The sequence below is a fragment of the Amphiura filiformis genome, chromosome 1, assembly GCF_039555335.1.
Source record: "Amphiura filiformis chromosome 1, Afil_fr2py, whole genome shotgun sequence".
In the NCBI taxonomy this organism is placed as follows: Eukaryota; Metazoa; Echinodermata; class Ophiuroidea; order Amphilepidida; family Amphiuridae; genus Amphiura; species Amphiura filiformis.
In genome coordinates this window covers 73,553,156-73,841,513 of record NC_092628.1, presented here as the reverse complement: position 1 = coordinate 73,841,513, position 288,358 = coordinate 73,553,156, and the positions used below count along the sequence as shown (strand labels likewise).

Genomic DNA, 288,358 nt, shown 5'->3' with positions numbered 1-288,358 from the left:
ACTTTTTATCTGTTTAGTTATTTTTCTTCTCTCTCTTCATTCTCATTTCTTGCCTGACCAATTTATTCTCCTAATCTCTCTTGGCACCAGAAATTTTGTTGGAGAAGTGATTATTTATTTCTCTTTTGTTAGGGTAATCCCACTGGAAATCACTGCATCTTCGGTGCATATATTCTGTAAATAAAAAAAGATTAAGATAAAAAAGCGGTGTCAATATCTTTTTTTAAAATCTTTGCAAGGGATAATGAAAAGCAGTGCTAAGCTCCCCAAGAGCATTGGGCAAGCAAGTTGAAAATCTCATCCCTGCTTGCACCCAGGTGTATCACCAGAACTAGGCACAGAACCCAGTGTTTTGGCACACTTTAGTAGCTTGGTGAAGAGCTTGTCCATCATCCCGTTAACGCGGCTGTGTACTATAGACATTGTTTCTTTCGCGAAATTGAGTTTTTTTGATATGTTTTTACTTTGTTATGTTTTTATAAATACAAGGAATGAAAATCCAGATTTGTAAACTCCAACTGCAATATTTTAAGGATTTTATTTCACTATTCCACTCGTGTTTGAAATTGAAAAGGAAAGAAAATCTTTGTTGTACCAGCCAGGGTACACGCGCGCAACAGCGTATCGCGCTGCGTATCGCGCAATATGTTAACGCACAAATACGCTATGCGCACGCCGACGCTTATTTGCATCGCCAAGCGCATCTTATGGAAACACCACGGAAGCACTGATTTCACAAAAACCTAGTGGTCAAATGGCTCCGTTTTAGTTCATAAAATGTGGGTTTTTCAAGTTCTTTCCCCGATTTAAATATCAAGTTATGAATGGATTTCGCTCAAACTTCTCAAGGGGCCGTGGATTTACCCGATGTTCATGTAATGTAAGGTAGAAAAACGAAAACTGCCGCATTCTCATGAGAGATTCGATGAAAGTGCAAAATGTGACCACTTTAAACTTCAACAGCCATTATTTCAATGTTCATTTTCTCGGTAAAATGACGATTTAGGTACACGATAACTCAATAAATACAGCATCTATAGGTAAGCAAATATGATGATCGTATGAAGCATGATCGACTCAAGAAACGGTTTTCCCATTTTTGTATATTTTGGTCTATTTCCGATTTTAGGCATCATTTTGTACAAATAGGCGTTTGTGAATTTTAAAAAGTTCATTTTGATGCCTTATATGGTCAATATCTCAAAAAATAAGGCTAATATCAAAAAAAATAAAAAAACCGTTTTTGGAATGGAGCCTCAAGATTGAGATAAAAACAAAATAAAATATTTTGGAAAGAGTGTTTTTTGTTATGATGTACCGAACAAATATTGCCAAAAACTCACTTTTTTAAGATTTTCTTCATAACTGTTGTTTTTACACCAAATCTATATTTATATTAAGATTCATTGATGTCTTGCCTTTATAAAAATGTATACTTTCATATGTCTTGCGCGAATAATTACAAAGTTATTGTACTTTTACTACATGCATGTCTGAGAGTACACAGCCACCTTAACTGTAAAAACAATGGTACTGTCTAATACTCAAGGTAACAGAGCTCTGATACTTATATACCAAAATGAATCAAAATAGTTTTTGGGTACAAACATTGATACATGTCTAATAAACATTACCTTTAAATGCAGAAAAGGTACAACTAATTGCTGAATTCATTTTGGTTAATGGTTGCAACCCCGGTATGCAACCTTAATCAGCATTTCTAATTTGTGCCCCTAATAGACCCATTTCAAATCATGATAGGGGAAATTCAAAGTACAATGTCATGTGCACCAGTCACATGTTAAAGTTGACTGTAATAGTTCTCACTTGAAACGGGGCAACAAATTTCACAATGCTTGTTGCTTAACAAAGCAAATTGTATCTTCATTAGATTGAAACAATGAAAAGCAACAAAAAACACAGATCTATGGCAGACTTTTCGACCCCAGATTTTTTTTGTCAGATCAATTAATTCATAAAGAACATAACATGTTATTTTACCTTGTCTGAACTTTGGATGCTTTCTTCTTCATCCAACAACGATACCACGGTCTCCTTAAGGACCACTTCCTTTTCCGTTAAGATTACTACCTCGTCATGTCTGTTAGGCCTTCATCACATGGGTCTGGGAGGTAGTTGATGTTGTAAAACATTTCTCCAGTTTCTCGAGTTTTGTTGGCTTATTCTAATATAGTTGCCTTCTTCTTCCAAATTTTCATCTAGTATTTAGTCTGTTAGGCCTTCATCACATGGGTCTGGGAGGTATTTGATATTGTAAAACATTTCTCCAGTTTCTCGAGTTTTGTTGGCTTATTCTAATATAGTTGCCTTCTTCTTCCAAATTTTCATTTAGTATTTAGTCTGTTAGGCCTTCATCACATGGGTCTGGGAGGTAGTTGATGTTGTAAAACATTTCTCCAGTTTCTCGAGTTTTGTTGGCTTATTCTAATATAGTTGCCTTCTTCCAAATTTTCATTTAGTATTTAGTCTGTTAGGCCTTCATCACATGGGTCTGGGAGGTAGTTGATGTTGTAAAACATTTCTCCAGTTTCTCGAGTTTTGTTGGCTTATTCTAATATAGTTGCCTTCTTCCAAATTTTCATTTAGTATTAATTTAGTCTGTTAGACCTTCACCACATGGGTCTGGGAGGTAGTTGATGTTGTAAAACATTTCTCCAGTTTCTCGAGTTTTGTTGGCTTATTCTAATATAGTTGCCTTCTTCTTCCAAATTTTCATTTAGTATTTAGTCTGTTAGACCTTCATCACATGGGTCTGGGAGGTAATTGATGTTGTAAAACATTTCTCCAGTTTCTCGAGTTTTGTTGGCTTGTTCCAACCTGGCTGGCTGCCTTCTCTTTCCAAATTTTTAGTTGGTATTGTGCTAAGTCAGTGTGAACTGTCTGGGTGCCCTATATGGGTAAGGAATGTGGAGGGAATAATTATATAATCACAATTAATTCTCCATAAACTTTATTAAAGATAAAGTTGAGCATGGGGTGAGAAAATCAATCTTCACCATCTTCTAGGATTTGAAGTGTTACAACATAATGTTGATGGAGCCATTTGCAGTAAAATGGCAAACAACAAATGCCAAATTGATCAACACTGTCCATCAGTTAACCCTCTTAAAAAAAAAAAAAGCCCAATGCTTAATAAATAAAAAAACCTGTGATCAGTACTACATTGTATGCATACAAATTTTGGCATTTTATTATAAATCAATAGTACGACGTCCATTGAGTGACCTCGGCGATTTATTAGCTATGATGGCGCCTTCACATTTTTAAATTTTTAAATTTTACTGTCGCAAATTTTATAATGCACCAAGGCACAAACACAGTGAATTCCTTTCAAAATCGGAAGACCTGTTACAAAACTGCTTACCTATATTGTGAAATATCATTCCAATGCTTGTCTTAAATGTATTCAGGAGGAATTTCGAGATGATTATATCGGAAAAAATCGCCGTGTTTTGGCTGCAAGTCATGTCATGAAATCACTAAAATCTGGATGTTCGTATGCGTTAATAATTTTTTTTTTAATATTTCCCGTATTTGCTCAAAAATTTGAAGTAAATCCAGAGGTAGCCACTGTCATAATAAACACTATAATGAAGTTTCCAAGTACTCTCCAGGGATAAGACAGCCATAAATCATATCAACGTGCGAAGATTAAGCAGTGCAAAATTGAAACCCGTGCGCCAGACGGAGATTCGCGGAAGTTTGAGTTGCGGCTCAGCCTCTATGACCTTGGTCACGCATCCCCATCTTAAATGTTCCAATAAATTCAAATTCTCACTTACGTTCATAAAGAAATGATAGAATTAAATATTTTTACATGAAAAATATTTATTTTTTTTTTTACCTATCAAAATCATTGTTTATTTCACATTTTCGTAAATAACTTAAAACAGTCAAATCAGCGAGGTCGGCTACGTCACGGGGAATCCCGATTCGGGATTCCCAAACTATGTAAATAAACAAAACGTATCCCGAGCAGAAATGTTAGATTTGAAGTATTTATTTATTATGAAGAGACTTCTAAATTACAGTTTAGTGAATTTCCGCTGAATGCTGTTTTCAATATCCGCGCAAATTAAAATTCCTCGTTTCACTATTAACTCAAATATGCCTATCAGATGACATTCACAGGTACGGATGCTGAACAGGCTTTGATGAGTAGCAGCATTTAGTAGAAGTGATAATAGGCCTATCATGCCAAAAGCCCCTTCATAACGAGTACCCACTATTTCTATGAAGGACAGATATGAACCCACTTGGGGAATAGCTGGGAGGAAGCATATTGGACTCGGGGGATGGTACTTGATGAACCGGGCAAGTAATGATATAAAATTGGATCGATTGAGCCCATATCTATTGGTAGAGCTATGGTCGAGTACAATATTTTAAAAATCATAGCAAGACCAATAAATATTGGGCGTAAAGCATCTAATTTTATCATTATTATGTTTTGGCTCCGATATTTTCACACACTTGGATTCATCAAAACATAATGAGTCCGATCGGATCCTAAAATTTGGTGGCCTTTTTTACAGTGATTTTGAATTTGGATGATCAACATGTCATTATACTTTTGCTGGATACAGACTCGCTGGACTCGGTTGTACTATAGTTTTGGGACTCTGCACCGACTTGGACTGGATTGCAGATACAAGAATACACAAATGGCCTGTGCTTGCTCGGATGAGATTGAGATGGACTCTGTGGCACAGTCTTATAGGGCGTGGCATGCCCTCCTCATTGGAATCAAAATTTGACAAATTCTATTTAAAAAATAGTGCCCCCCCCTCAATCATATCCAGCGAGTCCCAAGGCCTGGAATGAGCCCTCACCAAAAAAAAATTTGATGACTCACTTTTGGTTCATACATAGGTTAAAAAAGTCCCGTCTCAAAGCGCCCATGCAAATTTTGTTTTTTCTTAGCACGTCCATTTCGGTTGAAATGACAAAATAATTTTTGTTTCCTTTTTTTTAGTTTTTGCCGTTTTTCTTTGTGTAAAAGAACCTAAATTTTATGCTGTGTACTTTTAAGTAAAAAGAACACTAGCAAATGACATATTAATTAATTCAAATTTTTTTTTTTTTTTTTTAAAAAAATCTTAAAAAAACAACCGCATTCGTGTTTGGAACTGCCAATTGCTTTGAGACATAGCTTTTTTTTTATAGTTTAGCCTCATCAGGACATTTGCTGGATCGGAATTACATCTCCTGCTCTTGGTCAATCACAACTACAGCTAACAAAACACACATTGGTTCAAATATTTTCTAATCACATTTTATTTTGTATCAAACAGAAATTTGTCACAAATTTCTTAACAACTATATGAGTTCTTCACAGCCATTTTATTTACCACAACATGGGTCAGTCACCTACATTAAACATTACACTTATCACTTAAAATTCACTCTATCATGACAGTTTATGTCATTTGAATTCAAGTAGCACATTTTCAAAAATACAAATGTATTTTGGGTTTTAGCATGTCTCCATTTGATGACTAATACCATTCCAATTCTTTGAGGTAATTGTATCATTCATATCAATGGTTCATGCTCTTGACCACCCGCTATGCCAGGGACATGTTCTTATACATTTACATTTCACTTTGTATTAACAATACATTACAATTCTTTGCATTTGCATAATACACAAGCCATTCACCATTTTAATACCACCATGCACCACATTGTAAACAAACAGTCTGTACGACATAACAGCACAAATTCAAGTACCATTACTGAAGATGACGGTATCATAAATCGTCATATCATCTACAAGCCATTCACCATTTTTCATACCACCATGCACCATTATGCACCACATTGTATCAACAAAAGTCAAAAAAAGCACAAATTCAAGTACCATATCTGAAGATAAGGGTTACACAAGTCATCATTATTTATGTAACAATACATTTCAATTCTTTAGATTGCATACACATGCCATTTAATACCACAATTATGCACCACATATAAAACAAACACTTTTTCTGAAATGAGTCTTCATTGTCATACCCTCCATGTACACCTATCCAATTCACATTTTGGTAAATCCCATAAGCCTTTGCATGTAGACCTGAGATGTGGTCCTTTGACACCACGCCAATGTGTACATCATTTAGCGAACATCGTTACTGTGCATTTGAAAGCCATGAAGTGCGCAGTAACAATGTGTACATCGGCATGACAACATCAGAGGTCTACCCACAAAGGCTTATGGTATTTCCCGAAAGGTGAATTGTGTCTTACCCCCCCTCCATTTCTATATTACCCTTCTCCATTTCTATCTTACAATCCATTTCCATTGATTACTGTCTTACCATCCCTCCCCATTCCTGTCGCACCATCTCTGTCGCATACCATCCCTACCCATCCCTGTCGTACCATCCCTACCCATTCCTGTCACACCATCCCTCCCCATTCCTATCGTACCATCCCTGTCGTACCATCCCTACCCATTCCTGTCACACCATCCCTCCCCATTCCTCCTGTCGTACCATCCCTGTCGTACCATCCCTACCCATTCCTGTCACACCATCCCTCCCCATTCCTGTCGTACCATCCCTGTCGTACCATCCCTACCCATTCCTGTCACACCATCCCTCCCCATTCCTGTTGCAGCATCCCTCCCCATTCCTCGTACCATTCCTCACTATTTTCCTGTCTTACCATCCCTACCCATTGATCCCCCTCTAGTCTTACCATTCCTTCCCATTCCTGTTTTACCATCCCACCCCTCTCCATTTCTAAATTACTCCTTGCTCTCATTTAGATATTTAGGGATTTGTAATTTGATGAAACCACAATTTGGTGTAAACATTGTATTCATTCATTCATTCATTCATTCATTCATTCATTCATTTTATTTCCATAAAAACTGACATTCACAAAAACAATCAAATTAAAAATTGACAGAAAACAACACATTATGGAGGAAGAGGCTGGAAGGCCAATAAGGCCAGATATATCGCCTCCCCCTAGAAATTATAAAGTTACAAATAACATTTATACAAAAAATCAATCAAACATCACATAAAAAGGAATCACTAACCAAAAGACAAGACAAGGACGGTGCTTAAAGATAATATATTAAGTATATTTTGAGATTAACATTTCTTTTAATTGATAACGGAAATGTTTAATAGATCTGGAGTTTTTCACAAAAATACCTAGTGAATTCCAAAGGATGGGGCCTTTAGTACAATTATGTGATCAGAAAAAACTTTTTTGTTTTTAGTCAAATTTAAGTCGTTTACATGTCTTGTCTTGTAGTTATGTACATCAGAGCGTTTGGAAAAATAATTATTAAATATAAGAGGGAGTTCATTAATAGAATACTTGTACATGAATGTACCCAAATCTAGTGTGTACATATCTTCGATAGTTAAGATGTTATAGTTTGCAAACAACGGTCCTGTATGTTCTCTGTAGTGACTGTTTGCTATCGTTCTTATAGCCCACTTTTGGAGTTTCATTAATTTACTTAAGTAAGTTTTACAGGTATCCCCCATACAAGTATTCCATAATTAAGATAGGGCATTATCAAAGTACAATAAAGGGTATGTAAAATACGTTCTGGTACATAATGTTTTAGTTTGGTCATGACACCAACATTTCTTGACACTGTTTTTGAAATACAATCTATGTGGCTTTTCCAAGTGAGACATTCATCTATTAACACACCAAGAAACTTGGTTTGTTGTACTCTTTCAAAGGTAGTGTAGTTAAGTATGATTCTCAGATCATTAATTTGTGTCATATTTGGCGTTCCTAGTATCATGTAATTTGTTTTACTGGCATTAACAGACAATTTATTTGCTCTGAACCAATTGCTCACTTCCTCTAGTTCTTTGTTTATAAGATTGACTTGCTTTTCTATGTTTTCATGTGAATATAAAATTGTTGTATCATCTGCAAAGAGGATGAAATCAAGTATATTAGATGTATTAGTTATATCATTTATATATAGTATAAATAAAAGAGGGCCGAGAATAGATCCTTGCGGAACTCCGCAAATTACATTTTTCAATTCTGATGAATGGCAATTATAAGATACATATTGTTTCCTGTTACTTAAATAACTTCTGAACCAGTCTAAGACAATGCCACGAAGGCCATAGTGTTCTAGTTTGTGAAGGAGAATATTGTGATCAATTGTATCAAATGCCTTAGACAAGTCCAAAAATATTCCAACAGTCGCCTCGCTTTCTCTCAACCGCGAAATTTATTTTATCTACCATTTGTTCAATAGCCATAGAGGTTGAGTGCTTTGGTCTAAAACCAAATTGTTTAGTGTTAAGGATTCCTTGAGTATCAATATAATCCATACATCTGTTAAAAACTAATCTTTCAAGAATTTTGGAAAAACATGGTAGGAGAGAAACGGGACGATAATTTGAGAAAACTTCAACATCTTGTTTTTTGAAAAGTGGAATGACCTTAGCTACTTTCATTTTATCTGGAACAATTCCGGTAGAAATAGATAAATTAAATATCATATTAAGAGGTTTGGCAATTTCTCGACTTACTTTTTTTATGATTAGATTGCCAATATTGTCGTGACCACCACTCTTATTTAACTTTAACTTATCTATAATTTTGATTATATCAAGTTCAACAATTGGTTTCAGGTACATACTCCCAGATATGGTATCGTTTAGATAATCAAAATAATGTTTCCCTTTGTGTTGAATGGTTGAAGCAAGATTAGGACCTATATTTACAAAAAAATCATTAAATTTATTTGAGATATCTTGAGGATTGTTGATAGTATTGCCACCTTCATCTTTAAATTTACTTTGAGTCGATTGTTTTTTGCTTCGTCCAATAACATCATTGATTGTTTTCCATGTTTGTTTCATATTGCATTTAGCATGCTCAAACTTAGAGAAAAAATATTTTCGTTTCGATTTTCGAAGAAGCATTTGTAACTTATTTTTATATGTCTTAAATAATTGACAATTTCTAGCATTAGGTGATTTAATATATTGTTTATACAATAAATTCTTTTTATTAATACTCTTAAGTAAACCTTTGGTGATCCATGGTGCTATTGGTTCTTTTCTTCTATTACCCGTGCATTTTTTAATGGGATACAATCATCATATAAAGTATTAAAAGTATCAATAAATGTATTATAATCATCATTTGCATTATTATTGTCAAGAGTTTCGTCCCATTTAACCTCTGACAGTCGTTTTTTAAACTTAGATACATTAACATCACTATGAATTCTTTTGTAAGTTGCCTTATTCGCTTTTTCATTTCGCTTTATGTATTTCAAGATTGGTTGACAAAGTAGTTGGAAAATGGTCACTTATGTCTGTAATCAAAATTGTCGATTTGATTATATTTTCATTGGTTGTCAGAATATTGTCAATAATTGTAGCTGATGTTGGCGTAATTCTAGTTGGTTTATAAATTGTAGGCGTCAATGAACATGAGTAAAGAAGTTCAAGATAATCATGAGTGGGTCTGTGACTATCTACCTTTAGTAAATCAATGTTGAAATCACCCATTATATAAATCTGTTTTCTGTCTGATGTTAATTTTTTTAAAAGAGGGTCAAAATCCGTCATAAAGTCATTTATTGAATTGTGAGCCCTGTATAACACACCGACTACAGCATTTTTAGAAGAATTACATTCAATTTCTATAAAACACGACTCATAATTAGAGTGGGCATGACAAAGGTCTGGCCTAAGTTTATACTTAACTTTATCAGAGATATAAAGGCACACGCCTCCTTTACCTCGTCCAATCCTGTTCATATATTCTAAATTGTAGCCAGGAAGATTATACATATTCGAGGTGTGTCTTTCAAATGTGTTTCGAAATACCAATAACATCGAAATCTTGATCTAGCGTATTAATACATTGTTTAAATTTAGCGAAATTTTTGGATAAGCTTGAATATTAACATTTAACATGTTAAAGTTTCCACTACTTGCTTTCGGATCTGAACAGAACTGTGTAGGGGTAAGATATGAACAATCGTGTATATCGTCGTTTACAGTATTTACTACATCACTATAGATCTTGCTCGAATTACAATCAAATGTTAATGGATTAAATACCATGTCATTATATTTTTCTAGGTCTGTATCTGTTAAATTAACGTGGTATGCTTGGTTTAAGTTGTCAGCTTCTGCTTCGATATCAGAATTATCGCTATTATCAATGGGTTCAATGCATTTCGAGCAGATCCAATCCTTTGGATTTAGACATTTTAATTGTTTAGGCTTTAATAAGGTACATTTTTTATGAACGTAAAAGTTACAAATTTTACATGATATATCCTTGTGACATTGTTTTACAATTTTTGAGCACTTAACACATACATCCTTAATATTAACAGACATAACAGAAAGAAAACACCAACAATATATAACTCTTACCAATTTCTAATACAAAATGTTAAAAGATAAAAATAATCTGGGTCCCCAAAAAACAGACAGAAAATAAATCAGCAAAATATTGAAATCGAACATAAATAAATTTGTTGTATACTTTATAAGTATCATTTTCAAATTTTCAAAGAGCTTTTTAAGACTTTTGACTTATATACAGTATTTCCTTCATTTACTTTACCTGGTTGGTGTCTTTTTTTTTTTTTTTTTTTTTTTTTTTTTTTTGACATGGTTATTTCATGATTATTGCCAAAATAAGAACGTCTCCATATTGCATAATTATAGACACCTCACTTGTATTTTGTAATATATTTTGTTTTTTGGTGTTTTTTTGCTATATCTCTCTAAAAATAAATAGTTTTTTTTACACATTTTTACAAGGTATTTATTTATAAGGTAATTTCTTTGATGCATAAACTTTTTCTGACACTAGTCTGTTGTAGTTCTCCGGGTAGTCCCTTGTACATAATATGAGTTCAGTTCAGTTAATTTGAATCCTTGTAAGTTTTCCAGTCCAAATCTGGTCTATTTCGAGGTTTGTACTGCAATGACACCTTTGTTCCAGCCACAACAATCTTTGTAGATTGATGCTGCTCCTTCCTTATGTTATAAGCAATGGAAGCAAGTCTGCCACGTTCTCTTTTCATTTCTGGTGGCAAATCGTCAAGTACACGAAGTTTGCAACCCCGCTTCATATTGTTCAGGTTACCAAAGAATGCTCTATCGGAATCAAATCCAAAGCGCACTATCACTGGTCGTGGTGGTAGTTTCCCATCACTATCGCATCTAGCATGACGTGATTGGGGAAGACGGTGGCAAGAAGTCATAACTACACCTCTTTCTAACTGTTCCTCTGAACATGAATAGTTGTGATGCCACACATCCAGCATTACCATTTTGTGTCTTCATTTTTTTCTTCTTCTACGCCATAGACCAGTAAATTTCTTTTCCTGTCATGTATCTCAAGGAGCAACAGTTTCTCCTCTAGTAATTGAACCTTTTGTCCATTTCAGCTTTTAATTCTGGAACTTTCTTCTGCTCAATATCGTCAAGCCTCTGTGCGTGGGAACTAGTTGCCTGTTCTACATCGTTAAGAGTAGACCGTGCTGTTGTCAAATCATCCTTGATTTGTTTAATATCTTGTTGGTTTTCAGTCAATTTTGAGAGTATGTCATTCTTCATATCCAACATTTCTTCCCGCATTTCTTTCCTCATATCTAGCATAAATTGTTTCAGATCAGAGTTACTCACGTCAGAGTCGCCGGCAATACTACTGTTTCTAACTTGTTGTGTCACTTTATCATCCGATCGTGTGTCATCCGACATGTTTTCACTATGTGTATTGTCTATCGGTAGATGTAGATCAATGTCCGAATCGATGTATCGATCTCCTTTGTGGTAGCACTAGCTGACTGACTGTGAATTTTTGGTATCAGTCAGTGTAGGTCCGTTTCACAACAATAATATTAGGTTCAAAGTCACGGATGTCATCATATAAGTTAATATAAATTGTAGATATACCTTTAGACGGGTTCTTGAAACAATAAATTTCAGGTTCAAGCAGAATATTTGCAGCACTTCAAATTGATTTAAAAAAATTCTTATATGGAATGGATTTTGGATTCTGAAATTTAAAAAAATGCATTTGCCTAAAGAAATTAGCTATATACATGTATAATAAGGTATTAAATTAATTTTGTTTAATGAATTTCTGAAATAAATCAAACCAAAAATTGAGAGCTTTCAAATCATATAACTTAATTTGGCACGTATAATTCTTTATGATTTGGTAAATTATATATTAGTAATAACAAGATTAATGTGCAAGTGAAATTAATTCTAATAATATATAAAACAATAGATCTGAAAAGTTTTTATACAGTGGAAACTTGTTAACACACTCTTAACCAAAATGTCTGATAACAGTGATTTTAGAGTCTCAAGTTTATAAATAAACTCATGATGCCACAAACTTAATTCATTAGCCCCAGCAATTTCGTGTTAACAAGTTTCCTGTATTTTGCAACATAAATTACCGTACTGACGCGAGTATAGTCCCACCTTCGAGTAAAGTCCCACCCCCAAAGTTTCAAAAATTCTGAGAAATATTTTCGGTTTTGGAGTGTAACTGGACCTGGAGCTAAATGTTAGGATTATTCATGGTTGATTAAAAAAAATTTAGGCCTATATGTTTTGAATAAATTTGTACTCATGTCATACTCTATTATGAATTCAAAATGCATTGAATTTGTATACAAATTTATTCAAAACACATAGGCCTACAATTTTTTTTCATTTATTTATTTTATTTTTTTAAATCAACCATTAATGATCTTACCATTTAGGTTTAGGTCCAGGGACACTCCAAAACCGAAAAAAAAAAAAATAAAAAAAATCGAAATTCGAGTATAGTCCCACCCCAATTTTGAAAAATGTTCACCCCAAAACGGGTGGGACTATACCAGTCAGTACTGTATATAATCTCATAAAGTACATTATACACAAAAATAATAATAAATATTTGTAATTATCACTAAATAAATTTTGAAAGACAAACAATAAATTTAACAATTACTTTTTATTTGACATAGAATATTTGATGCAACATTGTATTTATATCGAGAAAGTACAAATTTAAACATTGTATTTGTTATTTAATAAAATCCTATTCTATTGCAGCCAAAGGTTTAATTTATAATGAATGTTTGATTATGTAAAATCAATAATATATATCAATCAACCAACATAAATTTTGATTTTCGGTCAACTAACATTATTTTGTTAAAAGATAGAATTACATGTACCGGGGGGGAATTGAAATAGATTGCATAACAAATACTTGTTGAAGGAATCTTCTATATCAAATATTTGGAGTATATGGACCTTAAGGGCTCTGGAATGAGCGTTTGGACAGTATTTTTGTGGGATATGAGAGCACATCAGACATATCAAATTGAATTCTGAGTACTGAAGAATGTCATTCTGATATCAAATAATTTTCATTTTTTAAAATTCGCGATATAATACAAATTTTATGACAAAATTTGATATTTTTAAAAATTTTGATATAACAGTCCTTGATGTTAACTTTATAAATCTAGTTATATGTACTTAAAATGTATGTAGCTGGAAGGAAAAGCAGGCGATCCATTGAAAAAATTTGACTTTTCATATTTGGAGACATACATTTTTGCCCAAAAAGACATATATTTTTTTGTGTGTTTTGGGGAAAATCTGTATCTTCAATACGAAAGGACAAAAATTTTTTAATTTATTTTTGGGTTTTCATCCCAGCTACATACACTTTAAGTTTAAGTACATCATCAGATTTTTAAAAATTGCAAATTTCAAAAAAAAAAAATCAAAAATTATTTGATATCAGAACGACATTCTTCAGTATTCAAAATGCAATTCGATGTCTGATGTGCTCTCATGTCCAGGGACAAATGATTTGCGCGGAAAAAAAATGGCCAATTGCGCGGAGATTGTGCGGAACTTTTTTTTCAATGCAAATGCCCATAGGAAAAAAATAGCCAATTGCGTGGAGATTGCGCGGAAAAAAAGTTCAGCAAATCGTTTGTCCCTGCTCATGTCCCACAAAATACTGTCCAAATGCTCATACCCCATCCTTTAAGCTCTGTACCCCATCTATGTACCTATCATTGTGACCCAAAGTGAGTTAATATACTGAAAATGTGATAGATCATAGAAAAAGACCGTGCTTCGATAGCTTGTTGGAAAATAATTGATCAGTAATGCAGAGATTTCATTTGATCCATCTTAACACTGTAGGGATCCATTTGGCTTGCTCGAGATCGTAAAATCAGTGCATGCTCTAGTGCGTGTAGTATTAACTCGTGTGAGATGAATTGGTGCGTTTACATGCGCGATCAAAAGCGCTACATCTGTACACCTGCAACGTATGTCAAAGTGCAAACATCACTGTCTTGAGGGAGCCAAATGGACAATACAATATAGCATATTTATAGTAAATAATAGTATTACTATTAGTATTACAGTTAATAATGTACAGGATTGTTCTGTACATTAGTTGCATCTTAATTGCAGCTCATTATAAGGCCAATAAAAAAAGTGTTAAGAAACTATTTAAAAAAACTTAACAAGATGTTAAAAATGCAAAAAAAAAAAAATTGGACATAATGCGGTAATATGGGAAATTCAGAAAAATCTCAATAGCAGTATTGTAAGATTTCAAACAAAGGTGTTATAAATTTGTAATTGAGGCAAAATATTAATTTTATATATTTTGTCACAATCAGCAAAAAAGAACTTCAAGGTGAAATCTGCTGAGTTGAAATTTTCCTCTGAAAGTTGGCACAAGATAATGAGTCTAATGGTCCTGATATTGATTTTGAGTTATTGATATAAACCGTTGTTAGTCTTGTTTAATTTTATTTCTAACAGTGAAAAAGTCCACTTTTAATGGTGTTTGAATGAATAATTGCTAATAATCAAACCTGAAAATTGCTGACATTAAAGTTAATTTTTATAACTTCCGCGTCTGAGCTCATGAGCTGTGCGCCCAAGCGTGTATGAGCGTACAAACAGAAGAGATAAACAATCACGCTGATTGGCTGATCAACAAACTTGATAACAAGTCGGTTTACCCATTGGTTGTTGGCGCGGCGCATAGTAGACGACCTTGTCAAGTTGTCCCTTCTACGCGATCGCAATTCACCAGTGCGTATCTGCATTTCCTGGACTGCGGAAGTAATAAAAAATTAACTTTAGACTCATATTCCTTGATCATGATATATTTGTATCCAGCTTCACACCATTGGTGATTGGTTGCAAACATCTCACTAGTGTGGCAGCTATTTTCCAATCACTGGTTAGTATAATAAGGTGGCATAGTTGTATCTCAAGCTTCACATCACTTTATTGGTTGCAAGCATTGGGCATAGTTTATACCATTGTGAATCAAATTTAATAAGGTGGCACATTTGATCCAGCTTCACACCACACGTCATTGGTTGCAAGCATTGGTCATCATGCCACCGTAAATCAAATCAATAAAAAGGAAGGCAGTATTCCTCCAGCTTCACAACATGAGTTTCCACGAATGTGTAGGTTGTAAGCATGGCACTATGCCTTAAATTGTGTTGAGTCAAATGAACTCCATATGTACAAACCTTTCCATCTGCAAGACAAAAACAAAACAGAGATAGATGGTTAATATAGTACCTTGCACCTTTTATTTTTTAACAGTGATACATTTTTCTCCATGCATACCAACTTCCCTGTTTGTTTCTTGTGGGGCTTCCACAAATCAATGCAACTTGTGAAGATCCGAGTGACTAGAATCTATCTCCCACCGCATGCACTTGCTTGCAGTTATTCAACAATGATTAAAGCTTGCAGTTATACAACAAAGAAAATGGTTGCCATTACAGAATTAACATCCGGAACTGACTCAAAAGTTTTACTATTTTCTTTGAACATATTTACATATCTAACATACAATGAATTTAACAAAACAGCATTATCTTGAACAAGTTGATCCCGAAGGAATAACATGGTTTGTGACAAGCAGTACGTATTACATGAATAAACGTCTTCACACTGAATGTTATCAAACATGTCAAATGAGGCTACAAAATTTTCCATACTTGCACTCTGTATGTTCTTATACTGGGGACTATGCATAAATCTACCCACTTCATGATGGCAAGATAGACAATAATACTGATCTCCAAGAAGGGACAAATCTTTCCCATGTACATAATTGGCATACATAACAGAAGCACAACTAAATTCATCCGAAGTTGATTTTCTAAAATAACTACTACTGTATTTGGGATGTGACACCTGGTCACATATAATACACTGTTTTCTTGTGTGGGAATTTGTAAATGCACAATGGTGTACATGACACAGCTGCAAATGACTTTCACATTGAGATTTGAATTCCAGACCATTTTCAACCTGTTCTTTGGAAAATGATTTGATGTCATGGAATCTAGTTTCATTTGTTGAATTACAATTAGGTACACAGCAATGCTTATTTGGCTTCTTTTGCTTAGGTTTGGGCTCACCACTTGATTCAAATTCTTGATTAGACAAGTGAATTTTGCACCTAGTACAAACACAATCAGTTGGCCCAATTCCCCTTTTGGTCAAGTTATTCACAAGTCTGGTATGATGTGGCAGGCCATCACTTTGAATAATGTGCCAGTACTTTGATGGGAGGTTTTGTTTATGGCACACTGCACATGGTCCACGACCAGGGCGGTCGGGGTGGCTTTTGTCACAAGAAGATTTTGGTGCCATGATTTAAAGGGAATTTAAATTGAAACATTAGTAGAAGTCTTGACCTACAATTTACCTTACAATATTTACATTACCTTACTTTACATACTTACCTTACACAAATTACATTACAATATTACAAATTACATTACAATATCATACTTGCATGAAAAGTTTTCAGTATTATATGGACTTGCTAATATAACAAAACACAATTTAATGCAGTTTTATATTTTAAATTTCAACAGCTGAAGAAAGCAAGTTGCTGTTGCAATGTTGGTGTGAATCAATTATCAGGACAGAATTTTGACAGTCAATGTATACATGCAGCAAACATTAGAAAAATATATTGCATTGTAAAGTATACATACCTTCTCCGGCACTTCTCAGTTGGGCACACCCGTTATTCAACAACAGTTCCTCTGAAGTCTGAAAGCATAATGCAACAAATAAATTAATCAGGCACAATCAGGAACAGCATTTTCTACAGTACAGCTCCTCTTCAGTTGCATTTGCAAGAGTGATTTATAGCTCCTCTTGATGACTTGTTAAATTCATAACATTTGGCTACATACATCAGGCATGAGACTGCACTTTCCTAAAAACAAACTGACAATGCGTGTGAAAAAAAAAAAAAAATACCAAAAACAGGCCTAAATTTAATAAAGTTACAGAATTAATATTTTATTGAAAGACTAGTCTTAAATTGATAATCTAACAAGTATCCAGATTAGTCAAAATTGACAAATCTCCCTAATGGAAAAAGAATTATTTAATATGTGGGGATTTTTAAAAACTGAAGACTGTCTAAAAAAAAAAAAAAGGATAATCGACCGACCGACCCAAATTTCAATTTTTCCCACTTGAGGGCAACACAACAATAAAAATGTTTTGCCTAATAAAGAAGTTGAGCTGCCGGGCGCCGAAATTGTCGAGTGCAATGACGTCCCAGTTAAATACAATGAAGGCTGACGACACAAATAACCATTACGTCATTGCACTTACACAATTTCGGTAGCTGGAATTTTGAATATCGTGTGTTGATGAGAGCCGACTGTTTTATTCGTTTTTATGGTCAATTTGAGTTTGTTTTAAATAAAACCATGTGATTCGTGCTTGATAATTGTTTTTTGTAACATAGGAATAATGTTCAGGGTTCCAGCACCTTTTTAAAATTCAAGGACTTTCAAGGTCCAAAAGCACGATTTTCAAGGACTTACCACAACACAAAAATCATGAAATCATGATCGCTCTCCATGCGGCACATATTAACAAAGTGACAGCTCCTCCCCAAATTTTGTCAAAATTATATTTTAAATTCCAATTTGCAAGGACTTTCAAGGACTGTGTGCAGTTTTCCGGGACTTTAAAGGCCTTGAAAAGGCGTTTTCAAATTCAAGGACTTTCAAGGACCGTGGGAGCCCTGAATGTTATGATTGCCCGAGACTCCCTTTAACTAAAAGTTGTCAAGAAAAAAAAAAAAATTGTTGGCGCAAGAAACAAAAAATTAGGAACGAAATAAAAAAAAAAAATGTTTGCGTTGGTATGCATCGGTAACCATAACTTGCGTCAGTAGCCATACATACAGTGTATGTTGATAACTTGCGCCAGAAAGTTGTGTATCAATTTCATCTGATACACGCGACCACAATAGCATTTTAGAATAAAAATGAAGCACACTTGAATGCGCCAGCAAAGTAACCAACACGCCCTCTTCAATTAGTCCAACCGAGAAGTTGTTAAACTACATTATTACTGAAGTTCAACCGAATAAAAGAAATTGTTGCTCCATAAATTATAATCATTTTTCATAACAAAATATGATATGAAAACACAGGTGAGCAATGTATGAATATATGGAGAGGTTAAACAGGTTGTAAATTATCAATATTAAAGGCCTATTCAGTGATTTACTCATCCGGACGATAGTAAAAATCATCAAAATTCAGATTTTGGTACCTTTGTCATTGTCATAGATGTGCTGACATAGTGACATAGCCTGCTAGTGGTTCAGCCGAAAGCTGTGTATTTACGACAAAATAAAGGCATTTACATGAATCTGTAATTTCTGTACTCTCAGTACAGAAATTAGCTACATGTTTTTGAATGGGGCTTCAACTTCTTCAATATTGCTGTTTGCTTTTTGTTTTTTGCAAAATTTTTCATTTCAAAAATACCAAATGACAATTTGAATGCCTTATCCTTCACTTTTAAAGCAATTTATAAACAATTTTAATTTTTTACACTTTCGCTGGGATCACTGAATAGGCCTTTAATACTTTGTGACATTTATAATGAAAACATAATTAAAACAGTCAAAAACGTTATTTCGATAACTTCACAAAGAATTGTATTAAATTTAATATATTTGAAAATTGGTGACGAATGAATGAATTGAATTGTCTACTTGCTTGTATTACAAACGGTCACCGAATCACGAAAGTAACAGGAGTTGTACACACGTCACTTGACAGTACATGTAGATACATTGTAGATTTCTCGAATATTGTACCAAGTCATGAAGTCCAAGACGGCAAGAGCAAACCAAATGAAAAGTCAGTAAAATTAGGATTTAGGTCATAGCAGCTGAATGCTATGCTGGGATCTTGTCTCGTATCATAATACATGGACATGGTAATTCATGAATTGGTATAAATATGTTGAATTTGTTTGAGTTTGATTGACATTCGACATTCAGAACTTGTCATTGACCCGACAGAATTATCGAAAAATTGACATAATGGCCATCAGGATCAGCATTGTAAATTACGAATAAACAATCATGACAATACCTGATGTAATGCAGCAGTGAGTTTATGGCTATTTAATACATGTATAAGCTTACCAATCATGTTACAGTACAATCGTTGTTCGGCGAATCGCCATATTCGTGCACTGACAACACATGTGAAAGAGCATATCATAGCGCACATGTCATGCACGTGTGCGAATTTTGCTCCAATTTTGAGACACTTTTCTCTACAATCCGTATCTTGCTCATTAACGGTTTTACAATCAAAAGTTGCCTAAAATACTAATGAAACAAATGCATGCATGTAATTTAGGCTCACAGGGATAAGACAAGAAATATTCTAATCAACTTAGCGTAAACAATCGTAAAATACCACTTACCAGTACAGTCAAGGACGCCGCGCTGCTGGGGATGATATTTTCCTAACCGGATTAGCAAGGTTAATCCCAGATATATATTAAGAAAGTTCCTATAACTAGGTTTATTTTAAAACAAACCCGGTTTAAAACAATCAATCTGACCTTTTAGAATCGATTAGAGAAGTAAACCCGCTTATGACGCGAAAATATATCGATCTTGATACCCACGAGGGCTCAGTTCGTCAATGCGAAGTTCGCATCGTAAAAACTTGACCTTTAACGGTCAAATCGCGAGTTGGACGTCGTACTACAAGACAATACGTACCACTTTTTCAACTCTTTCATGACATATCTGCAATCTCATTAGTATTCTGGCATATACCTGTTGGAGCATGGCTCACCTTCAAAATATTTACATTAATTTTACATTGATGTCTTTCATCAGCCTCCAACTCGAGCTTTCAACTGTTGGGTCCTCATGCTGGTGAGCATTTTTAAATACATGCTGCTGAGGAAGTGGAACGTCTCCACCGCCATTCGCCATCACTGGCTGGACGACAACTTCAACATGCTCTTCTTCATTATCAGATATGTCCATATCTTCCACCATGTCCACTGCATTTAGGGTTTGTTTATGTTGTTGAACGTTGTTGACATCTTCGAGGTCAAATTTATTGTTATCGTCTTCATTTTCTTCGTCCGTAGAGTCATCAGCTGGCGACACAAAGCTTGATAATTATGAGGTTAAATATTTTCCGATGATGGAAAACATATATAAAACTAGAGTCAATAGATTCTGAGTACAAGCCGCCGGTAGTACCTTTGACCCCTAAACTTTGACCTTTGGGGTCATAAATATTTTTAACATGTTTAGAATGTCGTAAGAATAATTCCTGTTGAATTTGAGCTCGATTGGACCAATTTCGAAATTTGACCTTTGACCCCTATAACTTGACCCTTGGGTCACGGATGGGGTCAACTGCTCTTACATTGTGCTTAGGATGTCATAAGGAAGATTCCTGGTGAATTTCAGCTTAATCGGAACTTATACATGGATTTTGATTTTAAAAAATATTTGATTGACCTTTTGACCCCCTTAATGACCTTAGACCTCAATGAAAAAAAACACTTATGTACACCGATAAAATGCATTGTTCCAATTTTAATTAAAAAATTCTACTATGTTCAGTTGTCGAGATTAAAATTCTTGAAGTTATTTAGCTAAAAACAGGAAGTGACCCCTTAATGACCTTTGACCCCCAAAATAAAAATACCATGCATACATCTGATAACACTGATTCATGTATGATGGTTATATTACTCTGGTCTGTTTACATATTGAGATAAAAAATGTTTGAACATTTTTGATAATTTTGGTTTTTGACCGGAAGTAACCCCTTAATGACCTTTGACCCCGAAACTGTAGGCATCCTAAAGACCCTGGCTAGTAGCAATGCATGTGTGCTAATGGCGACTCTCTGCTATGTAATTTGTAAAGACAGTGATTTTTTGAATATTTTTAGCTTTCAGACCGGAAATGACCCCTTAATGACCTTTGACCTCAATTCTTTTTGACAAGTTTTAAGCACTGCCACATGTTGATTCATATGCATGAGTCACATGATCATTGCATGTAATTTGTGGAAGGAGTAGCATGTTTTTGTTAAATCACATTTTTGACCATTATAGCTAGGTCAAAGGTCACAGCAAGGTCAAAGTCAAATGGAAGGTTTGGCCTAGTCCAGTGGTCATGTGGCTCAAGTATGGTTGAAATCTGTCGAAGCATAAGAGAGCTAGGGCGAAACGTGGCAAGTCACGCAAAATGTCACGATTGGTTGCCAGAAGAAGAAAGAAAGAAAGAATTGGAAGAAGACAGAACAAGCCGACGTTCGTCGTCGGCTTGTAAGTATTGTTGATAACGCGTTAGGTTACATTTTTGATAAATATTGTAAAAGTTAAATCAAGCATGCTTAGATATCAAGAACAGATATAATTATCTCATGCAAGTTATCATTCAAAGTTGACATTTATTCTTGAATGGCCTCAATGTATATAATATTAATTACATCATGCATACTTTAAATATTGTATCTGTAAATATTTGTCAGCTGCTGTTTAGACTGTCAAATAAATTCAACACTCATAGAAAGAATCCACATCCATTCTTATGAAGTTTTTGTCTTTGGATCTTCTCTGGCCAGTTCTTTTTGTAGGGCATGCTAGCATCCAATAATTCCTTTTCTTCACTGTATCCACTTCCATACCCAACAAACCTGTTTGATGTTAGTTTTAGTTTTCATCTCTTCTGTATGTTAAATTGTCCACAAATTAATGGGCCTGGTAGTTGAAATTGCATCTGCATGTTGGCTTTTAGGGCTAGATAGATTTTGTGATTAGGCAAAATCTTTTTTGTTGATGTCTGGTAAGGCCATGAAGATAAATGGTATGAGTTTTTCTTATGAGTTGGTTCAGTGAACCAATTCTTTGAACCAATGCATCCCATTTTTTATTTGACGGACATTGAAACACGCTTACATCTTGGAGTCTAGCAATATGCGAAAAGATACATTTTTACCACATTTTGGAGTTTTTTGAGCATTTTTGGACCCATCCACAATATGCTAAATAGATTTTTAGGTCCAAAATGACAAAAATCTGTTTTCTGGAGTCACAGACCCTAAGACCCTGAAAAACTCCACTCCTTTATACGATGAAGCAAACTGCTAAGTTAATTGACAAATTATTTCAGAGACCTGTTGATTAGCCTTGCCAAATCTTCCAGCACACGGGGAGGAAATTTAAAAATGAGAGTGCATCCATCTTTAAAAACATCTGGCTGTGGCAGTAACCATATAAAGTCTGATTTTGGATGGGCACCGGCATTTAAAGCTATTTAAGAGCTGTGGCCAGAAGTGCGACCCTGTCTGGTTCCTCTTCATGAAGCTCACCTAGTAGTTATCATTGTCAAGATCTTCTAGAACCTTTGCCATCCTTATTTCTTGATTTGTTTACTTGCACTACTACATTTCCAATTACACAATCTCTTCCAAAAAGGTCACCTTTTGAAGGCTCTACGGATTTCAGTGATGATCTACAGGTAGTAGCTATACTATCGATAGGATGTAGGTGGCAGTTCAGTTGGTTGAGACTTTTATTTCATGTTTCATCTACTTTCCTTATAGTTGCTTGGTTCACAGTTGCATGATCACTCATAGTATTTGATATATTATTAATTATTTGAGACCTGCATAATTCAAATTTCTCATGGTGGAAATCAGAATAAGCCTTAGCAAGGTTATCTATTGATGGGGTAATGTAACCATGATAATCGTCAACAGTTCCACATGGAAATTCGTCAATAACAAAAAAAAAATAATGATGTCCTCTCTTATGTGACTTGTCACATGATCATCTTGCTTTTATAATGAAGCTCTTGGTTGGAAAAACTGAAGCGTTTTGGGGCTCATAACAACCATGAATTATCTTTTTTTTTTTAACATAGTGTCCTTCTGTTTGTGGTTCTTGAAACAAAATGTTTGTTTATCACCACCTCCACACATCTCCTTTTACCATCTGTGAAATCTATTTGGCTTGATTGAGACATGTATCACAAGCAAACTTCCATGTTGTCAAATTAGTATAATGGAATGTGGGATGCTAGTGCTCCTTTGTCACAGACAAAGCAATATCTTTTTACAAGTTTTGTCGGCATTTTCAAAATTGCTCCTAACAGGGCTGCTTTAAAAAAGGAAGCCATTTTGTCACTCTTCTACCTTTAACTTGATGCATTAAGGTAGTATGAACGGCTCATCAAGCTTGCAGCAAAATAGTCACAATAGCAAATTGAAATTGTGTATTGATTTAAAACTTAGAACAAACTAAAGATAAGTCTTCACTCCACCTATTTTATACAAATTTTACCATTTCTTATGTATTTCTTTATTTTTTGAAAATTACCTAAATTTTTCCACATTATAATTTTTTTTGCCAACATGGAGTGTGCTATGGTTTCCAAACTTTCAGGGATGGTGTATAAACTTAATATCTAAATTCTCTCGCCAGCTTTTTTGGATAAAGTGTTTATTTTTTTAGAAAATTAATTTTTAAATTTTTGATTTTAGGGAAATTTAGAAACACATATAACTTATAATAGAAACACTTAATTAAAAAAAGCTGGCGAGAGAATTTTCTGGATTTGATTACCTTTCATATGACACCTTGTTTGTTGAAACTGGACCTTTAGTTAGCTAAAAAAAAATTCTAGAATTTAGGTAATTTAGTGTTTCTAGAAAAAGTCAAGAAAATTGAAAAAAGTACTAACATTACCATTTTATATCTCCTTTGTTAAGGCCAATATCTTGGACAAATTGCTGTCTTTTATTAAGTAGCATTTTTGCAATAAAATAAATTAAAAACCAGATTTATGCAGTGGGTATAAAGGAGAGAAAATCACATTTAAACAAATTACTTGTTTTCAAAAATAAAGCTGATTTGAAGAATTTGGCAACACGCCAAAAACATGCCGTGTGTAAAGTCTATGGGGTTTTCCAATCACAAAAAATTACGTAAGTCAAAAACGCTCTTTTGGAAAATATTAAAAATTGGCAGGTGAGTTTTTCTCACCCATCTCCACATTCTGTATCATTTTCAAGCAAATCTGAGCATGACACCGTAGCCGTTCATACTACCTTAACACAATGCACAGTTCAGGTGCAATCCTGATGTGTTATACCAATAAGGGGTGGTGCAATAATTATGTGTACCCCGGGGGTGAATTCTCAAAATGGTCTGCCAAAATTGCTTGCCCCCTTTGGCGTGCCAAAAACCTTTGCCCCCCCTTTCGACGTGCCAAAAACCTTTGCCCCCTTTTGACGTGCCAAAAATCTTTGCCCCCCCTTACACATGCAAGATTTTGGGGAACCCAATTTAAAACCTTAAATTGTCTTAACATATAATGCGAAGCGCCTTCGAACCAGGAAATGTTGCATATTTGAGCGTGTTAAATAACGTTTTCCTATGCCTTTTAGGGCGTAATATAGAAACGGTGCCCAAAATATCTGTGCCAAAATTGCTTGCCCCCCCCCTTTCGACCTGCCAAAAATCGCTTGACCCCCCTTTCGACCTGCCCAAAATGCTTGCCCCCCCTTTTTGGCCTGCCAAAAATCTTTGCCCCCTATAATTCACCCCGGGTACACATAATTATTGCACCACCCCTAAGGGAGGTTGATTTTCAATTTTTTTAAATAAGCCTGTCGAATTCAGCAGCTTTGCACCACATTTACTATGGGAAGTTTGTATGTGATATTAAGTTCCTACGTTTTTGCAACTTTTTTGTGGTATCAATATTTTACATGTGAAAACTGTTCCATTGATGTGAAAAATAACCATCATGTATCAGATGCCAGAAAATCATTTTCAAATATTATTTAACCCCTTAGGCTTATCACACCTGGGATCGCTATATTTTTGTAGTCTTCAACCCCAAAATATGCCACTTTCTTGCTCATTATGTTTAACTTAAAAATTGTTCCGATGTTATCCATATAAGATATAGTAGTCATTTTAATATCAACAATAACATATTATATAGGCCTAGTTCTCAATTTCAATGACCCCACATCATTTTAACTTCTGCTTAGATTCCAAGGTCATCATTGAGTGTAAGATCCCTTAGTCTAGGAAGGTCTCATCTGACGACTCATGGTTTTGGCTATGATGTGATTCTGCCTTGCTTTAAGACCATACACAATGTGGGCAGCTTCAGATGTCAGCTTCACAGCTCTTTCAACACTTTAGGAATGTAAAGGCAGGTCAGGCAGATCTACCTTGGAACCATTCAGCAATGCTTCTTGAAGCACCTGGTAAGGAATGTTTTGTCAGAGCTGGTTCACAGATCCCACTTTGAGACAGGCTGATAAGCATGATAAGTTCCGATCAATGGGTGGCTTCAGTATTAATTGGTGTGATCTTCTTTAAGCGCTTCTTTGCTGGCTCTTCACTTCTGATAGACAAGACTTTCTTGAGTGCAGTTTCTCTCACTTCTAAATCATTAGACTTCACCATGGAGTAGAGTACATTCTCAGGAAGCAATTTGAGGTTCCTGAAAGCGATAGATTGGATTTCTCCAGACTGCAGCTTGATCCTCTAGATCATGTTGAAAATGTACAGCTGCTGGTCATGGAACTTGCTGTCCCTTTTCATCTCAAACCAACTTACTGCATACACTTCAACAATGAACTTGATAGCATGGTGAAGCCTTTCTTGTAATTCTGTGCCAGGATAAGAACCTCTGGTCCACAGACACATCAGTCTTATTGCTAATGTCAACCAACATGACCAACGTGCATGATTCAATGGTCCTATCTTCCAGGCTGCAAATCTTGGGCTGATCTTTCCATGAGAAATGCCATGAACATACTCTATAGCCTCTGGTCACTACTGAGATCATCCAGTGACTCTTCATCAAATACCATCTGATCAAGGGGGCCGTTCAAAATTCACCTGTGGCATATCCTGATGATCAGTTTCACACAATTTTCCCAGGGGGCCCAGGGAAAGCGGATGGACTTTTAGTACTGCCATCAAGGTGCTTGCTCTGAAAGGAAGCTCATTCTCATTAGCATTATCCTATTTTTCCTAAAAACAAACTACCCTCAACATCTTCACATCCCATGATCCTGCTTGTATTACTGACGGCTTTTCATTTGACCTCTGTACCGTTCCTAAAAATTGACATAGGCCTAAGTGGCAATTTAAGACAATGGTGACATCATAATCATTAGATTTTGGTACTTACTGATGATATTGTGCCATCAATAGAGAAAAGAAACCTTTGCCTTCATTATAAAAATAGACTGGTACCAAATAATGAGCTGGGCTATGTTTATAATTCCTATAATATAAGTACTTATAAATCAGCCCATAATCTCCCATAGTATAACACTGTGCAATGTTGCCGAATTCGACAGGTTTATTTTCCAAAATATATTTGGATTTCCTCAAAAATTACAGTAATTTCCACAAAAATGACTTGTTGCAATGGTGTTTCTACATGCATTCACAGATATCTCCACTTGTTTCAGACCCCAGTTCCAAAATCAACCTCCCTTATTATACCAATCACATTATTCTACATTTTAACTTGATGTTTAACATCAAGTTAAAATGTAGAGCATGCTGGTGTTTATTATGCCTCCACCGGAGGTATTATGTTTCCTGGTTGTCCGTCCGTCCGTCCGTCCGAGCTTGCGGGTCCAATTTCACGGAACTGGTAAGATGTAAAGTGATGCAATTTGGTGGAGGGATGGTCATTGGCGGTCTTCACATTCCAGTAGGTTTGGTTAGTGGTTCAAGGTCACTCAAGGTCATCTAGGGGTCATCTGAGGTCAAATTAGCAAAAACCGTCATATGGGCCAACTGGTAAGATGTATAGTGATGCAATTTGGTGGAGGGATGGTCATTGGCGGTCTTCAAATTCCAGTAGGTGTGGTTAGTGGGTCAAGGTCACCCAAGGTCATCTAGGGGTCATCTGAGGTCAAATTAGCAAAAACCGTCATATGGGCATGAGTACTGCATGAATCTTGGTGGGTACTGTAAACATTTAGAACCAAATTTTTTGAAGGTCATTTTGAGGTCATCCAAGGTCACCCACAGGTCATCTGAGGTCAAATAACTTAAAACTGTCGTATGGGCATGAAACTTGGTGGGTACAATAAACATTTAGAGTCAAATTTTTGGACAGCCATTTTGGGGTCATCCGGGTCACCCAGGGGTCATCTGAGGTCAAATAACTTCAAACTGTCGAATGGGCATGAAACTTTGTGGGTACAGTCAACATTTAAAGTTCAATTTTTGGACGGTCATTTCGGGGTCATCCAAGGTCATCCAGGGGTCAGCTGAGGTCAAATTAGTAAATACTGTCGTATGGGCATAATACTTGGTGGGTACATTCAACATTTAGAGCCAAATTTTTGGAAGGTCATTTTTTGGAAGGTCATTTCGGGTTGCAATTGCACCGGTTCAAATGATACGCCTCAAGGTGGAGGCATTGCGGCCGACGCTTTGCGTCGAGAACCGCGCAAGTCGAGAACCGCTCTAGTCTTATACTTAATTCATCCTTATCAAATAGACATGGATATGTCGAGTAAATGGCATCCACCTTCCACAAGTCATTAACAATAGAACCTCATATGTCAGCAAATGTGATATCCATAAGAAGTCTTATTTTAGATACGTCCTGCTTTAACTTCTTGGACTCCGTTTCATCAGGCCAATATGTTTTGATATTGAAGCGTCGTCTTCCCCAAGAGGATGATCAGGCAGGTTATGTTTCACCCCCATACATTGCTGTGACAATTTGGAGTTGTATTGGTTGCAGATTTCAGCTTGGGTTTTTTTGGTTTCACATATTCATACGTTTCCTCTCATTTCTTAACTTTTGTGCCAGAATACTCTTCCAATATGCCTGAAAATTACCTGCATATCACATTTTTTTTTAAAGCAGGCTTATTTAATATGTGTTATACCAATCACATTTATTCTACATTTTAACTTGGCAGTATCCCGGGGGGGGGGGGGGGGGTACTTAGTACAAATGAATACCTGAGTGGAAGAAGGGCCCAACTCCATCAAAACTGTTTTTGAGATACTAAGAAAAAACTTAATATTTGGAAAAGTTTTATAGACAGAACGTTTTCATCTTCAGGGGACCTTTAATACATGAACATACAATAGTACATACATTCAAAGTTATATATGATGTTTCTATGGCAACGGTACAGGTCTTAATACAAGCTGGAGTTGGGCCCTTCTTCCACTAATATACTGCAAGGGCCAGTTCTGTGTTATAAATAGCTACAGAAATTGGATAATCACCATTAATTGCACAAGTAGAACTCATGTAATATGTTAGCAAGAAAATTTATTGTAGTGAAAAGCAGATTTCATGGATGAACAAAATTCCTCTTGAATCCTATATTTGTGGAAGAAGGACCCAACTCCATGGAGTTGGGCCTTTCTTCCATGAAAACCATGATTAAGTGCACGTGGAAGACTATTTAGAGAGTGGGTTTTGGCTCATCTTTAAGACACAAGGAAGAACAGTCTGCTGGCAATAAAATGCTGGGTGTAACTCATTTTTGTAAAAAAATGGAGTTGGGCCCTTCTTCCACTCAGGTATTCAAATGATTATATGGGGACGTGCCGCAAATATGGGTAGCATTTTTGGCCTTTTGGTACATATCAATGACCCCTATTTCTAAGCCAATGAATGGGTCCTTTTTTCACAATTTTTTCAATTTTCAATCATAAATTAAATGAAGCTACAACTTGGAGTTAACCTGATGAAGAAGATTGAGAGCCTTCTTTGGGGTTGGGTTGCTGTCCTTCATATTCATGAGGATTTTCTGTATGAATGTCAACTGATGTGTTGACCTTAGCATGGTAGCTCATATTAAATACACTAGGCGGTTACCCGTATTTCGCGGTTTTCGGCTATCATGGTTATTGGCTTTTGCAGATCTCAAAATCAGGGTGTGTCCTTTGGCTGGGATCACTTTCCTCACAGTTGAGCTCAATTGCAGCTGTTTGCAATTTAACCAGACTTTCACCCTCAATTTGAAATTTGACCCGACCTTTGACCATGGATGACCTAACAAACGCAAGCCTGAGCTTCCTTGGCAAAAGTTACACCCACCCACAAAGTTTGAGCTCCATTATATGAGCAATTTGAAATTTTTATGTTATTTGACCTATGACCTCTTTACAGTAGGTCTGACAAAAAGGTCATCGTGGAAACTTTTGTTTGTTAGTCCAAGGTCCACTCACCCACCAAGTTTGAGCTCCATAGAGGCAATTTGAAATGTCTTCATTTTTTGACCTATGACCTCTTAACCGTAGGTCTGACAAAAAGGTCAGCGTGGAAACTTTTGTTTGTGAGTCCAAGATCCACCCACCCACCAAGTTTGAGCTCCATAGGGCCAATTTGAAACTTCTACCTTTTTTGACCTATGACCTCTTAACCGTATGTCTGACAAAAAGGTCACCGTGGAAACTTTTGTTTGTTAGTCCAAGATCCACCCACCCACCAAGTTTGAGCTCCATAGGGCCAATTTGAAACTTCTACCTTTTTTGACATATGACCTCTTAACCGTAGGTCTGACAAAAAGGTCACCGTGGAAACTTTTGTTTGTTAGTCCAAGATCCACCCACCCACCAAGTTTGAGCTTCATAGAGGCAATTTGAAATTTGACCTCTTAACCGTAGGTCTGACGAAAAGGTCACCATGGAAACTTTTATTTGTTAGTCCAAGGTCAACACACCCACCAAGTTTGAGCTCCATAGGAGCAATTTGAAATTAGACTTCAATTGGACTTGACCCGGTCATTGACCTTTGACCTTAAAAAATATAAACTGGTTCTTCCTTATATCAAGCTGCACCCACCCACCAAGTTTGAGGAACGTGCGACCCCCAGTCTCCGAGAAAAGAGGCGGACAGACAAACAGACACACAAACACACAGATCTGGTGAATTATAGTAGGATAGTGGGTATACAGCTTGCAAGACATTCTCTGTTTTACATATCGCTACCTCTTCTGCCACAATATCTTATTCTGTAACTTGTCATGTTGGATTTATTCTCGTTGTTGTCTTGCACATGGCGAGATCAGAGGCCTGCTGTATTTGTAATGATATTGTTCACAAGCCTTTTGCATTTGTGGCAGATGAATGTTGGCGAGTTGGAGTTCACATCAATTGCAATTTGTAAATCCAAAACCTATTCCAACGTGTGGATGGTTTCTCTTCTTTTCGTAACGATATCAACAGGCGTAGAAGATGTCCATGAGATCATGCAATAATTCTTAGTTAATAGTACATCCTCTGAGCATGAACAACAACAGCGAGGATTAGCCGCTGCCATTTTGCATGCTACGAATGTTGCGTTACATGCAGTCAGTGTGTGAGATACTAGAGGACTTAAATGATATTCAAATTGGAAACGAAACAAAGAATCTGTAAGGCTATCTTGGAATTGTGAACTCATAGTTTACAGTTAACCAGATCTCCAAGCTTGCTGAAGAATAGAATGCATCCATGCTCTGTATGCATAGTCAGTGTTCCTTTTCCGGACAGTCGGCACCTCTCTATCATGTCACTACGTTCACTCTGAAACAGACTCTCTTGTAGCAATTCCCCTCATCATTCGTGCATACGCATACTAAACCATGGGGTTTTCCCGCTGTAGGGTTTATTTTAAACAAACACAAGAAACACCATTATCATATTACGAACATATCATTTTATTAACAACCTGTATCATACCTAACAGACAATTCATTTATAATATATTTACAGTTTGGTTACATCATGTCAACCTTGTTTTTTTGTTTTTCTGTAACATGAAGTATATAAATTTTATAGTAGCTATAGTGTACAAAATCATACATTGTTTTAACATGATAAATATATTTAATCAAGAAATAGAACAAAGCAATTATCAAGCCTAATCATACAGATAGTACATAAACATGAACAAATGTTGCCAGAAAACGTTTTTAAAAAAGATGGCAGCAATATGCAACAATTGCATGAAGAGAATAAACAAGTCTATATGTCTAGATATGTGGTAGTAATGCCATCATTCATTATTTTTCATTTTGGGTAAAAGTAAGTGAAAGCATCCCGCACTTGTTAGTACATCAGCACGCGATTATCTTTCACTTGAAATCTGTGATTTCTTGCAGAATCAGCTCTGCGTGCTATTAGCACACGGAGGTACTTGTCCTTGTCAATGATGTTATTTCTTTTATTGGCTCCCTTACAGCTAAACTTATGCGACAGACCAAACCCGTTCTTCTGTATTGGTACAAGGCAGCCACTTCAATTTTCTCATTCAGATTCAAGTTAGGGTTTCACCAAGCTTTGTATGTCATCACCAGAAATGGCAATATAGGCGGAATCGGTATCCATCTGAACGTACTCGTGTAATCTATCTAGATATAAATCTAGTCGTAATAGAATTGCAGCATTCTCAGCTTGGCATGTTGTTAAACGAAAAACCCTATCTGGATGGGTAGATTATGCTTGATTTTGGATTTGGCCATCTCCACTTCGTAACATTCATCTGAAACGGGGGTAAGATTGCGGAAAAGAGTTTCGTTGACCAGTTTGCTGGCATGAGGAAAATCAACAATTTTTATATTGTGATGCTTGGATTTGTTTGAAATGGTCTTCCCATAGGAAGAATTTCCCATTAACTTCATGGTGTCAGTAATAATAGATTTTGAAGAATCTGAATCTCCAGCTCTTCGAGTATCCGACACATTATCGACAAATTTGGAAAAGCAGGGTATGGGAGTATATTCAGCTATTTTGTACACACGGGTTATCTCTAAACCATGTGCTAGATACCACTTTACCAGTGGTGGAGCCAAGAATATCTTCACCCCAAACATGATGCCAATTAAACTCTTTCTGGGGGTACCCATAATGTCGTGCTCTTCCATGTAGGCTTTCATAGAAGGGACAATATTTTGGGGAGAAATTTCTACATTGTTTCTACAAAAATTTGTGCATATTTTCGGCAAAGTACGACTTCAGATGCTCGGGTACACTAATGTCGCACTCTATGCATCCGAATAACTGGTCTGATTTAATTGCATCTATTATTAATTCACTTAGAGTCCATTTGGACTTGTAATCTAAGGGGTGTCTTCTATCATGTAGGAACCTTTGAAGTTCTTTGTTTGATCTTTTCATCTCATTGAACTGACATTCCCACATTTCTACAAATTTGTACCCAGCATCCTCAATGTATTCTTGTTTTTTTCTAAAGTTTTCTAGTACCGTATTTGCATTTCTTCCTCTTCAATGACTTTCCATCCAAAGTCACTTTTGTCTGCCAGCTTGATATGTTTATTCCTAGTATTTATATCTTTCACTGCCGCCTCCAGCTCAGCTACTGTGAAAACTCCTTTTTTATTTTTGACTATATAGCTTTGTCTATAAGCTCTTTGACTCCAGTGTTAAACTTGAACTGTATCTTGTTTCCTTTGTATTTGATCCCAGTTTGGGTAGACTCCAACACAAGTATACTGGTGACCGTGATACCAACAACCTTGCATCTTGAACACCGTGTCTCCATAGAAACCATCCACTGGGAACATTCATGGACCTATTCTTTTCTCCGTATTATTTCCCTTGTGTCTTATAGGAATACCTCTTTGGTGGGCTTCCCAATCGAGCCATTCTTGAGCGATAACAGAGAAATGCTTGGGCTCCTTTTTGAAACCAGAAGTCTCTTTTCTATGAGTTGGAAATCTGGTTGGCATGTCTTGCTTGAGAGCGCAGAGATACCAGGCATTGGCATCAAAGCCTACAATTTTTTCCACATCTTACTAGTGTTGGTATCGGCAAGCAATTTCATTGTCGACAATCAACAAAATTATAAAGCCGACGTCGACAACTGTCGACAATCAGGCCTAATTAATAACCCCCAAAATTGTCCCACAAACCTGGCAAATATTGCGACGATCCGGGTGCAAAATTCGGCAACCTCCACGGCACCAAATGCTGCAGGAATAGTACCATGAAAGCAATACGAATTACTTAACTGACTGATTTTAAGCTGAAATATAAAAAGACCACTGTGTGCCTATCTGTGATACCAAACATGATCAGCAAATCCGATGATTTCCTGTCCCTTCATTCGCTTTTTCAGTCGCTTTAAAATGTAAACATCAGAAAGAAAGAAGTGCCGAATCACAAATTTGTTATTACCGATATTAATCCGCTTCATCGCGCAACTTGCTCCAAACTCTGCCCCATTTCCCCAAATATGGAGAGCATGTGCATTATTCTGAGAACGTAACTGTTTTTGAGTTGAAAAATACTTTTGTATTCATCTGTCATGTCACGGTGTTAACAGGCTAACAGCCAATCACTGCACTGCAGTGCTGCATGTTGCTTATAAATTATTATTTGCATGTGACGTGAGGTGAATGACTGACTCGAGTGAGAGAAAATCTACCGGGGAAATATGTGGAATGTGGACTCACTGGACTGGGATAATGGATTACATCAAATATCGTACAACAAGTAGAAGTAACAATATTCAATCGGCATGATCAGCGTTGATGTAAAATGAAAATGTATTTTCTTTTTCTATGCTATTCCTTCAACATCAAGTAAGACCAAGAAAAAAATGTTTGCTTGCTCTCAAATTAATTTACCAATTGGGTCGGTCGATCAGGATTTTTTTTCTTTGTATATGGCATTTTTACCACCTTATCTGCTTTTAAGCAAATCTTGCAAATTGTGTTGTTATTATTAACATGCCGCCCCTGTTCGTCAGATTTCATGGGAAAACCACAATGTTGCCAAACCCAGCTTTTTTTCTCTTTCTGCTGAGGGATATATTCTTTAACTGTAATTTCTCCCGAGTCTTCTCCGGGGTTTTCTTTTTCTCCCTTTGCCGCATTCTCCACTGCAATTACTCCCTTGTTTCCTTCGCGATATGCTCGTATGTATTCTCTCACCCGTCTGAAGTACTTTCTTATATTCTCCACAGTTACAGTCTCTAAAGCATCCCTCCAAACTTGTCTGAGTCCTGTTATGGAGTAATTACAGTGGCTTTGTGTGTGTACTTTAGCTTTCCCCCAACAATGTTCAATTGGATTGAGCTCGCAGTGATACTTTGGCAAGAACAAGCAAGTATGTCCAGCATCCTGGATCACCTTCTCTAACATTGTTGTTTCATTTGCAAAATCTGGATGACATTCAAGTTCTTGAATGCAGCCTTCAAGTTTCATGCCCTTCAACTGTTCGCGGGAATATCCTCTTTCAAGAAGAATTTGAAATGCGCCTTTCGGTTTCCCCTTACGTGATCCGCTTTCAAATTAGAGCTTCTGGGGTACTCCGTTATATACGGTGTCGCGCATACAGGGTTGCTTGCCCCCTGTATTTAGGTTCAGTTTCTTTGCGTTTAGAGCACTGTCTGCAAAAGCGGTATGACCGCTGCTCTGGTCAAACAGCCGTACAATGTTATTCTCGTCGGCTGGGTATTTGACCTTTGCCAATGTCAATGGCTCGCTTGACCATGAATTTGTCCTTATCCCAATAACCCTCTCTGTTCTGACCATATTCAAATTTATGCAGAGCTTCAGGATTCGGTATGTTTAAACCCATTTCTTTAGCTTTCTCATCTTCTTCGGGAGTTAATCGTAGATGCCTGTTATGTTCATCAATAAAGTCTGATATCATCAGGCCAGAGCCCCGCCCTTTTGGTCTGATATGCCCTGTCTGTCCATCAGTCCATAACTTTCTTTGGTCATCATTTGCTGAGAAAGCACTCTCGTCATGAAAAATCAGAACAAGACGTTTTTGCCCTTCAGCTTTGCGCTTTCCTCTTTCCTCTCTTTCCTCTTCACTTATCATTTCATTCTCACATTTTGGAGGAAGAAAGTGTTCATTTTCAAGTTCACTCATTGTCTCAATAAATGATTTGCGAGCCTCTTGGACATCTTCCCGCTCATGTCCGTCAATATAGGTGCCTTTTTTCTTATCAGTATAAGAAAAACCAAGCTTGTGAATCCATAAGCAAGCACTTTCCAAGGATATTGATCGAGGGAATTGTGGTGGAAGGTGAGCCAATGGAAGCAATTCATTGTTTACCCAAGAACGAAAATCAGCGATTCTCATGTTAGGTTTCCCCTTCGCACACATGTTTTGCCTGATAAAATCAACAGCTTTCTGGCGAAGATCTTCATCGTTGAAGATGAATTGTCGTTCATACTTTCCCGACATCGATTCTGGAAGGATTCTTGGGGAAATTAAAATAAATTAAGACAAAATTTAAAAAACCCATAATACCATCATCATGACATACAGGTAATCATTGCAAGTTTGATAACAAAATTGTTATTTTAGTTGAATGTTATTTACATAATATATACATGTAGTCCTATAGGTCAATTTTTAAATTGAACTTAGGCATATTTTGTTGGAACTTAGGCATATTTTGTTATTGCTTTATGCTTTTGCTTTATTTTAAACTGTATTACTGCAGTTGCTTCTGGGATTGGCCAGTACAATTACAATAAAAATATGTGCCCATTTTGTCAACATCCATCCATGTGTCAAACCCTTGATGTTTTGATCGCCCTCTGCTAATGGTCCCACTGATAGCTTATCATGATGTGAGAAGCCCATGCTAAAAAGATTTCATGGGCTCATCATTTTATCTGCTAAGAAGTACCAATAAATGTCAGTTGTAAAGTCACTAAGAACTTTGTGAAGCCACTCCTCCTGCCTGGGAGTCATTTCACTTTCTTGAGCTGCTTGTTCCTCACCACTGATGACCCTGATGAGGATATTTTGTTATTCCTTGCATCTTATTAACCATCCATTAGAGCATTTAAATTGTTCCTGGGAATAGCCAGCTTCATAGGAAAAAGTCTCAGCTTGCTGTTGAAGTAGGTGACCTGATACAGGTTATGCCTTGAGAAGTTTTTTCTATAGAAACCAATGGATGCACATCATTTCTGTAGTTAGCTGCCAGTACAATTACAATGAAACATGTACATTGTACCTCTTTTGTCACCATCCATCCAGGCATCGTAACCGTTGCGTTTTGGTTCCATTAATAGCTAATCATGATGTGAGGAGCCCATGCTAACAACGTTAACGGTTATTCATGAGCCCATTATGTGATCTTGTAAGAGGTGCCAAAACAGGCCTGTTTTACCTCCAATAAATGTCAGTTGTTAAGTCAGTAAGACTTGTTCTTTTCTTTAACTACAGCTCCCGTGAGTCAGCCACACTATCTCTCTGATACTCCTTGATCGCCCTCTGCTGACGATCATGAGGTATGAAGCCCATTATGCTAAAAAGACTTTCATGAGCTCATTATCCTGGAATTAGCCAGTGCAATTACAATCAAATATGTAGTGTACCCATTTTGTCAATGCCCATACAAGCGTTGTAGCCTCTGTGCTTTGATTGCCTTCTGTTGATGACCCCAGTTATAACTTATCATGATGTTGATGAGCTCATCATCCTCATTATCTTATCTGGTAAGAAGTGACAAAACCGACATGTTTTACCTGCAGTAAATGTCACTAAAGAACTTTGTGAAGCCACTCCTCCAGCCAGGGAGTCATTTCACCTTGCACTGCCTGTTCCTCACCACTGATGACCTTGAAGATGATGTTGTGTCATTCCTTACATCTCGTTAACCATTGAACTTTGCTCGCTCTCTGCTGACGATCCCATTGATAACTTATCATGAAGTATACCATGTGTAATAAAGTGATTATCCCCCTCATTTTGTCACCATCCATCCAGGCATTGTAACCGTTGTGTTTTGGTTCCATTGATAGCTTATCATGACGTGAGGAGCCCATGCTAACAATGATATTCATGAGCCCATTATTGTGTGATCTTGTTAGAGGTGCCAAAACAGGCCTGTTTTACCTCCAATAAATATCAGATGTAAAGTCAGTAAGACTTGTCCTTTTCTTTAACTGCAGCTCCTCCGAGTCACAGCCAAACTATCTCTCTGATGCTCTTTGATCGCCCTCTGCTGACGATCCCACTGGTAACTTATCATGAGGTATGAAGCCCATATATGCTAAAAAGACTTTCATAAGCTCATCATCCTGGAGTTAGCCAATGCAATTACAATCATATATGTACCCATTTTGTCAGACGCTTATCCAGACTTTGTAGCCTTTGTGCTTTGATTGCCGTCTGCTGACGATCCCAGTTGTAACTTATCATGAGGTATGACCTGTTTTACCTGCAATAAATGTCAGTAAAGAACTCTGTGAAGCCACTCCTCCAGCCAGGGAGTCATTTCACCTTGCACTGCCTGTTCCTCACCACTGATGACCATGAAGCTGATGTTGTGTCATTCCTTGCATTTTGTTAACCACCGAACTTTGATCACTCTCTGCTGACGACCCCATTGATAACTTATCATGAGGTATACCATGTGTAATAAAGTGATTATCCCCCTCATTTTGTCACCATCCATCCAGGCATCGTAACCGTTGCGTTTTGGTTCCATTGATAGCTGATCATGATATGAGGAGCCCATGCAAACAACGTTATTCATGAGCCCATCATCTGATCTTGTAAGAGGTACCAAAACAGGCATGTTTTACCAGCAATAAATGTTGTCAGTGTGTAAAGTCAGTAAGACTTGTCCTTCTCTTTAACTGCAGCTCCCATGATGACTCATGGCCACACTATCTCTTCTGGAGTAGGCAGTGCAATTATAATAAAATTTGTACCCATTTTGTCAACATCCATCCATGGCCGTGTGTCCTGAACTCGCCACCCTTAGCGTTACATGACAAATATTATGAATTTTTACACCAACCGGGTTTCTAATTAGATTATCTCGACAATCATCAACCCTAAACTAGCAATAGTATACATTTTTGAAAAGCTGAAGGCATAAGCAATTCAAATATATACATTTCAACTCATTATACAGGGTGACCTGCAAGTTATACAGGGTGGAATAAAAAAGATTTTGATAAAAATGGGTCACTCAATGCATTGCTTATTACCAACTTACAGTAATAAACTGGAAGTAAACAACATTCATTTGGTTAGAGGATATGGAGAGCCAACTGACTTTGGAAGAAACTAAAATCACAGCTGTTTGGTAATCTCGGAATATAGGGTGTCCCAAAGTATGTTAGATTTTTTTACAATTCAACATATTTTAAACCTAAACATTTTCCCCCTAACCCATACAGAAAAAATATGTCCATATTTAGATTCCTCGTCAAATTTCCTTCAGAAAATCTATACTTTGACTATGATAGGATAAGTAATTAAAATTTTACAGTAACTTTTAGATTTTGAAGACATCTGCATTACTTACTACAGTGTTTAATATGACAACAGGTAGTTTTGTATGAAAAAGTTTGCATTTTCTAGACTAAACCAATCATAAATGATTAAAAACAATTAGTAGAATTGTTTAGCTGTAAGGCCATGAGTCTTTTAGATGCTAAATAGAGTCCAAATGAAATTTACAGCCTTTACAGAAGCAGATTACGCACTAAAAATACCAATCCCATAGAGTTTGTGTGTACCACATCCCCACCACCACATCCCCACCACCGCCACCCTGCCCATTCTGAATTCTATGAAGCACAGTGTCAGTATTAAAAAGTTCAAGTATTTTTTTTTTACAGGGTTGAAAGTGCATTTTATTTAGCAATACAATGAGACCACAAGCATGACAATAACTTCTTGCTTGACAGAGATATCATCATTTGTTTTGAGTCGACTTTGGCAAAATGTAACGTCGCCACCTTTTTTTGGTGGCGAGCTCAAGACACACGACCCCATGTATTGAACCCTTTGTACTTTGATCATCCTTTCCTGGCCATCCCATTGGTAGCTTATCATGAGGTATGGTGTAATAAGTGATTATTCCCCCTTATATAAATACATGTGTAATTAATGATTATAAGATTCATGACATATCTTTGATGCTGCATGCATGCCCATCTCGTCTTTTCTTTGGACTGGTTTCTTGCTGTATCTACAAGTAGCAATGTGGTCTTCAATGCTGACAAGCTGAACATCTCACTACACTCAGCACCTTCATATTTGCATTTGACCACCATGTTGTTTTGTACTTGCTTTGCCCCTGGACATGTTGGCATCAAGATTCTCTTGATTATAACAGCATCATTTATTGTTGTTGACAGGCCTCTTCGGCATCAATGTTTTGACCAGGTTCTTGATCTTCAATGATGTCATCTTCATTGGTATCACTAACTGTATGTTTTGGTCTACCAGCAATAAATTTCCATACAGATCTCTCTTGGACATTAAACAAAAGCAAATCTCATAGTCCTTGCTTAGTCAAATACAAAAATCAAGACCCAAAGCATCCAGGAATAAAGTCCTGTTCTACGTTTATTGGGCATGTTCAGGCGACCATACTAAAAGTGCATTTTGTTTGTGTCTTTCTTTTAATTGCTGATGACTACTTATCCCATTGTTCACTGTGTGTAACAGCCCACAACACGTCTTACAGATGATGGTTTCATGTAAGGATGTACTGCTGTTAGTAATGTTCCATGGTATATGAATGCGTACAATATGTTGCGAAGGTTCAGCACCACTTTCTGCACAGTCTGCCCTGTAGCCACCAAAGATGTATAAAAAATCACCCAGTTCAACAGTATTGTGTCCAGATATATGCAAGTTGGCGTTAAAGGTGTCAATTTGAGTTGCGGCTTCTTCGCCCAGAAAATTAACAACATGGATATGCCCAGGCCTAATCATTCGGTTTCCACATTATTTACGGCAGCCCTATGCGCTAGTTACACTGTGCAGGTTTTTGATCAGGGTTGTGACCAGCCTCGTGAGTCATGGCCGGGGGTCCAGGGGCTGCTGGTACATGAAGCGAGACCAATAAGTTTGTTTACTGTTTAATGTCCCACTTTCCCTTTCACATCGACCTTATTTCCAAACTCATCGCCGAGACGCAATATATACCCAGAACCTTCAACAACTCAAGTGTAGCTTTTCCAGTTTCATTTAAATTTGGCCTGTACTTATATTTTGACTGTTTGGACTGGCTGACCCCCTGATTTTGGATCAGATTTCTTTTGGAGTCTTGTTTTGTTCAGTAATCGTTTGACAATGTTATTACATTCCCTTTCCAACTTGTTGTACTTCCGTTGATCTTCTTTTACTCTGTCCTCTTACAGTTTTCGATCTTGCTCAAGCTCTTTTTCAAGTTAACGTTTTTCTCTCCCAAGTTTGATTTTAACAAAATCTGATTGCCATTTTCAATCTTTTTTACAATAGCCAATCCCGAGCGCTTAGGCCAAAAACAATTAATTGTTCGCTTGCTCACAGGGCCTCTTCAAGTGGAAGGGTCGATAGGTCGGATATTTATTTTTTTTTGCAGCTCACAGCTGCGAAGCCAAGGTTTTTCTCTCGGAAAAAATTAACCGCGTCATCAAACATCTCATCCTTGGTGGAGTAGCAGTGTCACTACCAGCACTGTTCTTCGGCAGGGATAGCTGTTGTGATGCTTGTACTTGAACTTGTAGGCCATTGACATGATTGATAGACTCACATTGGTTTGGCTCCTTTTGTACTTCATGGCTAGTACACCAGATCGTGATGTACTAATATTAAAAGACAGCATTTCCAATCTTGTTTCCTATTCCACACAATGCCATGGCCCTTTCTCTTTCGACGAAACCTCAATCCTTGACAAGTCCATTTGTCTGGTACACCACCTTTGCTTTTTACTGTTAAATATTTCCTGAAGAGATTGCAATTGATCGTAGTTGCTGATGCTGTAGGAATAAATTGTACTGCCATGTGGGCAGCACACCGCCATGGAACAGAAGCCATGGCATTGTTGAAACAACATGAAAAGGTTTTCTAGACCTCTCAATTGTATCAGATGGAGCTGTCAGATACCAATCCGGGCTGTGAAACTGTATTGGTGAAACCATGCAGCCACCAACGTTCACAGTACAGTTCATGAACGCTATTCACTAAAAAAAATCCCTATTCCCTGTTCTATAAAAGCTGGGATATCATATGACAGGACTGTGTTAAGAGAGAGTTACTTGCCATTTCTTCATATATTTCACCTGGAGTTAAATCATTGTTAGAAAGCAATTGTGACAACACTGTTTTTCCACCTGGAGGACCTAGAAATTCATACTTGGAATGAGATGAACTGTACTTTCCTTTATAAATTCATATAAACAAGCTTGTTTACTTGTAAGACCCAACCATAATGATCAACTGGATGAGGGGCAACAATGGTGAGTGCAAGATAAACTACAGTACTGCCAATACAGAAGCGCACTTACATGCCATTTGTTCATCAGGTCTGTTCTATTTCCCATATCCTTAACAAAGGTAAAAACCAAGATGTGTACTCAGGAGTTGTTTCTTAATTGAATCACCACAAATCACAAAATTTGTCAAAGGATGGCGCTTAACAAATCTGAATTTAAAAGTGTTCCAGTTCACCCTAGCAAAGTCTCCAGCCTGGTGCCTGATTTATAATCTGTGTATTCCAATCTTTTCCTAGGGAGTTGTCAAGTATCTCTTTGGTTCGGACTCTGTGATATCCTTTACACTCCTCCAAACCCCATAGGTCCTTGAGAAGATCAAAAGTCTCCTTCTGGATTGGTACCCTTATACGAACATTGCTGTCAACTTTCCTCCATTCATGCAGCTGCTCTTTAATCTGTAAATATAGGACACCTTTCAAGCCCGGTTCCCCCAATATTAATTCATAGAGCTCAGTGGAAACAAATATGGACATGATTTCCAAAGATTTCCAGAGAAGTTGTCAGTGTGTACGCTGGATATCTTGATTCTCCGTTGTTAAAGGGGACCAAGTTTTTGATAATGTAAAGTTGGAGAAATTAACCTTTTAAATTGGTTAGGTCTTTTTGGACCACCCTGTATTGGCCAATTCCACCTTCATAAACTCCCTCCTTACTGCCGTCAACTCCTTCTGCAAAACATCTTGGCTAATGCCTCCTTCCTCTTGCCCCTCTCAAGCTCCATCTCCCCACACAGACTCACGCACTAGGGTATTCATGTTGGGTCACCACCCCAGAATTGGAGTGGCGGCCAAGTGTGTCCCATACCCTCCACCTCAAGTACTGCTGGTCGATCCCATTGACCAGTTCTGCCTGTCTTGTCTCTTTACATCTTCTGTGCGCAGCCCATGCTCTTTCAATTTTGCTACTAGTTCAATATGATTAATATGAGCTATGTGGCCACCAAGGTTTAAAGTTTTGGTGGAGCTCTCCAGAGCGCATGTGAGCTTCTTCTTACAATGAATATAATCCTGATTGTTCACTTGAAGAGCTGTGGGGATATCTGTGTTTGTGTTTTTGATAACTCGACCTGACAAAGTTAACTGATACATTAGCCCAAATTCCTCCGTTCTCTGCTTAGCACACAATGTGCAAAAGTACTTTGACCCAAAACCAAGTATTCCTTCGCCATGCGTAACAGTTTTTCGTCGTACATAGTCCCATAAAAAGAAAATGTAAATGATATATTTGCGATCAGCATGTGTTTTAGGTCTCTTTTGACAGTTTCAAGGAGGTTTGCTATTCCCTCATCAATTTCTACCGCAATGTCTTTGAATGATACAGCCAAAGCTTCATCATAGAAGTACCGATGACCGCTTACATTTGGTGGATCCATTTCTGGGATTGCTGGGAACCGGGGGGGGGGTTCTCAGTACAAATGACCATACGGGACGTGCAAAATATGGGTAGCATTTTCAGCCTTTTGGTATATCAATGACCCCTTTTTCAAAGCCTATTTTGGTATATAAATGGGTCCTTTTTTCAAAATTTTCTCAATTTTTTTCGGAAAATAGCTCAATTTTTCCTTAATCTAGCCAAAATTTTCCCAAAATTTTGGGAAAATTTGTAAAACTAAGACAATTTGGGTTAAATTGGGCCGAAAATTTAGACTTTTGGTATATAAATGGGTCCAAATTTCTTGAAAAATTGGTATATTTATGGGTCCACTTTCAAATTCTCAGCGGTACGTCCCTACCAAAACCAAACTTGAGTACCCCCCCCGGGGCAGGAAATCCGTATATAGCATCATTGGCCCCAGTTTGTGTCCTTGTGGCAAATCTTTCAATCCGCGCCTCGAATGTATATGCAACACTTACTGGTAAATTCTTCTTGTCCATGTCAGACAGCTGTGTCAGCAGTACAAATATTATAGTGCCACATGAAGTGTTTACTGTTCTGTAAATCTTTTTATATTGGGCACAAGATGTAAATGTGTTGATACATATGAAACCTAAACACCCACTCCGTGAAACCTATGTTATCATGCACATTTATCTTTGTAGAGCCATGAAAACTGCTGTTAAAATAATAAATAACAATAAAATTCATACCTTTAAATGGTGATTTTGATGTCTGGTTTGGTTTCAAAAACAGGGCAATTTTCAAAATGCATGTCAAACTTGAGCTGCCGATAGGAATCCTCATCACTGAATACATGGTAAATATCCAAGTGATCTCGCACATCCCTAAAGTTCTAATGCACAGCAGGGAGAGCCTTTTTTGGTGGGTCTAAAACATGCAGTGCGTCCTCATGCATGTCTTTGAACTCAATGACTTCTTCATTTCTGTCCTGTGCAGATATACTAGCTCTAGACTCCACAGTCTCAACATTCATTTTTTAGGCCTAGCTAATTCATGTTTGTTTTTCCTCTTACGTGAACACTTCCTCAAAAGAGACGGCAAGCATTACATACATATGGTGGGAAAACATCTTAAGACTCATTGCTGATATCATTCTTACTTAATCCACCCAAAATTGCTTTCTTGAAATTTCTTTTATATGGCTTACGGTCTGAAAGTTTTGCCTTTTCCTCTCCACACAACCTACAAAACTTTCCTCAAATTTTTGCTGATTGACTCAAGAAGTGACCTGTTCACTGTAATGCTATTTGGATTGATTGACATGTGTATGTACACAGTGGCAGTCTAGTCCTTCAAGAATGACTATCGACAAATGTCACAGCAGTTATGCTTCTCGCTTTCAAAATCCAAAATGTCATCCGTAGTTGAGAAGTGTCGTAAGATTTGTTGTCGCCGACAAACATCACTGTTCTTAGCAAAGTTCTTCATGCCATCATTAGCCTTGCTGTCCTTGAACATCCCCGGATACGTTACAAGTATTGAACAGCTCAGCTTTCCGTCGCGCCCTGCACGGCCACTCTCCTGGACAAAGAATTCGATATCAGAAGGGATGCCAAGATGAATAATGTTGTGCAGGCCTTTGACGTCCACTCCCATGCCAAAGGCGATTGTTGAAAATAAGATTCTAATTTCACCATCTTCGTGGGCAAAAGAAGCGACAACTTCTTTTTGAATGTCAGGAATTGTCTCACTGTGGTACTTGGCAAATGGCTTTGGATGGACATGCACCTCTGCATCTAAATAAGCATATAGTTTTCTGGACTGTGTGAGACTTCTACAGTACACAATGAGTGGAATACTTTCGTCGTAGTCCCTGGTGGATACTCTCACACAACTATATTTTATATTTGGGCGATCTGGTGATTCTGTCGCATATGCAATCGTCTTCACAATTTGTTTCATTGTGTCGGCAGTAGCAGTTGCTGTCAGTGCAACAAGGGGCACTTTGCTGGTATGAGGAGCAGCCTTCTCTTTGGAGGCTGCTCTTTGGAGGCAGCCTTCTCTCTTCAGACTCGTTGTTCGACTTCCCTCGTGAGCCCCCTTCCTACAAAGCCGAGGTCATTCTCGAAGGACTATGGCATACCTGCCAACATTGAGAACCCAGAAAACAGAGTGCAATAATATGGACCAACAGAGCGTAGCGTAGCAGCGGTGGGGTTCCATGGGCCCGCCTTAGGGCCCCTGGGGGGGGGGTCCAGGGGGCAGCGCCCCTGGAAGCTCATGGGTTTTAAGCCATTAACAGTGCCCAAAACAAGCTATTTTTACATCCTTTTAGTAGGTTTTTACAATGTATCAAAATAAAATACATCATCAACATCGCACAGTAAGTACACAAATCCTTCATGTTTAGCTTTCTGTTTAACCTTAACTAATTTGATGTTGAACTGGTAGATGCACTGAGGCTCTGATATGTGGCACTTTTAGCCATCTTCAAGGTATCGAGTGAATATCTGCTTTGATGACAAGACAGCCCTTTGGACCGGCGTGATCAGCTGCATTCAGTGGTATGTTGTGCTCTATGAGGAAATCCGTAAACTTTACTTCGGCTTTGATGACAGATGTGTTCTCTGTTCTGAAGAAAGTTGTAAGCTTACTTGAATTCGCTACGGCTGATTTCTCTGCTTCCGCGTTGCGACTATGTTTCTGGGTCTTGATATGATGGGAAATATCAGTTGCACCGCCAATTTTGATAGTGATATCTTGACGACAAAGTTTACAAAAAGCAAACTGTTCCCCCTTTGTTGATGTTGTAATACCGGAGAATTTCTCTTTATAAGCCTCACAAAACTTTTGGTTGTGTTTTTGGCTCATATTGATGACGTTTGGTACTTATTTTCCACAACAAAAGCGATCACTTTCGACACGCACATGTCACAACACAACACACATCGACTCGACAAACAAAATGCAATAATGGCGGACACACATTGTACAACCTCCTCTGCAAGGCAAAGATCACAAACAATACGCAAAACCTACGTATTAAATTTTATTTGTAATGATCTCTGGGAAGGAGGCTAATGAAGCCCGCCATCAATTTGGTTTTTCTTTCAGTTAGTGCTGGGTGCGATAGGGCAGATTTTTTAGATTTATTACTTTTTGGAGCCGATTTTCCAGATTTTTTTTTTTTTTTTGGGAAAAACGGAAAATCGGAGTACTCCGATTTTTGGGGGTTTAAATTCGGGAAATCGGAGTAACTCCGCGAAAATCGGAGTAGTTGGCAGGTATGCTATGGCAGTCTTATCCCTACCTTCTGCAACAATGTTTATTATGTCAAAGCCGACAGAAGGCTCTGAGACCTTTCCTTATTTGTTCAACCATGTTTATGGGCTTCCAGTTTCTTTGGGCATCCTCCATTATTTGCCCATCTTTATTTCCTACTACATCTTCCTTTGCATAGTGACTGGGCAAGTTAGAAATAATAACAAGATGAAAGGACCTTTCTACTTTGGATAACTCAATTTTCAAAATGTCTGACTTGGGTCAGGGTGTACCATAATCATGTCAGTTTTTACAGCACAATTTTGACCTGCCTTAATATTTTTTCTTTATATTTTAGTATTAATCACAATTTTTTTCTTTATATTTTAGTATTAATCACAATTTTATCGTTATTTTTTTTAGCATTCATGTCTAGGTGCATAACAACAAAATATATAAAGCATATTGGAGGGAATGTTGGTGCCAAAAGAAGGGTACAATTATTTTCATTCAATTTTTCAAATTTCATGGAAGTGGGGAAATTAATTTCTGCTCATGAAATGACACATTTTGCTTGATTATAACACATGTATGTGAAAGAAATGAAGCATAAATACAAACAATTCTGTTATTGATATTCTATTCAGTTTGAAGTAAATTGTCATTTATGCCAAAATATACTGTGCATCACTGCATTGAGTGGGTAATTGTATGTCATATACAGGCATGAGAATTTTCAGTTTAAAAACTGAATTCAGTTTTTTTTATAGTCAAAATTTCCGCAACTTTATTTAATTTCAGCCTGTTTTTGGTACTTTTTGCCCAATTTCACGCGCATTTTCAGTTTTTTCAGTTTTTTTTAGGAAAGTGCAGTCTCATGCCTGCATATAGTGTAATGCAAATATGTAAGGTAAAAAAATCAAAACTCTACCAGCGGTTGACTGCTAGTTCCATCCAGTTTCTATTATTCTAAACAATGGAAACCGGATGGAACCGGGCGGAATCGCCTGTCAAGTTTTGATTTTATGGTCCCATTGTAACAAAAAGTTCTACTTGTATGTCTCTTGTAATGAACAAATAGAATGACAATTTGTAAAATGAGTAATATGTCATCAACAAACATTGTTCATTCATTTATATCACATTGTTTTCCAATTGTACTGATTATTAAGTTCAATAAATTTGGATCATGATTGGAGATAAAATTGTTTATGATACTATAGTATCGCAAAGTGATGAAATTGAAACAATTCAATATCTTCTTTTAACCCTGACTTGTATCATATTTAAATACAGGTTATATGCAGGTTAAATTGACTACCAGCACGACAAATTCAACTGTACAAATTTTCTTCATTAGAAGCAGTCCTATGATGTTGCGATGGACTTGTGTCGAATAAGGGTGTTGTATAAGGTTGGCAATTCCTGTCCTTGATCGCGATTTAGTTCTGGTGATTTCTTCTTGATCTGGATGGCCTCCTGCACTAAAACGCCAACCTTTAGCCTTATATAGTGCCCGCATTTGACCAAAAGTCGCCAGTGGTCAACAAAAGGCCAAGTCCATCACAACATCATAAGACCTCTTCTGATGAAGATGTGTGTCACACATTAGTTGAATTGGTTGTGCTGAAGTGAAAGTCAGTTTGAACTGTTAGAAATTGTTTATCACCAGCATGTATGAACTTATATTAAGGTTATATGCATGTAATATTATTGAACTGCATAAACTCGTATTAAGGGATTTATTGAACTACTAGAAGTAGCATTATTATCAAACACAATGAGTCAAGATATTGTGATAAACAGATCTCTTTTCCATAAGCATTGAATTGAGCAACCTAAAGATTGCTGTATCTCAGGAATTGAAGTCCAATCTTGTTAATATGACTTTCAGAATTATGTTGCCTGTGGCAATGAAAAAAACCTCACTTGACTCATTTTGTTTATGTGTCTTTCATATTATAATTATTTTGTACAATATCTATATCATGTATTGTCAATCTAATGATTTAAGGCGCTATCTTGTAATATGTGTTTTATGATGAAATTATTTATTATTATGAAATAAAACTTGATTTTACATTTAAAAAAAAGTAATTGTTTGTGTTGTTATTTGAATTTTAAAGCTTAATATTAATAAAAAAAAACCAGCAAATACCACTTACCTTGAGCTGCAAATAAGGAGGATGTTCTGATCTACCATCCTTCACACCCTGTCAAACTAAGAATTTGGTGAACTTTGAGTAATTTGCTCGTTTTCTAGATTCTTTTGGTGTCTGAATTTTTTTATTTTGCTTCTCATGACAACCAATTTCAAAAAGTGTATTTATTGGCCCTCATTTGCTTGGGCCAATTTGAGTTTATACAGAGGTTGAAACTCAAAAATACTCGAATATTGTTTAAGGGGGAATAATACCCTGATTTTCATCAGTACCCCTCTTCTTTTTTTCTTGCAAATTTATAAAGTACATAAATATATTCATCACCTCATGTCCTGAACTTATAAAATATATCTACATAAAAAGTGCTTTTAAACCCATTTTGGTAAATCATTTTAGCCCTATATATTTTTTGTTTACTGTATCCTAGTAACTCAGATATGTTTCATAACAAACCATAATTTATTCCATTCAACATGTTCAAGTAGGGTACATGAATAGAATGTACATTAAATCCTTTGTTATACTCTCTATAGAAAATCCAGTGGTGCATGCAAAATAACAGGTAATATTAACACTGAATAAATTAAATAAACACTTACACAATGGATGCATAGTCATTAGTCAATTTAATACTACAAGGTGTTGTTAGGAGAAGAAAAGGCTATTAGGTCACCGTATGTCAGGTTATAGGTCAATTGGTTCAGGTCAAATTTAAGCATCAATTTTGAATACACATGTGAGAGTCTGTGATATCATAATGAGGCATAATTTTGATATTCTGTCTTTAACTGGATATATATATCGAGAAGTGCAATGTGGATATACTAATATACCTTGGGATGTAAATGGTGAGTACAATTTAGAATGCCTAGTTGAGATGGATTTCACAAATAAATATAAAATAGTTACCAAAATCACAAAAGTTAAGCTTACGGAAAACTACCCAATATGGTGGTATAGGTGACAAGAAATACAATTTTTTCAACATTGCTGTAGTATGGTTGTGGTAACCTGTTACCTATGGCTTAATTAAGTTTCTGTGAAATAATGTCGCAAGTTAAAAATACAAAATATAGCTCAACATTGAAAATAGAAGCATTTTAACCAGTTCCTTTTTTGATAGTTGTGGATCACCAAGTTCAAGAATTCATAAAAGAAATCAGGAACCACTTATTCCCATTTTACATATCAACTTTATTTCCCTAATGTGTTAGCAACACATATCCAAAATTTTAACGAAATCCGTTGATAGTAAGCTTTCCAAAATGAAGTGAATTTAAATCATCAGTGATGTACCACCTTTTGACTTCTACTTTTAAAAGCATGTAAGCTACGTTGATACCGATGCCACCAATAAAACGAGAAGATTTGCCCCTTCATTTTGCATACCACTTTGTCCAATTTTGTTTTGTAATTTCTTCACAAAATGCAAAAAAATGCAAAAAAAAATCAATGGGTGTAGTACCCCCTTAAAAGAAGTAGAATTAAAAGAAGTATAGTTTTACCTATCTGTGATATACCATTCTGGAGTTTTAGGCAGAAAGGTCAAAGGTTAGAGTTTTGACCCCACATCACATTGGACAAAACTGAAAAATGCTCCTATCTTCACCAAAATAGTCTCAACAGAATTTTTCATGGAAAAACAATTCTGAAAAAACTAGTTTGGGTATCGTTGCAATTGCAAACTAGGACGATGTCTACAGGGATGTCTAAACATTTTTCACCATGTTACCAAAGTCATGTAACATTCTATGGAAAACAATTCTAGACTATTTTGATGATAATCAGTGCATATTTCAGGTTTTGGCCCTAGCAGAGACCTTTGACCTTTAACTCCAGAGCAGTACATCACAGATATATGTAGGTAAAGGGGTATACTTTTTCTGGATCTCTAAAACAATTGGGAACACTTTCAGCAACATTTGGAGCAGTTTTGTATATTCAGATTCAGATTCAACTTTATTTAGCCACAGAGGGCCTATTTCAACCCTAGGTTGTAGTGGGCCTTCTGTGGCTAAATGCACTCCCATATGCCCAAGCCAGTAAAATCATTCTTAGAATTTGTGTAGGCTGTATTTCTGTAGGCTATAAATTTGGCTAGTAGCCAGGCTGCATGTGATGGAAACAATTAAGGTTTCAAACTTTTACGTCCCCATTCAAAGCACCCAAGCAAGGAGGGATCGATATAACGGGATATACTGTCCTCTGACTCAAATTACGAGGACTAAATATGACCAGAAGTTTTGCATCTTCCTTTGCCCTTGTTCTAGGTTACAATTGTTCTCATTTTGGTCCAGTTCAGCATTAAATTGCACATTTTTGCACCCATTCAAGTAGGAAGGGATGGTCATCTTTCTAGGGTCGAAAGGGAAGCAAACCATAGCAAGCTTTGGAAGAAAGGAAATAGAGAAAAAATGCAGTAAATGAAGAGGACTGCAAAAACAGAAATAGAAGACCACCAAGAAAGAGAAGCTGAAGGAAACAGGGCAGGCAAAAGGAAAGGGAAGAAAATGGAAAGGAACAGAACAGTTGAAAGACCATAATGGAAAAGTAGTCTCTTTTGCTCAAATAAAAGGGGTCCCACAGTTAAGCAATGGGAGAAAATTGTCTTTTTTTTTTTTTTTTTTAATTATTATATAGGGAAAGTCTTTTATTTTTTGGCTCACTCTTAATTGTCTCATGTATATATTAAACTTTACTTTCCCCGATTTTCAAGGAAATCTGATGAAAGACCTCGTCGTACAGGAGCACTAAACACAGCAAGGTATTCCCAAAATCTCACTTGATTTATGGCGAAATACACTGACATGCACCCCGTGTCATTAAAGTAGCGTGCTATATAGACGGCCCTCACTTGATAATAGAAAGTCTGATTGACTTGGCTCAAACGGTATTTTCTAGAAATACTTGCCAGATTCTACTCTCTAAAAAGGAATCTGATTGGTTACAAAGTGCCGTCGTACTGTAGGAAAAACCATACCCTCTTCCGTACAGCCCTGCTTAGTGTGTTGTGTGGTAATGTATGCATTGTGCATTGACCTCGAACACCTCTGTACACACAGTGTGCACACACTGGAGTCGAGTATAATTTATTTAAAGAGACTTTCATAGGAAAACTTTTCCATATGAGGTAAGGCATCAGAAACAAATATGTTCGATCTTTGGATCGACCGTCGATGCTGCTTCGATGCTTGTTATTAATGAACTATCAACTAATTAATCAGAATTAACGCCAAATTTAAATTGGCCAATATCCCTTCAGGCACAAATTACTATTTTATCACAATTAACAATAGTAAATTAATTGATTTCATAAATAATAAGGATCGACCAAGCATCGATGGTCGATCGAAAGATCGAACTAATTTGTTCCTATTGCCTAAGAAAACTCACTTGCTTTGTTCACTCCTACGGACACATAAAAAGGAACATTTTCAGATTTGTCACAAATACTGGACCATTTTGACAATTTAGTTATTATTCTGTACCATCAAAATAAGGTCAACATCAAATGTCCACAAATAGTTTCAAATAGACTTCTAATCATCCGCGATGTTGAGGCTCTTTTCAAAAATCACAAAATCCAATTAAATCGACAGTTCATTAGGCGTAGGCCTTGCTTGTTATAACTGCAAGTTGTATTGGGACAAGGAAATTGTGACTGGCCACCTTGCAACTCACTTTGCTGTGCTCTGAACCAAGTAGGGGATGTACATGGCTTAATGATCATGAATTGATTACACAAGTGATGATGTAACAGGATAAACTACCATAGGAATAGATGAATACAATTTTTGAATATATCACCCAGCACTACAAGCAGGTTGCACATCACCTATGTATACAGGTGTGAGTGATATGAATATTCTATAGAATTACAATCCAGGCCTTGGTAAATGTCTCATTTAAGACCGACCACCACGATATGCTATAGGGTCAGGGGTTACTAACCTAACCCTGACATTTACCCTAACCCCGACCCTAATTAGCATATCGTGATGGTCTGTCTTAAATGACCCAGGTCTTTAGCCCTGTTATTTGACATCTAAGGTTTAATGAACTGCTACTGCGTTGTATGTATTGCTATGGTAGTTCATCCTGTTACATCATCACTTCTACAGCAAAGAGCAGGCGGCGGATGACATGATCGAGCCGGCAACTTGTGAAACCGCCCGGCCGTATGGCATTTTCCAATATAGTCGGTTAGTTTTGTGGGGTTCATTATCGAACCCCAACGGTTTTAGCTTGTATTTATATTATTTATCAACACAGGCCTATTTGTTTGTGATATTTCAAGCGTTTTAAAATTTCAAAATAATCCCATTCAATTACACGGTTGACGATGAAAATTTACTGAATTTAGAGAATGCAATGCGGCAAAGAGTGTATGTTCACTTTGTGGGATTTTAAACTACACTCATTCAGCTATGCTCATTCAGCCATTTTAAAGTCATGGACATCCTTAATTTTCACGCAACACTTTAATATAGTCCAATAGATTGCCAAACCATTGTGCAAATTTGCCATATTTGGCAGAGATACAGTACTCACAGAGCTAATCATTGTAGGCTATGGAGCCATTTCACCAGGACTGATACAGCCTGTCTCAAAAAAAAAAATGTGCAAGTGAAAAGCACCCCTTGGCAATTAGAAAATACTGTTGTGACATGATGCTTACGCATACAATGTCGTACATCAATGTCAAGGGCACAGTCTAAGCTCCCAAATACCGTTTGTTCTGTTCAATTTGCTTGTTTTAATCTCAATATATATTTAGTTAACAACAAAAGGGTAAAATCACAATTGTGCTACTTTTACTAGGGAAGAGGGCTGTACATGTAAATCAATGATAGCTGATGTTGATGCGTCTAATGCACCCCCCCCCACCACCCTTTCAGGGCTTGTGCATTAGACGCATCAACATCAGTGCGCATGCATTATTTGTCTAATTCCTCTCCCAACAAGTAATGTGTTCATTAATCTATAGGTGTGCAATATTTGTTTGTCTTTTAACATGTCTTGAGTGACAAAAAAAACACCCAGTATTTACCATGATAAAATCATTGACATGCACATGTATTTAATTTTACAGCAGAATGTGAAATATTTATTTATCTTTTAATCTGCTTTAAGTGGAAAAAGAGAATCATTATACCTGTATCATGATAAAACAGTAAAAACAATTTTGTATTGTTGTGCAATTGATGCATTCTTTTGATTTCACGAAGATAAACTTGATGTTATCATTGATTTACATGTACAGTCCTCTTCCATAGTAAAAGTGGCGCAATTGTGATTCCACCCTTTCGATGTTAACTAAACATATCTCAATATTAAAACAATATTAAAAGCAAATTGAACAGAACAAACAGCATTTGAGAGGTAAGACTACACCCTTGACGTTAATGTAAGCATCATGTCACAACGGCATTTTGTAATTGCCAAAGAGGGCGCTTTTTTACTTGCACAATTTTTTTGAGATGGGCTTATTTTGTGGGAAAAGGTTATTGTTTACATGGGGACCAAGTTCAAAATTGCTCTAGTCTACTGTAGTAGACCATTTTTAATTTATCACATTTCCTTCTGACCATCCACCATTTCTGTTCTGATCCAGCAGCTAGCTATCCATGAGAAAAATGGTCTACTATATTTACAATGACCTATGCACTCTAATAAATGGATATGATGCTACCTCATTAAAAATGCATCCTTGGTTGTTTACGCACAGACCATGTGGTTTATGTTACCTGACCCAGATACAGCTAACCACATGGGTTGGGTGTACTGTACAGTGGGTTGGGTTACTGCATAAACATGTATGCTTGCCTATCTGTTATTGGTCAAGATTTATCACACACATTGATTTTTACTTTTTACGTTCATCTCAGCTTGGAGATGAACGAGGTTGAGTCTGTGTTAATATATATGGTGGGTCACAAGGTAATATTCAAATTAGAGCAGTCCCTTTTTTCTCTGGGCAGGGCAGTCACTGGGGATACCTGGATAAGAAAGCACTCATTGAGAGTTATAACTATTCTTTTTCTCATCTCTTGTAACAAGATGAATAATTTGAGACCATTTTCAATAAAATCAGATCAATTTTCATTTTCGCCCCCTGTGGAGCCAAATTTAGACATTGTTGCTTTTTGTTGTACATAAGACGAATAAGCACACAAAGAAAACACAGATAATTCATATTTTGTCAAAGAGCAATGCTCCCTTTTAAGAGAACACTTTGTTGGTTCATTTATTGTGAGATTGACAATACCATTTAATACAGTTGATAATCTGTATGTATGAATGTATGCATGTAAACCAATCATAGACCTAGCCATGTCATAGCTAAGCAAAAACAGACAACAAATGAAAGACCAAGATGAGATCATGTACAGAATGGGTTGTTGAAGTTTTGCCTGTTTTAAAATTAGTACCTGTTTTTTTTTTTTTTTTATAGTCCTTATTGCAATCAACATTTCCATGGTACTTAAAACTGCAGAGATATATGCAGAGGTTTGGACCATTCTGAATAAATTCATTTTTATTGATTTGGGCTGGTGATAATCTACTCTTTTTGCCTTGTGCGTTTTATTATTGGCTCTAACCTCGTATAGTATTTACCTCAATATTGGCATGCTACAAATATTGCAACCATGATAACACGGAAATCAACATCATTGGCAAAATTATATTGGTCTGAAAAACATCCACAGCCTGCAGGGGAGTAAGCTGTGACCTCTGGGATTGTGAACCAATATATAAACCTCATTCATTAAGGGATCTGGAATGAGCGTTTTAAGCGTTTCGACAGTATTTTTTGTGGGACCTGAGAGCACATCAGACATATCGAATTGCATTCTGAATACGAAGAATGTCTTTCTGATATCAAATAATTTTCATTTTTTGAAATTAACGATATAATACAAAATGTGTATCACATTGCAAATTTCAAAAAATCAAAATTATTTGATATCAGAAGGACATTCTTCATATTCAGAATGCAATTTGATATGTCTGATGTGCTCTAATGTCCCACAATAAATACTGTCCAAACGTTCATACCCCATCCCTTAAGTACAGATGCCAATTTCACAGCATTATGCACACAGAGATTGACATTTGTCGGTATGACCCATGCCTTACGCCTATAGAGGTTATCCACGTTACTCATGTGTGACTTCTAACAAAAGGCGCTGGTTCCCGCAGTATTCCTCATTCAAACCAATTCAATGCATGACTTCGGAGTTACCTGCATGACTTTGGCGGGCTATTTTGAAACAGTCATGGTTGCACATGCAGGTACTTCTTTTGGAAGTCCTAAACAAGGTATAGCAGTCGCTGATAGGATATGCAGCTTATAGAACACGGATAACCTCTATTGCCTTAAAAATTTCTTCCAAATCCAGTAATGACAGTGATTTCCAAAAGAACTAATGACTAATCAGTAAGGCTTAACTATTGACAAAGCTGTGTAACCTCTTGCCAGCTTTAAACATGAATGAGATACCTTCACTGTCTCAAATTTGGTTCAAATGTTTTCAAAGCAGAAAGACATACACAACATTAAATCCAACTCATATGGGATCTGGCATTCAAGAATGCCATTCAATTGATCCTGAGAATACATTGTGTACCATTTTGGTCAAAAAATACACCTATTAGCATTTCCCCCTGCAAATGACTTGCATAAAGATCACAGTTCAAGAGAGTAGACTATCACACAACCAACCCAAAACTTTCTTAACATTACACAAAATCATTTTTGCTTTGCATGTACTGCATAAAAATGTACATAATTTTACAGGTATTGCAAACAAGTTTTACTACATCAGGTCAGTCATCCTTTTGACCTTAGATGATAATGGACGGTTCAAAATAAATACCTGTCAAACGAAGTTATACTTCTTACAATTTCTTTGCTTACCCAACATGGCTAATGAATTCACATTTCATAGTATAGTAGCAGATAATGTATTTCATTAGCAGGTGCTGGTACAGGTGGCAAGGAAGTAGATAATCTGTTTTCAATAGCAGTTTACACTCTTGATGTTTATTTGCTGCCACAACAAATGTAGAGGCATTTTTGCAGTAACAAAAATTGTCTTTACAACTTTGATATCTGCCGGGATTTCTGTATAGTTTTCACAGAGCAAAATATTGCAGCAGATAAAGGACTCAATGTCCAATGGCAAAAACACTGCTTGTCGCAACATAAAAACATCAGAGTGTAAACTGCGGGCACATTCCTCTTTCAAGCAAGAGTGTCCAAACAAGCCAGATTTCAAGAGCATTCGAATGTCTATCACACAGATTTTTCAGATAATGCACAGTTCTTTGTTTTCCTTTTGCAAAAGACCTATCCTTTTGAAAGTGGCGGTTAGATTTATTTTCCACCTTTTTAGATGTTCTATTGTGACTGACTGCATGATTTTCGCATCTCTAAATGATCCCAGTAATGATATGCTATGCATAATGAAAAGTTTCAAGCTCAATTTGACTGACATTCCTGTTTTCAATGGGAACAACTTCTTTCTTGTAAGAGGAAATTATTTATGCACTAAGTAAAAAGAAAATTATCTCTCTTCCTTCACCACCTAGTTTGAGATTCTCTCTCTCAAGAATCTATGGTCCTGTGTGGAACAAAATGGCATATCTCATTATATTACTCTCCTCAACATACATTCTATCACTCTTGGTTCATCTCAAGTTCAGTAGTGACGTCACAGTGTCACTGCAAGTATGCCAACAAACCGTCCTAGTACATATGCATGTATGCTCTGCTAGATTTACTTTACATGTGCGATTTAATACTGCAGCCAACAAAATATGCACCTACGGTTACTACCGAACTTGAGGCGAACCAATGTACAGCAAATGATTGCTTGAATCTTGTTTCAAGACCGTACCATAGCTGTGATGACAATGTTGGCAGAAATCATCGGATCAACCAGCTTTGTAGTTGTCTTCTACACCATGCCCATGCATATTCCTGAAGTACATTGCTCATACTTGGTGGGTATTAATATATGCATAAACCAATTAATAACACTGGATAAGGAATGTCAATTATTGAGGGGGGGAAACCTGTTCCCCTTTTTTGACTGTCTTGCCTGAGTATACTTCTTGTACTTATTTATGTGTAATCAGATTCTGTTTACAACACACTGAGCAGAATATACAGAACATTTCATGCTCATTAAATATCAATTTATGCTTAACAGGAAAGATTCAAGAAGCCCAGGATAAACTATTGTGACCATGAATACCAATATGGTAAGTTTCACAAAACAGGTTGGAAGGGGCTATGTGGACTCAAACTTATCCTGTTAAAATTATTTGGTACCCACACATTATACCTGACACTGCTAAAGTAGGTACGGTAATAAGAGAATGCCAATTTGCCAAACGGACCATCCAGCTCACCAATGTGATGAATACAAATTCTTATATAACCATTTTTCAAGATACAAAACATCAATTAACATTATAAATACTCAATGTGGGCATTGAAATGTCAACATCATCAAGAACTTGTTCTGTAATTAGGCTACAAGTAGCAATAACTCTTGATTTTGGACATACATAAAATGCATAAACTATCATTGTTCAAAATTTTGACTTGCATGCTTCGGTTTAGGCACAAGTGCCATATCCAGATCCAACATGATGTAGCATGTTGCAACCTTTTCAAAACACAGCTACACTTTGTCCAACTCATAATAGGTGAAAACGATTTGGTTTTTTGTTACTTCGCACATAAATTAAGTCACAAAAGTGTGTGTCAGTCACACAAAATACGCTAAGTACACTTGGTGTATGTGCTGCACCCAACTGTGTGTACACCAATCTTTTTTACTCCTTGTTATGAGTCTTGTGAAGTTGTCTATTACGAGTTGGACAAAGTATAATTAGCGCACACTGCCAACCTATTTATATCTGAAAGCAACCCTCCAGAACATTTTATAGTAGATTTTTTCAAAACCAAACCATGGATGTGAAAGAGCAGACTTTAAAAGAAATTCAAGCAGACTAGGATTGGCAGCTACTGTGTTCATTGATCAAGTTCCTTGCCTGCCTGCCTGCCTACCACAGATATTTGACTGAATCAGTGTAGGATGAAAAATTTTGAAAATGACCTTTTGTGTGCTTATCATCACATCACTGAATACCTATGCCTAGAACTCAAGGGCTCTTTTACACACCAAATACTGCATATTCTGCCATTCTGACACTGCTGGATTCAGCAGTTATCTTTAAGGAATCACTAAAGACATAAAATGAATATATTAGAAACAAAACAGTTACCTTATCATAATATTAAGACAAAAACAGGGTGTAATAATTCCCATGAATTAACTCAGGAGGTGCTTTCAAGATACATGGTCCAGGTAGCAGAATATAGTATCATGCCTGTCATGATCTCAATGATCTGCTCTCAAATACAATTTCTAGAGATAAAAAACATATGTCCAGCACTCTAAATTAAAGCCTTACCATATTTCTCTCTGCTCTTTTTTTTTAGTCCTGCGTGAAATAACCAAAAGCCCATATTATAAAACTATTTCCTGCTGCAAAAATGATTGTTGGTGAGCAACCAATTCTAGCAAAGTAAGTCAAAACCTTGAACAATTTCTTTAAATGGGTTATTCCAGTTGCAATCCATACACCCCCTATGGAAGACACAACTTTTAATCTTCTACACAGGGTGTGTGAACCTCAAATGGGGTTACCTGAATGGGTGACTAAACCTTTAATCTACATTCTCCAAGTGGAAAATTACAGTCATGTCTTCCATACAGAGTGTAAATATTTCAACTGTAATATCCCAATACAATCACTTCCATCAAGTACTATATAAGTATGTTTTACTCTGTGCCCTGTTTGCTAAAAAAGCCAACCTTATCAAAAGTATGTTGAACAAATGTCTGGAGAGACAACAATTGCATTGCACCTTTAATGTAAGAGAACACAAGATGCAACACCTCAACTCATCTGATCAAAGGTCAATATATTCCAACAATTTTTGTTCATTAATGATCCTGATTTTGTGAGAGGATTACATGACAGTTGGGAACATCCCTTATTCACATCCATGTCATCTAACCCAATCACAAATGATTTTTAGATTACCTTTGAGAACTTTATCTTTCATAAGTTCTGAAGTTGGAAACCAATTTTATGAACAATTGTTTAGGCTTTGAAGTTGACCTAAACCAACAGTAACTGGCAAAACCATTTGTACATTTACACACATCTTCTCTTCACAATGTTGTTCTGAACCTTCTCGTTGTCCAACAAATGGGGTGAACATCAATAATGGGCAAAAACTTGTTAACTTCTGAATCAATTGCAACAGTTATTTGCCATTCAGAACATGTGAAAAGTCCCCATGAATGCAAATAAGCAATACAATACTGAAGTGCATTAATCTGAAAGCAAGATTTTGTTTTATCAAATCAAGTCAAGATGGCAGATCACTACACACATGGTTGAGTCAAACTCATGTCCCTGTATTGTCTACAGATCTGTAGACCATTTCTATGGGCCATAATAGCAGACACTTCAACAGGAACTTGGTTTGCAAGTTTATATTACATACACAGGGACATATGGGACACAATCTGGTCCATGGGGGCAGGAGACATTTTTGATGAGTTGCTATTATTATTACCTTATACAAACATTAGGCTATCATATACTGAAAACACTTTAGGTTCTAGCATATGTAATTCTAAAGTTTAGAAATTTTGTGATGTATATTTTCTTTTGTATTTTATTGGTTTATAACTTTATCTCAATTTCAAATGAGCTGCCTTTGGCCTCCATGGACCAGACTATGTCACATATTAGACAGTTAGATCTTTAGCCAGCACTTATTTTATAATGCTTTAATAGCATATCTTGGGAGACTTTACTTTGTATGGACTCCCTGAGTAAAACAATTCTTATACCAGTATGTAGTATATTACACTTTTAGCATGTGTGGACCCAGTTGATGCAAGTACAAAATACACAATTATATCAGTGTGCAACTGATGAACTGCAATGAGGAAGCCAAATGAGGAGATATTATTGCAGCTTTTTGATCACATGTGGATCTGGTATAATTTTTTCCAAGGTTCCTTTGACAGCGTTAACCATCGTGTATACATGCGCGACGTCAAGCGTGGGCATTGGACCGTGTGCAAAATAATACGCGCTGGACTGCTAGCAGTACGCTTAATTTGCCAAAGGAAATCTGAATAACATTATAAATATCCCAGGACTGCATAATATTGGGGCTTCAGATCTACAGGAGTGATGTGCAATATGACTGACATCGGGAAAGGGCCACTACAAGCACTGATCAATCATGCATAAAAGGAGCACTTGAACAGAATGTGTTACTTGCACTGAAGGCAGTGGGAATACCTACATCAACCGCTTTTGAAGTACAAAGATGATGGGTGCATTCATACCAGTACACATGTAATTCAATATGGAAATTTAGTTGAAATATACTGCATAAAGATGATTATCTTCATCACTGCAAGTCTGCTATTCAGAAATTGAATGGACATATCCTACAAGCACGGGTACCTTGAAAAGCATAACAAGTGGTTTAGCCTTATATACGTATGCAATGACCTGATTCACTCTGGCAATACTGAAAATATGCTTAATTGTTGTCAATATGAATACCCATTTTCTTGTTTTCATCCTTTTTAATAGTCATGTTTTACCGATATCTAAACTTCTGACTTTGGCTTTAGTAAATCAAAACATGTAAAATATAATGCAATATTACATCATCAAGCAAACACCATTTTGGAAGCTATTGCATTCAATCCACTTGAATAGGCAATCCATGATAACTCACACTACATTCCAGTGCCTGTGATCAAGTACATGTAGTGTTCCTAGCATGACTGATAGATTACGAAACATGGGTATCCCAGAGTAGCACCTGTCAATTCAATTTCTGAATAGCATACATCCGTCTTTTGAATAAAGTACATGTTCAACAGTAACCATCTGTCAAAATTGCATCAGAAAACATTGCTAGATAATCATACCATCTTTAACATGAATGATCTTGGGCACTTATTTTCATGCATTTAATGAACCAACCAAAACTACATCCTTTCAAACGACCAACCTCAGAAAAAAAAAAAAAAGTTGGATCTTGAAAACAAAGCACCAAAATTTAATCTAAAAACCATGTGGAAGGAGTTCATGGATCAGCTTATAAAATATGAATAGACATTAAATTATAGAAAACAGTCTGAAACTTTGAAATGAGGTTGTTACACCTTGTCAAATAGAGCAAATCGCAACCAGTAGCTGAGTATCCAAGAGAGAAGATGTAAGGACATCAACAACTTACGCTGTGCATTACCTGTCTACATAGATTCAAACATCTAGTATGCATTCAATTAACGTAGACACAAAAATGTAATTGCTTATTTGAAATTTAGACCGTGTTTTTAATCATGAAAGAAATCTTTTCACATCTAGAGCTTAGAGGGTTTTCAATTTGATAATGTAGCTAAACCTATTCAATTTTGGTAGCCCCTCAAGTTCAGGCATCAGTTGTTCTAGTTTTATATAGGTCTCTGACCCTGTCTTAACTATTTTCAAGCTAGTCAGGTCAAAGGATGCCAAAACATTTTTCTTTCATGACATTTAATAGCAAATCATGCTTCAATAAAAGAATTACAATCTTGTGTCTATGTTAATTGCATGCATATGAAACCAAAATGTTCAAGAAAAGTGATTGATCAGTTCTTTGAGGTTGATCCACAGTTACAAAGAAATTTGATAAAGGAAAGAAGCAACACTTATTATAGTTTGATTAGCAGCATTAAATAAGCAGGAATTAGTAGGCTTTTTAACGCCTGAAAAGTAGATCCCTTTTACTGCACCAATTGTCATTTTTGGTATAGTTAATGTGTAAAGAACTAAGCAAAAGATACCATATGCCATGTTTCTATCGGTTTCAAGTTTATAGCTGTTGTATCACTACACAACTACCTTTAAGGAACATTGACGTCAATGTAATGAGGCTCACCAATTTGGTGTTGATCAAAGTACAGTTGATCACACATGAAGGAACCACACATGTAACTATTTTCTTAAAACTTACTTACAATTAATATTTCAGTGTTGCCTGCACTGAGGCTGTACTGCCAGTCAGTTTTCCTTTTTAAAACTTCTTTTGGACAATTTCTTTTTAAGATGCCCTGCACACAGTCAATTGCATACATACTTTGGCAATTAAAACAAAACAATGTGACCTGTACATTGTATGCATTTTCAATTCAAGGATGCAGGGAAATAATTGTCTTTTGTATCTGGTATAATAGAAGTAAACACTGATGAAGTAAGTAATCAATTCATTGATTGACTTGAATGATAGACTCACCTCATTAATCATTCAATCAATTAATTGATCTGGGGTGGATTTCACTAGGGGAACAAACCAAAAACTTGATGATGTCCTATAAAGTGCTTTCATTGGGAAACTTGCCCCATACCTCCCTCCCTCTAACCGTCTAACGTTAAGTTTGAAATGTTGAGAATTCCAGCCCAACTTTTACCAATATTTTAACCGTAATACTATTGGACCATACAAATCAAAACAGCACAAAGCAAGACCCAGCATCTTAGGTGATCAGATTGTGTCACCCTCTCAAAACTGTTGCGCAGGGGATGGTCAAACACATGGCTTGCTATCCCTGGTCTGATGAATGGTACCTGAAGGGTCTGTGGTTCATAAAACTTTTCTCTTCATCTTCTTCCTTCCACTTAGGCAACAATCAGGAAGGACATTGTGGTTAATTTGCTTTTTTACAAATGTAACTGGACTTTTTGACCCCCTTACTCTTAACAAAAGGACTTTTGTTAAAATAGGTCATCATCAAACTTTTGATTTGTTCCCTTAGATGCATGATGCATTATAAGCATTTGAGTCTAATCCACTGCAAGTCCAAACCGATTACAAGTCTTAATCCTATGAATAAGTTATGATGTGTTCAGTACTTATGATATAGGCCTATTATAACTAATCTTTGTGAAATTCTCTCCTTATCAGATTACTCAGATCACTCAAATCAGATTAGTTGGCTGATCTGATCAACTTTATAACCTAGATGAACTGATCAATCAAATCCTTGAATACACTGGTAACCTTTTCTGTCCACTCAAAGATTCAGCTTCCTGGGTGTTGCTTGCCATCACTTTCATTATCATTTCCAATGACAGTAACCATGGTAACTCACCAATGTGGTGATGAATTACATAAGGTTTTCTTTCAATTTACATCAAAAATATATATATAAAATGCATTTGTCTTTTTTTGTTATAAAACTCACAGTATGTACCGACCTACAGTACATTCTTCATACATGTTTGCATGGTAAATACAAGGGTGCTCCATTTAAAATCCACCCTCCTCTGTAAAAGACAACACTGGATATCGTCAATACATTTCCACCTTTTACATATTTAAACACTTGAGAAAAGGAAAGTTGACGTACAATAAAATAATATTGCATGTCACCAACTTTCTTTGTTCTGTCCAATACTTGTAACTGTCCTTAGTTACATTAGTAACTGTCCTTAGTTACATTAGTAACTGTCCTTAGTTACATTACCTTCCAGTTTTACAAGCATCAGTTCAAGAATTTCACTGGTAATTCAATGACATGAAGCAATTACAGAGGGCGTGCAGATTTCAAATAGAACAGCCTAAATCTCACAACAGAGTAGCCAACTTTTTTGTGGTATAATAATATAAAGCCCACGCATAAATTTAAAATTGAGTAATAATAATAACAGGAATTAAAACAAGCTATGATGGCAATTCGGCTATGTACAATGACTCATTTGAGTAATTTGAATTTTTATCACCGTAAATGTTTGTTAAGTATCACAGGAAAATATATGTTTTAAAATATTCCACAAAAAAACAACAACCAAAAACACTGCAGTGAATAATAAAAATACACTTTTTAGTCATCAACTAGAACAGTTTGTCAGAGTTACGTCAGTTACAGCAGAATTCAACCAGTACTTCTCACTTATTCTAACATACCATCCTAACACCAACTTAAGACCATTTGGCTTCCTTGTGACAGTATATCCGCATGTGATACACCCAAATCGGTGGTGCATCTGTAGCCTGCGATGCGGCATGGAGCAACTGCACCCTATGAGATACACAGCCTTTGATAGCGAGTGTATCCCACACAGACGCTACTTTCTCCAGGAAGCCAAATGGACTTATTTCCCCAGTATAATATCATGCTTGCAAGACCTGCAAACAATTACTCATAATCTGAAAGAAAAAAAATCCTCTAATTTCAAATCCAACAGAGCCTAGTTGCTGGTGCTTGTAAGTCCAATTTCATCTTCCAACTATCCACCCTACATAACACTAGTGTACCCACATATAAACACAAAGTTCTGTTCTCCCAGCTAAAGTGCCCTTAGGGCTTGAATTTAGCACTGGTCCTTCCTTTGGACAACTCCAGTTGTGATTGCCTCAGGCAAGTAAATGCAGGTGGGCAGTTGTGAAACATAGCTTAGAACTTAATTGCCAACTTTCACAGTTGTTAAAAAATGAAATGCAAGTCCTGTATATGTTTTCAGCAAATAATTCTAAAGACAAACTTCATATCTTTTTGTGCATGTGGCTGGTACATGTAGGAACTCTTTTTATGCAAATGTGATACAGTCATTCAAAGAAGTAATGCAAAACTCATATAAAAAGTGAGAGAATCCAACTATGGTTCAACACCCTGTATTTTTGTTTCAAGTAATTTCGATTTTCACACACTTCAGTATTAGATAATCTGCTTACACAGTTTAAGCAAACACAAAGGTCCCACTAACTACTCTTCGGAAAGAATTGCTATAGATAACGCCAAGGGAAAAAAAGTGTTATATCGGTGTACCCTGACCCTCAGGTATATTAGTCTCAGCCCGACCTACCTAATTTTTGGAGGAAAAAAGCATCTAGGGTTGGGAAAAGCATCCAAATTTTCCATATTTATGCATTTTTTTTAACAAAAACTTGATTGTGAAAATACACCCCAAATCACACAATTTGGATTTTTTTTTTAAATCTCCCAACCTACCTACCTTATTTTATTTCAGCCTGTTACCTCAATATATCAATTTGAGGCCTAAGTTTGCACTGGTTGATCCTGCATGTAACTAACTTCACATACAAGTCAAGTACTAACTCTGACATAATGACCCTTTCATGGCATAACAATGTGCATCAGTCACTCTCCTATTCAATCCAATGGATGTATACACGTGGAAAAATCTAAATCTAAACATAAAACAGAAGGCATTATTTGAGCTTATAAGAAAATAATACTGTCATTCAAACTTCCAGGTTGTAAAAAGGTCAACCAAAGCAATTAATGAACTTTGCTAGCTTCCACTAGCAGAAATCCTATAGATCATTCCTATAATTGGCACCTTCATGCCGCTGGTGGGGTGAACATCAATATTGCATACTATTAAACAAAAGCAAGGCTAAGAAGGGGTATCACATGATTATAAATCAGGGATATTCTTCCTGACCTCGCTTTCATTGGTTTATAGAACGTGGTATCTATGTGATATAATGCTCACTCCATCAATGGCAGTAAGGTGCCAATTATAAGAATTGTCTATAACTGATATGCTGAAGAGTCCCCACTTAATATTTTCTTGTGACTTAAATATCGTAATTTGGTAGCTTGGCACTGTATTCAAGTAGTCTTCCTATGGTGCAAAAAGGTCCTTGGTCCAATCATTGCAAATGATAAGTAGCATTATCAGCTACCTGTATGATCACATTTAAATAGTGGGTCATACCCTAATGACCTTTGGGTAAGACAGTCTTCCAATTCCATTAATGATAACACCAAGCCAAAAGAACACTCTACGCAAGAGTAGACTTCACTTAAATTTATAATACATCATAACTAACTGCATCCTAAGTTACAATGGGTTGGCTTTACAAAGGAAAAGTACTATTGGTATGCATTGCAAGTAATAGTTATTGATAACATGAATTATAAAGTTATATTGGGTTAAGAATGCTTGTATATTTACGTTGCATGACTTAGTATACAACAGGTTGAAACCTTAGTGAAATCCACTCCTGCACATCAACAGCACAAATCATATGTCAAACAAGGCTAAACAAAAATGATGACTTAAAATCTGCTTTTCAAAGAATACCAATCTCTGTAGAAGTACATTGTTTTGCCATGAAAGGACTCAACCTGTCTGGTCATATCATACTACAACAGCAACAATGTGTTTCATTTCACATACAAAAAATAGGGTGATGATATAAAGGTGACCAAAAAAATAACAATACCACTCTTGGGGTTTTGCCAGATCATTATTATACTAATAATAAAAGATTGTATCTAAAAATAAAATAAGTGTATTACAGGTAAATGATTACAATATACAATTACAAAATAGCGAGACAAAAAACGTCGTTAAAACATTTTGTGACTGAGCAGCAACAGCAAAGTAAGAAACTAGCTCTCAATTCTCTGCAATATATGAAATGGTACAATTCAGCTGACATGTGGAGAAGAATTTTGTACATGGTTGCTCTATTAATGCAAAGCAAATATAACGTACATCATACAAATAAAATAGTTCGGACTTAGGTTGAAAGGTTCACTTTTCAAAACCAAAAGGTAAACAATTCACTTTTACTGTTAAAAATCTTTATACTCCATGTTGGCAAATGTTCTTCAAAATAATGTATGGCCTAATTTCCTTTCAGGAGAACTTTCACTTAAGGGATGCCATTCCACTATTTTGGAACAGAGGTATGGAATGTGAGTAACCACTACTATTTCCTCTCGTTCCTACATGAAACAAGACAGACTTATCATTATCAAGCCAAGGACAAGACCCAAGGCATTAGCATGACAATAAATACTGTTTGATTTGCTTCAAGTACAAGAGAGAGTATACATTGTTGGCTACTCAGGTTACCTACTTTTGTCCCGAAACAGTGGAATGACCCATAAGAGGAAAAGCACCAAAATGAGGTCAAGTAATGAATCGCCTATACCTTTGTACAAGGAAGAAAAACACAAAAAAGAGGAATTCTTCTTAGCATCCTTGACTTGCAACCACAGGTGATTACTCATTAAATGCTGTTATACTATTCAGCAAATTACTTCAGCGGTGTCTGTCTGCCCTGTCTGATTATCGCGTAAAAAAACAAGGTCACACGTTGCTACGCAGCTTGTCCAGCGAATGAGGTGCCTATGTGATGATGACGAGATTCAATTAGCCAATCCCACTCCCATATACGCCATTAACTGCGCCAAATTTACAGACCACTGATAAGTTCTCTGCTGAAAACTATAGTATGCATCTACACCTTGGACTTAACACGACTTTATCATCAATATCCAAACTAATCAAAGTTTACCTTTTGATTTGAAATAATGACCCTTTTAAACTAATCCCACTGCAACCTGGTGAATCTTTTCAAGAATGATTGGTGATTTGTGCTAGAGTATCTCATGAAAGAATAGAAGGTTTGACTCCCAAGCTTTGTAACCCCCTTTGCATAGCCAGGCTCCATCTTAATGGGTACCCAAGATCAATCTACTGCAAATGAACTTCTCCCTAAACCTTTTGTTATTGGGTAGGACATTGGTATAACACAGCAAATACCATGCATGAAGTGTCATACCAGGCCAAGCTGAAGGCCAAGCCTAGCTTACAAGTGCAGTGCACTTCCCATAGCATACTGATGCTGAACCCAGCAACAATACTTATTACACCAAATGCAGGCTTTCATTTATTTTACCTGATGATCAGCAGGATATATCACAAGCTTGAGTCATCTGGTGTATTTAATCATTATCATGTTACTTTGTTGCATCACTTTGCTGGAATGATATTGCATTGTAAATTTTAGCAAATTTGGAAGAGAAGCAACCAATGTTATACTTGAAAGTGAGTAATCTGGTGTAATTTGTTTCACTTTTGGGTATGGAATTCGTTATTATATAAGCATTCATCAAGACATGGAGTAGGTCCTCCGAGGGGTACCATTTGCTTGACTACACAAGTAAATGTATATCCACTAATCCCACCAAACATAGCTACTCCTTGACATTTGTCACTTTAGATAACCCTACCCTATATTATAATGGACTATTCCAGTTGAAATCCATACAACCTATGACCTTCATCTCCCATAAGGTGTAGATTTCAGATGGAGTCACTCAATTCAGGTAACCCTAAAAGTAATCTACACTCTGTGTGTGAGATTCAGGCCATGTCTTTCATATTGTGTGTATGGATTTCAACTGCAATAGCTCAAAAAATACTCCCTGGTATGTGTCACTTGAGATGACCCAAAAAAGGTGATGCCTGGCTATCTGCATCTTTGCATTTGTATGGCAAAGCTATACTTCTCAAAATTTGGAAATATTATCAATAAAAACTTCATGGATACTTTGATCAGAGGTAAAAAGCAAACAATTAATCACCCTGTCACTGTTGGAATTATTTCCAATGTATGCACCACACAGGGTCCTGTAAAATACCCCAACCTCACTAAGGGTGTACAACAATGCCATCTTTAAAACATGAATTGATGGTGCATTTTGCTATGAGCTCAGATTCCAAAAAAAAAGTTTGAAAATTTGCCAATTGCCTCTGATCAAAGTGTGAACCAACAGACACTTCATTCAAGCATTCACAGGACCACAGCCCTCTTTACAAATCCCTGATTCATACGTGATAGTGCTTTGCTTAAAAGATGTACAATACTAAAGCATGGAATATAACTGAAACACAAGCTTTCTTTTCACTTTGTACATAAATGGGCAGAAATATGTGATAAAATTACAGAGCAAAACTCCGAAAATGTCATCATCATAGATCATTAATTTTCTTTTTCATCTTCAAAATAAGTAATTACCTCCATAAAATCATGGAATGGTCTTAATATGATGATCATCAGAACTATTGCAAATGTTAAGGCACAAAACACAATTGAAACACAAAAACAAAAAAATTTGCTAGAAAACATGCCGCTCTTTTCTTGGTAGACACTTCATAGAAATTAAGAACAATCGCTGTTTAAAACTAAATGTTGCTGCATCAAATCCTAGTCGTAAAAATTTCACTTAGAAGACACCTCAAAAATCAAATAAAAAAGGAAAAATATTCAATCTGATTGACATCAAGTACTTGAGTCCCTGTAGTAATTAATAACATTGATTCTACATTCTAATTACAAGCTATTTCACATAGCCTCCATGTCCGGGGCAAAGTTCATATCACTGTAAGCAAACATGTCACTCTGGACTTGCATGTGTGTAACATCCAGAGTGCATGTTGGAACAAGACTTTGCAGCTGATGAACTAAGCCCCGGAATAAAGTCAGTTGGACTCCATTCACACTGGAAGAGTACAAGAAAAAAAAGCATTCATGTAGCAATTTTTAGAAATGGCTGATTTGCCAGTTTTGTTCAAGTAGAACTACTTTCAGAAACATGGGAACTTATGGTCATATCATATCATACTAAGCAGTTAATATGACAGTAACATCTTTGGTGTAAAATTTTACACCAACATCCACTAGCTCAAATGGCAAAGTGATTAGCTGATATATCGAATGGAAGTCGGCACCATACCAAGGGTCAAATTGCTACCAAATGAAGCAAAGTCAAGTATGTAGCAACGCAAATTAGTCAATACCCAGACTGAAATGGTAGTAGCATTTGCTCAACTGCTACCAGCATTTTATCACAAGCGATGTGAATTTTTGAATGCTGCCACTGCTAGTATGATATGGATATTAAATGTGATATTTTTCTCAACTAGTGAAATATAATACATACCCAAAAGTAAAATTGGGTACATTCGATAATTGATTCATGACACAGCATGTACTGGGCATGTCTCTCTTTCCTTTACATTTGGGCAAGACTCTTCAGTGTGTAACTCACTGGGAGGTATTTGCCACACTATCTTTAAAAACAACTTAAATTGGAAAACAGATTTGTCTCGAATGTCTTCACTATATTTAAACATTAATATGATAAAGCAGCTTTTTAAATTCAAGCAATCCTCCAGTATGAACAGAGCCCAACGTAACCTCTGAATCTTGATCTTTGAACCCTACAAAAATTACATTATTTACAAATCCACTGTCAAATATTTGCAGTGTCTCTAGGATTCTATTTTTTCCATATCAACTCCCTGATTACATAAGACAAAGAAACAAGCTTTTCTAAACCAACTAAAAACTCCAAACTACATAGATAATTATTAATTTTCATTATTCATTTTAGGTACTGACTTGACTGAAATCTACTGCAAATGCACACATTAAAGTCCAAGTGATGACCCCAGTGTAAGACCACTACCTCTAGAACTCACATAGAAATATTAACTTTGCCAAACTATATATATTCAGTCTGAACCAGACTAGATCCAGTCTGGGCTTTTATGGATTCACTAAAAGTGCCTGCTTCCACTGGACTAAACAAGGCTTTACTTCATTATAATCAAAACTGCTATGGATGCACAATCCGTGGAAGCTAAAGTCAATTTAAAATAAATGATTTTCAAACAAAATTTGTGATTGCTGCCGCTTTCTTTCACTCAGCATATCATGCTTCAGAGAGCCAAGCACTTTAAAAATTCAATGCAGGATGCAGGATAGTTAAGCTATTATATAAAACAAATGCTTGGTAATTGATATTTTTCATTATCATTACCTCTTCACCAAACGCGCAAGAATACAATTCATGATGGCCTCACACTAGGGCTCTCACTTGCATGTCATCCACATTAACATAAATGTTCTTAATATAATAATTTGTTCCTAACATCTCAACTAAAACAATGGGTAGCACAGGAATATTGGCATCTAAGTGTTACCAAACAGAGATATCATTAATTGACACTTGTTCTCCAATTGTTGCTTGAATCAATAACAATTGGATTAAACCCATTCTGTCAGAGACTTGTTGGGTGGATGATGGCCAGTGGTCAAGTTGATTTCCAGTTAAGCAAGCTAGTGTGGACATTACTTGATGCCACTCATATATGTCTTTGTTGCATTTCTTTGTTGCATTATGATGGCTTTTTTGCAGGCATGGAAATAATTCGGGACCACCAGGTTTCTACTTTTTTACAAAAAGAGTCTAGGTTCACAAGCCTGTGCTTGTACCCAGGGGCTATATTTAAATTCTGTATTTGCTCTATTCACGTAACAATGGCCATGCTGCTCACAAAATTTTCACACATCAAGTACAATCAACAGGCAAAAATTATTATCAATATGCAGAATCAATGAATCAATCAAACAAACATTTTGATTGGGTAGCCAATGGCTTTTTCTTGGAAGCCTGTGAATGGCTATATCACACAGAAACAAGCAGCTTTTTCAGATTATATCGGAGCTAAGACCCCCCTGGCTCCTGCTTATTTCCAAGCCTGCTTTCTTGGTCTATCCAAGTTGACATCTTTGACAACATATACTCATAAAAAATCCAAATCTGAATTAATAATATCTCTGTTTAGACTACTCAGATGACCAAGTGTTATACACAATATTCATGTGTATTCATATTGCACAGGACTATGTATGTATCGAATACACAGACAGTGCTCCAATCAACACACTCAAAATATAACACAAAGTATAAAGCTGACAATCTTCTTTTTGCTAACAACAGATTTGTCGCATTATTTCATACCTACTAAAAATCCAAGCTTATAAAGCCATAGCTATTTTGGTTACTTAACACCCGGCAAAATACTGATAATATTCTATCAATGCTACTTTGTGCATAATCCTAATTGGTCAATCACAAAATATACAATTAAATTCCTCCTGCATGAGGTACCACAAAGCCAAGCTACTCCATGGGTACTTCTACATTTACACTGGCCTGTTGCAGAAGTACTCTAGAATACTTGTGTTCGCCCAGTGCCACCTACCACTTTTCACAACCTGGTGTAAGATGTAAAAGTCCAAAAGTACCACCATGCACAATGCAGACACTTATGAGGTACACTGTGGGTAGTCTACAAGTACATGAGGTACCTCTTGTGCACATCAAGACCTCTAGCTGTACAGCATTGGTGCTGCAAAATTTTACTATTAGATGCATCTCAGGTACTCCACAAGTGCTCTTGGTAAACATAGGTAGCTTAACAATGTCTATATTTATATATGCAAATTTGTTTTTCATGCAGGAAGAATCTAGCTGTGTAATAAAAATCACAAAATTGATTTGATCTAATAACAACATTAGTACAAGTTGTTAAAACAACAACAATAATCTCCAATCAAACTATCACCTCGGAGACTGACCTATGACACCCTGACCTTCAACCTCACTGTGTACTAACTGCTGTCCTTCGCTGTTGTAGAGTGAAGCCATCTGGTGTGGGGCGTAGGTGGGTGTGGCGTATGGTAAGACGGTCGGCTTGGGGTGAACATTGATGTGCGTCGGTACAGCTGCTGTGGATGCTGTGCCCCCAGGGAATGCTGGATAAGTGGAGGATGTTGTAGCAAGAGTCACTGCCTCCCTGCATCAATAACAACAACAAAGCATATGTAATTCATTTCCATGATTGTTATGATTCCAATGATGCATTTATTAAAGTGTACTTCGACACTGCCTCCCTGCATCAATAACAACAACAAAGCATATGTAATTCATTTCCATGATTGTTATCATTCCAGTGATGCATTTATTAAAGTGTACTTCGGTCATATTTATTTTATGACAATGTAAGCCCATTAGTCAGGTTGAGAGTCCTCTACAAACAGCTGATACGTTTTGTTCTTTTTGCACAATTCCAAGAAAAATGAAGGTGTTAGACTCGCATTTATAGTGATGTTTTACCACTATTACATTTAACTGTTTCATTTTATAGGCAATGGTAACTGAGTTGGTCAAAGATATTAATGAATGAATAGGCTCTCTCGTCCCTGTTTAGAGTGTATTTTCCTTTTTGGCGGATCCAGATGGCTTCTTTGAGCCACTTGGTCTTGTCCACTTCTCTGTCAATAACTCAGATGTGATGGGTTGCCAGTCTGTTGAAACCACCAGTGTAGAGGTGAAATGTCACTAAAAATGCGACTCTAACATCTTCAATTTACTTGAGCAAAATTTCTCTGTTGAATGTAACATTTCAAATGAGCTTGTTTGAAGCTGATAAGTATACTGTTAACTTGTCCTTCATTATCACTAATTGCAATTAACAGTGGGAGTCAAATGATGCATAACAATATTTGAGTGCTCTTCAGTCATGTTGATTTTATGACAAGTGCATTTTTAAAGTCAGGTTGAGGGTCCTCTTTTAAGCAGTTGAGAAGTTTTGTTCGATTGTTTGTCACTATCACTCACATACATGTTTCCCCCTAATATGAGTAATAAACACTCTTAGGTTGAAGTATATATGGATTTAATAAGCTTAATCTAAACCTTTGTTTATTCATGCACCTAATAAATGTCACTCTTGTTTAACTTACCGATATAATCTGTCTCCAACGCTGCCCTGACTACTGCTCTCATTATTTCCATATCCAAGCCCAAGTCCACTGTCATTGGTCAACATGTGCATTGTTGCTGGCGAGCTCAGTATATGCTGGACCACCTGCTGGACTACCAATCACACCTGGTGTGCCAAACAAATTGCTCTGAAATAGCTGGGTGTTTGGAGGACTGGGTGACACTCCTAACTGTGATGGGTTGTTGGTGCCAAATGCTTGATGCAGTTGGTTGCTTGGGGACTTGGTGGCATGCCACCGACAAGCTGAGATGGATTACTTGCGTACGGGTCCGTCTGTGCTGAATCGTGCAAGAAAGGAGGTGTACCTGGACTTGTGTTTAAATTACCAAATGCTGGCATGTTATTTGTTGCTGGATATCTCATTGACATTGGGGTCTGGCTAGTAGCGCTTACTCGGTGCCAAGGTGGTGTACTGATGCCATGCGGACACATCCAAGCCACCACCTACTGCAAACTTGGCAGGGCTCATGCCCAATCCAGAGCTTGTGGCGAGAGATTGTGGCTGATTCCCGGGTGCGTGCCGTTCGGGGTTGAATCCTTGAGGGCTATCTTCACTGCTGAATCTTGCCATGGCAGCACGCATTCCAATAGGGACAGGCTGATTACCCATCATTGCGTACGGATTAACATCCTCGGACTTCGACCTTGCTGGAACATTTGCGCATGGAAGTCTCTCGGAGATGGTTTGGCTGTATCTTGCGCAGATCCAGGCATACTTCCTTGTCCAAACTGTAAGTGTTCAAATGGGTAGTTCATACCCATCATATGGTGCATTGAATGTGGTTGCTGATGTGGGTGCTCATCTGGAGCTGCATTACTCCCACCACCACCGCCCATGAACCCAGGTGGGGATCGTTCAACATTCACTGCCTGCTTCGAAGGACTACTGCCAAAAACAGGCAAATCTGGTTCTTCTCTGGGCATCTGGAATTGATTGATTTCTACTGGTGATTGTGTGCCACCTGGGAACCTGGATTGGTTATGACTCATCGCAGATATGCCACCTGGTGGAGAGATTTCTGATTTGGGGAAACTGGAATACCTCATTGGTTGGTAAATACTGGACGGTGGCTGGGACATTATATCAGTGGCATTCAGTCCTTGACTTGGCATCCTTTGGTGTCCGATGCCTACGGTACCTGGGGAATGCTGGGCAAATGGCTGCACAGGGAATTTATGTGGACTTCTACCGATAACAGATGGAGAAGACCTCTGAGGACTTTCATAGGTTTGATATTTAGGGGATGTAAAGCTGAGATCAGCCGGTGCTGGTTGCTGGTTGAAGGAGTCTCCAGCATTATGGCCTATAGGTAGGTTTGACTGAAGAGTAGCTGGACCAGGAGCAGATGTTACTTTCCTGGGACTACTGGCATTGGTGCTTGTTGGTTGAGGAACATGTTGCTGTATTCTGTAGAAATAAACATTTCAAAAGATGAATCATTCAATTGTGAAAAACATTTATTCATGACTTGCCAAAGTCAAACAATGTGGTACTTTGCAGTCAAGATTTTCAAAGTAGTGATGTGAACTGCCAGGCATGTAAAGCCCAAAGGAATCCAAAAGTGTTTGATTTTACCCTCATATGACTACAATGTTAAGTTAAAAAACTATTGTTGCTAATTTTGTTTACTTTCAAATGGAGAGATTTGGCTGGATAAACATACCAACTTGAAAGTGCATTAAGGCATAACACACAATGGTTCGTGAGGAAGAAAAAAAAGGCATATTTCTGTTATGTGTAAACATTTTAGTGTAATTTTGTGTTTGTACTATAACTGTGCCTTGAGGCACTCTCTGCACAAATTTACCCCTAAAACATTTCCCCACTTTTTCCCCACTCTGTATCTGGGATCAATGACCTCATGAAATAGCATCATTTTGATCCAGTTTAAGTATATTTGTTACGTCAAACTTTGTTAGCTCAACAATAATAATGAATATAAAAATACACAAAACTATGCAATTCTAGCTCATCATGCTGAATCAAGCAAATCCACTTCTGAAGCACAGCTGATCAATGGCCCAAGCAAGTTCCTAGTCAACTGGGTAAATCTCACAAGCCCAAGACAGCACTGTTGGGGACAATCTTGTGATCAAAGCATTCTGTCATTCATGAAACCAACAATCAAAGTTATTTGATGGGCAATGCCAAAATACCAATTCGATCTACTTACTGTGGAGGCTGCACAGGGTATTTCTGGAAAGCTCCTCCTCCGCTGCCACCACTACTACCAACAGAAGCCTGCCCTCGCTGATCTCCCTTGTTGCTAACCGGATGTTGAGCACTCCTTGCTAATGGATTCACGCTATCTACCTGCTGATGTAAGTCAGCCTTCTTGAGAGCGCTACGCTGTGCCTTGTCAGCTTGAAGCATCTGCATCAGACCTCCACCCATTTGTTGCAGTAAGGCTCTCCTGCTCTCCTGTTGTTCCTCTTGTGAGAGGTTTGGAGCTTTAGGTAAACGCTGTAGGGGAGGCAGAATTAAGACAGGTATTTCATATCCGATTTGACAATACTTGGCTTGGTTGATACCTTTACTACGGTATTCAATATTTTGTTACACATAATGCTCTGGTGTGATTCATCAGGCCTTGTGTTTTAGAATTTTCACCAAGTTCTTAGGCCTTGGGTTTTCTGTGGACCCCGGACATACCCTACACCACCAAAATCACAGTTCCTGTGTGCCACTGTTACACACCCTGATTCACAGTGTGTACAAAAGCATGGACAAAAGTATAACCAATGGCAAACATGGAAGTGACTAACCCGGACACATACATTTGAATTTTGTTGGCCTTACCAGACTCTTATACTACCTATGCAGAATGAGTCCCCACAACCAACTGCGCACATTGTTTACAATGTGTTTTTATGCCACATGCGATCTATCAACACCATCAGCGACCATGATTTTCTCACGTATGTCTCCCATTGACAGGTGTTTATAAAACTCATACCGTGGAAACTTGGCATGTTGCCCATGGGGATCGACGCTAAGTCAGGTACCGCGTGAGCAAACTCAAAAAGAACGCAAATAGCGCGAGTGTGCACAAAAGAAACTTCGCGTGATGTCGCCAGGTCTGAACGATGTACCGGCATCAGTTGAATTTGAGTAAGCTTAGAGGGCACAGGCATGGAAAATTCCTATCTGTTTATTTATTAATCTGTGATAAAACAGTCAAAAAAGATTAAATATAACCCATTTACCTTTTTTGAAAATGGCACATGCTTCTGACCAATTCCCTGTGCTAATGATGGTACAGGAGGATCTCCAGGCTTTAGTGCAAGTTTCTGTGCATTCTTCTTCTGACCTTTCTGATTTGTGCCTTGCTGTTTCTGCCCTTGCTGTGTTGGCATCTTTTGTGCCGACTGCTGAGGGGTTTTCTGGTCTGCTTTCTGCTGGGGTATTTCTGATTAGGGTTAGAATGTTGTGTCTTCTGAGGTGACGGTATGTTTTGATATGGTTTCTGGTTTGGAGTGTTTCCGCTTAGACCTTTTTGTTGTTGTTGTTGCTGCTGCAGCTGTTGGATTCCCTATAGAGCAGATATAACAGAAAAGGGGTCAGTGAGTCAATATTCCACATAGATTTAGTATAGGTAACACTTTGGAAAATTTACTATATAGGATTGTCACCTATGTGTACCCAAATAATTTACCACCAGTAATTTCCACAAAGGCTGAAATCAAATGATAATTGGAAGACATTGCATTACACACATATTACATATAAGCATGTTCTCAAATACTTGTCAAAACATATTGAGATAAGGCTTTGTCCTTACTACAGTGCAACAGAGCATAAATGCCCAAAACTGAAATTTGGACAGATTGACACATAATTTAGATTAAAGTGAAAGATGTCACTTACAACATTTTTTGATCAAACTCTGATCTTTAATAAGGTTGCAAAATTTGACATGTTTTCGTTCATTTTCATATAATTAGCATAATTAAAAGGAATGTATGAAAAATATGATTTTTTTTTTCGTCAAAAGTAAATATGTTATAAAAATAAAACTTACAAGAAAGATTGACTCTTGTCAAATCCTACAATTCTGTCAGAGAAAATTTGCATATTTGTATTTATTTTTTTAATTAATGGACATAATATTGATTAATTAATTTGCGATAATAATTTTTTTTTATGATTTACCATAATTCCAAACATGTCAAGCAATATGTCAAATTAAAGCTAATAAAATGCTTTATGGATTTGTCAGAGTACATTTTGCAAAATGCATTTAGTATTCTAGTTACAAAATTCCAAACATTCTATTCCAATTTTTTGCTATACACGCACAGGAGCTGTTCTTTTAAAATCCGCGCCTAATCAATAATGAGTCTTTCATTCTATTGTCAAAGTACTGTGTTCCCTGTAGCATTATGTAGTGACCAGGTCCTTGAGTGTGATGGTTTTGTAGCAGATGACAGTGCTCATTCAAGCCTATCAAGGTCAGTTAGTAGCAACTTGCTGAATGGCTGGGCATTATCAGCTATCAAAGAGATGCCTTATGCAGCTGCCAATCACAGAAGAGGTTTGATAACATTTGGTTTAAAAATCCAAAAGTGATATAAGGACAAAATTGTGCATGTTAGGATTGTTAGGATTCTTATATGTTGAAAACCCCTTGTAGTAGTATTTTTTATGTGTAGTGTATATTGTTCATAAATTATATAGCTTTTAAATTTTGGGCATTAATGCTCTGTTGCACCCTCTAAAGTTTGTTCGGCTTATAATTGGCGAATATTCATTTTTTGTTACTGCATGCATCAAAGTCCAAACTTACGCTAGGGTAAATTCACATAAGCGTGCGCCATGTCTCGCATTACGCAAAGCACAACTAGCGTAAGTACTACGCTCAACTGCGTGCAGGCCATTCTAGACAATACATAATGTTAAAAGTCTCATTTTGCAAACTTTAACATCCATCTTTTCTGTGTACTAATTGACCAAAATCGTTTTACCATAGCAAAATCCCAATATTGAGTTGCAATGCCTCTGACATAACATATGATCGATAGGTATCCTGAAATTCAACATTACCTTGCAAATAAAATATCCAGTTTGACTTTTAGAAAACTTGCAAAACAAAGTAACTATGCAGATGACTTTTAATATGACAGCTTATGGTGCTTTCAGCAGTCTAATTCAACAGTGTATAATCCAAGTGAATTCAACCATCTGCAAGTTTACAACAAACAAGGACACCTCCAACATCCTATCATTGTGTTACCATCACCAGATGGAAAAGACTTCAAACTTTGTCCTGAATGCAAGAACACCTACCTGTGGACCCTTCTGTTGTTGTAGGATCATTCCTGGCGGCATCCAAGACAATATTCCTTGAGGATTCTTTTGCTGCTGTTGCTGCTGCATTCCCTGAGGGGCCCTTTGTTGCATTCCCTGCTGTTGCTGGTTTCGTTGCTGAGCTCCCTTCTGAGCTCCAATAACTTGTTGCTGCACACCTTGTTGACCTTTTTGTGGAGTTCCTTGAGGGCCTTTCTGTTGTTGCCCAGCTTGGGGTCCTTTCTGCATCCCCTGTAACAAAACACATTTTATTCACATGAATGAACAGTAAATAATTAAGGGTGATCTTAACCCTGGACACCTGGAACTTTGGGGGTCTCATAACTTCTAAATTGTTGGTCTAAAGTATAAAAAAGTATACATATTTTGACTTTATGAATCCATCTGTGAAGTCAAATTTGGGCAAAAATGATCAGTTTTGGAGAAAAAAAATTTCGATCACAGAAACAAAATGTTCTTAAATTACCTCTTTTCTCTTTATTTAAATATAAAAGATATCAATCAACTTAGCAATGAATACAAAGGGAAAATATGTGGAACAAATGACACCAACTACTCAGAATGACACATGACTTTACCCAATAGAGTGACTTTATAAATCTGTAATTTTTTTTAACAAATTCAAGTCACAACTGCAAATTATTCTGGCGAGAAATAGTGGTTGTGGAGAGCAAAATTATACACCAATGCCATTAGAGCTTGTAATGAAGCAACTACACTTTTTATATAATTTTGTAAATTTAAGTGCCCTCAAAATTTGTTGAGTTTAATGTAAATCCTTAATTTACAATCTTTGACAAAGTAACCAGTACCTGTTGCCCTTTAAACGGCTGCTGCATTCCTTGTCCTTGCATTTTTTGGTTTCCACCTCCCTTGGGATATCCACCTGGTGCCGAAGTAGGCTTATTAGCCTGATTCAAATGATTGATAGGGAGTATCCCTGCCCTCTGATTGGTTGATGAGGCTTGTACAGCAGGTTGGCTAGTCTTTTGCGCAGGTGTTTTCTGTGCAGAGGCTTGTGTTGTAGCAGGAGACGCTTGTGTTGTTGGTGTTGCTGCCTGTGGATGAGTCGCTGACTGCGAAGTTGGAACTTTGGTTTGGTTATCAGTAGCTTGCTGTTGCGGTACAGATTCGTCCTGTGACTTTTTCTTCTTCTTCTTAGATGTCTTCTTGCCAGTCTTTTTTGATAAACACAGAGAAAAGAAAAGAAAAAAAGAACACAGTAAGCAAAGTGACGTTGTGTTGATAAAGGCCTCTACAATTACAGCATTATACCAAATATGATGTTCCTAATTGACATTGGAAATATTTATTTATCACAGTTGGGAATAAATATAATGTGCAACGGATACAAATGTGTTTACTTTTTAACAAACAATTCTTACTGATCCAACACAGGTCTTCAAGTAATATTTTTGGAGTAACCTGCCTTTGCTCTAACATTCTTTATCTTATCATACTCCATGCATTCCTTCAAAGTAAACTACAGCATTGGTGACATGTATTATGTTCATATTCTTTGGATATTGAACACTCAACTTTTGTTTTGCAGCTCTTGAGGTATTATCACAAACATTTACTACTGTGCATACATTCTAATGAATACTGATAACTATACACATTTTGCCAAGACCATACACTCTAATGGTTACTGATAACTATAAACACTTTGCCAAGACCATACACACTCCAACCAACCACCTAAAACACACCACTTGTACACACCTTGTGTTGTTCCCAGGTGTCGCCTATACTACTTGTCCTTTGCTTCTCTGAGGATGTTGTCCTATCACCCGCCTCCTTCCCAGCTCCCCCTGCGCTACCTCCCTTATTACCAGCGGACGCTTGGGTTGCTCCTGTCGTTGTGACGGAGACTGTACTAGTGCTGGGCGGTATGATGGTGGTTTAGTAGTAGGAGTTAATGTTGCTGGTCTGGTGTTGTGAATCTGTGCTGCCTTGCTGTTGGACATTACAGGTGTTACACTTACTGGTGTGGCAGCTGCTTTCCCATTAGAAGTCTTCTGCTGTGATGTGTCCCGTTTGAGGATCTCTTTTTCTGGGGCAGCTTTCTTTGGGGTTTCTTTGTTGGACTGTGTATTGTCTGATGGCACTTTCTGTGGAGTGCCCTTTGGTTCAGGCTTCTTTGGACTTGCATCTTCAAGAAAAAAAAGCAAAATATACAGAAACTGTAAAATCACACAGAATAAAAAGGAAGGATAGATAAAGCAGAAGTCACTAGAAGAGATTGTGCGTTTTTAAATTTTTGCCCAAATTTTGTTTTATGGTAATCTTACATACATTTTTAAAGATACATTTGAGTTTAAAATCATTTCACAAGTCCAATGGATCATTTTGTCCAAAACAGTTTACTGGGATCACAATTATATTTATAAATTTGGATTTTACTGTTATTTTATCTAGAACCAGAATGTGTTTGCAACAGAGAAGCTTGTGATGACATAAAAGTAGGCCAACAAAGTGGATAATCTATGTTATATTACATTATTTGAAATGCTTTTACCTCTTGTATGTTTGAATGGTGTTCCTCTTGCATCCTCTTTCTTCTTATCATTGGAATCTCCACTCTTGGGCCTTCGCCTTGGGCATTCCTTGACAAAATGACCAATCTTTCCACACACACGGCAGCCTCTATCATTGGGCGGTGCCTTGCCATCACTTAGAAACTCTAAATCAAAGAAGTAGTCCTATATAGACAAAAACCAAGATAATCAATTATAAAGTTCAAAACAAAAATGGTAAGAGGGAATTAGGAGCAGGAGTAAGTTCAGATTTTCACAATATTCAATGCCCTTTACCCAGTTTGTGCACTGCAGTGGTAAGTGGTTGAGTTCACATGAGTAATCCTAATCATACAATCATTAAATGGTGGTGAGAATTGCTTATCTGATTCTTCTTACAGCAATGCATCAGTACAAAAGGAAGTGAATTACATACAAATTTTTGATTTGATGATATTGTGTGACCATTTTTTATATAAAAGTATAATTTTACAGCATAAGCACAATAATTGGATAAGGGTTTTTACACCTGTATCTGACTGCCTCACACCTTCAGGTGTGATAACAATCTTCATTAGGGGACCAGAACTCCCGCAGCTTAAAACACTTTCCTTGAGGGAGCTATCTTATGGTTTACTTCCACTTATTCCAAATGACCACATGAACAACAGAATCCAAGTTTGGTTTTATAAGTGTTACAGTTTCATATAAAAATCTGTTCTCAGTCATCACCCATCCACCCACCACTAGCAAGTTTTCTCTAACCAACACATCATATTCTCCAAATTGCATGTACTTACAAAGTCATCTGTATAGGGTGGTATTCTCCTGGGCAAGCCAAATCTCTCTCTGGTCTTCCTCAACACTTGCATCATATAGGTTGCCACTAATCAAAGTAAGAATAATCATGAAATAGGGAAAAGGAAAATAAAATGAACATTTAAACAATCAATCAAGGAGATAATATCTAAACCACTTGTATTTTCTATTGCATTCATGAGAATTTACTAAATTAGACAATATCTCTTTGAGACTCACTTTTACGTGACACTCCACCGCCAAGATTGTGATCCAAATCAAAGGGGTCCTCAATAGCAAAGCCACGGGAAGGAGCTGTCCACATCTTCTCAAATCTTGTGAGCGGCTTTATTTGACGTATTGTGATGACATGCTTCTTGAAGTCAAAGTCTTCAGTATAGAAACGCAGCATGCCCAACCACAGCTGACCAACTGACTCACGATTCTTGCTGTAGCCTTTCCAAACTCTTGACTGCAATCATACAAACAAACAAAAAACAAGACGGCTTAGTCATGAAAAAAATGTTAACATGTTTTTGGTTTTAGATGAGTCCATAGTTATCTAGCACGGTGGTGTTCTACCCCAAATAGCATTCACTATTCTCTGGGTTACTGTGATACAGTTTTGAATCCAGTGTACTGGGGCAATTTAACTTCTTCTTGTGTTCAAGGTCCATCAGCTAGACAGGTAGGTCCCTGCACACCCTGCTGATGGTGTCTAAATGTGAGGACTTATACATGTAGTACTAAACACATAAACTGTTTGAAAGATAGGCCTACATTCGAGGTGAAACATCAAAATCAAATCACAAAAATAAATTGCAAAAAACAAAAGAGAGGAAAGCACTACTGGCCATTAACGGTAATTGTCAATACTCTGTTAGGTAACTTACCAAGTTTCTCACATCATCATAGAACCAAGCATTACGTCCTTCCATCATGGCTTTGGGTTTCTCTTTGCCTGTGTATAACTACAATCACAACAACAAATATGCAATTGGTTAATTCATGTAAATTTATTAACAAATTAACTTGATTTGGATGAGAATACTGACACATTTAGCTTCAAAGTACACAGTATTTATATGCTAGCAGACATTGTGTGAACACGTGTTTCCAAGAATCCAGTTAGAGTAGAATTAGGTTACTATACCATTTTTGACTTGGCAAGGCAGTGAAGTCACCCCGTTGAGGCAGCTGATTTGTGTGCGCAGTGCGCATCTATGAGGCATCTTTAAAAGTGTGGATGTGTACGGCAACTATTTGAAGCTGCACCCAATGATATCTGCACTGACTTTATTGCCTCCCCAACATGAAAAATGGTATAAGTAACCAAGTAGAATCAGCCCTCGAATTAACCCACGGCACCGACGGCATATTGCCGTGGGTGCCCACCCCCATTGCCGCAATGCCCTCAAAATATGTCCTTTACCGACGGCAGTCACTTGCCGTGCCCCTAAATGAAGTTGCCGTGGGTGCCCTAGCCGGCCAGCCCTGCCCCTTTAATCATTAACAAGTACTGGTTAAATCCCAGCAAAATTGTGGAAAATTAAATCGAAAATCTTGAACACGATCGCTATTTTGAGCATCGTAACCCAGCTATCAATCACAGTATACACAATAGTTTGTTGTGAATTAATATTCATTACCCCTACGTAAGCTTACATATTCAGCCAATCACATCGGCTTATACATTATCTGGTTACTAGAAATCTGACTTCATTTTCTCGATTGGTCAGAGAAATACCTTCAACGCATTATCGACCAATCAGAAACGCTGTTAGTAACTATAGCTTCCTCGACCTCGTGTTGTGAACAAAATCTGAGCGCTGGGCAAATCAATTATTCTCTCGATTATCAAACATTGACTTCCCATTGCAAACCGATGGCGATACCCTTCCGGTAGCGTCTTATCTTGTACATGTGAGCCCATCTCTAGATATGTTTTGCACGAAATAGTTTTTATCCCGGCGAATTTGATCAATATTATTACCAAAGTTACAGCTGTTTCATCGCTACATTTCGAGTCAGTTTTGCAGCTCAGAACTAGGGATCGCAAAATTTAAGTAAATTAAACTGTATTATAAAGCGGGTTTTTTAAGCAATGGGGTTAGTTTTAGTGCAAAGTTGTGAGTCAAATTTTACTTTGGTGTCGAATTCAGTGATGGTAATGCATCTATTCACTTTTGAAAAATTGCCTTGGTGCCCTTCTCAAATTTTCAACAGTTGCCTTGATGCCCTTTTGAAATATTACAAATTGCCGTGCTGCCTTGCCTTTTCAGTGAAAATCCACGGCAATTATCAACTTGCCCTAAAAAAGTTGCCGTGCCCCTTCAGATCCTTAATTCGAGGGCTGAGTAGAATAACATGTCAGCTGTGAGTTATTAAAAGCAACGAATGAAATACTATCAACACATGATGCATCATTTGTCGCCAAAATCCATTTCGGGATATGGGCTAAAAGGACTTGTTTGTATTCATTGTTTTAAAAATAAAAATAGTCATACCTAATGAACCAAGTCCCACTACCACAGAACTTTCAGTATATTCAAGCTGTTTTAAAGGGCTAGGGTAATAAATACATGATAAACAAATAACTTAATTTGCTTAATCATATCATATGTTTGGAAGTCTTACCTCCTGTAGAACTGGAATGACAGGTGGTTTCCTCTGTTGTAGGAAGAACAGTGTCATCAGAGTGTATGCATATGAAGATAAACTGCCTTTAGATGCATCTCCAATATCACAGATCTGAAAGAAATGTATGAGGTAGAAATGTATCATAAATAGAGCATTGTAAATACTGACCTGAAACCAATAGTAACAACTATGTAACACTTTGTTTCATATTAATAGAATACCTCCAATGTCAAGAAACTTTTCGGTGTCTTTGTTGATCTGAATGAATTTTTTTTTCTTCATCAAATGATGTGGGTATTTTTTCAACACAGTATGTTCCAATCTTCAACCTACCCAGAATAAAAGCAGATCAGCTCTCAAAAATCTACTGTCATGTAAACATGAATTACCACAAAGCAAACATGCTTGAATTGGTACATCAAAAAATTAAAAAAACCTGTGTGTTATGAAGCTTCAAATAAAGGCCTGCACTTAATTATCATGGTACCACCTGCATCAACACACCTGGAGAATTTTTTTTTTGTCAAAAAGAGATTGTAAGGACCATAAGAAAACGAGTTGATGTGTTGACTTGAAACCATAGACTAAAAATAATACAAACAGACACTGCACCAAGTGGCAAAGTCCAGCATCATCTGTTAATGAAGAAAAGATGAAAATGCTACACCAGAACGTTCAGCCCTCATGAATATGCGAGAACTGTCATTACATACAAAGTATGAGGACTTGACCCATTGGTGCACTATCTATACCTCTTCATTTATGCTTGAGACATACCTTAGCAAATAGCTTGAATGCATACACCAGCTGTCTCACTCTTGTATCAATACCTGAGTAACAATACAACATCTTTGTGTTGACCTGTGCTAGCATATTGTACAAGCTGATGTCTCCTTCCAGTCGGCTAGGTCTGTGAATGAATTTGACGATGGGCACTTTGGCTGTTGGTATTGGAGTGATGCCGTACAGACTGCGATTCTTCTTCAGGATCTTGGCAAGTTTCTCAACGATGTCTGGGAAGTTGAGGCTCTGTGAAATTGATGAAAGTTGTGTATGATAGGTTAAACAAACATATCAAGCAAAATAACTATTTGTATTACTTCTTTATATCAGGAGAAATACCACTGTACTTCACTGATACAATACCTTGATGATATTTTAATATGACAGAAATATACACTATGCTGTTTTACCTTGAGTTTGGTAGTGATGTAGTGTTGAATTGTACACGCTAGCCTACTACCGCAGAGCGTATACACATGCATACTAGGGTGATCTGTCTGCACGTTTGCATCACAACCATGTGCAGCACCGACATCACTACCATACTCAACATGAAAAGAAGTTCAGATGGTCTGAAATTACAATCCAACTAAATGCAGTGACTAAGATCATAAGAATATGGCTTGAATACTTGCATCATTTGTTTGCTAAAGATTCATTAAACTGGATCAAGCAAAATGCATCACATCACATACCTTGGGATCTCTAGCACCTTCCAATGTCATACAGATATCAAGATCACTATGATGGAAGCCAAATCCATTCATGGAGGAACCAAACAGTCTCAGGTTGGTATCAGGAAATCCATTGCGACGTATGTGGGTTTGTAACTCCCAGATGATGTTATCTCTGGCCTCCATCTCCCACCTCTGCACTTGCACCTCTTCTGCAGGAAAATAAATAAGAATTGCATAAAATATATGCTCAATTCAACCTTTCTCTCTCGTCAAATGGTGCTATAGTTTTCTCACCAACACACTGACTCAATTTGATACCAATATGCACAGTATTAAATGATACTACATATTTCCTGATTGAAACTTTATACCATCAGTCCATCCAATTTGCACTTTTCCAAATAAAAATCACCTAAATGAACCCTTTGATTCTCTTGAAATTACATTATATACCCTTGGCAAATGGCATTTTAAATGCCTTCATATAATTTGCAAGGGCCTATGCCAACCTGCCTACTGGACGTTCTCACATGAAAATTATATTACATTCTATGGTTTTCGTTCACTTCTTTAATTTCCCTGAGCCATTTACACACAATTCATGCTCTCTCAGAACCAAGGCTAATGTTGCTCAAGCAAAACTTACCACAAATATTCACACACAACACATCAATCTTGTGCATGAAATTTGGAGGCATGGGTGGTAATGGTATCAGGTCTATCAGCACTTCATCTTGGCAATCCTGTAAGGAAATGAAAAACACTACATTAACACCTTTTGGAGTAAAAAGGCATGAGAGTTTTAAACAGTCTTGCATTTAATTTTCTTGGGCATTCCTTGCAATTGCTCCTTGCAACATTTTCTTTTATTTATTACATGGATAAGTCAAGACAGTTGATTTTCATTCTCTATGAATGACTCTATGTATCATTGATGAGCACAATGACAGACAGAGTGGATATTAAATAAGCCTGTATAAGTGTCATAGGAAACAGAAGAATGAAACTGATAAATCTCACATCATCTTTTTTCAGTAAATGAGTGAAGAAATTTAATTGGCCATATTCTTACTGGTACATAATTCACAATATTCATGTTTATTTGTACATGATTACTACATTAACAAGTGTGTGTAACTGGAGCATTCCAACAAGTGTGTGTAACTGGAGCATTCCTTAGTAGTTTCAACAGACTAGTGCTCCCTTTTGAGGGATGTCGTGTCATATGACCGTTGACACAACATCTACTTGTCTTGTGTTTCTTCGTGTTTCATTATGTTGTTTATATATGCATATATTTGGTGGTGATGCGAGGACACAGGATAGGCATTCATTATTATTAAAGTTTATTGTTGAAACTTCAATGCAAGTGTGCTAGTCTGTTTGTAACGTATGTTTGCTTAAAATCCCATATTATTGCTCACCTTTTCTACATGACCTTCAAGTCCGCATCCAGAACAAATCAATGGCACTTCTTCTCCACCTGTCAGTATCTGTTTCTCAAATACAAACTTAAAGTCTGACACTGCTGGTCCAAACTTCTGACCATCTACTGCATCTTTGTTACCCTTCTCAGAGGTCTTGCCTGCAGCTGCCTTTGAATCAGTCACATTTTGGGAAGGAGTTCTGTGTGTCTCAGTATGTTCTGTGACCAGTTTCTTGCTAAGATCCTTTGCCAAATCATCCACACTTGTGCTGTCCTTTGTGGACTCTGTAGCTTTTGTAGAGTCTGTAGCATTTGGTGTGCCCTTCTCTTTGTCTCCTGATGGGGCGCTTTTACTAGTTGGGCTCTTGCTATGTACAAACCAGGAGTAACAATTAGATGCTGTGGGTTCCTTCCCAGGTAGGTACTGGGGTAAGCCAAAGTACTTGAGAGCTTCTCGCAGACGCTCCATGATATACTGGAATACAATGCTGGTTGTCAATGATTTGGTAATGTTCTTTTTGCTGGTTGCAAATGGATCTGAAAGTCAAGGATACAACATCAAAAGTCAAGGGTACTCCATAAGATGCATCATCAGAAATTTGTTTCGAAAATTTATGGCTTTATAAACCTCAAAATCTGTGGTTTTATAAACATTAAAATTTGTGATATTCTAAACCTTAAAATCCTCAAAATTTGTGGTTTTAATAACCTCAAAATTTGTGGTTTTATAAACCTTAAAATTTGTGGTTAATAATTGTTTAATCAACCAGTAAGCAATTTCAACTATGATTACCACAATATTTTTAATATAGCTTGTGCATTGGCTCTCAACGATTTGTTTGCTGGTCACACACATTTGAAACATAGATGCTTGTGGTCACACACATTTGAAACATAGATGCTTGTGGGCACCTCAATTTCTTAAGTTTCTTTTACATTTTAGAATAGGTCAAGGGCCATATGTCAGTGGTTGGCGAGCCAGATTTGGCTGCCTGTTGAGAACCCAGAGGAAGTGCCACAACTGCTGAAAGTTATCCCAATAATGCACATAGCACTCAAATTGTACAATCAAGATTCACCGAAGAATGTGGCTATCACATCTTTGGCAATTCCCAGTAAATGCCCATCACAAACTTATGATAAGGCCAAATCATATGATTAAAACATTCATTAAGGGGGTACTACACCCCTGTGGTAAATTCGTGACTATTTTGCATTTTTCTCAAAAATAATAACACACTGGTAACAAAAGTTATGTATATTATAGGGGCAAGGAATCCAATTACTACACTGGAATTTCAGTGACTCAAGACAAGCGGTTCAGTATATATGATAGGAAATGAGGTACATTCTAGCGGTACCTCTTTTCTTATCATAAATAGTGAACCGCTTGTCTTGGGTCACTGAAATTCCAGTGTAGTAATTGGATTCCTTGCCCCTATAATATACATAACTTTTGTTACCACTGTGTTATTAGTTTTAAAAAAAATGCAAAAATAGGCACAAATTTATCGAGGGGTGTAGTACCCCCTTAACATCCTAGAAACTCACATCCATATAAATATTTTATTTAAAGGTAATTTAAATCTTTGACACTCAACATATCTAAACAGAGCATCCATATGTGCAATACTATGGGGAATCTGGCACATTTGTATTGTCCTACTTTTTTTTAGCAAACAAAGCATATCTATTACAAAGGTTAACACAGAATGACAATTTGCACATTGTGACACGGCAGCTTAAGTCGATAATAACATAACCTTCAACAGCCAGCCTTTTGTTGGGTATCTTCATGTCTTGTCGGCTGATGGGTTTACGGTTACGTATAGTGATCACCCATTCTTCTATTGGCATTTCTACTACATAGAACTTCAACAGATCCAACCACAGTTCACCTGCACATTTGGTGTTGCGCTCCTTCAGAGTTTCTTTCTGTAATGGTGAAAAAACAAATTGTATGAAAATGTGTACCCATGTCTAGAAAATATGTGGAACCTAGGAGGCTTCTTCCAGTGATATTTTGGCATTTGGGAGTGAAATGTTGCCATTCTAGGGAAAGTTTGCTTTCCCAAAGAAAGAAATATATGAGATGTGTTAAATGTTATAAACTGTTATTTTTGTGGCTTATTGTCCTGGCAAATGCAATTTGTTTCTAGGTTTGCTTGTACCTCTACACATTTTTGAATACTGCAGTTCAGACACTTTTTCAATTGATCATGAATTTCATAGACCAATGCAATAACCTTGTGAAAATTATGTTTGGTACCTGACTAAATGAAGTGGTTGGATTTGATCATACAGAATAAGTCATTGCACAGCCAGATCCTACCCTCCAGAACTCAACTACTTAATTATTCATGATCTTACTTGCAACAATAATTCACTCAGTCTGACATCCATGAACATTGTCCCGTTTGCACAAGTGCGCGCATAACAACCAGCTTGACGGAGGGCAACTGCACATGCGCACACAGGTTTTACAAGGCTTTTCCCCCTCTGTGACATCAGCTTGGCCAAGGAAATGGCCATATTACAATTTAAATACTGTAAAACTATTTAATTTCGCTAGTACTTAATTTCGCTAATTGCCAATGACCACCATTTTTGTGGGTATTTAATTTTGCTAATCCAGCAATTCATGTGTGCAAGTCAATGTAAAACTGTTAAATTTGCGAGTATTTAATTTTGCGAATTCAGGATTCTAGCGAAATTAAATCCCTAGCGAAATTGAGTGGTTTTACAGTATAAAATTTCAACATATTATGGGTACATAAACAGGAAAGTTATTACTTTCACACATTGCATCATATATAGTGTTTGTTGGGTATAAAGCAGATACCCACATCTAACTTCTGAATCAGTAGTTAAGAATGCTTTACACAAAATCATAAACTGCCTTACCTCTTGAATAACAGGAAGCACAGGTGGCTCACACTGTTGTAAGTAATGAATAACCATTATCACAAATGCATAAGCAGGCATGCTACCATCAGCTTGCTGATCAACTTTACACAGCTTTGCCCAGTACCTAAGGGCAAGTGCAAGCACAGGCACTCGTGCATCAAGTTTGTAGTATTCCCGGAGTAGCTTGGAAGTGTCTACTGCAAACGCACTGTTGGTACCAACTTGACATTGCAGCCCACTATGGATGAATAGAAATGAGCAATGTATTAATGACCTGTATGAACATACACCAAACTTGCTTCACAAAAGAAAACACTTTTCACAAGAATTTTGAAAAGACCCACCTTAACGTTTTTTTCATGCCAAATGAAAGATTTGAAATAATTGAGTTTAAGGATCAAGATATGTTTCGCACTAATCACATTTGCTATTATCATATCTGGTACAATCCGCTCCAATCAGACCAAAGTCGGTAATAATGAAATGTGAGATATAGGCAAAAATAAGGAACAAAACAAAAAAACAACAACAAAAAACATTAGAAAATGGATATGGACTCCCAAAATGTTTAGACTTTGCTCCATAGGCCTCTGTGCTGTAATTTTGTTCAGTTACAAGAACATAAATACGACTTTACAGCCATGTAGGCCAGGGACTAAAGGATTTCAATAACAGTAAGTTTATACGTACTGAGCATGTTAGTGATGGTAGTAATTCAGTTTTCAAATATCCAACTTTGGTCTGATGGATCAGATTTGATATATTTTCACAGCTCAAATATTTGGTCTTGTGGGCATGTGATGCAAAATGTAACTATGAAATGGCAATGTACACAGATGCGATGTTGTTGCACTAACATGATGAGATGGGATGGGATACATTTTACTATATTCAAATATTTACAAGTAGCCAAATCATGATCTAGTGGAGACCTTAATGAATTTCCTCCCTTCATTAATTAATCAATTTCAGAATGCACAATTTTCATTTGTGTGTACCGTAACTTGAAGAACATGGGAGATTTTGCAACACTGGAAATATTTACTACTAGTTGTCTTACCAATAGACCAGAGAACTTACGTTTTCTTATCCTTGAAATTGATACATGGGAATTTCCCTTCAAAGTCGGTTACTACCTCGGTAAAGACATCACCTGTAAATGGAAGACAATTAAAAAAACTTACTGTTGGTACATTAAAATGTAGACACCTGACTTACTTTCTGTAAGTGTCCTCTGAACAGGTTATATTGTTCCCTACTGGAAAGTTCGGATCTCTTCAAGTGAAAACACAAAAGGGAATTTTAATGGGGCCTCTGGCAAAGCCATAACATTTAAATGATGTGGGTCATTATTTTTGCTCATTACTTTTGAAACTACAAAAGCAACAAAACAACATCATTTTTAGAATCACACTTTGTATGTAACCCGTATACAAAAGGAACCTGGCTGTTTAGGATAAATTGCACCTTTTTCCTTTATTTGATAACAGGGCTAAGCACTAGCAGTTAATCACACAAAGTTGTGACAAGTGGAACGGACCCAGTATGATAACATGGTAGATCATAGTTCCTGAAGAGACATGCCACTGAATTGGGAGCATGGGATTAAGTTTGCCCACTCAGGGAGAACAAAAAAATGCTTGAAGAAAATCTCACTTTTGAAAAGGAAGGGCAAATTTAAGCAGACAAGACTTGCCTTCAACTAAACTTCCATGCACCCCTTGATATCTATACTAAAATGCAGAAAACCTTTTACGAGCGCGACTACCGTGATGTTGCAAATTGGCGCTAACAACGCCTCGGTAGCACAGTTCATTCATAAATTTCCACTGGCAACAACAGATCGCCTCAGCAGCCAATCAGAGACAAGTGTGTGCAACGCAGTAAATACGCGATGTATCCTTACAATACGCGCTCGTCTAAGGTTTTCTGCATTTTAGTATAATAATGCATCCCTAAGTTCAGATTATGTTACTAAATTATGTTTACTACCAACACAGATGAACTTTCATTCTAATACTTACTACTGTGTTTGTGCATTGCTTTATCAGTCCCTACAAGTATCTCTGCTGGAGTGACATCGGGTGGCATCTGTATATCCAGGTTTACATTGCTATCTTTGAAACCAAATCCACTCACTGACGAGCCATACAGATGAACTTTACATTCTGTTCAGGATAAACAGGAAGTATAACAAATAATTCATCCACATGGAACATGACCAGGAAATATAAATCTTGTTGGTCAAAGGTTTATTTCAGGTTTCCTATGATACAGAAAATCTGTGAAAGTGATTATTGGATGATTTTTTTACTTCACAATAGAAAAAAACCTAGAATCATTGGTGTGAGGTAAGTTATTTTTGTTTTTCACAGAAAACCTCACAACTCATCAATGAATTATATAAATAAAATTCACCACCATTCTATAACTCCCACAGGAAATTCACCACCAGGGGTGTGATTCAAAGCTTCAGGAAATAGTATAAAATTCTAGAAAAACAGTGTGAAATCTGGCAAAAATATCCTAAAACAGGCTGAAAAACAATAAAATTGCTTCAATTTTGGCCACAAAAAATCCGGAAAAATGCAGACAAATCACCCCCCTGCACCACTATTATATAATTCCAACAAGAATTTATGGTACTTGGCACTACAATGAAATTCATCCTTCATTTTGATATCAGAAAATTTGCAGTTTACTTGGTCAATGCAGCTTCATGATTAGGGTGACTGAATTATGTAATGTTTTATTTACTTTTATTCCAACCATATTAGGCTCCATTTCTTGTGCTTTACCTGACAAGTATGTTTTTGCATTTGATAGTAAAAAAAGCAGTGATGTATATCCATATTTCATAGGCACAACGCCTAGACATTGATCCACAAGCCTCAGTACACTTTACAGGTCATCGCTGACCACTACGGCCCATAAACCATTTAACAACAATTCAGGGACTTTGCTGCTACAAGATCGCACACCCTAGAGACATTCCACAAATAACCTTCACAATCAGGATCAGCTCCCCGAGTTTTGTACGGGTTACAACCAGACAATTAGCAGTAACTTCCTTGTCTAGGGGAATTTCAAGCTGCTAAGTAACTCAATTTTTCCACGAGAGCATACTAGGCAAAGCCAGGGTTTGAACCTGCAACCTCTCGCACCATAGTCGAACGCCTTGTCAATTGAGCTAACTTGACTGCTTGACGGGAGCCTCTGGTATATTTCACTTACTTGGAAGCTCTTTCTGGAGGACTTGCTCCACTCTAGATACAATCTTAGCCCTCTGGTCAAGCTCTTGCTGGGTCAGCTTATGCTTGTCCACTACACTTGTTAACAGATTGGTCAGTGCTTCATGATGAGCATCGGATGCTGGTGGTAAGGTCCGTAGAAACTCCTGGTCTTTCTTGGTCTGCATCAGAAAATACAGAAAATAGATAGAAAAAGACATGGATTTATTAACTGGATCTTAACAGCATGCACTCTCTGGAGTAAAAAAACTGGGATACTCCACTAATACAAATCCTCTTCTGGTATTTCTCAGGAATTTATCCATCAAAAAGTATGATACTGCCAGAGGAAAAAGCCGTTTAATGTCAATAGAAACTGACAGGGTTGTGCATTATTATTATTGCGCATCCCCGTAAATACACAATACATGGACATATAAATAGCCTTTCTCGTCTAATTATGCTGAGGTTGGCAGATTGTCATCCCGGGATTGTCATGCATTCCCCCAGTACTTCATATCACAATAGAAAACACTTTTAACAGGTATTTTCTTGTTTGCATCTCTCATCTGGAATACAGTATTGTTTGTAATAAATGCCCCCCCCCCCTCCAATTTGTTTGTGAAAAATTGACAAAAATTACAAAATTCCATGCTATATCGTGTGAGTAAGCTTAAAACTGGCATCAGTCAGTCAGTCTTGTCAGGGACGATCAGTAAATTGCATGGACAAAACCTGTTATGAATCACACTTCCATCCATTCCATTGCCTAATCATGGTAGAATTTCACTAGATTCTTGCTTGATGATGTACTTACGGGTGTAATTTTGATGCATTTACCACGAAAATGATAATTTCCATGGGCGTCGCCATTAGTATAGCCATAAATCCCTCTTTTCTACAGGAGCGCCATCGGGAAATTTAACCAGATTTTTCTTCATGTTTTTCACTGACAATTCACCTTCAATAAACGCCCCCCTTTTGGAAAAATGCAACGCCACTTGGGGCGTTTATTACAAACAATACGCTAATACCTTATGAGCAATAGCAAAATGATGTCTGTCAGTTGGGATCATGTTCAAGTACTTACCATAATTAATACACCTTTATGATTCAAGACCTGAATTTCAAATTAATCTGTGTCATCATTCACAAAGTTTTGGGGAGTAGGTTAGTACATGCAATTCCAACCAACACTTTTTGGATTTATAATTTAATACATGTACATAAAGGTCATTGTTTACAAACAAGCTTCTGGTCAGGATCCACTCTATCGTCTGACAAAAGAGTGCAAAAGGCACAACTTGTTTTGTTGCTTTGCAAGCAAAAAGTACACTCACCTTTTCTAGTTTACTATGTCTTGATTCATCCACATGCTTGAAGGCTAGATCCACAGTATCCAGGTGATAGTTGCAGTATCTACAATAAAATTTGGCTTTGGGAAAACGAAGGCTTTTCTGTTGGAGCAAAGTGAATGTACAAAAAACTTCATCAAGTATGATAAAACATTGTAAAAAAGATTTTTGATACATCTTTACCATTTGAGTAGAAAAAAGAAAAACTTTGAGCAAGTCCACTTAGAAATCCACTTATTTTCTTGAACTATCACCTACCCAGCTCTTTAAATATATCTAAACACTTTTATATTAAAACAATTATACATTTGCAGTTACCAAACAAGTTGACTGTTTTTGGTAGCCTAACATATTGAACATGCAGATTTGGCAGAGGGATTTGCTAGCGTGCAAAAGGATCCTCTCAACACTTTCTGGATTGCTTTTAAAAATATGGTCCAACATAATGCGACAGGTCTCCTTCACCTTTCTAGTTATATGTTATAATGTTATTATAAGTACATATTATATAAATCTAAAACATATTATATACCGGTATTGCAAGTTGCTGCACAATTTAGATCTTCAAGTTCAAACTGAAGCTGCTTACCTTTGCTAATCTGAATATCTGATGCTCTTCCAGTTTCTTCTCTTCCTCTGTCAATGCCTCTCCACCCTGTTTTGTTTCTGGTGCTTCAATTGCATTCTCTCCCTTCTTTTCAACCACTGTCTTCCCATCTCGTTTCTCTGTAACAGTTCGTCCTTCGCCTCCCACTGTTATACTCAATCCCCCTGAATCTTTCTTCTCTTCTGTCTTTGGTGTAGCCTTTTGAGCACCACCCTCTTTGGCTGCATTTTTGTTTTCTCCCCGCTGTATCTTTCTCTGGTATCGTTCTTGCTCTTTCTGTCTTCTCTTCACTTTTTGTTCCTTAGATTGATCATTTTTGCCCTGGTTCCCTGCACTTCCGGCTCTTGGCTTGCCTCCTTCCGAGCTGGTCTTGTTGATATTGTTAGCCACCTTACTGTTGTCGTTCTTCTTGGTAGTATTTGAGTTATCATTCTTCTTATTTGTTTTATCTTCATCATTTTTCTTGTTTGTCTTTTCATCCTCCTTCTTTTTGCTAGTTTTGTCAATCTCACTTTTCTTATTTACAGTCTCATCTTTTTTCTTAGTATCATCATCTTTTTTCTTAGTATCATCACTTTTGTTACTTGTAGCATCAGCCTTTTTCATATCTGCAGTTTTAGCCGCTTCATCTTTTTTCTTATCTGCAGTTTTATCATCTTTTTTCTTATTTATCTCATTTGTGGCTTTATCTTCCTTTTTCTCACTTGCATTATCTTTCTTCTCATTTACATTTTTGTCCTCTTTTTTCTCAACTGTGGCATCTTCCTTCTTTGCCTCTGTTACATTTACTTCTGTCTTGGTTGTATTATCTACTTTGTCACTCTTGGTAGCATCATCCACTGTACTTGATTTTGATATCTCCTGCTCCGTTTTAGCCGGTTCAGACGTCTTTGGCGCTGTGTCTGCCATGGTTAATTGGTTTGTACTTTACAGATCATAACTGATGACAAAATATGAGGCGAGTAGTTCCTATATAAGAAGAAGAAAATATTAAAAAAAGATTTGGTTACTCTCAAGGTTGATTTTTTTCCATTAGCATGTGAATAAATATAGCAGTACCACACATGCAAGGCCAGACCTTATACTTATAGTAGGCCTATGCTTGGAGCAGGAGCTAAAGTGAGCTTGTGGTCCCGAAGATGGTCCTATAGTTAGTAACTAGTGTAAAATATTGGACACACCAGGAGCCAAAACTGGGCAACCAACCATGGGGTAAAAAAAGCCTGGGTGCTTGCTTAAAGACCCATTCAGTGATCCCAGCGAAAAATTAGAATTGTTAATAAATTGCTTGAAATTGAAGGGTAAGTCATTCAAATTGTCATTTGGTATTTTTGAAGTGAAAAATTTGGCAAAAAACAAAAAAAACAGCAGTATTGATGAAGTTGAAGCCCCATTCAAATATGTAGCTATTTATATACAGTACTGTCAGTATATAAATTACAGATTCATGTAAATGCCTTATTTTCATCTTAATATACGGCTTTCGGCTGAACTACTAGCAGGCTATGTTAACACATTGATAATGACATTATATGACAAAGGTACCAAAATCTGAATTTTGATGATTTTTACGACTGTCCAGATGAGCAAATCACTGAATGGGCCTTTAATATAACATTGTAAGCCTTGTGCAAGGCTAATGTTAGAATTTTGGAAGCTCACAACAGACTGCCAGAATCCATTTTTTGTGTTTTGGTTCCACTACCCTTTCAAATTGAAGATTTACAAATTACAAAGTCATTTTGCGTGGGCGCTTATTTTTTATCTGGTTTACCTAATTTTTTCGTAAGGGGTGTTTATTAGAGACAAATTGACGTAGGTTATAAAAGGGTCCTGAGGCGTTCTAGTAGCTTTTCTGATGCAGAAAATGTATTGCAAGTTTACACAGGACTTGTAGTCCTCCAGCTATTTCACTGTATCGACGTCTATCTGTCACTTCAACATTAATGGTACCCTTTAGCAAATTGAAAATACCCTGGGTGGGCGCTTAATGGGGCATGGGCGCTTATTGGAATGAATATAGTACGGTACTTGCATTTGTGCAGGTGACAAAGAAAATCTACCTGTACAAAGTGAAAGTAACTTGCACACAATTTAACCATATAAAATAAGAAGTTTGTGCCGTGAAACTAATCATCTTTTTTACAGATGAAAAGTAAAAATTTGCGTCATTTGAATTTTGTAAAGGATATTTATATTAATTATTTCTTTGATTTAGAGGCACATTGTATGTTTCTGATAATTCCAACTGTGTAATTTACATCTAAAATTCTACATGCACCTGTGCAGGTACATTTGAAAAGTTACTGTGCACAGAAGCCCGGGCACAGAATCAAAGTCACCTGCATATGTGCAGGTGGTAAATCGAACACTGAAGCAATCGCATTAAAAATGTTGCTAAAATTGCACTTCAACAAAATATTAGACTGTTCATCAACAATCCAAATATTACAAAAGATACAGTTGACTCATCAAAATAAACGATAGCACATACTCTAGCATCTAATGCATACATGCAAGTATCATGCATATGTGGTCATGTGTCATATGGTGGGACCCCAAAATAGTGGGAGGCGTTACATTTTTCTCTCCTCTTTCAGATTTAACTTGTTGGTAACTTGGTACAGAGCTATTCTTTGTCCAATTGCATAAAGTTTGGGCTCATTATACAGCTTGATTATTCTACTTTTCAAATATGTTTCACAATTTGAAATTATCATTTGTTTAATTAGTGAAAAATATTAAATTGTTAACGAGGATAAACCTGGAGGATAAGCGGTGGAGGATAAGCGGTGGAGGAGTATGTGCAATCTCTATGAGAAATGTTGTGGAAACATGATATCTATTTGAATTTTAAATTTTATCATTGCCAAATTCTGTGCTATACATGCAAATCGTATCTCAAATCAAAGCTTGTTTATTCATTATTCATATCAACTATTAGTTTGATCTATTTCATGTTGACAAGTATTCACTGAGAACCGCAAGTCACAATACCCACAATTTTTCCCTATTCACTACACACAAATGCCAAGATTTTCAGTCACAACATGCATTTTGGCTTTAAATTGTTGTATCTTGAGAATTATACACCTTAAGATGGAAAGTATACATTTTTGGAAAGCATTTTACCTCAGGAATCCAAATATGCAGTTAAAATAAATATAGGATACACTCTAAAGAAAATATTTTCAAAAATGTAATCAACATTTGGTGCGTAAAGTTGCGTACATTTTTACACCCTGTATCACCACTTTGGTCAATCATAACATAGCAAAGTACCGTATACATTTTATTAAAGCTCATAGTGTTACATTAGAGATATTCCATATCAGTAGCAAATGCAATAAATTATCAATTTTCTAGTAAAATTAATTTTTTTCATGATATCACCCTATATATTTTCTTACACATCCTGTATACCAACATCAATTTAGCATTGTTGGATTCCTTGGAACATAAGCTTTCCAAAAATGTATAGTTTTGTCGGTGTGAGATGTATAGTTTTTACATTATCAATTTAAGTGAAAATGAGGACAAATGATCAAAATCAGTGCTTGTAACGCAAATGTGCCACATGACCATGTGCAAATTAGAAGCTTGAGTTCTCAACTTAAGTTAGGGTGTCCCGGTCAAAATTTTAAATTGTTAATTGTGTATTTTTTTTACTCAAATAGCTATTGCCATTCTTGAGTTATCGTACTTTGAAAAACATTGTTTTGCCTCATTTTTAATATTACCCATAATGCATTGCTTTCATGGCTCCACCTGTGAATCAAGCCTGTACAATCTCTATGGGGGAATAACAAAAATTGTGCTACATATTGTACAATGTACATTTTCTAAAGTACTGTCATGAAGTTATTTGAAATGCAATTCTTATGTAACTTGGCATGTTGGTATTTCACGTTAAGTGGGCACTTTTCAAAATGGTGCTTCAGCATTTCTGGTTGCCTGAATTTGGAACATTATATAATTTGGGTGATTTCATTAATTAGATGGGTGTTATGGAGGAGAAGCTACAGGAGCATTTTCATTAAATTCTGACAACTTTTTATATCAGATTTTTGCATTTACATGCATTTTAAACACATTTCTGGAGTCCCACTTCATATTTTGAATGTCTTGTGAATGATTTCTTAGGAATATAAATAAGGCTCCTTAGTAGCTATTGCTTTGGTAACAAAGTATGAAGCATGTACACAATACAATGCAATTTATTTGGCACAAATTGGTCCAGAATTGCGAAAATTATGATCATTTTTGTAATTATGTAGATTCTGTGTTAAACAAAAAAAGTGATGTCCTCTCCAAAACAAGTACTATCAAAATTGAAACTAAATTGGTAGTTCCTGCCAAAACTTGCATCTGTAGAATCTTCAGGGTGTTACGCAATCATAAAACAGGACAATTAGTTCTGAGGATATTTGTGTAAAATATCACAACCTGACAGTTTTGGTGTCTTGATTTCGCGTTTTGTGTCCCCTCCAGAACAAGGGTAAATCGGCAATTGACACAAAACCAAGGGTAAATGCTTTACTTTATTTTTACAAAATTAACCTCCTCTTTCCCTTAAACAAGACAAGGCATTAGTTTTTAATCACAATACTCCAAGTAGCCAATATCTCATGATATCATGTTGTTAAACAGAATGTCCTCTCCAGAACAACAAAACTGTGGTCCTTAACAGCTCACAAAAAGCATGTGGTCGCATGTCACAAATTGGTCACCCAAAAATGGAGGAGCCGTAACATGAAAATGCTTTCTTCACACTTCAAGTTTGGTTTATTCTAAAAGTATAGTACCTATTGTGGAAAGTTTGGTGTCATTTTGTAGATAATTATGTTCTTTGTCAAATACAAAAAACCCCAAGTCAATTGGACAACTACTTTGAGATTTATACTTCAATATGTAAGATGTGTCAATGGGGGAGCCGGGGCGGGGGAGCCCCATAGGGTTGTACACAAAATTGTGAAAATATGGCAAACTTCAAACCTTTGTATCTTAAAAAGTACAACTAGCATGGACCACAAATTGCACATATATCATCCTGGATTGTAGATCTACCCCATAGTAGATCTACTGTAACAAAAGATGTAACTAATTAATTGCCTAATTAAATGCTAATTAAGACAGTTTTTCCTATAGGTTACTGTACAAAGTGTACGCGTAATGCTCTGACATTTCTAAATGGCCCATCTTTGGCCTGAGTCATCTTGCTTATTCAAAAGTACACATATTTTTAAGGAAATTTGATGAGGAATTCAATTATGCTATTAGTTTTAGTGCCAGAAATGGAGGAAAAAAGTTTTGGTTGATAAATGTCATAAAAATTGTAAAATTATTTTTCATTTTTTGACCACCCTGTATGTTTAACACAAGGGATACCAAACTCTTTCTTCCTAATTTGTTTGAAGGGCCCATGAAATGTCTTTCTGAATCCATATTTATTTTTAGCTAGATATAGCTTTCAGAAAAGAAAAATGTGGGGTTTACTGTGACAAGAAAGATGCTAATTTTGTTGATGTTCCACCCTGTATATTTCTTACCCACCCTGTATTATGATGTTATATTTGGTTGATTTGGCATCCTTGGAATATAAGCTTTCCAGAAATATACACTTATAATGGTCTAAAATGTATATTAAAAGTTGTGTTGAATTGAATCACAATGGGTGATATTTTCCTCATTTTACATTATGTTACACAAAAGATGACCAATTCATGACATGCGACCATGTACTTTTATTTCAAGTGAATGTTTCATCTAGATATTGACAACACATAGTGAACATTTGTAGTCAGAAACAAGCCTGGAAACAAGCAGGCGCCAAGCGATTTTTACCCTACGGTTACTGAGTTTTAACGCCTGGATCCAACCAAAATTACACGCCCAGGCGCCAGAGAAAATCTGTATTTTGCGCCCGGTATCAGTGCTCAGGAAATGGCCCAGTAAAACTTCGTCAGGCAAGTTCATTTCCGCTCAAAATATTGGCCATTTCAATGTATTTTCAACAAAATGCAGTGCCAAATCTTATCTTTTACCTAATATTTCACCAATTTTCCTTGATATTTGCCTTCAGGGCTCATAATTTTGGCAGTATTTTGCCTTGTTTTCAGGTTAGGTGATCACCACGATCGCTAAACATGAAGGCGGCCATCTTGAATTTTGGCGACATTGTTTCTAGATATTTAAAATTTTCCTAAAATCACGAAATAAAAGGCCAAATTGAATAAAATAAAAAAATGAATTAAAAAAAATGAATAAAATAAAATAAAATAAAATAAAATAAAATAAAATAAAATAAAATTAAATAAAATAAATTAATAAAATAAAATAAAATAAAATAAAATAAAATAAAATTAAATTAAATTAAATTAAATTAAATTAAAAATAAAATAAAATAAAATAAAATAAAATAAAATATAAAAAATAATTAAAAAAATAAAAAAAATAATAAAATAAGACTCAACTGGTCTGTTCAGATATATAATAACATTCATTGTATAACTTGTTATTTGTTAACTTGTGACAATAATTAATAATATAATAAGTTAAATAACAAATAACATGGATCTAAAAGTCTCAGGTGAGCATCGAAAGCTGTAGAAATAACAAAAATAAGCATTTTGATACTTTAAGAAAAATGACTCCTGGCTCTTTAAAAATGGCTCCTGGTTCACTAGAAAATTACAGGACCAGGAGCTGCTTTTCCAAATGTTTGGCTCCTGGTTCAGACCGACTTATTTCCAGGCCTGGTCAGAAACATCTATAAGTAAGCCTTTTCAAGATCTATGTTTTGATGATGAAAGTGTGAATTTCATGCCTCACCAAATAGCTGTGACCTGTGTCTGGATTTACAGGAGTCTACATTAAAAATAAAATACAAGAGATGGTCATGCTTTTTTAGCAGTATTTGTGTGTAATAACATCTGATGAAAACTTTGAGTCTGATGAAGATAAGTTTGCTGCTTGAATATCAGTGAAAAAAAGTGAAAAACTGATTGTTAAACAAAATGTCCTCTCCAGACACCCATATGTTGGAAAGCTCAGAAAACACAAGTTCTACTGAAAAATATGGGCATTTGACAATATTTAATTAAAACACATCAGAACTAATATTTATGATAAGAAAAATGATACACAAAAGGATATACTGTTATAATAAAGTATGAGTTTCATGTTTTTCAATAATCGTTTAGCTTGCTTCTGGATTTACAGAAGCCCGCACTTTAATTTTTAAACACAAAATGTCATGTAGAATGATTAAAAAATGTGTATTATCATCTGATGAACAATGTAAACAAAGGCAAATAATTTTGACCCATACATTATTTGAACTACATAGCACTGAAGTGGTTAATGTTATTTTGTTAAACAAAATGTCCTCTCCAGACGCCATGCATTTTCCCATTGAAGCTTTAGTGATGAATTTAACAATGTTATTGATGATCCCACGCTCTGATATTTTGGAATTGAATTTTGTATATATATGAACAGGGCTCGAAAAAATGTTAATTTCCCGGGAAGCAAGCTAAATTTCCCACAATTTATAGCATGTTTTTATATACAATAAAGACACAATTTCCCCCCAAATACCAGAATTTCCCTCCAAACACCAATATTTCCTGGGAATGAGCTTCCCCATTTCCCCACTTTTTCGAGCCATGAATATGAAGTTCTAAAAATCATAGAATTTTTATGAATTTAAGGACTTCTAATTTTGACCCTCTGTGGGACTGTAAGTGTACACTTAACGTGAAATAGCCCGTTTTATATACCTCATATATAGATTCCTGTCATCTGATTGGTTGAATGTGCAGTCATTGAATTAACTATGCCCTCAAAATGAACTATGGACCGGTCCATGGAAATGAACTATGGACGGGTCACGTGCGTCCCGATCAAACTGCGCAATCGCAACATCCACGGATCCATTCGGTATATAAAACAAATATTGACAGGTTTATTCGGGACATGGTTAAGATTATAAGCCAACGGTGATCTCAAAACCATGCTATGACCCTCGGCTGCGCCTCGGGTCATAGCATGGTTTTGAGATCACCGTTGGCTTATAATCTTAACCATGCCCCTCATAGCAGTCAATATTTGTATATTATGTTCAATAATTTAAAGTTTTGTACTTTTTAAGGCTTAATTTTAATTGTTCTTCAGTTCTGACCCATTGTCTCTTGAGGGAACACATGCATGAATGCATACATTTTCTATTGTAATGTTGCTAATAAAATATGACTGTACTTGAAAGAACACAATTCTTGTCTTTGTCATTTTTATAATAAACTAGATTTCGCGGTTCTCGGGTTGGGTGGTTCTTGTGACTATCTGTAATTACCCAACACCCATTACCCATATAGGCCTACTTGCCCTGACCTTTTAAACTACTAATAAGCCTCTGCACGTGTGCCGTTTTGGAATCCGATGAGATGCACCTGCACGAGTGCCGTTTTGGAATTCTTGTGACTATCTGTAATTACCCAACACTCGTTACCCATATAGGCCTTCTTGCCCTGACCTTTTAAACTACTAATAGGCCTCTGCACGTGTGCCGTTTTGGAATCCGATGAGATGCACCTGCACGATCTGCACGTGTGCCGTTTTGGAATCCGATGAGATGCACCTGCACGATTAACCACACTGTAATGCTTTCCGATGCTCGCACTGCGCCGTTGGTATACTCCACGCACTACGCGATAGCTCGCACGCGATACGCATCGCGAGCAAGCGTTAGCGAGCCACGCGCACGCGATAGCGCATGGACAGAGGTACGGACGGACACGCCATGATTAGTATTATGATATTTTTGTAGAGTAGGCCTGCTCAATGCATGCAACAAGTTCAGTGAATCAATCCATGTCGAGGGATTTTTGTAACTTCAATTTAGGTTCGCATGCATTTAAATGGGGGGCTTTATGAATTGTTTTGATTATATTTAATGTACATTTGTTTCCTATTTGATGTAAAAATAGGATGGTTGAAAAATTAAATAAAAATCATAATACAAATTTCATTCAATTGCAAACTGAGTGGAATATTCCATTTTGTTTATGGGTGTTTCAAAGTATAGAGGTGCAATTTAATTCTTGCAAAATGTGAACCAAAAATTAGAGTAAGATTAATATGAAACAAGACCATCAACAAACAATACAATACAATACAATACAATACAATACAATACAATACAAAGAGCATTTGCGCCATTTCCATAAGGCTCAGAGCGCTTACAAAATACCTTAATACTACAACTTAAAACTACATTTTGAAGGTGCATCTTAAAAATAATACAAATTACAATATCAATAAGAACATGTTATGGGAACAAATAAGTTTTAAGTGCTTTTTTGAATGCATTTGTTGATGAAGATTGTCTAATATAGACAGGTAGCTTATTCCACTCTTTTGATGCAAAAACTGTAAAAGTTCTATCACCAGCTAAGACTCTAGTCATGGGATAGTCAAGGCGAAAATAATCATCGCAAGATCGGAGTTGTCTCTTTGGAACATACAATGATAGGCAATTTGACAAATATGTTGGTCCTTGGTTGTGAAGACATTTATATACAAGCAAAAGTAATTTGAAAATGATCCTTTGGCGTATTGGAAGCCAATGAAGTGATTTCAAAAGTGGACCCGCTGAGTGTTTTTCGGTCGACTTCAAATACAAGACGTGCTGCCCAGTTTTGAAGACGTTGTGAGCGAATAATATGAGTGGATGGTGATGAGGATAGAAGGCCATTACAATAGTCAAGACGCGAAAGTATCAATGAGCGTGTGGCATGATGACATGTAGGTTGGTCGATATATTTCCTAATTCTAGCGATGTTTCGAAGATAAAAGATAACAGATTTGCTAACATTTGTAATATGAGAAGACATAGTCATGTGAGTATCGAAAAAAGCACCCAGATTCCTAATGGTCTTTGCAGATTCGATGCGTTCATTTCCAATAGAAACAATGAAATTACTAGTAAAATTTAGACCTGTTATATTAATACGAAAATATTAATAAAAAAAACATTTGTGAACAATTAAAGTTAAAAGCATATCTTTATTTGCACATCTACATTTCACATCATATGGCCCAATCCCCTCCCCATCCCTCTTTTCCCATCCCCCTCCACCCAATGTTATTGTTAGTGTGTATATTTTTAATAAAAAATATTTTTTTTAAAAACAATAAAAATCGGCCTTTAAGGGGTATTACACCCCTAGCCAATTTTAGTGTCTATTTTGCATTTTTCTCAAAAATTATAGCGCATTGGTGACAAGTAAGATATGTATATTATAGGGCAAGGACTACAACTACTGTGCTGAAAATTCATCAACTCAAAGCAAATACGGTAGTTATTGATTTATTGATCAAATATTGGTTTTCCCTCATTTTTGACTGTAACTCCACAACTGTTGTCTGTGCTGAAATAAAATTTCCAGTGCAGTTACTGTAGTTGTAGTCCTTGCCCCTATAATACATATCTTACTTTCCCCCAATGCACTATAATTTTTGAGAAAAATGCAAAAATAGGCACACAATTGGGCAGGGGTGTAGTATCCCCTTAATTCTAAAAAAATGTTGTATATAAAATAAACATACTAAATAAATAAGTATGATTTAACAAATGAAAAACTAAATCTAAATTAAGGACTTTGAAAAGTGCCCCTCCAATATGATACACATCACCCGGGACATCACCCCTATTCCAATCAATGCAATAGCCCAGCTAGACCTCAGCGCACGACCGCATACTTGGTCTGTTGGGTGATACCATTATTGACTCAGCAATCATAGTAGACAATAAGGGGCAAAATTTGTGCGTCGCGTGGTTGCATTTAAAATTATTGTTAGAAATATAAAACATTCTATTCACCATTTGCATACAAAACTGTACCACGTAACTACCTGGTTTTAATGTATAAAACACGGGATAAAAACCTCTGAAGTGTACTAGAACTTAGAAGATAACAAAAAATAATGAACAGTAATTTTTTTTATTCCAATCACCAACACAGAACCGGACCCAACTGGCTTCGAGCGAACAAACACGTGTTTGTCCAATAAGGCAACACATGCAGACTTGACAGCGCGCCATTGTCTTGTACAGGCACAGGCCTTGTTTTTGCACGTACGCCAGTCATGTGCGCTAAAAGCGGGGACAAGATTGTGTAAAGCTATCTGGCAACACAACAGCTGATTTTCACCTTGTTTCTCATTAAAAACGGGCAGTCATGGTATGACGATGTATGGAAGAGAAAGTACACGTGGGTGATTTACAGAGATTTTTTTAATGGATCTTGTAGCCAACAGAACGAGCTTTATTTTAATACCACACATAGTAATATGTTGGGTCACAGGAACCACAAGTGATAAATTTTTCAAAAAAATATATAATACTTTCCCCCAATATCAAAAAATCTATCTGTGCATTTAAGTCTGAACTTAATATATAATTAACAACAATAATCATTTATAGGCCACGTGTAGTTTCTATTTTGAGATATAAATCACCATTTCAGTCAATGCATTTTAAGGCGCGCGATCGCACTCGCATAGAGCTCACCTTAAATCACTTTACCGAGTGCGATTTATAGCGCACCTTGTCACCTGAACTGAAGGAGTTTCCAAAGTTGCAGCGGTTCCCGGAAGTGATTTGCATAAAATAAATCGATGTCATGGCCTTCACAAAAGTGACGACCCAAACAATATCTTTTCTACTCGCTGATTGGCCGTTTTGTCAATTTAATATGTAAATTACCTGACCTTTCTTGTGAGCAGTGTGCGAAATAAGCACTTATCCTCTTGTCCTCTTGTCCAAAAATCACCGGGGACAACCATATTGAGCTATGTACTTATCCCCTGGATAACTACTATATTTTACCTCCAAAAGTATGACACATTTTGGGGACAATCAAAATGTATTGAGGACAAGCAGAATTTATGCTTTAGTTATCCTCGGGATAACCTCCATATTTTCCTTATTTCGGACACTGCTTGTGAGGTCATGCTACCAAAATATGATAACGTGCGGTTCATGTCACAACAAAGACGAGACATGCCATTGACCACCTTAGTAAATGTGGTAATGTTTATGCATTCAACTGAACTGTATAATTATTTAGAAGCTGAACAAGGCTGATTTAATATTTTGACATGACCGACACACGTGCGATCTGTCAGCGGTGAGTGTAGCGCTATGATAAAATTGTACCGAGGTTTGCCGATAGAAATATCAGTTTATACTACTCATCATGGCGGACATAAAGAACAAATGGGTCCAGTATAAGACATGGAAAACCTACAAGCTTAATGATGTAATGGGGTTTGAAAAAACCGAGGCAGACGGGACAATATTAGTGTCGAAAGTTTGGTGTTTGAGTAAGCCCATCCCACGAACGAACTACCCCCATTCAGTTCCGTTCGGAAAATATTGCCGTTTGAAAATTGACTTTTTTCTGGCGTCAAACGAGCAAAAATTTCGATGACTGAAGATACTCAAATTTCATTTATCTGTAATTTTGGTTATAATTTTTTGTTGGACATGGTATATTTTTTCTGACTTTGCTGGAAGTTAATTTCAAGTGGTCATGGTGGATTTTACTGCGGAGGATCCAGTTTTTCAACGGAGACGGACAATATGCACGAAGTGTTTCTTACCAAATTTTACAAAAATTTCACCGATCCTACGCACACGATACGTCAGTTCTGTGCACGTGATGTCATGCAGTGGGTGCGTGGGGCAGTGCTAGGAAATTTGCATAATTTTAACTTGGTAAGAAGTTTGATTGCCCACCTATAGTACATTGTAGTCCCACATTCAACAGTAAACACCAATGCTTCTTATCTGAATATCAAGTGCAATAATTCAAATAGCCCACCTAAACTTCTTACCGAGTGCAAATGATAGCACACCTAAAATCCTTACTGAGTGGGGCGAGTGCAATTAACAGCACACCTGTACTTGTAGCTCGCCTGACTATTTCCAGAAGTGCGATTTGTAGCACACCTGCTTTTTTCAAAATTCATTGACTGCCATTTTGGCTCAAAAAACTGGAGCCACGCACAAAACCTGTGATGTCAGCAAAGTGCGGGGACGTAAAAACCTTGACTTTGAAAAAACGTTGACGCAAAAATACTCATCCGATTTCAATATTTTTTGGATTTCTATTTGATTTCATCACTTTTTAGGCTATTGAAACTTGATGTTGAGTTTGGCGTCCCATTTTTTTCAGCTCATAATGAGGCAACTATTTCATTATTCATTATTCATTATTTTCAAGGTTTCATTATCAGCGGCCTTTTACCAATGCTTATGCGCTGTTGTTCATTCTAATTGGGTATCGCCAGTCGCAATATAATGTCACAAACACACATAAACATTTATAAAAGTATAATTATCTTGCTTTTTGTTTTTCAAGTTTTAAAACAAACTAAATGTATTCCGAAGTATACATTGTACCATGCCAGTCTTCTTCACTCCAATTTGTACAAACCTCTCGGTATACATTTGAGGATTGGGGAAAAGGGGGGGTGACTCATTAAATACAAACATAACAATCATGCAGAACATTATGAAATAAATTTTTGGCACCAATTTGTCAAAACTAGGTCTTTCCTAGTTAAATTATTTACAACATCAACAATCTGGTAAAAACATTTTGGCTAGGTTGATTTCTCTTCTAGGCTACCCTGGTCTCCCAAAGGTATAATTGAAATAATTGGATAGAGCAAGGGTCAAAAACCTGTATATTTTTAATGCTAAAATATTTAGATGGATTCATCTAATAGTTCTCAAGGCTTTCTATAGTTTTTGAAGGTTTTAAATACAAAAAAAAGGGGTTTAAAAATTTTGCAGAACAAATTTTCTTTCTGGTTTAGTAGTAATTTGCAAAATAATGAATTATTTTCAGATTTTACATCTCAAACGCAGCACAAAATTCATAACGCGGGCGGTGGACGCTAAACTCAGAATCAAGTTTCAAGTGCCTTAGTTGTATTCCTAAGTTGTATAGCTCTATCTTAACAAATGAGAGCAATTTTAAAACGTTTGCTTTTTGCGTTCGACGGGCTGTATGCGTACGTGTGCATGGAAAACAACAGAGTGGTCTGTGCACTGGCTGAACACGATGGTGACGTTTTAATTAACATGCAGTTTGTGATGGGGGTTTTCAGAAATCAGATAGGCCTACTATTATACGTAATTCTGCAAACCAAAAAAAATCAGGTCATATCACAAAATACATGTAGCAAGAATTTCGTGCAATTTATGAATGCTGGGTCTGGGAAGTTTGTTTTTTTCAATTTGGTCACATGATGATGATCATGAAAAACATATTTTTTTGCTCAATCATCAATGATGTTGCCAAATTTGGCTACTTGCCAGCTGCTTGCGCTATATGTCATATGACGATATGTGGCAATCAACCAACTGCGTGCTCATACCAGACTGATTGTGTGATTCATGACAGTCTCATCATCATTTTTGTCATCATTCATCTGTTTCTGTACAAAATTAAATTACAACATGCAACTTTTTTCAAACCAAAAGAAATCCTTGCCACTGCTTGGACTTCTTCAATGTATATTTTACCGAGGACGATTAGCACAGCTCAATTCCTTGGATAAGTTTTCAGCTTCTTCTGGCATTATTCAAGACAATCACAAACTCATCATGATGCTGTGCATGTGTGGATGCATGGATGAGTTTGACTTTGAGAAACATGGAATCTGTATTTTTAGTGCAAAAATAAAGGCCTCGTTTTGAACATAATATATGATCTGTGTTTACTTACATTTAGATAACCGAAACTATGTACTTTCCTCCAAGTAGTGCACTACCTTACAGTCCAAAAAGAATTTTGCAGGGACGAAAAATTCCAGATTTTCTAAAACCTTTCAGGGCAGGCGGGACAAAAATTCTGCAACTGTTCCTGGAAACGTGACCTCTTATGACCCAACATGACCTATTCACAAATTTACGTTTTTGTTTTGATGAGTAAAAGTCTAATTGTCGTTATAAAAATTGTAAGCACTAAAAAAAAATTTTTTATTTGTTTTAAAAATTATTTTGATAGTTTTATAACTATGATAATGGACAATTTTTATCAAAATGTTAAACTCTACTTTTATTTTATGTGATCGAGGGTAAAAAGGTCAAGCCGTAATGACCAATTTGCGTTTCTTTTGCGTTTAGCTATCGCCTTGTCTATACACAAATAGGGAAATTAGACCAAATTTATACTTTCCAAACTATTTTAACAGAGATAAACTAATAGATTTAAGTATTAAGGTTTCGTTTATTTAATTTAGGGTTTAAAACCCTACATCAAAGCCTAAACATGGCGACGACAAGAGTGGTACAATGCACCAATGTTTCGCCGTCAGCAACACTTGAGCAACTCCGTACTTTGTTCAGCCATTTGGGGAAAATTGAAGATATTAGAATTTTCCCTAAAGAGTAAGTCGATATCAATAATAAACGTTACTTTAACAATGATCTGTAATATAAATTATAATTCATAAGGTATCCTCATGAATATAAGCAGTGCAAGTTGAGTTTGATCTTGCTCGAGATCCCCGAGGCGAGTCTCGAGAACGGAGAAGTCTAATTTGTCTAGCCCATCCATGGCATGCCATGGCTAGGCATGATCACAAAATTTTCAAGTAGGTTTTTTCACATGGAAATTATTTTGTTGAAAAAGGTGATCATTTAACTTAAAAAATGAGGGGTCAACCATGTCTGTAGCTCAAATATCAACAAAGTTATGGGCAAATGTCCGTTTTTAAACTTTTTCATTTTTCTGCGGCCATCATTGACAATAACTTTAATACTGTACAAAACTGATCCGTTTTACACAAAGGCGATTTTATTTTATGAAATCTAACTATCACTGCATGATGACTTCTGTATCAAAGATAAAGGACCAGCAGGGTTGTCACTACACTGGTCGGTGCCGGTCGGTAGTAACCAACACTCAGGCAGACCAACCGGCACTCAAGGGAATATGAGGACTTGCCAACCGGCACTAAAGTAGAGAAATTGTACTTTTTACCCTAAAAAACAGCTGGAAAGTGACGCATGAGAGTATTTTGTACAAATATCATGGAAATTTAGCCGGCACTAAATTCAGTCTAGTGACAACCCTGAGGACCAGCACATTTTAGACTATGTCTCCAAGTTTCTGGTGTCCAAATTTCAAAATTTTGTGTTTTCCTGTGTTTGCTATCGTTTTTTGGTCGGTCAGCGGTGACAAATTTTTTGCACTGAAAACTGAATCATTTATTCTGTACATGTATGTTGACATTAATTTTGGATTATTTATAATTTGTGTTGTGCATTTTCTTATTTACTGTTATTTTTTGTTTACTGTTAGTTTTTATGTATTTAGGTTAATTCATATCAAGATATGACATTTTACTGTTGCTTCTTCATTGAAGTGACAATCTGCTGCCATGCCAAATGATGAATTAACCAATCAAGGGATCACAGACTTTCAGGTCTCTTCTTGGCCTTTCCTGTGATTCCTTCACTCTCACTTGTATTATGATTTTGTATGTATCCTATGTTTTTTGCTATTTGAATATTTTGATGAGTGAAAAAAAATGAATGAATGATGAAAGTTATATGATGACACTGTCACTGATAAGGGCATTTTGTGATCCACAGCATCATCCCCACTTTTCTCAAAAAAATCTTTTTTATATCTCTTATTTAGCTCAAATTTATAGCACTTTTAGCTAGATGCATTTTGGAAAAGTGCATAGCAGTTGATGGAAATTACATCGCATTTTGCGATGCGATACTGTCGAATTTGACCGCTGAGTGCAGTCCTTTATTTTTGAGGAGCGCTCCTACCGCGCACCTCAAAGCATAGTCGGGAGCGTTAATAACAGCGCTCCTTATTTGGAATTTCGATCATTTCAAACAAAATGTCAAAAATAAATTGCTCCAAGAACTGTATCACATCAATCACCGTAAATAACAATCTGTTGAAACAACATGCAAGTAAAGGCTCTGCGAACGAAATAGCGCGACAATCGACTTGAAAAACACTAACAAAGCATATCGGGTCATTGGGTCATCTCATTCCGAAAATAAAAGTGTGAAGTTTGTTTGTCCACAAAACAATAGGCAGTGCTTGGAGGCATGGTTCGGGGATTGCACGTACGACCATTTTGTTTCCCACTTGCGTGCGTGTTTTGAAGATCGGTCGAAGTAATAACTGGCTGGGCAGAGATGTCGCTGTGGAAATTCTGAATTGCACAGTAAACATTGTTATTAAAAACAATTGGGATTTAAACTTAAAGGACAGATTGTTGCCCTTTTTGGGCGGGTGCGGCGTGCCGCACCCGCCCTGTATTCTCTGACTATTGACCTACTTTTTCACATGCCGCAGTGTTGAGAAAATATTCGTGCGGTTATATCCCAAACACCCACAGAGGTGATAGTTTACGGCAAGTTTTGTAATTATTACTTGCTTTTGATATGTAAGTAATACGATAAAGTCGTCATAGGCAGTAATGTGTTTGTATTAAAAGAAATAACAAAAATAATTATTTAAGTACCGTAATAGAAATACTATTTGGAAATTGCAGCAAGATTTGCAGATGTTTGTATTTGAACAGTACCAGTTTTGCTAGTTTTCCTAATCTTTGGGCTAAATTAACAGCATCGTGAAGGTCATATATACATTTTATACCGGCAGCTTGTATGTACATTGTGTTCAGTGTGTACATAGGCTATTTACTTTTCAAATCTTGTGACAAATTGTGCTTGGTGATGCTTGTATAAGGTATTATAGACAAATTATTACAATGCATGTGCACCAGTAAACATATGAATGAATATTTTATTCCCTGGATTATTTTTGTTGGGACAAAATAATGATATAAAAATGTTAACATAAAACGTCTTCTGTTATGATGTGAAGGGTTAATATAGAAACAGGGAAAATCTGTTCCAACTGACCAGCAGAGAATAAAGGATAAGCAATAGATAAGATTAAAATCAGGGAAAATATGACACAACCTCCACTGGGTGAATAGCAAACGTATAAACGTATAAAGTTAAAAACTCTTTTAACTTTTTGTTTATATACGTTTTGTGTTATTCCCCCATTGGAAATCGATGTTGTGTCATATTTTTCCTGTTTTTAATTGTGAAGACTTACTCATTCTTTCATTTCTCTTGACAATTTTTGTCTCGCCTGATAAGGCAGGAGGCAGGAGACTATATAATCACTTTTCCGTGCGTATGTGTGTGGGGGTGTGTGTGTATGTGACAAATTTGGTTAAAGTTTTGGTTAAAGTTTGCTTTCCGCCTATTTTCTCGGAGACTATGAGTCGCATACGTTCCTCAAACTTGGTGGGTGGGTGCATCTTGACCCGAGACAGAACCGGTTTGTATTGGTTAGTGGGTCAAGGTCACTGAGGTCATCTAGGGGTCATCTGAGGTCAAATTAGTAAAAACTGTCGTATGGGCATGAAACTTGGTGGGTCCAGTCAACATTTAAAGCCAAATTTTTGGAAGGTCACCGGAGGTCATCTGAGGTCAAATTAGTAAAAACTGTCGGATGGGCATGAAACTTGGTGGGTACAGTCAACATTTAAAGCCAAATTTTGGGAGGTCACCGAGGTCATCTGAGGTCAAATTAGTAAAAACTGTCGGATGGGCATGAAACTTGGTGGGTACAGTCAACATTTAAAGCCAAATTTTTGGAAGGTCATTTCGAGGTCACCAGAGGTCATTTGAGGTCAAATTAGTAAAAACTGTCGGATGGGCATGAAACTTGGTGGGTAGGCCTACAGTCAACATTTAAAGCCAAATTCTTGGAAGGTCATTTCGAGGTCACCAGGGGTCATTTGAGGTCAAATTAGTACAAACAGTCGTATGGGCAGGAAACTTGGTTGGTACAGTCACCATTTTCAGCCAAATTTTTGGAAGGTCATTGCGAGGTCACCAGGGATCATCTGAGGTCAAATGAGTAACAACTGTCAGGTGGGCATGAAACTTAGTGGGTACAGTCAACATTTAGAGCCAAATTTTTAGAAGGTCATTTCAGGGTCACCAGGGGTCATCTGAGGTCAAATTAGTAAAAACTGTTGCATGGGCATGACTCTTGGTGGGTACAGTCACCATCAGCCAGATAATCATGCCTAGCCGATAACCACCAAATTCATTTACCTCTACCAAAAGTAATTGCAAATGCAGGCGGTCGCAAAAGCAGGCGAGACTTGTGGTTCGAGAACCGCCTTGTTCATTTGCCCGCCCTATTCCTTTTAAAGGAATTTTTATTGTTGATAGAGTCTGAAAGAGAAATTGCAAGGCATTTAGGAATATATCTGAATGAACAGCTTTTATTTTCATGTTTGTAAAATTGTAATTAATCAGTATTCATTTCTCAAAGAGACTCAATAATTTAAGTTTTAACAAAAAGTAAGCTTTTGCCATTTTTGATTTGTTGAAAATGTCAATACCGGTAATGACTTTGCACCATCTAGTTTGAGGGTTTACTTAAATTGTTTTGTTTTGTTTGGGCCTGTAAGTAGCCAGTTAAGGCCAGAGTAATGGGAAAGAACATGGACCTTTTCGAGCATCATTATTTCAGAATTGCATGTCCAAAGTACCGTATATAAAACTATACATTTTTGGAAAGGAAATGAGTCAAGGAATCCCATGGTTACGTCAGATTTGTTCAAAAATCTCAAGTTTTTAGAAAAATCACAAAAATTCACTTTTTTACCCCAATTTTTTTGTGACAACTTAGCAAAAAATCCGTTCGGAGTAAATAAAATTCGGTTAGCTTTTCATGAAGAAGAGACATTCACATGAACTTAGGGAAGGTTTTTTTATTTTTTTGAAATTCGTCTTTTTTTCGAAATATTTAAAAAAAACATGTGAAAAAAGCAATTTTGTCACTCTAAAAAGCTAAAAATTGCACATAATAGTGTATATTTTTGTTTAAAACAAATCTTTTGAAAAAGTGAGAAAACCTTCCCTAGACTTTGATGTACTCTAAACGATATGGGCAAAAAGTTAACCTTTTGCTTGCATATTTTTCGAGTCATCTTGTCACAAACATCGTCCAAAAGTGTCAAAAGTGAACTCTGAGAAATCGATGTTTTAGTAAAAAAATGTCAAAATTATGCACAAAACGTCCGTATATTTTAAACCGGTAAGACTTTCACGCTTGTAAAAGCTGTATCTGGTGCATGGTCTAAATATGGCTCTGTTTTTTCAAACATGTATCAAAAGGCTAAATGACACTTTGGGAGACCCCAGCAGAAACACATGACCTATTTCCGGATAACTTTTTATATTTTTATGTAGTGTAGACCTAGGCTAATCTCCCATAGCTTAACAAAATTTGTCCCAGTTTTCTTTCTTTACTTGTGACAAGACCAAATGTCCAATTGTTAACGGAAATTTGTCAACCTAACAAAAGTGACTAATTTGTTTTGTTTACAAAATAAAACCAGATCAGCTCTGAGTATTCTGTTCAATTTTATGAACACTTGTTAGTACAAGATCCAAGAAATCCAAGATTTACCTAAATAATTTCTAACATGAAAAAATTTTGAGCACTTGAAAATTATTTTTCGGACGTTACATTTTCCGTTAACAATCATGCTCTATTTTTAACATGGTCTAAGTGATTGTTTTATCATGTAAAACATACACAAATACTTTAAATGTTTGCCTCAGGGCAATATAAATAATTGCAAGTGCAAATTTTGTATCGGTTGAGGTCGTGTGTCATGAATTGGGGGCCAAATGCGTTACATGCTCAAAATTAGAACAATAATCACGCTTTCACACAAAAATGATTGTAATTCATCTCATGTTTGTCAGAAACCTACAATTTTTATATCATCATAAAGCTGAAAGTGTAAGGAAGACAATTGTTCAACTTTTAATACAGGGTGCCACAAATATTATATAGGGTGGAAAAGTTACATTTTTGTTCAAAAAGTAAAAAAATTGGTTCCTTTCTTACTCACTAACATAAACACCTGTTCTGCTAACACCTTTATAGATGTGCTAATAACATTGTGGCTCTCAAAAAAGCAAACTTGTAATGATGAGTTATGTAGCCTAACTGAGATACAGGGTGTTCAAAAGTCGTACATAAATTTTTATGATTTTTATGACATCATCAATCAAAACTTTTTCCCTTCATGTCTTACACAAAAACCAATGGCATATTTGAATTCCTCATCAAATTTCCTTCTAAAAAATATCAACTTTTACAGAAGTGGGGTAACTTCTTCAAGAAATATGACATTCAGAACATTTTGGAGCACAAATGCATGCTTAGTACAGTAACGATAGGAAAAGCCTAGAACCCATGACACAGAATGCAGCACATTAACAACAAATTAAACCAGCTTGGAGTAAAATTGGTCAAGTTACCTACTAGAAATAAATACCAAAACAATGGTACATAATCCATCCTAATACCTTGCTGGGTTAAGAAGTTACAGTAAAGAATTAATTTGAGAGGCACTGAAAATCAATATTCCCTATACTTTAAAGCCATATTATAACATTTCTTTAAAAATAGATTAGTATTAATTTTCAATAAAATATTAGCAGACTCAGTACACCGGTCGATCTTACCGTTTCCGATGTTGATTAAGATACTTCTTGCATCGATCCCGAGATGCGGAAAAACCAATAGTCATTTTGTCCCACATAAATGAATAAATAACAAAACCCCGATCCCCGGTGGACTCACCCAAAAGGTGACGTCACACCATATGATCGCCCTTATCCTCCTTGGTCTCCGACTGACACAGGCGTGCCTATCGATTGTTCATAGCACTGTGTATCAATTTCTCGACCAAAGGCGAGATATACGGTTGTAGTTTCACACCTTAGGTAAAACCAAACCGGTATTGTTCGGCTGAGGATAGTTTTGACGGCATTTTCTGGCGAAAAAGTGACCAAAAACGATCCAAAACTTAGCTACATATCGTGCCTCCGTTTGTATACGGGACACACGAGCAATTCAAAATGGCCGCTGTTGGCGCCATTCATTTTGTTTCCCACGTAAAACAACCATTGCAGCCTGTAAGTTACAATAGATGTTTGTACATACACATTGTATTTCATGTACGGTAGGTTATTGTTGCTATGTTAGGGTGATTACTCTATCGTTATGTCTTCATTACCGTCCAATAAAGACGAGTTAATCAGATATTCATACGGTGGGGATTGGTAGGGACCCGTCTGACATTTTAGTAATAAAGTTAGCCAGTCCTTACTTTACCACTAACGTTAGCGACCAGCCTCCGTGCTCAGGTTTGCTTACTGGGCTTGAGTCGCGTGTTGGGGGGGTAGTGCCCCCTCCCTTTCTCCTCGCTTCGCCTCGGCCCTGTCGGGCTTGCCCTTCCCTGGTGACGGAGCGGGACCCACACCCGCTCTGTTTCACCCACAGGAGTGCTCACGATCTTCTAGATGTCTTTCTTTTGCTTAGGACTCTCCGAGTTCCAGCTTGACGATTGGGATAGGCTCCGTCATCGCCATAAGACGAAGAAGAAATCTACCAAGGGCACTGGTAAGGTCGACACGGTGGATTCTGCTGTGACAGCCCCTATGGGTCATGGCAGGTCTGCTTAAGGGGCTCCGGTCCCCGGACAAGCAGGCGGTTCCTTCGGGACTGCTAAGCGGCGTCCAAAGGCTCAGCAGCCAGCGAAAGCACTGACTATACGTCCGGAGCAAAGTAGCAGGCAGCAGAGCGGTAACCACCAGCAGGAGGATACCAGTCGACACGGTAGATTCTGCTGTGACAGCCCCTATGGGTCATGGCAGGTCTGCTTAAGGGGCTCCGGTCCCCGGACAAGCAGGCGGTTCCTTCAGGGACTGCTAGCGCGGCCAAAGGCTCAGCAGCCAGCGAAAGCACTGACTTTACGTCGGAGCAAAGTAGCAGGCAGCAGAGCGGTAACCACCAGCGAAAACCCTAGCGGGTTTTGTAGCAGGAGGATACCAGTCCTCTAGCGAAAATCCTCACGGGTTTTTAGCAGGAGGACACCCGTCTGTTGCAGGCATATCTCACGGGCTCAAACAGCCACAGTAGTAGCCAGCGACGGGCAGCATGCAAGGGTACCCGGGCTTGCCTGGGTTGAACCCTAGCATGCATGGGTTCAGCAGAGACGATACATGCTAACGCTGTGGGTGTAGTCTTAGCAGAACCAACTGGGGTTGTCACACGGCAGCGTTCCATGGCGGGACCGCCGAGTGATACCCTGGGCCCTAGAATAGCTGCTGGCTGTCCACAGGGACTGGCTGGCGATTATTCAGGGGTTGGGCTCGCAGTCTCTCACGGGACAGCGACCCAGGTGCATTCGGTGGCAGCTACAAAGACGAGCTACGGCTTGACTTCAGTGGTAGCCGCTATGCACCCGCCCATAGCTGCCGTGAGTGGTCCGCCACACACAGCGACCTTTGGGCGAAGCTCTAGAGGGTACAGTAAGTAGCTTGAACAGCCTAGCTGATCAACAACCCACTTATGTCCTCGAGAGCCAGCGGAGCGTGGGTGATCCATTACCGTCAATGGGTCAATTACCCTCTCTTGATCGATCACTGTCAAATCAACAGGGCATAGCTCCATTGATTGACGCTGCCTATTCAGGTGGCGAGGTGATTGATCGGGGTATGCACGCTCAGCTACCCGTGGTACTAGGCAAGCTCCCTCTAGCCAAGGGACAGCCGGTATAGCGGGGTACCCATACACACGGCTTGATCCCCTTGCGGGGAACGCAGTGAGGCATGGGTACAGTGGTACACAGCCGGGAGCCCTCACGGGCACCTAGGCTGGAACCACGCATACAGCGGTACACAACCGGGAACCCTCCCGTACCGCGCCGCGGGTACCACGCCAGCACACAGCTTGATCCCCCAAACAGGGAACGCAGTGTGGCGAGGGTACAGCGGTCCACAGTTGGGAACCCTCACGGGTACCCACGCTGATACCGCACCGGTACCGCAGCACCCGCCTTAGTCGCCACAGTCTCTGTGGCAACAAGGGGGAGGCGGTGCTGTACTGCAGTACCATGGGGTTACCCTGGTGGCGGATCCTTTCAGGGTCAGCTGCCGGCTGGGTATGCCCGTGGTACCCGCCGCAGGGTGTTTCTTCCACGGCCTAGCACCGTGGCAAGTGTCGCCTAGCGATGGCCACGCAGTACCAACATCAGCTGTTGACCAGGCCAGCCGGCATGGGGCTAACCCAGATCTTGATCAGGGTAGGCCCCCGCTGCTAGCGCTAGGACGACGGCTGCGAGAGCATGCGGACCCAGTGGTGCCATGGCGGATACCTCAGGGTCTTGCGGGAGTACTCCCTCTTCTGCTGGCAGGTAGTCGGCGAGCCACACAGTGGTTATGCCTTCTTACCCGCTTTCAGATGCCCGTCCTCAGTTACCGTCATCATCGGAGCATGATACGGATACTGTGGGCGAGGGAAAGGAGTCGGAAGCTGAGTCCGGTAGTGACATCACTACAATCTCCTTCCCCCCGCTGCCCCGCGAGGGGAGCAACAGCACTGATCTTCCTCCGGACACCCCCTAAGGGGGAGTCCATGGAGGAGGACCAGGGGATCCTTTCAGTAGGATGCTCAGCTGCTGCTTCCTCACAGGGGACGCCTGCACTCTCATTCCCGGCAAACCTCCCGGGTAGACATCGTAGGGCTTTCGCGCTCAGTAGAGCTATGACGCCGCGTGCTTGCACGCTTCTCTGCGTGTAACGCGGAGGACCACGGGACCTACCTGAGGGGATCCGAGAGGGACCCAGATGTCGGCAAGCGTGTCACGCTCAGACAACATCTGCGCTGTTCCGCGAGGGGAGCCTCTTAGCGGTGCTAACAGGTAGCCTCAACGAGCTCCATGGGCCTAGCCCATAGGGTGTCCCCGCAGCGCCGGGGGGAGGGGCCTGCCACTCCAATCGCTCAGCGCGATGGAAAGGCAGGGTCCTTTTTCTTTGGATGCTTCTGCGCTACGGTGGAGGACCGTGCAAAGAAGCTACCAACGGGAGCACTCTGAAGAGGTCGGAAACTGCCCTTACCATGGGTAGAAGCTCCGACTTCAGCAGGCCGTGCACCACCAACAGTACCCGAGCCCACTACCTCTGCAGCACCCATTTCTGGGAGGCGCAAGGGTAGCACAGGAACAGCTGGCAAGCCCGAAGAAGAGCAAGCGCTCTTCCAAGGGAAGCTAGGCAGAGCATTCCTGGGGGCTCAGCGTTTTTCCACAGGGGATCTCCCAGTGGACGACCGCTTATGGCTTTCACCCAGAGGTGGGAAACCATCTCTTTGAGCGCCTGGGTATGGTCAGTGGTGAGTGGGGGGTACAGACTGGCAACCCAGTCTCCCCACATTCGCCTGCACATTTCAGAGGTCCACAGTAGTGCCGTCAGACGGCCCCCAGCGTCGGGCACTACTGACAGGGATCACACAGCTTCTCACGGCGGCGATTGTCCCGGTCTACCCCCGTTCTACGGTGATCTTGGAGCCATTGGCTCCAAGGAAGACCGGCGACGCGAGCCCCATCCGGAACCGCAGGCTGTTGAACACGTTCTTCAGGCCCAAGAGGTTCAGAATGGGGACTCTTGCCTCGGTGCTAGCCTGCCCCATCAGGGGCATGGGAACAGCATCGCTAGATCTCTCGGACGCCTATCTGCATATGCCAATCGCCTCTCAAGATCGGAGGCATCTGCGCTTCTAGGTACAGGATCAAAATTACCAGTTTTGATACCGCCATCCGCCTGTCCATCTCTCCCAGGGTGTTTAACACTCTTGGTCAGAGCGGTGGCAGCGTACCTGAGGCACAGGGGTGTCAACATCAGTTGCTACCTGGACGTTTGGCTCATATACGGACGCACTCCACTGAAGACTACGGGTCTCATGGGGTTGATAGTCCGTGGGTGCGGACCCTGGATTTTTTGATCAGCTCAAAAAAGTCCAGCGTGGTCCCGACGCAGACACCACTATTTGTAGGGGCCCAGATCACCCTCACGGAGGGGTTCAAGGGTGCTCTCACCCGAGCGGGTGACGAACATGGTGCGGTGTGCCTGACTCTTGGCCGAGTCTCGGGCAAAACCCGCTGTGGCATGGATGAAGGTGGTAGGCCTAATGGCCAGTATGGTAGACCTCGTGCTGTACTGCCGTTTCTACGTTAGGCTTACCCAACTACACCTTCTAGCCTGCTTGCAGGCCCAGTCGTCACCAATATCCCTCGCGGTTCCGTTGTCGGAGATCGCGCGAGAGGAACTCTGGTGGTGGACCCATCAGCCCAATTTGACCCAGGGTGTCAGGTTTCCTGCACCCCGGTATGTCACGTAGTGACGACCACCATAGCGGCCAAAACGGGGCTGGGGGTCCACATCCACGGAGACTCCGTCTCGGGCCTATGGGGCCATAGAGACAGAGTTTCACATCAACCTCCCTCGCTTACGAGGAGGTGATCGTGGAATCACATACTGTTGTCCTGACGGATAACACAACCGTGGTAGCCTACCCCAACAGACAAGGGGACTCCGGGCCACCACGATTGAGCCTGCATGCACGACACCTGATAGGGTGGTGCAAGTTCAGGCAGATTACGATGAGAGCGATACACATCGCTGGCGCGTCACCAGCATCCTCGCGCACAATCTGTCACGAGGAAGGGTGTCGGGACCAGCAGAATGGTCCCTTGCTCGCAGAGTCGCTCAGACGATCTTCAAGGGATGTACCACCCTCGAAAGATCTGTTCGCATCTCATCGCAATCATCCACTGCCGGTGTACTGCTCAAGGCTCGCGGACCCCCAAGCATTCACCGTGGACGCTCTGTCCATAGACTGGGGAGGATGACAGCTTATGCAGTCCCTCCGATCTCACTACTCATGAGGGTGGTGGCCAAGATCGGGTGGGAAGACTGCATTGTCATTCTGCTAGCGGCAAGGCCGCTGGCACTCCCCGAGGTACCAGATCTACTCCGGATGCCCGGAGCGGAGGTACCCAGTCTATCACTAGAGCACCTGCAGTTAGCTGCATGGCCCTTACCAGGGAACACGCAGCGGAGGGATACTTTTCATCAGAAGCTGTTTTTCATCGCCGGGCTAGACGGAAGTCTACCCTCCGTGCGTATAGCCAGAGTCTGGCTCCATACTACGCTTGGTGCAATGAGACAAATAGCTCTCCGCTAGAGCCTCTGTGCTGCTAGTTCGGAGTTTCTGACAGAAAAGTTCCAAGCAAGACTTCAGCGGGCCACTGGGGCCAGCTATAAGTCAGCTGTCCTCTCCATTCACCGAGGTTTCGAGACGGGTCGACTATCATAGCCGATGGTTACCTTATTAGTCTACGCCTCGACGGTATGTTCAACGAGTGTCTACCAAAAAGGAAAGTGATCCTCCTAAGGGATCCCAACACAGTCTTAGATTACTTTAAGGGTCACCCTTTGACCTTCCGTCCAAAAGCGGCGCTTAAATACGTAACTCTCAAGATGGCTTTCCGGTTTGGCGTTGGCTTCGGACGGCGGTGCTGAGTTGCACACGGTCTCGAGGTTAGCTTCCGTGTTCACAAACACTGGAGCGACACTGTTTCGGGCGCTCTGTTCTCGTGACTCACGAACGGCGCGGTGCATACCGACATTCGTCCCTCTCCAATCCCCAGGGTTGGGCAAGGTTCGGCTGAAGCCAAAGATAGGCTGGGGTGTCCGATAAGGCGCTGCGGCACTATTTCTTCCGAACACCGGCCTTGCGAGCGACTCACTACCGCATTCATCCCCCGTACAGCGCCTTTCGGTCCAGCCGCTGTCGCAATGGCTGGTCCAGGTGTTGGTGGGGTCCGGGGATCGCGAAGGTTTCGCGTCCCACGACCCACTCGACACTGAGCTATCTCATCATCTTGGGTATACCGCTCGGTTGTCCCTTGAGGAGATCTAGCAGGCGGTGTCCCGGAAGCCACCTTCGCCCTTCTCTACGATACTTCCGCTTACGTTAGTAATCAGAGACGGGCGGGAGGTTTACCGGGACATTGTTCGGGCGATCATAATACGGTGGTGTACGGGTACCAGGTTTTCAGACTATACAGAATACTCAGCATGGTAAGAACCAGTGTCGCTATTCTTAACCACCAAACTTATTAAGTAAGGAGGTTTATGTCTGTGATCGCGTGGTCTTTTTGTTTCCCGACCGTTGGGGAAAATATTTTCTGACCTCGCGAAAACCATCGTTACCGCTCCCGATCCCTGATCAGATGCTGACCAATCTTGTACCTCCATCCGTCGGTTACTTGCTAGATCGATCTTTCAGATGTTGATGCAAGAAGTATCTTAATCAACATCGGAAGCGGTAAGATCGACCGGTGTACTGAGTCTAGTCCCAAACAGAAATGTTTGGTAGACTCATAACCGGTGCGATCTTACCTTTCCGATGTTGATTATCCCGACCCGCCACCCCTACAAGTTTGGTCCGGTAGGGGATCCCAAGTCGGATAAGGGATTTATCATATGGTGTGACGTCACCTTTTGGGTGAGTCCACCGGGGATCGGGGTTTTTGTTATTTATTCATTTATGTGGGACAAAATGACTATTGGTTTTCCGCATCTCGGGATCGATGCAAGAAGTATCTTAATCAACATCGGAAAGGTAAGATCGCACCGGTTATGAGTCTACCAAACATTTCTGTTTGGGACTATTTACTGTCAGATATGTCCCCTTTTAATTTTTAGCCGAACAAGTGAGGTAAAGCAAAGAAAATCGGAATTTACAACTAGCGCCAATGCATGTCACGCCAGCGGTTGTAATATGGTACTACCTCTGGCGTGTGTGTGTGTGTGTCCCGCAGGCCGTGTACGTAGTACTGTGTTGACATCGCATACGTGTTCGACTAATATTTCTATCGTAATAATAAAACACTGATTCAGGCGGTTTATTCAAAATCTCGGATTTTGACAAAACTACAGCACCTAAAGTCTTGATTTTTGCAGAGAATCTTTGTTTACTAAAGTACATTACAATTGTGTAAAAACCTGAATTACAATTTTTTTTGAGGGCGTTCTCCTCAGCAAATGTTATAATATGGCTTTAACACACGCCTCAACCGTAGGCACCTCAACCGTAGGCACCACCACCCCTGACTTTGCATCGTTTGAATTGCAATATCTCAAAAAGTAAATACAGTGTGAAGTTTTTACTTTCCACAGTTTTAGGTAGATAAATTAGCAATAAAATGAGACCATTTCTAGTTCAGTAGCCCTCTACATTCTTGAGATCTGGGCCAAAACGTCCTGAATATTTTTTTTAATGTAACACCACCACCTTTTCCTATACCCCAATTTGATGACGCACGACCTTGTGTACTTTACTGTTTTTTAATTAACATGGAAATGTCTTTGTTATCTTTTGCAGAGATACTGTGCTACCAGTTACATCACGAGTTTGCTTCGTCAAATATGAAGATGAGTCAAGTGTTGGTGTTGCTCAGCACCTCACAAATACAGTTTTCATTGACCGGGCCCTCATTGTTGTGCCATGTCTTGAAGGTAAGAGTAATCAATGACTGTATTCACTTGTACATTCCTGAGTCTGTACTGAGATGGCCTATCACGTCCCATCCCAAATATTTCTATTTTGAATTTTGATATATTATTGACCAGTCAGTCTGTCTTATCGTGTTACATGTAATTTGCAATAATAAGAAATGGTCCATATTAGATAGTGAATGTAGCTAATTGAGGGGTGTTTCGCATCAATATTCACATTTTCGATGACTAGACCCTAACTTTCATGTCTTTACTACAGAATGTGTTTGTCATTTTACCCATATGGGTCATTCCGTGCCAACACAACACATGGATTAGCTGGGTCATTCCGTGCCAACCCAACACATGGGTTGGCTGGTCACCCTCTCAGATTTTGTTTAAAATCACTCATCAATGCCCTATGTGCCAAATGAACACATTTCAAGAATATTGAAAATGCTAAATTGTGCAATGGTACATAAAAATTTGAATTTACTAACTTGTATAAACATGCAGTATTTCTCCATCACCATCCCTGGTCCTTGCCATCATCATCAGCACAGAGACTGTCTTTGTGAGTGATCAGACAAGAGATAGCATGGGTAAAGTGACAGTTAATTTGCCAAAGTTACCCTTTCAGTTTGAATTCCTTTTGTTCATACTTTACAGGTGAGATTCCAGAGGAACATAAAGCACTTCAATTAGCAGCACCTTCCAATTCTGTGTCAGGATTGGTGGCGCCATCAGGTGGAGGTCTGCTACCAACTCCAGCGCAACCACTGCTTGGTCAGGTAAGGAGTGTGTAGGGGTGAGGTGGGGCTTAAGGTATATGCATGTTTTTAGAGTACTTGATGGACTATGATTTGTAACAGATGTGGGAGGAACCACGGGTAAACAAGCAAAAACTTTCTGCATTAAATCCTATGATAAATACATGTTTGTGTTGCTGCTTCAACTCAATCATGCCAACATGCCGCTCGTGCCAACGTGTTGTGTCCTTGGGCAAGGCACTTTATCCTCATTGCTTACTGGGGGATGGGGTTGGGTTGGATTGGATGTTTGTATAGTTGTTTGTTTCAATGTTGCAATATTGGTGCTGATTAAGCTGCTGCCTGCAAATTGCATTTTGTCTGTTTAGATGTGTTTAATGCAGTATTCGTTTTAAGTGGTAATCCGGGCGTCCTGACGGCCAAAATTGCCGTCGGATTACCAGAAATTCACTGCCGGTTATCCGGGGACGCCCACATATTTTTCACCATTACAGTGTCTGAAACGATGTCCTACGATTCCTCATCAAAATTAATTTAAAACGTAATTATATCTCAGTTTTCCCAATCAGTTTTCCATGATTTTAAAGCTAAAATCGCCAACTAATTGAAATAGTAATTGTTCGATAAAGTCAATTTAAAATCATTAAGCTTACGCACGGTCCTGTATGGAACATGATAACATCCATCCCGGAAGTCTTCGTATTTCGCTTTCACACCGCCGCATCCCCACATACCTAGTTTGGGCTCGATTATAATTAGTGTGCACTGTGCAGATTTCTTTTACTCCGCACTCGTACTGTGTCTTTGTGATTGTGTTATTATTTCGCTTGACCTTTGGCCTGTTAGAAGGAATCTGTAAATGATACACTACACTGAACATCGCTTCCACGCAATTATGCTTGTTTGGAACTGTGCCTTTGAGGTTGTGATAGTTTGACAGCACAAACGTTGTTTCAACGTCGCCTCGCACGTAACTTATGTGCCTGTTAAATATTGATTGTTTACATTACTTTTTGATACTTAAAAATCCCGACTTTGGGGGATAATATACGGATGACCAAAAATTTTGGCGGATGACCAGATTTCATGGCATGGTCATCCGGCGGATGACCAGATTTTTTTCCTTAAAACGGACACTGGTTTAATGTACAATTCTAGCAATTTGACCTGGGTCACCATTAGAGTTTGTAATAAAACCTTCCTTTTTTTTTCCTTTTTTTTTTTCATATGATACCTGAATAAAATTGGCAGCGAGTCCTGATTCACCTTCTCTATTAAAAATATTCAGCTACTTAGACAAATGAGGTATCAAAATTTGTAGAACTGAAATGGGTTTCTTTTTGCTATTTCAGTTTTAAAATTTGATGAATAGATTGTGAGTTATTGTCTCATAATGAAGAGGGTTTACTTTTTGTGATGTGTTTAGTACAGTAGTAAAACAGTTATTGCTCAGCTAAAACAAATTGTAGTGGGGTGTTTCCGCCAAGCAGTTTTGGTGTAGCATGCTGATAGAGAACTGAAGGGGATTATAACTTTTAAAGCAGGTGCATGTGAGGGACGTTCTCAAGTACAACCACTGCTGGGTCAGGGTTCTGGTGAAATGTCATTGTAAGGTACACTACAAGATTCTTATTGCGACCGCCTGCATAGGTACACCATCATCAAGGTATGTGGCTGGTACTGTGTCAGTACTAGGGGAGTACCAGTGTAGTGTCAGTGTAGTGTCAGTGCAGTACCACTGCTGGTGGGTCCTTGGCAGTAGCAGCATTGGTACTGTGTAGGTACTCTGTGTGTACTGGTCAGGTACCTTGGCGATGGTGTATCTGTGCAGGCAGCCGCAATAGGAATCTTTTAGTGTAGGTATGGAAGATACTGTTTCATTAATGAAGTGCAGCTTTTATGGAAGGCAAGAATTATGTATAATTGGTTCCAACTTCTAGCATATATAAGGCAAGGTGAGTTTTTATTTTCAATCTGTGCATATAAAAATGCATAGTCTAATCATTAGTCATGAGGTAAAGATACTTGTGTGTTGGTACAATGGATGGTAATGAAATACCCTGTGATTCTAGACTTGCCAGCAAGCCTCGAAATAAGCAGGCACCCAGGAGCCATTTACCCAATGGTCATAACATTTTGGCTCTTGGTACACACCAAAATCATGTGAACCAGGCTCTACATTTTTTTAAGAATAGAGCCTGGTAGTTAAAGTGGGTTTTGTATTTTATGTGTACAATTAACATTTGAATGACTCTTAGCTCTTTAAAAATGGCTCCTGGTTCACTAGATAATCACAGAACCAGGAGCCACTGTTTCCAAATGTGTGGCTCCTGGTCCAGATCTGCTTATTTCGAGGCTTGCTTGCCAGCATTGTTGCAGGGTTGCTACCACATGTTAAATCGACTTAGTTTCAAAATAGTATTTTCCCTTCTTTCCCAGATTCCGGGCCTAGTTCCTTCTGCTGCAGGTGGTATGGACCCTACTTATGCTGCACTAGGTCTGCCTCAACCACCGCCACTCAATAATGTGGATCCATCTAAGATAGAGGAGATTAGACGTACCATCTATGTTGGCAACCTGGATTCGTCTGTAAGTTACCAAGGATTTGCGGTGAGAGTAAAACACAAAACAACCAAGTAGAAACAGTCAGGCCTCTCAGTAATATTTCTACCTTGTTGCATCAAAATTCTACTTCACACTTCTGGAGATAGGGTAGTGATTCCCAAACTGTGGGTCATGACCCTTTTTTTGGGTCGCAGCCTCTTCCAAAAGGGGTCGCGGGACATGCTGGAAAAAATACATCTCCGTGCAGTAAAGTGCAGGATACCATCTTATTTGTAATGTAATCACATTTTGACCCATTTCAGCTTTAAAATTGCACATTTTCCCACAAATTTGTTAAGTCATTATGATAACTGACGAGTTTCGGTAAAGTAACAGCATTTGTACTTTGGAGATGGTTATCTCTCCAAGATCTCACTAAAACAGCATCAGTCCGCCTATAAAAGCATCTCATAGCACAGAAAAAAATTCTTAGGTTGAAAAATTACATGCTGAATGAACTTGACAACGGTAAAGCAATAATATGTCGTTGGGATCTTTCCTGAAGCTGCATTCGATGCAATAGAGTATGATACTCTTATTGATCAAATGCAGAGATAATTTGGTTGAACAGATTCTGCCAAGAATTGGTTTAATAGTTACTTTTGGGATCGTACTAACAGGGTTTGTGTACTTGGGATACATCATGGTGTTCCACAGGGTTCAATCGCAGGTCCACAGATTTTCAATGCATATGCACAACCGATGGCTAATATCATCAGATGTTTTTAGGTGGCTTATCACATTTATGCAGATGATACACAGCAAACACAAAAATATTGCTTGCATCAAGCTAAAACAACGTGAAACATTCAAGCTATTCTTGATTGTATCAACTAGACATGCAAATGCTGTATATTTACTATATTTGGAAAATTGGTGACTGCCATTCCCCATCTGCTTCTATTAAACAACTTGATAATGACCTTGCAATGAAAGACTACATTAGCTCTCTGTGTAGAAGTGTAAACATTCATCTGCAAAATTTGAATAGGATGTTGTTACACTTGTGTACATGCGTTGAGATCTGTGATTCTTTTTCGGCTGGACTATGACAACTCTTACTCTTTGCTTGGTGGTTTGTCGGTGTCTTATTTTCAGCGCTTGCAAAAGCTTGAAACCATGTGGTGCATCTGGTTTACCAGGTCAGCAATCACGCCAGTGTGACCTCTCTCATTTGTGAGTTGCATTGGTTAAGATGAGGAGTCCAAGTCGCTGTAGTATAATCTCTATGCAAAAAATCAGAACATTTTAAGTCATGGCTCATAACAAACCTAGTAGAAATGACGCTAACTGATGCTAACATCCATGTCATTTGTTATGCTTTTAATATTACAGCAAACAGTCACGGCAGAGCAACTGCTGAGTTTCTTCCAGGGCATAGGAGAGGTGAAATATGTGCGCATGGCCGGTGACGAGACCCAGCCAACAAGATTTGCTTTTGTGGAATTCACAGAGCATGCATCTGTAGCAAAAGCCCTGACATACAATGGAGTCATGTTTGCTGGCAGGCCTTTGAAGTAAGTATCTGTTACCATATCTCTTGAAACACTTAACTTGTGCACTTTTAAACCAATCCAGTTTATCCCAACTATATTGTTGTCCAATATTTATAAATCATGATTTGATTAAGTCCACACTTGTACCTGTTTAAATCAGGCAAATCAAATATCTACAAATGCCTTCCAATAACACTCTATTTCTACTTTTCTATTGTCAGAATCAACCACTCAAACAATGCCATAGTTAAACCACCTGCTAAGACAGCTGAGGCAGCACAGCGTGAATTAGCAGAGACCATGAAACAAGTCAGAGATGCACAAGCCCTCATTCAGGCTGCTATTGATCCAGGTAAGTCAGCCTTGTGTAAGATAGTCATCATGTGTGTTTAGTAAAAAGGTTTAGCAATGTGCTCAAGAGGTCATTAGGAGGCACATAAAACTTTGGGATTTTATTAGTTACAAAAAAATATTTACACAAACTTCAGAATTAGTGTAGTAGCAAGCGACTCCAAATTTGCCAAATTGGTGATTAAAGCTAGGTTGATCTGAAACAAATTCCATATGATCATCATCATGAAGAAAAGGGAATTTAGGTTCTATTATCACAGTCACTAAAACATGGAAAAAAGTTGTTGCTCACCTTTATCATAATGGCAATAATGCTCTACTTAGGGGATCCAAATCTGTTTGGTAGAAAATCTTAAAAAGTATATGAAACATCTATTTCTGTTATGTGTCACTACTGCTTCAAGGTAAATTGCCTGTGAAATATATTCCCAGCACGTAGCATGTACTAAGTATTGGTAGGCTTTGTTTTGAAATTGAATTGAAATACATAGAAACACCTTGCACAATGGTTTACTGACCTACATACCATCTTGTAAGGCAAATTGAACTAAGAATTTAGCTCCTCTTCAATCTTGTTAACTGCTGATTGGTGTGAATGTAAGATGAGATAGCCAAGGTAAAAGTTTTATGAATATCCAGACATTTCTTTCCACCTTTCCTTCCATAATGTAAGGCAATTCCATTTTTTGTGCCAGATACTAAGTTACACACAAGATCTCCCCAAATTCGGTGTAATATTTTGCCTTTTGTTTGTTATGTCAAGTGTTTTGGTTGTTTGTATATATTGTGTTGCTTATACTATATTCATTCATTCATTCATTCATTCATTCATTTCCACAATTAACATAAAAATACAAAATACGCACTAAAATATCATTACATCAAGATACCATCAAAGAATCATGGAGGAGATGGCCGAAAGGCCAGTAAGGCCAGAGGTAGCCTTACGTATGAAGTAAATACAAGACCTATGTATTACAGACATATGCAAATGTTCATTGTAAATAAATTGAATCTTCAATGATGAACAAAGAAAGAATTGCATAAATGGGCTTTGTGAATTGTAGTAAATGCATGTTTATGTTATCACAATTAAAATTGGTATCTTCATACTTCAAAGTTAATCAAAGTATAGTTACTTGGTGGACTATCAGGGTAGCACATTGATGGATGAAGGTAACAAATAGCGGACATTGCTGTTCACCCAAAGTATAATGAGGATAGTGTATAAACAGAATACTGTGACTTTATGCTTTGGTAAACCCTAAACAAATGTGGTTGTGTTCCATTATGTTATGACAACTAGGTTATGCCAATCTAACATTTCTATTTTGTGCATGAATTACGGCCCTAATAACTTATCTGTCATGTATAATGTTAATGTCAAAGCGTATCTCAACTTTGTGTCAATCACTTTTTTAAACTGACCCATTTGGTGACTTGTGCAAAATGTATTCCCTCCAGATGTGTCGAGTGGAAAAATGCTCTTACCAACGAGAATAATGACTAGAATTTCCACATTATCGTTTATGGACTCATTTTCAGAATCATAATATGGATTCTGTGATTAGTGTCAACCCCCATCCCTATTATTAATGAGTAATATGATGTTAATATATGTTTCCAATATACCATGCTTATACATCACTATAGAAACCAAACTGAGTCTTGCAGCAGCCAAGCAAGAAGCCACCAAGGGTAAGCTAATTAGAGGTTAATACTGCATATTACTTGTTGAGAGAGATATTGGACAAAATAATGCACACACTGAGATATTGATGCGTCCAGTGGATTGGGGCTCATGCATTAGATGTATCAACGTCTCGACGCAAATGCATTATTTTTTTTAATTGCTTGAGCAACAAGTTATGTGCAGTTTTAAGCTATATCATACACATGTAAAAATTCTGCAATTGTTGCAATACTAGCAAATATAAATGCATACACCTAAGAAAATGAATGAATCGTACACAACATGCCCACGTTTGAAAGCAGTGCGCAGAGTGTAATTAAACACTTCTAATACATTCAGCATACTTTTCTAATGTCTTTTCTGATTGGCTACATGGTTCTAAGAGTGTATGAATAGTAAATAGTACAGAGTTTTGGAATTAAATCTAATACAGGAACTTACTTTTTGCAACTATTGTGACGTTGCGTCTGGAACCACCAGACTTCATCAGCCAACTGATAGACGGCTAGGTATCGTCCCGATGGCCCGGTCCCATGAAGGCATTTGGGAGCGCATTGAGCAACCATCACTGAACAAGAAAGGGGGACCCCGCTTTAACTTATCTTATGCATGACCGGGCCATCGGGACAATACCTAGCCGTCTATTATGTGACCAGCCCAGCGGATCTGTTGCCTGATGAAGTCTGAAGGTTCCAGACGCAACGTCGCAATAGTTGCAAAAAGTATATAAGTTCCAGTATTAGATTTAATTCCAAAACTCTGTTTGAAACTACTGGATGACTAAGAACATTCACTCAGTAAATAGTACAACTGTATAGCGCCTTGTCCAAACTCAACATCCAATAGTAGTGTCTATCTTTAGATACATGTAGAAAATTCCAATTCATTCCAATCAGGGAGGTTCCCTTTATTTTCTGTGTTCATGGTACAGCATATGTGATGTTAATGTATTTTCCCATGTACCATGCTTATACATTGTTATAGAAACCAGCCTTCTTGCAACCAAGATCGAGACCAAAAAGGGTAAGCATAGGGTCAAATAGTACAACTGTAGTGCCTGTCCCAATGTCCACTCACTATGTAGGATGCTTAGATTCTTTAGGGGAGACTAGGCAAAGATTTCTTATTTATTTTTCCTCAAGTAATAATAGCATAGTTGAAAAATGTCCCTAAATATTTTCTGTATGGATGGCAAAATATGAACAAATTTGTATTACTCCTTTTTTGAATTTGTGGAACAATAGAGCGTATGATATATTTCCACTATACCATGCTTATGTATTGCTGTAGAAACCATTGAACACAGCCTTGTGGCACCCAAGTCGGACTTCAAAAAGGGTAAGCTTTAGACCAACGGATAAATTACCAGTATCAATCAATCTCAACTACTGTGTATCATGTTATAACTGTACAGGTTTTCTCCCAAGCATTTATCAAACAAAGACATTTATGTTGTATTTTTCCGTTGGAAGTTATAACCCTGAAGTTCCCCCCATTAACAGTGCCTCTATATTAAACCCATATTTTGTTTGTTTCTTCTGTAAGTGAATTTGTATGTGTATATGGAAAATGTTCCCTTTAGAAATTACAACACAATGAACCATGCTTATACATTATATATATAGAAACCGAACAGAACTTTTTGGCACCCAAGTCACCAACCAAAAAGGGTAAGCTTTGCGCCAACAGGTTAAGTACCAGTATCAAATCTCAACAACCGTGTATTATGTTATTACTTTGCAGGGTCAAGTTTAATTACAGCGATAAATGCATTTTTCAATTGGAGACATTTATTTATATTTTTCCTTGGAAGTTATGACCCTGGACCTTCGAAGTTATGACCCTGAACCTTAGAAGTTATGACCCGGAACCTTGGCAGTTATGACCCTGAACCTTGGCAGTTATGACCCTGAACCTTGGCAGTTATGACCCTGAACCTGGGCAGTTATGACCCTGAACCTTGGAAGTTATGACCCTGGACCTTGGAAGTTATAACCCTGGACCTTGGAAGTTATGACCCTGAACCTTGGAAGTTACGACCCTGAACCTTGGAAGTTATGACCATGAACCTTGGAAGTTATGACCCTGAAATTTCCACAATAAGTTCCAATATAGACTGCAATGTCTTTGTATCAAACCCTGATTTGTTTCTGATTTCTTCAATAAGTGAATAAATATATGCCAAATTTCCCCCTGCAAATTACAACGCCATGAATCATGCTTATACATTACTATAGAAACCAAACAGAGCCATTTGGCAACCAAATCAGACAAGGACAATGGTAAGCTTTGGGTTGAAGTACAAAAGGTATCAATCTGAATTCTAGATCATATGATGTTATCTTGTATGGTAGAGATACCCCCATGCTCCCGTACCCGAAATTATTAAAGAGACTAGTCACCATTTCTGTATGTGGGGTCATAGGTACAATATAGAGACCTTTGTGTAATGGTGGTCTCAAAGAGTACAAAGGTCAAAATCAGTTGTTAATGTCAATTTGTGAAATATGTGAAGCTAATAACAAGCAAGAGTAATTTGTGTTTATTGCCAAAACAATTTGGTGTAGTTGATGAAATGTTGAACTTTTTTCATATTTTCATTTGTTGTCTGCTCAACTTTGCCTCGGCTTTTGCAGTTTAAAACTGATAGCAGTTTGTATTTATTTAAAAGTGACATTGAATGGCAAGTGATAAGTAAAGTTGCTTATAAGCATGCTTGTATTTCACAGTGGGGAGATGCATTAAGCAAGTTGCGACTAGGGTAGTACCATAGCAGCTTGTACCTGTTGCTGCTTTATATTCAATTCTTGGACACAAGTGTATGTACCTGGTGTTGTGTTGATGCGTGAGCATGTACTGCACAGAAGCTGCAACCTTAGCGATCGTTTGCTTAGTAACAACACAGCATAGCCATGATTGGTTTCATTTTTTTGAATCACGCGTAGTTTGCAATGTCATATGATTGTCGAATGTTGGTGTTACGCACTCATTGCTTTCAAATGTTGTGTCCGAAAATTAAAATATTATGAACAGTATGTTTACTTGCATTGGGCTGGGGAGGTGCATTTCAGCCAGCCAATGTCAGCTCCCTCCCTTTATTAGCTAAACCCTTTAACAAATCAGTTGAGGTAACTGCCAAAGTAGTTGGTACTGGGCTTGTGGTATAAGAACTGCCTTGTACAAAGAACAAGTTCAGAAGACAATACTTGTTACAAATTCTTTACTGCCTACATGTTAAAATAAGGACCAAAAAGTTTTTATTGCCCTTAAACTCCAAAGTCAGGTTGGTTGATTCTTTAAAATTTTTCTAAAAATTGCCTCATACATATAAGTTCACCATAAATACAATGATTGGTAAACAGTGATTTTATAACATTTGTAAGGCTTGTTGTTTTAATATGTTAGTCATGCGGTTCAAATTACAAATGGGTAAAACATTTTGTGAATGTAGGCAAAATATTTGAAGAAAAAAAATCAGATTTTTGGGTTGGTCTGAAAAGGACAATACAAACCTTTTTTAGGCCTGCAAATATTAAGTTTTGGTTTTGTTTATAATATATATTTTTTGAAATTATAATTGCAGATTACGCATTTTGTAAAGCGCCTAGAGGCCTTTTGGTATTGGGCGCTATATTAAGTGCCTTATTATTATTATTATTACAAAGATCAGGTAGAAATTGAAACTAAGTGCATCAACTTGGATAAGAGATGTGTAATGCCACTTCTGATTGAAGTGATAACATTTTATAGCCTATGGCAGTGATTAACCCTAACACCCATAAACACCATAAAATACCAAAATGATAACCACAGCGCATGCATGAATCCCAGGTAATGCAATGCCCCAATCAGCCTAAGTGCTATATGCTCAGGGAATTGCTGGCCAGGCCAGCGCAACCTGTGTGGCTACCGCACGGGTAGCTTGGCATGCGAGTGGTCTATTAGGTTTGAATCCCGGGGGTATCAAGTGACTTCTTTGTTCATCTTCTCTCTCTTTTTGTTCCTCCTTTCAAAGCAAAAAGCAGTGTCCGGTGTTAGGGTTAATAACCCAGGTTTGTGTAGTTTGTAACTGATGATGCTCACAATGGCCCCTGCTATGGTTCCATTCAATATTGCCACTTGGAAAGGGTACACTTTTGTAATTTGTTTTACTGATATTGCCATAGACATCCAAGAGGCAGATGCATAGACTATATCCCACACGTGATAATAATTTTCCCACACTTGATAATAATTTTCCCACTCCCAAACAAATGCCATTCTTATGGGCATAGAGATGTTCTTTGCTGTATTATAATATGATCCGATACTGCACATGCAGTGATTCTAAAGAATGTGTGTAATTATCAGAGATGCCACATTTCAGAGTTTTAGCCTATTCGGGTTTTTGTGAGCCCAAATTCCGGCATTTTTTTTTAATTTTCAGCCGTTTTGCATTTACATGCTTTTTCAGGGTTTTCTCACCAGTTTCAGATTTTTTGAGTAAAACTGAGTGGCATCTCTGAATTATATGCTGTGCACAACCAATCATGCACTGTCATGCTGACTTGCACACAGAAAAACCACAGTGCATAAAAACATATGTGCTCTACTGTTCTGTTTCGAAAATTGATTTAGTTGAGAAAAAGTAACAAGATATATAACTTATAAGGGACCATACCCAATTACCAGTGTACAGAATGGGAGCTTAAAATCATTATGGCTGTAGTAAGCTGCAGCTTGACTGGGGAAGACTGATATATTATAGGTATGAACCCTAAGCAAATATGGGGACCAACTCTCTTGATAATCTCACACAACTAATAATCTCTATAATGATGATCTCATTAATATGATCAGGTGTTGGTAGAAATACTGTATTTCAGTATTTAGTCTACTTGATGAGATATGGAGACCTTGATAGGGTGACTGACAAATAAATATTTTGATGCAGGCAACAAGTATTTGTTATTCAATCTTCTAACGAATGTTTGTTGATGGAAAAGTTGATATTCAATGTTAACCAAAGCAGCCATGATTGAATAACACAGTACATATGTGTTGCATTGAACATTTGACATCAAATAAAAAAGGATGAATCTGGCCCAAGATGTGTCTCAAAAGTGCAGATCAGATGGAATATTCTTTGAAAAAGAAGTCAACGGCTTTGCACAAGCATGTCATGTACATAATTCTGAATAGCAGGTGTTTCCAAATCTTATATATCCAGTGTTTTTATTTTACAGTGGTAATATCAAATGCAAGTTACACAATTTATTTCACTGTATATACAGTTAGCATTACTCAAATTTAATTTTATGTGTTTGCATTTCAACTGCATGTTAACTCTCAAAAACCTTTTAGTCCTTTTTGTTTGAGAAAGTTTTGTTGCAAGTTGGAATTGCCTTTAGATTTCTTTTCATTGGGAGCTGATCCTGTTGTCTTGGTGGTTTTTGATGCCATCGTTTGGAAGATCAGCTCATATATGATATATCCCTGCATCTATTTCTTGTTACCTCCATTTTGTTTATGTCAAATTTATCTCACATGAACAATTTCTTTCATTTCAAAGATATTTGTCATGCCTCTAATTTTGTTATCAAAATGTTAACCTTTCCTTAACATTCAGAAAGCTAGTCGTCAAGCTCCAGTATTATGCGTAGTATTATAATTGGGTGCTGGGCCGAATAGGTGCATGTTGAAATCAACCAAATTCTGATCTGCACCTATCTAGTTTTTAAGAAAAATTTTCGGCCAAATTAAAAATGTTACTTTTCATTTTTTCAGAAATGTGAGATAAAACAATGCTTGCAAATGTACATACACTCTTGTTTTAATGCCAATGTTAAAATCCAGCATGAAATTTACTCATGTTATTTCATTTAATCATCTTTATTCAAACAGTTTAAACATACAAATTTAAAGGAATAAAGAAATACACAAAACATCAAAGTATATTATTTTCTGGTGGAAAGTACTACTGAAAGTCAATTTTACAACACGCTCATTAAAACGGTAATTGGTATAACCTGTATTTATTCGCACACCGTGAATATTGATTTCAAGTTTAGGTCATTGTAATCTGTGTTCTTGATGCTTTCCAGCAATGTATACTTTTACATACCTGCAATTGGTACATAAAAAGTTATAACCATTTATCTCAAAACTGATGTTTCACATATAAGAATAGCATCTCACAAAAGAGGGTCCCAACTTATGACACATGGCCATACTGCCCTTTACTCTTGGGGAGAATGCAACTTTTCTTTTATGTCAACTTATTCTCTCACACAGTGCACATAGGTTTGACAGTTTTCAAGTTTCTCTAGCTGTGACACAGTCTAAGATCTTCATTTTAATGACTAAATGAGCTTTGGGTAACAATAGCAAGCAAGTGACTAGCTTTCTGAGTGTTAACATGATTCCTATCCTTACACCTGTGCATAAATGATGATAGAATCAGGGAATAATTATGTTTGGGAATTGACAGTGGTCTTCAGCCAAGGCATTGTGTATTATGGAACAATCTGTAATGTACCTTGCACAGGAACATAAAATGTATACTCTGCTGATCGCGTAGTACGCTATGCTTCTTTAGCACCCCTTGCCTCCATTCATGTAGTTATTGTGTATTGTCAAGTGTAAAAGTTCCAGAGGGGGATTGTCATGTATATCCAGGTAAATCACACTGAAATTGATCACCAGACAGTGACTGATTTTTTAAATAATTTGGGGTACCTGTGAGGTACCTGTTAGATTTTAATGTCTCAGTCTCTCTCTTGCCTCGTCAGCAAAAATGCTTATCCCGATGATTTGAGATTTCAATTTTTTCAGTAATGTTTGAGGCATCAAAATAATGTTTGAGGGTATCAAAATAATGTTTGATGGCATCAGTAAGGTGGACAGTGTGTATAGCAGTACCTAAACGTGAAAATCACAAATGCTCTAACAGGTACTCGAAGAAGAGAAGATAAAATTGTAAATAGTTCATAATTTAAGTCTACTTCGATCTCTCCTTAAACATGTTTAATGACTATACTGCTTCAACCTAGAAGTACAAACCAAATCCGTGGCATTGGGGGTCGATACTTTCGTCACACATGCTATGTGTTAAAAGCGTCAACCATGAAGAGCGTGGTGTGCTCGGCAAGTACAAATCACGCAGCAGTTAGCGCGCTAAAGAAGCATTTACACACACTTTGCGCTGGAATAATTATTCTCATACCTCGAGTGTCTGAGGTCTATTTACTTTGTACTTCTGAGTTGACAGACTATAGTTCTATTCTGTCTTCCCTACAAACCTCTTCCCTAGATGGTACAGTGTGGACACTGAACCAGGGACTATCAAACACCTCTAGGCTCTTTCCTCACTTTCTCGTTTTAAAAACACTAACTTCTTCCCCAGTGGGGTAAATTATTCCCTCCCAATTGAGAGTGAATAGCAGAGAAATAGACACTTCTGATCCTTCAAGGACATGAATGATGCTGTTGTTTGTATGTATGATTTGAAATTGACACGTTGTGCTTCCATTTTTTGCCACGGTATATTTGTTTGACAATCACTTATCTTACTATTTCAGAACTTGAAACACCTGATGACAGGAAGAAGAGAAAAAGCCGTTCCCGATCTAGAAGTCGAAAACGCTCACGATCTCGTAGTCGCAGCCGCCGTTCCAGATCCAGATCTCGTTCATCACGTCGCAGGTCTAGATCACGAGATCGCCGTCGCAGCTACTCCAGGTCCCGGTACCGATCACGTTCCAGAACTCCTCCAAGGCGTCGGTCACGTTCCCCACGCAAGAGGTCACCTAGGAGGAGATCAAGAACTCGATCACCTCCACCACCAAGACGTAGGCGATCAAGGTCTCGCAGTAGAGATAGACGATCTCGGTCAAAGTAAGCATACATACATAGTGTCATAGTGTATGGTATATATTGCTTAAAAAATCAAATACTTATGACCTTGTTTTTTATTTCTCTTCAGGGATCGAAGACGTCGTTCCAAAACGCCACCTAAGAGCTATCGAGCATCCAGAGCATCGGGAAGCAGGAGCAGGTAAGAACATAACAAATAAACTTGCAAGTTGGCTACCAGCCAATGCAGCACTCCATTTTAGAAGGTGTTAGTTTATTGATGATGTTACTGATTGTAATATAGGTACAATATTCAACCTATTTAGCACCCTTTCCCCAGTTGCTGTCAACATGAACTTTACCAGCAGATTTCTGTCGTAGTGTTCCCATTGTTTACAAGTATTAAAACAATTTGTACCCCCACAAAGGACAAGCATGTATTTTGTTTGGAACACTTCCTGCTGTGGCTGGAAAGTTCAACTCTGGAATAACAGTCCCTACCACACATATTGCAATTGAAAAAAGATTGAGCGTTGCTCTTTCCAGTCATTGTATCGTAATGAAAAGTGTATATCTGTAATTTTGAATTTGATAAAAGGGTCAATTGTATCCGAACCATATCATACTCTTTACTTTGCAGATTATAATCAATAAAAGTGGCAGCTTTTTAAGTGTTGACTGAAAATTCCAGGTACGCACATTTTTGTGTTGTGATCAAAGGTTTAAACCACTAAATTAGATTTTTTTAATTGTTTACACTTCTTATTTCCAGGTCTCCTCCACCAGTGCGGTCCAGGCGTAGAATCTCCCGATCCAAATCCCAGTCGCCATCAAAGTCCCGTTCCAGATCTAGATCAAGGTCTGGATCACCAAGAAGATCCAAGTAAGTTCATCATTTTTTCAAGAAAAGATATTCAAATGTTACTGCAAGGAAATGCTGAGTGCAACAGCTGTGTTAAATGGATACTAAGCAATAAATTCTAGTATACTGGTCAAGTCTTGGCATTCTTGGTTTTTAAAAGCACTTGTCATTGGGAGGGAAAAAAAGATGTTTTGGATGATGAAAACATATTGACCTAGATCAGGGCTTCCCAAACTGTGGGTCACAAGCGTATCTTCAGGGAGTCGCCGACCTAGACTGAAAAGAAAAAATAGAGTATAAAAAAAATAATGAAAGGAGGAAAGTGCAAAATTTTTAAACAAGAAGAGGTTATCCTGCTGAAAGAGGAATTTGCAAAATTTCTTTGCAACTTTTTCTGCTTTCGAAACTGAAGGGTACACATTAAGAGACAAGTGAATTTGTATTTGTATTATGATGTGGGTCACAGTCACACCATACTCATGAAATTTGGATCACAGGAAAAACAGTTTGTTAAGCCCTGGCCTAGATCTAGGTTCACTTTTTAGAGTTATTTTATGTCTGCAAAATTTTATCCCAAATCAAATACAGGAAGCAGTTGCACTATAGCAAAATCCCATGCAATCAAATATCTTGTACTCAGGCATAATAACACTTTTGCTATTTGATAATGATACCATTAATGATATGAACGTTGTGCAATGTTTCTGTAATACCTTTTGCATGTTTTTTACCAAGTATCAACAGCCTTACCCACCACCAGTCAAAAGTGCTTTTTGTGTGTGTGTAAACCAAAAGAGTATTACCCGAGTAGTCAGTTGGAAATCTTACAAGTAAATTTTCAACACAGGCATCATATTGTAACAGGTTTTAAGTCAAGTACCGTTGCTTTCTTTATACACCAAAATTGGACTATTCCTGTTTAAATCCAAACACCCCCATGGAAGACATGACATTAATCTCCCACACAGTAGGTGTTGATTTCAAATGGAGTCACACATTCAGGTAATCCTATTTGAAATTCATACTCCCTGTGTGGAAGATTAAGGTCATGTCTTCCAAAGAGGATGTATGGATTTCTACCCGAGTAGCCCATTAATACCTCTCCTGAATGTAAGACATAAATGCCTTCTCTTTGAAGGCTTTGTTTCAGATTTCTTTTCATTTTCCCTTACTCTTAAACCCATCAAAGTTCACCTATCCTAATTACAAATATTTTTGCACTACTTATGCAAAGTGTGAAGTTTTGAGAAGTTTTAATATTTGATTTAAAGAAAAGTTTTGTAACATGTTTTGTGCTAATTACAATTTGCATGAGCAGACAAAGCTGTTGTTGTAATTTTATTATGTATACTTGGCTTGCATAAATGAAAGCAACAATAGCATTTATGTTGATTGCATTTTATTGTTACTTTGTTATTGTTACTTAAATAGTATCATTGCACTGTTTAAAAGTATCATTGCACTGTTTGTAAATAGTAATTTATTAGTTATTGTGTAGGTATCATGTATGTAGGTGTGAGTGGGTATCCCCCCAACAAGGTTACACAATGAAACTTTGCTATCCAGTCGTGGATGCACCAGGAAGACAGACTGCATGTAAATGCACTGCTATAATATCGCACAAAATTGCATTTAAAATCATGGTTAAGCCCTTCTGCTGTCAAACCAGTCCACAGTTGATAGGTAACAATGCAATTTTAGACACAACATCCACAGTTGATATGTGTAAAGCCTCCATGGATAGATATTAAGAAGATTGGTTTATATATCCACATGCAGTAGTCTGCACTGGGGGGGTAATTAGATGAAGTGATGTGTAGGGTGGGTGTGTGCGTGTGTGAATTGTGTGATGTTGTCCATATACTAGGTGTGTTAGTCAATCATTAAATACAAATATGAAATTTATAAGACTACCTATTTACATTTAGAATTTTATACCTCTTATTTACAACATATTGCACCCCGTTTCCTACTAACTTCATATCATCACTACCTGCACCTGTGCTGTACTGAAATGAGTATTAAAAAAACAGTGATAACACAAGGAAAATTGTGTTGTTTCTGGTGTGTGATCCCATCTTTCATGTGTGGTATTTGATATTTGTGTCTCTCGTGTACAAAATATGTGCATCCCATTTCATATTGTCTTCATATAACACACTGTGCTTTTGCTACATATATATGGCTTAATAACAAACACACTAACTGTAACAACAAGATGAAATGTTTGAAATTACTAAATTCATAATTTTTTATTTTTTATGACTATCATAAATAGCAAGAGCAGTAATTGTGAGACAAATCACAGGTGATCACATGCTGGTAGCGAGAGATAGTGCATTATGCTACTGGCAATTCAGTCATTGCTAGCAACTTCGATTTGTGATGCTCCCAAGTTGACTCAAGTTCAACAGGAAGCAATTGGATGCTGGGCATGCTAGTGACCCGTAATCGATATATCAGCTTGTCACTTTTTGTATAGAGTGACGGGATGTAAACTTTGGTTCACCTCAAGTTCAGTTCGCTTTTCACAGTGTCAAATCGCGCATTGATAATAGCGCAAACTGTACACACACACACGTACAAGGGCAGTTTCTTAGCACATTTGCAGCATACACAGTCATTGATGCTACTACCGAACTTTAAGTATAGTCACAAAATACTTTACCAAAAACTCTACGCTCATAGCCAGTGTTCTCGCTGAGGCGGTATGGCACGCAATTTGCGCAGGACTGGCCAGAATTCTAGGAAGAAAAAGGACAGAAGAGGTTTAAGCCTAATAATGCCCAGTCTTCTTTGCTGCAAACAAAATATATGCAGCCAAAAATCTAAAATCCTAACAACAAAATCCTTAGAAAAAATAAATACTTGTTGCAACTGCTTAGTGTGATACATCATAATGCAGCATGTATTCAAAATAATTGGTACCTGTCAGTTTTTTGACATTTTTTAAAACCCTGCTTCTTCCAAGTGCAAAATGACCTTTACTTAAAGGGGGACTCCGGCAATCATAACATTATGCCTTATATGTTAGAAAAATAATTATCAAGCACGAATCACATTGTTTGATTTAAAACAAATTCATATTGACCATAAAAACAGTCGGCTCTCAACACGCGATATTCAAAATTCCCCCGCCGAAATTGTCTAAGTGCAATGACGTAATGGTTATTTGTGTTCAATTGTCGTCAGCCTTCATTGTAATACTGGGATGTCATTGCACTCGGGGCCCGGGAATTTTGAATATCGCGTGTTGAGAAACGGATGTTTTTATTCGTTTTTATGGTCACTATGAGTTTGTTTTAAATAAAACCATGTGATTCGTGCTTGACAATTATTTTTCTAACATATAAGGAATAATGTTGTGATTGCCGGAGACTTCCTTTAACATTATTGGTTGAAGTTCTGTCCATACTCACTGTAAACTGATGGGTACCAATAATATTGATAGAGTATACCATCCCAGTTTGCAGTGAACACATCTACACAAACATTTATCATCATTTTTCAAGCATTTAATATCAGCTTAAACCCTGTGTGCTTGCATGCACAAAATTCACAGCTACAGCTTTCACTGAAATTCCACCAAGTTGTGGGTTTTGTTTAAACTTCCCTTTTAGACTGCAAATTTTCTTTCTTGTTTCATCCTCATCTTTTTGGCAGAAGTTATTAACATGTCAGTGTGAGATAAAGTACTGTAATTGTAAGGACAACAGGAAAATTGTTAGTGCAATGAGCGGTGTACTATTCCAATTCTCACGGCCTTGGTACAGCAAGCTATTACGTGTCAAGGTGGTATCTAGTTTGTTGGGGCATCATGTACTCTTGAATTGGCTAACTAGTTAAAATACTTGTTAGAATAGTGTAAAAAGTTCTAGTCCCAATGTATCTTGATCTGGAATTTGAGGTGCGCAGTAGCCTAAAGTTCTAATGGCTTTGAAATGAGAATGGTTGTGTCAACATCCTTTTCAGTTTACAACAGAATCGCTGCTGTTGGACTTATTTCATTAATCCCTTTTATTTTAAAACACTAAACATAAGTAAATACTGTTTCTTTTGACAATGAGTGGCTAAGGATTTTTTTTTTCATTAACCCTAATTCAACCAGGTCTCACTAAAGCTCACTATTAAAACCACTGCATGTCCATGCATTCCACGTGATGCGAAGACGCAATCAGCTTAAGCCATATAGTCCTATATACCCAGGGAGTTGCTGGCACCCTGTGGCCACAGGCCAGTGATCTTCTGCGTGGCATGTGAGGTTTGGTACTAATATGGTGCAAAGTCCAGACAAGTTTTGATGTCGAATCAAAATTAGGAGAGGATATGCAGTTTAAGGAACTTTTCGTAAGCCACCTTCACAGAGTGATTGTCATAGAGTGCTCATCTTAATATGAGTGAAATAAGGCTCCAAAGGTGATCTACCAATGAATAACTTCTGGGTCTCCTCTATCCAGTGATGCCAAATATTAAAGTACAAACATTCTCCACATGACATTGTTATGATGTCATATGGAGGATGTGACGCACTAAAATGCCTTAGGAGAATGAGGGTTAATGAGAAAAAAAGTTATTCTGATTTCAAAGTGATTGAGTTAACACTTTTTTACATCCATGTACACATATCTCATATCATGACAATTACATATTCATCCCTTCAAGTATTAACATGGTGTGATATTCACAAACCCAAGCTTGCAGACTTCCCAATTCATTATTATATATTTACTTTCTGTGTTAGTATAATGTATGAGCATGTGATTTTCAGGTCATAACATCTGCACTTTCACCTTACAGTTGAAACTTAAATGGTCATCTTATTTATTCATCCATTGTCAAATCTTACATTGTGACATTAGCTATAATGAAAGACTAAGATGAAAAGACTAGTTTGCGTCTGACGTCATCTGTCAATCAAACTCGAGATTGGTTTGTTTACAAGTGTCGTGATGATATGAGTTGCTGAACACGAGGGTAAAATCGGGCGCCTTATTGTTAATTTTGCACCTTCAAACATACAAACCATCTCAAAAGTTAGGTCTTAATAGTAGGAAACTTTCTTTCGCGAAGGCACCATGTCAACAAAATCCTAGAAAAGTTGCTTTTTGCCTTGTAAGAGTACATAATTTTTCGCCATTTTTCTGCTATTCCTTTTCTCCGTTCGGCACCAGATGAATCAACCTCCCTTATACGCGCTATTAGTATTAGCCAATCAAGGATCGTAGAGAATTTGATTGACGGTGACGTCAGACGCAAACTTTGTCTTTTATTATAGCCAGCCATAGTTTGAAAGCTTAGTCTCTTAATTCATTTCCTGCTAACCACTAATTTATATTATAGCAATATTAACTAATTACCATATGCACCACTTTAGCTTCTTATTTATATGATGACAAGGCCAACAAAAAAGACCATGCCAATACATTTTAAAACTTGTTTTACAGATTTTGGGAGGGTTTTGTTTTGTTTTGTTTTGATTTGTAGTCATCAGAACAAAATAAAGCAGGGGCAAAAAGTGATCCAAAAATGCACATAGCCTTTTTCTTATAAACAGTAAGAATTCTTCTGAAACAAATTCCCCCCTAATAACACCATTGTTTCTATTGTTTTGCATCTTTTGATTGACATGTGTGTATATGTACACGTCCGGAGCGTAGGGATGTGTATGTGATATACAGTACATGGGGGGGGGGGGGGAATTTCCCCATGGAGGAAACAAATTAAACCTTTCTATTCAATTGTGGATGCACTAAAGTGTGGATGGTCCTCATTTTAAGACTAGGTGAGCAAATTGCATTTCAAAATGTATGTGTAAAACTAGTCTACTATCATATGGTAGAAAATCCACAGAAGAATGCAAATTTGTACACAGTCCACATTTGGAACTGAATGTATACATATATGGGGGTGGGGGTGTGTGTGTGGGGGGTGGTGTATGTATTTTTGTATGAATGCATATCATTTGCTTGTACTACATGTAGATATTTGTAATTTATACTTACATATAATTGAAAGCAGTTGTGATGACATTTGAAATTCAGGAGATTGCATCATTATGTGTGAACATTTAATAAATGAGTAGAACATTTTCAGGGTTTGGTCAATATGCATGCACAGTTATACGAAGTGTGAGAGTGATTCATTTTGGTTTCACCAGGACCTGAAGGAGGACAAGAGCCCTCAAGTGGCCGTAACAATAAAACATGCTCTGTCTATTAGAGCTTGCATGCTTTGCAACTGTTGACTCAATCTCAAGAATGAGTGGGTAGTTGAAATCCATAAAACTATCCATACCAGAAATTATACAAAATGATAAGCAAAATGTGTGTAAATATCGTAGCACCCACCTCAGCCCACCCTTACTAGGCAGATAGCACATATCTATTTCCTGTGTCAGACATGGGTTGACCCATTATCCACTTCGGTAGAAACAGCCTCAGCCTCTACTGGTATTTCGGATCAACACAGCATGCCCAAATCAAACCTTGAGTGTAAAGTATGTGTTTACTGTTTTTGCTTCTTACTAAAGCATGTAAGATGATCTTGGGGTAAACAGTATGGCAATGCCATGTTATCAGTAGAAATATGCTTATATTTTTAGTATAATCTAAAGTTATGAAAGGTTATGTTAAACAAGTGCTACCTGATAATATTCAACCAGATAGCTCTATTATTAGAGTGTTCACATAACAATAGGAAGTGCATGTTATGTGAAAGTAATCAGACACATGGTAATGGACGCTTTATATAACAGATTGAAATGCCATTGAAATCTGTCTATTGCTTGGGAAAATAAATACATGGGTTCAGTACTCCCCTTAATTGATTACTATTCAATATGACATGGGTCAATCAGAGAGGCAACATGTAATTTGAGTGCTATTGTTTGAAAGATAAAAAAAGACCAGCAAGGAATGGAAAGTACAGAGAACAATGAATATGGCAAAGAAAATTCAAAGGCAACATTTAAATGATTAAATGAACAAAAAACAAAGAAATAAAACAAATTGATCAAAAAGGAAACTAATTGAAAGGCATTTTATAGCACAAAAGATGGAATGAAAGGAAGAAAAGGAAAAAGTCTGGAAAAGAAAAGAAAAATCAACTTTACAAATAATTTGCAGACGGATAGAAAAAAGCAAGATAGAAAGAACACAAAAACGTGGTTCATGAAATATCAAGTTTCTTCAATTTGAAGGGGAAAGACAACTTAGTGAAGTGAACTCGGTATTGCAAATGCTCCAGTATGCTCAGTGATCACAACCCGAGTGTGGCTGTGATGTACATGAACAGCAGTGCCGGTACGTGACTCATAAGAAACCGCTTTTTATGCGTACATGCAAGAGGTAAAAAAGTCGCGAGACCGTTCAGACACACGCTCATTGCGCTGTTACGGCTAATGACTCAACATTTTGATATTTATTGAACATTTATGATATTTACTTTAACTAACAAACCAGCCGCTTCTGTGAAAGTGGTGTACAATTGAAATAGTAACGAGTTGTTGGCAGGTAGCCCAGCATTTGCAGTCAGACAGATAGAACTGTCTGCATTGCAGAAACAAGTTCAAAATCAAAAGGACAGCTAGTCACAACATTTTATTTCTTGGGTGATTAAAATCTTCCCAAGGGGTAGTTTAGTGTAATCAATTATGGCAAAAGATGGCATGTGAAAAAAATTGGCCTATCTCATACCATTCCCATTTTGCACTAAATAACTGGGATTGTGTATACCAGGGCTGTTGCAAGGTAAAAAAAGTATGCCTGCAAAAATATATTTATACATCAAAATTAAAACATGCTACTTAAGAAAAAACATATGAAATGAAGTGGGTTGTATTCACAGCACTAATTGGCATGGTTTACTGTGTGTTCCCAATGTGTCTGAAACAAAGAGACACATTCAGAAATGCAAATCTGGTTCAAAATATGACAATGAGGATGTAAACATCTGAAGAAACATCTGAAAACATCCAGATTCTCAAAAACCAAACTATTATTGTGATAATTCAGTTGTGATAACACCTATCAGAAATGTTACAATAAGTGAAAAATATTGATGAAAAGAAGGGAGGATGATAGATAACTGCATTTTTAAACAAAATCAGGAATCAATTGCTGTAATGTGACCCACTTTCAAACTTCCCACAGTTGTACCTTAAGTTGGTGTTATAAGGTGTCGACATGCAGGTATGTCAGAGTCTCTTACATACTATCATGGAAGTACTATGGGATGTACAGAGGTTCACGAGGGAGTAAAATACATTAATAGAAATATGATTCAAATTATTATTATTTGAACTACCAAATGGTAAAATATGCATGGGAGTTGATTTATTAATACATGGTGATATATTGAAGGTTGATTGATTATCAGAAGATTATGTGCACAATTCAACAGTACTCTATGAATGGTATTCAGAAACGGCCATGTAGCCTACTATACTATCAAGTTTGAACAAGCTATGTCCCATGTTTCTGTGGTTTTAAGCCAGATGTACATTGGTGGCATTAAATGTAGATGTTTGCATATGGTGGAATGTTTAATCCACCCCCACAAGAACTCACCTACACATTTATACCCATGAACCCCATCACACACCCATTTACACACAACATTCTCCTTCAATCAGCGTGTTTCTACTGAGGAAATAGCATGTTTCTACTGAGCAAATGGTTGACAGGTAGTGTGGGGTGATGCAAGCCCCAGTAGAAACAGATTGGGTGAAGGATAAAGTGTGATTATGCAGGATAATCTCACCATTAATGATTAGTGGGCAATACATGGTAACATGCCCAGTAGAAAATGTACGATTTTCATCAATTTGGGTGTGGAGATGAACATAATAGGCACTTTAATACAAACAAACATACATACATATCCAGCCTGCTCCCTGGACTCCATGTGACTGCGGGTACTCATGCTCCTTGGCGAACTTTGAAAACACCCCTTTTTCATCTTATTTTGCAAACTTTTCAGAGGAAAGCACTCCTTTTTTATCAATTTCATGAATTGTTTGTCCTTCAACAATGCCCCCTTTTTCTGGTTAAAATGCGAACAATATTTCAAAGATGCCCTTTCTGACAGAAACGTGTATGACCAGTCCCAAAACTGAGTTAAGTTTGCACATTTTTCCCCCAAAATAAGAATTTTGAGTAATATTATGAGAATAAGGGTATGATTGAATATGCACACTTATTTTACTAGATGAAGAATATACTTTTTTATATAATATACGTCACTCAGAAATCACCCCATATTTCAAGAAATTGCATGAGCACGAGTATTGAGAACCCATGGATGCACAAAGTGCGGGGACCGGATATCCAGAAATATAGGCCTATATGGGGAAGTTGTGGTGGTTGCACAGTGATATATGTGTACATGATCTAATTTTGACAACATTCATAATTGAAGATGATTCCACCAAGAAACATGGGTGTCAGATTCAAGATAAACCAAGTGTGGATGACTCTCTGTGGGTATGGTTGGTGCCAGTGAGTTAACATGGGTTGGACACTCACTACAATAGGAAATGATGTTATACATAATAATCTCTGTCCAAATTACTGCAGCATGTTGGAACATCACTCACTAAATGATGAAGCAAAATTAAGTCATAATTTGGCAGAAAAAATGTATTTGGGTGGGACCAACAAAATGTTTTTTTATAGTCTGCTTTATATAGCATACTAGATTTGTGACAGGAAACAACAGCATGTAGGCTTTAAATGTGGAAAATTAAAATTATATGCAGATTAATGAACTGATTTTTTTTCAAAAACCAGATAATTTGAGCTATTTTCTGGGAAGCCGCCAAATACTATAAACAAGGTTAGCGGTATATCATAAGAGATTGCAGCTTAGGATGCACAATGGCAAATCCTTTCACATTTGTTGTAATCATTAATAGTTCTTGTTTGCAGACAATTTGTACTGCATGAATAAGGTGACAATTGTCAATTCATCATGGTTCAGGGTGAGGAAAAACACTTTTGTTGGCTGCCTTATTAGTTAAATGTCTATGTGGGTGTTTAATTTATGATTTCTGAAACTATTTCTTTCTTCCCACTGTCATTTGGAGAGACTTAGCAGGCACTGTCTGGCTTTACTGGATTGTATCAATGAATGTGATGCAATCAGGTAAAGTTGTGTTATGTCTCAGGATAAATGTAAATGCAGACAACAATTCAGTCAGTACAGCAGAAAAAAATAAAACTGCTTCTTTCTGCCACAATCCTACCAGGTATTTTACAAAAAAATCAAAACATGTTTTTACAGAGAAATTTTTTTTTAATCATAGGAGAAAACCTGTTGAATTCTGCACCTCGAAAATGAATTTTTAGCAATAGATAAAGTGACATCATAGAGGTATTTTAATTGTGTCCAAAAGTTGTAGAAACATTAGGAATGAAGTAAAACAGTCCACAAAAACGGTAAAAAATGAACAAGTTGATTTCAATCAGGCTGCAAATTTCAGAATCGCATACTTTTGTGGCAACCAGTCATTTTGCCTAATCATGTTGTAACAAGCTGTTGCCTTGATGTCTTCATTTACTGCCCAAATGGTTGAGGTTGTCAAAATCAATTAAGACACTTTACATTCAACTAGTTTTGTGTTGGAATTGATTTGATGTGTGGTGACTGTGGATTAGCCACAAAGTCACAGCACTATTTTCATGTGCCATGACCTTATTTGACCGATAAGAACCCTGCTTTAACTTGAGACAGGAGACTAATGCATTCATTATCCAAATAATGCATAAATTAAAACTAAAACTCCTGTTTTAGAAATCATTTTTATACTGCCCAAGTAGCTTCTAGTTTTACTTAGCCTGTTGATCCATTCCTTCCTTTCTGTGTGATTAAATAGCCACAAGTTTGATCATAGACAGTAGTGGTTTGATTCAGTTGGTTGACATTTTGCCCCCAAGTGATCAACCCCCTATTAACAGCTATTTGTCACTACCAATGGCCAGCCAGAGTGAGACCAGGCAGTCTTACAGTGACTCACCTTCTGTCTCTATCCAATATACAAAATTTTACAGATTCTGATTATTCCCATAATGTAAAAAAATACCTCTAAAGCTCACAATAAGTAATGTAGTCATGTTTGTACTAGAAGTCAGGTTTCATAAAGTTTGGAGAAAAGGTGAAATTTTGAAAGATTAGGCCAAAAAAAAAAAAGGTTTGTCTCAGGACCCCGCGCGCATAGCTTTTAAAATGAGATTTAGCGCGTAGCGCTACGCGCTAGTGCTTTTTTTTTTTTTTTTTTTTTTTGAATGATAAAACATCGTAGTTTTCAAGAAAAATTACATTTTCGTCACAATCAATTGGCGATCATTTCTGACAAAATGTCAAAAATAAATACTCCAAGAACTGTATGTTAGAATAGTTAAACCGGGAGTAAGAACTACGTATGCGTATGCCATGGGTATTTGGGGCGCCGTTCTTGTTACAAAAAAAAAAAAAAAAAACATCGCATAGGACATAGCCTGTTTTTCAAAAAAAAAAAAAAAAAAAAAAGCATAGCACATAGCTTTTTAGCCAAAAGGTCCAGAGACAAACCTTTTTTTTTTTTGGCCTTAGACAACTAAAGTTATTTATCTACTACTAGACTTCAAAACTTCATTGAGAATTTTCTCCAAGAGTTCCTCTCTCCATACATAGTTAAAAATCTAAATGGGTTATTTAAATTAGTCAAATCCAAAAATTATACGCCGAGATGTATAATAGCGGACAGTTAATACACAACAGAACACCCCTGCATTGGCAGATGTCTGCAAATTATGTTCCAAAATACTCATCACAAATTAATATGGGCATATAACAAATGTTGCACATTTCTTATAGCAGTTATCACGCCTACGAATGTACGTGTTTATCAACAGGTTGTAAAAGATTGTCTGTTTATTGTTATGTTGGGGAAACGATGGGTAATGATGTTGAATGAAATGGAGCTGATATTAAATGAATCACTGTATTATTATTATCGTTCTAGGAAAATTGTGTAATCTTTTGCTAGTCTATCTGCAAATTTAAACTCAAATGTATTTTACAAAATGTTGTTGAATAATACTAAAAATAAATTCACAGATGTTCTTGCTTTGAGAAAACTTTGCTTCCTATCACAAAGCCCCTCTGATGAGCTGTGAGACCTAACCACGGGGTATACCTGGATTTGAACCCATGACCTTATAATTAAAAGACAAAGCCTTCATTTCTGTGCCAGAGTACATCCAGACACTACTTGTGCATTGTTAAATGAATTCTGAATGATAACTGGGAGCATGGTGACCTAATTAATGTTGGGGTGTTTGACTCATGATCGTAAGGTTCAGTGTGGGTTTGAACCCTCTCGGGGTCCAACATACTGTGTCCTTGTGCAAGACACTTTATCTCACTTGTCTCATTCCACTGAGGTGTAAAATGGGGAGATGTTTAGGGGTTATATAGTGCTTCATAGGGAGTTGTGTGATATCCTAACAACAATGGTATAAATGTGCAGTACTTCAAATGATAAATAAAATACTTACATTTATTTAATTTTGTTACTTGTTTCAAAAGTTCACTCATCTGTTACGATCAACCTGCAATGAATTTCAAATGTTCACAGTTGCCAGATCTCAAAACTGTAGTAGTATAGTAATATTAATTGTACAATGTAGTTGATTTGGTTAACCCTTATAATAACACCACTAGTGGTATAGTGTAGATTGATGTGTTGTTTGCAAGTATGTTTGTGTGTGTGAATATTTTTTTTGCTATTGATAAAAGTTTTGACTGTTTCACATTATCAAATCAGATCAAAGCCTAGTACAAGATCTTCTGCTACACAGGACAAAATGTAAGCTGTAGACTCATGAATCGAGGACTTCAGTCAAGACTAGTGCATTTGGTGTTAAGTCAAACCTTACGTGTTTTGGGGTGGAATTCGCAAAGCTTCTTTTAAAATTAAGTAATCCATTGAAAAGTTGCCAGCAGTTTGTAACAATTGTACTTTACGATAGGGGTTTCTGTTAGAAAACCCTATTCATACCTTTGATTTATATCTTATTTGTGAGAAGCCTCATGATGAGTGCTGCATGATTCATCTATGATGTGTTGTAAATATTAGTAAATTCTTGGCCACTCTTGAGGTCTTTTGCAAAACTTTCGCCATCATAGCATATGGAACATGTAGGCCTACAAATCAAGTTCCCAAAATTGTTGTAACTTTACATTGGATTACTTTAATAAATGCTATTCATTGTTGAGCATCCATCGTTCACCCCAGAAATAGTGCCTTGTAATGCGTGTGAAGCTCTTTGTGGAATGGCGCACCTGTTAAATGTGGATTGCACTAGTCTTCATTAATGTCCTTGATTAATGACTACATTATTATTTTATGATTTACTGTATCCATTATATCATGTTTCTTTCTTCATTTAAATATGTTTGTGAACATTTATTATTATTTTTACTCAAAGAAATATATGCCTGTAATATGATATTTTGTTATTTCAGGAACATAATGTAGACAGGGCTGTTTCATGATGCTTACGAGCTCAGGTTTATGAAAAGTGTACCTGTGCTTTGTCATTGGTTGGTGAGGGAGGGGAGGAATCAGAATTAACAGGATTTGTTTTTCATATATGGACATGTTAAGTAAACACAAGATGTCGCTTTGATGTCATTCAAGAGTGCCGATTGTTTACAGCAACATTATGTGACATCTCACGTAATGAAGCGATTATGAGAAACTGATCCTTCTGTACTGCTAGCATGGTCACTGCCACGTAACAGTGTTGTTATATCTTCATGAAGGCAGATCTGATTGTGAGATCACTGATCAGGCTTCATAGTCACATGGCAAAGCATAGAATTACTATACAGACATCTTAAAATCCTGTTTGTTATGTAATTTATTGTGTACCTATTGAGGACCTCTGATTCCAAGTCATCAAAGGAAGAGTTGGATTCAAGCTATATTTATCTTATGCTGTTGTATTAATTAAGAGGTCAGACTAAGACTAATAGGTCCTTATGCATAAAACAAGTTAGAGACCAGGTCTAATTTTAAACCTGGTCTAATTATGAAGATTAGTCGTACGGAGATGGAACTTTTTGATATTTACATTCTTCTGGGTCAACTTATGTTTAAAGTTGTGTGACCCAATTGACATGCCCCCCCCCCCAAATTCAGGTTTTGGTAACAGATGAAAGCGCATAGTTTTCTTATAGTCCCAGTATAAATTTAGGCCTAGGATATGAGCATTAGTAGTAAAATTGTTACCACACCAGAAGTGGTGTTCTATGGGCACTGAATACACATTTTTGCTTATAGAATCCAAATCGCTGAATAGAAATGTTTGGGTGCCAGGTCTCATTGCAATTCAGCCATTGTTAAGTACATTGTATCTTCAGTGATTCCCAGGAACAGATGCAGTCCAGTATTGGTCATTCCAAAAACCTGATGTAATTCTCTGTTGCTCATTCAGGATTAAGTCCATGAATAGATCCCAGGGCTAATTCAATCAATCAGTGCTTAAGACGAGCATTAGACATGATAAGTCTGTGTCATTTGGTGGAGGGTGATGAGCAAGCCAAAGGTGCCAGGCAGTGGCTAGTATGGATCCTCTTGTGTGTGTAAGAAGCCTAGCTGTCTGATACCATTACATGAGCTAAGATAGTCCACTCGCTTACAATAGTTTTGTCATTGTCTTGAATCTGTACAACTATGCTTCTGATCAAATTTAACACTAGATTTCAATCCACGTGCTATTTTGAAAGGAGAATGTGATCCAGGGTGGGGGTGTTCTCAACTTTGGTTTGGGTGGGGATGTGGAACTGGGACTCCGAAAAACTACCTGACTTTAAACCAAATTTGTACAAAAAACAGACCTGGAATTATACAAATTTTAATTTAAACAATGAAAACTTTTCATAGAAAATTATGAAAAAACACCTTTCTTAACCAAATTTTCATTAATTTGAGGGCCATCAATAAACCAAAATGGCTGTAAATGCACCCTGAATCTGCCTCAGTGTTGAAGTTGTATTGCAACTAGTAAATTTAGCAGTGTGAAATGACTTGATATGAGGCTTAAAACTTTTACAACAATCAAGTAATGAAGCCACCTGTCTTACACTTGATACCTAGTTTGTAATTGGCATGTGTGACCAGCTTGTTGTAACATATGTGCCCTGATTGACTCATTCAGTAACCCTGTCTCCACTATTGTCTAAAAGGCTGAAAATCTTCAAAATATTCCATTATATTGATCTATTAGTATGTTGTTTTTGCCCTTTCTTTCTTCTAGTGACACAAGTCATGAAAAAAGTGCAAGTTTGCAGTTCACTGCAAGGCCGGCATTTAGCTTACACAATGTTTTAAGTGTTTTTGAAATATTTAAAAGGGCATAAATTTGGAAGATAATGATTTATAAGCAATAAACTGAGGAAAATTTGGATCAGGGAAGTCATTGAATAAATGCAGAATATGTCATGCAACTCTGGTTGTAATAATAATGTGAAATATTGAAAACAAAGTGATAGATAATCAAGAAAAAAGGGCCAGACATTGGAAGAGGAAATGTGTTTGTGTTAGATATCATCTTTAAGTGAGAACAATATTTTGTAAAAGAAGGAAAGATTAACTGCTAGCTGTTAGTGCAAAATTAAACCTGTGAATTACCCAATCTCTTTGGTTTTATAACATGGCAGTTTTGCAAGGAGTCATTTCACCGGTAATCCCCACTTTTGGACCCTGAGGAAGATAATCATGGCCAGGTACGCCTGTATTGTCTGAGAGACTGAGATAACAATTTGTTATATAATAGTGTCTTCCCTATGTCTAATTAATGGTGATAAATTGGTCTTAATAATTATTCTAAATTAGGTCAGGGATCTAGGGAGATATGGGCTTAATACAGAAATAGAAGCAAAACTAGATAGCAGTGTTAAAAGTTTATGATATGTGTCCATGGATATACCATTTAGCATTTCTTAGACTGGCCCAGAGTTGGGCAGAGCAGTCATACGAAGGAGTTCCACTGTTACCAAGATCTCAATTTTGAAAAAAGGACAGTGATAAGGAATTCTTTTTTAAATTAACTCATAAATTCCATAAATGGTATCCTATTGTTTTAACTTTGGATGTTTTTTTTTAAACAAATAATAAAAAACATTTTGCCCCAACCACATAATGTTGGCTTCATTTCCCCTTGTCTAAAATATATGCAATTGAAGATATTTAAAAGTTGAGAAGGTTACAGTTCAGTAAGATACCAATATACCAATATAATGTGAAAGTTGGTGATGGATTTTAGGGACATGGATGACAATAAGATCCTGAAAGAATGGAACCTAATGAAGCATCAAATTGAAGCCAGTGAAATGGGAATAGGTCACCTTGGTTTAGTGATTATACCACCCCCAATACACATGTATGTGTCAGACAGCTTCAGGTTGTGTTAATGGAATGCATTGGAAATTTCAAAGAAATAACTTGGGATGCAGAATAAGCCAGTCACTGCCACACTAGTGTCATCCCTCTTGATATTCTATACAATAACAGTGTCATTCAGGTCTACCATTTCATATTTGTTGCAAACTGCAGTTGGTTACACTAGGGAAGTGCCACTAGACCCTTTTGATACTGTATGTAGTTAATATTCAGCTTTGCATGAGCTCCAGATGAGTTTTCCATGGCTCTCATCCCATGGCCTTTCTGAATTTGCTAGAAATTGATTAGCTATCTCGAGCGTAGCCAGGATTTATTAAGGGGTTACGGCAGGATCAAATGTTGACCTTTTGTTAATTTTTCCTTCAAAAAAAGGGGTAGATTTTCAACGTTGTTTTGCAGAAACAAGTGGAGTCCACAATTTTTCTGATACTTATAACAATGATACAAATTATTTTATTTTCAATGTTTTTTGGGAGGGGGTTGATGGTTGATCGGACTTATTCCCTTCAATACATGATTAAAATCCCAGTGTTCGAGGTAATGCTTAGGCCCAAAAAAAGTTTGTATTACCCTTTAAGGTCCAAAATCAGGGTTGGTTGGTCGGTAATTTAGGCCTTGCATATAAAACTTACAAACTGAACTTGGCCAACTAGAATCTATCAAAATCCATCCAATTATACAAGCATTAGATGATTAGAGTTTAATGACAGAGGCACCATAGAGTGATGAGTCATATCATACTTCAGAAACAAGACAAATGTTGACATTATAAGTGTCTTTAGGAAATTCAGGGTATAAAAACATATTAACTGCTATTAATAAATCAGCTGGCCGGATATAATGATGTGATTCGCATTGAGTAACCAGTAAATTGTATGGGTTAGCCAGATAAGGAAGAGTACAATATGAGCATGGATGTCTGATTAGATTGTGGATGACATCGATCATTAGAGCAACAAATAAGTTGGATAATCATGATATTAATATTGGAGAGTGATTGGCATAAAAATTATTAAAAGAATAGTGCAGTGTGAGCAGAGCTGCAAATAAACTGATTTATTATACCGGTATATTAAAAAATGAAATAGTATGTTACCAGGGGTCCATTTCACTAAACTTTATGAAGTTCGGTAAGTCTCAAAATCAGTTAATTTACAACGCATTGTAAAATCCATTTCACGAAAATGACTTATGATCGGTACCCTTCGTAAGCAGGGACTGCCTTTTGAGGAGAGCAAGAGAAATCATTCTGTACTGCTCTCCTTAAATCTGATATAGGATAGTGATTTTTAGCTCTCCTTAGTTGATCATTCTCTCCTTACATTCTATTGTAAATGCTCTAAATAGCTCTCCTTGTAAGGCTCCAGAAGAACTATTTAATGCGCTTCTGCAAATTCTAAAAGATAGTCCCTGGGTAAGTAATAGGGATTTACTACAGGGGCCCTTTGTAATGTTAGGTCTAGTAAAAGGGTATTCATAACTTACGAACAGTTACTTGAGTTTAGAAGGGCTAAAAGTTGAGTAAAATGCACCCCAGTTCCATAGTCATACCCTTACATAGTTCTCCTTGAAGGAAGTTCTATAGTGTTCAAAATCACTTTATATTTTGTTTCAACTCTTGTAAAGAGTTTGTTTTCAATTAAATGAACCAAATAGGTAGGATACAGTGGGTTTCATTAGTTTTATTTGGTAGAAATGGAATGTGCCGGTTTGGTAAGTGTATGGTAGTTCAGTCAAACTAACTGGCAAAGAAGGGAGTTGCCCCAGCCCTGGTTCAGTGCTGGATGTGACAAACCATCCCTGTCAATAACCTGGCGGGCCTGGTGGCTTCGAAGCAGCCCTGCGCACTCCACGTTTTAGATTGTCCATGTTAACAATTTCTGTCATTGGCACTTTGATTTGTATATACTTATTTGTTGGCATCATGTTGATATTTTGAAAGCCATCATGATACATTTTAGGGAAGTAGTTGTCCAATCTTCATTTGCTGCAGGCCAATCAATACTTTGAAATATGTGACCCATTTCAGTACTTTTGATTGAAATGGTAATTTCTTTAACAACACAAAAAGAAAATCACTTTGAAAAATATGCAATTTAGTTTGATTTGTTTTAAATCCCCAAGATTAGTTTTATCTATTTCTCAAAACTTGCTGATGCTGGAACAAGTCACATATTTCATGTAGAAGTTTGTTGTCTTCAATATATTGTAAATACAAACAAAAAAAGATAAAATAGCAAAATGTAGAACTAAAGTATATTTGAATACATTTGAACATGGCACAAATTTTAATATTTTCCTGTAAACCTTTGATGAGCGTGTACTACTAACTTTCTAAGAGACTGCTAAGTACATGTAAATTAAATTTGCACTCAACAACAGCAGATCACCTCAGCAGCCAATCAGAGACAAGTGTGTTTCAACACAGTAAATACATGATGTATGCTTAAAATATGTTCTCGTCAAAAGTTTACAGGGAAAGATTATAATGGAACACATGACAATTTCTTTGTGATGTTTACAGAATCATATTATCAAATGCATGCTCATTATAATTGCTTCATCTTGAATTTGACTACCTTTTTTTCTCATTTAATCAGCATTCTTACATGTGTCTTGGCTTGTTTTCTCCCCATTGTTACAGACATAAAAAAGACAAGAAGAGTAGAGACCGCGAACGCAGCCGAGAGAGAGAACGTAGTTCACGCAAGCACAAGAAGGACAAAGATCGTGATCGTAAAGACCGAAGCTCCGAAGACAAAGACAGCAAGAAGTCGAAGAGCAAAGTCAAACGTGATTATGATGAAGAGGAAAAGGGTTATGACAGTGATAAAGAGAAGGAAGGAGGGGATGGGGAAAAGGGGGAGGGAGGGATGAAGATACAGGTGGTGATGGGAGAAGGTAATAGACCTGTAGATGATACAATGGACACTAATCTACAAAGCATGGATATGGATGTTGATACAGAGTGAATTAGGCCAATCCTGTATCTTGATACAAGCAACAACATTCATGACTCTATGACCTGATTAGCTCCATTCCAAACTTTGCACCCTATAGAATTTTTTTTAAACTTGCAACTGTTTATGTACCACTTTTTAGTCCCTTTGTACATGAAAGTGAGCAAAAATGCACATTAAATCATTTCAGCATTGAGTTCAAATAGCTGTGACATTTTGTTCTACAAATAATTATACACCTTATTCATGATTTACAAAAGGGAAATGCTCACTGTAACTTTCATAATGTAGAAAATAATATGTCCCTTGAAATGGCTTGTAGGCCATGGTGTTAATTAGGTTAAAAAGAGTACTTCATTCCCTATCATATCCAAAGAGGGAATTCAAACTTCATACAAATTAGTGTAATACAGAGAGAGTAATAAGCAAAGTTAACTAGGCAAGGGATGGTTTGAAGCCAAATTTTATGTTGTGCTGTCCTATCTGTCAACTTGGAATTTTGGACTTATTTGTGTAAATGTATTACCTTTTTATTCAAATTTGTACAAATTTTGCTGCAGCAGCACAAATTGAAATCTTAATGTGTGAAAAACTTATACTGTGATCCACATACCAGACACACACCTTGCCCTTGTCCATTCAACTGCTGTATAGAGTAAATGACACTGATCATAACGTATTAATAGGCTAAGTGTTTGAGGTTTTCCCGCTTTAGTTTTGTATTGCATTATTTTCACATGTTCGCATATAGGTTTTTGTTTTCACAGTCATGGTGTAGAACAGGTGTTTAAAGCTTGCACAGGTAGTGCTCAACCAATTATCACTTATTAATTTGGATAATTAATTAATTATGACTGTAAGCTTCCACACCTTGGATTTTAAACATGTATAAATAATGATTTGCCAATATTGTATGAAACATCATTGAAAGTAAGAATTATTTCCGTTTATGTAACTTTAATCATGTGGTTCAGTTTGCATTATGTGTCCAAGGACCAGGTTTCATCTGTTGTCAGATTATAGAGTCAATTGGCAAATTGACTTCACACATTAAACTTTGTTCCCCTGAAACTTGAATGTTTTGTAAATTCTCATGAACTTGTATTTTGCTATCCACTTCATGACCAGGATACTTATGGCAAGTTCTTATTTTATAGTAGTTGTATATAATACTAAGCTGTCAATTCGCCTGAAACTGCCTCACTGTGTTTTTAGTTTTATAATACAATTCACCATCAGAGATGCCAGGTATTAAATTTCAGGTTTAACTTTCTATCCTTCTTGCAAAATGCACAAAGTGATATCAGACTTTGAAGTATATCATTGATTCTCAGCATCTTTACATTTTACTCTGTATTTTTTTAGCATATTTCCCATTCCTTCAGAAGAGGTGTATCCAGAAACCGACTACCGGAGGGAGGGCTGAAATAGACTTGATCCACCAGTCCTTCAACTGCTAGGCAGGGCCATTTTGTTCCACCATGCTTAATAGTTTTGAGATTAGGGCTGAGAGACTCAGGCTAGGGCTAAAATGTGCCCAAAATAGGCTGATTTTCAGACAGCCCTGTGCACACACCCACCCTTCACAACCCCCCGGATACAACCTGCTTCAAATGTGCCAAGAATTACAGCATAAATATGTTTGCTATATAAATTGTCAGTTCGTGTCACATTTTCATTTGAGTAGGTGGGCAGAATGTACATAATACAGACTGCATTACAAATTAAATCATCTGGAAGGTAGTAATGAGGATTGGAAGCCATGAAATGAAATCAAGTGGGTTGGGAGTAAATGATGATGCATTAATGTGTGATGGTGACCCACTTGTAATTGGGTTTATTTGACAACAAAATCCTTTAAGCATGTGACAATGTGTAAGTGGGTGGAAAAGAAATATTTGAGGTTTTTGAATTGGGATAATGGTTTGCCAAATGAACTGGGTGGACGAACAGACAGCACAACTATATAATGTTCATTCCCTTAGAAACTCATTAACTAAACTACATATCTGCACATCTTTCCACCAACACATATTCCACCCTCACAGAGTTGTTAAAAAATTGGATAAATTCAAACATATTTTCCAAAATTTTTCGAGTGTAAATTTAGATTAATTGAAATGTAATTTCTGTTCTGAAAACAGTTTTTGCATAAAAGTAAATGCTTCTGTAGGTTAAGTTCGATATATATCTTTTAAAATCACCAATTATTACTGTTAAGGTTTGTTCATAGTTTACTGCATCTGCGTTGCAGTGCATCTGCGTTGCAGTGAGTTGTGTTGCCTGACTTCCAATCTCTTCCCGAAATACGGCATTGCAGTATCGCAGTAAAGTTAATTCGTTTCAAGAGGATTTGCAGGGCGTTATGTTGAAATGCATCAGAAAATGATCGATATATCGGCAACGCATCACAGATGCAGTGAAGTATGAATGGACCTTTAGGCTCATCAGTATGTATTGACCACAACTTAGCTTTGATGGGCTCTACTTTGAAAGGAATTAGTCAAATGAACTTTTATTTTAGCTCATCAGATCATTTGGTTCAAAGAGGTCCATGTGATATTTTCACACTGCTTTGAAATTTGAAGTTCCAAACCTTAAGTTGTTTGTCATGTACAACTTGACTAATTGGTGGTGCAATAATTATGTGTACCCCAAATTTTTAACAGGGAGGTGTGAGCTAAAAGGAGGCAATCAGTTTGGCAGGTATAAAGGGAGGGGAGGGCAGGTAATTTTTGGGCCACATTCCTTTTCACCTTTCGTCAATTTAGGGTTTGAAATAAAATTTGGTTACTAAACGTTTCTTGATATGTCAGTAGAGGACTGAAGTGATTTTTTGTTGGTCATATGGAAATCCTCTATGGGAGTACACCTACACATAATTTTGCACAGCCCTAACATGTTAAGTTTGTGAGATCATTACTGTTGATGCATTGTTGCATAAATTAATGACTTCTACATTCAATACATGCTTAAATCCAATTAAAATTGTTTGTACTTTCTAGTAATTGTGAATATATTTTCAATTTATTTAAGTTATTTGGAAATCAGTTTTATGCAGCAACTCTTATTTCACTATAAAGTGGCATGATCTTACAGTAAGTTAGTGTGATTTACTTATTTATACTTCATGTTAAGGCCAGGGCAATAGACTTTGTATTAATACGATTAATATTTCATATACTGCAAGTCTGTCAACACCATCACCTAATATTAATAAATCATTATGGGCTTTTGAAACTTATGCATTTGAAGTTTGTTTATTTGTAATTAGTTTTGTATTTAGTGAACAAAAAGTTTGTTGTTATGGTTATGCCATATTACATGTATTTGCTTAAAGTCTTGGTGCTTCGTCTGGACTAATCAATCACCCTGAATTCTTTCAGGAATCATCTTTTGAATGGATCAAAAGTGAGCCGACCTGCACAGAAAGACTAAAATGAATGAAGTGAACTTAGTATGACACAAAAGCAAATACTTAAAAATGAATTTAATGATATGTTCATATTATATCCATATTGTTAGTCTGGAGCTCCTGGTAGCCTGGTGTGTAACATTATGGTAAGTACATAGTTTCATGATTTTTATCAATTTTAATGTAAGGAGATGAAAATTGCATACCTATGTCATTTTGGTAAAGGTTGGAATATCCAGACTGGAATAAAAATTAATATCCAACTTCGTAGGTGTAGTGTGATTGTTGTTTCGCAAGCGTTATTGAAAGTTCATGTGAATTTTGGTTGGAGTTTTAGGGTGAGTTTTAAGATCCTTATTATTACTACACAATCATATTTCAGTAGCAAAGCAGTGTATCGCTAACAAATGTGATGTCCCATGTCAAAAGGAGACTTTTGGGCAGGATCGTAAATGGAACAATTTGCGTTTGTTGCGAATTTATGATGTTATTAATTTTTAAAATATTTTCTGATAGTTTTAGATTGGAATATAACTGGTATTTTGTATAACTTGTCTTTTTGAGACATTTTTCAGGTAATTCCTACTCTCCATATTGTCAATAATAATTATTTTTAAGACCAATATCACAATTTCCAATTTTATACCATAACTTAATGAACTCAATATCTTCGCTTATGTCCAATTTCATTGGAGAAAACAGCGTTGTGGAGCAAAATATCTCTATATTTAAGATATGTAAAAACCTCAAAATTGATAACCTGCCCAAAAGTGTCTCCTTTTGATATGGCACGCCACATTTGTGTTTTCTAACTTTTTTTATTGCTAACTGAACACTCATGGAGCAAAAATGTCAATTGGTTTGTTATTGGCTGAGACAAATAACTAAAAAGTTATTATTTGTCTCCGGTTTAGGCCAAGTTTGTTTCCTGTTGCGTGCGCGCATTTCGTTTTCGACAGCTTTTTTTCGCATTTAGATTTTTTTTTTCACTTTTGAAAAAAAAAATGGAGAAAACATCACACATTTTTTTAATACTTTTTAAATCTGCAGGTTGAAAGGGGATCATAAATATTCTTGAATGAAAAAATGTGATTTTTTTTGTGTGTCAGAGAGACCCACTGTAAATTTCCATTCCAATTTGCAGCAAAAAAGGGTTTTTTTTTCATTTGAAGACATGGATTATAAAAAAGATAAATAAATAAAAAACCGCATTTCGCATTTGACTTTTTTGACCTGCTACAGGAAACAAACATGTTTTTTTTGGCCTTATTCGGTTACATATAGGAAAGTTGTAAGAGGGCACACACCAGGCCCAGTATAAGATGCATACAAACAAATTACACATTGTTTGACAACTATCTCTAATGGGGTATATTTTATCATGGTGATATTTCAACCGCTGTCTTACCAGTAGATTCAACTGAACGTAACAAGGGTAACTAGTGGTAAATGGTGGTCATAGACCACAAACCTAGCTGGGCGTGTTGGTGTTGTGGAGGTATCTGACCCCTGGAAAATGTTCCAAAAATGTTCCCCTGGTTATGAGGTTTGTTGTCACCGAGTTTGAGTCCCGTACTCCTTACAGATGTCCAGATAATGAAATTCTAAGATTTGGCCCCAGGTGACCTTTGACCTGACCCCTGCAAAGTGTTCCAAAATGTTCCCCTTGGCATTAAGCCCCGGACCCCTTACAGATGTCCAGAAAATGCATTTCTAAAATTTGACCTCTGCATGACCTTTGACCTGACCCCTGCAAAATTTTCCCCTGGTCATGAGATTTGTTGTCACTGAGTTTGAGCCCCATAGGCCTACTTCTTACAGATGTCCAGAAAATAAAATTAAAAGGTTTGACCCCAGATAACCTTTGACCTGACCCCGGCAAAATTTTCCAAAATGTTCCCTTGGTCATTAAGTTTGTTCTCAGCGAGTTTGAACCTCGTACCCCTTACAGATGTCCAGAAAATGCATTTTTAAAATTTGACCTCTACATGACCTTTGACCTGATGCCTGCAAAATGTTCCCCTGGTCGTGAGATTTGTTGTCACTGAGTTTAAGCCCCATACACCTTACAGATGTCCAGATAATGCAATTGCAAGATTTTACCCCCTTAATGACCTTTGACCCCAATTCTGTGTGCAAGTGATGGGCGCTGGGTAAAGCCGATGCACATGTGTAAGTGACGTCATTGTGCTATGTAATATATGGCAGAAGAAGCATTTTGAAGGTATTTGGTTATATACCAAAATGCCCCTTTAATGACCTTTGATCCCAATTCTGTTTGCAACCTATGGGCACTGGATATAGCCGATACATATGTGCAAGTTACGTAATTGTAGGGTGTAACATGTAGGAGGAGAAGCATTTTGAAGTTTGTTGCCAGAAGAAGAAGAAGAAGAAGAAGAAAGAACTAGATCTGGTTACAGATCTGGACCTAGCTGGGCCGGAAATGCCAGTCTTAACTTAAAGTTTGACCTTTGACCGGCTATTATGGACATCTCACACCATTAATGGTGCATCACTGTAGCATGTAGGGGCTTTATCCGTCTTCCATATGCTGAGATACAGCAACTTTTCTGTAGTTTTAAACATTTTTTTTTTTTTTTTTTCGTTTTGACCTCCTTAATGACCTTTGACCCCATTATAAAAAAAACCTCATTTACACCGAGAAAATGCATTGTTACAGTTTAAATTAAAAAATCTACTATCTTTAGTTATGGAGATAAAAATTCTTGAAGTTATTTAGCTTAAAACCGGAAATGACGTCTAAATGACCTTTGACCAAAAAAATAAAAATACTGTGCATACATCGGGTAACACTAATGCATATATGAAGTTAATGTCACTCTGGGCTGGTTACGTTTTGAGATATAAAAAAATGAACATATTTGATGATTTTTGGGTTTTGACCGGAAGCGACCCCTTAATGACCTTTGACCCCAAAACTGTAGACACCCCAAAGACCCTGGTTAGTAGCAATGCATATGTGCTAATGACAGCACTCTGCTATGTAATTTGTAAAAACAGTGATTTTTTGAATATTTTAGCTCTCAGACCGGAAATGACCCCCTTAATGACCTTTGACCCAAATTCTGTGAATAAATTATAGACACCGACCAAAGTCAAGTCACATGACCTAAGCATGTCACCATCACATGTTATTTGTGGAAGAAGAAGCATTTTAGAGTAAAAATCACATTTTTGCCATTGTGAGCAGGTCAAAGGTCAAATGGAGTTCAATGTCATGTCACATGTGGGGACATGGTCAGTGGTGTTTGTGACCAAGTATGGTCAAAAACTGTCAAAGCATAACAGAGCTAGGGCGAAACGTGGCAAGTCACGCACGTGTTGCCAGAAAGAAAGAAAGACTAGATCTGGTTACAGATCTGGACCTAGCTGGGGCCGGAAATGCCAGTCTTAACTTAAAGTTTGACCTTTGACCGGCTATTATGGACATCTCACACCATTAATGGTGCATCACTGTAGCATGTAGGGGCTTTATCCGTCTTCCATAGGCTGAGATACAGCTACTTTTCCGTAATTTTAAACATTTTTTTGCAAATTTGACGTTTTGACCTCCTTAATGACATTTGACCCCAATAAAAAAAAAAAAAACCTCATATACACCGAGAAAATGCATTGCTACAGTTTAAATTTAAAAATCTACTATGCTTAGTTATGGAGATAAAAATTCTTGAAGTTATTTAGCTTAAAACCGGAAATGACGTCTAAATGACCTTTGACCAAAAAATAAAAAATACCGTGCATACATCGGGTATCACTAATACATATATGAAATTTATGTCACTCTGGTCTGGTTACGTTTTGAGATATAAAAAAATGAACATTTTTGATGATTTTTGGTTTTTGAACGGAAGCGACCCCTTGATGACCTTTGACCCCAAAACTGTAGACACCCCAAAGACCCTGGTTGGTAGCAATGCATGTGTGCTAATGACAACACTCTGCTATGTAATTTGTAAAGACAGTGATTTTTTGAATATTTGTAGCTTTCAGACCGGAAATGACCCCCTTAATGACCTTTGACCCAAATTCTGTGAATAATTTATAGGCACTGGATATAGCCGATGCATATGTGCAAGTGACGTCATTATATGATGTAACATGAAGGAGAAGAAGCATTTTGAAGATATTTGGTTTTATACCGGAAATGACCCCTTAATGACCTTTGACCCCAAACTTGTGAATATCCTATAGACATTGGATAAAGCCGATGCATATGTGCAAGTGACGTCATTGTAGGATGTAACATGTAAGAGAAGAAGCATTTTGAAATTTGTTGCCAGAAGAAAGAAGCAGAAGAAAGAAAGACTAGATCTGGTTACAGATCTGGAGCTAGCTGGGCCGGAAATGCCAGTCTTAACTTAAAGTTTGACCTTTGACCGGCTATTATGGACATCTCACACCATTAATGGTGCATCACTGTAGCATGTAGGGGCTTTATCCGTTTTCCATATGCTGAGATACAGCTACTTTTCCGTAATTTTAAACATTTTTTGCAAATTTGCCGTTTTGACCTCCTTAATGACCTTTGACCCCAATATAAAAAAAACCTCATTTACACCGAGAAAATGCATTGTTACAGTTTAAATTTAAAAAATCTACTATGTTTAGTTATGGAGATAAAAATTCTTGAAGTTATTTAGCTTAAAACCGGAAATGACGTCTAAATGACCTTTGACCAAAAAAAATAAAAATACTGTGCATACATCGGGTAACACTAATGCATATATGAAGTTTATGTCACTCTGGTCTGGTTACGTTTTGAGATAAAAAAAATGAACATATTTGATGATTTTTGGGTTTTGACCGGAAGCGACCCCTTAATGACCTTTGACCCCAAAACTGTAGACACCCCAAAGACCCTGGTTAGTAGCAATGCATGTGTGCTAATGACAGCACTTTGCTATGTAATTTGTAAAAACAGTGATTTTTGGAATATTTTTAGCTCTCAGACCGGAAATGACCCCTTAATGACCTTTGACCCAAATTCTGTGAATAAATTATAGACACCGACCAAAGTCAAGTCACATGACCTAAGCATGTCACCATCACATGTTATTTGTGGAAGAAGAAGCATTTTAGAGTAAAAATCACATTTTTGCCATTGTGAGCAGGTCAAAGGTCAAATGGAGTTCAATGTCATGTCATATATGGGGACATGGTCAGTGGTGTTTGTGACCAAGTATGGTCAAAAACTGTCAAAGTATAACAGAGCTAGGGCGAAACGTGGCAAGTCACGCACGTGTTGCCAGAAAGAAGAAAGATCCGATAGCATCACAAGACCTAGCCGGTGTCCCGGCTAGGTAAAGAAAGATCCGATAGCATCACAAGACCTAGCCGGTGTCCCGGCTAGGTAAAGAAAGATCCGATAGCATCACAAGACCTAGCCGGTGTCCCGGCTAGGTAAAGAAGAATCGGATAGCAAAACAGTACCTAGCTCGGGGGGTTGAAAACCCCCAGCTAGGTAATGACCTTATCCTTATTGAACTGAATGATTTCTAAAAGGGTTTATTCCACAGTTTATAAGGTCCTTTTACTTAAAGATCTATATAGTGATCCCAGCGCAAGTGCAAACATTAAAATTGTTTATAAATTGCTTAAAAGGGAAGGATAAGTCATTCAAATTGTCATTTGGTATTTTTGAAGTGAAATATTTGGCAAAAAACAGCAGTATCGACAAATTTGAAGCCCCATTCAAATACATGTAGCTAATTTATATTATACTGTCAGTATATAAATTACAGATTCATATGTAAATGCCTTATTTTGCCTTAAATACGCGTCTTTTGGCTGGACCACTGGCAGCTATGTTAGCACATCTATGACAATGACAAAGGTACAAAATCTGAATTTTGATGATTTTTATGACGTCCGGATTTAACTGTAAAGTGTAATTTTTCGTATATGACGATAAACGGTGTATATCCGGAATATTATACATTTGTACACGTACACGGAGACCCTATAATTATGATCTATTTAAGAAATTGTATATACCAATGAATGCTTGTCATTTTAGATGATTATTATTTTTCTGACGTCGTTTGTGATTGTTTATGATTGTTTAATTGAGGTTATTGAACTATGCCATGGGATGAGCCATTGTGGTCCATAGTGCGAGAGAATAGGATGAAATTCAAATTTTGGAGAACATAGGCATCCGAGTGCTTGAAACAAAATCAAAATTGGCTGTCCCCTTTTAATAATTACACCCTGCTTCTGAAATAAATATTGATATACATTATGGAAAATAAAATATGGAATGACAAATAAGTTTTCCTTTCAACAGGCAAGAATATTGTTTACTAAAATACGGAGTAAATAATTTGGATTAACTTTATTTTGGAAACTGATATTGACCCAAAATCCCTATATATTATCGTGTAAGCGGTGTACTTGACTCTTGTTTCAACTTTTGATTGAAAGTACAGAATCGCGGCAATTATAGACTGGAAATGGCTTCAAGTATTGATGAGAAGTCCAACTGGAATAAAACGGGACAGGAAAAGTAGAAAAGGGCATAAAAAGGAAGTCAACTTAACAAGGCACCGGGGACCAATTGGTTTGACACGTTTTACAATTATATAAGATTAGGTTTGAAAAAGGGGAAAGAAATTACTAGATTTAAGCTTTTTACAGTTCAATGGTTCACACAAAGCTACAACAAGAGGCTAAGTATGGGGATATTGAAACTGCCAACCCCATTACATCCTCAATCAATGGTGAAACCTGTATTTTATGCACGCTTGGTTGACATACCAAAAACTATGAAAATACATCAAAACAATTTTATTGGTGCCCAAACCTTAACGATGTTTAAAAATTAATAACCCTCCTGAAAGCACTAACACTCCAGTCATCTACCAATATAAACATTTACACAAATGCACTAATTTACAAATGATTTTTGTAGAATTTGCAGGCTATGAATTTTCCGTAGAATTCCTGTTTTTTGTTGCCCAAATTTCCGCGTTTTTATTTATTTTAGCCCATTTTGGAGCATTGCCACATTTTACGCGTTTTTTTCCAGAACATTCCTTGTTTTTTTAATATTAGAAATGGGTTCCTAATGCCTGAACTTGGAAGCCCAAGAAGAGTCACGACAAGTGTTCAGAAATATTAGCACTAATAGATTGGCACTATTTCAACAACAACAAAAAATTAATGTATAGGTCACAAACAATCATGTTTTCAAACATGGCCTACTAGTTAACATAATGAAATTGACACAAGAACTAAACTACCTTTCAAACAAAAAGAGTGACTTTATAATCCACAGCTTTAAATTAAGATTCGGCGTACGTTTCTGAAAAATAATTTGCAATTGGGTACTTCTTCATCTGTAATTTTTAAGTGTAGGCCCAGCTACATGTATTGCCCTTTTTCTAGGACCAGTTATGTTGGTCTGAAACCTGTACCAAAAAGATCAGCGCAGAGGGAAAAATCTGAACAATTTGATATTTAATTTGGAGTATACTTACTTTGATTTCACCCGCTAGCACGGCTTTCTTTTCCAGGACTAATAATTTGTTTGACACATTATACAATTCAATAGTTCATTGAGAGGTTTCAGACAAATATTTCACGATCATTATCAAAATTTTATTGTAGTAGTTTCACACATCTGTTGCTGCCCGTTTATATGATAAATGTGATCAAATATGTGTATTATATAGACGACTGGTACGGGAATGTAAATTGAGAAAATAATTAAAAATTTGAAATCACATAGTCGTCTGACGATTGCGTAAGCATGAAATTAGAGAACGACGTCTATTTTGGAAGGTCTATTCTTTTGAATGTTTAAAATTTGAAATCTATATTTTGGTATAAACCATAATTACTGATTATGAATCCCCAATAGTCAAATAGTGTCGACAACAGTTACGGAGGAGGACATTTATGAACGTGAACCGTGAGGATTTTTTTTCTTCCCAGTGCCCACTCAATTAGGCTATGCGAAACAGGGAAGGTTAATTTAAAGGGGCATTTCGTAATTGTAACATCTTCTTTATAGGGTTCAATATCCACGAATAAGCTATTTCCAAAGTTGTTGTGGACCCCACATTGCCTCATGCCTGCAAGACAGGTTGTTCATACAAATATGATGTATTATCCTGCTTGAGGTATCTGATGGTATAACGTTTTCTTGAGTTAAGGTTATTAATTATTTTAAACTGTTGTGATTTGGTAGTTCACAGCATCTTGTGAATGGTAGTGAGCTTTGGCAAAAACTGCATTGCTCAATTCATAGCGAGCGTGCAGAAGAATTAAAATATAGGTGCTGCGGTTCTTGAGTTACGTTGTAAAGAGGTCTGAAACAACAACACTTTTGTAAAACGTACATAACTCATTAACAACAATAAATTAAGCAAGTTTGCAAAGTATACGATTTGTAGAATGAACTTTTGCAAAGTATCAAGGTGTTAATTGTCAATAATAGGCCCTATATTGATCTCGATAATGAAACTCGATTTTTAGGTTGCTTCGACCAACAATACCTCGTCTACCCTTAAGTAATAGGGAGGCTGTGACAAGCGGCATCGTGTTTCAACCAATGACAAGCCTTGATTGTGTCCGTTTGTCTGCAATGCGCGTGCGCCACGCCGCTCAGCGGCAAGCGGCAGGGTAGTATGAAACCAGCTTAATACTGTGGTTGTGTTAAACTTATAGCACTGTATAAAGTATTAATGATGTGAAACTTAACTCGTTGTAATTTTGGAAAATGCTGGTTTTGTTGCAAAAGTGATCGAAAACACATATTGCACTATTATATTCAAGACACCATTATGCCACCTTTTTATTTAATATTTGCAATTTTGTCATTTATGAGCCTTGAACTTTCCCTTCCCTCAAAAAGAAAAGAAAAGAAAAGCAGGAACAAGCACGAAATTTGATCATATGAAAAAAAATATAACATACTTTTTTGTTGTTGTTGAATGTGTTTTGTCAAAATCATTGTGCACTTTTATTATTTTCCTATCGGAACAAAACAAAACAAAAACATATACTCATCGTGTTCCTCACATTCTCCGCTAAAAAGAACAAACATTATCTTTGAAGAGCCATCTAATTGGCGATATGAAACTACTCAACTTTGTATTTTTTGACATGTTGGAGATGGTAAGCATGGTAAGGGGCTGTACAATAATTAGCTTTCCGGGATTGTGGGGAGGAGAAAGAGAGGGGAAAAACATTTTTGGCAGGTCTAAAGCCCGGGTCTAAGGGTGGCAAGAGATTTTTGGCAGGGCAAAAGGTGGAACGAGATTTTTGGCACACATTCATTGGGTACCTTTTAAATAAAACGCTCTTAAGGCATCCAAAATGAGCGTTTATTGCGTTTCGACAGTATTTTTTGTGGGACATGAGAGCACCTCAGACCTATCGAATTGCATTCTGAATACGAAGCATGTCTTTCTGATATCAAATAATTTTAATTTTTTTTAAATCACAATATAGGCCTAATACAAATTTTATGACAAATTATAAAAATTTGATATATTTCAAATTTTGATATATAACAGTCCTCGAAGTAAATTATATAAATCTAATGATATATTCTTAAAGTGTATGTAGCAGGGAGGAAAAGCCGACGGTCAATTGAAAATTTTGACCTTTCATATTGAAGATATGGATTTTTTCCCAAAAAGACCTAATTTTTTTGGTGTTTTGGGAAAAAAAAATCCATATTTTCAATACGAAAGGTCAAAAATTTCAATTGATCGTCGGCTTTTCATCCCACCTACATACACTTTAAGTATAAATCATCAGATTTATAAAGTTTACTTCAAGTACTGTTAAATATCAAAAATATCAATTTTAATGATTTGCCATAAAATGCGTATTAAATTGCGAATTTCAAAAAATCAAAATTATTTGATATCAGAATGACATTCTTCGTATTCAGAATGCAATTCGATATGTCTGATGTGCTCTAATGTCCCAAAATAAATACTGTCCACACGTTCATACCCCAGCCCTTAAAAAGCTTAGGAAAACAGCATAGAAACGTTCTAATACATGTATCATGATATGCACAATTTCCCGATCGCTATACGCTCACATTATCCAGCAAACACAAAAATGTTCTTAAAACGTTATAATCGTGCTACGGTGTCCTAACTTGGTTTTTTTTTTTCATAACATTTAAATATCGGGTTGTATAAAGGACATGAAATGACAAAATGTTATTGTAAAATATTTATTGGCTAACATATATGCAGATCATTTTGTCAATTCTTTAATTAACATTAAGTTACTGTTCTGCATCTAGTTTTCACAATAATCATGATAATGTTTTTAGAACGTTATTAAAACGTTTTATACCCTTACAATAAAACGTTTCCAGCAAAACTTTTGTGTTTGCTGGTTATATATCTAGACTATTATAAGGTAAATTGCAAAGGGCGAAAGGCTGAGAGGGATGCAAGTAATTGTTGGCATGCCGAGAGGGGGCAAGGGTTTTTGTTACGTCGAGAAGGGGGGGGGGGCAAGGATTTTGGCAGGCCATTTTGAAATCCCCCGGACAGATAATTATTGCACAACCCCTAACAACTTGTCTCGCTAAATCAGACAGAAGAACTCGGCTCGAAGGTTTGAATATTTTGATTATACCTTTCTGTATAGTTCGGCAGCACACAGTAAATAACTTCTTTAAAATCAGGTCTGTGTGAAATGGTAATGAGCAAAATGGCAAACTGATCATTTTTGCCCGGGAGTTTTTGAATCTGATGAGGATCTATGCTGTGAGCTTGGTGGTGATGTCAAAAGTTTGGTGACACAACGTATGCCTGAGGGGCCTAGGGCTGTGGTTAACTTAACAAATAAACATTGGGGTTAGAATATATAGCGCACGTGTCAGAAGTTATTACATGTAGTGCACCTATGGTATTCGCTGTGCAAAATCACACAATTCAAAATCCTCCCCAAGATTTTTTTTCCGACAATTCCTGCGCAATCAGTAGTCTCGTTGCCCGGTCTCGTTGTTCATTTGCCCAAATCAACCATAGAGTGTTCGAAAAGGGTGCAGGGACTTAGGCCTAATTACTACAAAATTAGACATCATCAGTACTTTTGAGGAATTAAATTTATATCAATATACGATTTAGACCATGCATCCAACTGATTTCCTAATTTTAAAATAATGAGGTATGCCACTTTTGCTGCACCACAAACCTAAACCTACTCGACTGCAAGAACAATATTAATCTGAATAATTATGACAAATGACACATCATAATTATATTGGTCGATAAGCACCTCCTTCACTATCTTACTTTGGTCTACTCAATATAAAGAAAAGATATACACAATAGTGCCGTCAGAAACAGGATTTTACGATTGCATCAGATAATAGAGGTATAGAGGCATCAATTTGTCAATGAAAATAATTTAACACGTGATGTAATGATAAATTACATTTTCCTGACTACTGTGGATTTATACTGAGAGCTACTGAGGACACTAAAACATGATCAGGCCCGCAGCCGGAAAAGGGGGAGGGGTGCGACGCCCACGCCTGTATAATATGCAGGCCCCCCCCCCCAAAAAAAAGCAAAAGTATACAAAAAGTCCCAAAATGTAAGAACTTGCGAGCGCAGCGAGCCAAAAAATCCGGTTTTTTGGTCAAAAAAGGTCAAAATTTGGGGGCAAAAGTCCACTTTTCACAAAATCGCCCCCTGCAAAATTGCCCTTTCCTAGCTTAAAACACAGATCCCCGTCCAAATTGCATAATATAGACCCCAACAGCCTGCAACAGTTTTTGGTTTTCATTGCTAAATATTTTGTATTCTTTAGTTGCCTGTTGTTTTATATAGGCACCTTATTTTGGTATGTTTTCCAAATGTCACAGGCTATCTCAAACACTACAGTAAAATAAACACTCATGATAGTAGTAGGCGTGGTAATATTCATTAATGCAATTTTTTTGCAGTTTTCATAGTTGTAAAAATGTCAAATAATGCTGCGATATCAAATGAACTACTTGTGAACTTAACATTATCATGATTAAGTTGTAAACGAAACAGGTGTGACAATTATGTGTTTGCAGTCAGTGAAACTTTTGCCAACAGGTCCTTTGTTCTTTCTCCTGCCATTTCTAGACCAATTCTATCAAATAAGTTGGGGATTAACGCATTTATTTTAAGTGACACAAGAAAAGCGCGCTAGTTGTTGACCTTATCTAAAGGTAGTTTGTACAGTTACGTTTAAGTCGAAGAATGGCATTATAACAAAAGGTTTAAATTGTCCCTCACTAGAAAATGTATGGCAATTGGAATCGTCCGCCATACGTGTAAAAGCAGGTCAGTCAGGACCCAATGTCTTTTACCACAGATATTGTGCTTTTACACAATTTAGGGGCTGTGCAATAATTATGAGCCCGGGGGGGGTAAAATTTCCGAACGGCTCGCCAAAAATCGCTTGCCCCCCTCTCGGCCCGTCAAAAATCTTTGCCCCCCCCTCGGCCCGCCAAAAACCTTTGCCCCCCCCTTTGCACATGCCAAATTTTTGGATCCCAATTTGCAAACCTTAAATGGTCTAGATATGTTGCGAGCGCATCGTGTAGGAAAATTTGCATATTAAAGCGTTTCTGTACATGTTTTCCTAAGCCTTTTATTTAAAAAGCGCCCGATGAATGTTCGCCAAAAATCGCTTGCCCTCCCTCTCGGCTTGCCAAATTGTAATGATTTGCGATTAACGATTTTCATGTAAATAGGTGATGATTTTGTTTGACCTAATTTTGATACGTTCGAGATACCTTTAGACTGAATAATCTTGCATTCGCGGCGTGAGAACAGTTCTTTATGTTGAATTACTCGAATGTTATTTCTGAAAGTCTAAACATACCACAATCGGAAGACAGAAGTGTTATCTTTATTACGACACACAATATCCTGTATTGGACAAATGATCATGATGATTACAACATAAACAGAGGCAGACCATTAATTGGTGATTATCACTTTTTTGGCGTATTCGTAGTCAAGGAAATGGTCTAAACCTTGGTTCCAAAACTTTTAAACTTTACATTATCATGATTATTTTGGTTATATAGTGTCATGAAAGCGATTTACTTCTCAACAATCTGAAAAGTACATGTTACAGATAATTTCAGACAACTCAGAAAAGAGAGAGAGAGAAAGGCTAATTACACCAACCATGATTAGAGATCATAATGTTACCATGGTTACGGCATAGAATCTCAATCAGGAAAAAAATGTCAATCAAAACGTGGTGTGAAACCCGGGGTGTGAAAACTACAAATTTAACCTTTCTGTAAGCATAAATAACTTACCAAATTTAGATCAATACCAATACCAAAAATTGAAAATGTTCCCGAAAAATTTATATTATTTATTTTGGTCCTAACTTTCATAAACCCTATACCCAACCCAAACCATACATTAACTATACAAGTCCAACCCATCAGCCAAACTATACTGTATTACATTTACTTTGCCTGTAACATAACCCCAAACAAATCAGAATATAGTTTTGGATTATGGGGTGTATTCAAAATAACATTGAATTTTGTTCTCCAACTTTCCATACATGCCTAAACATTTTCCTCGAGCATGTTGAGGTGTGTAAAAATGCATGTTGAGGTGTGTAAAAAAATGAACAAGACGAAATTTTGAAGAAAAACAAATTCTTCGGAATTCATCATGAACGTAATTCCAAAGAAACCACTTCTGGTATTTCCACAACAGCTAGATGCTGAAGATCCTACTGCTTCGGCCAGGCTATACTTGATACCCAGTTTACCCACTGACGAAGACGAAGTCCATTAGAACCTCAGGGTACCTTTCTTTGGAACTTTATTTAAGATTTTTACTTCCAAGGTCACATTCATTCCTGATTTAGATCCAGTGTTACAGATGAACTTGGGGAAGTTAATTAACCTGAAGAAACCCTAGCAGTGTGACTGGATGCTTTGAGTATAGGGAAGTACTTCAAGTACACTACCTTGACTACTACTTGCATAATTTTGTGGTATGGACCGTGGACTTGCGAATTGCGTATGTGGAAGGATAGTACGTGCATGTTTTGTCATTGATCAAATGAAAGTGAAAAAATTGTGGCTACTTCTGAATGCTGCCTGACTATGTTATTTCCACCTTATCCCAGTTAAGGAATGTAAACTCAGGACAATGTGACCTAAACCTATTTCAAGATAAGGTGCGTTATCCATGAATAATGCAGCCCAAACCAACATGACCAAAGGACGTAAATCAATGGGCCATATCTAGGTTTGAGTTTTTGAAACCTAAACTCAGGATAATGTACAGATGACACACGCATGCTTCCACATGATATCCCTTATCATGTTATCTGGAGATAACGCATCTTATCTGATCTTAAACTGTGGTGTAGGCCTCGTTATCATTTATCTTGGGATAAGGCGTAAAGGACACACGTGTGCTTCCTGATGTAACCTCACCTTAGGATACCGCAACCTAAACATGCTAAATCCAGATAAAATGTCTTAAAGTCATGCATTCTAAGTATGTGCTATATTATATCCTCAGATAAGGGCCATTATCCCAGGTTATCTTCAGATACTTTACTTTTTCTTCCCACTTGTACCATGAAGTGTTACGGCAAGATGTAACTTCCATTCAAGGGTTAGGTGAGATGCCTCAGGCCTCAGACATGGTGATACCCAGTTGTGTTATACACTCTTCTGAACTCACCATCTTCCCATCTTCTTCCCATATTCTGGTTCTCCCTCTTGGTTTGGTGGCTTATATCCGGCTGTGATATGCTCGTGCGGCTGGCCGAGATCCATTCTCACGATGTGTCCAAACCATCATGTTCAATGATGCTTCTTTCGCACAGCTGATGTAGAGCAAAGATGGCATCTCTCATGATCTCTGCAACATCTCATTTTCCTGAAACCGAATCGTGTCTGGCTGAATTGGAAATCCACTTTTGGTCTTATTTTTCTTTCTAGAATCTGGGCAAACAACTTTCTTGCATGGCTGAAGAGAGATACCTCACTTCCTTTTCTACATTCGCACTACTATAGCTTTTTGCTAGTCTTCAGGTGCTCTACTCTCATCGCAGGCTTTGTTAAATACTCTTGTGAGCCAGGAGATACCTGATTCTGCACATGTTCGTATTGATTCCATGCATCTGTCTCAACTGCCTTGCTCCTGTGGCTTGTTTTAACTGCTCTTGTCTCTTCTGATCGATCATGATGTTTGGTCCATCTGGTCAGGGAACCTTAGTCTTAAAGGTTCTTGGTGGGTCTGGTCTCTGATTGGATTCAGAATGTTCTTTGAAGTATTCTTCCCATCTTGCATTAATCTTGTCATCTCCATTGAGTGGACTCTGGTCACATTTTTATCATTTATGATAGATGTAGGATCAAATTGTTCACTGAAGGTCTTCACAGCCTTGGATGAATGTTGACACGTTTTTGGAAGATCATTCTCCAATTGTTGCCAGGATGAATTTTTAGATTCTTTGACAGTTTGTCTTGCACTTTGATTCTTATAGTCTCCATTTAGATCCTCATGTTGATGTAACAATGTCTTCTCTTTGCAACTTCTTCCACCTCCTCCTTCCACCACGCTGTCACATTCACTTCTCCTGGGCCTCTGCGATTACATCCACATTGAAATAATTATTTTAATATTTCAGAAGTTGATATGAAATGATTGAAAAATAGATTTTTGGATTAACTCTTTTTGTAGATTAATCATCGTCCAGTCAAGGTTTACTCCTACTCTACTGCCAAATTGACATGAACTTTGCAAATGGGGGAAATGATGTAAAGGATTTTTACAAATTGAAAAACAAATACTATCTATCTTTTTATCTGATTGGTGTTTATTACAAAGCTAACTGACTATAGTAATTCATCCACTTTTGATCCTGCATAAACCATATGCATATAGTATTTCAATCTTCACCTTCTTTGGAAGTATAAACATGCCTAGCTTTGGTTCAGTGATTTCAGACTTAACAAGTCTATCATTCTGATTAGTTGTCCTGAGGCCTGTTTTCTTTACCTATAAGTAAAACCTGTTGATATCCCAAAGAAAACAAGCTAAGTCTTAAGGTGATGGGTTAAGATCAACTTTCACTACCAATGTGAATAATTATCTGATTACTCACCTATACCTGGCTTTAGAGTGTTTTATTTACCTTGTCAAAACTTTCAAAGTCACACCATCATATTAGTCTACATGCAAAGTGTAAACCTTTGATAAACTTCGGAAGACATTCCATTAAGGGCCAACCAACACAAAAAGTCATAAATGTACGTTCAATTACATTAACATGATTAATGGTTCCATGGTCTATATTCTTGAACGTTTTTTGTCTACTGCAGTCTTTTTTGATTCTCATGATATTGGTGTAATGTAATTTGTGGAATTTGTATAGGCCTAGGTGTCACACCATGTCAAAGTAAAGGCTTCACAAAAAGTACCTCGTCCGTTACTAATACACCTGCAGCTTCAAAACTATTAATCGCCCAATCTCGTTCAATATATTAATCGCCCAATCTCGTTCAATAATAATAACAGTATTAACCCAGTAGTATTTTTTAAAGAAAAAGCCCCGAATTTAAAAGTTGCAATTACAGCGATCAATGGGAAAGCCCGCCATTATCTTCGCGCCGTTATTGAAATCAATACAATTTGCTGCAACTTTTAAATTACCTTTAAAATTACTGCTGTGTTGTTATTTATTTCATAATATTTAATAAACGAAATTAAACGAATGCACGTACTAAACCACCTTTCTTTCTATGTTAAATTATTGTGAATAGTTATGATGAGCCTTCTTTTCGTGATGATTAAAAAGTGCATGTCACCAGTAAAAACTGCTATACATGTACAACGGTCAAAGTTCCGTTGTTCAAAAAGACATTTGTTGCATGAAGTGACATGCATGATCATACCTGACGTTTATAACATTAATGTCGCAGCTTTATAGCAAGGATATAAAAAACATTAGGATTTATGCTAAATCCACACTATTAGATCACAAAGTCAAGTTATTTTGCCTTTTTGATAGCAAATGACCTTATCACACTTCATGGACTACATGGATTACCTGATTACGAGGATTATTTGAAATAGATTGCCGAACGTTAATACTTCTAGACAGGGTTCAACGATTTGCGCGTTGAAAAATGAAAATGTTAATAAAGGACATATTTTTTCGCGAAGGAAAATCATTGGGTCCTGACCGTCCTGCTTTAACATTCTAGTGACTGATAGGGACAATTTAAATCTTTTGCTATACGACATTAGAATTTCTCCGAGTTAAAACGTAACCTTGTTAAGATCACCTTCAGATAAGTTCAACAACTAGTGCGCCTTTCTTGTGTCAATTAAAATAAACGCGTTAATCCTCAAGTTATTTGATAGAATTGGTCTAGAAATGGCAGGAGAAAGGACAAAGGACCTGTTGGCAAAAGTTTCACTGACTGAAAACACATAATTGTTACACCTGTTTCTTTTATACAACTTAAATCATGCAAATGTTAAGTTCAAGTTTGAAAAATTGAACATTATAATTATTTGATATTAATTTTACAAACTATTAAACTGCAAGAAAATTACTTTTTCTTCTTTATTTTGAGTAGATCAGTTTAATCATAGATAGAGAAGGAGGTGCTATTTGTCATGATGTGTCATTTGTCATAATTCACCTTTTCGGTAAATCCCATAAGCCTTTGCGAGTACAAGATCCCCGCTGAGACCTCGTCATTTGACGTCACGCCGATCTGCGCCGATGCGTACATCGTTTATCGAACATCGTTACTGCGCATTGCAAGACGGCGCGACGTCAAATGACGAATTCTCAGGTGTGCTCGCAAAGGCTTATGGGATTTACCGAAAAGGTCAATTATTGAAATTAATTCTTGTAGCACAGTAGCTGAGTAGTTCTTGTCATGCTTTTGCAATGCTGCGAAGACAGCAAAGAAGGTATTTTCTTAAATGATGTCAAGAATGGCAGAGCTGATTGTTTTAGACTAAAAGTTGGATGGATGGTCTAAATAACGGTGATCATATGATATGATATGAGCACCGTTACTTAGACCATCCATCCAACTGACATTTGTTTCCACAAAAGTACTGACATGACTGATGTCTAATTTTGAAATTCCTGCACCATTTACGAACTCTCCATCAATAAATGGACACCGAGAGTTAATATATAATGTGCAGCGTGCCGCGATTAAAAAAAATATGAGCAGAAATCGATTATCTGCAAAACAAAAAGAAGAAGAAGAAGAAGAAATCTAGCCGATGTTTTAAATTGTGTGATTTTGCACAGGGAAAACCATTGGGCCCTGTAGGTGCACTATTTATCAAACTTCTGACACGTGCGCTATATATAACCCCAATTATGTTTATTTGTTAAGTTAACCACAGCCCCAGGCCCCTCCGGCATACGTTGTGCCACCAAACTTTTGACATCACCATCAAGCTCACACAGCAAAGATTTTTCAAAAACTCCCGGGCAAACATTGTAACACACAGTTTGTCATTGAGCATTGTCATTTTGAAGAAATTCTTTACTGCAGCTGCAAATCCAAAAGGGTAATTAAAACATTCAAATTTTCAAGTAGAATTCTTCTGATTAAGCGAGATTAGTCTTTTACTATCTCCAATATGTTAAAAGTTAGCAGTTCAACCAAATAAATTATGCTCTTCAAGATGTTTAAAGAGTGAATATGAGAAACACAATGAGTATTACAATTTTGTTTTGTTCCGATGGGAAAGTAACCAAGTGCACACCATGACAAGAGAGAATATGAGAAAGACAATGAGTATTACAATGTTTTTGTTTTGTTCCGATGGGAAAGTAAGCAAGTGCACAATAATGACAATAATACACACGCAACCAGCAACAACAAAGATTTTGTCAAGGCTCATAAATTACTAAATTGCAAACATTATTAATGAAGTCTTTCTGTGTGCAATGCTTGTTTTCGATAATTTGCAACCCCCAGTATGGGTCACACACACCAAAAATATTCGTCAGCCCCCTCCCCCAAATGTTGAAATCTCACTAAGCCAATATCAAGAAGTTTATGAATAGAAAACACATTCCACATAATAGTCTACTAGTACTACCCTAGAGTATAGGTACTTCCAAAGGGAATGTTTAACATAATTATTTCATTTTGCTACAGACGAGAGATATATTCAATTCTCACTTTGTGAACACGAATTCCTATGAAGTGTATGCACCTCACAACCTCACATTGAACTTTGGGTTAACATTCACGAGTAATTTTGACAAGTGAAGTTAGTGAACTAATTTGTCAAGAATTTGTCAAGAAGTGAGCACATTCAGCCCAGCTTGCTAGTAAGAGTCATTGTTACATATTAGGGGCCTATGTGGCCAAAAAGTATGTTCTAGTTGATCCACCTAACGTGCCAAAAGCAAGATCGCCCAACTGACACGACTGAACTATAGATTTAGATTTACACCTTTGGTATTATGGCCATGCATTCTGTAACTCACTTTCATTGCCTTAGGTGTAATACCTAGCTAAAGTACAACTTCTTTACTTAAATCCCGATCTTTGGGAAGATTGTGTACATTCAAATTTACAATTTTGTTGCTGATATTTAAGAAAAAATGCCACATATTTACTGTTTATAATTTGTTTGTTTTTTGGAATATATTATTTAGAGGGTGGTAACTTGGTAGACAACTTAGGTTAACAAAAGTAGATTGGCGCATTCCCGGCTTTGCATTAATCACACCTATAATTTGCCAGATTTCACTGAGTATATAAATGGTGAGTTTCGAGAACTTACGGACGAGTTAATCACTGGAGTTATTCCCCTTCTTAACCTCGAACAGACTATTTTACATATGAAATGAAATATGACTTGTGTGTATAGACTGATGAAAATCTGGGATCAAACTGCTGCGCTCCTTCAATATTATTGATGTTTTTTTTTCCTAATCAAGCTAATACGGCTGTTCAAAATCGGGTTGAATCATGTGTTTTGCCTTATAAAAGTATAAAAGCACTTTGTTCAGCTGCATGCTCTCTGTCATACAGTCATTCTGTTTCACTCAATATTATATTGACTATTCTGTCCTCTGGAATTCAGCACCCCGCGTTAACAATATTTCCAGTGATGTTCAGATTAGCATTACGGGTAGGCTTATGCTTGTGGTAGTGATCACCAATTTAAAATTGCTTCCGAAGGACAAGTCGACTGCTCAGTGCCAGAAGTGGATAAAATTGCAATAGATGCCTGTGAACATTTGATAATTTACACACAGTTGCACACATATTGTACTCCTCTACACATGGCAGCTATTGCACTTACCCATGTCTGGCACTGAACAGTCGAAGTAGGTGTTTTATCATTGAGGAAATGTCAAAATATTTGTCCAATTGGCTGAAGAGTGAGCATATCCATTTTAGACAATTGACGATTGCCAAGAGACCAACAAACAACATCCGCTGGAGATCAGACAATTTAAAATTAAAATGGGTTTGGTACTAACCATGATAACGAGTTCTTATTTTCTACATCCAGGATTTTCACAAATTGTAAGGATGCCATTGGATTGATAATTATGAATGTAATCCTGTATTACTGGAATGATAGTTATAATTATTATAGCCTCCGTGCCCCGGCTTCATGCTTTGTCATGGTCTTACTTATGAGTTCTAATATGCTCAACTTGAGGCTTAGTAGGAGCTGTTAGTTCTTCCACTAGATTTTGAGACTGTTTTCTATCTTAGAAGTTTTCAGTAACACAACTTAAAAATATTCTATTGCTGAGTTATCGAAAGTAAGTGTTTCATATCAGCTCTGTATAGTATTCTTGTCATAGTTGTTGTGACATCATTTTAAAGGAAAATACCTGCTGTCTGCCATTGTTGCAGTGTTCGCGATAGATAATAGAACCGCAAGACTTACTCAACTGCAAGAACAATATTAATCCAAAAGATTATGACAAATTACACATCATTATAGCAATAATGACTGTGGTTAGGAAACTGATCTACTCGAAATAAAAAAAAGAATACACAATACATGCAATAGTAATGCCTGCCAGAAACCCAGAAACAGGATTTTAGGTTACATCAGATAGTAGGTAGAGGCATTTTGTCAATGAAATTGTAACACCTTATGTAAGGATACATTAGATACCTCTCTGAAAAGGCAAGTTGTCTGTCAGTTTTTTGCTTTGTCAAAATACCTAATTCTAGTATTATGAGTACTTGGTAGATTTCTTTAATGATAACGATTCAGTTAACCAAACCATTAATCCAATAGAGCAACTTAGTCAAATTAGTATTAGTATGTACTGGCATAATGACCATACGAAATTATTTAAATTTTTACATAATTTTTATTCTGGCTATTTATATACCTTTCTTATTTTTCCTCATAGTAATTTCAAAATGGCTGAAGTCTTTGTAATATGCTTTGCTTAAAGCAGGTTATTCGCATTTTTGTTCGGCATTTAACAAAAAATATGTAACATAATATCGCGCAATCTATTACCTTTAGAATCATACTTCAGGCATCCAATCACGCAATGGTTATCTAGCAGGTCTGGATCCTAACAGTAAGAGGTATAAAATCCTTTACAAAATCTATTGCTGTGCGATATGAAAGATATTAACTGACCCAATCTGTGCCATTGCCTAATAGCCAAATACCTCTGAGCAATTGTTCATACATTGGGTCTTTTTAAGTGTCCGGTTTCCATCAAATATGTTGATCGTCGCTATTGTTTATAATTCGTATTGATTTTAATGTCTTGGTGGATTGACTAAGTAATTAAATCAAAGAATATACTACCCGCTTATAGAAATCAACAGGGTTTTCACACCTTCCTCAATCCATCGATAAAGCCAAGAAGAAATAAATCTTTTGTTAGGATCCACGATTCCACACTTGCTAGACAATCGGTATGGGCGACATATTTGTTCTAAGTAATTGCAATTCAGAATGTGATTGAAAGATTTGTATTTTGTGGACAGACTAGATTACGAAAAAGTATTGTTATTTAATCAGCAGGACTCAATGATACATGGATAGCTGTGCAGGCCATTTTACGTATACCTTTTGACGTTGAATCATAATATTGTGTTGCCATGATATACAATGGGATCATTAACCGTTGCTTGAATATATCGGAAGAAGTCAAACCTTAAGTGCGATATAACTGTAGACAACGTATTGGCAATACCATCTACGATACCATCGTCAGTAAAATGACAAGCATCCGATCATGTTTTAAGATGGGGTAAAGAAACTCCATGGTCATCCACAACTCCCTTTAAAATAACTTTCATTCGGGAAGCGTAGGTTGATGTGTCGGAAGTAATTCGTCTTGTAGTCTATATAGTAGTACACTAACTCCTTTTCGAATTTCCGCCAATGAACAGTGATGAAACGGTGACACCGTTGAAAATATGAGGCCCCGGGGTATGAGGCAGATAATTGTCGGTAGTGTAGTGACAGTACTGTGATAATGAAACTCGTCATGCCCAGTGTAACTCCATACTTTACATAACTCGCTTTCATAACATTTTTTTCTCAATGAAAATCTGACGTGCCTGCATTGGCAGTACGCGTAGGAGGCGGATTGTATGAAACAGCTGTTAGACTCAGCCGGGAGTGGGCCAAAAAAGTTTAGACCGCCGCCGTTTTACAACGTTGAAGTTTTGCGGGTCATCTAAGGGTAATATTATTTCGCATTTATTTTATTATGTAGCTAAGTCATATCTTGTTTATACCCGTAACGTGTTAGGTCAATAATAATATGTGATTTTTTGTTATAGGTTGAATGGGTGTTGGTCGTATAGGATTCCCCGTTGAGATTTGACACTATCTAGGGACTTCATCCCACGACTTGCTCACAACTCCCTCAAGTTTGTGTTCACGTATACCACGACACGGCTATAATAGGTCTTACTGCAGTCAGAGTGGACCATCGGGCGCGGTCGCCTTCAAAAATCCATCTTGCCGGCTGATTTTTTCAGAAGCTTGGAGATTAGCAGTAACTTTTCGCGAACGTATCTATGATGGAATTTAGAACTTAGATATTGACGACGAGACGGACATAACATACCCTGGGATGTACTGTTTGTGAATAACATATATTTCTTCCAAGTTCTTTCAAATTCGGGATAATATACTTATTCCTGTGGAATCGTATTATAATTGTGTTGCCAAAATGGAACTAAGGAATTATCAACCTTTGGTGCTACTATTTATTTGGTGTTGTGCAGTATGCGTAGCAGGTAAGTTGTCGCAATTATCATATTACAAATTATATTAAATATAAAACCATTCTTTTGGAATATGCTTAGTGTTGGCGATATCTTAGCCAAAAAGATTTAAATTTGGTTATTCTTTGCCAATAGTATAAATCAGTACTATTAGTAACAACAGTCAGGAAAGTTTTCTGGTCATTTCAAGCCAAACTACTGAGATAAAATGAAAGACCCGCTTAACTGCGGTGTTCTATGTGGTTTTTTAATTAAAGTCATATTATGACTTTAATTCAAACGTAATGACTCTATTGTCCTTAAAGTACAATGAATTTGGCTGAATCTGGTGTAAGTTGGGACATGTGTAACATTGCAAATATGCCACAAAATGCACGTTTGGAAAAAAAATGACGTAGCTCATTGAAACTGAGATCGTACATTATGGTTTTAATTGTTGGTGGTATATGCAAATGATTGATGCATACATTTAGCTTGTGTGTTTGTGGAGATCTGCCTATTGCTGATTAAAATTCAATCGATCTTACGAGGTACATATAACCTCTGATTAAAAAAAAGCAGCGCCTTTTTTGATCTTGAAAATATTCACATCATGGTGTTGCTTGTTATTTATTTATTTATTTATTTATTTATTTATTTATTTATTTATTTATTTATTTATTTGTTTATTTATTTATTTATTTATTTATTTATTTATTTATTTATTTATTTATTTATTTATTTATTTATTTATTTATTTATTTGTTTATTTATTTATTCATTCATTCATTCATTTACGCATCTATGATTACGAGTAAGTTACTCAGCTGTGATACATGGTTGAGCATAGTTAAGTACGGGGTTGGATTACACTAACTAGGAACTTAAGGCAAAGATAAAGATAGAGGGTGTTTCAAAAGTGTTGCGTGTCGATGTAAAAAGATAGACATGATATAATAGGATCCACAGCAGCGACCTTGACTCCAATTCAAACTCCTGTACTGGCTTTGTTGCGGAAACGGCAGGAGTCATGATGGACTAAAGTTGATAAAAACGGAAATTTCTGCTGGATTAGGGCAAGGATTAGACACAACTTTCTCACGACTATAAACTAATATAAAAGTTCAAATTGGATTTGCGTAGATATTAGAGTGTCATCCGTCTGGTCAATAGCGGGTTTTGTCTGATGTATTTAAAAGGTGTTTGGATTCTACAATTTTAATTTTGAGTTAAGTTAAACATGGTTAATTATGAAAGGTCAGAGGTTCAATACTGGATTATCAGTGCATTTTTTTCACTGGCCGTAATACATGTGACTATAATTTGTGGAAATGTTATTACATAAAGTAATGCGTTCCATTTTCAACCTAGAAACACATAATATTATTATAAGGCCAAACTGTGGCGTTTTTCTTTGTATTTTTTGGACAATGAAATGCTGGCTGTGTGTAGGGGTGGTGTGTTGGGATGTGCCGGGTTGTGCTCGTGGGGTGCGCATATTTGTACATTAGCGTGCGTGAATGCAAGGAGAGGTGCACGTACACGACGTATGTGGGTCGTGTGAGTGGGTAGGTTATGGAGTTGTGTGCATATTGATTGCAGGCGTGTATGAGATGTGCGCGCTCAGCGTGACGTGTGGCACACGTATGAATGTTTTTGTGCAGAGCAATAAAAAGCTATTTTCGAGTCCTATTTTCATAACATTTTGGATTCATTGAAACGATGTGATACGAATGTGAACAGGTTGAAAGTTTTACAAACGTTTAAATACACTGTGATTGATCTTAGTGTATTGCTGTAGTTGATTTAACCTTGCGGCTACTAGTCTTGTAAAAAGTCAAACAAAAGTCAAAGTCAAGTTAGTCAACCACAAAATACTACTATCCCCATAAATCTGGTCGCATATGGTCTGAATGTGAATATTATTAACATATGATGGGAAATCTTGCGTGCTTAAGTGTAATTGTCGGAAATAATTCATAACACCCCGTGGCCTTATAGGAGCTATAACGTATGATTAATGCTGGATGCGTGGTGACACTGACCCTCCTGACGTGCTTTTAAATTCAATTAAAGGGAAAATGTTTTCAATTTAGAAGATGAATATATATTCGCCCTGTAAAAGTCTTTAAACTATCTACATGTTAATATTGTAACACTTTTGTGAGGCGCATTCAGACTACAACGAACATTACATAATAAATGATAATGAGCAAGTAAACAGAAAGCCGCCAAAAAATAACCATTTATAATTTTATGTACAGTATGTATCATGGAGCATTTCTACTACATTGACAGTATTTCAATGCGTGGAATTCAATGTCTATGTCCACAATCATTTAACGTTTTTCCTTAATGTAAAATGAGGACATCCAAAACTTTTCTTTAGGTCTACTTGCTACATGTCTTTTCAAATTAGTTTCATTTATAGTGGTTTATAATACGAATACGAATTGACATGTCCATTAAAGGTTTGGAATGCATCCATTTGGTATAGCTTTCTGGCTTCTCCTACCAAATTGGAACAAGATAGTGTATACTTGGTATAACACTATAGACAGCAAAAAAATATTTGTCTTTGCCATAGGATATACAGGGATGAACATAACTGGTACCTTAATTATAATTGCTTTCCTGTGCACAGCCATCTTGGAAAATTGTGTGTGTACGAACTAAGATGCTAATTAGATTGGGTCATTTGGGGTGTATGGTGATTATAGTTGCAAAACGCTCGCTAAAACGGAATAGTCACTTACCCAGCAAACACAAAACGTTTTCGACATCATTCGCAAAAGGTTATAAAAGGTTGTCAGAAAACGTTTAAATGTCGGGTTATATAAAGGGTACATTAATGGTATAAAACGTTTTCATAACATTAAATAACATTTGTTGGTAATTTACTACACAGCAAACACAAATGTTTTACAGAAAACATTTAAATGTCGGGTTATATAAAGGGTATAAAAACGTTTTAATAACATTCCAAAAATATTTTTGAAAACTTCGTATAAATCATTCTAAACAGAATGTTATTTTGGGGTTGAAAAAATATTTTGCAAAAAATGTTTGCCCAAAATATTTACAATAACGTTTCTAAAATGTTTTACCGATCTTTATATAACCCGACATTTAAATGTTATTAAAATGTTTTGTAAAAACATTTTAAGAACATTTCTGTGTTTGCTGGGTGCAAATATTTTAACATAATGTTATTTAAGTGTTGACAAAATATTTGGCCAAAATATATGAAAAAATAGTTTACAATGACATTTCGAAAACATTTTAAAAATATTGTTGTAGTGTGTTTTCATACAAAACGTTTTAAAACGATTTCATGACCTTTATATAACCCGACATTTTAATGTTATTAAAACGTTTTTACCTAAACCAAAACCCAAAATACAACTTATTTAAAACGTTTTAAAAACGTTTTTGTGTTTGCTGGGTTAATTGCTATTCAGTGACAATGGATTGACTAATTGCGCAAGATATCTTGTCCAGAACCTATTTCACCACCCCAATTATACAAGTACTGCACAAGTATTTTCCAAGCGATAAAGGCATCTGATGATACGGGTAGCCATGTTGGTTCTATTTTCTTTTAATAGGAAACAAATTTGTATCATTTACGGGTTGCAAAACATCAAAGGTACAACTGGTATTCTTAATGCAAGTTTAGATATGAGATGAGCCAGATAATTGAGTTAACCTTGTCCAATGATCTGTCGACCCAAAGAGTACATCTTATAAACGAGCATGGGTGTAAGTAAGTTAAACCATAGCTTACAAAGAGTTCTTCCCTACATGCATTGTGCCCGGGGCATTGTGCAACTTTTTAAACACGCATTTGTTAATAGTTTTTTAATATTTCAATACCTTCTTGTTAAAGCGGCCTCACTAAAACCCCACACGGTTTCAAATTGAAAATTATGCATAATGTTCTTCTAAATAGGTGTTTCACATTCCAATCTTGGTATTTTTTATTCCAGTTGATTCCCATTTTGCGTTTGCGAGTTATCATGGGAATATGCATGATTAGGTGTATGCTACTTTCTTGTACAAGTTTATTAGATAGAACATAATTCAAATTTGACAATTTTGCTAAGCGAATTAATCTACAAGAAATTGTGTGTACATCACCAATATGTAGGCAGATGTTTCCAATGCTATAAAAAATATCAACATTTTTTGAGAAAAGTGGGGCTGTGGATCACGAAATGCCCTTTTAAGTTCCATTCTCCATTTATATTATTTTATTTTGCCTAAATATTGAGATAAGTCGGACAATTTCTTTGCAGTCATTGAAATGTGCTCATGGTGATGGCAGATGCAAATTCCATTGCTGTAACCAATTTAGCCAATTAACACATAGCGATTAATTAGTTTATTAACAGAAGTAAAGGTGTGAAGCTGCGAAACCAGCTCTAATTTCGCACTAAGTCATTGAATGCAGATGTTACGTCGGGTTACAAGTGATTGTTAACCTATATTTAAACGAAATTGTAACGAATTCTATAATTGGAAACTTTTAATGCATACGGATTGAGTTATTTTCAAGTACAACGACTTCAAAGTACTAGTACATGCACAACAACCGATCATAATAGAGGTATGTGGTACAGCGCGGATTCAAATTAGTTTCGCGACTTTAAAGGATACCCAAATTACAGACGAATCAAATCCCACGCATTACTACACCTAGCTGGGTCCCCGTCGGCTCCATCTCACCTTAAATGTGAAATGATACAGCCTTGGCGGGGATTTTAAACTGCATTCCATCACCCATGTTACACGACAAAAGAATGGTGAAAGTTTCCAACACAATGGAATATAACATCGATTTTTATGCGGTTTTAATCCACCCAATTGGGAAGTCACAACACCAGTTTGGTGCGGAGGAGGCCCAGCGGGCCGAATGAATTCTGACCATCACCTGGCTCGTTAGATTCGTCAATAAGAATAAGGAGATCATATCAAGATATGCCCGATTCCTTACGTAAAATACTACCAGGACTTTGTTTCTCTGATCGTATTTAATTTATATCTACTGCATCACTGCTTCTTCAAGCTTTATGGGTCTTAGTAGTAGTAAGAGTATGAGCGGCGTGAGCCGCGAATATTCTTACAAACTAGTAGCACCCACCAAAATGCTCTTTTAGTATGAGGTGTCCTCTTATGGCCATCTGTCTTGGTCTCAAACTTGTCATCAACTCCAACTTGTTTCTCTATAAACCTGTCACCAACAATTCCTTTGCCTAAGAGGTTATCTACATGTAGGGTCATGGCAGGTAACTGGGTATAATCATATATGGTATAATTTATTGAGCAAAGTAGATGGTCATTGTATGTGTCCAGATTTATCATGTTTATAGTTTGACAGTTTGTTGTTGTGTGACAACCTTAATTTATTTTCTCCCTATACATTTTTGCCTTGCTTTCTTTTATAATTCTTCCTCACTTTCTTCCTTATTTTCTTTCCTATTTTTTTGCTTACTTTCATTCTTTATTTCCTTCTTCCTATGCATTTCTTTCTTTCTTTTCCTTCATCCTTCCTTTCTGTTTTATTTCTTTCGTTCTTTCTTTTTCTTCTTCCTTCCTTCCTTTCATTCTTTCTTTTCTTTGTTTTTTTCTTTCATTTTTCATTCTTATTTTCCTTCTTTCCTTTCTTTCATTACTTTCTTTGTTTTTCTTTCTTTTTTACATTCTTTCCCAGCAAACACAAAAACGCTTTAAAAACGTTTTAAATAAGTTATATTCTGGCGTTTGGTTTAGGTAAAAACGTTTTGATAACATTAAAATGTCGGGTTATATAGTCATGATAACGTTTTAAAACGTTATAACCCGACATTTAAACGTTTTCTGACAACCTTTTATAACCTTTTGCGAATGATGTCGAAACGTTTTGTGTTTGCTGGGTTCTTTCTTTCCTTCCTACCAACTAGGTCTCTCACATTAAGATGTTTCAAACATCTGTCAAATATGGGACATATCTCTTGTCACTACTATAATTAAAAGGTGGTCTACTATGATCTGGTTTACTTTTGTATGCGAGGTGAAGGTCAGAGTATAGTTGCCTTTGCAAATCCACATTATTGGGTATTGGTTTTACACCCACCTATGTTTACAACATCAATCTGTCTCAACAATCTGTTATCGGTCAAGTATGTCACATATCTGTTGTCACTTACTGCTATAATTGAAAGTGTTCTCTTATTGAAAGACACAATGCAGTTCATATTGCATTGTACAATTTAAATATGGGAAATTATAGCACTGCTGGAACAGGGTACGGTGTGCTACTACTTACAACATTTAACGCCATATCAGCTTATTAACTCTGTTTCCCCGCTCTGTTTCTAGGGCAAATGATGAACGCGCATTCTCACAAACCGGTTGAATTATCTGAGTAGGTTTACACTATCATGATGGTCATGGTCAAGCGTTGTTAACTTAAACGGTCATCGCTTGAATTCCCAAATGGTCAACCCATCAGCAAAACAATCAACCAATCAAAAGTCCATCATCAAATCCATCAAATTACCAACTAACAACTCCCGTCATCGGATCACTTACATCGGTGTTGAAAATTATTCTCTTAATTTCACCCAAATTCCAAACAGACTTTCCGATGTGTGAACTTGTTTCGCCCACAAACCATGTGATTGATCAAAACGAAATGGCCGTGACAATGAGGTTTACTAGTCTGGCTTGCAGATGATGAATTGGATTGTCCCCACAATCCATTGTAATCAGCTACAAGACTACAAACGCCCAAAAATGACTCCGTTTCTCGTTTTGCGAATGGAAAAGTGACGGCAAGTCTTATGTTCAGTGGAAAACATACAAATGTGTCAGTCAGATTACACGCATGAGCTTGCTTAAAGTTAGGCTTTCAACAAGAGCTTTTACTAATCTTTGGCGCTAAAACTATCCTTTGAATCAACGCTCCTCTGCTCCACCTCCCTCTGTCCCCGGCTCTGTCCATTGAATTCTGGGGTGAAGATATTGCACCATCTCTGCCCATTGCATTCTGGGACGAAATTCAGTAACCTTTTAGTCTCGGGTACTGTTTAAGGTTAGCAACTATTTTAAACGATTTGGTAGTTCACAGCATTTTGCGAATGGTAGTGAGCTTTAGCAAAAATTGCATTGATCTTTTCATAGCGAGTGTGTAGAAGAATTCAAATATCACAGATATAGTTTTGTAGGTCCTGTGGTTCTTGAGTTATGTTGTAAAGAGGTCTGAAACAACAACACTTTTGTAAAACGTACATAACTCATTAACAACAATAAATTAAGCAAGTTGTCAAAGTATATGATTTGTAGAATGAACTATTGCAAAATATCACAGAGAATAATGAGTACCCCACTCTTCGAGAGTATTAAATTTTCACTTAAATGCTATCGTGCAAAAAACCTGCAAGGCCATCAGTCAAGTTCAGCGACATTCCAGTTTTATGAATGACTTGTTTAGGGAAATGTCTTATCCATCAAACAAGTTGGAACAACTACCTGCCAAAACAGTTCACGCCCGGAGCTCACATCATGAGACGGAATCTAGACAGCTCTAGAACGTCGCAGTTTTGTCTATACAAATCTGGGGCACTGAACAGGTTGTCTATTACTGGGCCATTTTTACTGCACTTTAAGAGTAAATAGCAAATTCAATTGACAGATACCATTCTCAAATTATGTTTGGACAAAATTGGCACAAAATATGTGCATTTTATTTTATAAGCCACAGATTGGTCAGTTGGTAGTCCATTACGCAATCCGCTGTACCTTTGTGCTATATTGATATTCCAAAAAGCTATTCATAAACGGATATCAGGGCTTGCATCAAAGATGACTTTCAATGCTTTCGTAACAGATTGTAATTGGCCATGCACAAGGACGCTAGAATGATAGGCCAAGAGTACAAAAAGATAATTTCTTTTGACGATGTGTGACAACAATGGTACCACTTTCTCAAGTGGAGCGCTTACACATGACTATATCTATTCATCACCACTTATTGGCAGTTGCCTGCCAGGTAAACCAATTTAATGACCGAAGCCTTTTGTCCGAAACAATAGAACCACCTGTCGGCAAATCAATTCGGTATCAAAGGAACAATGCGCGACGTAATAATCTATTGTTTCTCCGTGTTTATTATATCCTCCTTGAGTATACCAACCAAAAAGCTTTTCATTAACACATCTCAGGCTTATTGCATAAAAGAGATGACTTATGTTATTTTTGTTATATTATTGTGTCACGCACAACAAGGACACAAGAATGGTAGGTTAATTAGTACAAAACGAGTAAGACCCATTTTGGGTGGCACGTGTTTCTGATTTCACTGATGAAAGTTCCCCATACGCAATCTTAATTACATTGTCTTGCTACTGATATGAGTGAAATGAATCTTCTTTAGGCATCATCCAAAGTAATGCATTCCTGACAGTTGTGCAGCTAATGATATAATCAACAACATATTCAATTTGTCAAACATTTATCGGGCTGCAGTAAGCTGCAGAGATTCCAAAGCTGTGGATGGTTTGCTTATACTGAACTATTCTATAATATTTTAATCATATTTAAGTTACATATATACTCACAATGTTCCAAAGGAATTTGAGCATTAACCTATAAAATGTTTTGGCGCAGAACCAAAGTATCATCCAGATATGTGCAAAAAAGATTGACAGAAGGAAACATGGAAATTGGCTTATGTGTTATTGTCATCAAGATGTGGTCATTGTTACGCTTCCCATTTCCCATGTTTCCTTGTCCTGTGGGGTTGTCTCCCGTTTGAGACTTCTTCCATCCGAAATATTCTGTTTTGCTATAATCGCTTATATTGTTTTCTTGAGTTGAGCAATCGGGGTACTGGGTTTATGCGTACTTTCTTTAATTGTATGAGTAATCCATATTTTGTACCCTTTAGGAGAATGTGATATTTGCTCGCTTTTTAGTCATATCAATCATCGTCGAACTCTTTCAAAGTTTGATAAGCAACTTCAAATTCAAAACAACACATAACGAGAATTATTGGAACATTGTCAGAAAACTATATTGTTATTCCATAAATGATTAATTTTAGCCGTGAATCAGGCCATTTACCATCCACACGTAACGTACCAATACAATGAACAACCTGAAAACATATGTAATATGTATTGTTCTTTTTATTACTATTATTGGTTTGTTGCTAGCTACATGGAATCCATTATATAAATAGTGATTAGAGTTTGCATGAAAATAAAAAACAAGGCTAAGTGCACCATACAACATCTTTCACTGATCCTTGTGTCTTCAAAACTGTTCTAGATAATCTACATTTGTGTTCTGCAGCGGAATATGTTAGGATCTCTGATTTTGCGGACATAATTGACACTTGTATACTGAACAAATGCAGATGTCATGACTCTCCATTTGTCCTCTGATTTCATTAGAAATGAACCATGCTATTTGCTCCTTAAATGTGCCGTTATTCTATGGCTTTAGGTAGATCCAGAGTGGTTTTTGTTATTTTGTAGCTAATGATAAAAGCTTCAAATATATAGTTGTTTAAAAATCTTTATTTATTACAGAGACACGGAACCATTTACATATGATTTATATAAAATACCCACTTTCTTTTCTTCCGGAGGAAGTGTACACGAGATTAAAAACAAGAGATGTTCGTCTTTCGTTGAGGAATTCGAATTGGTTCAACCAACTTTTCATTGGTAACATCAAATAATAATTCGGTCCGCTCTCCCCCATAGTATACATTTAAAATGAACCATGACAGCACTGCGTCATTCGGATGAGACGTGTATTTAATTTCTGAAGAGGAGTAGGGATCCACAAATCGTTCTGCATGGTATGAATTTCTTACGATTAATCTTTCATGGACTACAAGAATCATGAACTACAAAAACAATTTCCGAATGTTCCCGATAAACCATGCTTTAAACCTGAATGTGTTGAAATTATAGCCATATTCAATAGCAAGTTGCTGATCACCATCAAATTCCTATTAGTTACTTGAACAACTTTTGTTCCACGTGTAAGTAAGGTCAGTCATGTTCACATGTGCGTGGAATTACCATGACTGAAAGTGTATACGGATGACACCTCACTATGTGACCCAAATGACCCTTCAAGTCTTTCACGCCTACAGCAGATAACAATTATTGTGTCTCACAAAGGAGGACACTAGATTCAATGAGGGCTTCAATGGCAGGTTGTGTTACGGTATTTACAAGACTTGGTATCCTACGGATAAATCAGAAAAAAGACCTGTTCCAGTTCCAGTGCCACCTCATGCACAATTGTCCTGGGTAGGATATGTTCAGCGGAGGGATTGTTCATATAGAGTAATACAGTTGCGTTACATTGATTTTTCAAAGTAAAATGCTAATAGCTATTAAAATACATTCAAAGTCCACATGGTCCAGGGAAATAAATGACTGAACCGTCCAACCAAACCTGAGATCAATGGATAAAGAGTTTTCAAGGTCTTGGAGCTTTGGAACGCGTATTACTCGTTGCTCGAGAAATTAGACAAAATAATGCACTTGCACTGATGTTGATGCGTCTAATGTACTTCTCCCTTCGGCATGTTCGGGGATCGTACATTAGACGCATCAATATCAGTGCGCATGCATTATTTTGTCTAATTTCTCTCCCAACAAGTAATAATACGCATTCATTAACCTATAAACATGATAAATATTACTACTGACTCGTGCTACAATCTCATAATAAGGGTATATTTTCGTCCTCTACTATACCACCAGTTGAAAATACCGGGTTTTACAAATCATTGAATATATGAACGCATACGTTTTCACTTTGCATTTGAAGGGGTACGGAAAGTGTGTGAACGCGTATACGAGTGATTTGTGCGTTACAGTAAACCCTGTATACAGGGTGTATCAAAAATGACTTTAACAGTTTGAAAAATGCCATTAAATTAAAAAGTATGAGGTAGTTGGTCAAAACGCTTTAGTTGATTGCTGAATCAACACCTAGTTCTCCCACAACTGTAAAATAACGGCCGTGATGCCATTAATAAAGACTCAGTGGCTATTTTTGTTAGTCGTGTAAAAATGCAGTCCGGCGCAAAGTCTTTTAAAATAGCATGAAAATCACGTGTTTTACCACTTTCGTGACAGTAATTGATAGAACGCCTTGCAAAAGCACCAAGTGGAACGGCCCCTAATAAATATATCCCGATCTTACACCTCTGGATTTCTTCTTGTGGGGCTCTCAGAAATCAAAGGTTTTTTACAAGTCCTCCTGTGGACCTTGATAAACTCCGGGACACATAAATGGCACAAGTTGGCATCCACAGACAGATCTCATACTTTTTAATCTAGTGGCATTTTTCAAACTGTTTATTTTATTTTGATATACCCTGTATACATGCATACATTAAAAACGTATAGGCATCGTATGTAGTTTACATAATAATTAGTTGTGGTCAGTCGCTGTCAATGCATTCATGTTTGTGACTTTTCCCTGAAGCAGTGCTAGCTCGCCTCGCACTTCGATGGCCTGTGCACATTTTCGAAGTTAATTTGATAATTATTGACCCATTGGTGCAGCCACTGAGGGGCAGCTTCCCGCCATTTGCCACCCCTCCCACACACACACACGATTTTCCACAACCCCATTGAGTGTGGGATGCTGGCATCCGTTTAATTTATTCATTCCCCCATCTTGTCCCCCTTTGAAAGTTAGTGTTAGTTGTCTGTCCCCCCTCCCCGATTCACCGGAAAATCCTAGCCACTGGTTGACCCCAAAGATAGGAATGAATCAGATGAATAAATGGATGACTTGGAATGGCCATTTTCAATAGCAAGTTGCTGATCAACATCAAATTCCTTTTAGTTACTCGAACAACTTTTGTTCCATGTGTAAGTAAGGTCAGTCATGTTCACATGTGCGTGGAATTACCATGACTGATAGTGTATACGGATGACACCTCACTATGTGACCCAAATGACTCTTCAAGTCTTTCACGCCTACAGCAGATAACAATTATTGTGTCTCACAAAGGAGGACACTAGATTCAATGGCAGGTTGTGTTACGGTATTTACAAGACTTGGTATCCTACGGATAAATTAGAAAAAGATCTGTTCCAGTTCCAGTGACAATTCATGCATATTAGTAACTCATATTGTCCTGGGTAGGATATGTTCACAGTAGCGCTACATACATCCAAAGGTCCGGGGAAATAAATAATGGAACCGTTACAGTACGTCCAAACCTGAGACATCAGTGGACAGACAGATCTTGGACTTGGAATACATGATATGAGTCTATATAGTCTACATCATGAATCAACCTTACCTCAGTAGAGAGCTTTTATAACTTAAAAGACGAGAGGGTTCGTTCAGAGGGGAGAATTCCTGAAATATTTAGACGACTTCCTGAAGTTCACACCACCTGTTTCGCTAATTTAAATATATAAAAATGATATCAGGATTATATTGGTTGATAAATAAAACCTAAAGTGGTCATATTTGGGTAAACTATCACAGTTGGAACTTCAAAATAAATGGGTCGATTTTAAATGAATATTTAAATCAGGACAGTTTAATAGTAACCTGTTCCAGTTCCAACTCCAACTCCAACTCCAACTCAACGTCTAACTCCAAATACATGTATTAGCATTTCACTTTTAAAAATCAAATCAATATAACACTGCTGTAATACTATATTATTCAAGTGAAATCAACAATATGCCCCTCCTGTGTACATATCCTACTTAGAACAATATGCATGGGGTGTCATTGGAGCAGGAACAGATAATATAATAGCATGTGAAGACTTAAAATAGTTAATTCAAATCGTTCCAGGTGAGCGAAACATAGTGTAGTGTTGAAGTTTGTGTAATACGACGGTGCTCATGATAATAGCCGAGATAGCAGTATCATAGTACTGCAGGCTCTGAATTTTTTGCCAGTTTTAGTGTTTTTCTGTGCTCATATTATTTGCTATGAGTTAATAACGTCAGCCTGCTACGCTAATTGCCTAAGTCATTTTTTGTAATTTTGAAAACAAAGAACAAAATGTGGTTCAAGCATGCATCAGTTACATAATCACTCTAATTATTTATTTCTGATTATTCCCTTTCATTTGTATCATTATCATTTGTTCTTGTGCAAAGATTGGTGAATAAATACGTTTAAATGCATGCTTGAACCATATTTTGTACTTTGTTCTCAAAATTTCAAAAAATGACTTAGGCAATTAGCGTAGTAGGCTGACGATAAGCGGTCAGAAAATATACAATTTGTATATTATCTATATATCTTATTGTTCGGGAGTAGTTATGAGCAAAAAAGGGCGAGTTTAAATTTGAAGACCACAGGGTAAAAACAGAAAATATTCAGGATAATTTGCACTGCCTGGTATGACATTTTACCGAGGTAACGCCACAAAATATAAGTCATCTTCGATATAGGATTCATAGCAATTAGGTAACCAGAGCATTAAATTAGTCCAGCATTTATTCATTTGCTAAATCCTTGTGATTCATAGGAATAAGTTGGTATTTTCGACAATTTTAACCTTGGAAATCTTGCAATTACCATTAGGGGTGACAATTTTTCATTCTACAGAATCTCGAATAATATAGAAAACATTGCATCTTGCAAATGGTCATGATGGTAGTGAGCTTTGGCAAAAATAATCATTGATCATTTCATAGCGAGTGTGCATAGAAGATTTCACAACCTGTGGTTCTTGAGTTATGTTGTAAAGAAGGTTGAAACAATAACACTTTTGTGAAACGTACATAACTCATTAATAACAATAAATCAAGCAAATTTTCAAAGTATATGATTTGTAGAATGAACGTTTGCAAAACTTTAAAGTGTTATTTTTTAATAATATATTGATTTAGATAATGAAAATCGATTAAAATTTTTTTTTAGCTGCTTCGACCAACAATACCTCGTCTTTAACTCACAGTTGTACACCTTTGACCATGGATAATTGCGGACTGAGTAATTATGTATGCATGAGACACTTGATTTGATGTTATTTTATTCCATGTATCATTATTTGAAAACGAATAGATTATAACTGCGTATATAGGAAGAGTTCTCTTAGAGAATATTGTACCAAACTTGGGCCCTGTATTATATATGATCGTAGTTTTCTAACAAAACCATTTATATTGTCTTTTCAATTTCAGAACCACCGACCCTAACTAGAGGACTTAGCAATGAAACAGTAGTAGACGGTTCCGACCATTACTTTATATGTGAAGCTACTGGTACTCCACCATTAAATTTTGTCTGGACTAAGACCGACAAAAAAGTTAGTGCTCAAAGATATATCATAGAGGACACAGTAACGACGGCAGATGGCGCGGCTTTGTCTGTTATGAGAATAACGCCGCTGAAGAGAAGGAAGGATAGAGATGAAGCATTCGGATGTACTGTTAGTAATGGTGAAGGCGAGGATACTTCGACGGCATTCCTTACAGTAGAGCAAGGTAAGTACTATAATTGAAATTGAACAGGAGACCTGTGCTTCTTGTATCAACTAATACATGGACAATGTATAGACAAAGAAAATGCAAATACACATATGAATAGAATCATACAGCATGTCCAAACCCTGATCGTAGCCCTTCTGCCAAACCACAATAAATCCTTTGGCTCCAAAGCTGAAATCTTCTGGAGGGACCAAAATGCTCTTCGCCATTTTAAATTCCTGTTACTTAGGAAGATTAACTACCCCCCTTAAATAATGACCATTAATATAAATCGGACGATTGTATTACAAATCTGTAAAATGCGTTGGAAGCTGAATTTATTTCCGCACATTTTGACACCTCATTTGTTGCAATTGACTAAATATTGACGTCACAGTGTATATTTAAATCAATGTAACCCAAGATGTGAAAGTTGCAGTAAATTGTATTGATTTTGTATTCAGTATATTTTATGGAAGGAAATCTGTGTAACGATATCTTTTTTGAATTGTATGTAAGCATGGTAAGTGCAACTTTCAAATCTGGACCTCACTACATTGACCGGTGTTTTGTTGTTTTCTGGGCTATCGTATCAAATGAGGTGTCAAAATGCGCAGAAATAAATTATGCTTCCAACGCATTTTACAGATTTGTAATACAATAGCCCTTTTTGAATAATGACCATTTTTTAAGGGGGGTTAGTTATTTTTTTAGATGTTGATGTTACCACTAGAACCTTGCCATCTATTACGTCATACGTAGTACCGTACATGAGTGTAGAGGAACGGATTGAGTTTTGCCTCATTTTAAACAAAACCGTCTTTGGAGATTTTACAATATGAACACAGAAACCTTAGAAATGTTTATTCGTTATTAAAAATTGGTAAAACGCCAAAAACATTTATGCTCTTTGTTTTTGCAAGGTATACACCTTTTGATAATAAGTTACTTTGTGAGAAACAAAAATGCCATGCAATGCTTATAAACCTTTTTCGGTTCGGTCCAAATTTAACAAAGTCTGTCACTCAATTATCTCATCAAGATAGCATGGTGCTTCTTTCCACTCAGTATATTAACTATTCATCACGCATTTTTGTCACTTTGTCACGTGACAAATGACAGTCGGGGAAAAACGTAGCTCTGTGAAACACAAAAAGAGAGCGTAGATTGATTTCATCAGACACCATTACATTACATACTATTAAACATAGACATGATAGAGCATTGACTAAAATGTTGAAGCAACCCCATTGAAATAATTTATTACTATTATTATTCATGTAGCCTCTTTTTAAATAGTAATCTTTTATGTCCAAAACCTGATCGTAACCCTTCTGCCCAACCACAATACCGTAAACCATTTGGCTCCAATGCTGAAATCTTTTGGAGGGACCAAAAAGCTCTTCGCCATTTTTAAATTCCTGTTACTTAGGAAGATATTAGTTACCACTAGAACGTTGCCATTTATTACGTCATAAACGTAGTACCGTACATGTAGCATCGAGGAACCGATAGAGTGTTGCCTCGTTTTAAACAAAACCGTCTTTCGAGATTTTACAATGTATTTGTTCCTTCACATCAAAGGTATACACCTTTGATATGAAATAAGTTATTTTGTGAGAAACAAAAATGCCATGCAATGCTTATAAACCTTTTTCGGTTCGGTCCAAATTTAACAAAGTCTTTCACCCAATTATCTCATGAAGATAGCATGGTGATTCTTTCAACTCTGTATATTGACTATTCAATGAATAGTATTCATCACGCATTTTGTCACTTTATCACGGGAAATGTGAAGTTAGTTTGCCGGAAATTCAAAGCATAATAACTGCCTTTTTAAATCTATTAAATATTTCAAACTCGCGTCTATTTACAGAAACAAATGACAGTCGGCTGAAATGCAGCTCTGTGTACAGGGTGTCCCTGAAAGAATTGTATCGTCGGAAACGTAATTGTTATGTATTTTAACACCACAACTAATTGTGGATTTTGACAATTGACTTTTTGAATTTTGACAATATCGTTATTGAAATTACTAAATTGAAGAATTTTATTAATTGAAATTTGAATCCGTGAATCCTTGAAAATGAGGGAGTTTCCTAAAAATTCTTTTATTTTAAAAACGGAGCGGTCTATTGTCAAAATTCAAAAAGTATGTGATAGCTGATATGTTCCTCAACATCATCAGTTATTTAGTTACATTTGGTTTATGCGTTAAAGTACCCAAAACAACCAGTTCCCGACGATACATTTTTTTCAGGAACACCCTGCCATGCCTGCCCTGTAACACAAAAAGAGAGCGTAGATTGACTTTATCAGTACACAATTACATTACATAGACATGATAGAGCATTGACTAAAATGCTGAAGCAACCTCATTAAAATATCTTATTATTATTATTATCATTATTATTATTCATGTAGCTTCTTTTTTAAATAGTAATCTTTTATTCTTTATTGTACATGTTGTATAACGCTATGCAATTGCGGCAAACCAGATTATGCATAAGATAAACGGCCCGGATAAACGGGAACCGTCACGTACTGATTTGTCCGATATTTTACCGATTTCTACCAGCAATGTTCTAGAAATATAAAGCATGTTTTTGCGTATTACATGACATAATTGACTATAATAGATGTGGGAAATGAAGAATGTTTTCATATTTGACCTTTATCTATGTCAAACGCTTTTTACATATCGGGAGCCAATTATACATCCAGTTGGTGATTTCCATGAAGAAAGTTGATTCCTCCACATGACATGATCTTATTGAATGTGGAGATAGTTTACTAACATCCCACCATGCAATGTTGATAATGCTTTGATGCGGAATGTGATAGTTAACCAGGGGTTCATTTCACTAAACTCTACGAAGCTTCGTAAGTCTCGAAATCATTCGTAACTTACGACGAGTCGTAAGTTCCATTTCATAACTTACTTACGAACGGTATCGTAAATAATAGGGGTTTACTACAGGGACCATTCGTAAAGTTACGTCTAGTATTGGGTATTCGAAACTTTACGAATGGTTACTTGAGTTACGAAGGGTTAAACTTAAAAGTTTAGTGAAATGGACCCCATGGGCCTCAAAAACTGACGATTTGCAATTTTTCTATTCTATTCATGGTGTACTAAACCAATCGCAAGATTGGTCGGAAGTCTGAGAAATGGACCTCAAGCCACATGTCAGAGTTGTTTGACTCTAAAATCGACTTTTGAGAAGAGGTGTTCTCTTGTCCATCTCAGGAAGGCCCCATGTCACATGGGGGAAATGGTAAATCACACATATTTAGCAGCACTTCTCCTCATTTATCATAAATTTGCAGAATTTTGTCGTTATTTTAGGAAATCTGGCTGTTTTTGTGTGAGCTCCCATTTTCCCCCATGTCACATGGGGCCTTCAGGAACCGTAAGTCAAATATGATGGAGAATTATACCTACATTGTGTCCTGTTATTATGAGCCTCTGTCATTGGCCTGGTTCGGGGTCCTGGCACAACATTTATGAACTATGCGTGTAGTTCTTTAGTATGTTACACGTCATGCATTCTGGGAAGGGCTTATACTTGACGTTGATCTTAAAGGTGTGTTGCCGCCAGCATTGATTACTTTCTCGTGCTGTGTGAGATCATTTGTTAAGTCAATGGGTAGACACTAGATGACATCCAATGGTCAAACCCACAAAGGGTATAATAGAAAATGACAGCCAACGCAAATTGCTCAGCAGGGATTATCATGATTATGGAGTAAGAACTGAGATAATGGCAGTGTCAATGGTTGAACTCGGGTCTCAAGCTAAAATGTACTGTTGAAGTTTAAAAATTGTAGATCTAAATGGGTTCATAATGCAAAAATACAAAAAGAGTATTTTGCAATTTATCTTTCGTAAACAACTGAAACTATAAAAAAAAGGTGGACAATGGTGAATCTAACGGATGAGGACACAAAACACATCAAGGACAAAACACATCAAGGACCAATAAATGATACAAGAGGATACCTTGAATATACAAACAACTAGAAGGAAAAGAGCAATGTATATCAACTTGATGTGGGAAACAAGTAAAATACAGACTAACTGGTACACAGAGGGGGACAAAAAACAACTAATGTAGGCACAGAAGTAGGTAAAGTTCGATAGACAAAAATTACAAGGCCTACAGAAGTGTTAAACCAACAAAAACAACTGGGATGAATGGGAATACAAAAGTACACTAGAACAAGTGATTAACATCACTGTGACACGATAAACCAAACAAGGTACCGTTTAGTCTGTATTCTACTTGTTTCCCCACATCAAGTTGGTATACCTTGTTCCTTTTCTTTCTAGTTGTTCGTATATTCAAGGTATCCTCTTGTATCATTTATTGGTCCTTGATATGTTTTGTGTCCTCGTCCGTTGGATCCACCATTACCCACTTTTTTTTTTAAAGTTTCAGTTGTTTACAAAAGATTGTTATTGAAAATACTCTTTTTGAGCTTACATTAGGTGTTTTTGTCCCCCTCTGCGTACCGTTTAGTCTGTATTTTATTTTTTTCCCCACATCAAGTTGGTATACCTTGCCCCTCTTCTTTATAACTCCCGGATCTAACTTAAACTACATTTTCGACGTAAAAACATTTCCAGATTGGCCGAAGTAAATGGGCATTGGTTTTTCCTTCCTGTTGTTTCCGCACAGAATTGAAGGTGAAATAAACGTACTCATCTGGGCTACTCATGCATGATCTGGTCTGCTCTTTTCCTGACAAACGATGATTTCCAATGTGGGGTTTAACCCTAGAACTAACACAGGGGGTGTAAATTTTTTATCCGTCGTAAAAAAACGCACGCGTTTACGCCCAAACGACCTGAGCTAATCGTAGATCCATCCTTTGGGCTCATTTTACACCCAGCACCTTACCCGAGGGTAGGACTGGCCATCAAAGATGACCATAGGTAGGGGGGGGTGGGTGAGGCCCACTATTGGTTTCTACAGTAAAATCAATGATTTTCATTTCGGTCTTGTAAAATTATTCCAAGAGCTACTGACTTTTTAATTGTTAGTTATGTGAAAATAGTCATTTCCGTTCATATCTAGGAGAAAATTCGGTGAAAATCGCATTTTTTTAATAGAATTTTTAGCCGAAAATCAATTTTTCCTATACTTTTGTACATAGCCAGAATTTCCCAAATTTGCATGGGTGACCTAACATTATGATGTCATAGCGACATTATGTGCGGAATGTTTGTACTTATTTTGGTATGATAAGGATAACGAACTGAGTGCAATGCATTCGTCAAGATAATCGCACGCGCCGTGGAGTTATTGCATTTAGCTCGAGAGCCGATAGGCTCAAGAGCTAAATGCAATAACTCCATGGCAAGTGCAATTATCTTGACGAATGCATTACTGATACATTATCCGTCATACACTTTGAGTGTAGGCCTATTAAAACAATAGGCAATATTAATTGCTGCATTCATTATATTAGTTTTAATATTAGGGAAAATATCTTACATTTTAAAAACACCGTCAGGACATTGACCAGCTACGTAGCATTTAACCAGGAATAATAGACAATGGGATAGGCATCCTAGTCTGCTGCCCTCTTTCGAAATATGTATCCTAGGTCTCACAATAGGCGGATTAGCGGCCATTTTGTCTTCGACATCACGTGTCCTTATATTTTAGTACACAAATATATAAGTTAACAGGTTTACTATTTTAAAATTATATTTTGAGTATACAATATATTCTGTGAGTACATAGATCAAATGACGATGATTGTTTAGGTATTATATGCTTGATAGAATTAAACTGTTTGACCAGCTAGTATTCTCCTCCGCCGTCAGTGTGATTCCAGTCACTCCACGTACCGTGTTGCGAAGGTGGAGGAGTCTAAAGCTGTATTGACGAACACGCATGCGTTAAAAATATGTAGCCTAGGTCGAACAATAGCGTGACGTAGTTTCCGGCATTGTTCCTATGCACTTTCACCCTCCTGATTTAACTGGTAAAGAAAATCAATCCCTGTATAAGTTAACTATCAATGGTATCGATTGCGCCATACGTCATACTTTAGTAACTTATTCACGCATGGTTTGTAACCAATTGACTTTATGTTGTGATCATTTAATATCGTGGTTTCGAACACAGAGAGCACTGAACCAGTTCACCTGGAAACGATCGATTTAGATGTCCGACTAGTACTACGGTGAATATCAACTGGACTTTATAGCTCTATAATTTGAACTTTAAAATCTACTTATATTAAAACACACGACATTGGGATTTAACAATTTGTTCAGTATTATCATAGGCCTTCAAACACATGTGTTTGAAGGCCTATGGTATTATAAAGCATGATCATGATATTATGCGCCAGTGTGTGTTTCCCGGGCCCGGCTATGTTATTTTAGATATAGGCCTACATGTATTTCATTTGTAAAATGCTGACTATTTTGCAATGGTGTCATCTTGTATAATTATGATCCACCTGTTTTTGGCCCTTTTTAATTAATAGAAGCTCGATTATTCTCATTTGATGTTTGATTTATTTGAGGTCATTAATCATAATTTATGACAATGATCTTTGCATTGCCGAATAGGGTGCAACTCTACTAGTCTTATTACAAGACTGCCCTACTCCAACCCTAAACTCCGTAAACGAGGACTGGACTCAAGTCTAGCGAGTTGCACCCTATTCGGTATTATTGTACCCTATTATAGAACACCGTTTGTAACTATACCATTTTAACACCACAGAATGTATATTCGTACTTTTTTGATGGTATATATATCGAACAGACAATTATATAGTTATGTGACCTCCGTGTCGAAAGCGTCACCTAACTCTCCTATATGGTTATGTGAAAGTAGTATTTCTAGTATTCGAGCGTGCACGTATTATCTAGAATCTATTGTTTAGCGTGCAGGTTTTAGATAATGCATTGTTTAGCGTGCAGGTTTATATAATTTGGGCTGTGAAGGGTAGTTCGCGAAAATAATGCACGGGAGAAGAATACATAACGATGAATAGAAACGGGCACTAGAAGTGTATCACTGGATAAAGGAGACCCATAGCTATGCATTGGTAACAAATATAATGGTATACATGTATGATGTTTAATTGAAAATTTCAACAAATATTGAAAATGCTCTGATTAACTAAATATGCATACCAAACTCTTTTTCTGGTTCCACAAATGTATAGTTTGCACTATATATGAGTGTTCCTTTCATTAAATCATGTGTACTCTAAAGACGCATGTCCACACTTGACCCATCAGTGTAACACACAAATATTCAGCTTTAAAAATAAATAAATGAGGAAAAAAGTAACAACATGACACAACATCAACAAACAGATATTGCTTAACGGGACTTCATGACCTAAAAACAACAACAGGGGCAACAAAATAAAACCACCCATAGTATTATATGACAGTTTCATGCTGTCTGATCGCAGGGATGGTCAAGCATTACGATATATAACTTTGGTTTGTTTGATGAGTTACTAAGTATCAATCGCTGGAAGCCATGCCCCCGGGGTGGGCACTCAACCTTTGGAAGTGACGGTATGTGCCTGTCAATAGGCCCCCTCTTTTGAAGTCGACTCTACCCGATGACCCCTTTTTTTAAGTCATACCCGATGACCCCCTTTTTTTAGTTGCTGCTACCCAATGACCCCCTTTTTTGGTTGCAGCTACCCAATGACCCTAGATTTCCTAGAATATCATCGTCAAAATGTAGCAAAATAATGCCGGAACTTTCAAATTTTGCTCCATTTTTTCAAAATTATGCCGATACTTTACAAATTTTGCAAAATTTTTCCAAAATTTTCTACCCGATGACCCTTTTTTGAAATCTCAATGACCCCCTTTTTTCAAACTATACCCAATGACCCCCTTTTTTATTTTGTTTGTACCCAATGACCCCTTTTTAAAATAATGATTTGTTACCGATAGGCCCCTACTTCGCGACGCCGTTAGGCACATACCCGTCACTTCTAAAGTCGAGTGCCCCCCGGGGCCATGCCTCATTCAATCTTCAGACTAGATTATGTTTCTATTTGTTTGTTTTTTGACGTACTTTATACACGCAATTGCAAGACGCCACATCTTTTACTTAATATATACATGTACTTTTGGAAATTCTCTGGAAAAAAGCGCTATATAAATTTATTTATTATTACTTCTACAACTAAGAAACGGTTTTACAGCTTCAAACTCCTCCATCCTACATAATTTATTTCAAAAGAGAAAACAAAAACATTTGATAACATAACAGCTACAAAATGTATTGTCACAATTGAAGGAGTATTTCGTGATCCTAGCATCCTCTTTTTATGAAATTTTTTTCAGCGGATTGCCACTGCTTGAACGCTTAATTCCTAAATTTCATTTGATTCCGATTTCTCGTTTTGCGAGTTATGCAGTGATTATGTGTATCTATTATAGGTCACTGAATTATACTTTAAAAGTAAATAAATGAGGAAAAAAGTAACAACATGACACAACATCAACAAACAGATATTGCTTAACGGGACTTCATGACCTAAAAACAACAACAGGGGCAACAAAATAAAACCACCCATAGTATTATATGACAGTTTCATGCTGTTTGATCCCAGGGATGGTCAAGCATTACGATATATAACTTTGGTTTGTTTGATGAGTTACTAAGTATCAATCGCTGGAAGCCATGCCTCATTCAATCTTCAGACTAGATTATGTTTCTATTTGTTTGTTTTTTGACGTACTTTATACACGCAATTGCAAGACGCCACATCTTTTACTTAACATGTACTTTTGGAAATTCTCTGGAAAAAAGCGCTATATAAATTTATTTATTATTACTTCTACAGCTAAGAAACGGTTTTACAGCTCAGATCTGATCATGATCAATTTAAAATGTGATGACCTTATCAACCTTGTCATCTTATAATACCTTTGCAAATCCCAGAGTATTACGTGATTTTAGCATCCTCTTTTTATTACATTTGTCAGTAGATATCCAAGAAAAAACATATTCCCAAAATTTAATTTGATTCCCATTTTGCGCTTGCGAGTTATGCTTGAGTGTGTATATTACACTGCACCATAGACAATGGGTTGTAATTTCGTTCTGATGTACCAGAACGTAATTCAAATTTCGCGATATTTTTGCTAAACGAATTAATCTGCAATAAATTTTTTGTTTTGTACATAAACATTATGTAGCCAGAGGTTTCCAGTTGTATAAAAATCTCAACTTTTTTTGAGAAGAGTGGGAGGATAAATTGATGCTGTGGATCACGAAATGCCCTTTTAATCAAGAGTTTGCAATTCCTGCGATTTCCCAGGTCTCTCACCACTTAGGATAAGGATAATACAAGTAATTATCAGGCTCTATATTAATGCCTTAGCTGCTGTCTACTTAAAATAAACTAACGGTCCTCAAAATAATGACTGTTTTAGAAGGCATGATTGTACTCATTCTGTGCATTTTCTATTTGTCATGTTTGTCAACGCAAATTGAATAGAGAGTACATTTTAAGGTTGGTCTTAACTCTGGATTATGCAAACATTGGTCCTCATAACTGCTAAATTATTGGTCTATAAAAGTATACATAGAATGGCAAAGACTTGAAAAATCAATCCATGAAGTCAAATTTGGGCACAAATGATCAGTTCTGGAGAAAATCCCTCAAAACCTTTTTTTACCCTCATTATTTTGGGCAACGTAACAAAAAAATTCGCAAGTAAAAACATTTTTTTATTAATTGTACAAAACTAGATATAAATATCTAGGGCCAAAAGTTTCCATAAGTCTAGGGTTAACCCAGCGGTTTTATCTCTATGGGCTTTTAGATATTAAACACGTTCATCTTTTACATTCCTATTTGGCTTTTGCTTGTCAAAACATTATCTAACTATGTACAATGTTTACAAATAACATCATAAAAGAATGTTCTAGTTTAAATACAGACAAATTACAAAGCATCAAACACAGATTGCTTTTCAGATTCAGATTTATTTTTCGCGAAGATATAGACATGATTTGAAAAGAATTTAAAGCAACCGTTGTCATTGTTGTGTACAGAAAAGTAATTAAAAATAAGATATAGTTCAACTTAAAGGGCCATTCTGTGATCCACAGCATCATCCCCCCTCACGTTTCTAAAAAACTTGAGATTGGAAACCTCTGGCTACATGCTGTTTATGTACAAAAAATTTCTTGCAAATTATTTCGTTTGGAAAAAATATCGTGAAATTTGAATTACGTTCTGGTACACCAGAACGAAATTACAACACATTGTCTCAGTGAGCAGTGTAATACACAGAGTCATGCATAACTCGTAAACGCAAAATCGGAATCAACTGAAATTTTGGGAATTAAGCTCTCTTCGTGGACATCTACTGAAAATTTCATAAAAAGTGGATGCTAGGATCACGAAATACTCCTTTACATTTGTGTTATTTCGAAGTTTAGATGACAGCATCGCGTGAAATGTTTCATGTTAAGAAGTAATATTGTAAGAGTAATAATTACGTACAGATTAGGCTACACCTTATTGAAATCCATACACACCCAATATAGAACTTAACATGACCTTAAACCTCCAATACAGGGAGTGCAGATTTCAAATGGGGTTACCTGAATATGTGTAACTCCATTTGAAATATACATCCCTGTATGGGAGAATAAGGGTCATGTCTTTCACAGGGGTGTATGGATTTAAACAAGGAAAAGCTCATTGTCTCAGCGTCATAGTTTCCTGCCGCACATTCCGAGCGGATTTGCAGAAGACTTTGCCGGAATCATGCTTTCCACCATACATGTCCATGAAAATGAGGCCTACAGAGGCTTTTAGAGAATAAAGTTAACATAATGTGTTACATTTATTTTCTTCTCAATTTAACAATAAACTAAATGAATCTAAACATGTAGCAGTTTGAAAGAGGATTTATAACGTGCAATCAATGCTCAATGGAATTAGTTAATAGACGTGCTGTCTTCTGAAGATAGTTGCACTGCATGCTTAAAAAGGGTCCTCTGTATATAAACGTATAGATGACATGGATGAGGTATGCATGTATGATTGAGGAGTCAGTTTCAACTATACCACCATTTGTCACGAGTGACTCTAATTGATTCTGATGGCTTTCATTTCCTATAACAGAACTTGTAGAAACTCTACCATCGACAGGCTTAGTAGGGCCTTCTCCTGCTTTGATTTTAGACGAGGGTAGGGCATATCAATGGTCTTAATAAATGAGTAAGAAAAACATTATATGTGTGTTATCTCGTCGGACGATCTCACAAGTTGGGGCAAAACAGCATGTCAGACTTGAGATAACATATTGATCATGTTGATGGTCTCATGGAGTTTTGTGACAATCGTCACAAGCCATATAAATAAATAAATTTAAAAAAAAATGCCGGTACCATAGGGGCAATTCAATTGGAGCCCCCGAACATGAAATTTGAAGACATACCAGTATTGTGCCAAAGAATTGTGTCACTTTTGAAACCGCTGTCTACTGAAGATAGCTATATTATGTATAAAATAATCATGATTGTTTTTGTTCGCTTTCAGGTTATAATTATGTCGCTAATTGTTAAAGTCCCATTCAGTGATCCCAGCGAAAGTGTAAAAAATTAAAATTGTTTATAAATTGCTTAAAAGTGAAGAATACGTCATTCAAATTGTCATTTAGTATTTTTGAAATACAAAAATTGGGCAAATAACAAAGAAAACAGCAGTATTGACTAAGTTGAAGCCCCCCATTCAAATAGATTCATGTATAATGCCTTATTTTGACTTAAATACGCGGCTTTCAGCTGAACCACTAGCAGGTTATGTTAGCACATCTATGACAGTGACAGAGGTACCAACATTTGAATTGTGATGATTTTTACGATCGTCCGGATTTGTACGATCGTCTGAATGGGCCTTTAACCAAATCTCGCATCATAGGGGTTATGGTAAAATTAATTGCTTCTGTACATGTAAAGGATAACTTTTGGAATAACTTGCATGTATCATGATATGGTAATCATACCATCAGACAAGCTTTAAGAGCAAAATCCTGATCATGCTGTAGAAATGTGCGGTCATTGATAAAATCTGAAAACCTTTGAGGATAATGAGATTATTGAGGATTACCAAGTTGAAATTAATTTGGTGACCGTTTTCAACCATGTCAAATCATATGTATAAGATACAGGGTGTTCCAAAGTCAACTATCATGACTATATGGAATACACCTGATAGTAGAGTGATAACGATTTGTTGTTTTGAAGCTATAATTAGTAGAACTTAGTGGTCGCTTCCGTTAAAAGATTTTACAAGCATTCATATGCCTGCTACCTGAGATTGGCCTATCCATATAAACACATCTTATAGTGATAATAACCATAAAAATTAAATTATCTGGGATATTTTAGACACCCTGTACAGCATTTATTCTTATTAGCCATGTAGCTACTGAGGAATATTGAAATGCTACACGTATTCAGCCAAATGATGTCACGTTGGCTCAGAATTATTCATACTGCTATAAATATCATACTTCCTCTGGAGCCTGGGCTAAGGAGTTACCTAGCATTGGTCATACCCATGCTGTCATTCACCTGCATGGTCAGCTGGTCATGGCATGTCCACTGAAATCATCATTGTAACAAACGACTTCAAACGTTTCCATCCTACACAATTAAAGTCATCAGAAACAACCCAATCCAAAAACATTTCAATTTATTTCAACAGAAAACAAAAACATTTGATAACACAACAGCTACCTGAAATGACAATTGCCTCCTCTCTAAACTGAGAAGTTAACTGCCCTGTGAAAAACAAAACAAATTAAACTTGATAATTTCAATTTTATGTCACTTAACATCCAGAATGGTACAACATTATTGTGCAAAGTGTAAAGATAATAAAAATGAAGCAAACATAATGTCAAAAAAGATGGTCAAAAAAGATGGTCAGAAAAGGTGGTCAGAAAAGGTAGTCATAAAAGGTGGTCAGGTTATGGAAACACCCCAATTGAAGGAGTATTTCGTGATCCTATAGCATCCTCTTTTTATGACATTTTTCAGCGGATAGCCACTTGAACGCTTATTCCTAAATTTCATTGGATTCCGATTTCTCGTTTGCGAGTTATGCAATGATTATTATACTGTATTATAATTTCGTTTGACGATATGTTTATGTTTGCTACACAAATTCATCTGCAGTGGTATAAAAATCTCATTTTTTTGTGTGAAGAGTGGGGGGATTAGGCTGTGGATCTCGAAATGCCCCTTTAAAACACTTGAAATCCATTTATTATACATCCGGGATCACGTTCAAGGCGATCATGAAATCATTCTTATCATCATTGTTTATACATCATAATGTAGGTTCCCTATTTATATCTCAACTGAAGTAGGACATGTTTCCGTTATATATGCCCATCAAATTCATATTGCTACTTAAAGTTTGGGAGTATGGATGCTTGTAAATTGTGAAATGAGTCAAAATGGCTCGAAATGGGTCGAAATAAATCAAAGATATACTGGGTCTAAAAATGACGCTATAAATTTTCAAAAATTAGTGAATACACTACCACATAACTTCACATAACTTTATTTCAGAATGCCTACTGATTTTTCTTGTCTTAATAAAAAAAATACATATTGCTGAATTCTAAATTCCAAATTTCAACTACTATATGAGAAAAGTCTATCAAAGGCCACCCAAATTTGAGACACAGCACAGTATCGGGTCACCAAAACTACGTGGGGTGCCCAATTAAGGCTAATTTACTAAACGTCGGAACTACAATCTTGTGTTGGTTTTAAAACACAGGTAAATGCGGTGGAATTTGTAACGTGTTTTAACGAATTATTTTGGCACGACTGGCGAGCTATGACTCCAGGACATTAATAGTATGATTATTTCTAAACTGGCCACAAGATACTGATTTTCTCATTACATGTTATATTTCCTAACTCTTATTCTATTTAGCATTAGGTGTCGTGGGTGTATTACTAGCAAAAATCAAACATAAAATAAGGTAAATAATGGGGTTCTCAAGTGTGATTAAACGATGGATACCGTGTAGCCCTGTATGGCCCAACCTAAAAATTAAAATTAAAAAAATTAATAAATAAACATTAAAAAGCAAAGTTTATTTCTTTGCAAATTCACGAGAACAGTTAACTTTCTTGGTTTTCAAAATTAATTTCCAGCTATATGAGAAAGTTGAATAATCAACTATTATTTCCATTACTAAATAAATAGGAGTGATTAAGAAAAGCATCGTACCCTCGCCAATGTGGCCAATATGAAATTGAATAGACTATATCAATCTACGCATCGTCCTGAACCCTCGGATGTTAGAGTATGTTTCCTGGTGAGATGAGTAAATAAACATTCACATGTGTCCTGCTCAAATTCACTTACTTCAGTTACGTTACATGAAACTTACACGATGCTATAGAACTTGAACTATCTGTTGAACTCATCCCACTCACTCGGGCCCACTCATGAATGTAATGGTTTACATGGACCTTTAAGGGATCTAAAATGAGCGTTTATTGCGTTTCGACAGTATTTTTTGTGGGACATGAGAGCACCTCGGACCTGAATACGAAGCATGTCTTTCTGATATCAAATAATTTTCATTTTTTGAAAATCACAATATAATACAAATTTCATGACAAATTATAAAAAATTGATATTTTTCAAATTTTTGATATATGGTCGAATCCAACCAAAAGTGTCCACGGGCCAAAAATAAAAGTCCGAAATAAAAATGTCTCCACAACTTTTTCCTTTTGCCCATTGATTGATGACATATTGGCCTTATAGGAACCAAAAGTGCCATTACTAATCTTGAAAAATAAATCCAGGACGTGTGATAGAAAATGTGATATCAAAACCCAATGTTACCTACGAATACCAATAGGATGCTTTCACTATCGCAATACTAATCAACCTAAAACAAATGGAATATTCCCATTAACGCTTTTTTCGTGTAATGTAGACCACAGGGTGTCAGGAAAATGCTAGCTCAGCCAGAAAATATTTGTTTTATTTTTATAATGCGATCAATATGATCTTAGTCAATTTATGCTAGTTTATTTTTGAAAATGAAGTTTAGGTCAGTTTCTGTATTTTATTTATCAAATGAGTATGAATCAATTTACACATTGTATAAGAAAGAGTAGGATATATGTTTTCAAGAATATTAGGAATTATACGCATACACCTAACGCTTTATACAATGAAAAGGTGAAGAAACCCGGGTATTCGTAGGTAACATGAGCGATTTAACAATATCTATATTGAGTTTAGAGGTTTAAATTTTGCTATTATGGTAATGAATTAATAAAATGGTAGTTTTAGATCTCTTTCAGATGGTACGTCCAAATGAATAAATGCTATTACCTTAGATCAAAAATATTTGAGGCTTTTAACAAGATTTTGACCACTTCATTTTGATATACAAGTAGTTAATCAGCAATTTTACATAATAAATAATTGTTGAATGAATCCGTATATGGGTAATAATAGTGTCCTGGGGTACCGCTTAAAGTTTTTGACAATTAATTTCCATTGGTAGGGACACTTCATTACACATGTCATGTATTATGCTGTATTCGTAAGTAACATTTCAGTATTTGTAGGTAAGAATTAGACTTTTGGTGGATATCGCAATCAAAACTTCATTTTATAAAGCACTTTGAATGTATTATTTTCTTTATGTGCGTTTATTGATACTTTAGATCCTATCATGTATTAATAATGTCGGTTCACAGCGGTTGAAAGAGGATTGAAGTAAGAAAGAAAGGCACTAAAGTGACTTTAATTTGCTTAATTGCACACAAATCGCTTAAAACCGTTATTGCAGACTTGTGAAGTCCATCTTGGAGTCAGTTACGTCTTGTGGCCTTTCGTTTGAGGGCAACTACAATTAGCTTTATACCAGGGTCCATCACTGTGTTGTCTAGATCATGAAACAATGAGAACAGTCGTTTTTTCCATGGTATTCGTAGGTAACCTTAACGAAAACGTCAAAAGTTACCTTCGAATAAATCAATTTGGACACAAATTACTCAGAAACCAGAAGGTCGGTAAACATTTAAAATGAAGCACACATGACAGTTGACAAATCCAAGTATTTATCCCTTCTAATCTTCTTTGAATCTGATTTTTCTTTCAAATGAGCAGACCGTGGTCTATTTCAGTACATATTTTTCAACAATTAAGCCGTATTCACTTTTGCATGGTGGGCATGAATGTGAATTCGCAACTGTCATTGACATATGATTTGATAGCAAACACACAGGCCTTCGTTATGTACCAATATGGGCATTGGCATGAATGGCGGTGTTTCACAATACTGTCATGATGTCAAATTGTATTCGTAGGTAACATTCGGTTACCGAAATTTACCTACGAATACTTGCTTTTATTGTTGACATCTCAGAAATATTTAAACGCAGGCTATTGAAACTTGGTAGAAATAAAGAGTGTATTACCCTGCACCTATTGCTTAACTATTGTTTACTATTCTCTCACTTTGTGGAAATGACACAGCTTTTAACATGTATTCGGAGGTAATGCATATTTTTACCAAACCTACCTTTGTGCCATTTAGAATTTCTGGCAGCTAAACACAATAATAAAGATGTCCGAATGCAATGCATTTCAGTATTGGACATATCAAAGCTTGTATCAATTGCGCATTTATTAGTGATTTCCATTTTTAAAGATATATCTAGTGCTATGAAAAATTGTATTCGTAGGTAATGTAAAAAATACCACTCAAAAAATTATCACAACAAATTCATAATTATGTACAAATATGTGAAAAATTGAACAGGCAATCTTTGAATACACACCTTTCAGAAAATCAATTTAGATTCAATCCAATGACTTCTTTTCATAACTGATTTAGATGTTTTTAAAAATACATTAAGAAATATTTTGAAAAAATGGGTAAAAATAGCATGTTTTGGGGTCTCTGTGTCTAAGTTTTTCACAGAAGGGGTCTTATTATATATGGCGCGAAGCGTATGATCAAGGCGAATAAACACAATACAAAAACGAATGCCAATTGATTAATACTTTTAAGTTATGGCCCTGAACATGCCGTGTACACTTTTCGTTGGATTCGACCATATATAACAGTCCTCGAAGTAAATTATATAAATCTAATGATATATTCTTAAAGTGTATGTAGCAGGAGGAAAAGCCGACGGTCAATTGAAAATTTTGACCTTTCATATTGAAGATATGGATTTTTTACCAAAAAGACCTAATTTTTTTTGGTGTTTTGGGAAAAAAAATCCATATCTTCAATACGAAAGGTCAAAATTTTCAATTGATCGTCGGCTTTTCATCCCACCTACATACACTTTAAGTATAAATCATCAGATTTATAAAGTTTACTTCAAGTACTGTTAAATATCAAAAATATCAATTTTTAATGATTTGTCATAAAATGTGTATTAAATTGCGAATTTCAAAAAATCAAAATTATTTGATATCAGAATGACATTCTTCGTATTCAGAATGCAATTCGATATGTCTGATGTGCTCTGATGTCCCAAAATAAATATTTTCCAAACGTTCATACCCCAGCCCTTAATATAATGTAAAGAAGAAATTACAAAGAAAAAAAGAAGAATCACAAACTCACAGTCATGAGTCATGACAGTGGATAGAAATTGAGGGGGGGTCAAAGGCTGACATGCAGGGATGTGCGACCACCTTGATCCACATTTTTAAATCCCTCTCAACAATGACACTCTTTTTGCTGTCCCCGTTTTATTCTCCCCGAATGACCGCCTATTTTCTCTAAGATGACCAGAACTTTGTAATTTGTTTCTCAAAAAGTTTCCTTTCTCGACATTTTTGTATTATAAATTGTTTCAATCTGTTTTTATAGGCTACTTTTAAACAGTTAGTTCAGCTCAAAATTGAATGACCGGCAGATTAAAATGAAGATAATGAAAATATAATTATCCGATTTAGCGCAAGTCGTTTTTGCAAGAAATTTGGTACAAATTAAATTTCGGTTGTCCTCAAAATCTTATTAAGTTCTCACGAATTATGCGCACCGTAGTGCCGGCTTTGCGATTATTAGTGCCGAAATGTAGGAGCATGGGTTTTTGCGTTGCTTACTTGCAGGGATCATATCTCTAAAGGGAATACCTAGATTTTTATAACACTTTTAGAGCATTTACCCAAAAGCAACCCCTTACTGACTGCAAATTAATACTTCTGTCTAAAAATATGACGGATAGCGTAAAGTGATGCGTTTCTTTTGGAAACACACATAGGTCTATCTGAATGTGCATATCGGCCTGAAAAACTGTCAAATTTGCACTAATGCCTACCAAAAAAAATCATACTTCTTTAGCGTTTGATGAATCATTGTTATCTTTGGGTGACATTTCAGCTCGGCTTTGTGTGATGTTTTTTTGCTATATGGCGGGAAATGATCACAATCATTAAGCGATATTAAAAGAAAACACGTAGGCCCTGTGTGGCGGTATGTCTACGGTACATTTTTTTAGAAAATCGAACTATAATGAGCGTTGTCATCAATTTGCAGCAAAGGTGCGCCTACATAATTATTAGGTCCTACTTTATCCCATTGATAAAAGATTTCACATACTTACCCTCAATTTGTTTTTATATTATGTATATTTATATTGAATCAAAACTCGGTATGCAATGTATCATTTTAATTTTAACAACTGATCAATCAATTACTCGAGTAAATAGAGTAACAAAGTAAGGAAAAACGTGAGTATACGACTTCCTTGTGTTTCTTTATTTCTAAAAATACCTTTCCATGACAAAACGAGGTCTACCTCAAATATAACCATAAAATCTAGATTTGAAGCAGAACAATAACGCGATTTAATGATTGTTATTGGCAAAATGAACAAAAGATTAAATATGCTGATATGCGATAAACGACGCAACTTCCTTAAGGGTCTGGGAAATTCCATGTGTTGTATTTGCTTTAAAATTAGCAAGAATTGAAAACCCATTTTATATTGTAGTACTATTATTTCTATATTTTAAAAAGTATAAGGAATTATGTAGTAGATAAAGGGTGAGAAACCATTACCATAGATAATCGGTGTCTTGTTGAGGTATGGTTCGCATGTTAGTCGCTCGGAAGGCGAGACCCCGAAACGGTGAGCCAAAATAAACGAATTTGTTGTTATGGTTTATTCATTTTCCAAAAGACAAAAAGAAAAGCTGATATGATTATCTTGTGTAAGTTTAGGGTTTTTCCAAAATAAAAACACATTGGGACAGTGTAATATTCTCCTCATGTGTCCTGCGTTCGAGTCTATGAGTCTTATTGTAAGTGATTTAATCAAATCAATACAGCATTGATTTCAATCTATTTAACGCGTAAAGCAGTATTCAGACTTTTTATTGTACGTACAATATTGTATGCAACATATCTACGTTGTTTAATCTATTGCCATTCTATTTCCAGTAATGTTTAAGTTCTAACGAATGTTTGATGACGTAAAATCGATAATATATTTCTACTAGATATTACATGTAACATATTATCGATTTTTCGTCATCAAACATTCGTTAGAACTTAAACATTACTGGAAATAGAATGGCAATAGATTAAATAACGTAGATATGTTACATACAATATTGTACGTACAATACACGGAGGATGAAGCTAGCTTTAAACGGGAGATTCTATTCAATTCACTCGATAGCCTTATTAATTCTTTATACATATATTCGTAATATTAATAATGAATATGTAAATAGTTCAAAGGTCAAATTAAAAAGTGGGTGTGTTTTACCTAGATATGACGGTAACTCATTTAACACCATAGAATATATATTTATCTTTAATATACTTATACAACAAATGTCCTGAACAAAATCAACGCATATTCCTGGGTACCCTCCTCGACCTATTTTGGTTGGGGTTAGGCCGCGGATTGTTGTAGTTTTCTACATCTAGTCTAGTGGCCTGTAATGTACTGCATTTTAGGTGCAAAATATCCTTGGTTGAACTTAATTTGTAAGACCTCATGGCTATGTTTTGTTACCTACTTTGTCGGAATCTGCGTTAGTTGGGAAAGGGGGGACAAAGGTAGATTGACATCCCCGTCCTAATTATACAGGCTTTAAGAGACATAATACAAACTAATTTGCATTATTCAATAGAGGTGTTATTGGTGTCATTCAATACACACAAGTATTGTTTACCATCTTCATTTAAATCTAATATGCATAAACTTGCATAATAATTTATGCTGATCGTGTAAAATATGTAAAAGTCAAAATTTGAGCCCTCTCTTGTTTGATCACGTCATAATGTAATGTGATGCATTTTAAGTTTGTTGAAATGTCCAAAAAATCAAATAATGTGGCCAGTGTTTCTAAATATGAACATGTACGTCTCTTGTTCAAAATTTATTGACCTGACCAAGATTATCTTGACCTGACCAAGATTATCTTGACCTGACCAAGATTATCTTGACCTGACCAAGATTATCTTGACCTGACCAAGATTATCTTGACCTGACCAAGATTATCTTGACCTGACCAAGATTATCTTGACCTGACCAAGATTATCTTGACCTGTCCAGATTATCTTGACCTGTCCACATTACTTGATATAATCAACAGTTGACCAGACTTTGAACAAAAGAAATACAATAGATAATGGAACAAAAGAAGAGGGCTAGACGTATATTTTAAGGTATAGGAGATATGAGGATAGATGGCGCTATTAAGAAAAATCATATGACCACTGTCTGCATATGACAATATTCCGAAATGGTCGGATGAATGCTAACTGACTTTAACTTAAATAAGGTTGATTTTTGCGTCATTTTAATCTCTTTTTTCTGTTCAAACAAACTTTCTAACATTACTTTAAGTCCTTCATACCTTACTCGACTCCAACTCAAGTTTTTTAAAATCCCAATATGTCCAACTTACTGGATATTTTGTAATTCACTCCACTTCAATTTGCGCGCATTTCATTTCGAAATTTGAAAAACCCGCCTACAAATATATATAGAGAATAAACATCTTTAAAGTATTAAAAGGGAAATGAAAATATAACAACAAATAATGTTTCTTCTCCTTAAACAAGACCAAGGGCAATAACACTCTTTGACAAACATTAAAATTGGATATCGCTATAAAATGTGTCATAATTTTTTTTTCTTGATTTTTTTCACACAAGAATACTAATGGATATGTTATTTATAAAATGTTTTAAAACCTAAAAGGTTCAACTCGGTTTTTAATAAAAATGGATTCTTTTCTCCATTGCACTTTTTTTTTTACTCACCCTGTATGATATAGTCAAGAATTATTTGATTAGTTTCTAATGAAACACCGAAAAGCCAGGTACATTCCCAATAGTCTCCTTATACCACAACTCTTTTTACATCTTCCTTAATATCACGCACATGAAATAACAAGTTCTCCGCATTGGTTCTCTGCTGACAGGAACATGTGAAGCAGGCCCTTTTGATTCCCAATCCAAATATCAAAACTAATAACCGTTTTTCTTCTTTTTTTTCCAGAGAGATTTTTACCTGAAGGTTTCCCTGAGATTTTAACAGATCCAAGCATAGAAGTGATAGAGAATGGACTTCGAGGTGCTATGGTATGTGAAGCTGAAGGGAATCCCACGCCAGGTGTGGAATGGTTCAAAGACTACAAACCACTGGAGATTGATGGACAACGATTGCAGATCGCAGATGGTAAGAGGAGAACATTGTCAGATCTTATTCTGTTTGAGTTACCGTGTGTAATAATCAACCGTCGGCAATTGACTATTAATCAGGGGTGTGAGAGAAAACAGCTAGTTTAAGGCTAGAACTAAGGCCATGCTGGTTAAATCTTGAAATGTGTCCGATTGGGCTTAAACCTGGTGCAAATAATCATCATTATGCACATGAAAGATGTCAATAAAAGGTCATTCCAAGTGAAAGGCCATTTACGGGTCAGATGTTAATTTTCTCTGTCTGGGCTTAACCTTGGTGCAAATATTCTTCGATATGTGGGGAACATGATTAATTTGAGGTCATCCAAGGGCAACGGTAATACGGGTCAAATGTTAAAGTTTGAGTTAAACCCTGTAAAAAGAATCAATTCAATTCAATTCAATTCAATTCAATTCAATTCAATTCAATTCAATTCAATTCAATTCAAGTCAATTCAATTCAATTTTCAATGCAGCCACCTGATATTCGTGGCTCTTGAGCCACAACAGCGTTATAATGCAGTGGTGTAACCAGGATTTTGGTGTGAGGGGCGAAGCCAAATTTTCATCCCCATGTAGGGAGCAAGGCTAGATGTTTGTGCCCATTTAGGGGGCAAACCCATTTGTCATTTTTGTCCCATTTTGGGTTATTTTAAGTACATTTTGCTCTTTACCGTCCCCATTTTATCCCTGAAATTTTTCTGTGGGACTTTACCCCTCTGCCCTACGCCACTGTTATCATGGTTATAACTAAAATTTCAATATGAAATGACAGTACATACATATTGTGGGCATTTCTTTCAGGATATATATGAGCCAGCAGTCATCACTCAATTTGTTTTCATTCCTCAATCCTTAGTGTGTAATGTGTTCTACTGTCAGCGCCCCAAGAAGTGTCATAATTCTGATATTTGTATGAGTATTTTCAAACATTTTAGTTATTTCAACCATATCAAGCAGGTCAATAGTAGTTTATCAGACAAAGCCTCTTTCAGTGGTAGTGCCCTGAAACTCAGCCTGGTAATTCAAAACAAATAGATATAGAGGGCGGGTGGTATTAAGCCAGTGGCATCTTCACGCGACATTAATAATCTTCAGTATCCTCGGTATGGAGTATACCGAGTTCCATCCGAGGTCAAAGTGGCTCCAGACCATATGCATGCATCATATTGGGTTTTAAGACCCAATATCCAATGCGAAGCATTTGCCAAGTCTGTTTTGCCGCGTTATTCTCATAATATGAAGCTCCAAAACATATCTCCGTATTAATCGTCACGCTACTCCTTCCCTCAATTCCATGCTATGACCACCAAGCCTGGTCAAAAGAACCACTGGCCCACTGTTTGTTAAATGGGAGAGCGAGTTAGCGCAGCGGTAATTCCCTCGCTTTGCACCACTGAGGTCCCGGGTTCAAGCCCCGGCGCGGCCCAAGGACTCATGTGCACTTGGTTTATCCCGATTCCATGCTCGCTCTTGCAGGTTTTCTCCGGGATCTTCGGTTTCCTCCTGTATCGCAAAAATCGGTGATTAGTTGTTTGGTTATCAAAAACTTCCTTCACCCAATGGAATTTGGGGAGCTGCACAGATAATTGGTGGATGTTACAATCTAAATGCGGATAGGTTAGGTGTGCGCCGTTCGGCAGCAACCTAGTTGATGCGATCTGCTTGTGATGATTCACCATTGCAGCGAAATTACAGCGCCTTGAGTCCTCTAAGATCTGGAGAAAGGCGCTTTATAAATCCAAAATTTATTTATGTTTTATTTTAAATGCTAGTTTCAACTATTTGGTGCAATAATAGTCTAACAATGGTGAATTCTTCTTTGTATCCGACATATTGGGCTTCTTTGAATCCACCAATTTTTAAAATATGTCCGATTAGACTTAAACCTGGTGCAAGTAAGACTTGATATGAGAGGAGCATGAAAAAACCAATCGGAAGTCATCTTAGGTCAAAGTTCATATGGGTCAAATGTTTGCCCAATTAGGCTTAGGTTTGAAGTAAAGCATCTCTCCTTGATATGAGGGGAACTTTTGGGATTGGGATTTCAAGGTCATGAAGAGGTCAAACAGGGTCGATTACTGAAAAACACCTTGGAATTTACTATTTAGCATATTATTGTTGTGATCATCAGAATAATGTCAAATAGGCTCTTGCATTAGACGCATTTGGGTCCGAGAGTAACATTCAAATTTGTCCTATTCGAATGAAAATTAGAATATGTGATGTTTGTCCAAGTGACAACTTTGTCCAAGGTCATTTCAACGTCATCAGAGGTCATTTCAAGGTCACGACTGTACTTTGTTGTCTTATTATTACACCAAGTATCTTGAATACTGATCTGGATACTCTGATGTAAGTCTTCATGCAAGCTGCGGGTTAATTATGGCATTTTGTTGTTTTTTCCTGGCAGCGTGCGTGGATAAGTCCGTCAGATATTGTGCAGCAGATAGCGCATTTTGTGACACTGCTCTTGTCAAAGAGACTTGCCCTCTAACATGTGGAGTGTGTACGCCAGGTAAGAAAAGCATGCCATCTACTGCATGCCATTTGCAAGATTACGTGATGGGGGCCATTTCAAGGTCACTAGAGGTGATACAAAGGTCAAATTTGGTTAGTAGATAGATTGTTATTGCATGCATTTTTCACAAAAAAAGCGATTTCATTTCAAGGTCACCCTGGACTTTATAGTCTTTTTAGACCGCAGCTGCGCAGCACATCCAGTTTTAATCTGCATGCCGCAGTCACCTCATTTTGTTTCTTGTTTCTCAAATCCAGATTGCTGATCCTGTCCCTTCTTGTGACATCCCGGGTATAACACCAGTCATAATTATCCTCATTGCGCTCTTAAGTCTGGCATTCTTAGTCTATTCTCTACAAACATCCTAATTGGTGTCCAAATATCCTCAAAGTAATACATCTGCTTCTTCACGTATCATTCTCCAGCAGTTATATAACGAAATATAACGCTTATTTGAGCAAATATTACTCATGAAATCTGGATCCTTTTATTCCATTCTTTTTGAAGTTTTATTTTTCAAGCACAAAAAAAATCGCCAAAATATAAATGGCAGTCTGTTCACGCACTCATCACGTCTTGAGATATCCATGCCTCTCTACTTTCTCGTACACTTTCCTGAGCGTTTGGCAAACCTGAGCTATGATGTTCAACATCTAGTACAATTCCATCCATTGACTGTCATAGGGACATGTATCCTCTATGGCTGCAGTGAAACACTTTGTTGAGGCATAGGGTCACCGCACCGATAGGTGATGTCACATTCCAGGATTTTGGAGCCATATTTTGTTTTGGCGTTTCTCCATTCGGATTTTCACAATATATTGATAAGACGAACGTAGCCGATTTTCTTACACTATAGTGTCTATCAAATGCAGTCATCAAGGGCGGATGGTCAGGGTTATCAAACTCTTTACACAATCCACAACTGCTGATGTTGCAGCATTGTTCTTTGGCCTTATCAATAGTTTTGCTTAAGGTGTGTGGGTTGTCTGTTCGAATCCTGCTCTATATACCTTCGGTTTTCATCCAGCTGCTTCATGATATCCTGGAGAAAGAAAATATGTTGAGAGGTTTATATTAGAGTCCGATATCACACATGACTGTCTTCATATAGATTTAAAGACATAAACACACAGGCCTCAGCACACTCTACAGGAATTCGATGACCACTGTGGCCATAGCCACACCATGCATGATACAAATCATTTAGTTTCATTCAGGAACGAAGATGTATAATCAGATAATGAAAGTATAACAAGACTAATTCGCGTCTGACGTCAGGGCAAAGACGTGCCGTCATTGGTTGCCGACCTGCGCAATACGGAATTTTCAGTCTACTTGTCAGAATACGCGAACTAGTCTTTTTACCTTTGTCTTTCATTATATATACATGTATGCGCAGTACCCCAGTGTGTCTAGTATAGGCTGAATGTACCCCGGGAACGCGCGACATTGAAGATAGAAAAGATCATTTAAGTGTCATGAAACATACGCACCGAGTAAACTGTCTGTTTCCTTTTTCAGGCAATCTTAACCTACTTATCAACGAAGCCGAATCTGCTGACCAAGGCAGATACCATTGCGCAGTTAACAACACTGTTGGATTACGGAATTCGTTGCCAGCATTTCTCTATGTCAGAGGCAAGTATATAAGAAAAGTAATACAATAAGAGATTATGTAGTATGCTGTCTAACACTTTAGCTAACCAGTTCTTGCATGACACGGACACATGAAAGGACCGCTACTTTCAAACTCATTCGTCCGTCTGGCTGTTAGTCCCGGCTGTTAGTGAATTGCACTGTAAATTGAGTAAAAATGTATATCATAGAAGGTTTAGATTTAAAATATTTCTCCAGCATATTATCAGCATGATGAGAAACCCCAAAATGCAACATATTAAATAAAGCTCCCTATATAGCTTCTTATACCAGCTTGCAAAATGCAATTAATATGGGAATGAATGAATGACTTCACCCTTCTTCTTTCTACAACATTTATCTATGTAAAGGTGAAATCTTAACTGTTTCAAATATATATTCTTTTCTTCTATCACCTTCTCGCCACAAATAACCTTATTAATCTTCTCATAAAAATGCCATTCCAACCACTTTGCATATTCAAACCTTTTTGAATATCATACATACCATGCCAAATACCTTACCTACTTATTTTATAATTATTTTCATTTACCACATTTATCATAATTCATTGCAAATGTCATTTTGCATTATCATTTGATACGCTTTCATATCAACCATGTCAACTACTATCATTATCATGCTATCATTATTTTGATACATTATCATATGAATTATAACTTCATCTTCATCTTTTTCATACCAACCTCCGCTGTCCTACTAATATAAATGAAACGCTTTTTCGTACTCCTCCTATGTCATCCACACATCACGCTTTACAATCACTCCTCCTTCCCTATTCTTACCATCCTGTACATTTACCCTCTATTTTACCCCCCTATGCCACGACCCTGGTCACCTATACGCTACTCCAACTTTGATCATAATCATCGAAATCTCTAACCCACAAACATCATCCATCCATCCATCCATCCATCCATAATTCTTCTGACCTGTATCGCTACACACCTTCCTCCTGCACCAATATTAACCCATCATACAGATCGCCAAACTCCTCCTACTATCATTGCCTTTCCGGAAGATCAAGTCGCTATTCCTGGTGATTCCCTAAATCTTACGTGCGCTGCTACTGGTACACCCTTTCCAATGGTGAGGTGGAAAAAAGGAGAAACTTACGTTGATACGGAGGCCGAATTTCCTGGACGAAACACATTGACATTAGATAATATTCAGGAATCGGCCACTTACACGTGTGAAGCCGAAAATTCAGTTGCATCTATCACCAAAGATATTACGGTTACGATGTTAGGTAGGTAGAACACATGAGTCGTATATTCTTTCTTATTCCTGACACCGCCAGTTTCTTCCTAATGATTATGGTAAAAGCGTACAATAATATGATTGTATAAATTACTAATTAATAACATAATTATATCACCATTCATTTTGCGATTGGGTATAGGTGAAATAAAAAGTATCTCACTATCTACTAACACAATATTCACTGATATTCTTTCTGTTTGTATAATTTACCCTCAAACATGTCAAAGGCCTTAAGAAATTGATTTGCAACGAATCGCCGCTTATAACCTGAGCCATTGTAATACTGTATGTTGACGAAGTTTAAACGTTGGAATCAGAAAAGTAATGCCCTACTTTATCATCTTCGTATTTCTGCAATTTAATTGAATCATGCATTTACCAAGTCATTCTCAGTATTACAAAGTGGACAAATTATAGAGCAGGTGTCATCCTTTTAAAAACACAATCCTTAAGGGATCTAAAATGAGCGTTTATTGCGTTTCAACAGTATTTTTGTGGGACATGAGAGCACCTCAGACCTATCGAATTGCATTCTGAATACGAAGCATGTCTTTCTGATATCAAATAATTTTCATTTTTGAAAATCACAATATAATACAAATTTTATGACAAATTATAAAAATTTGATATTTTTCAAATTTTTGATATATAACAGTCCTCGAAGTAAATTATATAAATCTAATGATATATTCTTAAAGTGTATGTAGCAGGAAGGAAAAGCCGACGGTCAATTGAAAATTTTGACCTTTCATATTGAAGATATGGATTTTTTCCCAAAAAGACCTAATTTTTTTGGTGTTTTGGGGAAAAAAATCCATATCTTCAATACGAAAGGTCAAAATTTTCAATTGATCGTCGGCTTTTCATCCCACCTACATACACTTTAAGTATAAATCATCAGATTTATAAAGTTTACTCAAGTACTGTTAAATATCAAAAATATCAATTTTTAATGATTTGCCATAAAATGTATATTAAATTGCGAATTTCAAAAAATCAAAATTATTTGATATCAGAATGACATTCTTCGTATTCAGAGTGCAATTCGATATGTCTGATGTGCTCTGATGTCCCAAAATAAATACTGTCCAAACGTTCATACCCCAGCCCTTAAGCATCTCAATTTGTATTAATTTCGGTTTCGGGTGGATTTCATCACAAACATGACAAATAACCAATCAAAATGAAGAATTTGCCGCTTTCCCACCACCACCCCCCGTCAATAAGATCTTGGACAAAAAAAACCCAGACCCCAAAAGCATCGTTACTATAAGAAACAATAACTTGTCCACTGGAGGGTCATTGAGATTTTATTAAAGACGTGGGAAACGTGGGATGAAACATCTACTATAATTTTGGTTAAGACTTGACCATATTATTCGGCGCTTCTAAAAATATTTAAAAGCTTTACTTAAGGTTTTCAAACTAATATTCTTTTCATTAATCATTGCTTTTTCAATTATCATGACTTTTCAACTAACATAATACCCAAGCCTATCTTTGTCGCCCGTCCTCATCTTGCAGTTCCTCCTGCTACACCAACCAGTCTTGAAGTCAATCGTGTCACACCTAATTCTGTCACTCTCACTTGGCGATACCGAGATCTTACTCCAGCCGATTACTTCATTGTCAAATACAAACCAAGCGATACACCCGATGAACCATTTATTGAAGTCGGTGGAATTACAGACACGCTGTTTAAGGTGGAGAACCTGGAACCGAGGAGAGAATATGTCTTCAGAGTAGCTGCCGTAAACTCCGCCGGTCTGGGGAACTCAAATGAAATCATTGCTATGACCCACTTTGGTAAAAACAATGCACAATGCACATTGTCATGTTATGTCTTTCGGTGGTTTTCGTTCAATACCTGCAGGCATTTCATTTATTACTGTTGTTGCCCTAAAAATGTTTCTTGCTGCAAGTTGCTGTTTCCACTTCTGTTTGTATTTGTTTATTGTCTCTCTATTTGTGGTGTCATGTTTTTATTTCAACTTGAAGGCATTTTCTCTCTAACATATTTTGTTATTAAATCAACACATTGTCAAATCAATGTTGCATGTTTCGACTTAAAAAAAGCCTATACGGAGCGGGATACGGAGGTCTTATACAGCATATGAATGTTTTCTTCACTCATTTCTAACGACCAATTCATCGCCGGATAAGATATGCCTTTGTTTGAATAGAACAAAAAAGGGAGTAGTTGTAACGAAGTGCGATTTTTTACACATACAAATCATGAAGTGTCCATTGTTCTTTTCAGTGAAACCAAATGCCCCAACAGCCCCAGAGGTTGTTGAGATCAGTCAAAATTCCATCACGCTTGAATGGTCACATAGTAATCCCAATTTGGTATGGAGTTACGTAATCGAATTCAGGCTGACCAGTGAACAAAGGTTCACAAGACTCACGCAAGTCTCGCGGCCAGAGCTCTCTATAGATGGCGTCCTTTCTCCTGGTACTGAGTATGGATTCAGAGTGTTGGCACAAAATAGCGAAGGAATCAGTGGACCCAGCGGAGAAACCATCATTCGAACGCTTGGGATAGGTATACTGAGTGTACATACCGAAATAGCAACCATATAATTCCCGTGAATCGTAGCAGTGAAAATGCCTGTTTGTTCACCAATCTCCAAACTCATTAACAACACTTGTGTGACATTTGATTTGCAGTGATAGCAGTAGTCAACCGCACCTCTTGGCCGTAGCAAAAAAGAGCTCATGCCCCAAAATCATAATCCTTTATATTAACACCTCTCCTCGGGTTCTTCTTAGCAAACTATGTACACATGTTTCTCAAAACATCATATGTTAATGTTAATTATTATGTACATCATTATATTTAATGAAACAATCTTCATCATTCTTCATTGTTTTTCCTGAAAAGTTTTCTGTATGTAGATTTTTTTTTCCTCATATACTTTTAACATACGAGGCAATATAAAACAAGCATACGTCTATGCAGAACACTAACAAACTCTTCTGGTCTAACCAGGGACCGTGATTTACCATACATGTACACACAACGTTCATCATCGCATGGCTACTTCATCACCAGACGTTACAACTTACAACTGCCGATGGTCAGATATTTCCTGCTAGAAAAAACCATGTGAAATGGTTAATTACAAACATGGAGAAAATTAATCAATTAATTATTACCGCAAGATGAATTTTATGAAGTAAACTCTCGGCCCGGGCTCTCGGTGCCCCTGCAATATAATCATTGAAATGCCATACGCACTTGCATAGGGCCTGCACTTTGGCTTCACATTTGAAAGGGGCGTGAATTCATTTTTGGATACGCCCCTATTATAATTAGGTAATCCTCACACACATTCCCTATGTATATACATGTACCACATGTAGTAAATCTATCTGCTTTATCTGTATTGTGACGTTCTTAAGCAAATAGTTAAACACGATTTCATCAAACATTATAACAATAGCTCTTTTACAGTGTGCAATCATCCCGGGCAATAATTGGGCAATAATAGAGGATGTGCGTGAAATTATTGATTGGCTCCATACAAAGGATTTGAACCGGTGTCCTTCACCGTAATCATGGCGCAATGCAGTGCATTTAATCAAACGTTGTCGTCAACCTATTTGATCGTATAGTGCATTTGTTATGTGTGTGTGACGAGCTGTCGCGGTAGATTGCAATAGCTTGTAATCATGGTTTTGTTGAATGAATTTGAGTACTCCGCCATATTTACAGTATGATACGTCATAATCTAGGTGATTATTTGCATTGGATGTCTTGAATACGCTGGCGAAGTTGTGTAATAATCGGATTAATGGTATAACAGTAGATGAATACAAGGTTTGAATATATCGCGTTGCAAAGCCCCATTCAGTGATCCCAGCGAAAGTGAAAAAAAAATCAAATTGTTACTTTTATCAATTTTTTAATGAAAAAATGGGCAAAAACCCAAGAAAACGGCAGTATCGACGAAGTTGAAGCCCCGTTGAAATACATGTAGCTAATTTATATATAGGCCTATTGTCAGTATATAAATTACAGATTCACGTAAATGCATTATTTTTGTCTTAAATAGGCCTACTCGGCTTTCGGCTGAACCACTAGCAGAAGATACCAAATTGATGTTTTATGACCTTTGAAATTCTTTTGTTGCGAGTGACATGGTCAGTTCAATTCACGCCGAGTGTCCTTGACAGGTTTGACTCTGCTTCAGTGGTCATGAAAGAATTCAAAAGATAACCTCTGCCCCACCAATCCCAAGCAATTGTCTGAAACTGCTCTTCGGATGATGTATCATAAGAACTCAGTCGTCAAATGATGATAGTCATATAATGACCAAAAGATTATTACTGACTATATCATTGAAGACTGAGTACAAAATCTGAATTTTGATGATTTTTACGATCACTGAATGGGCCGTTAGTACCCTCCTCTCCTTACCCTGGCAATATGAATCAAAGAAAAATAAAGAAAAAATTAAATAAAACAAGAAAAAAAAAGTCAAAGAAAAGAAACAATAAAAGAAAAACAAATATGAAAAGTTCGAACAATATTTGGTTTATAAAATTAATGTGACCGTGATGAGGCTCGAACTCACCACCTTCCGATTTAAATTTCGAAGCGCTCGTGTACCAAATTCTGATGCCTTACCAAGTGAGCTGTGCTCCTGAGATACGAAATAAAAATAAAATAATACACTGTATACCTGCTTGTGTCGGTAATTGATTTGCTCTAATTCCATAATGGTACAGTGCAACAGAGCAAAAATGCCCAAAATTTAAAAGCTATATAATTTATGAACAATATACACTACACATAAAAATACTAATACAAGGGAATTTCAACATAAGAATCCAAACAATTAAGTACCAACATGCACAGCTTTGTCCTTATATCACATTTGGGTTTTTAACAAAATGTTATCAAACCTCTACTGTGATTGGCAGCTGCACAAGGCATCTCTTTGATAGCTGATAATGGCCATCCATTCAGCAAGTGGCTACTAACTGACCTTGACAGGCTTGAATGAGCACTGTCATCTGCTACAAAACCATCACACTCTAGGACCTGGTCACTCCATGATCCAACAGAGAGCACAGTACTTTGACAATGGAGTGAAATTATTGATTAAAAGTACAGCTCCTATGCGTGTATAGCAAAAAAAATTGGAATAGAATGTTTGGAATCATGTAACTAAAATACTAAATGCATTCTGCAAAATGTGCTCTGACCAATATATAAAGCATTTCATTAGCTTTAATTTGACATATTGTTTGACATGTTTGGAATTATGGTAAATCATTAAATTAAATATTTATTAATTAATCAATTATGTCAATTAATTAAAAATTTAATGCAAATATACATATTTTCTCTGACAGAATTGTAGGATTTGACAAGAGCCATCTTTCTTGTAAGTTTGATTCTTATAACATACCGGTATCGTATTGCGTCCCCAGTTATAGTTGCAGAAAAAATACGCGTGCAGGACACACATACGCACACACCCCCACACACCCAGAGGATCGTACCGTTTTACAATCATATAACATTCATTGGCGCTAGTAGTAGTAAATTCCAATTTTCTTTGCTTTACCTCACTTGTTCTGCTCAAAATTAAAAGGGGACATATCTGACAGTAAAAGCATTTTTATGGAAATTATGTTTAACTATTTGCTTAAAGAGCACAAAACAGATAAAGCAGACAAATTTACTATACATAAGCCTATACATGTATGGTATGCCAGGGACTGTTTAAGAATATATCATTTACTTCGAGGACTGTTATATATCAAAAATGTGAAAAATATCAAATTTTAATTATTTGTCATAAAATTTGTATTATATCGTGAATTTCAAACAATGAAATTATTTGATATCAGAAAGACATTCTTCGTATTCATAATGCAATTCGATATGTCTGATGTGCTCTCGTGTCCCAGAAAAATACTATCGAAACGCTCAAAACGCTCATTCCAGATCCCTTAATTTGGTTAATTTTCTTTGTCTTTTTTTTTTTTTCTTTTCTTGTTTTATTTTTTTTTCATTGATTTATATTGCCAGGGGAAGGAGATGGAACTAAAGGCCCATTCAGTGATTTTTTGATTTTTTGTCATCCCGACGATCGTAAAAAATCATCAAAATTCAGATTTTGGATATTAGACTGCGGAACTCAGTCTTCAATGAGTCAGTAATTTTTATATTTTGGACATTATTATGACTATCATTTGAGGACTGAGTTCTTATGATCCGAGGAGCAGTTTCAGACAATTGCTTGTGATTATTGGGACAGAGGTTATCTTTTGAATTCTTTCATGACCACACAAGCATAGTCAAACCTGTCAAGGACACTCGGCGTGAATTGAAAGACCATGTCACTCGCCACAAAAGAATGTCAAAGGTCATAAAACACCAAGTTGGTGTCTTCTGCTATCTAAAGGCGTATGGCTGATTTTGTACCTTTCGTCATTGTCTGTCATAGATGTGCTAACATAGCTTGCCAGTGCAGTGGTTCAGCCGAAAGCCGTGTGTCTAAGACAAAAAATAATGCATTTACGTGAGTCTGTAATTTATATACCGGTACTGACAGTATATAAATTAGCTACATGTATTTGAATGGGGCTTCAACTTCGTCAATACTGTCGTTTTCCTGTTTTGTTTTTTTTGCCATTTGTTTTTCATTAAAAAATTTATAAACGTAACAATTTGATTTTTTTTTCACTTTCGCTGGGATCACTGCATGGGACTTTGTAGCGCGGATTATTCAAAACTTGTTTTTACCTACTGCTATATAGTATTAATCCGATTATTACATAACTTTGCCAGCTTATTCAAGACATAGGTTATGTAAGGGATAAACTGTACATGGGTATAGAGGCCCTGCATGCTTTTATCGATTGGCTCCAAACAAAGGATTTGAACCGGTGTCCTTCACCGTAATCACGGCGCAGTAGCCAACAGTCCATTCAATCAAATGTTGGCAGTGTGCGAGACGAACGATGTATAAATCTAGAGGTCACATCATCACTTATCATGCTTATTGTTGTCCAATGCATATACTGTGTGTATTGTTCCCGGAATTGTCAATGCAGTCAAGCAAACAGGTATTATATTTTGAAAAGGCCGCTATAGTATATTCACAGGGGTGTCTTGAATGGCCAATCATATGGGACATAATCAAATTGCAGTGACTGCTTCCTTTGTTACCACATGTCAGTCATCTTGTGATTATTGGACCATGTAAACCTGCAAAAAACGAGACAAAGTGCTGGCCCTATGATGTGCTTGATGAAAACATTGATTCCAGTAGTAGGCTATCTATTTAGTAAAGAATACTCCTTGCATGTCACATCATACAATATGTATGTAGTTAGAAAACCCTGCATCGTCCACGTCTTAAAAAAGTTAGGAATGATCTTTTAGCTAGCTCATAGTTTTCACAAATAAATGCAGTTTAAATTTGCGCAAATCGCAAAGTATATCGAAATACCGTAGTTTGGCATGAATTAATTTACTTCACTCTCAAAAGCACTAGAATGTACTTGAAATTTAACATTGCATTGAATGTGATTTGTTCCCTTCACAAATACCTTAACGCAAATCATAAATTTGATTTGTAAATGTACGCGTCACAATATCATCACAATGACGAATCCGCTTTGCGTACGAACCAGAGACATTGTTTGTACCCTCAGAAATACAGTGATATTCTGTGTACAATGCACACGACAAGATATAATTACAAACATTGTGCAATACAATTAACGTTTGTATCTCTGTTTCTTACACAAGCACCATTCGCCAGTATAACATAGCCTTATTTATATATATAACACGAATTATTTTTGTCATTGGTCAACTCACAGACCAAACTCCGAGTCCACCTGCATTTGATGTCACCCCAACTCCTGGACCAATTCAGCTTGGAGGGTCACAAAACCTGACCTGTGCAGCAAGTGGCTACCCAACCCCGACGGTGCAATGGTTTGAAGGACAAGATCCAGTAGGAACCGTACTATCAGAAGGCACTGGTGAAAGCACTCTCCTGGTGGAAAACGTACAAAACATTGTAGAATACAATTGCTATGCTTTCAATCAGTACGGGACTATCGGATCTTCTGTTAGACTTGAACCAGTTGACCAAGGTACGTAAAGTTTAGTGATAATTGCCGTGAAATTTATGATAATCAGTGTACTTCGGTTATATTTATAAATGCGCTTTTATAAATACGCACGTGACTCATGGGCACGACATACCAAGACCAGCAAACGTGACCCGAAATCCTCATGCATTGGCCACTATACAGAAAAGGATAGGAACTCTGTTCAACGACGGAAACGTTTACAATATAATCACAAAGTTGAACAAAATAGACAATTTTGCTGCACAGTAGTCTTCTGTTGTTCCGTCTTTGCATTCAAATGTATAGAAAGACCATCCGCTATGCTTTTTCCGAGTCTTACTGTCAAAAGCTGTTATGGTAGCACGGAGGTGGTCACGTGTGTATTTATAAAAGCGAATTGATAAATATAACCGAAGTACACTGTTAATGATGTGACAAGAACCTTCTTGTTCGATTTCGTAAAATTAAGTAAGCTTAATAACAAGACATATTTAAATTCATGGAAATATGTTTAATTTACTGCTATTGTCTTTATATTTTCTTCACAGGACAAGGTGGCAGTACAGGTTCACCAGGAGGCAACACTGGTACACCCCCAGAGTTTACCTTCGAACCACAAAATACTGTGGTGGAAAGAGGCGGCAGCAAATTCATCTTGTGTTCAGCTAGTGGTGATCCTATTCCAGACATCAGATGGCTTAATAGAGGCAATGTCCTGCATCAAAGCGAGCCTGGTACTGGGTACAGCTATCTGGCGATCAGGGATTTCCAAGAAACAGATTCTTACACTTGCCATGCTTATAACCCCCACGGTCAAGTATTCCGTTCAATAACAGTGACTGCCGGTGATGGAGGTGCAGGTAAGTAATAACGTTTAAATATTAAACTTCAACAGCTTGGCGTATCGAGTTTCAAACATTCAAATATAATACACAATGTTTTCTGATTCCATGCACATTTAAACCGCTGTTCTTTTATCACCTCGTCTGCCACTCTGGTGTAAACACAGGGAGTGAACATTGTAATAAGGACGAGTTTTAAGATCATATTTGATAGCTCTTTCAAACGGGTAACATGTATGAATTACTATCCAAATGACACGGGGATCTAAATTTGTAGTTCCGGTGAATGGGTTATGTAAATAAGCCCCCACCCCGGTTAATGTTGAATCCTACCTTTTTGGTTACGCGCATCTAGTGCCATCCAACCCCGCATCCAACATTGATTGGTGGGGAAGGGGGAGGATTGGGGTGCCAGGAAAATGTATAGGCTTGACACCAAAGAAACGTCCATTTCATTATGTTACAAATAACGTTTTCCAAAAGTGTCCCAACACATTTTGGCTAGCATTGTAGGGAGTGTTTTAGGTGCAACCCTGGCATTGCATATCCTATGATTTTCTGCTTCTTAATGTTGCATATCACAAGGTTTCTCTGCCCAAAACTTTCCCCTTCAGGTCCTGGTCCAGCAACAGATGCTCCTCCAACACCACCACCAGCAACAACGGCAAGGCTCTTCACAACATCAGCCCCAAATGCTACTACCGCCGGACCTACCAGTCCACCAGGTGTGACTAGCCCCCCTACAGGAGGAAATGGTGGCACTGGAGGCACTGGAGATGCAAATGGTGGTAGGGTAGATGCGGATTCAGTTCTTCTTCGGTGGTCAACAGTGCCAGGAGCACAGTCGTATCTGATCGAGCAGAAAACTGGGGGAGGACCTTACCAATATGTTTCTCAAACAAGAGGCAATGAGCTTTTGGTAGAGAATCTGGAACCTTACACCGATTACACATTTAGAGTGTCTTACTACGACCAAAATAACAATCTGGTAGAAGGAACGGAGATTACCGTGAGGACGGCAGCAAGTGGTAAGCGATGCATGATAGTCCCGATGATAGTTTGTCAAATAACACTTTAATCATGATCTATATACCTGAAAACCGTATCGAGCTAATTTCTAGGAGAGACCCAATCCAAATCCAACCTAATTTATTTGGACACGCATCCAAATCGCATCCCAATATGGCATTAACGTTGCTCTTGCTTGGCACTTTATTTCAATTTGGTTGATTTTCAATGTATATGAATTAGAACAGTAAGAATTAGGATGAATAATCAGGAATTCACTGGTTGTTCAGAAAATGTAGGACCATTACAATATAGACTGATGATACGTTACAATTCTTATAACATGTTTTGCATAAAGCATTCAGTATTTAGCGTAAGAGTCAGTCACACGGCCTGTCTTTTGTTTAACTAGTTAGTTTAAGACGATCCCGCATTTTTATTTGTCTTGACTCAACGGTCAATATCTAGCGTTTAGAAAATAACAAAAATGAAAACTAAATTTGTGTTACCGAATGAAACTTTCCATTTGAGGCTACAGCAAATTTTATACCACATCAACGACAAAGGTTATAACAAATTAAGACGGTGGAGTTTTTTGTTTTTGGTTACCCTGTATATTGAAATACATTATATTTGATTATCTTTTATAAAGGATTTTTATACACCAAAAAATAGCTGTTTAGTGCTGTAACTGCAAAATATCCGATACCTGACCATCTTTCGGCCGGTTAATAGTCTATATAATAATTGTGTGCAATTGTGTGTATTCTTGCGTCTTCATCTGTTGTTTTCATATTTTTCACCTTCATTATCTCACAAAGTACACAATGTACTGTTTTTCTTCTTGGGCTTGGGAGGTGGTGAAGTAACTTCCCCATCACCTACAACAAGTAAGTTCGTCAATTTTGTTGGCATTGACTCCGTCGCTTTGACAAACCTCCGACGAATTAATTGACGAAGAGGCTCGGTCATAAAGCTGCTGGAGCTACTTAGTTCTATATCGCTTTGATCAGAGCCAACAGGAGGGACACTGCGCATACCACTAATATTATGTGTTACTTATAACGTATTGATCATTTAGAATTGTGAACAACAGTACAATGTCCTAAACATGGCAAATAGGAAATGTGTTGCAAAAAGGTAAACTTCCTTTACACGAGTGGTAACAGCGCATTATAATTCCCGCCATTTTTGGTTCTGGTCAAAGTACACTACTCTTGGACTCCATCCGGCTTGAAGTACGAAGTATATATAAAGATATTGCGATTTACGGTAGATCACAGCATCTACCCACATGGCGCATAAACGTGGGGGAAGTTATTTCATACTTCAAGCTAGATTTAGTGCATACTACTGACCTTTACTACTTCTACTACTATAGTACTACTACTTTAGTACTACTACTTCTACTACTACTATTTCTGCTACTACTACCACCATCATCATCATCATTACCACTGCCACAACCACCACCACTACCATATCAACAACACATCATCCACCATCAGGTCCGAGGACTGGAGAAGAAGAAGTTTAATATTATGAGGATTCATTGTGAAAAATAACATTTCATCAGCTCTCTTTAACATGTAGCGGATTACTTGTCTTACCAGGGATGGTATTACCAATTGAAGTGAAATCCGGAACACAACAAAGACATGAAAAAGTTGCACCGCGCTGTTGTCAAATGTCAATGCGTTAAAAATTCCAGGTGCCGTCATACTACAAGAGGATATACGGGTGCATCGATTTCACGAAAACCTCAGATGATAGAATATCTTCGTCGCATTAGTTCTTGGCATGTAATTGTTAGTTTTATGATTATGTTTTTACAGTTTAATACCCTGTCTCTCACACCCCCAACCAATCCTTAACAGTTAATATCTAAAAACAATTCCTTCATTCCATTAATCTGCCATTAACGTTGTGCAATCATCAATGATCATCGATTGAATCTAATTATGATTTGAGTCATGATGCCATGGTAAATGCTTCATTTTATTTCGTTCAATGTGGCAGTACCGGATGTATACCCACAAAACCTGAGGGCAGAAGCCTTACCTCCAGCCAATGGCGACGCTCCTGCATTGCAAGTATCATTTACAAGACCCGAAACAAGCGGGATCATTACCGGCTACAATGTTTACTATACCGACGATCCAAGTCGGTTGTTCGGCGACTGGGGACAGATGTTCTTTCCAGAAACTGGCCAATCTGAAATTACAGGCGTTATAAGCAATCTTTTTCCCGATACCACGTATTACTTGAGCTCTACTACAGTCAACGAAGCTGGACAGGGACCGGCGTCGTTTCTGGCGGTAGCCCGAACCTCTGCTGGTGGTAATTACGTATAATAATTAACATTATTAATATTAGCAGATCTTATCTTTTGTCTTTTGGTAAATAACCTATATGTTGCGTAATAGAACACTTTACATCACGAAAACAAAGGTGTAAACTGTATCCACATTAAAAAATCAATCAGCCTTCTCTGAACGAAAATTTGTTCAAGTTTTAATGCTAAAACGTGTCTCTAGGACCAATGAAGAAAGGCAAACGCTCTTAGCGTCCAACATGCCTAAATACGATGAGAATAAGCTAAACCTGCAAAAATTAATAATAACCACGATAACTCTAACCAAAATAATTTGATTAATGCTTTGCTAATGGTTAACAGCATGCTATGAACCAGGAAAAGGTTAAATCTCTTAAAGGCAATCGCTTTGAATTTGACTAGATCCTAGTAATATATGATTTCAAGTCAAATTTGAATAGAATTCATGTCAAATATGACCCGACTAGTATGTCAATTTTGACATGATTGTGGTTTAATTTGACTAGATATCATAATCTGCAAGCCATAACAAACCGCAGAATAACGTTTCAAAACCATTTGTTCCCTTGGTAACAGATCAACCTAGTGTACCTGACACACCAGAGGCTCCCATTGTCCGAGAAGTCACTGCTTCCTCAGTCACACTCATTTTTGCTCCTGCACCGGACATCCGTTCATACAACTTGGAATATCAAGAATCATACCTACTACCTGATTTCAAAGAGATACCAGGCATAGAAGAGACGCAATATACAGTTGGAAACCTAAAGCCTAATACAGAGTATGCTTTCCGTGTGAGCGGGCAAAATGACCAGGGATCAAGTGGACCAAGCAGGGAAACTTTCGTAACGACGAGCGGTGAAGAAGGTAAGTTCATGTTGCACTGAAATTTTTATGGATTATCTACCATTCTACCCAAATGTTCTATTTAGGCAATTTTTGTGTTATCGGAGTTTTTAGTGACTTAAATGCCAGACTTTCTGTAACGACACAGGTCAATTATACATAATATGTGCGCGGCAGAGGTAGTATATTTATCCGAGAGGGGGGGGGGGCACTCAACTTTGGAAGTGACGGGGATGTACGGACAGCAGTTCGAAACTATGGGTCTTTCGGTGACAGCCTAGACACCGTAAAAGGGGGCCTTTCAGTGAGAAAGCTCCCAAAAGGGGTCTTTCCGTGAGACTGGAGAAAATCCGACCAAAAAGTGTCATTTAGTGAGACTGGGAAAAAATTTGGGTCCAGATATAAAAGTTGATACAAAATTTCCAATAATTTATCAATATTTTAAACAATTTGAAAATTTTTGAAAAATTTGAATACAAATCATGAAAAATGTGGTCATTTAATGAGAGATTATCAGAAATTTCCTAAATATATTGAAAAAAGGGGTCATTTGGTGACAGGAAAACAAAAAAAGGGGGTCATTGGGTGTGAGGTAGTTAAAAATGGGGGTCAATGTGGCCGCACATCCCCGTCACCCATTTTTTGTGAGTGCCCCCGGGTACTTATCGCGTGTGTCACTCATAAAATGAACATTTTGGCTTATACAATTCCAATACTTGGTATATTTGAACATCAGAAACATTGTTAGGTTAGTAATATTAGAATTGATTATAACTAGGTTTTTAGTAACGCGAGTTATGCATGAGTGCCAAATATATAAGTGTATTTTTTGGCCTTTGTTGAACCCAGCAAACACCAAAATGTTTTAAAAACGTTTTAAACAGGTTACATACCGTAAACGTAAAAATCGAAAACGTTTTTTGTTTGCTGGGCATATGCCCTGGTGTATACTTTTATGTTTTAGGTGATTAATTTCATATTTTAATGACATACTGTCGTCATAGTTTTAAACTGCTACGGAGCTTTTCATCAGACTTCTTCTCTCCTATATAGGGTGCACAACTGATAAGTTCCCGAATACTTTTAAAAATAAGTCGAAAAATATTTACGAAATGTAAAATAAGTGTAAAAAGATATGTATAGCCCTATTTGTTTTACCCCTGTGGACCAATTTATAACGTCACACATCATTGCGTTCAGTCACAATGGTTAATTGTGTAAGAAAAGAGGCCGTTTTAAAAGTTGCACCTGAGTCCATAGCAGTCAGGTTTTCTGTGACAAACACACGAATAGGCCTGGCTGACTGTATTGTTTGAGAGTTGACTATAATGGACTCAGATGCAACTTTTAACACTGTTTAAAACGGTCTCTTTTTTACATAAATTATGAACCAGTGACTGAACGCAATGGACATGTGTGAAACAAATAAGGCTACACATAAACACGTTTTCATTTCGTCAAATATTTTTTGATTTATTTTTAAAAGTATTTGGGGGGGGGGGGACTTATAAGTTGTGGACCCTATACATTGTTTTTTTATCACTTATCACCATGAACATAGAGGGAAATACCTCTTTCCAAACATTTTCATCAGCTTCTAACGACATTACAGTCAGGAGCACAAGGAGAGGAGAAGCTAACCCAGCAAACACAAAAACGTTTTTAAAACGTTTTAAATAAGTTATATTTTGGATTTTGGTAAAAACGTTTTAATAACATTAAAATGTCGGGTTATATAAAGGTTATGAAATCGTTTTAAAACGTTTTGTATGAAAACACACTACAACAATATTTTTAAAATGTTTTCGAAATGTCATTGTAAACTATTTTTGCAAACATTTTTGACCAAATATTTTGTCAACACTTAAATAACATTATGTTAAAATATTTGCACCCAGCAAACACAGAAATGTTCTTAAAATGTTTTTTACAAAACGTTTTAATAACATTTAAATGTCGGGTTATATAAAGGTCGTGAAAACATTTTAAAAACGTTATTGTAAATATTTTGGGCAAACATTTTTTGCAAAATATTTTTTTTTATTTAAAATAGCATTCTGATTACAATGATTTGTACCAAGTTTTCACAAATGTTTTAGGAATATTATTAAAACGTTATACCCTTTGTATAAACCCGACATTTAAATGTTTTCTGTAAAACTGTTTGCTGTGCAGTAAATTACCAACAAATGTTATTTAATGTTATGAAAACGTTTTATACCATTAATGTACCCTTTATATAACCCGACATTTAAACGTTTTCTGACAACCTTTTATAACCTTTTGCGAATGATGTCGAAAACGTTTTGGGTAAGTCGCCAGCGTATCAGTTTGAATCTGTAATGAAAACATGTATTTGCTAGTACCCATCCAATATTGTAATTTATAGACTATGTAGATGAATTTGATGTCCAAGTATCTCACATGACTGCTAATTGCACTACTAATTTATAACAAATTAATTCTTTTGTGTTTACATTGATTGAATAATTATTAGAGATTGCAATTTGACAACAGCACAAATGGAATTGTTAACATGTTTTTAACAATCTGGTATCAGACATGTCATATCACAATATGTTTTACTGTTTAAAGGGACATTCAGAGATTTTGTGTTGACATTTTTGACAAGAACCTACAAAGAGTAGATTTGTCATTACCTCCGTGGTCTGGGTTGTGCGTCCAGCGAGCGTAAACATTAAAGTGATAAACAATAAACAATTACGATGATTGGCTGATCAACGGTCTTGGCAATAAGGTGGTTGACCTACTTTGGTTATCGGCACGCAGAAGGGGAAGAGACTTCGCCTCTCTTATGCGATCGTAGATCTCCAGCACGTATCCTGGCCACTGAAGTACTAAAACATTAACTTGACACATTTTAAAAGTTGAAAAAAAAACAACATCATAGTGCCTTTCAAGACACTGGGATCACAATTGTAATTTTGTAGTTGTAACTAGGCTGTTCTTTTATGCATTGTAGCATACGTAGCATTAACAGATTTCATTCCACCACTCCAACAAAATCAGTGAATGTGCCTTTAAGAATAATATTTTAATATTTTAATTACAATTGCCAATAACCTTAAAATCCAGGCTGAAAATCCTGACTTATGTGATCCATAGTAAATTGCATATGCACAGCCAGATTCCTCACTTGCGTGTAGAGGTGCGTGTGTGTACCACAACGTGGTTTCCATTCGTGTTTCTTGAAGGAGACCGTCCTAAATTAAACAAATTGTCTCGCTAATAAATGCACGACAATTTTCAATTTTAATGCTGAAATGTGGACACTTGTGGCCTAAAACCGAGCCAAAGGAAGATAACATTGCGGTCAGTACGTCTCTGCAACCAGGGATATGATGTTGAACTGAGATCTACGGAGTTAACAGCAGGAATCTGGCTGTGATGGTACCAAGCAGTGCCCATTGCTGCACTTCTACGCATGAAACAATACCTTGCATGCATCATGAGTTAATTCCTGTTATTTATTGCACACTACTAATATAAGATGAGTAGAGTACATTCATTTGCAAACCGAGTAGTAAACCGAGTGGCACACTGATGGATCCCTAGCTAGACGAGCACCACGTCCGAGAATGCAGCACTTATGCACAGGTTTTTTATGGATGGATTTCCCGCATTATGACTCCAACATTATTTGATGATAACCTGCTTTCATTCTTAGTCTCCATACCAACTGCAATACCACGTGATATCCGAATCAACACATTAAGTTCCCACTCCATTATGCTGGAATGGCAACCAGTGCATCACCCTGCCCTGACTGCTTACGTAGTTTACTACACAGAAGATCATAATCTACAGCCTACAGAATGGGATCGAGTGTTGGTAGAGCCGAAGGGACCTCGTCCTGGTGTTATTGTCAGCAGTTTGGAGCCTGACACAGTCTACTATGTAACAGTATCAGCATATTACTCTAATGGAGAAGGTCCCACTTCACAGGTGCATCAAATACGCACAGCATCGAATAGAGTTCGTCCACTAAGACCGCCTGGAGAGATTGGACTCAACGGCGGTAAGAGCGGTCGGTCTAATCCCGATCAAAGGGAAAAGTCCCCATAGCCTTATACTTAGAAATAAACTTTTTATATTACGCTCATTAGAAACTGTTCACTCAGTACGCCAGTGCCCATCCTCTATTGTTATGCATAGTCGTGCTAAAAGTCGATCGATACATGTTGAAATCAGCATAATTCAGAATACACCCTTTTGCTTTCTCGGTCAAATAAAATACAATAATTTTATTTTTTCAGGAATGTCGAATAAAAACATGGCACTTTAGCGTTTCAAACTAATATAGTTCGCTAAAGAAAGATTTTCTCACCTCTATAGGCTGCTATAAGCTACATCGTGTGGGTCTATATATTATAGTTATGATTTAACTTTTTTCACTTATCACTGCCAAAATGTCCAACTCAGTACTTCCATTCTAATATAACCAGCAGAAATAATCGACATTTCTATTGTGACTTGCAAAATCATCCATTCATGGGTACATTCGCGAGTTGATTGTGACAACATTGGTAGTTGGAATTTAAAAATGGTGCAATCAAAACCGAAATTCTGACAAAACTATGATATATAATAGCTCTATATGATGTGCTTTAGAAAGTTCGGAAATATCTTTCAGAAGCGAATTATATTACTTTGAAAAGCAAACACGTATAAGTCAAAATTGAAACCAATTGGAACAGGTCCTAGATGATAAGGTTTACTTTAATGTTACTTTGCTTTACCTTGCTCTAGTGCCGTATGATTATGTAATATCATAAGGACTGGCTTTCAAGTAATATTCGCTCTCGTTTTTGTTCTTGCTTTACTTGCCGGATGCCTATCAGCTGTAGGGCTATAATGAAATGTTTTACTTTTGTTCTTTCCAAACTTGTTTGAAAAAAGCTACTTAAAATGCATGAGAATATAAAATAAAGCACTAACCTGTATAATGTGTTTGCAGTTGGTAACTTGTGATGCAAATGTCTATGGTGGAATAAAACATCGTTATCGGGTCCACTCCACTCCACCCACACTTCTCCTCTTCTCTCCTCACCTCTCCTCTCATTACTTCTCCTCTCCTCTCCCCCCCTCACCTCTTCCCTCCTCACCCATCCTCTTCTCTTCTCTCCTCTCCTCTCCTCTCCTCTCCTCTCCTCTCCTCTCCTCTCCTCTCCTCTCCTCTCCTCTCTCTCCTCTCCCTCTCCTCTCCCTCTCCTTCCCTTCCCTTCCCTTCCTTCCCTTCCCTTCCCTTCCCTTCCCTTCCCTTCTCTTCTCTTCTCTTCCCTTCTCTTCTCTTCTCTTCTCTTCTCTTCTCTTCTCTTCTCTTCTCTTCTCTTCTCTTCTCTTCTCTTCTCTTCTCTTCTCTTCTCTTCTCTCCTCTCCTCTCCTCTCCTCTCCTCTCCTCTCTTCTCCTCTCTCTCCTCTCCTCCTCTCCTCTCCTCTCCTCTCCTCTCCTTTGGTACTTTCCATTCTTTTCTTCTCTTCCATTTAAGACGAGGGCTTATAATGTAGACATTATAGTATTTTATATGTTATAATATAATATTTGTAATTTAAGAAACTAACCTTTCCTAACTATGTAACCAATAACAGGTGATTTGCTGCCCTCACCCTCTCAGCCACGAATAGATGCAGTAACCGCGACATCAGTGTCGCTAGGATGGCAGCCAGGATCTCCAGACTTCGTGGATTATTACACCGTGGAATACTTCCGTACGGACACGGGGGTCATGCAGTCTGTAGACGTCTATGATAGTACAACATATACTGTCGAGAGACTGGAACCTTTCACGGACTATGTGTTCAGAGTGTACCCCGTGAATCGGGCTGGAAGAGGGAGAGTAGTCAAGAGACTAGAATTGCTACTACTGAATTTCGTATGTCATTGTGTGCAATATTATAGTATAATTCATAGTGATAATTAAAATGTGTGTACCGTAATTATACTGTAGTATTAGAAGTAATTGTCTTGAAATGTGTAGATAGTAATATTTTAGATCTAATGCAATGCTCAGCTAATAGGGATATAATGTATACAATGTAGTAATGTAGAAGTGTTTTAGTTATTTACTTGTAATATTGTTTGTCCCAAATCGAATTGTCATGATTGTCGCAAATATTGTTTTCCCTAACGTACCCACAGCAGCTGAAGGGTGTATCCCATCATGCATCTGCTTGCTCCATAGCAAATGCATACAAAACATAAGTAAGAGCGGCTTAGATATTGAGCGCTATGGATACTTTCACAATACTTTGGAGATCATATTTTTTTCAAACAAAGGTCTTAACTCCCCTGATATAAGTGAGTAATTGAAAGTTTAAGTGAGGGATTTTGTGTACACTATCTATGACATGTGCAGTTCTACTGTGGTACTGCAGAGCATGATGGGATACACCTATCTGCTGCTGTGTAACGTACCTAACAAGCCAATCTGTGTATACATACAATAAACATTGGAGTTTGTACACAACCCATTTTAGAAACATATGAGAATATCCCCCGTCAGCATGGAATGCTGTACTCAATAGCCAGCATCCCATAAAAACACAATCCTATCACCAATCAGTGAAGGTGCGATTGTTGTAAAACACGAACTACGTGTGATGAAAACTACATAATAAAATAGTTACACCAATATTTGGATCCTGGGTTCTCTACCGGAAGTCAGTTTGACCGAAATTTCTTCCCAGGTTATAAGGCGTATTGCATAACAATCGATACAGTTCGGAAGTTAAACCATCTCCTTTGTCATATAAGACGCATACATCTCGGAGAGTAATCCATACGCATATTGAATTGTGAGAAGGAATTTCGGTCACACTGTCTTCAGAGTCTATGGTCACTTTCGGTTTTCGGTAGACGAACCCAGTATCCACTTATAACATTGTATGTTTTTTTATTTTTTATAACAGACACACTCTTTGACCAATTTGACGCAACTGGGTGTATTATACCTGCAGATATACTGACAATTCGGTGATCCTTTGCGCGGATACGAAAATCAGTGCCAATGCATTGCAAAATAGAGGAAACAGAAGACAACAATCCATTACATATCAAATAAAGATTGTTGACTTCAAGTGTTCATGCCACTTGTATTTTATTTATCACAAATACAAATTAGCATGTTATGTTTCGTCCCTGTTCGTTAATACATCATAATACGGTACTTAATTTTGTATCTAACAAAATCTCACCTAATTATTTCAGCTCCTGGATCACCACCAGAAGGCCTTACAGCAACTCCCATCAGCTCCAGTGATATCCAACTAGAATGGCAGCCTCCAGCTGTACCTTTTGGTGTCATTCGTGGATATACCGTATACTATACACCAAGTCCACCGCCAGCAGCTGTTGAGGATTGGCTGGTTACTACAACACCTGAACCGCAAGTGAGACTAACAAATCTTGACCCAGATACACTGTATAACTTCCGGGTTGTTGCCTTCAACTCAGTTGGAGATGGTCCAGCCTCTGATACGGTGTCAGTGAGGACTCCTACTCCATCTGTTGGTAAGCTTATAATAATTAAATAAAGCAAAATGACATAATACTACAAGAATGCAACAGAATCACAATCATAGCTAATTATAACCGTCTGCAATCATGCACGGAAGTGTACGAAGCCCGGGCACGATAAATAATAATATTAATATTGTGTGTTTTGAATCAAGGGACTCTTTTTGTTCAAATTCCGTACGGACACAGGGGTTATGCACTTTGTAGACATCTATGATAGTACAACGTATACTGTCGAGAGACTGGAACCTTTCACGGACTATGTGTTCAGGGTGTATCCCGTGAATCGGGCTGGAAGAGGGGAGAGTACTCAAGAGACTAGAATTGCTACTCCTGAATTTCGTATGTGTATAGTAATTCAAATTACTATACACCTGATCCGCGAACTGTGTCTTTTTTAAAGACTCTTCTTGTTAATACTCGATAGTATTTCAAATACGATTTAAATAAATAAATAAATAAAGATTTACCTTGGGCTACTTGTCCTATAAGGCATTGTTGCTTTCTGTTGTAAAATTAAGGTCTGCATTTCAAGGCTGTATATAGCAATCGATGAGCAGCCCAAAATGATCGAGGCTTCGTACTTAACCGCTATATTAATCATCATTTTGTCATCCAAAATTCTTTTCTTCAGATGTACCCCAACCACCAACTGAGGTCCTAAGTGAAGTACTCAGGCCATCTTCTGTAAGGCTCCAGTGGGCCCCAAGCGATCGTGCCACATCATATATTGTAGAATATAACCTTCCTTTTCCTGATGACGCCATTGTGATACGTGTCCCTGTTAACACTAATTCGGCTACAATCGACGGTCTTCAACCCAATTCTGAATATGCTTTCCGAGTTCGTGCATCCAATGATGCTGGACCTGGAGAACTTAGCAGTGCAGTTGTAGCACGAACAGCTGAAGGTAAGTTATAATATCTGTAATCATAGTCTATGATCTGTAATACTGCAATCTGCAATATAGGTTCAAACACTATATGCCTAGCATGACAAGGGTTCAAAATCAACAGCTATGGTTACTGGTTGGGCAGAAAGTTTACACTGGCGAAAAGAAATCTACCACTCAGCCCAAGAATCAATTTTCATTTTCAGATGAAACCAATTAATTTTAACAAGCTACGATAATAAGATAATAGATACCTTTAGGTACCATTGCGTACTTTAATACAAGTAAAATCGAGAAAACTAAACACGCTACAAATGACTTTTCTAATATTCTGAACACTTTTATTGCTTTTTCAGCGTACTTAAACACCAAGCATGATACGTTTTGTCCTATTCCCACAATTCCTTTACAACATTTCTTATTCTTCTTCATTACTTACTACAGAGGGAATTCCACTTCCACCATCTGGTCTCCGAGCCACTGAAGTCACCGACAACGCCATCACATTTGCTTGGGAAGCGGGAAGCCCTGACACTGTCTACTATCTCGTGCAGTACATGAACACTGGCACACAAAAAGCAGATGCTGTGGAGGTCTATGATACCCAATTCACTTTGGATAACCTTGAAAGAGGAAGCGAATATGTGATAAGAGTGTTTGGGTTGAATAGCCAAGGAGCTGGTAGCCCTAGTGATATAATTACAGTGCGAGCAGGGGATATCGTTATTCCACCAACTCAACAACCAACTCAACCACCAACTCAACCACCAACTCAACCACCTTCTCGAAGTAAGTAAACAAGTCAATCGGTTTATAAGCCAGAAGACCGTTTTCACATTATATTTATAGAGACCATTCCTAGTATCATGGGCACTTTCCTGGCGTTGATGGGGTGAGCATCGTTGTTACATCAATATCACGTCTTATAAAATAACGAAGGCGAGGTCAAAAAGGTAGTGTGAGATTATAAGTAAACGAAAGTGAGGTCAAATTGGCGTGATAGCGATGTTTACCCCATCAACGCCAGGAAATTGGCAATTATACGAATGGTATATTATGTCCAAAAATGTTCTCGATACTGAAATGCTGAAAATGTTTAATTGTGCTAGTGTGCGATGCGTAATTCTTCTTTCCCCTGCAAGTAGGTTATATAATATATTGTTGAATATACATACGCAAGATGTAATAACCGATAGGCCTACCCCCAACACCATCACAAAACCAAAAATTCTACTTATTATAGATATTACAAGGGGTTTCAATGTTTTGTATACAGTACCTGCTGCACCATACAGCCTGCAAGTGCAACCACTATCGGACACGACCGTATCTCTTCAGTGGCTACCAGGGGACAACAGCGTAGTTGACCGTTACTACATTCGTTGGAGCAACGTAAACGACCCAGCAGATGAGGGGTATGGGTACTCACCAATTACCAGCTATGAAGTAGCCGATCTGAAACAAGGAGCAACGTATGCTTTCAATGTAGCGGCAGAGAATAGAGATGGAAACAGCGCATACAGTGAAACGGCTCAGATTACTCTTGAAACTTCAACTGGTAAGAAATCGTATTTTACTTTAAGGGCCAGAACGGGGAAACAAAGACACATGGGGGTATGGACAGCAACATGAGTGAAAAAACATGAATTTTTCTTAAATGTTTCAATGATGCTTTCTCTCACTGCAGGACCAGAGCCACCACCCGCACCAACAACACCAGAGGTTATCGAGGCAACCTCTGATTCAATCACCATCGCATGGGAAGCCGGAAGTACGGACCAAGTATACTATTACACTGTAGAAGCCGTTAACACACAGACTGGGGACCCCCTTTACTTTGATCTTCAAGAAACTGAGTATACAATCTCCAACTTAGATCCTGACTCAGAGTACGCAATTAAAGTGTATCCGTACAATCAGGCCGGACGAGGACAGGCTAGTCAGACCCAATATGTTAGGACAAACGCAATAGGTAGGTATTGATGTCAACATAAACAAATACCTCATCATGTTTTAAGACTCTTTATAGTTAATAATTTTAAGATACCAAGGTATATTATGTAGCTAAGGCTTCAATACAAAGTAGCGGTCAGTTGAAAGCATAACAGTGCCATAACCGTATAAAGGACGAGTTCAGTGGTGACCGTTTAATTTCAGATAACCATGTGTGTACCCTTCATCGTGGAGATACATGGACGATTGACCAGTATCTAGTGTTATTGTTGCTATAAATCCATCTACCTTATTAACCGCTTTCATTTATATACATATTTGATGTAACTTTCTTTATATTTAATTAGCGGTATACTATTTAGTAATACTGGTCAGGTGATGGGAAAGTGAAAATTGTCAACATATCCGATTGAAAATTGCCAAAAACGTGCCCCCTCGATTAGGCTTGGCTTGGCCCCAACCACGCCAACTTTTCTAAATATCTTTTGAATTAACTTAAGTACCTTCTGTTACGCTTTAGATACCTTAAGGCATTACCGTAAAGATTAGCCTAATGGCGCATTATGGGCTTCCCCAACAAACCTGGAATTGTAGGCACAAAGTAAAACTGCCCTGACGTACAATTTCCACCAGCAAATAAGGGCACGGTCCCGTAATTCTTGGTGGGATTTTCAGAGGAGGGAGCTCTATATTTGTACGTGAAATTTACCACAAGATAAAGGAGCCGATTGGCGCCATTAGGTGAATCTTTACATTAAGTAAATAAATTTTGCTTATGAGCAATATAACATAGATACAAACGTTAACACCGTTCTTCCATAGATGCGGGACCACCGCCCACTCCATCCCGGCCAGAGTTCCGGGAAGTAACATCTACATCAGTCACCCTCAATTGGACTCCCGATAGTACTGTTGGTGATGTTGCTTACTATATAGTCAAATATCAACGACCTGACACTGGTGAGAATTTCAGTGATATTGTGTACACTAATGAATGGACCGTGGTGGGACTGGAACCAGATACATATTACACGTTTGAGGTCACTTCTGTAAACCAGTACGGAAGTAGCCAAGCCAGCGAGCAAGCACCTGTGGTTACTCTAGGAATACCAGGTATGTGTTTTCGCTTTCGCTTGTTTTACCAATGACTGAGTTTAATACACTTTATACATGAATTATAATACGAACTGAATTACATGCAATGCATTCTCTTGAGTGACAATAATGTACCCTCTATGACAGGGATTATCTATCTTTTCGAAGCAGAATGCGATTAATTGTGTGTGCTGTGTAATCTGTATCTGCAAAATTGCTGCAGCAGTAGTAACAACCATAAGATTTCGCAAACGATCTGTTACATTTTTTTGTATTTGTCTACTACAGCAGCAATGGCGGCGCCATGATTTTTTTTTTTTTTTGGGGGAGGGGATGGGGAGAAGTGAATTTCAGGGGGGCAAAATCAACAAATTTTGCACAAAATTGCCGCAAAAATTGGACAATTTCGCAATTTGGGGTTTATACTGGGGGTGGCAACAGGGGGTGGGGAAGAGTTCTGACTGGGGCCCCCATGCCCCCCGTGGTGCCGCCACTGAACATCAGTCAACTTTCAATCGTTAAACCATTCATTTTCGTGCTCACAATATTTTTCAATATAAGATGATAAGATAAGTACAACATGATAATAATAGTGATCATGGTGATAGTATATCAAATAGTATATAATAGTCAATGAAATAGTGCATTCAGTAAATTTAGTTTAGTCTTTGTAGGAGTACCTGATGTGCGGCTCCAAAGCCTATAGCATAATATATATATAGTATGTTGTACAGTACTCCTTGAATCGACTGCACAGGTAATGCGGTATTTTGTTTTGATATTATAACAAGAATTGTGAATGTTGTACCATTTGATAACAAACCAGGATTTGTCTTGATATATGACCCTAAATAGGGAACTTAACACAATTATTTGTTTCATGTGTTGTTGTAACATATTTAACATTTTTATCGTTCACCATTTGTTTCAATCAAATTATAAAACCACTTATCTTAGAGATATTATGTCATGTATGCCTTGCGTATACTTTCACCATTGGGACACGAACCTTAAGTTGGGTTTTTCATTTGTAGTCACAACAACGTCGGGAACAACGTCAGCCCCAGACGGCCTACCACCATCTCCATCTGGCCTAGAATTCACCGAGGTAACAGCCGACTCCGTCACACTGAATTGGGATAAAATCGACGGCGTTGAATATTTTGTAGTCCAGTATGGACGTACCGATACCCCAGGGACTGTTAGTGAGGACTACTCATATTCCAACGAATACACCGTAGTTGGTCTTGAACCTGAGACCAATTATAACTTTGCGGTTGTGGCTGTGAATCAACAGACGGCTAGCTATCCTAGCGAAAAGATATCTGTGGTAACTTTGGGAATAGCAGGTTAGTTGGTGGTTGGTGTTTCGTGTGCTTGCCCGGCTAGCTCGTGTGACTTGTGACAACCATGCAGAATCAGTGGTCAAATCACCATGCTGTCCTGTCAACCCTGTAGTATTTCCTGAAATAAAAACCTGCTACTATGTGTGCAAAGTATCTGTCCTGATAGCTGTTCCAGTTTCGAATAATGGTCTAATTTTAAGCACCTGACTGCTGATAGTAATGCACGTGAACGAGTAACTTTTGTGACCTGATGGTATTGCTCTTATCAACAACAAAATGTCTTCTTAGTTACGTTGTGTGATATTACCTGCCATGTACGGCTTAACTTCACAACCCTTTGCTGTGTACCTTGCAAATCACTATGACGTAATACTAAACCTCCTATTTTATTACAGGCATCTTAACGGCTTACGATAAAAACATCAGAATATCTGCTGATTTTTTTCATATTGATATCTTCATAGAACCGTTTGTGTAATAACACTACAGGTTTGAACAAGGTTGAATTGCTGCTTTCCGGCCTTTTGTACTATTCTATCAGTGATGTGTCAAATCGTCCTTCAGAATTGTTCATTAACTGACGCAGCGTCTATTAACCAACAGTATATCAAATTAGTTGAATAAGACGTCATCATTACCAGACCAGAGAAATAGGGGTCTACAGCCCAGATGTGCGAATATCTATTAGTACCCAGGCTAACATCCGAAGACATCATTAGAGCAGAGCTTCCAACCTTATTGCAGACCACTGAAAACACTGTCTTAAATGACGTTAAATGATTAACCTTTAATATTCCTAAATAGTGCTGCGATCCGACCTTTCGGGCTTGCGAACCCAAATGGTTTGAACTTGCGCTCCCAAATGGGGTTGAGCACATTACAACCAGCTAATTGCATTTACACAATAAGCGCACTTGTGAACCCTTTGTGAACTTGTGTACCCCTGTATTAGATCTAGTGAAAGCATAACATACTTAATTGACATAATTGAAAGCATAACAGTGCCATAACCGTATAAAGGACGAGTTCAGTGATGACCGTTTAATTTCAGATAACCAAGTGTGTACCATTCTTCGTGGAGGTGCATGAACGATTGACGAGCATCTGATGTTATTGTTCCTATAAATCCATATACCTTATTAACCGTTTTCATTTTATATAGTAAAAAGTTATGTCTTTTTGTTTGTGGTACATATTTAGTAACTTTTTCCTTACTAGGCCCAACGACATCTGCGCCAGGTCCACCAGGTCCACCAGCTGCACCTACCAACTTAGTTTTCCATAATGTAAGCGCCAATTCTGTTACCATCACATGGGATGGTTCCGGTGATGTTTCCTATTATTTGGCCAGCTATGAACGTCCTGACACTGGGGAAGTCGTCCATGAATATTTATATGACAATGAATGGACCGTAGATGGTCTTGAACCTGATACCTATTACACATTTGAGGTTTCAGCTATAAATGAACATGGGACTAGTTATCCTAGCCAAAAGACACCAGTGGTAACGCTAGGAGTAGCAGGTTAGTCGTAATTCCCCCCATATGATGTGTCACAAACTATTCAACCCAAAGTAGCCATTATAGCTCAAGGTACATTTATTTCCCCAACTTGTTGTTGCACTTGTTAGCCCCTAGCACAAAAATTTATTGGTGGTTCCATGCAAATCAGTGACAAAAATGCAGAAAATCTAGGCATAGTAAAGAGTTTGTACACATTTTAGTCGTTTGTTTCCTTAATAGGCCCAACGACATCTGTGCCAGGTCCACCAGGTCCACCAGCTGCACCTACCAACTTAGTTTCCCGCAATGTAGGCGCCAATTCTGTTACCATCACATGGGATGGCGCTGGTGATGTTGCCTATTATTTGGCCAGCTATGAACGTCCTGACACTGGGGAAGTCGTCCATGAATATTTATATGACAATGAATGGACCGTAGATGGTCTTGAACCTGATACCTATTACACATTTGAGGTTTCAGCTATAAATGAATATGGGACTAGTTATCCTAGCCAAAAGACACCAGTGGTAACGCTGGGAGTAGCAGGTTAGTTGAAATACACAACCCATTCAACCCAAAGTAGCCATTGTAGCCTATGAAAAATTTATTTTTATAATTACACTTATTACTGCTGTTGTTAGCTCCTAGCCACGCCCGGCAGTCGTCAATTGTAATCATTATCACAGCAAAGAAAACTTATTGGTGGTTCCATGCAAATCAGTGAAAAAATAGCAGAAAAACTAGGCAAAAGTAAAGAGTATGTACACATTTTAGTAATTTGTTTCCTTAATAGGCCCAACGACATCGGCACCAGGTCCACTAACGACATCTGCACCCGGTCCACCAGCTGCACCTACCAACTTAGTTTCCCGCACTGTAGGCGCCAATTCTGTTACCATCACATGGGATGGCTCCGGTGATGTTTCCTATTATTTGGCCAGCTATGAACGTCCTGACACTGGAGAAGTCGTCCATGAATATTTATATACCAATGAATGGACCGTAGATGGTCTTGAACCTGATACCTATTATACATTTGAGGTTTCAGCAATAAATGAACATGGGACTAGTTATCCTAGCCAAAAGACACCAGTGGTAACGCTGGGAGTAACAGGTTAGTTGAAATACACCCGTATGATGTGTCACAAGCCATTCAACCCCAAGTAGCCATTGTAGCCTAAGGAAAATTAATTTTCATAACTAATTATTGCTGTTGTTAGCTGTTGTTAGCTTCTAGCCACGCCCGACAGTCGTCAATTGTAATCATTATCACAGGAAAGAAAACTTATTGGTGCAAATCAGTGAAAATAATAGCAGAAAAACTAGGCAAAAGTAAAGATTATGTACACATTTTAGTAATTTGTTTCAATAATAGGCCCAACGACATCGGCACCAGGTCCACTAACGACATCTGCACCCGGTCCACCAGCTGCACCTACCAACTTAGTTTTCCATAATGTAAGCGCCAATTCTGTTACCATCACATGGGATGGCTCCGGTGATGTTTCCTATTACTTGGCCAGCTATGAACGTCCTGACACTGGGGAAGTCGTCCATGAATATTTATATGACAATGAATGGACCGTAGATGGTCTTGAACCTGATACATATTACACATTTGAGGTTTCAGCTATAAATGAACATGGGACTAGTTATCCTAGCCAAAAGACACCTGTGGTAACGCTGGGAGTAGCAGGTTAGTCGAAATGCCTCCGTATGATGTGTCACAACCCTTTCAACCCAAAGTAACATTTATTTTCTAAAACACTTATCATTGCTGTTGTTAGTCCCTAGCCACATCCGGCAGTCGTTAGTTGTAATCATTTCCACATATATGTTAGCTTATGTTTATGATGTTTAAAATTATAGTCAGCGCACATACAAACGAGCAAGAGATGGTACCACTGGAAAAACATGTTACACGTAATGCTGCCTACTTCTGTTGCAATGCATTTTGTCATGATAATCATCTCAATAGTGCAGTCTCAAGATCAAAACCTCACAGATGATAGTTACGTTTTTATCTGATTTAAGCTTTATACTGTTTTCACCAATAGCGATTTATGGGTTTTTTGGTGTGAATATTATATTTACCTGTTTGTGGTGCAACTTTTGAGTAATTTATTTCCTTAGACACAACGACATCTGCACCAGCAGGTCCGCCAGAAACACCTTCTCGTCTAGATTCCCGCGAGGTAACCGCCAATTCTGTTACCCTCACATGGGATAGATCAGATGATGTTGCATATTATGTTATCAAGTATGAACGTCCTGACACTGGGGAGATCTTCACTGACGTAGCATATGCCAATGAATGGAGCGCAGTTGGTCTTGAGCCAGAGACCTATTATTCATTTGAGGTTTCAGCTGTGAATGAATATGGCACTAGTCATCCTAGCCATAGGATACCAGCGGTAACGCTGGGAGTACCAGGTTAGTTGGAATGTGCTACAAATACATGAACCAACCCTTTGTAACAAAAGCAGCTAGTTAACACTCTGCCCAAATTTGCTGTTCCTACTTGAAATATCAAGATGTGATAATTTACCTCGTGTATTAACCTACACTCTTGACGTGTGCTCCACATTAAGAGCGTTTTTGCGGTGTTCCTCATCTAACATAATAATGTTTGTGGTCTAAGTTGCTTCATATTGACCCACAGGCAAGACTTAATAAGCTGCCGCTGCTGAAGATGTTTCGTATGTGACTATATAGTTATTTATATAACCACGGACACCGTGGTGACGCAACAAAGCTACAACAACTTCCTTTAGACAATCCAAAGCTTTTATAATATTAGTCATTTGAACAAGGTCTAAGCAAATTCTTGCCGTAATCAGGCTTGGTGATCTTCAATTATCCATCGATGGTACGGTTTAAAATTGTTTGGAAATCAAAGTTTTGAGTAAATTTTCTCTTCAGGTCCAACGACTTCTGCACCAGTGCAACAACCACCAGCAACACCATCTGGGTTACGGTTTCCACAAGTTGCCGCCGACTCCGTTACATTAACGTGGGATAGTGACGATAGTGTTGCGTATTATGTAGTCCAATATGAACGGCCAGACACTGGAGACGTTTTTAGGGATTTTGCGTACGATAATGAATGGACTATCGTTGGTCTTGACCCCGATACCTATTACGAGTTTGCGGTTTCGGGTGTAAATGAGTTTGGCAGTAGTAATCCCAGTGAAAAAACTTCAGTGCATACATTGGGTGTACCAGGTTAGTGTGTAGTCCTGATCCGTACGCAAAGGCTGAAGTCGGCATGCTTTACTTTGCACTTGACAGATCTCTGTTGCGCTTAAACAAGAAATAACCAAAAGCTAAGTGAGTAGGGGTGTGTGGGGGTGTGTGTGTGAGAGAGAGAGGGCGAATTTGAACGCTGTAGCTTATAGAGGTGGAGGGTGTCACTGACATTAATACTGTTGTGTTGGAATTGCCAAAATTTCGTTTTGTTACCTGCAAGCTACGTTCGTGTATTGCATCAAGGCATCGATGTTAATGCCATCTTTTACACATCGTTTGGAAAGTGCAATAAATCTTGGCCTTTGTGACCGCTGACGTTCGATTACGTCTGGTTGGTTAATAAGTAGTGCATAAAACAACCAAACCCAAGAAGAACCGACTTTGGTGTACTAAAATACCTGTATGCATCGAATGTGTAGAGTTGTTATCAGTCAACTGCATCTTCAAGATATCTCCTCTAAACACCACCTTTGCTGCATTCTGACTAATGGATTTGGCTACAAGTTATACATTTAGTTCAGACAGCGAAGAAGCTTTGGATATATATATTTGGTATTGGAATCCATATACAGCGGAATGAGATAATAAAATGGAATATCTCGCACCAATCACAATGGAACGTACGGTGTAAATGAGGGGCAATGGATTTTCGTTTGTAATGCATTTATAAGCTATCACAAAAGCAAGCATACTTACAACTGTGCTGTGTATTTTACTTTATTGCAATAATAATAAATAGCAATTTACTTTGTGAACTACAAAAAGGATATTGTTTGCCGTTTTTTTTTAAATATCTTGACCCCAATACTATAATTGCATTACTCATGTTTACGGGTATTACTTAAAGATCCAAGTTGCATACATGGAGAAGTAAACCTATTTATTGGATATAAGTATGATTTAATCCATTCATAGAGTTATGCAATTATCGTATTAGGGTGACGATTATTGCTTTTAACATGTTTAATAAAATTGGTGTATATAATATTAGCATAATCTTGATTGAAAGTGGCGTGTTCTTTTTACATTTTGCTTTTCTTGCACAAACAACGTAGCTTAGCATACTTTGGTTACACTGGGCAATTAACTTGCATATTGTTTCTTGCTTCCTGCAGGACCCCGGAAGTGCTCACTATGCACCAAAGAATCCTCTGCGCTCATTATTTTATTTTAGTTGAGACGCCTGCATTATCAGCTGTTCTTCTTTAGCCTGGCATAACTTAATCCTATGATTTTGTCTTCAGAGTTAGATTGAATTGGATGCTTTAAATGCAAACTACATTTTGAATACATTATGTAGGATTATGATTTCTCGTGTTGATAAAATTGTTTAATTTTTGATGCTAACGTTCCGAATGAATTGTTTTCAGTGAAGGGTGTTATTTGTAGATTATTCATTATGTTTAATTCAATATCTTGATATACGACAGACACTCCAGAAAGACTAGAAACGCCTTCAGTCATCGCATCAACTGGTGATAGTGTAACTCTGCGATGGGATCCCAGTACCGCCAGCTATCTCGATTACTATGTCTTAGAACACTGGGAAGCTGCTGACTTTCAGGGTACTTACAAGCGCGAAGAATTACGTAATCTGGTGGACACAACATATATTCTGAGTGGACTTCAGCCTGATACAGATTATGGATTTAGAGTGTCAGCGGTAAATATCTTTGGAAGTGGAGAGCCTAGTTATCCAGCTCGTGCAAGGACTGGAAGTGGCACAGGTACATAATTGATGCAATTTGACTGCAATTTAGTGCAATGCATGTAAAATTTTGTTTACTTATTAACACTTGGTTTTACATTGTGTTTCAATTGACTTTTTGTACGCGACGCCACTTTGAAAGACAAAGTACAATAATTCACTAGCAATGTGCACTCAAAGAGAAGGTCTGGACTTTCTCAGGTTAATTAATCGTCATCTTTCGTGCGACAGTACGGAGAGATGGCTAATGCTATGTACATGATATAAGTCCAATCAGGTCCTGCTTACGTTCGAATAAGATGATAATTATTTTTACTAAGATTAAAATCATGGCTCTTATTTAATTGTTTGTCTTTAATGTATTATATGTCGTAATCTTTCAGATATTGGTACCGAGGAACCACCAACACAAGAACCATCTGGTACAGAACCAGGGATTACTGAAGAACCAGGGGTCACTGACGAACCAGGGGTCACTGATGGACCAGGGGTTACTGATGGACCAGGGGTTACTGATGGACCAGGGGTTACTGGCGCACCAATTGATGTCAAAGGTAAAACAGAAACATACTTTGTAACATCATACTCTCTTTCTCACAGTACATATCTACACTGAGTGTCCTTTGTCATTGTCATAGAACATAGCCTGCAAGTGGTTCAGCCGAAAGCTGTGTATTTAAGACAAAATAAGGCATTTTACATGAAAGACTGACCAGTTTTGATCAGACTTGAAATGCTTTTAAAACAGTAAAATGAAAAGCTTTACGTTTATACGTTAGTGATGCATCTGAACAATCATGTACAGTGAATTTGGCCTTTTAAGATCTCAATTCAGGATTCCAGGATTCAAACCATAGGTTTCTGTATACATAGCTAGTCTTAACAGCAATGGTGATGATCAGTTTGGTGGGATCAGATAATTTTGTAGGACTTCCTTTCAATCTTATATCTTCTTCATAATACTTGTCTCTCCTAAAGATAAGACTATTTCTATTTTGTTCATAGGTCCAGAGGAAGCACCAAGTGGAGTAGATATCGAAAGCGTATGTCCAGATACGGTAGTAGTGTCCTGGCAAGCTCTTGACACAAACGACACCATCACTGGGTACAACGTCTACTATTTCACAAATGAATTTGATGTACAAAATATCTCAGTTGGTGCTAATAAGCAGTATGCTGTAGTCAAAGGTCTTCAAGGCGGCGAGACATACACCTTCACTGTGAGTGGTATTAGTAACACAGGAGAAGGACCAGAATCGCAAGGAATCGTCTTAGAAACCGAAGTAACAGGTAGGCTCGATTTAGAGCATATTTCAAATACTATGTAAACATATTTTCAAACAATAGTATTACATTATTTTAGCGCTTCCTTAGTAACACGAAAAACGAAGAAATATAGGCTCATACTTCATTTGTATGAAAGACACCACTACTGATATTTATGTTTTACGAGTCAAACGATTATTAATTTGAGACGGCATTGATCAAGGAAGAAGATGTTTACCTCTATAATTCAAGACCGAATTAAAAAGACTAGTTTGCGTTTGACGTCCTGTCAACCAGGCCAAAAATGTCGTCAGACGCAAACCAGTCTTTTTAATTCGGTCTTTGATAATAGGTCAATTATTGTGTGCTCTGTTCTAACTCATCACCAGCCAGTTATAAATCATGATAATTCTGAGTAGTACAAAGTATGTTTTTAACACACACTGTACAATTGTGTATATTCACGCCCCTTGTGTTCAGGTTATTTGTTAACAATTACCACAGTTTTTGAAATGGTGCTGATGAGATACTAGACAAAATATTTATCACAGCCCTGTTATTAAAGCTCTGATTTACGTTATGAATATTATTAGTTATTGCAATTATTGCTCAAACAGTATTATACGATCACCTTCATGTTATAGAGCCAGATGTTCTATTGCAAGATATCGAAGCCGAATTTATCGCCTCTAACGAAACAAATGAGATCATTCTGACTTGGCGCTACGGAGATGTCCAGATCTTCTACAACGAAGCTGGCGGCGATGTATATAACGATACAGTCGGTCAGATCAGCGGAGCTACCTTTGCTACCTATGTGATACCAGATGTCATTGTGGGAACAACTTACAATATAGAGATTAGGTCTGGATCAAGTTCATATATCATCACTGTTCAAACATTCGAAGGTAAGACTATGATTTTTTTTACAGAATTGGATTTGAACTATGGATTTAAGCTACAAATCGTCTCTGTTCGGGAAAAACCTAATGAAATTTCAAAGGTCAAACGCAATACCTCATAATGTAAAAAATGGACAACTTAAATAAACCTCGTGTATCGATTTTGTCATTTTGCGTTAGAAAACGGTTTTGGTAATTTGGTCCTTTACAGACACTTATGTATAGCATATAGTCAAAAAGAGAATGAGGTATTGCTTTGACCTTTAGAATAACATAATGAGGTTTTCAAGCGTTTTTTTGACTTTATAAACATGCTAAAGTGACCCGATCGGTACCTAATGTTGAACCCCCAGGCTTTTTGAATATTTGGTTGCAAACTTATGAATCTTTTATATATGTCAATTTTCCTATGTTGGTCATTGTTTTTTTCTCCTTACTTTCTGTCTGTACTGTATCTCAGTTTCATTATTGCCGACTTTAGCCTGATTGGGTCACAAATAACCAAATTGTTTACAATAAGCTTTTACCAAGATGCAAGCTCTATACTGTGCCCTAATAAGAAGTCCTTACAAGATGACAAGTGGATTGGTGTTCTTGAGAACTGGTTTGGTTCAATCATCGTGATTTAGTTATATGAATGCTATTATGTTTGATATTGTTTAAGTCTCTTGGAATAGTCGTTTTATTTTTTTGATTGATGACACATACGTGACAAATATATTGATAAAGTCTTTCCGTATGTGTTATCCATACACAGTGGACCTCACTTTCTTTTCTGCTCGCTCTTTAACACTGTAGGTTCGACAAAATGTGTATCTTAATATGCAAATTTGAAATTAATTTCTTTATTCCAGAATATATCACTGAAATCATGGAACCAGAAGGTATTAATTAATGTGTATCATCCCCATCAGTGTTCTAGTCTTGGTGTTTTTATTTTGTTTCAGTTTAGTAATCATGTTTTTTTTCCATATCGATGTTGAAGATAGTTCTGATAAATTACAGCTATTGTGTGAATGATTTTTGTGCATGATATTTTACCACGATCGCGTCAAACTCATGACATTTATAAATTCATACTTCGTAAATCTGTATGTTGTTGCTGTCGTGTTGTTGTTTTGGTCGTCGTCGTTGTTTGTAATAGGGAGTTTTCGATTTCCACGACGGATGGTTCTGCGACGGTAAAACACCAAACGTTGTCGTCGACTTTGTAATGCGTCGTCGTCTAAATTCTACAACACACAAAAAGTCTGACAACCGTCGCAACGCGTTGTGGCGACGACGACAACTTTTGGTGTTTTACTGTCGCACAACCATCCGTCGTGAAAATCGAAAATTTCCTTGTTATTATAGCCTAGAATTTGTTATTTTTTGGTACTGTATCAAAGGAGTATTTCATGATCCTAGCATCATCTTTTTATGACGTCTTTCAGTAAATATCCACGAAAAAAACTTATTCCCAAAATTTCAGTTGATTCCGATTTCGCGTTTGCGAGTTACGCATGATTATGTGTATTACACTACTCCATAGGCCACTGTTGTAATTTCGTCCTGGTACACCAGAACGTAATTCAAATTTGACGATATTTTTGCCCAACAATTTAATCTGCAAGAAATGTTTTGTACATAAACATTATGTAGCCAGAGGCTTCCAGTTGTATAAAAATCTCAACTTTGTATGAGAAAAGTGGGAGAATGAGGTTGTGGATCACGAAATGCTCCTTAAGTGTCATTACCGTCTGATATTCAAGAATATTATGTTTCATTTTTCTTATTTATATATAAAACATGTATGTTTATTTCAGAGGTGATTACAACAGCACAGCCAACAGAAGGTACTGCCCATTGTTGTTTCCTTTTTGTTCACCGATTTGTTTTATGTCTTGGAAAATTATAAATGAAGATTAAAATGTTAGAGCTGTGAAATTCAAGTAAAAACCTCCATATTATTTACAATGTATTTAAAAGTAAAAAGTTATTGTAATGAAAATTTACATTATATTTAATCTTACGAGTAATTCGATACAATTTATAACAATTCAGCCACTTTTCGTCCATGCCTATAGCATCTTGAGAAATATAACACAACGATATTTTTCTTACAGAAATATTCATGACAAGTACAGCAACTGAAGTTTACACAGGTAGAATTATATAAAATTTAAAAATTTAATATATATGAAAATGGAATGACAATCATCATGATCATCAACATTCGGCATCAACATCTATATGTCTTATCATGGTTTTATTTTGAGTTTTGTAATGTGGAATCAATTCCTCATCATGTTCATGGTCAGTCTTCATATGTTTAGTTTTAGCATTGATTTGTTTCTAAATACCACTTTTCCATTACATGGTTTTCACTCTCAAAATCACACAGACAAATAACCCAGATTCTTTTGGAAATTTGTTGTAACTCTACTTTTCATCAACAGGTCATCAATATATCATCATCTTTATTATTGTCGTCATGTTATCATTAATGCATATCTGAACTTTCTGAAGTCTTTGTTAAAGTCTTCTCCCGATGGAGGGGACGAGCCTTGATAATTGTGGTATGATCAACTAAAATCAGTTTGAAGTCGGACATATTCAATTTTTAGTTTCTTATAGGATTGTTAACAGCATTTGTAAAGCTACATTTTGCAGAAAACCCCATTAAATTTGGACAAGCAGTTCAAAAGATATGAGCAGTTAAAGAGTTTCCAAAACAGTAGGAAACAAAAGGAAGTACTTCCTTTGATTGGCTATATCTCAAAATTAATATTTCCGACTTCCGACTGATTTTGCTTTTGATCACATCACAATTTAACATATTCGTCACAATCACTCGCAGCATCACTGTTCATATAAATCTAGATATTCATATAAATGTTTTTCGCAATGATGTCATAGTTATGTCATTGTTATCAAGGGGAGATACGTTACAATATGCAAACTTTCATGCCCACTGCACTCGCACCACATGATTAGACCATTAGACAAGTTTTCCCAACATTGGCCTTTTTGACACACAATCATTGCATGTTTTTACCAATTGTCCATTGTATGTATAGTCATATACAGTACTTTTTCATATTTAAGTCTTCTTCATTTTGTAAAATCTTATCGATTATATGGCATCTGTTATTTTGTTTACATTTGGAGCACCACTATTGTTTACAATAAAATACTGGCAGGCAAAATGCATTGTTGAGTAAATGGGTAAGAGCATTCTGCCCAACCCTTGCCTTCCTTTATCGGCGAACAAGTTTAAAATTGAACTTTGTAGTAGGTACTTTAATTTATGTTATTTATCACAACACGAAAGAAAGTAATTCATTCCAAGTGAATTTTGAATTTGAATTTCAAGAAATTCAAGATATTTGATTGTGTATGAAATGTTATACTTTACGTCTTGCCTGCCATGGAACAATAGAGGGTGTCACTGAAATAAGCAAATGATATCACTTGCCACATCATCTACTATTATACGTTTCAGCTACGGTGACACCTCATGACGTCACGCTGGACAAATTTCATTCACTGTAAGAGGAGGTTCATGTATGTGAAGGCAATTGAGCAAATAGATCTGTAATCAATACACCGCCTTGATTTGCTAGGAATTGAATTGCATGTCTCATCAAAACCCCTCTTTATAAGTGACAGAGGTTTCATCGAAGCTGAAACATATAATAGTATGAAATCAAAGCTATGAAAGTCAGTTAAACAATCAACCTTGTAACTATTAAGTTTTAAAATATGAGCTAGCATCTTTGGTATCAAGACTAGTGTTACTCGAGACGAAAATATATAATTTTGTGTTATACACCAGGCACAAAAAGAAACTCGTCAGTTATATTCATCCTTGCTATTCAATAACTTTTGTTAATTGGACTTTTGCTTTCTCATTTGACACCCTGTTCGTGAAAAACGAACAAGAATTGACCAAGATATGTGCCTCCAAAGCCTCAAACCCCAAATTCAAAAGTTGCATTTTCAACGATTTTCAATGGGAACGCATCGTTGTATTGCACACAAGCACCACGGGCCAATCAATAAAGCACACAATGTAACAGGCACAATTGAATCGTTGAAATTGCAACTTTTTATTTTTTGGTTTCAGAGTTTGGAGGCGCATATCTTGTTCAATTCGTGCTCACTGTTCACGAACAGAGTGTCAAATGAGAAAGAAAAGTCCAATTAACAAAATGTATATTTCAGAATAATCCAAAATTAGCAAGTTATTGAACAGCAAGGATGAATATAACTGACGAGTTTCTTTTTGTGCCTGGTGTATAATTGCGCGTTATCATGTTCGCACGATTAGCCGATTACAACAAACCCATGTTATAGTCAAAGATGTCCGCAAATAATTGTTGCTTCAAATGACTTAATCATATCATACAATTACTACTTTCCAAGCAATAAGATATACTGACAACAATTGTCCCGAAATAAACGTGTCATTAGGAAGAAAGATTCCCCTAAAACATGACAAAGGTTGCTTTAAATGATTTGTTAGCATGTTAAACTAACTTTCTTTTTTATAGCATATTTATATAATCATTGTTACTTATTACAGAATTGATAACTTTGCCAGTTACAGAATTGATGACTACGGCTGTCTCAACTACAGAAGGTACATCTCACCTCACATAGAATGCACTCATCGACATCTATGTTGTTTCGTTAGCACCATTTCGTTTTACTCGCGCGTTTTTGCTAGAATAGTAATTTTTGTCATCACCTTGATCACTGTCATTTTTGCACTTAAGGATATCTTAGAATATAGAATTTCATACGCTGCATTCCCATTGTGCCATTTAGACCACACGAACTATATTAGGTTAAAATTACTATTTTGTCAAATATTAAACTTTGGCTGTAAGTGTTTAACCCAATATTTTCCCTCATTTCTTGAAGCCACGCCCTCCTTCCAATGTAGTTAACTTTGAATCCAAAATGCTTGGTAACTGCAAACCTTGATGCAAAAAAGTTAATTTTGATGCAAAAGTAATAACAATATTTAGTCCTTTATAGCGAGGGTGGTCTGAAAGGAAAGATCGCGATGCGTATTTATTTTTTAAAACTAAAGTCGCCGTCACCATTGTTATTAAAAGAACAATAATGATATAGAATTGGATCGATTGAGCCCATATTTTAAAACTCATATCGAGACCAATAAATATTGGGCGCAAAGCATCCAATTTTATCATTATTATGTTTTGGATCCATTGGATCCAATATTTTCACACACTTGGACTCACAAAAACATAATAATGATATAAAATTGGATGGTTTGAACCCAATGCACAAATTTATTGGTCGAGCTATGAGTTTTAAAATATTGGACTTCACTACGTCACGTCCAATATTTTAAAACTCATAGCGAGACCAATAAATTTTGCATTGGGTGAAAAAAACCATCCAATTTTATCATTATTATGTTTTCAGAATCTTTTTCAAAAAGACATAATTCAAATTTTTTTTTTTCAATTTTTTGTTCTTTTTTTCGTGATTTTTTTTTTTTTTTTGGGGGTCAAAATCGACTGATCTTACATGCCTAGAGCAAAAAAAATTCATCCCGTTTCCGGACTTTTTTGGCCCTACTTCCGGAATTCCATAAGTTTCGGTAACGTTTACGTCACTGGGGACCCATTTCACTAAAAATTTATGATGATTCGTAGCGCTTCGAAGTCTCAAAATCCATCGTAACTTTAGAACACATAAAATACATTTCACTATAAATAATTTACTAATCTGCACTTCCCAGAGATGAAAAAACATTGGGAAAAAATTCCTATGTCTCATGAAGTTACGTACTCGTTCCGAGTCGTTCGTAAGTTGCGAAATGATATAACTGAATTATGAGGGTTGAGAAGATGAAGTAATAAAGTGTTTATAATGATATTTGATAGGCAATAAACAGATAAAATCAGCTTTAAGCTGCAAGCCTGCAGTGCAATGCAAGTGGTCCGAGGCAACACAGACAGTCATGACACTGACAGTTGGTGGATATGCCGATTTCATAAGCTTATCTAAAACCCTACCGTGTCTGTGCTAACATAATTCACACCTTGCAGAGTCTTCAATTAGTTCCAAAAGTGACATTTGGCAGGTATAAATCCTCTGGTTTGGTCAGAAAATATGATAATTTTCGATGTCAGAGTGCATGAGAGTGCCGAATTCTGCAGCTTTGACGCGGTTGTTAAGCGCCGGTTTTTACTCGTTTTTTGTACTTTCGTACAAGTATTTCGGCAAACAATATTAATTTCTTCATTTCTTAGCAGCTGAAACATGCATTTAGTACACCACAACGTTGATTTTCAAGCCTTATAGAATCATGAAATTAAACATCTCTTTCTGCGTCCGTAGAAAACTAAATTCTCCCGGTTTGACAGCAAAATAAACAAAATCGAGTTCATGAATGAATAGTCTCATTCAGTGCGTTTATGTTCGCTAGTCTCACATACGGTCGTTGCTGTTTGCAATACGTTAAAATTGGCGGCAAAATCAGTGATTTTAAAAATCACGGGGGATTGGCATCCAGGTGGCGCTAAAATTGGATGCAAAATGGATCCAATATGCTATTTTTTTGACGTTTTAAATTGTGTGGAGAGGTATAGGAAGCAAGATTCTGAAAACATAATAATGATATAAAATTGGATCGGTTGAGCCCATATTTATTGGTCGAGCTATGAGTTTTAAAATATTGGACGAGACGTAGTCGAGTCCAATATTTTACAACTCATAGCGAGACCAATACATATTATGCGTAAAGCATCAATTTTATCATTATTATGTTTTGGATCCAATATTTTCACAACTTGGATCCATCAAAACATAATAATGACGCAATTTGGATCTTGTCGTTATAAATTCACATCCATGGCATAGTGCATGATAAGACGACACACATTTCATATAGTTTTCTGGCATGAGGTAGGGAGTGAACTCAGGACGTATAACAAGCCGTTTTGTGTAATTGTCATGGGCGAATTTGTCCCGCAAATTTGTGCTCTCTGCCCGGGTTCCCCAGACGACATTTGGACATTTCAAATCTGTCGTACCGGTATTGCATTTGAAACAAGAATAATTTTCAAATTGCACTTTTTTCTTTAAATTAAATTTGAAATAAACTTATTTCTTATTATGTAAAACATATTATATGTTATGTTTATTTCAGAGGAGATTACAACAGCGCAACCACCAACAGAAGGTACTATCCATTGTTGCTTCCCTTTCGTTCACTATTTTCTTTTACGTCTTATAAAATTATAAATGAAGGTTCTATGTCACTCATGTTAAAACTCATTATTTACACTGTATTTTAAAATAAAGTTATTATAGTCAAGTAAATCAATCGATACGAATTATAACAATTCAGCAATATCTCACAAAGCGATGTCAACACACACATATATAACGTCAATGCCTATTATAGTATCTTGAGTAAATATAATAAAACGACATTTTTCTTACAGAAATATTTATGACAAGTACAGCAACTGAAGTTTACACAGGTAGAATCATATAGTATGAAATGGAATGACAATCATCAACATCATCATCAACATTCTGCATCAACATCTAAATGTCTTATCATGGTTTTATTTTGAGTTTTGTAATGTGGAATCAATTCATCATTATTATGTTCATGATCAGTTTTAGCATTGATTTGTTTCTAAATGCATTTGTAAGTTTGTTGTAACTCTGGTTTCCATCGACAGGTCTTCAATATCATCATCATCTTTGTTATTGTCATCATCTGGTCACTAATGCATAGCTGAGCCCGGTTCTCAATAGCATATCCTTGCAGAAGGTCCACCCAAAAGCACTTCTTCTTTATACTACAGACACAACAAATAACAATTACAAGTCCAAATGTTCAGTCCAAAAGCTACAAAATGAAGTTGGTATCGTACCATTAAAGTATAAATCAAGAAAGAACGTTCTCAGAAATGATCAATTTGCTAAATCATGCTTAAGGCCTTAATAATCTGAAATATTCGCCACAATGTCTTGCACCATCACTGTTTATATAAACTTAGAAAAGAATCTATTTTGAATTATGTCTTAGAGTTAAATCATAATATTCAAATGCAATGATGCCATAATTGTGTCATTGTTATTAAGGGATACGCATTACAATGTTCAAACTTTAATGCCCGCTGCGCTGGCACCACATGGTGAGACCATTAGACAAGTTAAGGTATCAAAATAATTTGGGCTTCCCTCCATTTTTGACTCATAATCATTGCACCTTTCTGCTCATTGTCCGTTGATTGTACATTTATGTTTACACTTGTTCGCATTTTAGTCGTCTTCATTTGAAATAAAATTTATAGATGATGTGGCATCTGTTACCCTCTTTACAGTTGGAGCACCGCTATTGCTTACAATAAAAAACCTGGCAGGCAAAATATAATGTTGAGTGAATAGGCAAGAGCATCTGCCTGCCCAACCCTTGCTTTCCTATATCGGCGACCAAGTTTGAAATTAAACTCGAAACTTTGTTGTGGGTACTTTAATTTAGGTTACCTATTCTCTTGGTCGGGCTGACGTCACAAAGGGGAAATAACCTTGTAAAACCAGTGTACGCATGTGCAGCGCATGTGCAGTTCCCCTTTCTCGAGCTGGTTGCTATGCGCGCGCTAGTGCAAGGGGACAAAGGGGACAATGTTCCCGGATGTCCGACCGAGTGAATTTATCACAACACGAAAGAAAGTAATTATTTCCAAGTATACTTATACTTCTTGCCTGCCATGGAACAATAGAGGGTGTCACTCATAATTAAGCAAATGATATCACTTGCCACATCATCTATTATACGTTGCATGAAAGCAATGAGACATGATCAAAGAGACATTTGAACAATCAACCGTAAGCATTAACTTTTAAAATATCAGTTAGCATCCTTGGTATCAAGTCTCACCTAAAACGATACTTAATCATGTTACAGATTGTACGTTATCATGTTAATACGATAAACCGGTTACGGCAAACCGTGGTATATTCAAATATGTCCCCAAATAAACTGTTGCTTGATTTGATCACATCATACAATTACTACTTTCCAAACAATAAGATAAACTGACACCAATTGTCACGAAATAATTATGTCATTCGGAAGAAAAATAGATTTCCCTAAAACATGTTAACATGTTTAACTCAGCATACTCATATTCTCTGGTGCTCCTGACTCCAGCGGAAATTCCATGAGATAGCATGACGTAATTCGCTGAATATTCATCAGTGCGTGATCAATTCGCTGAGAAAGACGCACGTTGGGTTTTTTCAGTGAACGAAAAACCGAACAAGTTTACCAATTTTTTCGCACTTTTTGTGAAAATTAAAGCGGTAAATAGTTAAAACAACGTTGTAGCACTATGAGCGAGAAGGACAAAACGAAAAATCGCCCCGCTGGGGACGAAAAAGCCGTGAAAAAAGGCGACAGGTCGAAGTCGCAGAATTCGGCAGAGAAGCGGAAAGACGTAAAAGAGTCCAACGCAAACGATACGAGTGCTATGAAATGTAATTCTGGGGCCGTGAGCCACCAGAGCGATGCAAAAATGGACTTAATGATCCAGACGCTAAATAAAATTCACACACAAGTGAATAAGAATCAGAAAGCCATCGAAACCCAACAGGCCACGATGGATGACATGATACTGAACCACCCTGATGGGGATGGTTATTATGATAATCACAATGTCAACGAGTATGATGCAGGGGTTGACTATGACTCTGCATATGACCATGATTACGATTATGAACCCCCAGTAAAGAAAGGGAAAGCTGAGGGACTGACAATGATAAACCTGAGGAACTCAGGGACAATGATGGAAATGAAGGGGAAAAATCTGCCTTCGAACTGGCATTGGCCAAGTACAAGAAAAGCCAAGAGAAAGTGGCTAAACCAATTAAAGGTGACGTAGCAGACCTGGCAAATGAAAGATTTAAACACGGCGTAGATCGTGAACACTTCAAGGCTCTGGTAGAAGGGGACACAATGCAGAGACCAGAAAATTGCACTTCACTGACTGAAGTCAGGGTCAATGAGTTGATTTGGACACTGCTTTCCACGCCAACCAGAGCTATGGATGATAAGATGCAGGTGATTCAGACTGGCATGGCCAAGGCTGGTGTAGCCATGGTATCTATGCTTGATATGATTGAGTCCCGCGAGAGATTGTCACTCATTAACAAACTCATTAACACCGGCATAGAAGGACTGACTTGTCTCGGACAAGCATACCATCTGTTGTGTCTGAGAAGACGAGATCTAATGAAACCAGACGTAGACTGGCGGTACACTCACCTATGTTCAAGCAATATTGAACATACGTCCTGGTTATTTGGGGACACTTTACAGGAGGAAGTAAAGAAGATTGGCGACACAAACAAGGTCGCCAATACGGTGAGGGGCCGACAGTACAATACAAGAGGCCGAGCTAGGGGTAGGTCTTTGCCCAGGGGTTCAGGCTATGCAATGTATTCAGGCTATCATGGCTATGGTAACAACAGAGGGACGAGACCACCTAGGCATCAGAACAGGGGATATGGTCGTTTCCCAAAAGGCCGCAGAAGCTTTGCCAAGCACAACAATGCCATAAGCAAGTCTAGCACAAGCCAAGGTGAGGTAAGACTTCCTTGTTCTTCTGATATTTGTGTATCACAGAGGCCAAATGCAAGTCCTGTTATTGAGGCTGGTAAATTAGCCAAACATTTAAATCAATGGAAGAAAATTACATCCGACAAAGAAATACTACAGACAGTGTCCGGCCTCACTGTCGAGTTCGAATCTGGCACATATCCCTGTCAGGATGTACCTGCTAGAGAATTTTATTTCAATCAAAATGAATCTGACATAATAACAAACGAAATCTCAGAACTACAGAAAAAGAAGGTGATAGAAATGGCCCAGCATGAGCCAGGAGAGTTTGTGTCAAACATCTTTTGAGGAAAAAGAAAAATGGGAAATACCGGATGATATTAAATCTCAAAGATTTCAATCAGCATGTGGAATATCACCACTTCAAAATGGAAACTTTCGAAACAGCTCTGAAATTAATTACAAAAGACTGTTTCATGGCATCACTTGACATTAAAGATGCATATTATTGTGTACCGGTTCATACAGAGTTCAGGAAATACCTACGGTTCAAATGGAAAGGCGCCCTCTGGCAATTTACTTGTCTCCCTAATGGACTTGCATGTGGCCCTCGTAAATACACGAAGATGATGAAACCAGTGTACGCTACACTCAGGGTTGAGGTCACACAATATCCGGGTATATTGATGACACGTTGTTAATATCGGATACGCATGCAGAAATGCAAGCCTCAATCCAAGCGACAACACAGCTGTTGACAAAATTGGGTTTTACACTCAATTATGAGAAATCTGTAACAGAACCCTCAAGGGTCATCACATATCTGGGTTTTTGTATTGATTCCACCCTCATGCGTGTCACACTGAATAGTGATAAAATACACACAATTAGTACAGAATGTGAAAGTTTATTAGGGAAGGATAATGAGACAATACGTAATATAAGCAGGGTGATTGGCTTGATTGTTGCTACCTTCCCAGCAGTAGAGTTTGGCCCTCTCCATTATCGTGCAATGGAAAGGCAAAAAAGCAGCACTCCGTGAAAATTACGGAAATTTTGACTCACTTATGCCAATTACAGTCAACATGAAACGGGAGTTACAATGGTGGGTTGATAACCTGCCAACTCAGAGTAGACAGATTGTACTGGGAAATCCAGAGTTGACTATGACAACTGATGCCTCCAATGAAGGCTGGGGGGCAACATTAGGAGTGGAAAGAATAGGTGGAAGATGGGATTCAATAGAGAAGCAACATCATATCAACTTTCTAGAACTATTAGCTGTTGATCTTGCACTAAAGTCATTTGAAGATCAAATTCAGAGGAAACATGTACAATTGTTAATTGACAACACCACAGCTGTCGCCTATGTTAATAACATGGGTGGAAAGCATGATGACCTCAACCAGTTGGCCAATTCTATGTGGATCTGGGCCATTGAACGGCACGTTCGGTTGTCAGCGTCATATATACCAGGTGTTGACAATGTGCAAGCAGATTTTGCCAGCAGAAATTTTAATGACAGAACTGAGTGGTCCCTGAATCCCCAGATCTTCACAGAATTGGAGAACATGTTTGGTATCATGCAAATTGACTTGTTTGCATCTAGGCTGAATGCAAAATGCACAAGATATGTTTCATGGCAGCGAGATCCCTCTGCCGAATATGTTGATGCATTTTCTAGATCATGGTATGGTAATTTTTGTTATTTGTTTCCACCTTTCAGCCTCGTAGGGCGCTGCCTTCAGAAAGTCCGCCAAGACCAAGCCACAGCTGTAGTCATCTTTCCCCTTTGGCCAACTCAGAGCTGGTTCAGCAAACTTCTCGGATTGCTAACAGAAGACCCAGTAATTCTGCCAAGAATAGACACTATGTTAACTCTTCCCGGAAGCCAAAGACTCCATCCACTACGCAAAAAACTAAAGTTGATTGCCGCAAAAATCTCAGGACTGTCCTCAGAAAACAGTCAATATCTAAACAGGCTGTCAACATCATGTTGTCATCCTGGAAGTATGGAACACACAAGCAGTACAGTACCTATTATGCAAGGTGGTACAAGTTTTGTGTTCAAAGGGAGGTTGATCATGTGCAACCAAATGTCTCTGAAGTATTAGATTTCCTGACAGAATTATATGAGGCAGGGCTTGGCTATAGTGCTATAAACACAGCACGTTGTGCTCTGTCTCAAATAACTGTGTACAAGAAAGGATTCACAACCATTGGGGCCCATCCATGGGTCATCAGATTCCTGAAAGGTGTGTACAACCTGAGACCACCAATGCCACGTTATGTGGATACTTGGGATGTCGGAAAGTTATTGTGCACACTGCGCAAACTTTCCCCAGTTTCTACGTTGAGTTTGAAGCACTTAACACTGAAAACAGTAACGCTGGTAGCAATTTTACTGGCAGCAAGAACGCAGACATTGGTTGCACTTGATCTCGAGAATATGACTGTGAAAACAAGCAAATATTGTTTCACAGTGGGGAAGGCTACACTAAAACAAAGTAGACCAAGTTACACACCACCTGTTTTGGAACTAGGTGCATATCCTGTGGACAGGAGACTATGTGTCTACACAGTTCTTAGAGAATATATCAAGAGCACACAGGCTTTAAGGGAGAGCAATCACAACTCTTCATTAGTTACACCAAACCACATGCTAAGGTTACAGCAGCCACAATTAGCAGATGGATCAAACTCACAATGAGAATGGCTGGGATAGATGTTTCCATATACAAGTCCCATAGTGTGAGAGCTGCTTCCACCTCAAAAGCATGTGACCAGGGTGTACCTATTGAAGAGATATTGCGTACAGCTGGCTGGTCATCAGCGGCAACTTTTGCCACCTACTACAAGAAGAAAGTACCAAAGGACAAAACTTATGCAAAGAAGGTTCTTGCTACAAAGTAAAGATATGTAGCTGCTTTATTTACGTACAGTGTACATGTTGGTTATCTGGAGTCACAAATTAGTTGTAAACCTGGGTCAAGAAACCCATAGTTGTACTGTTATAGAGATCTTTAGAAAGCTGGGAAATAACAGCTGAATGTGTCGTTTTCTTTGAAGAAAAATGACTCGTGTTAAAATAAACAATTTAGTTTGAGAAAATCAGTTGAACTAAGTTTTATGCAAAAAAAAAAACTAATGCTATGATACAGGTTAAAATGCTTGATGCAGTTGAAACAAGTTTAAGAAAGTGACATGTTTAAAAATAAACAACATGAAGTTTACAGTGATCTTATGTGTGAGTATATTATTACAATCATACTAGTATCTTATTAATTTGATAAGGGGTCAGGGAGGACAGGCATAGGTTAGCCCCAGTTGCTTCGAAGTCTCATGGAATTTCCGCTGGAGTCAGGAGCACCAGAGAATTAAACAGTTAACCGAGACTTACCTGTAAGTTGAAGGGTGACTGTGGTTCTCTAGTGGTCCTGACGACAGCATGGAAATTACATGCCCTCCTCCCTCCCTGGAGTATACATGTTTGTTTGTATACAACACATAATAGTGAAGTCTGGCAGTTATGGTTCCCTTGATATCTGGGTCTAACCTTGCTGCTTTGAAGACTGATGAATATTCAGCGAATTACGTCATGCTATCTCATGTAATTTCCATGCTGTCGTCAGGACCACCAGAGAACCACAGTCACCCTTCAACTTACAGGTAAGTCTCGGTTAACTGTTTAATTTTACTTCTTACAGAATTGATCACTTTGCCTGCTACAGAATTGATGACTACGGTCGCAACTCCAGAAGGTACATCTTACTTCGCATGGAATGCACTCATTGATATCTATGTCGTTTCGTTAAAACCCTGTCCATGTTCGCATCACATGATTAGACAAGTGAAGGATTCAAATTTCGATTCCCCAACATATTTGACACACAATTCTTGCCCGTTTCTCGTCATTTCCGTTGATTGTACATGTATATTCATATACTTTTTTCTTCGCATTTTAGTCTTCTTCATTTTGCAAATAATCTTATAGATGATGTGGCATCTGTCATTCTGTTTACATGTGGAACGCCGCTACTGTTGGCGGGCAAAATAAAATGTTGAGTGGGAGCATTTGCCCTGCCCAAACCCTAATTACCTTCCTATCGGCGAACAACTTTAAAATTTAACTTGAAATTTTGTGGCATTACACTTCTATCTAGATTCCCTATTTTTCATAATCATAATACAACTGAAAGATATCTTTCCAAGTGAACTTCAAGAAATTCAAGATATTTACTTTTTTTACTTACAAAATGTGATACTTTACCTCTTGTCTGCCATATACGGCGTCACTAAATTAAGCAAAATAATATCATTTGCCACATCATCGTCTTAGGTGTTACAAAATAATTATGTGATAATTGACTTGATGATACCATGCAATTACTTTCAAAATAATCAGATATCAGTATGCATCGATTGTCCGAAAATAATATCAGTGTATTACAGATTTCGTGAATACGTCATGACGTCAAACACCCGTCATTTAGAAATAAATAAAAGATGTAAAATGTAGTTTCAAATGATCTGATAGCATGTATAACCATCTGGTATCATATTCATACAATCAACTTTACCTATTACAGAATTGATAACCTTGCCAGTTACAGAATTGATGACTACGGCTGTTTCAACTACAGAAGGTATATCTCACCTCACATAGAATGCACTCATCGACATCTGTGTTGTTTCGTTAAAACCATTTCGTTTTGCTAGGATGGTTGTTTTGTCATCACTTAATCACTGTCATTTTGCACTTAAGATGTAGCATAGAAAATCATACATTACCTTCTCATCATGGCCTTGTAATGAGGTGACACGTGACGTTAAACTTGGAACATATAGTGTCCTAGCTTTAAAACTTGCACCAGTTCAGATATAGCTGAAGTAATTGAACAGTAAGGTTATCAGATGTTCTGATGCTGCGCCGCGATGCTGCTACCTCCAGCATATCAATTCCTAACATGCAGTCGCAAGGAACTTGGAGAAAATCATCTTAAAGAAGCATGCAAATCCATTTTTGCACAAGTAGTACAAGTTAATGCTGATACATTTTGGTAATTTATAAATGTTTACTCAATACACCAATTTGATGACATTTTTTGTTTCAGATCTTACAGATGAGCCCTCCCTAGCACCGTCAGGTATAAATATATGTTGAATGCACTTTGTGTCCGTATTGTTTCATATATTTTGTTTAAATTCTCTCTGTTATTCATGATTGTCTTTACATTGTCAGCATCATAATTTTTAGCTCATCTTCATTGGAAACAACCAATATCTCAATACTTGAGATCATTTCATTCAAGCGCAACTGTTACTTTTATAGTTGTAACAATCATGCATATTATATGCATGATTGTAGCCATATTATTTTCAAGATGCAGTTGTTATCATTCTGTTTTCTTTGTTTTATTGTTTTAGATGTTCCAACCACAGAAGCACCTTATCGCACAACGCCTACAGGTAGGCTCACAGTTTTAGTCATTAGATAAATTGATTGACAAATGGAAAATATAATGACGTTTTTGCCCCGGGAAAATACAGTTCAGATCGTTTTATGGCAAATTATTTACAAATGTATATTTTTCTGATGTGCTTTCAGGCCCCACAAAAATATTGTGCAAACGTTGCTTTCCGATCCCTTAAACCATAATGTACAATTTCCCTCATATCTTATTTCAAACATTGTGAAATAATATTAGTAACAACTGTCAGGAATATTTTCTGGTCATTTTAAACTGGAATAATGAGCAAAAAAGAAACAAAACCCACTCACTATCTTGGCCGCTTAACTGTGGTGTTTTATGAGGGATTCAATGTCTTAGTAAGACATTAATTCAAAATTACCCTGTTGTCCCACAAGGACAATGGATTTGTCCGATTCCAATTAGATGTATAATCATTACAAATATGGCAAAAAATCAGATTGAAAAAAAAAAGATCGCACATTATGGTGATATCTAGGGCGCTGATTGGTCATTCACCAACCGCCTATTATATTACAAAATTACATTAGCCGAAGATTTATATGATGACATTAGTCCAAGATTTGCATGATGTTAGTGCCATTACTTCATTTTTAGGTGTTATTTGGAATGTTATCCTCAGGCATAATTGTTATTATTATTATTATTATTATTATTATTATTATTATTGTTATTGTTATCATTATTATTGTAATAGGCCCACGGAGTCTAATAAAAGAAGTAGAAGCATTCGGTACTGAAGACACAACTATCCGTGTTTACTGGTATCCACGGAAGGACGCAGAAGGTGATGAAATAACCGGCTACACCGTATCATACCAACTGCTAACTGAACCGGAAGAAACCGAAGGTGTACCAGGACCTTTGAATGTTACTGCAACTCGATTCAACGTCGATGCTTCAACTCTGAACACTGATATTGAAGGGTTAGAAGAAGGAGCTTTGTATCAAATCGTTGTTTATGCCAATACTTCAGCTGGTATGGATCCTGGATCAGATGATGTGTTTATTAGAGTGGAAAAAGATGCAGTGGGAACGTCGAAATTGGGTAGGTAGATAAGGCACATAAAATTTAAGTGTTACCCGCTGTATTATGTCAATGTTATGTAACAAAATACTGTTGGTTCAATGTTTTTAATTAATAGTTATCATTTAAGGTTAGCAACTATTTTTAACCTGCTGCGATTTGGTAGTTCACAGCATCTTGCGAATGGTAGTGAGTTTTGACAAAAATTGCATTGATCATTTCATAGCGAGTGTGTAAAAGAATTCAAATATCGCAGACATACTCTTGTAGGTCCTGTGGTTCTTGAGTTATGTTGTAAACAGGGCTGAAACAACAACACTTTTGTAAAACGTACATAACTTATTCACAACAATAAATCAAGCGTTCAAAGTATAAGTTTTCAAATTATATGATTTGTAGAATGAACTCTTGCAAAACATCAAAGTGTTATTTTTCAATAATATATTGATTTTGATAATTAAAATCAATTTTTGGCTGCTTCGACCAACAATAAATCGTGTAGCCTTAAAGAATTGTTTTTATGAAATAAATTGGTTTCACTATGTTACAAACCAAGTTCTTTAAACATTTATCATTTTATAGTAGATAAATATATTAATGTATAAATAGATAAATCCAAGATATACATCCAAGATGGTTACAATCATCCACAGGTAAAGTGCTCAACCTTAATGGGAGCTAAATAATTAATATTATATTATATTATATTATATTAACGAAGGTTAATTATTATGTACTATCTTTACACAGATGAGGAGTTCGCGAAACGTGCCTTTAGAAACCATGTAGTAAGGATGCTTGCCAACGAAGATGTACCGGAAGGTGAGTGAAAACTAAAACGATTCAGTTATTTTTTTTCTATTGCAAACAATCTCGAACCATGGTAATCATGAAGTAGTTCTGTGTTTTGCGAAGCACATTTTGCGAAGCACATTTACACCAGCAGTTTTAAATGATCGTTTATATCATCAATTTATATCAACAGTTTTAAGATCAGTTTTATGGTATTTTGTGGAACAATAATTACAATGATTGATTGCCTATTCGGATGCGCAAACGATGCACACAAATTATGTCGATATTAATTCACACAACTCCTAAATAATGTTTTATTTTCATTTTCATTTCAAAGACGTATCTCCGTATTTAGGAGGAGCTGATTTTGCTGCGCTGGGAGATGCGTTTATCCTATTATCAAACGAACAACGTCCAGGTAATGTATGGGACTAATTGAATTTTAAAATGATATGGAATTGTCTCATAATTTTATATAACATAAACATATGAATAAAAACATGATGTTGACAGAATATTTGAAGTACAAAGTGTCTCCAATAGAATATATTAAAATAGAAAGATTTGAGCCAGGTAAACCAACTTGATGTGGGGAACAAGACAAAGACAAGATAAAAACTAATGCAGTATGTAAATCATGGAGGTGTACACCAACACTGCACTAGTAAAAATTCAAAACCATCCAAATCCCTGTGGTTTTGGATTTTCACCAGTACAGTGTCAGTGTACACCACCATGGTTTTACATACTGCATTAGTTTTATCTTATCTTTATCTTGTTCTCCATATTAAGTTGGTATACCTAACTCGAATCTTTTGAAGTAGTTATTCAAATTAACAAATATTTTCCTGATTGTTGTTGAATGGTCAGTCCATAATAGGCGATGGTAATTTAAACAAGTAACGTATGTATTTAACTAATACCTGTTTAGGGAATAATGATAAGATGTTTCTTAAGTATGCTTGAAGGGAAATGGTTTATTGGAAAGCGCAATTTATTTGGCAATATACCGTATGTGATTTACTGTAATACTCAATACAAATTCACCTTCGAAATATGTTTTTTTAAATAGACTTATTTCATTACCATTTTCCAGGTACCAATGTATCATCAGAGAGTGGCAACAGCCCCATATTAATCTATTTATTACAGACATTACTAAGCAGCACTCCACCAGGTAAGGAAGAAAGACTCAAAATAAAGGAATAACATGTTGCACGTAACTTTTATTTCAATTAACAACATGATACATAGAAGTAATAGGATGTGCATGACAAGAAAAATGTAATGATACAAAGAATATAACAAAGAACAGTTCCTCCTATATTAACACTCCAATTATTATGTTTTTGCGATAGGATTGGGTGACCAAATAAACAGCTTTGTTGGGTATTGGAGGCAATATGTAGATCTTCAATAGTCACCACAACAGGTAAGGTAATAGTGATATTGGGTTATTCCAGTTGAAATCCATACACCCCTATGGAAGACATAACATGGAGTGTGAATTTCGAATGGGGTTGCCTAAATGGGTGGCTCCATTGGAAATCTACACCCTTTGTGTGGGAGATTAAAAGGATGTCTTCCATAGGAAGTGTATGGATTTCAAATGGAATAGCCCATATTATCTCTTGGTATCGTGATAATTTCCTCAGACCTTTACAAGGTATTGTAATAGGTATTAGCATTTTACTTTGAAAAAAAAAATCAACATTAATGTAGTGCTAGTTATTAACAATTAAAATCAACACATGTCCCTCAGGTGAACATATCCTACCCAGGACAATATGGATGCAGTATCGCTGGGGCTATAGTCGATAATATGATTACGATTTTGCAATCTGCTAACTCAACATTTTTTAATACCTTACAGCAACAATGGAGATTTTGGAAGAATTAACTACTGCCAAACCAATCGGTATGTTACAAAACAATTCTTATTCTTTGTTTTTCTTGTGTTCTTTAAGATTTAATCTGCGACGGACGTGACGCTACATGCATATGTTGGCCAAATGTTGCTAAATTAATATCTATTAAATGTCTTTAATTCTTTGTATGGACGGCCAAGATCGCATACTTTATTAGATACCATTTTAAAATGTGATATGAAGCTTAGTCTTACGTCATGTTAGTGATTAATATTGAAAAAGACACACAGATTATGTTAACTTAAGAAAATTAACCTATCTAAATGTCTCCGAATAATGGTAACAGCAACAAATCACTGCACTAGTAATGGCAAATTAACTTTATGGGGCCAATTTGAATATATATAATTTATATACTTGTACAAAGTAACATAACTTGAAATCTGTCGTGATTTTGGCGAAAAATGTGTCATGAAAGTTCATCACTGCTAATCAAATTTAATTATCTAAAAACCGAGTAACATTGGCTTAAATTTTCAGCTTTGTTTACGGAGGACCTAACCACAAATCTAGGTATGATATGTGTGAATGATTACTTCAAGTTCCGCACGTTGCATGGATACTTGTGTTTTGTCATAGTGCTAGGTCTTTTTTATTATTTCTTTTCATTATGCTACCATTATAAAACATTTCAACTGAAACATCAACCATTAGAGTAGAGAGCGGCTAGTTCTTTTCAAAATTCACGTGGTTTGATTTTTTTTACTTACTTGGCAGGGGAGCCAAACTATAATAGTAAACAATAGAAACACTGGAAAAGTGAGTTTAAAGTTCTATGCTACTCAATTTGGTACACTCACCGAAGCGCCTTTTCACCGACTCAACGAGCGTCTCCAGCAGATTACTATGAATTACTCTGGTCCTTTGTTGCTAGTGATGTTCTTAATCATTGTAACAAAAACGTTTGTTGGAAACAATGTTTTGGAAAATCAATGTCGACAAATTAAAAGCTGTTTTCCTGTTACCATTATGCTATTGTATAACAGGTCTTATTTCTCGATCCATTACGCGTATGCTCCTCTTATGGGGTATCATACATTTGATTAATTACGACTTTATGCCAAGGTTTTATCGATAGGCTATCATGGTTGGTGACAAGATAGCTATTAACCACACACTGTCTTGAAGCTGTGCAAGTCCTGATTGAAGCTACATGTGCTGGTTGAGCATTCCAAATGCATGCAGAGCCTGGGAGAAATGATCTGATGCAAGACCATCTTGCGCCTTGAAATATTCACAACAAGATGTCTTATTTGATTAGGAATCATTACATCTTTATTCATAATACAAATTGCATCCATGAAGTACATAAACATTCATTTTGTGTGGGGTTTAGCACGTCGCATGCGTAGTAGTCTTTAGATCATTGTTTAGTATGTATCATCAGATCATAATGTGAGTTTTGCCATCTTGATAAGCATATTATCACCAAAACATTCCGACTCAATAATTTCCAACTGCTCATCTCATTATATAGCTCATTTAAGAATTAAAAAACAAATAGCTTCTTAAATATCTCGTATTTCAGACACGAAACGAACAACGTTTGTGTGCAAGCTGTTTCTCGTTATGTATAAATTCATGGTTCTTGCCACTGGTTACAAATGTTTAGTGTCTGACCATATTATCATCTGAATGTTTTGTTTTCAATTTATTGTTTCATTTGGTAACGAGTATGAAACATATCTTTTAGATACGGCACATGACAAAGATACCTGAAGTGTGCATTAGACGGTAGTCCATTGCATATAGACTTACATTACCGCTCTACCTTTGCCATTTTGTGTGTTATGTTTGGTTACAAGTATCACGAGACTATTGTCAGATATGTAACCAGTCGGCAATGTAGGAGTAGGATATATTTCCTCAAAATTACTTCAGACACTCGGTCCTAAAGTCCACATTGAGACTACTTAAAGGCCGAAACATTTTTCGCTTATATGCATATACAGGATGGCTCCACAATTAGACAAGTCATTTGGTGCTGTATTTTAAACGTTTTAATATTTGGATGAAAACCACATAAGGAGCGTTCTAAGACGGTTAAGATAAAGCTACCAGCTGCATGAAGAAGTTACTCAGAAATAGACGCATGCTAGTTACGTCGTATTATACTCTTTCCTTACCGATTTCATGAGGAACTCATCCTTCTATTGTTTTTTCTTGCATCTTCTGTCAGTGTGATGTTTCTTGCTTTTTGTGCATGCGGAGTCCACACAACACATACATTTCTTCATCATTAAAAATAATGCGTAATACGATACAGTTTTTTACAGACAGCATGATTTCAAAACTTTTAACATGATACAATTTGAAACGGGTTTGTATGTATACATTTCAGCATTTGTTAGTGTTAGAAATGTCATGTTTTCTTACGCAACCATAATTTCAACTCGATTAAACATAAATAAGCCCCTTGTATCGCTTTAATCAGTTTCATATTTTTCTTGATATTATATTCATTTAGGTGGTGGTGAAGGAAGCGGGGGAGAAGAAATGAAAGGTATGTGCAACATAAACTTTCAGCTAACCATGTTGTAAAAACATCATTAATACAGACACTAATGTCACAATTAGAATCACAATCACCGCCTAACCAAGAATTATGTTACTTTCATCGATTATCATTAATACGAAATCGATTTTTTTAAAATTCTCAGTAACAGGAGGAGGGCCATCCAGTGTGGTGAAAGAAGTAACCTACCGTTCCGTTGATTCCAAAACAGTCAGACTACAATGGTTCCCGCCAAAAGATACCACGTCTGATATCAAGTCATACGCCATTACTTACCAACAAGTAGATAGCAAACGAAACCCAATTAAGGATCTAACAACAGTGACTGTAGACTCCAAAGATACATATTATGATCTGAAAGATCTGGAAAGTGGAGTGGAGTATGAGGTCATTGTGTATGTGGAGAATTCAGACGGCAGAGGGCCACCCTCAGACTCAACTTACCTATCGTTTGACAAAGATGCAAAGGAGTTACCACGTGAGTAAAAGGATAATATCAAATTCAGTTGAACAAGTTTAATGTATGCCTCATTTGTAAATTACACACACATGCACAATTGAACTCAATGCGAAATTAATAATGTGATTATCATCCTAAAATATTTTACACCAATTTTCAAGACTTTTGTCAAAAGTACTCAAAAAAAGTAAAAGGACAACCGTCCTAAAGCAAGAATGAAACACTTAAAATTACCAAGTTACAATCACTACCATGCGCCATCTTATCAGAAGGTGTATCTAAGGTGAGTGTATTCACATGTGATGCGCGTTTAAAAGTTTTCATTGAATCAGCATACGCTAATGATCATTCACTAGTGTAATTTACAATAAATTATAAGATTGTAGAGGCATGATTTTAAGCATGGGCATTGTTATTCACATTTGTGATGTTAATTGTTGCATTATATAGTTATAATTTAAAGCAATACAAGAATCCTTTTAAGAATTAAATTAAAATCTTACTCACCCGCTAACATGGCAAAGGAATGGCATAATCACTCTAATTAAAACATAAGTAAAGGCCGCACAATAAACCGGGACAATAAATAGGCGTCTTTTCTATGATTTAAGGTGGTACTACACCCCTTGATAAATTTGTGACTTTTTTTTCTCAAAAAACAATAACACGCTGGTAACAAAAGTGACTCAAGACAAGCGGTATTTATGATAAGAAAAGAGGTACCACTAGAATGTACCTCATTTCTTAACATATATAAGGAACCACTATAATATACATAACTTTTGTTACCAGTGTGTAGTTATTTTTTGAGAAAAATGCAAAATTAGTCACGAAATTTATCAGGGGGTGTAGTACCACCTTAAAGACTGCATGAAAATGAAAAACATAAACATGATAAAATAGATATTAAAAATAGAATTATTGTGCTTGTCAGTGTACACAAGAGAGGCTCACAAGCACTGCCTCTCTTTTCTTAAATGCTATTAATTCATATTTGTGTCATGTCCAATTAATATTTCAGTCAGCAAAATCTCAAAAGAAAAGCGCAATTAACTGATAGCATTTTCTTGTACATGTAAAGAAACGGGTATAGTTTTTATTCTACGGCTGCAACATTTTTTTATTTAACTCCAAACATTGCTTACAACGCATGACAATAATTTCTTTGTATAAGTCAGACTGAAATTCTCTGTACAAAATGTATTCGAAAGCGAGCATGTATATGACAATCAAAGTTAACGATGAAAGGCTTATCGCTTATTTTATGCAAAATTCACGAGGTTATGCTTGCAAATAAACAATGAAAAAAGGTATAATCAAAAATTATATCTCTATGAATATCAAGTATGCTAGCTTATACTACAAAAGGATTAACAGGTAGGCCTCATGTTAAATGTATAGATAGAAATAATATAAGCGATTTAATACAGGTCATGAGACAGAAAGAATATAGAACAATGTAAGCGAATTAATACAGGCCCCGGTACATGTCATCAGTGGAAGATCTGTTCACAACTAAGCCGAAATTGCCCATCTAATAATATTGCTCATCGGATGTTGAGTTACATACTTGTGCACAGACACCTCCCTCCATCCAATGCACTCAATAAGTAAAAAAAGAGCTGGATATACAACATTAAGTTATTGTAAAAGTTCATGAGAATGAAGGAGATGAATCACTGCAAGTGAGGAATTCAGGGAGAAGGGGGTTGCTGCAATTTAAGATTGTCCTCTGTGTGTGTGAAATGTACTAAGTGGGTGTGAGTAAGAGCCAAAAACGCACCTCGGATAAAAATTACGATATTGGCTGTTAATTGCCGCCTAGCGTCCCATTCGGAGTCAAAACAATAAAGGAAGTGCAGACTTGAC

At 37.1% G+C, this 288,358-nt stretch overlaps 7 protein-coding genes across 13 annotated transcripts; 4 read left to right on the top strand and 3 right to left on the bottom strand.

Annotated features, from left to right (window-relative positions):
• Positions 1 to 44,369: 44,369 nt before the first annotated feature.
• Positions 44,370 to 44,969, bottom strand: LOC140162893 (putative ATP-dependent DNA helicase Q1). The gene has a single exon (XM_072186202.1). It carries the CDS (start codon positions 44,967 to 44,969, stop codon positions 44,370 to 44,372), a length of 600 nt encoding a protein of 199 aa, XP_072042303.1.
• A 9,658-nt stretch (positions 44,970 to 54,627) lies between these two features.
• LOC140153046 (uncharacterized) lies at positions 54,628 to 74,212 on the bottom strand. Its single transcript, XM_072175650.1, has 2 exons — positions 73,959 to 74,212; positions 54,628 to 73,009 (listed from the first exon to the last, which is right to left on the bottom strand). Exons 1-2 carry the CDS (start codon positions 74,048 to 74,050, stop codon positions 72,775 to 72,777), a joined length of 327 nt encoding a protein of 108 aa, XP_072031751.1. The 5' UTR covers positions 74,051 to 74,212; the 3' UTR covers positions 54,628 to 72,774.
• A 2,115-nt stretch (positions 74,213 to 76,327) lies between these two features.
• On the bottom strand, positions 76,328 to 111,208 carry LOC140153034 (terminal uridylyltransferase 4-like). 2 transcript variants are annotated; one of them, XM_072175630.1, is made up of 22 exons: positions 111,051 to 111,208; positions 96,232 to 97,218; positions 95,628 to 95,744; positions 94,292 to 94,469; positions 93,082 to 93,225; positions 92,138 to 92,210; positions 91,055 to 91,295; positions 89,914 to 90,085; positions 88,149 to 88,687; positions 87,371 to 87,467; positions 86,743 to 86,933; positions 86,042 to 86,293; positions 85,262 to 85,375; positions 83,518 to 83,595; positions 82,865 to 83,096; positions 82,627 to 82,712; positions 81,829 to 82,012; positions 81,296 to 81,462; positions 80,120 to 80,485; positions 79,287 to 79,538; positions 77,207 to 77,532; positions 76,328 to 76,463 (listed from the first exon to the last, which is right to left on the bottom strand). In XM_072175630.1, the coding sequence occupies exons 2-21, from the start codon at positions 97,156 to 97,158 to the stop codon at positions 77,278 to 77,280; spliced, it is 4,665 nt and encodes a 1,554-aa protein (XP_072031731.1). In that variant the 5' UTR covers positions 97,159 to 97,218; positions 111,051 to 111,208; the 3' UTR covers positions 76,328 to 76,463; positions 77,207 to 77,277. The 2 variants fall into 2 exon arrangements, with proteins under 2 accessions (XP_072031731.1, XP_072031740.1); XM_072175639.1 differs by lacking the exons at positions 76,328 to 76,463; positions 77,207 to 77,532; positions 79,287 to 79,538 and having other exon boundaries at positions 80,375 to 80,485; positions 81,033 to 81,462.
• Positions 111,209 to 111,408: 200 nt separating this feature from the next.
• LOC140153002 (uncharacterized) lies at positions 111,409 to 161,030 on the top strand. 6 transcript variants are annotated; one of them, XM_072175584.1, is made up of 15 exons: positions 111,409 to 111,715; positions 125,643 to 125,776; positions 126,425 to 126,546; positions 128,965 to 129,114; positions 130,465 to 130,646; positions 130,847 to 130,977; positions 132,630 to 132,674; positions 133,654 to 133,692; positions 134,295 to 134,339; positions 134,907 to 134,951; positions 140,229 to 140,544; positions 140,633 to 140,704; positions 141,275 to 141,385; positions 154,170 to 154,211; positions 160,456 to 161,030. In XM_072175584.1, exons 1-15 carry the CDS (start codon positions 111,597 to 111,599, stop codon positions 160,781 to 160,783), a joined length of 1,881 nt encoding a protein of 626 aa, XP_072031685.1. In that variant the 5' UTR covers positions 111,409 to 111,596; the 3' UTR covers positions 160,784 to 161,030. The 6 variants fall into 6 exon arrangements, with proteins under 6 accessions (XP_072031685.1, XP_072031676.1, XP_072031710.1 ...); XM_072175575.1 differs by having other exon boundaries at positions 128,965 to 129,135; XM_072175609.1 differs by lacking the exon at positions 134,295 to 134,339 and having other exon boundaries at positions 128,965 to 129,135.
• Positions 161,031 to 161,380: 350 nt separating this feature from the next.
• On the top strand, positions 161,381 to 286,230 carry LOC140152991 (tenascin-X-like). The gene is made up of 50 exons (XM_072175564.1): positions 161,381 to 164,524; positions 187,003 to 187,464; positions 201,612 to 201,914; positions 223,460 to 223,639; positions 226,055 to 226,159; positions 227,687 to 227,803; positions 228,804 to 229,070; positions 230,609 to 230,890; positions 231,345 to 231,629; positions 236,933 to 237,211; positions 237,739 to 238,050; positions 238,647 to 239,060; positions 239,862 to 239,930; positions 241,060 to 241,380; positions 241,952 to 242,242; positions 249,450 to 249,752; positions 250,393 to 250,668; positions 251,095 to 251,439; positions 251,927 to 252,208; positions 252,338 to 252,622; positions 253,426 to 253,716; positions 254,733 to 255,047; positions 256,263 to 256,568; positions 256,788 to 257,093; positions 257,341 to 257,661; positions 257,923 to 258,243; positions 258,681 to 258,980; positions 259,470 to 259,772; positions 261,227 to 261,523; positions 261,888 to 262,058; positions 262,510 to 262,794; positions 263,415 to 263,678; positions 264,527 to 264,556; positions 265,478 to 265,507; positions 265,778 to 265,816; positions 268,240 to 268,296; positions 270,844 to 270,876; positions 271,142 to 271,180; positions 277,980 to 278,033; positions 278,862 to 278,918; positions 279,387 to 279,419; positions 279,700 to 279,741; positions 280,462 to 280,812; positions 281,542 to 281,613; positions 281,924 to 282,004; positions 282,683 to 282,763; positions 282,945 to 283,018; positions 283,460 to 283,504; positions 285,982 to 286,017; positions 286,175 to 286,230. Exons 2-47 carry the CDS (start codon positions 187,398 to 187,400, stop codon positions 283,004 to 283,006), a joined length of 9,324 nt encoding a protein of 3,107 aa, XP_072031665.1. The 5' UTR covers positions 161,381 to 164,524; positions 187,003 to 187,397; the 3' UTR covers positions 283,007 to 283,018; positions 283,460 to 283,504; positions 285,982 to 286,017; positions 286,175 to 286,230.
• Positions 245,663 to 249,208, top strand: LOC140168484 (pikachurin-like). The gene is made up of 3 exons (XM_072191889.1): positions 245,663 to 246,260; positions 247,832 to 248,115; positions 249,152 to 249,208. The coding sequence occupies exons 1-3, from the start codon at positions 245,867 to 245,869 to the stop codon at positions 249,206 to 249,208; spliced, it is 735 nt and encodes a 244-aa protein (XP_072047990.1). The 5' UTR covers positions 245,663 to 245,866.
• LOC140168476 (uncharacterized) lies at positions 273,047 to 277,366 on the top strand. The gene is given in 4 exon segments (XM_072191878.1): positions 273,047 to 273,439; positions 273,484 to 274,299; positions 275,999 to 276,881; positions 276,884 to 277,366. Coding segments are annotated over 4 exon segments (2,394 nt in total). The 3' UTR covers positions 277,186 to 277,366.
• Positions 286,231 to 288,358: the final 2,128 nt, after the last annotated feature.

What these genes read in the sequence shown, in the direction of transcription:
- LOC140168484 (XM_072191889.1), top strand. Translation starts at nt 245,867, where the DNA reads ATGACTCCAACATTATTTGATGATAACCTGCTTTCATTCTTAGTCTCC. An exon ending in AGAGATTGGACTCAACGGCG is followed by an intron (nt 246,261 to 247,831) that starts GTAAGAGCGGTC and finishes AACCAATAACAG; the next exon opens with GTGATTTGCTGCCCTCACCC. An exon ending in AATTGCTACTACTGAATTTC is followed by an intron (nt 248,116 to 249,151) that starts GTATGTCATTGT and finishes TTTTTATAACAG; the next exon opens with ACACACTCTTTGACCAATTT.
- LOC140152991 (XM_072175564.1), top strand. Translation starts at nt 187,398, where the DNA reads ATGGAACTAAGGAATTATCAACCTTTGGTGCTACTATTTATTTGGTGT. An exon ending in GGTAACTTTGGGAATAGCAG is followed by an intron (nt 255,048 to 256,262) that starts GTTAGTTGGTGG and finishes TTTCCTTACTAG; the next exon opens with GCCCAACGACATCTGCGCCA. An exon ending in ATCAAACGAACAACGTCCAG is followed by an intron (nt 282,005 to 282,682) that starts GTAATGTATGGG and finishes ACCATTTTCCAG; the next exon opens with GTACCAATGTATCATCAGAG.
- LOC140153046 (XM_072175650.1), bottom strand. Translation starts at nt 74,050, where the DNA reads ATGCACATGTTGACCAATGACAGTGGACTTGGGCTTGGATATGGAAAT. An exon ending in GTTGGAGACAGATTATATCG is followed by an intron (nt 73,010 to 73,958) that starts GTAAGTTAAACA and finishes TTATTGATGCAG; the next exon opens with GGAGGCAGTGACTCTTGCTA.
- LOC140162893 (XM_072186202.1), bottom strand. Translation starts at nt 44,969, where the DNA reads ATGAAACAAATTGTGAAGACGATTGCATATGCGACAGAATCACCAGAT.
- LOC140153002 (XM_072175575.1), top strand. Translation starts at nt 111,597, where the DNA reads ATGGCGACGACAAGAGTGGTACAATGCACCAATGTTTCGCCGTCAGCA. An exon ending in CAAGTCACCAACCAAAAAGG is followed by an intron (nt 134,340 to 134,906) that starts GTAAGCTTTGCG and finishes ACATTACTATAG; the next exon opens with AAACCAAACAGAGCCATTTG. An exon ending in TCTGCTACACAGGACAAAAT is followed by an intron (nt 154,212 to 160,455) that starts GTAAGCTGTAGA and finishes CCATTGTTACAG; the next exon opens with ACATAAAAAAGACAAGAAGA.
- LOC140153034 (XM_072175630.1), bottom strand. Translation starts at nt 97,158, where the DNA reads ATGGCAGACACAGCGCCAAAGACGTCTGAACCGGCTAAAACGGAGCAG. An exon ending in ATGATGATGTGAGAAACTTG is followed by an intron (nt 83,097 to 83,517) that starts GTAAGTTACCTA and finishes GTATGATTGCAG; the next exon opens with TCAAGAGTTTGGAAAGGCTA. An exon ending in AACAACAGAAGGGTCCACAG is followed by an intron (nt 77,533 to 79,286) that starts GTAGGTGTTCTT and finishes TCTGCTCTATAG; the next exon opens with GGAATCCAACAGCTGCAGCA.